The 288358-nt window shown below is 35.9% G+C and overlaps 6 protein-coding genes across 6 annotated transcripts in view; 2 read left to right on the plus strand and 4 right to left on the minus strand.

Annotated features, from left to right (window-relative positions):
* Nucleotides 1–1263, minus strand: part of LOC132559206 (fatty acid hydroxylase domain-containing protein 2-like) — a 2955-nt gene extending 1692 nt beyond the window's left edge. Inside the window, exons 1-2 of the mRNA XM_060223825.1 lie at nucleotides 1203–1263; nucleotides 1–49 (exon numbers count right to left, since the gene is read on the minus strand). The exon at nucleotides 1–49 is cut by the window's left edge and continues 73 nt beyond it. Coding sequence (XP_060079808.1) covers nucleotides 1–49; nucleotides 1203–1263 — 110 coding nt within the window. The remainder of the gene's footprint in view (nucleotides 50–1202) is intronic.
* An 8040-nt stretch (nucleotides 1264–9303) lies between these two features.
* LOC132559212 (FMRFamide receptor-like) lies at nucleotides 9304–10317 on the minus strand. Its single transcript, XM_060223833.1, has one exon. It carries the CDS (start codon nucleotides 10315–10317, stop codon nucleotides 9304–9306), a length of 1014 nt encoding a protein of 337 aa, XP_060079816.1.
* Nucleotides 10318–52963: 42646 nt separating this feature from the next.
* On the plus strand, nucleotides 52964–80187 carry LOC132559218 (glycosyltransferase family 92 protein F13G3.3-like). The gene is made up of 2 exons (XM_060223839.1): nucleotides 52964–53535; nucleotides 79159–80187. Exons 1-2 carry the CDS (start codon nucleotides 52964–52966, stop codon nucleotides 80093–80095), a joined length of 1509 nt encoding a protein of 502 aa, XP_060079822.1. The 3' UTR covers nucleotides 80096–80187.
* A 19747-nt stretch (nucleotides 80188–99934) lies between these two features.
* On the plus strand, nucleotides 99935–215828 carry LOC132559220 (uncharacterized). Its single transcript, XM_060223840.1, has 7 exons — nucleotides 99935–100031; nucleotides 128043–128293; nucleotides 148708–148796; nucleotides 169796–169866; nucleotides 179934–180080; nucleotides 210323–210580; nucleotides 215545–215828. Exons 1-7 carry the CDS (start codon nucleotides 99935–99937, stop codon nucleotides 215826–215828), a joined length of 1197 nt encoding a protein of 398 aa, XP_060079823.1.
* A 22712-nt stretch (nucleotides 215829–238540) lies between these two features.
* Nucleotides 238541–247664, minus strand: LOC132559213 (low-density lipoprotein receptor-related protein 2-like). The gene is made up of 7 exons (XM_060223834.1): nucleotides 247643–247664; nucleotides 241258–241692; nucleotides 240579–240686; nucleotides 240184–240363; nucleotides 239708–239890; nucleotides 238956–239048; nucleotides 238541–238680 (listed from the first exon to the last, which is right to left on the minus strand). Exons 1-7 carry the CDS (start codon nucleotides 247662–247664, stop codon nucleotides 238541–238543), a joined length of 1161 nt encoding a protein of 386 aa, XP_060079817.1.
* Nucleotides 247665–249859: 2195 nt separating this feature from the next.
* On the minus strand, nucleotides 249860–261434 carry LOC132559215 (uncharacterized). Its single transcript, XM_060223836.1, has 6 exons — nucleotides 261349–261434; nucleotides 257815–258008; nucleotides 257430–257591; nucleotides 256273–256483; nucleotides 253518–253713; nucleotides 249860–253306 (listed from the first exon to the last, which is right to left on the minus strand). Exons 2-6 carry the CDS (start codon nucleotides 257989–257991, stop codon nucleotides 253114–253116), a joined length of 939 nt encoding a protein of 312 aa, XP_060079819.1. The 5' UTR covers nucleotides 257992–258008; nucleotides 261349–261434; the 3' UTR covers nucleotides 249860–253113.
* Nucleotides 261435–288358: the final 26924 nt, after the last annotated feature.

Consider the following 288358-nt stretch of genomic DNA (forward strand, 5'->3'; position numbering starts at 1 on the left):
AATAGAAACCCGGCGCCAAAGTAAGCAACCGCTAATACTGTGCTGAGGACTAAATATAAAACTTTTTAGTGGAACAGCACTTATAAAATACTTAACACAACTTCTTACAATTCGCAAGAGACAGATACGTCTATAGATAAAGTGTTACAAGTACTAATACTTAATACAGCCACTTACACAATGATAAATACAGCCACTTACACAATGATAAATACAGCCACTTACACAATGATAAATACAGCCACTTACACAATGATAAATACAGCCACTTACACAATGATAAATACAGCCACTCACACAATGATAACTACAGCCACTCACACAGTGATAACTACAGCCACTTACACAATGATAAATACAGCCACTTACACAGTGATGACAACAGCCACTTACACAATGATAAATACAGTTACTTACACAATGATAAATACAGCCACTCACACAATGATAAATACAGCCACTTACAAATGATAAATACAGTCACTTACACAATGATAACTACAGCCACTTACACAGCCACTTGCACAATGATAAATACAGCCACTTACACAATGATAAATACAGCCACTTACAAATGATAAATACAGCCACTTACACAATGATAAATACAGCCACTTACGCAATGATAAATTCAGCCACTTACACAATGATTAATACAGCCACTTACACAATGATAACTCTAGCCACTTACACAATGATAAATACAGCCACTCACACAATGATAAATACAGTCACTTACACATTGACAAATACAGCCACTTACTCAATGATAAATACAGCCACTTACACAATGATAAATACAGCCACTTACACAGTGATAACTACAGCCACTTACACAATAAATACAGCCACTTACACAATGATAAATACAGCCACTTACACAATGATAAATACAGCCACTTACACAACAACTTCCGTACAGTAATGGAGGATTTTATATAGTAGTTGCCTCCCTTAGATCAGTAAATACAACACGACTAGGGTAAGTGGACGGGGTAGTAGGTATTTACACGTCACTCATAATACTAGACTAATTGGGTCAATGGTCAGCAATCAAGATATTATTAATTGTCGCTTGATTGTAACGAAGGTTTAATTGCGTATATCATGACCTATTTTGGCTTTCTAAACCTGTAAACAATCAACTCAACATCCGGGTGAGTTACCCTCACAAATAAAGTAGAGAACAATTCCTGTTTTACCTGCCGTATTCCGAAACCATTCCGACTGAAAGAAATCGCCCATTGTCACAGCGGCCGCCATATTATCACTGGTATCGTCATACGGCTATCTATCTGGTCCGCTGAACGGCCGTAATAATGGACGTAAACCCCGTTAGATAAATAACATAAATACACACGGATATCTTATCCTGTTATCGGTCTGTTCTCGGTCGTTAAACTAACCATTGTCAGCTTAACAAATGTTTAAACTATCGTTAATTTTCTGTATTCTCTTTAATATATCCTAAAATATGCAATTTCTGGGTAAGCATCCAAGTGTAATTAAGTAAAAAATATCATAAGGTTGGTAACAGTTGAAACATGTCGAACAACCAGTTAGAATACCATCATCATCAGCCAAGTGACCAACGTGAAATTCGCAATGACCTACATAGTATACAGGTGGTAATAGAATCTATACGTTGAAAGTCAATTCGGCTTCGCTATCAGCTGACGTAAACTCAGGTGGGAAGAAGTATGACAAGATGGCAATAAGATCATGATGATCTTCCTGAATATCTACATTGAAAGACAATTCAGCATGGCTTTGATATCTCCTTTGAGTCTCAGACCCCGCTATAAGGGAAAGGTATGGTGTCAGGCAGAGCAAATAAAAACACAACCAAAAACAGTCATTCATATTTCTCTGAACATTTTGTTGTTCATATTTAAACATGGAATGGATTTAATAGAAATATATCTGGATCAAGTGGTGATCTGGGGCATATAACTCCCGTAGTGAGATAAGGATTTCGGGTTAGCCATTAATGAACACAGAAAAAGCCATCATGTTAATTAAAAGGTATGTCATCGTCATCCTCCTCCTTCTTATCATCATCATCATCATCGTCGTCGTCGTCGTCATCATCATCATCATCATCATCATCATCATCATCCCATGGAGAAGAGATACATGTATAGGTTGATGATAGATAATGGAACTCTCGCTGGATTTACATTGTTTAAAGTGTTGTTATTATCAATATTTCACGTGATATGTACAGTGTAATTGTCTTAGTAAAACTGAATCGGTAACCCTGCATGGTTTTTGCCATTACTAACGGGCAAACAAATGCAGGACTTTTATTTTACAAGAAATATCTTTGTACCTGACTGATATAAGCCTGTCTCTTTTCATGTTATCAAATTAAAGCTCTAATATGCTGAATCTCATTATTATACTTAAGCAGATAATGTGAAGGAGTTTAGCAGCTTTGAACTCTGTGACTTTAAATATTGGGAAAAATAATTTCTCCTTTCAATTCGCAACATGTGTTAAGATTTGTCCACGAGGCATGCTTGCCGAATATCATGATCCTTAGTTCTTCAGAAGAAGTCGTGTCAGCGTTTTAACATATTTTGGCCTCTTTATCCTTTCATATTGTCACGGATATTTGTTGTTGAATTTGTTGGGCCTGAACCAAAAATCTTACCACCCAAATATCATGATTCTATGCCCTTTACTCAACCACAAGGCGTTGTGTTAGAGTTTTGACCTCTGTTACGTTGGGTATAGATCTAGAACACTTTGGCAGGCTTTGTTTTATTCCAAAACATTTTAACCAAATATCATGACTCTAAGTAATTGGTTAACCACATAAAGTTTTATGAATGTTTTATCATATTTGGCCTCATGATATGTAATATGGGTCATTACCTGTAGCATGCTCGTCTAACCTTCACCTACGAAGGCTAATAACTATATATATCATGATTCCATGCATTTCGGTTTATCACAAAATGTCGCTGAGTTTTGCTGCAAAGTTGACCGCTGAACGTGAGTATATATCAAGGTAGTTTCCTTTCGGAAATTTTGATGGATGCTGTCTTTGAAACCAAATGTATCGATTTTCAGTCTCCATTTCTTTGGAAGCGATCGTTTGAGTATTTAAATAAGGCTGGCCTGCTGGCCTTGGGTATACGTCTAAGCTATTTCTCTTATGTTTGGTTTGTTTGAATCTTTTTACAAAATTTGTACCTGATGATGTTAAATGGTAATTTCTTTTCGTTATTCGTTTTAGGCTTCATCCCAGGAATTTGCCAACCAAATACAATGCCCCTACACCAGAATGGACTAACGATGACAGAATTCCATTGTCCTTGGTTGTCCTTCGATGAAGCCTTGGACCTGGCTCCGACCATCTTTCAGTAAAGAATCTTAACTTTTCTTTATATTCAACCTGTATTTTGAACAAAAACAACAATACAAGGAATTGATGAAATATATTTATTCCAGTTTAACAAAGCATCACAATAGCAAACAAAACAAAATCTTCACACTTGTAAAACCGAGTATGTTTAAGATAGTTAGCTTTTACATCTTTATAACGGTAACACTTCATTGAATTACACTAGTAAAACTATGCACACGTTTGAGACTCGAAATAAGACGCGTTTTTTTATTTTATTTTTTTTTCTCTCTCTCTTTTTTTTCTAGTAAGCAAACTTGGGTTTATTTTTTATTCAAGATATTTTTTTCATTGAGTAAATGGTAAACGATCCTCTGTGGCTTAGTGTTGAAGTATCATGGAAGATTGGAAGATGTCACGTTTTAGGCATGTACGGTCTTTGTCGATAGGCCGTCAAAAATATATAGGGCGATATCGTGTTGTCGTAATGTTTTCAAGTTCATAACACTACAAACCAAACAAAATTTTTGTTACTTTAAAAAATTTTAATTTTTAAGAAATCGTATTTACGAGACCTGATTTTCAGAATAAGCTGATTTTTGAAGTCGTATTTTTTCGAGTTTTTAGGGTATATATGTTTTCATAAATTTAACTTTAAAAAAAGATATGTTAACACTGGTAAGACATACTTACCGTCTTTAATATGTTATAGATTCTCAATAAATCTATAAATCTACGTTTACACTAGTAAACTAATGAATTTTTGACGTTTACTGACTATAGTTTAACTAGTCAAAACTTCTTATATTTACACTATCAATACAACACATAGATCTGAAAATCTACCAAAAATAAGTAAATATGTATCTAACCACGCAAAACTGTATATCATTACAACATACATTTCACGGAATATCTAATCGCCTAAAAGTTAACGAAGTAAATATACATGTTTATATAACAACAAGACCAACTAACGACAACAACTACTATACACTGTGTTTCTAAACATTAACTTTCTACACACAAATCTGAAGTGAAAGAAATGGTAAAAACTTGATTTGATTTAATGTATTTAATTTGAATGTATATTCCAATATTATCATATAAGGCAATGATTAACCAATCTCAATTTTGACAGATAAGTCATGAGTGATTCAAGCAGGACTTCTATAATCGACGATGGCGTAATTTCGTGACATATCCCTCCTCGACCATAATCGGACTACCCCCAAACCTATCTCAAAAATTCAAACGTTAACGTCGTATCGTCTGTATGGAAAAGATTGGATATATTTATGAAAGAGACCGTCTTAGTAACGTAATAACTGTAATGCTTACATGGGCGGCACAAATAGCCCTGACATTGTGTGGCCCCGTTAATTTCGGACGACCCTATTGGGGTCAGTAAGCAGCTTTTCCAGTCTCTCCAGACAACGGACAATGCGTTTTATGTGGTGGAAACATTCACACCAAACTGCATAGCACTTCTTGTTGCTTTTAAAGCTGATCAGCATTACAACCAAACAGAGGAAAGCGATGTGTTGTCAAAATTGTTAAATAATTATGTACGTCGCGCGGTAATTTCTAACTGTAGATTGAAGTGTATAAAGACCAAGGTTCTTGTCTGACCGGTTTTACTTCATTTTAGGCCATGCAGTTGAATAATATTACCTTGCGTTTCTTTGTAAATATATCTTTTACATAGTTATACAATATATCGCGATGTCACAATCTACTTCATTAATACATTAAACCAGTAAAGCAACACATAATTAAATCTCATACAACATCAATTTAATAATTAAATAATAAGACAGTTTATACAATAATGGAATTCAACTATTCATTTTGGTAATTTTTTGTTTATCTTAAATGATAATAAAAACTTCTTTATTAAGTATTTATGTCATAACCAATTTAATCAAATAATGAATATAGAACATGTTTCAGAATAAATTTGATGAAAAATAATTCCATCCCTCGAGGCGCCACAATATAATCAAATTGAAACGACGCACGAAGGAAACATGCTTCATGGTTGAACATGTTTTTAATAAACGAAGAGTGAGTGAATGGATAGATTCTCAGTAAAATGGAAATTCTTATTAAAAAAAACACAAAGTGCAGTACATAAAAGCATAACTACAAGATTAGTATGCTTGATGAGTTTTAAAGAGATCAACATGAAAACTTAGGGTTGAGATCTTACATAATACATAAAGGTTTTGTATTATTGGTAATGAAAACTTAGGGTGAAGATCTCACAAATAAAAAAGGTTTGTATTAGTGGTAATGAAAACTTAGGGTTGAGATCTCACATAATACATAAAGGTTCTATATCATTGGTATTGAAAACTTAGGGTGGATCTCACAAAATAAAAAAGGGTTTGTTTTAGTGGTAATGAAAACTTAGGGTTGAGGTCTCACATAATACATAAAGGTTTTATATTATTGGTATTGAAAACTTAGGGTTGAGATCTCACAAAATAAAAAAGGGTTTGTTTTAGTGGTAATGAAAACTTAGGGTTGAGGTCTCACATAATACATAAAGGTTTTATTTTATTGGTATTGAAAACTTAGGGTTGAGATCTCACATAATACATAAAGGTTTTATGTTATTGGTATTGAAAACTTAGGGTTGGGATCTCGCAAAATAAAAAAGGGTTTGTATTAGTGGTAATGAAAACTTAGGGTTGAGATCTCACATAATACAAAAAGGTTTTATATTATTGGTATTGAAAACTTAGGGTTGAGATCTCACAAAATAAAAAAGGGTTTGTATTAGTGGTAATGAAACCTTAGGACTGAGATCTCGCATAATACAAAAAGGTTTTATATTATTGGTATTGAACATACAGTAAGATGGAAAATAAATAACAACATAATATATACATTCAAATCTATATATATACGCAACAGTAATAAAATATAATTTGACAATTTAACCATAGAATTACTTGAGACTTTTTTTCATTCTGAGATACTAAACAAACCAAATTTTGCAAACTATATCACGTAAAATGTTTGTAAATGTAATTGTAACACGTAATATCGGGGCGTTTTCACTAGATAAAACATGAACAGTAACGGGGCGTTTTCACTAGATAAAACATGAACAGGAACGAGGCGTTTTCACTAGATAAAACATGGAAAGGAACGAGGCGTTTTCACTAGATATAACATGGAAAGGAACGAGGCGTTTTCACTAGATATAACATGGACAAGAACGAGGCGTTTTCACTAGATAAAACAGGGACAGGAACGAGGCGTTTTCACTAGATAAAACAGGGACAGAAACGAGACGTTTTCACTAGATAAAACATGGACAGGAACAGGGTGTTTTCACTAGATAAAACATGGACAGGAACAGGGCGATTTCACTAGATAAAACATGGACAGGAACGAGGCGTTTTCACTAGATAAAACATGGACAGGAACGAGGCGTTTTCACTAGATAAAACAGGGACAGGAACGAGGCGTTTCCACTAGATAAAACATGGACAGGAACAGGGCGTTTTCACTAGATAAAACATAGACAGGAACGAGGCGTTTCCACTATATAAAACATGGACAGGAACGAGGCGTTTTCACTAGATAAAACATGGACAGGAACGAGGCGTTTTCACTAGATAAAACATAGACAGGAACGAGGCGTTTCCACTATATAAAACATGGACAGGAACGAGGCGTTTTCACTAGATAAAACATGGACAGGGACGGGGCGTTTTCACTAGATAAAACATGAACAGGAACGAGGCGTTTTAACTAGATAAAACATGGACAGGAACAGGGCGTTTTCACTAGATAAAACATGGACAGGAACGAGGCGTTTTCACTAGATAAAACATGGACAGGAACGGGGCGTTTTCACTAGATATAACATGGACAGGAACGAGATGTTTTCACCAGATAAAACATGGACAGGAACGAGGCGTTTTCACTAGATATAACATGGACAGGAACTAGATCTTTTCACTGGATAAAACATGGACAGGAACGAGGCGTGTTCACTAGATAAAACGGGAACAGGAACGGGGATAAATTTACATTTAAGTCATGATATACACAATGTGCCTTTTAAACAGGATTAGTATTTTCTCTACCTAAATGATGAAGTGTATGAGGATTTAATAGATATGAGTATACCTTGAAATACTGACCAAATGAGTCCTTGTCGTTGAAAGGTATTTTTGAACAATCTGTACTTTGGCAGATTGTAGCTGCCTATATGTATGTAGACGGTTGTTTTTTAAGAGATGGAATGTTGTTTGTAGTATAAGTTGTCCTAATTAGGTCGCAAACTGTTTTCCAGAATTATCTAGGGTTAATGTCTGTAACATCATCTAGTAGATTAATGTTCACGTAGAATAACTCCTTGTTTCTTTTCTTTAAATCATTATCATGGTTTCGTTGTCGTCTAAATTTATTTTTGTCCGTACTGCTATTTTTAAATGTTTTTAATGAAACCAAGTTTGTCTGTCAGTCGAACAGTGATTTTTTTGTCCGATACATAGTTAAGCTGATTTTAGAAACTGGGTAGTAAATAGGAGGCAGATTTCGTCGGGAGAGGAAGCCGTCCACACGGTAGAGTCTACTAAATTGTTTAAAAGGTCGTAGTTAGCTTCGCCAGAACAAGTTATTTTTCTTTAAAATTTCTTGAGAATTTCAGTCTCAATGACCAAATTCACTCGTGATCCCAATGTCACGGTCTAAATCGATGACGTCAGCGAAAGAGCACAAGCACGTATCTGACAGTAAAATGGTGAGGAGTGTGTCGTCCAGTCCTTCACGGTATCTCTGTAGGTAAGGTGAAAGGAGTTTATTATGTCATGGAGTCAGTGGTTATTGTCTACTATAGGGAGATCAACATTTATTTTAATTATGACTATTACAAGATGAGTTTCATTAATACTTTAGGACCAGGATTAGGATAAATACACCATTCTCATAATACACGATTCTCGTGGTCTTTGGGAACAGGATTAGGATAAATACACAATTCTCATGGTCTTTGGGACCAGGATTAGGATAGATACACCATTCGCATGGTCTTTGGGACCAGGATTAGGATAGATACACCATTCGCATGGTCTTTGGGAACAGGATTAGGATAAATACACCATTCTCGTGGTCTTTGGGACCAGGATTAGGATAAATACACCATTCTCGTGGTCTTTGGGACCAGGATTAGGATAAATACACCATTCTCATGGTCTTTGGGACCGGGATTAGGATAAATACACGATTCTCATGGTCTTTGAGACCGGGATTAGGATAGATACACCATTCGCATGGTCTTTGGGACCAGGATTAGGATAGATACACCATTCGCATGGTCTTTGGGAACAGGATTAGGATAAATACACCATTCTCATGGTCTTTGGGACTGAGATTAGGATAAATACACGATTCTCATGGTCTTTGGGACCGGGATTAGGATAAATACACCATTCTCATGGTCTTTGGGACTGGGATTAGGATAAATACACGATTCTCATGGTCTTTGGGACCGGGATTAGGATAAATACACCATTCTCATGGTCTTTGGGACCAGGATTAGGATAGATACACCATTCTCATGGTCTTTGGGACTGGGATTAGGATAGATACACCATTCTCATGGTCTTTGGGAACAGGATTAGGATGGTCATCATAACAAGATAGAAGCAAGTTATTGATAATATCAGACAGTGTTAACCTTAACACATAAATATATTTCGATAGCGCGTATATAATACCCACACTACATTTACTCAGATATGACAGAAATCTCATGTAGAAGATTTTTCTACCGATATGCCGTAGATATCAATCATTTACTCAGTCCTGATATGTCATATGGATATGGTGTCGTTCTCATCCTTTACTGACTGAAGTTTTGGTATTGTCAGTGTTCATTTCCGAGTCTTCATCTTTAATTTGTTGACTTTCAGTTCTGAGCCTGTGCTTTAATCTCTAAAAACACGGCGCATGTTCAATGTTTCAATAAACTTCTTTCGGAAACGCTGTCCCGATAGACCATACAGTATGAAGTTCAAACAATGGTTCAAGAAGGAGCACAGATCTGCTAACGTGCCGGGAATGGAATCCCACCCATAGCCATAAACGACCTCGTGCAGAGACACGCCTACGAACGGGATGAACAGAAGGACGAAGCACGCGGTAACTGAAAACAACATGCTGACCGTTTTCGAGATGGAATCCTTCCTTTCAACTGTAGGGGGCGCGCTGCTCTCGCTGCCGGAAGTTAGAAAACGTCTTCGACCAGCTGCACTGTAAAGGCCCCGTATAATTAGAATATTGAGGATACAGATGATGAGGATTGGAATAATAGCGTAAGAAAGGATGTCTATATAACCTCTGAACTTAAAACAATAGTCATGTGTAAATTCTGGTAGAACACAGGTCAAGGTTTCGTGATCCCATTGTAGACAAATGTTTGGTAAGTTAAGAGCAGCGAGAACCAGGAAGGCCGTCCCGACGTAAATTAGCGTTCTCTTTCGTGTACAGTAGACACTGACAGCGAAGGGGTGGCATACAGCTATATAGCGATCGACAGTTACAGCCACTGTGATCCAAGATGACAACTGCGAGAATAACAGCGTGAAGGCAAACGACACGGAGCACAACATTTCCTCAAAACTTTTAGAAGGCGTATACATTCCTGTCATCTCCAACCAACGAAATACCCCCCCGACAATCAGGAAAGAGAAGTCGGAGATGGCGAGAAAGGCGAGATACAAATAGAATGAAGATGTGGAGGACAGTTGGTACAGGACTATAAATGCCAGGCTATTACCAATCATCCCCAATAACGTTAAGATTGGCCAGGTGATGTCATAAAGATAAAAGTAAAACCCGGTATTTCCCCCGTCTTCATGACTGGTATAATTGTTGACAAAACCACTTCCGTTGAGCATGTCTGACGTCTCATTGATTATACTTATGTTCTGGTCCAACATGATTTTCCTGAAAATGTGAAGAGCTCTTATATCATTCTTTTAACCAGATTTAATCATGCATTTGATATAAGAAAATACACATTAAGAACATGATATATTACATGAATAACAGCTTACTTTATTTCATGTTTAACAGAGCATTGTACAAGTGCACATTTCAGTGTTAATTAAAAAATGGATAGAGTAGAGTAAAATAATTAATTAAACGGCATATGTTGTTTCGTTCTTCTAAGAGTCGTCATTGATGTCACTAAGCCTGAATCTTTAAAAGCTTGTTGGTGGGTGAGGAAAATAAAAATTAGTTGAAATAAATGTCAAAAAACTAGTTGGAAAGGTGTACCCGCCACAAAATTAAAGAAGTTTAAGAAATTACATGTGTACATTCTGAGCCGTAACACTATTTCATTGTAGTGAAATGTGACGTGCAGGTCATTAATGAAGGTTAATTTTTAAATTAGCTTCGTTAGAGTTTTCTTAACAAATATTTAATTTTCTGACGCTGAGGATAGTTTTAGCAATGACAGATTTCAAACTACTGATTATTATGGCTCTATTTTGATTCTACCACAGCGTCAACACCTAAAGATAAGAAGTTTAATTAATTGTATGTACCACATAATACACACCGATGACGGAAACCCCACAGTCTCACATTCGCTCTAGATGTTTTGGTTACTATGACAATTTGAAATAAATCACTTGTAAAGATGATTAGTTTTATTTAAAGGCTCCTGGTGAAAATACAGATTTATATTGAGAAACAAATACCAGCTCCATCAAAATTACCTGTATAACGAATCTTATTACCTGTGACTCATTTTCGCCATTTTCCTTCTATGATTAGGAGATCAGTTTGATTATAACTGGTTTTTTTTCCGGCTTTTTAATGGAACCATTTGTAAGTTTCCTAGAATAAATTTAGAGAAAATTGCTGTTGGTGAAATAAACCCGGTACGGTATGAAACCTTGTCGTCTGTGGAGATCTCTGTATTGGGTGATATTTATTTAATGTGACATATCTGCCGAGGGGCTCTCTATCCATTTAAAATGCTTTCATTTCCTTAAACTCGTTTTCGCGTCAACGTGCATCGTACCTATATTATCGCATATATATGGAAACTATTTTAGTCAGGATGAACGTTGTCAATGGCTTTATTAGTGACCGGTTTGTTGACGGCGGTGTGATAACTTTGATATGGTATTTAAGAGGGAATCTCACCATGTACGTGTCAACTATCGAGCTGATGATGTTGTATTGATCATGCGCCATCGTATCAGTTTCAGTAATTATGTGTTGAAGAAGTCATAAGTTAAAATAAGAAGAAGCAACACATAAGATTACGGTGTTTAGTTCAAGGTTCACTGCGTAGCTGAAACGATTTTTAGTTATAATAATAAAACGTCATTTGTGTTGTTCTAAAGAAGCAACAGTTACCATACAGTTAGCATTACTATCACAGCAATCAACGTCAAGATATATGAACGGTTTTTAAAAACGAAATATTTGAAATTTTCAAATTCGCCAACACCAATACAATAATTACTGCCAATGGTAAGGATTCATGGAAAGAGATTACTTCAAACATCGCTGAAATCTGAGCCACTTTAAAAAAATTCAGATCCAAACAAAGTGGTGGTCACAGTCGGGACAACTTTTATTTGGTAAAGTCAAAAACAAAACGATATTGACTTTTTTTATAAACTAAATAAAAACATGTTTAAATTATTGTACAAAAGACACAAGTGAATAGAACCTTTTGATAATTTAGAGTTAGATACAGTACAGCCAAATAAGAAATTGAAGTGCATAAAGACATTAAAGTCATACATACATAATGATCTCCAATTTAGATGACGTCAAAATAGACAACCAAGCCATTATCAATGACGTCATATGGTTTTATCATGTAGTCAGTTATGTAGGCCTACCAAGGTAACAAAACTAGATGGTCAGCCTCTGTAGACTTAATATAAAAGCGACTATGCTTTACTTATCAGAAGGGTTTCAAGTTTTACTATTTATATACACATTGGAGAATGGTTTTATATATATATACACTGGAGAATGATTATATATATATACATTGGAGAAGGGTTATATATATATACATTGGAGAAGGGTTATATATATGTATACACTTGAGAATGTTTATATATATATATATATATACATTGGAGAAGGGTTATATATATATATATCTAATGACGATACGCAAAGTGATAATATAAAGAAAATTGTTTTAAAAAAACACAAACACACACAAGAAAAAGTTAAGTTAGCATTTTGCATAGCGTTTTCACAGCATAGCTGCTCCTCAGTGCAATGTAACTATGCAAAGAATCTATGACGTCATGTGTATTGTCCACTTACTCGTGACGTCATAGATGATAAAGGGACATAAAATTATCAATTAGGTTGTATACACATATTAAATGCAGTTCAAGTCCGGCTTTAATAGTTTGATAATTTCGTTCTCCTTTGCTTCTCTTTTGACACGATTGGTCTCTCGCAAATGCATATAGCGGGAATATTTTGAAGAATCTGTTATTACATTCTGCAATATGGCGACTTATGGGGAGATGCCGGTACCGTTCATGGGAGATCTGTTCCCTGTGCAATGTTACCCGTTTACGAAGGTTCTCGGTCTGTCCCACATAGAAGCTGTCACATTTTGGACAAATGATTATATAAATAACATTTTTTAGATTTGCAATCCATGCGGGATTTTACCGTCCTTACTTTCCCAGTTTTCAGCGTGATAGATTCTCCTGGTATAATGTGTTTACATGTACCGCATCTTGGTTCCTTAAATGCGCTAACTGCTGGGGTTTCTTCAGTTGATGAGAATGCTGCACGCGTCAGGTACTTTTTCAAATTTTTGGGTTGCCGGTAGCTTGTTATTTTCGCATTTTTGATTATTTTTTTTCATTTTGTCTGAATTGTCCAGGATGTTCATTTTTGTGTTATCTTGCCTTCTACTTGTGGATTGTTTGGGTTGTGCGTCATTTCGAACGGCAATATAGTCTTTTTCTCCTTTTCCTTTGGTTTACGGAGTTCTGATAGCGGGATCTCCATTGCCTTTCTGATACCGTGTGCAATGAGCGCTGTTGGGTAATCCTGGTCAGCTAAAAACCGCTTCAACTCCCCAAGTCTTTTTTTCCTCAAGTCCTCTTCTTCTATTATTGTGCATATCCGGCGTGCCAAACAAAATAGGATGTTCTGTCTAGTGTGCTAGAAGTCACGAGTAAGTGGACAATACACATGACGTCATAGATTCTTTGCATAGTTACATTGCACAAAAGAACAGCTAAGCTGTGAAAACGTTATGCAAAATGCTAACTTAACTTTTTCTTGTATGTTTTTTTTTACAATTTTCTTTATATACATATATATATAGTGAAAATATGGTAAATTCTCCGTGTCCGGAAAACATCTAAAAACTTCAAAAACTTGAAAACACGATGAGCTGTAAAACATAAGCGCTTTCATTTCTTCTTCAGATGTTTTACATTGTGTACATAGACACAATTGTGACGTCATGAACAATGCCGCTCAATAGTGACGTCATATTTATATGGGAGTTAATAAATGTACAATAAGATAAGTCTATGTTAAGCTATTTAGTTTGGGATTAAATGTTTTTATGAAATATTTTTCCTTCTCTTTTCTAACAATATGACTGTCTGACCAAACTTTATAAAATGGAAATATAAGAAAGTTCTTCTTTCCGCATATATCTAAATGTTCGCTTAATTTAATCTGGCGAAACTGGTACATTTATATGTTGTTTATGTACACAGACTCGAGCTTGTAATGTATTACTAGATGTAAAATTCCTTACAGCCTGGGCATGTTATCACATAAATAACATTTTTGTATAACATGTCATATCACAAGTTACGGTGAACTCTTTTGTTCCAAAACTATATGATTTTCCTTCCATCATTTAGTCACATGTACCAGAGCGTGGATTTTTACACTTTGTGACTTTGTATTCCTGTTGTTCTTCATACTTTGATTTGCACAAGGTCCACTTTAAATGTATTGGTTGTCTCTTACTATTCATGAATTTGGCATCGGCTAATATATTTTTGTCTGTTCATCCTGTTTCAGTTTTAAATTGTTTATTGTTCTACTCCAGTTTTTGTTACTTGGAATATTTGTAGATACGAACGGAATAATGAGTGAATTATCATTTTCCTTTTCTCTTGTAACAATTTTGTCCTGTTTAGTTCCTTGGCTTTTTTAATACCGTCTACTATTTTAAAATGGGGGTAATGTTGCAGCTTCTAATAGGTTATATATATATATATATACATTGGAGAAGGGTTTTATATATTTGGAGAAGGGATATATATATATACATTGGAGAAGGGTTTTGTATATTTGGAGAAGGGATATATATATATACATTGGAGAAGGGATATATATAAGTGGACAGCACTTGTTTCTGAATCCCGGTCTACTTCTTGTTCTTTGTGTGTTACATAGGTAATGTATTGTAGATAGGAATGATATAAAGTTTATATTAACGATTTCAATGTACGATCATTTGTTGGAAAAGAGAACACATTGAACATGTCTATTACACAAAAATTAGGAAAATACATAATTTCATCCTGTACGTAAAATGAATACGTTCTAAATACACTATATATCAGATATCAGATGATTATTTTCCGGCAAACACTTCAGTATACTTTTATACAAGAGGACGACAGATAGGATGTAATCATGAGAGAAGTTAGCAAAATATTTCAAATTAATCAACTGTAAACCTGAGGCTTTCTTGTAATAAAGTAAGATTTTTTTTAAGGTAGAAACAGATGCACGTTATAACTATATAATCCATGTAAAGTAAGATATCAGTTTTACAATGTGTTTCCGTTAACAACATCTACTTTTATGTAGTTTTAATGAACATGGCCTTCACTACAATTCCGTCGATGTCAGAGAAGCGACAGTCTTTCCAGGTACATTTTAATTGCTATAAGTAATTGCAATGCTTATCTTTTATATATATATTTATTTATTGAATTATAGTAATATTTTTCATTTTGTTAAAGCTCTCTCTTAAAGTGCAATATTCCAGGCAAAAAGTTGATTTTCAAAAATTATAATATGCAACTTGATTATACAGTAGCGAATAAGTATGTAACAAACTTGCAAATACAGCAATTTATACTTTTTTAATAATACCGGTCTAAAAAGTTGTAAATGTGGCAAGACATTTCAAAAATACATATTAAGAATAAAACATGTTTTAAGAAAATGTTAATTGATAATCAATTTCAACATTGAAAATTGAGATATCGGATTTCATGATTGAATATTATTGAATATTAATGTATTTATCTGTAATAATCATAGCTTGTTTATCTACGAACAGAAATATGACATCATTTCATATGTCAAGACAGTGTTTTTCCTTGTATACAGTGTAAATGGTTTACATCTAACAGTGATATATCTTCCTGTGAATTTATACCAAAGAAACATGGAGAACAAGGTAACATTGCTCAATTATCTCTATAAAAATGGTTTAATATCAATCTTATAAAAACATACAAAATAATCAAATAGATATAATGATATACTTACCTTGTCTGCGATAGCTGTGAAGAAGTGGAAATCTACGGACGTGGTAGTCAGTTTGTCTTATTGATTCCAAAAACTCAACATCGTGCATTAAATAGCGTTTGTGTTTGTAACCATCAGACCAATATTCTGTTTTTCTTCAGTGATTGGTCTGCTGACTAATCTGTATTCTCGGGTAGTTAGAGATTAGCCAGTCAGTGTGCGATCCTCATAACAAGGTATTTTATCAAATATCACTTACAGCTTCCAGAGCTTATTAGTGGATGGGATGCCGCGCTGAAGATGCAATAAGCTTGTCGTGTTGAGTTGATTAAGTGAAATAACGGTTTTTATCAACATGTGGGTTTAAAATATAATTGCGCCGAGACAAACATATCGCCATTTCTTTCTATTTACACCCCTCCTCCTCTTTAATTGATCAATGTGTCTACTATGTACGACAAACTAAAGCAAGTTTGGTTATGGCTAAAAAGTTATATAAAAAACCTCAATCAATGATCAATTAACAGATCTGTGTTTCTATCAATGTTCATATGTAACTCACAAGACGCACAAGTGAACAGCACATTTTAATACTTATTTAGTGTTAGTTACAGTAAACCCTAACATTTGATTAAACTGCATCATACAGCTGTGTCGTCCTTACAGGACTCATTAGTGATGCCTAAAATTTGAAGCTGAGAAGGTGAATGAAGAAAACCTAATGTGGTCGACAAAGAAAAGTCAAAATATAGATGTTGAAATGCGCTAGCCCCAATATTTCAATGAGTTATGTAATTTTCATATATCCGAACCAATGTCAAATATCAATAACATTGCAAATTAAAGAACTTGAAAAGGACATAAAATAGTTTTAGACATACTTAAGATAACGAAAAATATCATTGACGAGGCCGGCAATTTTGGCCTGTTCATCGGCAACAGTCAACACAAGGCGGACAAGGTTGTGATTAAAAACCCGACTGAAACATGTTGTTTAATTTCGCTTTCTACTCTTTGATGGGGTTTATTTGTGTGTTCGTGTGACCAAGACTGGTTATATCTGCTATCTGTTTACTTATGAAAACATCCAGTACTGTTCCTACCAACTCAAAACATTGTGTCGTATTTTCAAAACTGGTATGTCCACATGTTTATGTCCATTTGTAATTCGAATCAAGTGAAAAGATTTGCCTCGGAGATCCGTTTGTAAATAGCACAGCTACCGGTGTTGTCTGCCATACGATGACATGGATCCAGCAAATGTCTGGAGAACTTCCAGGAAAACCTCTTCTTCTGTACCATTAACATAGCTTAGCAACATAAAATTCGCCCTTAAACTTAAAGCTCATCAGGTTACAATCTGAAGCATGTATCACAGGAATCAAAATGCTAACTTAATGCAATTTTACCCAATAATGCGACTTTGAAAGTCATGTCCACTACCTTCTCCAGAAGTATTGAAATGACGTCTTGTTAGAGTAAATAAACTATATGCTTTCTTCCCTGGGATGAGACAAACGTGTAATTAGTCTCCAGACCATCTGTTTTAGGAACCAGCCCAGTTTGTGAACTGTTTAAACGGGCTTATCAAGGAAACGGCCCCCAATCCTTCCTCATTGAACCTCTTTCATACATCTCATACTCATGTTGGTCAGCAGAGTTTTAATTCTTTGCAAATGTACATGTAGTTAACCTCGGCCCCTGATACTGAACCCTGAAGTCCATTGAGAAACTTTGTTCCAATTCCCCGCCTTCCTTATCAAGCAACCCATTTCAAGAGGAATGGTCATTGATTGGGTAATTTTCCTATTGACCACAGTTTGTTGGGAGATCACTTAGGGTTTTTGGGGTTGCCTTTCGTTCATTTTGATTGTTCAGTTGAACCCTGTGCCACAGCTTGATAACATTTTAGATTTGAGTGCTTCAACCTTGCCCATAATACCTTTGGAGTTAGGTACATCCTTTGCGTGTATCCTGGCCTTTGTAATTGTAGATGATTTTTGAAAAAAAAACTGTGGTATTCACAATTTCTATCTACAGTTTAAGCCGGAAGAGTCAGGTGTTTTAAGAAGGGTGGGCGAAGAAATATTTCCTCCATGAGTTGGACTCCATGACTGTTGGTAGCTAGCTGTTGTTTGTATCATATTCTATCAGTTTACAATCGATAGCGTTTGTCTTAGATATAAAAGGTTCACAAAGATTTAAGATGCATGCTCTTTATTTTTTGTAACATTAGCAAAAAGCTATTTTTCAAAATTGTTGCTACACAATTTCGAAAGTTAGTCAATTTTTTAACGTGTATAAGTATTTATTGGAAAACAGAAAGATTGTTATTTTGGAGAGAGGCATTTTTGCTATTTTGGAAGGTAGAGAAAAATTAGATGTCGGTTAAATAAAAGATATATAGAAAATTGTGGTCGGCTCCACCTTTTTCGCGAAAACTGCAACCTTTTTGGCTCTCGACATTTGGTTAAGTCGTAACAAAATGAGCTTGCGATGAAACCACCTTGGTTGTACCTTGCGGAGTTCAAGGATCTTAAGACGAATGATACCAAATTCGGTGCAAAAAGGTATGTCTGATTTAGTGTCGGATTAAAGTCATTAGTTAGTGTCGAAACCAATAGGGTGAACGATTTGATACTAGTAGGGTGGACCCTTTGATACCAGTAGGGTGGATCCTTTGATACCAGTAGGGTGGACCCTTTGATACCATTAGTGTGGACCCTTTGATACCAGTAGGGTGGACGCTTTGATACCAGTAGGGTGGACCCTTTGATACCAGTAGGGTGGACCCTTTGATACCAGTAGGGTGGACGCTTTGATACCAGTAGTGTGGACGCTTTGATACCAGTAGTGTGACCGCTTTGAAACCAGTAGGGTGGACGCATTGATACCAGTAGTGTGGACCCTTTGATACCAGTAGTGTGGACCCTTTGATACCAGTAGGGTGGACGCATTGATACCAGTAGGGTGGACCCTTTGATACCAGTAGGGTGGACGCTTTGATACCAGTAGGGTGGACCCTTTGATACCAGTAGTGTGGACGCTTTGATACCAGTAGGGTGGACCCTTTGATACCAGTAGTGTGGACCCTTTGATACCAGTAGGGTGGACCCTTTGATAACAGTAGTGTGACCCTTTGACCCTTTGATACCAGTAGGGTGGACCCTTTGATACCAGTAGGGTGGACCCTTTGATACCAGTAGTGTGGACCCTTTGATACCAGTAGTGTGGACGCTTTGATACCAGTAGTGTGGACCCTTTGATACCAGTAGTGTGGACGCTTTGATACCAGTAGGGTGGACCCTTTGATACCAGTAGGGTGGACCCTTTGATACCAGTAGGGTGGACCCTTTGATACCAGTAGTGTGGACCCTTTGATACCAGTAGGGTGGACCCTTTGATACCAGTAGGGTGGACGCATTGATACCAGTAGGGGAATCCTTTGGGACCAGTAGGGTGGACGCTTTGATACCAGTAGGGTGGACCCTTTGATACCAGTAGGGTGGACCCTTTGATACCAGTAGGGTGGACCCTTTGATACCAGTAGGGTGGACCCTTTGATACCAGTAGGTGGACCCTTTGATACCAGTAGGGTGGACCCTTTGATACCAGTAGTGTGGACCCTTTGATACCAGTAGTGTGGACCCTTTGATACCAGTAGGGTGGACGCATTGATACCAGTAGGGTGGACGCATTGATACCAGTAGTGTGGACCCTTTGATACCAGTAGTGTGGACCCTTTGATACCAGTAGGGTGGACCCTTTGATACCAGTAGGGTGGACTTTGATACCAGTAGGGTGGACCCTTTGATACCAGTAGGGTGGACCCTTTGATACCAGTAGTGTGGACGCTTTGATACCAGTAGGGTGGACCCTTTGATACCAGTAGTGTGGACCCTTTGATACCAGTAGGGTGGACCCTTTGATACCAGTAGGGTGGACCCTTTGATGCCAGTAGGGTGGACCCTTTGATACCAGTAGGGTGGACGCATTGATACCAGTAGGGGGATCCTTTGATACCAGTAGGGTGGACCCTTTGATACCAGTAGGGTGGACGCATTGATACCAGTAGGGGGATCCTTTGGGACCAGTAGGGTGGACCCTTTGATACCAGTAAGGTGGACCCTTTGAAACCAGTAGGGTGGACGCATTGATACCAGTAGTGTGGACCCTTTGATACCAGTAGTGTGGACCCTTTGATACCAGTAGGGTGGACGCATTGATACCAGTAGGGTGGACCCTTTGTGTGGACCCTTTGATACCAGTAGGGTGGACCCTTTGATACCAGTAGTGTGGACCCTTTGATACCAGTAGGGTGGACCCTTTGATACCAGTAGGGTGGACCCTTTGATACCAGTAGGGTGGACGCTTTGATTAGGTGGACCCTTTGATACCAGTAGGGTGGACGCATTGATACCAGTAGGGGGATCCTTTGGGACCAGTAGGGTGGACCCTTTGATACCAGCAGTAGTGTGGACGCTTTGATACCAGTAGGGTGGACCCTTTGATACCAGTAAGGTGGACCCTTTGAAACCAGTAGGTTGGACGCTTTGATACCAGTAGTGTGGACCCTTTGATACCAGTAGGGTGGACGCATTGATACCAGTAGGGGGATCCTTTGATACCAGTAGGGTGGACCCTTTGATACCAGTAGTGTGGACCCTTTGATACCAGTAGGGTGGACCCTTTGATACCAGTAGGGTGGACCCTTTGATACCAGTAGTGTGGACCCTTTGATACCAGTAGTGTGGACCCTTTGATACCAGTAGTGTGGACGCTTTGATACCAGTAGTGTGGACCCTTTGATACCAGTAGGGTGGACGCATTGATACCAGTAGGGTGGACGCTTTGATACCAGTAGGGTGGACCCTTTGATACCAGTAGGGTGGACGCATTGATACCAGTAGTGTGGACGCTTTGATACCAGTAGGGTGGACGCATTGATACCAGTAGTGTGGACGCTTTGATGATACGCTTTGATACCAGTAGGGTGGACCCTTTGATACCAGTAGGGTGGACGCTTTGATACCAGTAGGGTGGACCCTTTGATACCAGTAGGGTGGACGCTTTGATACCAGTAGTATGGACGCTTTGATACCAGTAGGGTGGACCCTTTGATACCAGTAGTGTGGACCCTTTGATACCAGTAGGGTGGACCCTTTGATACCAGTAGGGTGGACCCTTTGATACCAGTAGGGTGGACCCTTTGATACCAGTAGTGTGGACGCTTTGATACCAGTAGTGTGGACGCTTTGATACCAGTAGGTTGGACGCATTGATACCAGTAGGGGAATCCTTTGGGACCAGTAGGGTGGACGCTTTGATACCAGTAGGGTGGACCCTTTGATACCAGTAAGGTGGACCCTTTGAAACCAGTGGACGCATTGATACCAGTAGGGTGGACCCTTTGATACCAGTAGGGTGGACCCTTTGATACCAGTAGGGTGGACGCATTGATACCAGTAGTGTGGACCCTTTGATACCAGTAGTGTGGACCCTTTGATACCAGTAGGGTGGACCCTTTGATACCAGTAGTGTGGACCCTTTGAAACCAGTAGGGTGGACCCTTTGATACCAGTAGGGTGGACGCTTTGATACCAGTAGGGTGGACCCTTTGATACCAGTAAGGTGGACCCTTTGAAACCAGTAGGGTGGACGCTTTGATACCAGTAGTGTGGACCCTTTGATACCAGTAGTGTGGACCCTTTGATACCAGTAGTGTGGACCCTTTGATACCAGTAGTGTGGACCCTTTGATACCAGTAGTGTGGACCCTTTGATACCAGTAGGGTGGACGCATTGATACCAATAGGGTGGACCCTTTGATACTAGTAGGGTGGACCAGTAGGGTTAAGCGAAGTTGACTTGATTGTTCGCCTGTCGAAAACCGTAATATACAGAGAAGTTAGCCGGATGCGGTGAGATTAACAGTATTGTTCGACGGAGAAGATAATTTGACGCCACGGACATCATCATTATATGAAATCAATGCATCCGGAATTTAATCAAAAACACCAAAGACGTATTAAACAAGTAAATCAACATAGACATCATGGTATCATAAAAGATGAATAGATAAGTCACAATGTTTATAATTATTATCAAATTTCCGAGAAATAAGTCCTCTATACAACAAATACAAGAAAAGAAAATAGGATAAATGAGAAACGAAAATCGAGACGTATTATGGTCTGGTATAACACGAAACGATTAACAGTCAATATAATGAGTAGCTATATAAAATAGATCCATGGTTCTGGTCACTGAATAAACTCAACATTTGTTATTCTAACGGTTAAAGAGAGTAGAATTAGATGTTGAAAATACTTAATCTTAAAAGAGTTTTCTTTTTATATGAAACGAGTCATAGAAGTTTTTTCCGCGTCATTTTGAGCAAAGTTAAAAAAAATCGAGAGGAGTTCCATCAAAAACCATATGACATGAAAACAAAAAGTTTAGGGGTGTTTAAAACTCCTGTTTGACAGGAAGTAGGGCCTAATTCATTACAAATAGATTCCAAGAACACAGACTTTTGCGTTTCGATATACTTTATTACAAAAAGTTGTACATTTTTGACAAAAATGGATCGCTTAATCTGACGTTCTGTATGGTGTTTACACGCGGATTACATTTTTGTTTACTCGTAATTGACGTCGTGATTTCAGTGTCAACAATTTCCACATAACTAGGATAATTCTCTGATGTATGACGTCGCACTCTTTAGGCAGAATTCAACAAAATTTTGCATGAATTATCACCACAAACAACAGATTTGAAATACGTGAATGCTGACTTGGTGGATCACCTTTGATTTTAATTTAATGGACCAAAAAGAAATATTTCTGTTCGTTTCATGATTTTAAAAAATCAAATTATGGTGAAAATTACATACAATAAACGACCCTTTCTACTCTATTATGGAAACTATTCCCAAACTTATTTACAACTAACCGTTAAGTTTTGAAAAAAGTTAAATATCAGAACATTGTCAAATAAAGGATTTAAGCAATTTATAAAAAGAAAAAAATTGATAGTTTAAGATATTTATGATTATTTATGATATGGTATAAGATCAAATTGAAAATTTCGAGATCATTTTTTATTTATCATCCCAGTATCACTTTATTGAATTCTAATAAGAAAAAGAAATTTGCTTGATACAAAGTCCGCCTTAAAAAATGGCCAAGAATTAATTGTTACTCTCAAAAATGTTTATGAAAAATAGAATGTTTTCTCCTGATATATTCTGACGCTTGTAGCATAAAAAGAAGTGCTCAGCACGAGTGAAAGATACAAAAAATATTACGCCCGTGAAAAATAGCCATATTACTGGCACGTTTGGAACAACGTGGAAACCGACTAGGCTTTTCGCGGACACTTCTCACTCATTGTAACATCGCAGTACGCGAAAAAAATATAGTCCGGTTTTTTTATTTATTTTTAATCACTTTCTGCCATCTCAACTTTACAAAATCATCACTAGAACACAAATTAAATTTTCAAAATTGTTGACATATGATTTTCAAATATTTTTTCTCGCATAACTCAGAAAAAATGTGAATCTTAAAGTAAAATGCGAAGGAAAACTCGAAGTTGCATTACCTTAGTGACATCAACGTTAAAAAATATTACATTGACGAACTCAGTGGATAGCAGGCGGAAATAGGATAAATCAATATGTCTATGTTCTTATATTGTATCTAACGAAGTATGATGCCGGCGTGATGACGTATCGTATCACATCAGTGAGTTAATTAATACAGAGATGATGTGTTAGACGAATAGGGCAAGGCGAAATTAGCTCAATTGTTCAATTGTCGAAAAGAGTAATATATAGCAAAAATATCTAGTTTCAGCCGGATGAGGTGAGATTAATTTTATTGTTGAATCACCGAAGATGATATGACATCAAAGACGTTTTTATTATAAATCCATTTCAATCGGAGTCTAATCATTAGCCATAGAATCGGTAAACAAGCAAATGAATGTACACGGATCGTAATACGGAGGCTGTATCACAATATCACTATATTACACACTATACTGACTCAATAACACACTAATCAATTCGAATGCTTTTGTAAAAGAAGAATAAATGTTTATATGAAAAACGGAAATCAAATTAGTATAGAAATATGACACCAGCTAATCAGGTATAAAATCACAGGACAGCCTTATAAGTAATCTGAACTGTAACATTTCACATTTAATGAGATTTCTAGATAACATTAACAGAGTCTCTAAATAACGTTAACAGGACCGCAAGGTAACATAAATACGATCTCTTAGTAACATTAGTGGAATATCTTAATAGCTAACATTAATGAGATTCTTGGGAACGTCCCGGGAATATTTTAACTAACATTAATGGGATTTCTTTGTTACTGGAATATCTTAATAGCTAACATTAATAAGATTTCTTGGGAACGTCACGGGAATATTTTAATTAACATTAATGGGATTTCTTTGTTATTAGAATATCTTAATAACTAACATTAATGGGATTTCTTTGTTACTAGAATATCTTAATAGCTAACATTAGTGGGATTTCTTTGTTACTAGAAATATCTTAATAGCTAACACTAATGGGATTTCTTGGTAATATTACTGGAATATCTTAATAGCTAACATTAGTGGGATTTCTTGGTAATATTACTGGAATATCTTAATAGCTAACATTAGTGGGATTTCTTGGTAATATTACTGGAATATCTTAATAGCTAACATTAGTGGGATTTCTTGGTAATATTACTGGAATATCTTAATAGCTAACATTAGTGGGATTACGAGAACAACATACATACAATGATCAATTGTGTATGTAGGCGAGTATAAAATTGTCAGAGTTGTTTCCCTTCTAACGTCTCTAATATGTTTCGTCTCTGGAAATGTTATTTATACCAAATAACATCTCCAATAGGAGCTGGAATGTACTACTATATTTAACAATACAATGATTTATTGTATATTAGAAACGCATTCTTGTAAAATATAGTACCAATCACGCCTACAGGACTACTTGTATTCTTATATAGCAACAGATCATGTTTTCATCACGGTGAAAAGCTGATGGAGAGTTTGGAGTTAGCAAATCATATTTCATACCAAATCGTAAAAACCCGTTGTGGATATTAGAATACACGTTTAGAAATTTAATGACATAAAATTCATTTATTATTTATCTATTTATCGATTTTTGCGTTTTCATACAAAAAAACTACAGTTATAAACAATACCTGTTACTTCAATTGTATAGGCTTAACAGATTGTTTATTTGTGTAGAAATACAAGGAAGGAAAATGCTATATCAGGATGAATATATGAATTAATTATCACAAGAGAAATAAAACATTCAGGACTTTGCTAAAATGTTCAGGTGATAATCAATATTATCATCCGTGGTGGAACAATGCCTTGTTCATCATCACTTGAATTTTTACCGAAGTGAACGACTGTATTTGTATACTATCAACCTGGTTAACGACTGTATTTGTGTTCTATTAACAAGGTTAACGACTGTATTTGTGTACTATTAACAAGGTTAACGACTGTATTTGTGTACTATTAACATGGTTAACGACTGTATTTGTATACTATTAACAAGGTTAACGACTGTATTTGTATACTATTAACAAGGTTAACGACTGTATTTGTACTATAAACAAGGTTAACGACTGTATTTGTATACTATTAACCTGGTTAACGACTGTATTTGTGTACTATTAACACTATTTACAAAGTAAACGACTGTATTTGTATACTATTAATATGTTAAACGAGTGTATTTGTGTTCTATTAACAAGGTTAACGACTGTATTTGTGTACTATTAACAAGGTTAACGACTGTATTTGTGTAATATTAACAAGGTTAACGACTGTATTTGTGTACTATTAACAAGGTTAACGACTGTATTTGTGTACTATTAACCTGGTTAACGACTGTATTTGTGTAATATTCACAAGGTTAATGACTGTATTTGTATACTATTAACAAGGTTAACGACTGTATTTGTGTACTATTAACAAGGTTAACGACTGTATTTGTATACTAATAACAAGGTTAACGACTGTATTTGTATACTATTAACAAGGTTAACGATTGTAGTTGTGTACTATAAACAAGGTTAACGACTGTATTTGTATACTATTAACCTGGTTAATGACTGTATTTGTGTACTATTTATAAGGTAAACGACAGTATTTGTAAACTATTTACAAAGTAAACGACTGTATTTGTATACTATTAATATGTTAAACGAGTGTATTTGTGTTCTATTAACAAGGTTACGACTGTATTTGTGATTAACAAGGTTACTGTATTTGTGTACTATTAACCTGGTTAACGACTGTATTTGTGTAATATTAACAAGGTTAACGATTGTAGTTGTGTACTATAAACAAGGTTAACGACTGTATTTGTATACTATTAACCTGGTTAACGACTGTATTTGTGTACTATTTATAAGGTAAACGACAGTATTTGTAAACTATTTACAAAGTAAACGACTGTATTTGTATACTATTAATATGTTAAACGAGTGTATTTGTAAACTATTTACAAAGTAAACGACTGTATTTGTAAACTATTAACAAGGTTAACGACTGTATTTGTATACTATTAACAAGGTTAACGACTGTATTTGTGTGCTATTAACAAGGTTAACGACTGTATTTGTTTACTATAAACAAGGTTAAATACTGTATTTGTAGACTGTTACCTGGTAAACGACTGTACTATTAACTGGTATCATATTGTTTTTTGGATCGTAAATGCAGCACCAGACACATCTGTATTATTTTGTATTACATCTTATCAAACCCAGTCACAAAAAAGACAAACTACCTGGGAAAACTTCTATCCTACATATCCAGGTACTGTTCTGGTGTAACGAGAGGTAATACAACAGGTTACCACATATCCTGTCATATTATAAATGTTTACAATGTTATTCTGAGTCATCAATTAAACATAAGGTAATCGAATAATCAGGCATGTAACCAACCTATGTCTTCAACGCACTGCCGACTTTTTGTTGAAATGGTAGATTTGGAGTCATTAAATTGGCAAGGATGTCCTCCACTGATGAATTATTCATGATAAAAATAAAACTAAAGGCTGTTCTATAGTTATCAGGAAAATGAGAGTATAAAACACTGTAGCGATAAGGAAGTAAATATCATTTCTATCCCAAACAGTATCTTGTATCCTTTATTCCGTGTTCAAAATCCACAGGTTTTCATGTAAAAATATCAATTAAAACTCCTTTTGTATCCAGTTTCTTACCTATAAATATACTGATTTAATGGGGTTAGATCACTTATGCATTCTAAGATAAAACCGACAGATGTGGATTTCTAATGTAACTTCAATTTATTGTTGTTTTCTGAGAAAAGAAATCCCATCTGTTGACATTCAACACTAATATAATGATTCTATAAAACGTACCAGGCCTACAACGCTGTATGTAACCAGAAAGCACAACTTTGTCTACTGAACTAGTCCTAGGTATATCCGTGGGAACGAACTTTAATGTAAGCACACTTTCTGATAACGTAATAATAACAATATCAATTGAAGGATGTCACGTGACTTTTACGTAAACTGGAGGAAAAACACAACCTACGTGTTTTCCCCTTTACAGTGTATGTGCTGGACTGACTTGTGTACACGGTATGTGTACCATTGTGTCGACAATCTGTAAGAACAGACCAAATGACACGTGTTTTACAGTTCCTTTCCTTCGGTATTTTTAGATTTTGTAACAGCTGACCTTCAGTAACCTTGAGGTAAATCTAACTTCAAATAATTTTGTTGTTATGACGATATTAATGCCTGTTTAGATAGGCGTCAGAAACCGACAGATTTACAATATCTATCATCAGAAAGGATACCAGGTTGTAATTTCTGTGTAATTATAGGATACTACACACAAATGTATTAACAAATGGCAATAAGGAAATACATATTAAACACAACGGAAGAGGTGCTTAGGAATCAAAACTGACAACTTTTCACATTTGAAAAATCGCGTTAAGTGTGATAAAGTCCTGAAGATAAACAGTTGACAAGTATCTCATTTTCTACATCGCGTTTCTACACTTGATGGGCGTCTTTCTCTCAGTCTGGTCAAGGAGTATTATTTTTCCCTTTGTTCAAAAAGGTGATGCCATTTATACATTGTCAAATTAATCACTTTGGTTAATTGTTTATCTAGATTATTTACTTCCGGTTTAAATAATAGACTACTAGAATGGTCTCAGAATTACAACATTGTTACCAATGCCCAGTTCGGGTTTAAGCCTGGTTTTGGAACTAATACTGTTTTGCTTTACATGATGTAATTAAGAAAACGCATTATAATAATCGTCAGCTTTACTGCTATTTTGTTGACTGTAGTAAGGCCTTCGATAGTGTTAATAGAAATAAATTGTATTTGAAACTTTTTCATAGTGGAGTCAGAGGAAAACTATTGAATATTATAAAATCTTTATATGAAGTCTTGAGGTAAGTATAAGTCAAAGCTGGCTTAATGCAAAGGGGTTATCTCCTTTTCTTTATTCCAATTATGTGAATGACTTTAAAAATGAACTTATAAATACTTTCTGTGACGCTTCATCTTTAAGAGATATTTCTTTGTTTCTCCTTATGTTTACGGATGAAACTGTCTTTTTTCTGCGAATCTGCCACTGGTTTTTAGAAAATGCTACACTCTTTAAAACAGTAGAGTGATTATTGGGATGTGAGAGTTGATACAGAGAAAAACAAAAATTGTTATATTTCGAAATGGTGGAAGATTAAGAGCTGATGAGAAATTCTTTTTCAATGGTTGTGAAATAGAAAGTTTTGACAGATTTAATAACCTTGATGCATTGCTTATATTTATTGGTAAGTTTACAAAAGTTCAATTCACAATTCCCGAACAGGGTCGAAAATGTGTGTATAATGTATCAAAAATTGTAATAATTTGTCATTCAACGTAGAATCAAAACTCAATGTTTTTGATATATATATATGCGTGTGTCACCTGTTCTTAATTATGGTTAAGAAACATGGGGTTTTAATGCCGCGGACACAGTAGAAAAAGAACATGTTGATTTCAAAAAAACAAAAAACAAAAAATCCAAAATGAAAAATACAGTACGCCATCATTTATGGTATACCCGGATTTAGGACGCCTGCCTATGGATTAGAGAAAGGTCGTTATCGTGATATTCGAGAGAGAAAAGGTTATGTCGGTTTTGTAATCAGAACAAGGTAGAAGACGAGTCCCATTTTGTTCTTATCTGTCCACGATATGTAGATTTTGGTAAAAAGTTCATTAATAAGTATTATTGGAACCATCCATCTTCATATTAGCTTGTCCAGATGCTATCTGTACGTAACAGAACGGAAATTTGTAACTAAGGAAAGTATCTACAGTTAAGCTTATTAGTACGGTCTAGATTCCAATTTTAACTTATTGTCTTTTCACTGTAATTAGCACTGCATAAGTATTCGTTTGTCTACAACAATATATATATATATATATATATATAGATGTCGTCCATCCCCAGACTACACCACTCTATACATATTGTTACCGTCCATCCTCTGACTACACCACTCTATACATATTGTTACCGTCCATCCCCTGACTACACCACTCTATACATATTGTTACCGTCCATCCCCTGACTACACCACTCTATACATGTTGTTACCGTCCATCCCCTGACTACACCACTCTATACATATGTATGCCCTGTTCGAGCCTTGATATGATGATGTTGATAGTAAATGTTGTCACTTTACGGTTCTATTCTAGCCTATGTATTCCTATGTAAAGTCAATGTACACTTATATAAAGTAACTATACTAGAACTGTCCATCTTCCTGTAATTTGTCTATCTTGTACACGATAACACCAGAGTATTTATACTAAGTAAATACTAAATACGACGTACAAGGTTATGCTCTATACATGATGATACAATGTGTTTGTATCTCATATTACTTATGTATCTATTATCTGTTGTTATGTATGTTGATGAGCCGTAAGGCTTCAAGTTAAATAAACAAAAAAATAACAATAAACTACTCCGACCAGTCATCAACCTTGCTGTTATCTTCTGCAATGTCATCTCTCAAGGTCAACGTAAACAGATAGATATTAGTAGGTATATCTCGTTTGTTTGTACCATAAATGTCTTTTCTGCACATATAAGGTTAGTGAAATGAACATATACATTCGTGTTATAAGAGAACACCTACATTGCGGCGTATATGTTATGAATGACAATCTGATAGTCAACAGGCTTAGAATTGAACTTCGTCTATTTGAAATCACCAGTCGGTATATAACAATAGGTCGACCCATGGATTTGAATAGTTCACCTGACTTTTGCATAATAAAAGACTCGTAGAAACAAACCAGAACACTGTTTACAATACCAAAGAAAAATTGTTTAATTTGTTGTAACAATGTCGAGATTTAACCCCCAATGAATTCACGAGTACAAAAACTAACAATGTTATAGATATGTCTCTGACCCAGCAAGATAACTAAAAACGTAAAAGTTATGTCACTGACCCAGGAAGATAATTTCCCATTGTCTTTATATATATTTATATATTGATATTAATGGTCCTACACCTTCATAACAACTCTCATCCTACCTTACATACTGATGGTCCTACACCTTTATAACAACTCTCATCCTACCTTACATACTGATGGTCCTACACCTTCATAACAACTCTCATCCTACCTTACATACTGATGGTCCTACACCTTCATCCTACACCTTCATACTGATGGTCCTACACAACTCTCATCCTACCTTACATACTGATGGTCCTACACCTTCATAACAACTCTCATCCTACCTTACATACTGATGGTCCTACACCTTCATAACAACTCTCATCCTACCTTACATACTGATGGTCCTACACCTTCAAATCAACTCTCATCCTACCTTACATACTGATGGTCCTACACCTTCATAACAACTCTCATCCTACCTTACATACTGATGGTCCATACACCTCATCCATACAACTCTCATCCTACCTTACATACTGATGGTCCTACACCTTCATAACAACTCTCATCCTACCTTACATACTGATGGTCCTACACCTATCAATAACAACTCTCACAACTCTCATCCCTTACATACTGATGGTCCTACACCTTCATAACAACTCTCATCCTACCTTACATACTGATGGTCCTACACCTTCATAACAACTCTCATCCTACCTTACATACTGATGGCCCAACACCTTTATAGCAACTCTCATCCTACCTTACATACTGATGGTCCTACACCTTCATAACAACTCTCATCCTACCTTACATACTGATGGTCCTACACCTTTATAACAACCTACACCTTCATAACAACTCTCATCCTACCTTACATACTGATGGTCCTACACCTTCATAACAACTCTCATCCTACCTTACATACTGATGGTCCTACACCTTCATAACAACTCTCATCCTACCTTACATACTGATGGTCCTACACCTTTATAACAACTCTCATCCTACCTTACATACTGATGGTCCTACACCTTCATAACAACTCTCATCCTACCTTACATACTGATGGTCCTACACCTTTATAACAACTCTCATCCTTCCTTACATACTGATGGTCCTACACCTTCAAATCAACTCTCATCCTACCTTACATACTGATGGTTCTACACCTTCATCACAACTCTCATCCTACCTTACATACTGATGTTCCTACACCTTCATATCAACTCTCATCCTACCTAACATACTGATGGTCCTACACCTTTATACTCTCAACATACTGATGGTCCTCATCCTACCATACATACTGATGGTCCTACACCTTCATATCAACTCTCATCCTACCTTACATACTGATGGTCCTACACCATCATCACAACTCTCATCCTACCTTACATACTGATGGTTCTACACCTTCATCACAACTCTCATCCTACCTTACATACTGATGGTTCTACACCATCATCACAACTCTCATCCTACCTTACATACTGATGGTCCTACACCTTCATCACAACTCTCATCCTACCTTACATACTGATGGTCCTACACCTTCATCACAACTCTCATCCTACCTTACATACTGATGGTCCTACACCTTCATAACAACTCTCATCCTACCTTACATACTGATGGTCCTACACCTTTATAACAACTCTCATCCTACCTTACATACTGATGGTCCTACACCTTCATCACAGCTCTCATCCTACCTTACATACTGATGGTCCTACACCTTCATATCAACTCTCATCCTACCTTATACTGATGGTCCTACACCTTCATAGCAACTCTCATCCTACCTTACATACTGATGGTCCTACACCTTCATAACAACTCTCATCCTACCTTACATACTGATGGTCCTACACCTTCATAACAACTCTCATCCTACCTTACATACTGATGGTCCTACACCTTCATCACAACTCTCATCCTACCTTACATACTGATGGTCCTACACCTTCATAACAACTCTCATCCTACCTTACATACTGATGGTCCTACACCTTCATAACAACTCTCATCCTACCTTACATACTGATGGTCCTACACCTTCATAACAACTCTCATCCTACCTTACATACTGATGGTCCTACACCTTCATAACAACTCTCATCCTACCTTACATACTGATGGTCCTTATAACAACTCTCATCCTACCTTCCTGATGGTCCTACACCTTCAAATCAACTCTCATCCTACTTTACATACTGATGGTTCTACACCTTCATATCAACTCTCATCCTACCTTACATACTGATGTTCCTACACCTTCATATCAACTCTCATCCTACCTAACATACTGATGGTCCTACACCTTTATAACAACTCTCATCCTACCTTACATACTGATGGTCCTACACCTTCATAACAACTCTCATCCTACCTTACATACTGATGGTCCTACACCTTCATAACAACTCTCATCCTACCTTACATACTGATGGTCCTACACCTTCATCACAACTCTCATCCTACCTTACATACTGATGGTCCTACACCTTCATAACAACTCTCATCCTACCTTACATACTGATGGTCCTACACCTTCATATCAACTCTCATCCTACCTTACATACTGATGGTCCTACACCTTTATAGCAACACTCTTCCTACCTTACATACTGATGGTTCTACACCTCCATCACAACTCTCATCCTACCTTACATACTGATGGTCCTACACCTTGATCACAACTCTCATCCTACCATACATACTGATGGTCCTACACTTTCATAACAACTCTCATCCTACCTTACATACTGATGGTCCTACACCTTTATAACAACTCTCATCCTACCTTACATACTGATGGTCCTACACCTTTATAACAACTCTCATCCTACCTTACATACTGATGGTCCTACACTTTTATAACAACTCTCATCCTACCTTAAATACTGATGATCCTACACCTTTATAACAACTCTCATCCTACCTTACATACTGATGGTCCTACACCTTTATAACAACTCTCATCCTACCTTACATACTGATGGTCCTATACCTTTATAACAAATCTCATCCTACCTTACATACTGATAGTCCTACACCTTGATCACAACTCTCGTCCTACCTTACATACTGATGGTCCTACACCTTCAAATCAACTCTCGTCCTACCTTACATACTGATTGTCCTACACCTTTATAACAACTCTCACCCTACCTAACATAACGTTTTTCCTACTGTAGAGACCAGTGTAAACCTTTGATCCCTATTGTACCATGGATTTTCCACGTGTACAAGCTGTATAATGATCGTTAATTTTCAGAGGAGTTTCAACCTGATACAAAAGCCGCACATTTCAGTGAACATCGAGTTCCAATAATCTGATTGATTCCTGTTTAAGATTTTAATTTTATTTTTTTATCTAAAATCAATGATAAACCCAACCAATTTTTTACCACGTCTGTCGCTACCAATTCATGCTTGTAAATTTTAGTTTTCGCAGTCACTATGGTTCATCACAAATATTGATGCAATGTGATTCTTATATCCACTATTAATGATAAATTCCAGGACAATATGTCTGTCGAGTTTTTCCTTATAGCGAGCGCAGCGAGCGCTTTATGGTATTGTGTTTGTGTGTGTGTGTGTGTGTGTGTGTGTGTGTGTGTGTGTGTGTGTGTGTGTGTGTGTGTGTGTGTGTGTGTGTGTGTGTGTGTGTGTGTGTGTGTGTGTGTGTGATAATTCAACTCCAACAACCTGCCCATACGATCAATTTTAAACGGAAGTGTGGCAGGAACTTCATTACCCACAATACACTTGCCGCAGCACGCAATGAGAACTGCCGACCCGTTGAATGGATTAAAAATTATTTTGACCAACAAAATATCGTTTTAAGCTCTCATGTAGAAATTAAATCATACTAAAAGTCTTAAATAATTCAGATAATTTTTAACAAAAATATACTTTAATGGTTTGAAACGTATATAACAAATATCTCGTTGAAAAAATTGCAATTTTAACCATTCAAGATTTGAGCTCGATTGTGCTCCGGTGTACCTGATTTCCGGCGTCACTTTCCGTGAACGAGACGATGTGTTTCTCGTTCACGGAAAGTGACGTAAGGTCCCGATTTGACGAAAAACTCACCCATCTCCTAACTATATTAATTCTGCATGATGAGGATGTTCTTTCGATAACTAATTATGATCATGTATTTGAATGTTTAGAAAATGTCCAGCAAACACGTATAAGGCACAATGATAAAATAACTATTAGTGATTTTTTTTTTTTTTTGTGAGGGGGGGGGGAGGGGGTTATCCAGAATGATGCAGTTTATATAATATATTGTGGCTTTCACAAGAATTTTATTTAAACATATATATTTATATTGATTTTCTTAATTACAAAGTTTATAACTTTACCCTCTTTTTGCTACCAGGACAAGTTAAAATTGCTTAAAAAAACCAAAGGTTCTGAAGCATTTTATGAATTGTTAATGAACAGAACGAAAACGCTCAATAGCAAAGAGAAAAGAAAACGGCGGGAGAGAATATTGTGATTTTAATAATGACAACTTGTTAAATTTATAACCACCACCTTTACAAATCGGACTAAAACTATAATATATTGTCTTTCACCATATTTTGACAAAATCCTTTCTTTTTTTAAGCAAAGATGATAGAAAGTCCTCTCTGCAATATCTGTAACTCTAAAAGGGAAGCTCTTGTGCATTTATTTTGAAGATCTTGTTTATCAATTGATATAGTCTAGATATGTTGTCAATGACTTTTTTAATACATTTATTGTTACCATTGAAACCGATGACCCCCATCAAAATTTCAGTTTTTCTGGGCCAATACTCTGACAAGGTAATTGCTCAAAACTGTTTACACTTAATAAGCTAGTAGTCTCTTTTGCTATGGGGAAGATTGCCATTTAAATACTTTTTCTGTTACCATGGAAACATAGGCCAAACCACAAAACTTTTTTTTCAAACCAGTTATCTTAAACCATTCAAGGTAATTATCCGATACTCAAAACATTGTACAGGCATCAAGCTAGTACTCTAGTAGAAGTTCTCCATTTCAATACTTTGTACAGGCATCAAGCTAGTACTCTAGTAGAAGTTCTCCATTTCAATACTTTGTACAGGCATCAAGCTAGTACTCTAGTAGAAGTTCTCCATTTCAATACTTTGTACAGGCATCAAGCTAGTACTCTAGTAGAAGTTCTCCATTTCAATACTTTGTACAGGAAGTAGAAGTTCTCCATTTCAATACTTTGTACAGGCATCAAGCTAGTACTCTAGTAGAAGTTCTCCATTTCAATACTTTGTACAGGCATCAAGCTGTAGAAGTTCTCCATTTCAATACTTTGTACAGGCATCAAGCTAGTACTCTAGCAGAAGTTCTCCATTTCAATACTTTGTACAGGCATCAAGCTAGTACTCTAGTAGAAGTTCTCCATTTCAATACTTTGTACAGGCATCAAGCTAGTACTCTAGTAGAAGTTCTCCATTTCAATACTTTGTACAGGCATCAAGCTAGTACTCTAGTAGAAGTTCTCCATTTCAATACTTTGTATGGAACAATTAGGAAAACAAATAGAAATTAACTTGTTGTAATATTAATATATATATATGATTGTGTGTTTTTCATTTAAACAGCTTCGCGTAGGGAAAGTGTCACATTTTGCGTTATCTTGTCGTCCTTGTTTTGTTCTTCTTTGTCTGCCTTCATGGTGTATGATTGTATGTGCATGACTTACTTACATATGGAAACTTTGTTATTTCAACTTATAAAAATCACACTTGTTGTAAGCAAGAGAGGGGTCTAACTTTGGGAGGAAACCTGTATCCTTTCTATCCCTTCGGGGAATCGAACCCCGAATGGCTAGGTGATAGACAAGTGTGTTACAACTGTGCCACCAAACCACCGCCTGATCATGGTGATACAATGTTTTTCAGAAGAAGAAGATGTGTTGCTGCTGCTGCTGATGATGATGATGATGATTGCTGCTGCTGCTGCTGCTGATGATGATGATGATGATGATGATGATGATGATGATGATGATGATGATGATGATGATGATATATTGGTACATTTGTATGTGTCGATGTTTTGTTCAAATCTTGCGAAATATACAACAAATAAAAAAAAAAAAAAACACGCTTCAGTGCAAACATGGATCAGGCTGTTCAAAATGTGCACTTTCTTGACCAACTTGCGCTCGTTTTTAGGCAGTGCCTTCTTCATATTATGTGTAATGATAATTTGACAACACTAACGCAAAGACAATATCGAGTGTTTAAACAACACAATGTAAAGGTGTAACTAAATATGACGTGCAGTGTGTGAAATCTACAGGGATATTGTTATACAGTGCTTACAACCTGTAATCGATGACGTAGCCTGGGAAACCCTCACTGTCTATTTATTTTGTAGAACAATAAAAAAGGGTTATCAGTACGAGTAAATAAATAATATCCGTTACAGGATCGGGCAGGATCGGGCGACGATTTACAGGATCGGGCAGGATCGGACGACGATTGACAGGATTAGGCAGGATCGGGCGACGATTTAGAGGATCGGGTCGGATCGGGCAGAATCGAGCGACGATTTACAGAATCGGGCAGGTTCGGACGACGATTTACAGGATCGGGCAGGATCGGGCGACGATTTAGAGGATCGGGTCGGATCGGGCAGAATCGAGCGACGATTTACAGAATCGGGCAGGATCGGACAACGATTGACAGGATTAGGCAGGATCGGGCGACGATTTAAAGGATCGGGTCGGATCGGGCAGAATCGAGCGACGATTTACAGAATCGGGCAGGATCGGACAACGATTGACAGGATCGGGCAGGATCGGGCGACGATTTAGAGGATCGGGTCGGATCGGGCAGAATCGAGCGACGATTTACAGAATCGGGCAGGATCGGACAACGATTGACAGGATCGGGCAGGATCGGGCGACGATTTAGAGGATCAGGTCGGATCGGGCAGAATCGGGCGACGATTTACAGGATCGGGCAGGATCTGGCAGAATCGGGGTATAAAAAGCGCCGTTATAATAATTCTAATGAATTCCTTTTGCACTAATACCATCATATTTTAAACATAATGAACAATTATGACTGGCAGAATAAGGCGCTTTATGTGCAGAGGTTGGGCATTGAAATGTTCTTTGTGTAATTATTTTGTATTTAAATGGCCAAAATTAAAATATATGTTTTTAAATGATGAATTAAGATATAATGGTTTTATATTAAATGATAACTGCAATAAAAACATCTTGTATTTTTTCACATGACGTAATGTGTCACGCAAGACCGAAAGACGATAGGACAGAATCGGGCGGGTTATGTACGGAATCGGCACTGGCATGTTTTGTTTTTCATCGTATCTTAGACTTGATATCAAAACACGTTCAAAACAATTTTATAGCTATCAACTACAATGATATATTGATGTCGTTGAAACAGCAATATATATCACCGCATTGCCCAGGTCCCGGGATCGTGGACCCTGCTTTCACGGAGACTCGTTGTTGTATTTTTTTCTGTTGTTTTTGTTTATTTTTGAAAATTAATTTTCATTATCTTTTCAAAAATTTTCTTTATCTTATTTTATGATGAGACATAAATAAATAAATACTTTCAATTACTCTGGCATGTAATGATACTCGTCACCATTTCATATGAATAAAAGATCTCGGATAGTGATGGAAAACATGGATATTTACACGTTCACATGATTTGTTACACGATATCCAATAAAACACCTTTCAATAACACATTAACATATCTGAGAGTCAAATATTGTCGACAACACTTCATTTTATATAATTAAAAATATGTTATGTGATATTTTTAACAGAAATGTCAAGCAACTATAACGCTATCTCCAAAAGGTCATCTTTTTCAATAAAATGTAACACTGTCTTTTACCGTGCTAGGTACACACCAGAACTGATCACGTCAAAGATTCGCTTTAAGTAATAAAGCGTATTTTAGGTACGCATGCATGACTCAATTACTTAATCACTTAATCAGTCATATTATAATAATTTTGTACATAGTAACCAAGGTTTCAAGGTTTTAAAGTTTTATTCAATCACTCTGACACACTTACGTGTGTAACAAGAGGTTAATACACTTACGTGTTTTAACAAAAGGTCAACACACTTACGTGTGTAACAAGAGGTCAATACTCTTACGTGTGTAACAAAAGGTTAATACACTAACGTGTGTAACAAGAGATCAACACACTTACGTGTGTAACAAGAGGTCAACACACTTACGTGTGTAACAAAAGGTTAACACACTTACGTGTGTAACAAAAGGTCAATACATATGATTGATATACATTGCGTGTGATGATATGCACAAAAATACAACAGTTTCTGTAAATAATGATAATTCATTTTTTGCATAGTAACATAGAGAAGGAGCACAGCCGGGTACGGAAATGAACTCAATGATTTATCAAGTTTTTCTATAAATCTACAATTTATTGTGAAGATGTGTACATTGAATATGTCAAACAAACATTGCATTTTAATTTCACTTGGATATGTGAAATAATAGTTCGATATAGATTTCTTTCTTTTACATTTTACTGCTTCATTTTGCCAATCAAATGGATAGTGAAATTCATCTTCATTGTCGGAATTATATAAGTACAAGTTCTCTCTTGACGAGGAATACCTAACCATCGTCCTGTTTCTACAGGTAAATCCATATTTGAAGAACGAAACTTGCATATAATTTTCCTATCTGTAATGTTAAGCTTCATTCAATATTTTTCTTTTTCAAATTTTGTCTTAAAAATGGAATATGTCTGACCTCTAGATGAGTTAAGAATATCATAGAACCATTTCTGTATACATTGGTCTTCTATTTTTTGTTTTGTTTTTGTTTTTTGTTTTCATCTTTAGGAAAGGAACATGTAGATACTACATATAAGTAATTATAAAAGATTATTAGGAGTTAAGAAATCTACAGCAAATGTTATTGTCTACCAAGAACTCGGTAGAGTCTCTGTGGGAATTAGCAGATAAATTCGTACTTCTAAATATGGGATGAGAATATAGCATTCTGACAACTGTATTTAACAAGCCTGTTACCATGATATCTTAGAAAAAATTTAGAACTAAAAAAATCACCCCTACATAACAACCACTCGATTCTGCCCGTTCTTGTAAATCTTCTTTCGGTCCTCTGCGTCACATCGCGTTATGTGAAAAAAAATACAATATCTTTTTTGGTCATTTTTTATCAATATGAAGCAATAATATTTTAACTGAAATCATTTAATACTACAATAAGTACGTACACTAAATACAATTTAACGTCCAAATTCTACATATAAACCGCCCGATCCTGTCCGATCTTGTAACTCGTCTTTCAATAGAATATGGGTGTTATGTCATGAAATTGTTTTATATTTGTACTTTCAATATTATTCTGTGTTAGATTATTAAATAATTTTTCATTGATAAATAAAATAATTTCATCTTTGCAATGGCTTTAGACATATCCCATAATTCTTATCAATAAATCAAATATACATCAATTGCTGATTTTTAAAACAAACCGAAATGTTTGAAATATTTTAATGGTAGAACCTGATACGAGGACTTTGTATTTATCTCAACTGCTTCTGACATGTGCTATGCTTTTGTAATGTACATGTCAATAATGAATGACTTTCACCTTGCAATGAATTATACGTACACGCTGTGGATAACATATTAATTCTTCCATCGAAAAGTATCAATTACAGTGTTTATCAACCGTGCGTTTTTATATACTCCTTGATATCCCATTTTAGATCGTAAAAATAAAGAGTTCCGTGTTTGTTTAAACGACCCATTAGTGGTACTGTTGTAGCATCCAAACACCGTCGTTAACCTCTGCATGCACCAGACACCCGATGATATTGATTGGTCAGTTGTTATAACTGATAGAATATTAATTGAACGGATATCTGAGTAAGAGTTGATCAGAAAGTGTTAGTCATATTTGTAATACGACCATAACAGGACTTCGTGTTAATTACGACAGAGGATCACGTGATGAAAATGACGACCATTAGAACAAGTCTGATGACCGATTGTATAAATATAAAATAGACATCAATTTCAAACATCGATTTCAGTGTATTCATCTGTATAGTTTCTCCTTTTTCAGCGATAACTTGTTACATAATCTGAAACAGGCAACGACTGAATACGGTATTTTTATATTGATCACAAATGACATTCTATTCTGTTCTATTCTATTCCTCCCGGGGGCTTGTTTTAGCAGGTGTGATCGATACGTTGGATTTTGTGGTTTTCTGTTGATTAACAGATCGTTGAACACACTTACATGAATCGTTCTAGGCATGCAGTTGTATAAATACTTATCAATAATTGACAAGTAATTGGTTCGACACGTACTGCTGTTAGTCTGCATATACATAATGTATATGTCAAATTCAATGGACTGAGCAAGTATTATCAAATGAGAAATATCATTATTCTCTTTATTTCCTCCACTAACGAAGGTTTTCACAAACAGAATAAAATAAGAATCATTTTCAAAGACAATATCAACATTTTTTAATAAAGAACACAAGATATTTAGGGATTTTCACGCAAAGATGAAAAGACCTATTGTTATTGTTATGTTTCTTATTCTTATTCTTCTTTTTCTTCTTCCGTATTTTGTGGAGTCTCTATCTTAAGTTGAGTGAAAGAAAAGTTGATGGTTTTGTTAGTATGTTTTTAATGAAGGTCTGAAGGTGTTACAGGAACATTTTCAAATAGGTCAAACATCCAATATGGCCGCCATGACGTCATAAACTATAAACATTAAAAATGCTGTAACTTAAAAACCATTCATTGTGGAGAATTTGTGCACTTATATTATTTGTAGAGAATTTCCTTATCTAAATTTTTGTCATGACATGTTATCAAAAAATATGTCAAATAAAAAAGCTCGCTGTGGGGTAAAATTTTCAAAATTTAACTATTTTTTTATTTTTTTTTTTCAATTTTGAATTTTCTTGAAATTTTCTTTTTCAGATCGATGCAGAACGTCCTTCCGATGAATTTTGTGATTTCAGTTCTTCTGAAACGTTTACCATTTCCGCTGTACGCCATATTGAAAATTTTCTTTGATATTTTAAAAATGCCGACAAATAGGAAAACCTCGTTCTAGATCAATATTGATGGGCTATATTTTATAAAATTCTTACTGAGAAGATTTCTCCAGATGTCTTTTACCATTTAGTGATATTTACAATTTCATCGGAAAAACAAAATGACCGCCATGACGTCATTTCCGATTTTACCTAAAAAGCCGTAACTCAAGAAGTGTTTAAGCTAGTGACCTCAGTTTTAATCATATTATGTAAATTAAAAAGAAAACACATTCCACAAGAAAAAATCTGGGATCAAAGGTCAACTTCCGGTTTTCGATTGGGGTCAAAGTTCAAAAGTGTTGTTTACAGTTACAAATTTTGACAAACTTCGTCTCAAGTTCTGCAAAGCATTGAGTCTTGATATTTTATGTGTAAGATGTTTGTTTAATTATCTATCAAGTTTGTTAATATAAATGACCTTGACCTACGTTCAAGGTCACAGGGATCAATTATGTAAAAATCGTTTAATGGTAATTTCTCCATTGTTAACCAGCCCAGAGTCATCAACGTTGGACATAAATATTCTGTGGACATTCCCTGTCGAGTGATATAAGTGAAACGTACCTCAAAATTCAACTTCCGGTTTGCGGTAGGGGGTCAATGTTGAAAAGTGCTATTAAGGGTACCAATCTTTGAAAAAACATCTTCTCAAGTTCTGAAAGGCCTAGAGGCTCTATATCTCACATATATGAAGCATTTATAACTGGCAACAAAGTTTGATAACATAAATGACCTTGACCCACTTTTAAGGTCACAGAAGTCAATTAACTAAGAAACGTTAAATGACAGTTTCTCACTTTCTAGAAGACACACAATGATGAAAATTGATTATAAACCTTCTGTGGACACTTCCTCTTGATTGTCATAAGAAAACCTTCCCTAAAAGTTCAACTCCCGGTTTTCGGTAGGGCACAGATTTGGAAAGAGTTATTTAGGGTACCAATCTTTGAAAAACTTCTCCTCAAATTCTGGAAGGCCTAGAGTCTTGATATTCACATAGAAGAAGCATATGTAACTGGCAACAGATTTTGATAATGTAAATGACCTTGACCTACTTTCAAGGTCACAGATGTCAATTAACTAAAAATCGTTAAATGACAGTTTCTCAATTTCTAGAAGGCACACAAGGATGAAAATTAATTATAAACCTTCTGTGGAGACTTCCTATTGATTGTCATAAGAAAAACTTCCCTCAAGATGTCAACTTCCGGTTTCCGAAAGGGGTCAAAGTTCAAATATACAAAATAGGGTACCAGTGTTCAGCAATCTTCTTGTCAAGTTCCTCGAGGGTTAAAGAATTAATAATTGGTATATATTGATCATCAGATGTTACATTATAAGGCTTGTAAATATGAATCACCTTGACCGACATTCAAGGTCACAGGGGTCAAATATGTCTGAACCTTTTAAAAGTGTATTTCTTCGTTATTATATAGTCATATCCCCTGAAGGTTTCAAGATACCAAGTTCATCTTTGGATATGTTATAGATATTAACAAACAAGGAATCTTTCTCATATATTGTTATCAGGATAAATGTCAACCTCCGGTTTCCGTAGGGGGTCAAAGTTGAAATCATTGTTGAAATGTACAATATAGGGTACCAGTGTTAAACAATCTTCTCAATTTCCACAAGGTGTAGGCACTAGTATTTAGTATATACTGATCTACAGGTGTTGTTTTATAAGGCTTGCAATTATGAATAACCTTGACTGACATTCAAGGTCACAGGTGTCAGATGTATATAGAATCTTCAAACATCTTTGATCAAACAAAAAACAAGGGGGGACTGATATTAGGCTTGTAGCATGCTGGGATGAAGGACTACCATTTTTGTCATGACTAAGAGTTGTTATTTTCTAAGTTGGTCCAAAATCCAAGATGGCTGCCATGACCGCCATTTAGAAAATGAATGTTTTTTGAATTGCTCTGGTCAGCTTGTGGAATTCTGTTAAGGTTTGCCGTGTATGAAGCTGAGATTAACTTAAACTAGTGCTGTTTTTTGGGGAGTCTGTCCGATATCCCAGATTGTCGCCAAAGAAGTGAAAAGCCCGCAAAATTGTTAGCAACAATTTCTAGTTCAATTCGAGTTTACATTGACATGTGCATGAAGTAATTAGCATCACAGTAACAAAGGTTCTAAATTAGTATATACATGAAATATCATGGGAATGATCACGGCAAACACTCTTACATGGATACTTTGAGAAAAGTACATGGAAAATGTATGTATGATGTGGGGTATTGACATTACACTGTAGTATGATGTGGGATGTTGACATCACAATGTAGTAAGATGTGAGGTGTTGACATCACACTGTAGTATGATGTGAGGTATTGACATTACACTATCTGTAGTATGATGTGAGGTATTGACATCACTCTATCGGTAGTATGGTGTGGGGTATTGACATCACACTGTCGGTAGTATGATATGAGGTGTTGACATCACACTATCTGTAGTATGATGTGGGGTAATGAAATCACACTATCTGTAGTATGATGTGGGGTATTGACATCACACTGTAGTATGATGTAGGATGTTGACATCACACTGTAGTAAGGTGTGGGAAATTGGCATCACACTGTAGTAAGATGTGAGGAATTGACATCACATTATCGATAGTATGATGTGGGATATTGACATCACATTATCGGTAGTATGATGTGAGGTATTGACATCACACTATCGGTAGTATGAAGTGGGATATTGGCATCACATTATCGGTAGTATGATGTGGGGTATTGACATCACACTATCGGTAGTATGATGTGGGGTATTGACATCACACTATCGGTAGTATGATGTGGGGTATTGACATCACACTGTCGGTAGTATGATGTGAGGTGTTGACATCACACTATCGGTAATAAGATGTGAGGTGTTGACATCACATTATCGGTAGTATGATGTGAGGTATTGACATCACACTATCGGTAGTATGATGTGAGGTATTGACATCACACTATCGGTAGTATGATGTGATGTGTTGACATCACACTATCGGTAGTATGATGTGGGGTATTGACATTACACTATTGGTAGTATGATGTGAGGTGTTGACATCACACTATCGGTAGTATGATGTGATGTGTTGACATCACACTATCGGTAGTATGATGTGGGGTATTGACATTACACTATTGGTAGTATGATGTGAGGTGTTGACATCACACTATCGGTAGTATGATGTGATGTATTGACATCACACTGTCGGTAGTATGATGTGAGGTATTGACATCACATTATCGGTAGTATGATGTGGGGTATTGACATCACACTATCGGTAGTATGATGTGAGATATTGACATCACACTATCGGTAGTATGATGTGAGGTATTGACATCACACTGTACTATAATATGGGGTATTGACATCACAATATCGGTAGTATGATGTGAGCTATTGACATCACACTATCGGTAGTATGATGTGGGATATTGACATCACACTATCGGTAGTATGATGTGGGGTATTGACATCACACTATCGGTAGTATGATGTGGGGTATTGACATCACACTGTCGGTAGTATGATATGAGGTGTTGACATCACACTATCGGTAGTATGATGTGGGGTATTGACATCACACTGTCGGTAGTATGATGTGGGGTATTGACATCACACTGTCGGTAGTATGATATGAGGTGTTGACATCACACTATCGGTAGTATGATGTGGGATATTGACATCACACTGTAGTATAATGTGAGATATTGACATCACACTATCGGTAGGGAAGGATATGTATGGGGGTACTGTACTGAGTAAGGATATCTATATGAGTGCTGTATGGTGTATGGGGGTTATGTATGGAGTAAGGATATGTATGGGGGTGCTGTATGGAGTTAGGATATGTATGTGGGTACTGTATGGAATTAGAATATGTATGGGAGTGCTGTATGGAGTTAGGATATGTATGGGAGTGCTGTATTGAGTTAGGATATGTATGGGGGTGTTGTATGGAGTTAGGATATGTATGGGAGTGCTGTATGGAGTTAGGATATGTATGGGAGTGCTGTATGGAGTTAGGATATGTATGGGGATGCTGTATGGAGTTAGGATATGTATGGGGGTACTGTATGGAGTTAGGATATGTATGGGGGTGCTCTATGAAGTTCTGATATGTTTGGGGGTTATGTATGGAGTTAGGATATTATTGGGATTGTGTATGGTGTTAGGATATGTATGGGGGGATACTGTATGGAGTTAGGATATGTATGGGGGTACTGTATGGAATTAGGATATGTATGGGGATGCTGTATGGAATTAGGATATGTATGGGGATGCTGTATGGAGTTAGGATATGTATGGGGGTGCTGTATGGAGTTAGGATATGTATGGGGGTACTGTATGGAATTAGGATATGTATGGGAGTGCTGTATGGAGTTAGGATATGTATGGGGGTGCTGTATGGAGTTAGGATATGTATGGGAGTGCTGTATGGAGTTAGGATATGTATGGGGGTGCTGTATGGAGTTAGGATATGTATAGGGGTGCTGTATGGAGTTAGGATATGTATGGGAGTGCTGTATGGAGTTAGGATATGTATGGGGGTGCTGTATGGAGTTAGGATATGTATGGGGGTGCTGTATGGAGTTAGGATATGTATGGGAGTGCTGTATGGAGTTAGGATATGTATGGGAGTGCTGTATGGAGTTAGGATATGTATGGGAGTGCTGTATGGAGTTAGGATATGTATGAGGGTACTGTATGGAGTTAGGATATGCATGGGAGTGGATATGCATGGGAGTGCTGTATGGAGTTAGGATATGTATGGGGGTGCTGTATGGAGTTAGGATATGTATGGGGGTGCTGTATGGAGTTAGGATATGTATGGGGGTGCTGTATGGAGTTAGGATATGTATGGGGGTGTTGTATGGAGTTAGGGTATGTATGGGAGTACTGTACTGAGTAAGGATATGCATGGGGGTGCTGTATGGAGTTAGGATATGTATGGGGTGCTGTATGGAGTTAGGATATGTATGGGAGTGCTGTATGGAATTAGGATATGTATGGGGATGCTGTATGGAATTAGGATATGTATGGGGGTACTGTATGGAGTTAGGATATGTATAGGGGTACTGTATGGAGTTAGGATATGTATGGGGGTGCTGTATGGAGTTAGGATATGTATGGGAGTGCTGTATGGAGTTAGGATATGTATGGTATGGAGTTAGGATATGTATGGGGGTGCTGTATGGAGTTAGGCTCTGTCTGGGGGTGTTGTATGGAGTTTGGCTATGTCTGGGGGTGTTGGTGGATGTATGTATGGAGTACTGTACTGAGTAAGGATATGCATGGGGGTGCTGTATGGAGTTAGGATATGTATGCTGTATGGAGTTAGGATATGTATGGGCTGTATGGGTTAGGTTAGGATATGTATGTACTGTATGGAGTTAGGATATGTATTGGGGTGCTGTATGGAGTTAGGATATGTATGGGAGTGCTGTATGGAGTTAGGATATGTATGGGGTGCTGTATGGGAGGATATGTATTAGGATATGTATGGGGGTGCTGTATGGAGTTAGGGTATGTATGGGGGTGCTGTATGGAGTTAGGATATGTATGGGAGTGCTGTATGGAGTTAGGATATGTATGGGGTGCTGTATGGAGTTAGGATATGTATGGGGGTGCTGTATGGAGTTAGGATATGTATGGGGGTGCTGTATGGAGTTAGGATATGTATGGGGGTGTTGTATGGAATTAGGATATGTATGGGGATGCTGTATGGAGTTAGGATATTTATGTGGGTGCTGTATTGAGTTAGGATATGTATGGGGTGCCGTATGAATTTATCGATGAATGGAGTTAGGATATGTATGGGGGTGTTTTATGGAGTTAGGGTATGTATGGGGGTGCTGTATGGAGTTAGGATATGTATGGGAGTGCTGTATGGAGTTAGGATATGTATGGGGGTGCTGTATGGAGTTAGGATATGTATGGGAGTGCTGTATGGAGTTAGGATATGTATAGGGGTGCTGTATGGAGTTAGGATATGTATGGGGTGCTGTATGGAGTTAGGATATGTATGGGGTGCTGTATGGGAGGATATGTATGGGGATATGTATGGAGTTAGGATATGTATGGGGGTGCTGTATGGAGTTAGGATATGTATGCTGTATGGAGTTAGGATATGTATGGGGGTGCTGTATGGAGTTAGGATATGTATGGGAGTGCTGTATGGAGTTAGGATATGTATGGGGGTGCTGTATGGAGTTAGGATATGTATGTGCTGTATGGAGTTAGGTGTATGGGGGTGCTGTATGGAGTTAGGATATGTATGGGGGTGCTGTATGGAGTTAGGATATGTATGGGGGTGCTGTATGGAGTTAGGATATGTATGGGGATGGTGGATGGAGTAAGGATATGTATGGGGGTTATGTATGGAGTTAGGATATGTATGGGGATGGTGGATGGAGTAAGGATATGTATGGGGGTGCTGTATGGAGTTAGGATATGTATGTGAGTACTGTATGGAATTAGAATATGTATGGAGTTAGGATATGTAGTGCTGTATGGAGGTAGGATATGTATGGGGTGCTGTATGGAATTAGGATATGTATGGGAGTGCTGTATGGAGTTAGGATATGTATGGGGGTGCTGTATGGAGTTAGGATATGTATGGGAGTGCTGTATGGAGTTAGGATATGTATGGGAGTGCTGTATGGAGTTAGGATATGTATGGGAGTGCTGTATGGAGTTAGGATATGTATGGGGGTGCTGTATGGAGTTAGGATATGTATGGGGGTGCTGTATGGAGTTAGGATATGTATGGGAGTGCTGTATGGAGTTAGGATATGTATGGGGGTACTGTATGGAGTTAGGATATGTATGGGAGTGCTGTATGGAGTTAGGATATGTATGGGGGTGCTGTATGGAGTTAGGATATGTATGGGGGTGCCGTATGGAGTTAGGATATGTATGGGGGTGCTGTATGGAGTTAGGATATGTATGGGGTGCTGTATGGAGTTAGGATATGTATGGGAGTGCTGTATGGAGTTAGGATATGTATAGGGGTGCTGTATGGAGTTAGGATATGTATGGGGGTGCCGTATGGAGTTAGGATATGTATGGGGGTGCTGTATGGAGTTAGGATATGTATGGGGGTGCTGTATTGAGTTAGGGTATGTATGGGGGTACTGTATGGAGTTAGGGTATGTATGTGGGTACTGTATGGAGTTATTGCGTATGGAGTTAGGATATGTATGGGGGTGTTGTATGGAGTTAGGATATGTATGGGGGTGCTGGATATTATGGGGTGGTATATGTATGGAGTATGGGGTGCTGTATGGAGTTAGGATATGTATGGAGTTAGGATATGTATGGGGGTGCTGTATGGAGTTAGGATATGTATGGGGGTGCTGTATGGAGTTAGGATATGTATGGGAGTGCTGTATGGAGTTAGGATATGTATGAGGGTACTGTATGGAGTTAGGATATGTATGGGGGTGCCGTATGGAGTTAGGATATGTATGGGAGTGCTGTATGGAGTTAGGATATGTATGGGGGTGCCGTATGGAGTTAGGATATGTATGGGGGTGCTGTATGGAGTTAGGATATGTATGGGGGTGTTGTATGGAGTTAGGGTATGTATGGGGGTACTGTATGGAGTTAGGATATGTATGAGGTGCTATAGATTTCATTGGAAGCCGGACCTTTACAGTAAGTCGACATTTCTTCTCGACAAGAACCCTAGCATTATAAACTGACAAGAAACTGTGAGTAAGAGTGGTACTACAGAAAGCATGGAGAGTGTGGAGAGAGTGTCAGATGTGCTCCTTTGATGAATAACGAAGACAAGAAAACACAGAAGCCTGTTGAATCCATGGACATCATTGAAGCAGATATTGACAAACCGATCAGGCAGTTGGCTAATTTGAATGGAAACACAATAGTGTGATCACAGATATAAATCTTGAACGATGGGGAAAACCAAAAAAACAAACTGCATGTTAATCCTGCCCGAATGCTTTGTAACATCTCATAAATATAAACCCACACCCTTTTTCCTTTTTGACGTGATAATCGTAAAAGAGGAACATTTGCTTGTGTCTTTATTTTTGATTTTCGTATTACTGACAAATAAAAGGATTGGATAAGATCTGTGAGAAAAAGCAAAGATATCCGGGGTCTGGATCGGAGTGTGACGTCAGGAACCGTCACCACTCTGTCCGGCAAACACAATCGGCTCCATACACCAAAGGACACCATACATAGGTGACTCCATACATAGGTGACTACATATATCAACTGACTCCATACATCAAATGACTCCATATATCAACCGACTCCATACATCAACTGACTCCATACATAGGTAACCCCATACATAGGTGATTTCATACATCAACAGACTCCATACATCAACTGACTCCAAACATAGGTGACTCCATACATAGGTAACTCCATACATCAACAGACTCCATACATCAACTAACTCCATACATCAACTGACTCCATACATAGGTGACTCCATACTCTCCATACATACACAGGTAACTCCATACATCAACAGACTCCCATACATACAACACATAGGTTATTCCATACATAGGTAATTCCATACATCAACAGACTCCATACATCAACTAACTCCATACATCAACTAACTCCAAACAGGTGACTCCACTCCATACATCAACTGACTCCATACATAGGTTATTCCATACACAGGTAACTCCATACATCAACAGACACCATACATCAACTGACTCCATACATCAACTAACTCCATACATCAACTGACTCCATACATAGGTTATTCCATACATCAACAGACTCCATACATCAACTAACTCCATACATCAACTAACTCCATACATAGGTAACTCCATACATCAACTAACTCCAAACATAGGTGACTCCATACATAGGTAACTCCATACATCAACAGACTCCATACATCAACTAACTCCATACATCAACTAACTCCATACATCAACTGACTCCATACATAGGTGACTCCATACATAGGTAACTCCATACATCAACTGACTCCATACATCAACTAACTCCAAACATAGGTGACTCCATACATAGGTAACTCCATACATCAACAGACTCCATACATCAACTAACTCCATACATCAACTAACTCCATACATCAACTGACTCCATACATAGGTGACTCCATACATAGGTAACTCCATACATCAACTGACTCCATACATCAACTAACTCCATACATCAACTGACTCCATACATCAACTAACTCCATACATCAACTGACTCCATACATCAACTAACTCCATACATCAACTGACTCCATACATCAACTAACTCCATACATCAACTGACTCCATACATCAACTGACTCCATACATAGGTTATTCCATACATCGAAAATGGTTCAATACATCGGTACATGCTGTAGCCTTTGTATTTGTAACATTTCAATAATTTATTATTCCATTCCTCCGATAACAACTGATATTCGATTCAGCAGCATTCTGACCAAATGTTGCCTGATTTCCAATTTTCCAACCTAGTTACACTTCCATAGAATGGTGAGGCTGGATGGAGCTATATTTTATAACAGAATGAAAATGGATGTAGCCAGACACAGTTTCCTGTAAACGAACAGTTAGATAAAGAAGATATGATTTGTTTGAACCTGCAGGATGTGGATTGATGCGACAAAGTGACTGTCTTCGCAAGCAAGACACATTTAGAGACAGAGATCATTGTGTGAATACCAACACATGGTGTTATCATCTATCTGAAAACTGACTTAGTATGCTGTAGTCTATCAATCATGTATAAGGAAATAAGGCAACATCGATAAAGAAAATATCTCGAGCAAAAAATTATGATGGTTTCGCTCAATTTTCATTCTCCGCAGTCGCCTCCAAAGTTTCAACAATTTAGGTCCTTATCACTGACGAGTCCTAGAAGGACGAAATAGCATTACGGTGCGATTTATTTCATCATTTGGCCCTACTGTATCTAATTGTAAATGAGTGTTTTTGGTACAAATTCTTAAATCTTCAACCGAACATATGTTTACGCTGTCTCCAATCTTATTACACCTGGTCTGCAATATCAGCTGAGTGTTACCGATATAGTTTGGGAGCAATAGCTTGGGCGAAACACGAATTAATCTTCAAAATATAAAGTTTAAGATATATCTAGTAACATTCTGTATAAAACAAGTTATAATATGGCCAAATACAGTAATCAGACATCATCAAATCTTGCCCGTGGCACATGATGCTGTTTTCAGTATGTCCTAGAGTTTTCTATAAATTCGGAAAGTATAAAAGATAAAGATATTTGTTGATATCAAGATACCTGTTAATACAATTAGGTTTACACGTGTCTCTGGCTGGAGGCCTACTCTGCGCAGTCGCCAGGTAGTGACCGTAGGTCGTTTATTTTCATTCGGGAATTTCAGCTTTCATGCACCATCCCCAACATGCATGTGGTTTTGAATAGGACGTAAAACAATAATACACTTAACTAAAGACTTTATACTTGTCAATGCATACCTTTCCTGATAACACAGGTACTCGGTACATCATAACACTAAGTCATCAACATACATATATTTCAATTATTTCTTTTCAGTGTTACTCCAGGTGGCTACTTTCACAATTTTAATCAGAGGTAATAAGAAAAACATTATTAATGTTGATTTTTTTTTCTCAACTGCCAAATTATTGTACTGGTAATTCAAATGTCTTTCCAATAATATCAATTCCCCGGATGAAATTCAGTAGGTTATTTATCAACAATTGTTAACATGTATCCTACCAGTGTACATCAATCGTTTATACCTATCCTAGTCCTCCTTATTAATGACTTCATCTTATCAATTCTATCTTTTTTCGGCGCTCCATAACATCGCAAAATAATCCGATAATCGATACATGACTGTCATATGCCTGGAGTCGTTTAGAACTGGACAGTACAAGGTTAACTGGTCAGCTAATCATATTTCCATGTTCAGGTTGAATGACTAAGGTTATTTTCTAAAATCCAGGTAAGGAATGAAGCGGATTAATGCATGACGTCAACAGATTCATTTAACCAAGTGGTCAGTGTATATACCTGTTGCCATAAGCTATTTTAAGTGGACCCTGTTATCACTAGACCACGAAGAAGTAGTATTGATATTTACAAGGTACCACCGGACTGTAGCCATTTCGCTTAGTCGTGAATAGCGAAATAGGTGACCGTAGATTTGTGGTTTAGTTTTATTTATGTACATTTTAAGTGACACACTGTCTTTATCAGGTCGTGAGTTCTCGCGTGAACGTAAACCTCCACACGTGATATATTGAACCGTTCTGAAACCAGCAGACGACAACAATACTAAAGCTGTTAGCAGACGACAATTGCGAAGCTCAGACCTGGTACAGAAGTCTCATACATAACACTATCGGGATGAAATTGAGAATTCGGCGTCTGCTTGCAGGAACTGTTTTGATTCATACAGGGATATTTTGTTTAATACTACAACACGTGCTACATTACGATGAAATTCGGGATTCCGTATCGTTCTCGAGACAGAATATGATCAACAGAAACCGGAAATTAGACCATGTTAATTCCACCAGAAAGACTACACCAGTTGTGAGAAATATTCTTCAGGCTATGGAAATAGGTATTTTGACAAATACAAGTACTTCCTCTAATAAAAGTGGGATTAAATCTGTGATTGAGGAAATTCCAACACAAGGAACGTGTGGGAAAAGACCTCCTCAAAGTGTGATCAAACGTAATATCCTTTCAGGTGATTTTCAAAGTATAAGTCACTCGAATAAAGGGTATGTAATATCAGCAACTGCTGACTATAACGACAACATTACTAGCATTCTCCATGTGATTTCTGTAAAGCAAACCAATATGGGGAGAAAGACTTGGTGTGTTTTCTGGAGTGCGGATTCCAATGAGTTTCAGCCTATCTCTACATCAGAAGCGAGCGTTTTGAGAATCAATGAGCATCATGGTAAAAGGTAAAGATATTTAATTTTCATCTCCCTTCAAATCCACTAATATTCACACAAATATTCATATTCCTAAAAATTCATCTTCATGGTATGAATTATCAATGAAATGGATGAACTTTAATACAGCTGATCAGGGTCTTTCTGTATTTTTAGGATTGGTAATGGTTAGTTACTCTAATTCGGAGTTTAACAGAACAATGCTAGTCAGCAATCGACTTTACAGCCGACTATAAAACAATGGAATAAAATTATATAACAAACATGGTTGTCAGTTAGTAACAGATAACACTCAAGAGAACCATATCTGGCCTCTGAGCTAGACTCTAGGTTATTGACGGGCCATGCACATACAGCTTGTTTTCAATTTAGCACGTGAGGTTTGCCGTACCCTGCAGTTATTTAATACTGGGGCTTGTGAATCTCTCCGATTAGATTTTGACTTCCTTTCGATCACGTTGGATTTTCCTCAGTCTTCTCCTAGACTTCAAAAACCTAGACCCTTAACATCACTTACGAGTCCTAGAAGTACGAAACAGTTGTATGATGTAGCATCACTTACGAGTCCTAGAAGGACGAAACAGCTGTATGATGTAGCGTCACTTACGAGTCCTAGAAGGACGAAACAGCTGTATGATGTAGCGTCACTTACGAGTCCTAGAAGGACGAAACAGCTGTATGATGTAGCGTCACTTACGAGTCCTAGAAGGACGAAACAGCTGTATGATGTAGCGTCACTTACGAGTCCTAGAAGGACGAAACAGCTGTATGATGTAGCGTCACTTACGAGTCCTAGAAGGACGAAACAGCTGTATGATGTAGCGTCACTTACGAGTCCTAGAAGGACGAAACAGCTGTATGATGTAGCGTCACTTACGAGTCCTAGAAGGACGAAACAGCTGTATGATGTACGTCACTTACGAGTCCTAGAAGGACGAAACAGCTGTATGATGTAGCGTCACTTACGAGTCCTAGAAGGACGAAACAGCTGTATATGATGCAGTTTGATTCATTGTTTAGCTCTACTGTATCTAACTGCATTAAGATGTGTTATTTACCTGTGTGTCTTTTGTTCAATCTTAAATACTTCACCTTAAACTTAGTTTACGTTCATGTATCTACGACAATTTACAAATATATTTGATCGGTAAAAAGTACAATTTCACTTCAGCGTTGAGTTCGGTGTGAATACTGAAAATATGTAAAGAAAGAAGCAAGAACCAAGCCAGAAATCAAACAGAACGTGAAATTAAACGAACTTGGCAAGTTCTGAGTGATCTTGTTTTGATAAGCTCTTCCATAAATTCAGCCTGGTGTGAAAACAAAAACAAGTCCGCCAACAGAGGGGCGCAGTTAGGTATGCTACGAAAACTGTTACGTTTCGTCAATGGCGAGAATCCTTCATAGCAGTAACAATGATTCGAGTTCACATTCAGTGAGAATATTATGTAATATTTATACCTAGCAGGGGTACTAAATACTGGTTACCAAGCACTCAAGTTGCTGATTGATTTAAACAAAACACTTTCGTCACTTTGAGGCCATATTGTACAAGATTAGTTTGGTTGTCTTACCTGTCTAGAATGTCCTAAAAAGAAACATTATTACCTGCTACATCTAGTTCACTGTTTATAAGTATGCAGTGGTTGTTCTGTCGATTTCTGTTTCGATGGTAAATAGGAATTTGAACTTTAACCCTAATATAGGAATCTGCAAAAATTAACAACAAAATTAAAGTAAGTAGTCGAGAGAAACAGTGTTTGTCAGATGTCTGGTGACCAGGAATGACCTACCTATTGTTGAGGCATGTGTGTTTAGGTATTACAGATTCCAACAGGTTTCTTGTGACCAGGAATGACCTACCTATTGTTGAGACACGTGTGTTTAGGTATTACAGATTCCAACAGGTTTCTTGTGACCAGGAATGACCTACCTATTGTTGAGACACGTGTGTTTAGGTATTACAGATTCCAACAGGTTTCTTGTGACCAGGAATGACCTACCTATTGTTGAGGCATGTGTGTTTAGGTATTACAGATTCCAACAGGTTTCTTGTGACCAGGAATGACCTACCTATTGTTGAGACACGTGTGTTTAGGTATTACAGATTCCAACAGGTTTCTTGTGACCAGGAATGACCTACCTATTGTTGAGGCATGTGTGTTTAGGTATTACAGATTCCAACAGGTTTCTTGTGACCAGGAATGACCTACCTATTGTTGAGGCATGTGTGTTTAGGTATTACAGATTCCAACAGGTTTCTTGTGACCAGGAATGACCTACCTATTGTTGAGACACGTGTGTTTAGGTATTACAGATTCCAACAGGTTTCTTGTGACCAGGAATGACCTACCTATTGTTGAGACACGTGTGTTTAGGTATTACAGATTCCAACAGGTTTCTTGTGACCATGAATGACCTACCTATTGTTGAGGCATGTGTATTTAGGTATTACAGATTCCAACAGGTTTCTTGTGACCAGGAATGACCTACCTATTGTTGAGGCATGTGTGTTTAGGTATTACAGATTCCAACAGGTTTCTTGTGACCAGGAATGACCTACCTATTGTTGAGGCATGTGTGTTTAGGTATTACAGATTCCAACAGGTTTCTTGTGACCAGGAATGACCTACCTATTGTTGAGACACGTGTGTTTAGGTATTACAGAGTCCTACAGGTAAACGTTATTGACATCAACTCACTTAACTGTATATTTTACGACGAGTGTTGATTAAAGCGTAGGTCACTTCCTTATCTGATGAATCCTTGTCAGATCACTGGATCTATCGAAACCTAATACCATATCTATATATAGCAATGAGTTGATTGGTATATCGGAATCTATATTCGAGCAATCATTAATTTGTAGAATTATCAACATGGAAATGAATGCTGGTAACGATAAGTGAATACAGATCTTTCCGATCATTTGTATAACGAGTACCATACAAGGAAATAGCTTTCTTAAACTAACTACATGTCTTGTATACTAGCGGTTAAACTCCGTCAAAAACGTTCAGGATTCATATTGTTTTATAAATACACACGAGTTGAACTGTCCGTCTCCATCAGAGCTTACCCTACATTTTAACTTGGCATGGCATACTAGTACATATGATGTGGAATCACGCCACTGATGGAGAGGGTTTCTGACTACAGATTAATTCTATTAACACGAGAGAAGAATAAGGACATATTTCATCTAATGTCTGATGCATTTTATAACGAAAATGAGTACAAATGATTGTTCACTACACCTAGATTGGTAGTGTTATTTTAACTCTGATGATTTTCGGTCATCATTATCTTTTTTCAAATAGATCATTGTGCACCACCACATGATGCAAATCGCTCTTCAACCAAGGGACTTACGATATTATCCAGCAAAGCCAATGTTCTAATGAATATTTTCCATTTACAGTCAAACAAAAATAACATTAACTGAATCAATCATGACATGACTGTTACGTGTTTGTGATTTGTTCACGTCCTCAGTCTAATTTATTTCATTATAACCTGCCACTACTTTCAATAGGAGAAAATGTTAATACACTGTATGAATGCAGCTTCAAATTGAAGAAAGAGCTGGAATTGCATCAAAATTTTAAAATATAGAATTTTAAAAGCAATTTAATTACATATGTAGTAATTCAGGTCCATTATCAACTGTGAGATTGTACATAAAGTTTTGAATACAAGACTATTCATGGTCGCTAGGACTCTACTATGAATTGTTGTGAAAATCTTCGACACAAGAAGCACTACAGACATTGTAATACATAACAAGTATTCAAAACACACAAAAGACCAAGACACGTTTGCGGTTCAAAGCGTGCTTTTTTTCAATCAGGAAATGGGCATTTTTACTGTTAACCTTGCCTGTCTATTGTCAAGGGTCCTTTCAACACATCCAGTGTCGCATATAAATAATTTATATATAAACAAAATCGATAACACGAGACCAAGCGTTCCTATTAGGTACTTTCACTTACAGTTGTTTCCTTCTGAGCGGGTATACTGTCAAATCTTACAAACCTGTGTCCACTCTGTGGAAGTATTTACCGGCTAATTTGCTATATTTAAACTGGGGATAATCTCTTTTTAGGCAAGTCATATGTTATCACAAACGGATTATAACAAATCCTTTCAACACATTCTGTTTGAAAAGACACCATAATTACCTAGCTAATATTATCATTCCATTGGCCTGATCATGTATAGACTTACAGTCTTCCAGAATGATGCCAATATTTGGGAGATATCTGTTACAATGAATTATATCTGGCTAATCTAGACAGAATCCTGCGTCTGGAAACTCGAATGCAATTATCACGTCAATAAAAAAAGTAGTAAGATTATTGCATGTGATGAAGTAGGGGACGGGTTTGTCGAAACAGAGATTGAGGTAGGCAAATACGATGAAACAAAACGAAAAAGAATTTGAAAATGGAGATATGTAAAATCACACAGGTAGCTAAGCTATACCGTCTGTACTGCCTTTTGAGGACAAAAACAGAAAAGAACAATCTTTTGTAATATTGATTTTTCGGGTCTGACGTACGTAATCATACATCTATGGTTATAGGAGTATTTGAATTTTTTAGATTAGTATGCTTGTTTATTTTACTCTGCTTGTGCTACAAGTTCAAATGAATGGTCAGGAGTCGAGAATTCCTGTAGTGGATAATGCTTCAGACAACATGCAAGCAGTCAACCCTTTTAGCATTCATGGAATTAGACGTGTTAACATGAAAATACCTCCGAACCGATTCCACATATTGTTGATAAAAGAAAGAACATATCATTTAATGTCATGTCCTTGATAAAGAATCTCTCCGAACTATATAAATAATTTATTATAAGTCGAGTCAGGTACGATAGAGTTAAATCCAATCAAGTACAATAGAGTTTTCAATACCTTGCATAATGACAGCTGTTATCGCTTCAATGACGTTTCCGGCGCGCGCTTTCAATTATTGATATGATATTGTTAATTTGCCGTCATGCATTTCAATGCTTGATTTACCCTATAGGTGATTTTAGTGTTGTTCATATGAAATTGTTAGCATGATCTGATTTTTTTTACAAACCAAGTCTTTGCTTTTGTGAATTTCCTTGGATCGATGTTTTCTCCAGTGGAAACGTCACTCAACAACCTCAACAAAACTATTCAGATGGAAGGGCTTTCTATAATCAATATGAGTACTTTAATTTCGATTGTTTTAGTAGTTATTATAATTTTTTGACTTTTCAAAAATAGTGTGTCTTGTAACTAAAAGTCAGTTTGTGTATTTCAGGGAGGTAGGATAGTATTTCTGTTTGTCCTGCCCTAATTGTGTATTTGGACATGGAACGTTACTATAGACACCATACAATGGCTCTCCCGCATGATGTTCAGTGCGGTAGCTTTCATATACAATACAAGGAAACCGTGCATTAAAATGACCTTGGCTGTTCATTGTGCGAGACAGAAAAAGAAAACCTAAAAACGTTTACAGATCAGTTAAATGTCACTTCAACCGTTCGTGACGATTTACCAAAGTAATTCTGATATATACCCTCTCCAAATGCATTAATACATGGACCAATCACATGTATTTTGTATGGTGTTTAGACTCATCCTAGTGTTGAGATGGTAATAAACGTTTGGAATTTGATTAACATCTTGTAAAAACGTCCCCATTGTGAACACTATACATTCATACATATCCTCTTTACAAGTTATATATCTAATGTTGTCTTTAATTTACATTCAGTAATTCGCTCTAATGTCCCTGTTGTAATCTTACTATGTATAAGATAGATAATTGTGTATTCTGTATCAAAGAGATTCTGTTTAAAACTGTCCTGGTTCGCTAATGACTTCAAACTATAGGCTATGCTATATGCTGTCGATCGAATGCAGTGCCACCCGGAGTGTATCTTTATCAAACACCTTTTGTACTTGATCGATCGCTGATTTGATTTGATTGTCATGAATGAAAAGAGGAAGATGCTGTTCACGTAAACAGTGATCTGTGTGTCAGTCATATGTCATCTAGCGTAATGCTTGCACGTGACCAATAACCATCACCATGCGACATTCCAGAACAAATAGGTCATATCTAGATCTATATTACAAATCCATTGCTTTCTAAATGACATGTTTCACAACCATACCCCATCAACAATGGTATTTGCTATGCAAATATTTATTGAAAGCCTCGCATTCGTATAGTATTCCGACCAGAATCCGGCCTACTTGTTCGATCTCTGGACCGGATATACCAGTGGCGGACAGAAACAGTACCATTTGCACTGTCTTCGGTTTTCTTTGTCAATAGTGTAATTGTACTGCATGTGTTGATAAAGTGACAGATCGTCTGTCGTTTTTACGTCTTTAGATGAAGAGAACTGATCGCGTTCGGGAAGAACATATACTATGTAGGGAGAACACTGTATAAAACCAGGTTAACGTACAGACCTTCGGGTGGGGGTAAAGGGAGACTCTAACAACCCTTTAGGCTGACGTATGCAACCTATTTGCACCTGCTTATCTCATTCTCTGTACAGGTGTAATCGATAAAACTGAAGGAGCCACACTGGCTTATAGTGTCTTTCTTTATACCCTCGTTTATAGTAGTATTTAGCTAGAATTTCAATATTTAGTGTCCTCTCTGATAAGACTTTGTTTGCATGGTGACTTTATTAAGTCGGAAGGAGGGATAATTTCTGTTGACATATGCAATAAATATCAACCATAAATGCCGATTATAAAATAGTCAGGGTTATACAAATGTCAGTGTAACAGTTATAAACAAATTTGTTACAATGTATTAGACGTCGGCTGATGTTTACACAGTAGGGCTGGCCTACTATCGTGGCATATAATGAATCTCCGGGTAAAGCTTATTGATTCCGACGAGAACAAAAAAAAAAAAAAAAATGGATTGACAAAATATAACCATAAAACATGTTATTCTCTCAATTACTCAAATAACCAACTGTTTACCAGTGTTTTACCATCAAATCCTGCTAAATTCTGAATTAATATCAATACATCTGTTTAATACTCCAACACTACAACCAACTAACCATCCGATATCCGAGCCAGACCCACTCCGTTATAGATATTTTTCATATTTTATTGACTGGAAATGTTGTTGTATACTAATAGATAATATATAAATAAAGGCTTGTATAAAGTTTCGAACTTGAAATTGAAATGGTACCGGAGATATCAGTGCCAGAATTAGTCTCATTAATCAACACCAGGATATGAATATTGATGAGGAAAAGTCACGTGATACGTTCAGAGGCGATCAGAATCAAAACAAAAATGGGGGAAGAGGTGAGTAGTACGTCCATGTGACATCGCTTGTAAAGATATTTTACCGATAAATGCAATCAATACTCTATATATCCTGTGTGGAAATCTTTTTTCTTGCCACTTAGATGTGTAGAACGCGAAGGAAATGACAAGGAAGTATATGTATATAGACCTATCAAATGTAACTTTCACATTAGATGTTACGCACTTTGGAAACACCCGAGGGTGCCCGAACGGTTGTTGATAGTAACGTCAATATATCAATATAAACTTATCAAACTTATATAAGCTTCAATTTATTTGACAATGATTCCGAAACAGGTTATAGCAAATTACATTAATCACTCTCGATGGCCCGAGTGTTAGCTCACGAGGGGTCTTATTATGGGAGGAAAACGGAGTACCCGGGGGAAAAACCCACGTGGTCGGACAGGTGACCCTTTATCTTTTTATGTCCGTTCCAGGAGTCGAACCCCGGACGGATAGGTGAAAGGCAAGTGCGTTACCACTGCGCCCTCTGACCACCGAAGTCAATATACCGTCGTCCATGCTTGGAAATCTAATGATCTTTACCGAGTCAGGACAAGTTTTAATTCCTCCATGCTATCTGTCCCGTATAAAATGACGCCAAATTGTCTTTTAACCCCCTTTCACCTCATCTACTTAAATCAATAGTTTTCATAAAAAGACGCGCTTAATGGATGATCCTTCGTTCTTTTTCTTTCCATCAAAACGCCTGGGAAAAGAAGCAATTAGTTTGAATGAATAATGAATGACCTCAGCTGATTTAGAATGTTATCGGAACAATGATTCCGATCGCGTTACCACAGACATTGGTGTCATGGAATGAAATGAGAAATCTAATTCTATTTCGATTGAGTTCGTTTGAACATATTGATGTACACATCCAGTTAATATTTCATTATATAGAACGGAAATATGCTTATAATTACGTTATAAATATTTGAGTCTAATATAAGCACACCGGTGAGTCGATTCCATTAAAACGTTCACCAACAAGCAGTACATTTATTTGTTGTTGTTTGTTGGTATTTGACATACAGTGTTAAAAAATGGTTCACAAGGTCAATTTTCTACACGTACTTTTGTTTTATATTCATGAATGTGTTATCCTGAATTATCAATAGGGTGTATTGTATGTGTTAACTTTAATGATGAAACACAGAGGGAAAGAAGATGGCAAAGGTGTTCTGTCCAGGTTATAGACAGACATGACAGCAGGTCCATGCTGGCTTTTCAGGTTATAGACAGACATGACAGCAGGTCCATGCTGGCTTTTCAGGTTATAGAGAGACATGACGGCTGGTCCATGCTGGTCTGTCCTGGTTACAGAGAGACATGACGGCTGGTCCATGCTGGTCTGTCCTGGTTACAGAGAGACATGACGGCAGGTCCATGCTGGTCTGTCCAGGTTACAGAGAGACATAACGGCAGGTCCATGCTGGTCTGTCAAGGTTACAGAGAGACATGACGGCAGGTCCATGCTGGTCTGTCCAGGTTATAGAGAGACATGACGGCAGGTCCATGCTGGTCTGTTCAGGTTACAGAGAGACATGACGGCTGGTCCATGCTGGTCTGTCCAGGTTACAGAGAGACATGACGGCTGGTCCATGCTGGTCTGTCCAGGTTACAGAGAGACATGACGGCTGGTCCATGCTGGTCTGTCCAGGTTATAGAGAGACATGACGGCTGGTGCATGCTGGTCTGTCCAGGTTACAGAGAGAAATGATGGCAGGTCCATATGCTGGTCTGTCCAGGTTACATAGATATATGACGGCTGGTCCATGCTGGTCTGTCCAGGTTATAGAGAGACATGACGGCTGGTCCATGCTGGTCTGTCCAGGTTATAGAGAGACATGGCGGCTGGTCCATGCTGGTCTGTCCAGGTTACAGAGAGACATGACGGCAGGTCCATGCTGGTCTGTCCTGGTTATAGAGAGACATGGCGGCTGGTCCATGCTGGTCTGTCCAGGTTACAGAGAGACATGACGGCAGGTCCATGCTGGTCCGTCCAGGTTATAGAGAGACATGACGGCAGGTCCATATGCTGGTCTGTCCAGGTTACAGAGAGACATGACGGCTGGTCCATGCTGGTCTATCCAGGTTACAGAGAGACATGACGGCAGTTCCATGCAGGTCTGTCCAGGTTACAAAGAATCATGACGGCAGGTCCAGATTTTTCAGGTTACAGGGAAACATGGTGAAAACCTTTCGCATGACTTGATTAAGTTACAAATACAGTGAGGAATGATGTTTGTTAACACAAAAATTGATCACGGTTTTAGTCGTACCAAATATTGGTCATGATTCTAGTGGTACCAAATATGGTCATGATTCTAATGGTTCAAAATATTGGTCATGATTCTTGTGGTACCAACTATTGGTGATGATACTAGTGGTACCAAATATTGGTGATGATTCTAGTTGTACCAAACATTGGTCATGATTCTAGTGGTACCAAATATTAATCCTTATTCTAGTGGTACCAAATATTGGTCATGATTCTAGTGGTACCAAATATTGGTGGTGATTCTAGTGGTACCAAACATTGGTCATGATTCTAGTGGTACCAAATATTGGTGATGATTCTAGTGGTACCAAATATTGGTCATGATTCTAGTGGTACCAAACATTGGTCATGATTCTAGTGGTACCAAACATTGGTCATGATTCTAGTGGTACCAAATATTGGTGGTGATTCTAGTGGTACCAAACATTGGTCATGATTCTAGTGGTACCAAATATTAATCCTTATTCTAGTGGTACCAAATATTGGTGGTGATTCTAGTGGTACCGAATATTGGTGATGATTCTAGTGGTACCAAATATTGGTCATGATTCTAGTGGTACCAAATATTGGTCATGATTAGAGTGGTACCAAATAGTGGTCATGATTCTATTGGTACCAAACATGGGTCATGATTCTAATAATACCAAATATGGTCATGATTCTAATGATACCAAATATGGTCATGATTATAGTGATACCAAACATTGGTTATGATTATAGTGGTACCAAATGATAATGAAATAGTGACTACAGTTTGAAGATTATACTACCGTTCTTCCTCCTAGGCCTTTAGGAATCACCAGCTTCCTATTGTCTCTTGGTGTTGATTTCTCCGCCTAATACTAATCAAGGGAGTTGTTAAAATGTACCGGGTCATTAATCAGTTATCTATTGTATTGCCTCCACGTGCCGGAATTCTAATAGCTGACGGGAATGCAGTCGACCCTTATGTATAGAAGGCTGCTTTATTGTCGCGATATTTTGAAAATGTCATATCTAGCTGTATGATTTTATAAGTTAATCCATATTGTTTTGACATCAAAACGTTAATTAATTTAAAACTGATAATTTAAAAAAAAAAAAGTTATACCTAATGCACATCCTCTCGTATCATAGTATTAATTACTGTGCGTTGTGATCGACCACGTCCCGATAGAACGAGTGAAAGAGGTATTACAGCAGCGTTAGTGTCCTTCAACCGGCGCTCTTCTTGTATTACTGTATATCAATATTTCCAAGCATGATTACTTAGCCAGTATACAATAGCAAATAGGAAATTTAATTTGGAATGCAATTATGATAACATATATTCATCTATATTTAGTGACTAAGAAGTCTGAGGCATGTTGGTAACTGTACAAAAAATGTAGATATACTGAAATATACATATTACTATAGTAGAATATTAGACTACATGTCGGCAAACAATAGCTTTCATCATATTGCTTATGAGAAAGTAACCTGGGTTGGTTTCCCAGCACCATTGCTATTATCATGATATAAAGCTGGGTTCAGTAATGTCGGAAGGACTGTATTACTCGCCACCAATGTGGCATTCATTTACGTCATGTACACAACCTTCTTGGTAATGCCAGTTATGTTTTATAATCCACCGAAACAATAGTTTGACTCGAGAGAATGGTTTGCGCATGGCAGCGTGGGATAGTGACAATAGTTAAAATAAATCGAAAACCCTACCCTCCATCCAAGCCTCAATGTGTTTTGTATGCATAAATACCCATCACATATATATATATATCAACATTGAATTCCACTCGACATTAAAAAGCAAGAACCCAATTGATTTGGTGTGGTGACATTGAGCCGGATATCGGAATATTGCTCTCTCAACTTAAGGTGTCAATGTTATAATCTATGCTTTCGGATTGTCTCGGGTCCCGTCATCCGGTTAATGATCCGACGCGTCAGGGAAATCACGAAACACAGATCATGAGTATTTCCAGTCGAGTATTTTATGACACATTTCTGATAGAAAACGCATCGATCAATCCAGACTGATACTGCCGGAGTGCTAAGCCTATTTATTGCCTTGGACATGTATATGTCGTATGGAAGCCAAAAAGAAAACACCGATTGAGGTGTCGTGTCAGAGATCAATTTGAAATTATGGATGCTCATGACGACAATATCAACCACGACAACACATGAATTTGATATGTTTTATGTTATGTGATAGCACATAGTTCCAGTCAGACATACTCCATGCTTGTTAGTTGCGCATCGTATCTTGACTCCAGTTTCACGGGACCCATGGCCTGTACAGCACAGGTAACAAGGATGGATGGATGGAAGGATGGATGGTTGGTTGGATGGATGGATGGGATGGATGGATGGATGGATGGATGGATGGTTGGATGGATGGATGGGATGGATGGATGGATGGATGGATGGATGGATGGATGGGTGGGTGGATGAGTGGGTGGCTGGCTGGCTGGCTGGCTGGCTGGATGGATTGAGATATTGGTGGGTGGGTGGATGGATGGATGGATGGGTGGGTGGGTATGGATGGATGAGTGGGTGGATGGATGGATGGATGGATGGATGGATGAGTGGGTGGGTGGGTGGATTGATGGATGGATGGATGGATGAGCGGGTGGATGGGTGGATTGATAGAGTGATGGATGGATGGATGGATGGATGTCAATTTCATACGGTGCGCTTTTTGACTGATATGGTTTGTCGACTTTTTTATATTATTATTTTGTTAAATATTCTTTCTGAAATGAGTAATATTACATTGCACGATATATAATATAATTAGTGTTTTACGTGAAGCGTTGTATGCGATCCTGTCGATTTTTACTTCGTTTTGTTTTTTTTGTGATGCTAAAAGCATCTGGTCAATCGCTGGAATTACGTTGATAATTGCTAGTTTGGTTTTACAACTGAAAACGCAAACTAATTTGACAATACCATAAATAATGTACCCTTAGTCTGAACAGCCGGATTTTTGCCACATCCGTTTCCCTTTGGCACATTAGAATCTAATAGCCACTTCCTTCTGAATCACCCGGCGACAAAGTACGCGTAACTGTCATGGCTGAGGGTAAGTTTCAGTAATTTTGTAGTTCTACAGTTTCATGAGAGAAAACTGAAACCAAAATATGTTTGGACAAATAAGATTATCATCTCATTATTGCAAATATGTGACGATGAATTATTTAGAGATTTTTGGTAAGCCTAGTCCGATGGAATCTCATAAACGTTAGGTATATCTGTACGCAATTTTTTATTTGTCTCCATGGAGGAGACAAAAATGTTATCACGGATAAGTCAGAAGCCTGCGGACTAAGGAGGTGCTGACTCGGACGTATCACACATCAGCAGCACAATAAGATGTCGTGTATTATCATATTGCTTTCTAGGTTTTTTTTAATTCCTCTGACCTGATGGTCAAATTTTAATGCACGCTATATTAGTGTATATTATGTCAATTTTTATAATTTTCTATATTTACATGTATGTATATTGCACTTTGATTGTGTTTTAATTGTTCCTTTTGTGACACTTGTGTGATACACAAGTGCCCATTGAAAATCATATAACTCCTAGATAACTCCTTGTGTCTGTGATATTACTTCATTATACATAAGTAGTGCACATCATTGTTATGTATACAATGCAATGTATTATACGTATGTTTGTCACAATAATAGCACAACAGTGTTCATGTTTTATTGTTTACCGTATGTGATTTTAAAAAAAAGTTTTTTGACTCTTGACTCTTGCACTGAAATAACTATAGATATTAGCAGAAAAGTTACCCAAGTTTCGTGTGTTGCTGGGGATAACGCCCCCACTCATTTTTCTCATCTTTATTTTAATACTCTACAATAACGTAAGGTAGCAGTAGAATCATGATATGATAGATAATTTCTTTTTTCAGTGACAATAATACCGGTTTCCTTGACCTCATTTTTTTACATTGGTCACGATTCCTGAATGTAAACGTTTGAGTTCAGCATGCGAATTCTGTTATTCACTTAAGACATTTGATCGTGTTATCTTCTATACAATTTTGCATTTCGGTTGGCATGTATCTAAAGAATGAAGAAAAAGAAGACAACATTATACCACACGTGTAAAAAAAAGCCTGGAAACTAATGCATATGCTTATCTGTGTTGGGCTATTTAAAACAAGGTGGGTCATATGTATTAAAAGGAATTGCGATATAAGTCATTAACTAGTCAAGAATCAATATTCGGTGGTCTAGGGGTATTAGGAGATAGGAGGAAAGGCATTGTTGGTGTATTTGAGCTATAAGTACGTACAGTATCATAAGAATTCATGGTCGATTAAAACCGTTCATGGTTAAAGATTTGATCAGAACAAACCCGCCAATCATTAGAAGCCTGTATTCTATTGTTTGTAACGGACAGAGCTGGTGATCTAATCATCCCAAGTTTTAATATCTCGGTTTGAATATAGCGTCAAAGGGCAGGGTAACATACATGTACAGTGTGTTACACATTTTATCAGTGCTTGTTCTATACGTGTATGCAGTTGAGGACAACGCGGACGCATTTCTGCCATGTAACAGATCTGGTATCCGGACTTAAAAAGTGTAGGCTTATGTTGATACTTAGCGGTGATATATTGTTTCATTTGTGGAAATTTATTTCTATAAAGTCAATCACTTGTACCAGGTAATTGCTAACGCTGGACATTTAATCGGCCGAAAGTGACAACGGACTCGGGTTACTTCATTTTTACAGATTTTGGGATGTAGTTTGTCAACTTTATCAGCATTTGATAATGGAAATTTAAAGAAAGTGTTGAAAAATGTATGTCATTCAAATGGTTTCATTTCATTTCTGAACTTTTTTTCGACGAGAACAGATGACGTCACGATGGTATTCAAAACACGAAGACCAGGAAGTTTGGTTCTATGGCTGACGTTTTTTGTGTATGGTTTTTGTCAGCTGTTTTTGATGACCATACAATTTAGTTACGAAAGCGTTATTTCCAAGGACATAGAAGATGCAGAGAGCAGTCATTCCGTGGTTAGCTTTAACAAGAGTCTTACAAAGACACCAAACGAGACGTTATCCCAAGACACAAGGAGTCCATTACTTACTAAATACCATGACTTCATGCGAGTTGACAATGTAACAGTGCAGGCTCAGACATTTGCATTCTCGGCTTATTTCTATAACGAAGGAAAGGGGAATGTGGTGAGAGTTATAGTCCTTGCCATGCGCAAAAATAGCCTTGATCCGACTCTTTGTCAATTATACGGCTCTTCAAATAAGAAAATACCTCTGTCTCTGAGTATTTTACAAGGCAATGTCTTTTATGAAGAAGTTAGACGTCAGGATATTAGAGAACATCATAACAAGAAGTAAGTACACAGACACTGATAAAAAAACTTCACTTGACACCGTAATGTTGAATTCTAAATCATAACCCTCCCCCAGAAACACTGTTATTTTTCCCAGTGTATACTATACAACACAAGCCCCTCCCTCAGAAACATTGTGCCATACCCCTGTGTATCTGTGTATATACGCTTTACAACTCAAGCCCCCCCCCCCCACCCCACCCACCCATAGAAACATTGTGCCATACCCCTGTTTATCTGTGTATATACGGTTTACAACTCAAGCCCCCCCAACCCCCACCCATAGAAACATTGTGCCATACCCCAGTGTATCTGTGTATTAGGCTTTACAACTCAAGCCCCCCCCCACCCACCCATAGAAACATTGTGCCATACCCCTGTGTATCTGTGTCTTAGGCTTTTACAACTCAAGCCCCCCCCCACACCCACCCATAGAAACATTGTGCCATACCCCTGTGTATCTGTGTATATACGCTTTACAACTCAAGCCCCCCCCCCACCCATAGAAACATTGTGCCATACCCCTGTTTATCTGTGTATATACGGTTTACAACTCAAGCCCCCCCCCAACCCCCACCCATAGAAACATTGTGCCATACCCCAGTGTATCTGTGTATTAGGCTTTACAACTCAAGCCCCCCCCCCCCACCCACCCATAGAAACATTGTGCCATACGCCTGTTTATCTGTGTATATACGGTTTACAACTCAAGCCCCGACCCCCCACCCACCCATAGAAACATTGTGCCATACCCCTGTGTATCTGTGTATATACGGTTTTACAACTCAAGCCCCCCACCCCCCACCCCCCACCCACCCATAGAAACATTGTGCCATACCCATTTGCTTTTTCTCACACTTCTATGTGCATTCAACGCTTTACCAGTAGCGGTAAACGTGACGTCACAGTATAATTTGCGAATGTATGACGTCATTTCATTAAATAGTTCTGACGTCTCTTTAGATATATATTACCGGTGAAAGTGAAAATATCACATGGGCATAGATTCTCTTAATTAAACGCTAGTCATGTGCTAAAGTGAAACGAAACGTGTGTAGACTATCCCCCTACATCAATTACCTACACTATAAACAGGTTCAAAGTACTAACATGTAAAATTAGCCTTAGACTTAAGACTCTGTAATCTAATTAGGGTAAAACATAGTAAGGCATTATCTTGCCTTTGTTTTGTTATGGTTTGATATCATTATGACAAGGTCAAGGTCCCGTTATGTGTAACTGACACTAGCCAGTTTGGAGATATATCCAATCAGGACCTGATCAAATATCACCGACTTCAGTTTATCGTCATTACACATTTGTTTTTAACACGATTTTAGTGTTAGTACATATTCCGATGCGCTTTGTAAAATGTTTATCACCCAGTGAACAGCCAAAGACCAACCTCTTTGAAAATCGTGCGGGAGGTCCGCTGCATATTATCCAAAACATTGAGTGTAAAGTGTTTAACTGAAGGACACAACCAAAATAACACAAAATGGTCCTCGATCTCACCTTCTGATAAAAACGAACTGCATCTGGCAGACAATTTTATGTCTGCATGCACCGACATGCATGAGCTATCGCGGTCCCTACTAACACTAAGTTCACCGACATGCATGAGCTATCGCGGTCCCTACTAACACTAAGTTCACCGACATGCATGAGTTATCGCGGTCCCTACTAACACTGAGTGCACCGACATCCATGAGCTATCGCGGTCCCTACTAACACTAAGTTCACCGACATGCATGAGCTACCGCGGTCCCTACCAACACTAAGTTCACCGACATGCATGAGTTAACGCGGTTCCTACTAACGCTTAGTGCACCGACATGCATGAGCTATAGCGGCCCCTACTAACACTAAGTTCACCGACATCCAGGAGTTATCGCGGTCCCTACTAACACTGAGTTCACCGACATGCATGAGCTACCGCGGTTCCTACTAACGCTAAGAGCACCAACATGCAGGAGCAATCGCGGTCCCTACTAACACGAAGTTCACCGACATGCATGAGCTATCGCGGCCCCTACTAACACTGTGTGCTCTTGGTCTCTTTTCCCACAGTAGCACAAGTCACCATACACGGAATATATATTGTACGATTAGAATATTTTCCTTAATGAAAAGTTATTAATTGTAAAGTGATGGCCTCATTATACTGGCTGTCTGCTACATCCAATTTGTTACCTTTGTTACTGTACCCATACAGTAAATTTTATCTTGTATATTTTAAGAAAAAATTGAGATTTTTCTATAATTTAATAACATGCATAAAAACTACATTTCGATTCAAATACAGTGATTTTTCCAACATTGTGTGTTGATAAAACTTTTTTTTTTAAAAAAAATTTTGCTCGAAATAATGCGGTTTATATTAACATATCTGATTTTTTTGAAAACCTATTCTATATCAGAGACAGAAATACCCTGTAAGCAAACAATGGTGTTAAGCTTCGTGTCAATAGACGTGAGACCATTTACTAACATTATCGTTTTAATTCATCGATTACGATATTGAATGAAAGCGGTTGTCGGGCGGGCAATACAATGTCAAAAAAAATGCCTCACATATTATTCACTGAGAAGTCAAGGACGTCCGGACCGATCCTAGTTCTGTTTCGGACGTCTCACGCTGTTCTATATTTGTATGAAGTGTGTTCGATCGGAATTGATTGTATACAATTTCTATATTCCCAATAGCATTTATCGATTTTGTATCAACGATAGCAGGCACTTGAGTAGTTCTATTGGTGACGCCACCATCAGTTCAGCATCAATACTAGTACCCTATTATAGTATCGGTAAATATACATTTCATACTTTACAATCAATGTTCCTTGTTTCGGCGTCATTGACCATTTTGTAATATAAAAAATGTTCCTATATAAGTTACACAGAGTGTATCTCTGAGTGCCACCATTTTTTAACCCCCTACCGGGAAGTGTGTTTGATAGTGATTATAGTCTTTTTCCACCTTAACGTAGTACCAGTTCTAACAGGTAAATTTACCTGTAAAACCTCATTTGTTGGCACTCAGAAAATGATATCACTAGTATTTTTTTCAATGTTTATGTTCATGATACTTCTTTTTACATATGAATATTCAAAGGATATATTTAAACAACAGTCACCTTTTGAATAATTTTGTTCTATATAACATTATTAAGTATGACTAACCCTACTTCATATTCAATGTAATATTGATTATTTTTTAAAGTTTAGATAACAAATATTTAAATTATCTAACATTTTAGATCATTGCCTATATTCACATATACATTGTACATTGCGTTTGTGTACACATAATGTATTGGTGGGTCCTTAGACCATAAGTTAATGAAATTAAATGGAACTGAAATAACTATTAAACATTTCTCATCGATAACAGTGTAGATTTGATACCAATTAACAGAACTGTGACATTTTATTAACCAATAATGACATACTTTTTCTCTTTATTTCAAAACCCTAGTTCTATTTCGGGTATATATATTTTTTTAAATTTCAAATACTCTATTTTGTATTTTAGACACTTTATTTTTAAGTTCTATTACAAGAACGTTTCTCTTCGTGTGATAATGATTTCAGAAATATATTAGGGTGTAGTGCTAAATCATCCTACATAATACTTTTATTTATATACATATTTATGTTTTAACGCTGAATGAAGTCAAGCTTAATGATTCAGTGTATTTTAATCAAATATGATTTGTATATTTAGTTTAATATCTCAACCATGTGAAGAAAGGTAGTGAGAAACACAGGTAAATCTCAGGTAACAATCCAGGTAAGAAAATGCCAGTTTATATGAAACGGTATATAATTGCCTTGCCATTGTTTTCAAAAACAAAATGTTGGCACTCGAATACCCCGTTACATACAAGTATGGTTGTTCGATATAACAATACATTGATTCATGGTCTGCTGGTACGTATAGGGGTAGGAGACTTTAATCAACATGGCTATGTGTACAGGTGTGTTATATACTATATAATATAACGGTTCCACACGGAATACGGTGTCCAAACACACCCTAACACATCACACACACTCTGTCGACCAGATTAAATGTCACTGCGGAATAGTCAGTATCTAATTTGAAATAAAAGCCCGAGGAATTCCGGATGACACTCAGACATGTCAAATATTAACTTATGTGCCTAACTTATACACAATGTGTTGGTGATTGTGGACTATTTAAATGATCAGATGATCGAATGGCGGTCATTGAATTACAGAATCATGAACAGAACGCGTTTGTTGAAGTTGGTTGTGACAGTGCTGTGTGTGTATTTCATTGGATATTTAATCAGCAGCTTCGTGCATTACATACAGTTAGTAACATATAATTTGTATGAATGTGAAAACATGGACGGATTAGTCATGACGTCATTGCAACAGCAAACATTTCTTCGGATAAACACAGAAAGGCCGAGTGGCATTTGGTACTTTTCTGCCTTTTACACTGGTCCGGATATCGATTTCCCAAAGAGTAAGACCAGGATTTGGATGTTAGGCCTCAAAAAGAGCCGAATGGCAAGCGGGAGGCTATATTGTCAGTTTTGGTTCAGTCATAGAGATTCAACGGTACTAACAACTCTCACGAAAACAGTTCTGATCAACGAGCATCGTAACCTAAGGTAAAAGACATCAGCATTTAGATTTGATGTTCACATAAAATATGCATTTTCAATCAGCCGAGACTACCAAATCAGTACGTTTAACGGCGAGCACGTAAATAGTCGACGGTACCATCGTGGAATTGTAGCAATCGTTTCCAGTTTTTTGTGTGTTAAGTATTTTTTTCGTTTAAGTTATCAGGGCTGGTAATAGGGATGAGATAGCCTTACGTTGACGAAACATATGTACAGTCATGAATTTTAGGTTACATAGCAACTCAAGGATGATAGTTCCTGCTAAGTCACGCACCTCAACCAAATCTCGTGGGATTTAGTTATTAAAGGATCTGTGTGGGTTTATTTAGCATGATCATGAATTCAATTAAACATTTTTTTATGTCCACGTTGACCCGATAAGAGATGTGTGGGTGAAGGTCAAAGAGTATTACAATGTTTATAAACTCTGAAAACTTCGGGGACGTATAGCAGGCATATGACACGTAAACAAGGTGAGACAGAACGGGAAGGATCGTAAAACGTCGACATAGGAACATTTCAGCTGAATAAAAAGTCAAACTGTTATCGTAACGTGTTCGGTTATCATCCGACACTATTGCACACGGGGCCGTGGAGTGGGCTAGCGTCTTGGTGAACAGTTTATTTATTTTCGGAGTATTCCCTGCGGTCGTTTGACATCCTTTCTGTACTCTGTGAAAGGGCCTGCTGTGTTATAGACTTTGTATTACGGTTCACCAATAACATGAAATCTACTTATGTCAACAAACTTTAACCGTAATAAGGCTACCTGTTTAGATAAAAGATTAGATAAACTCTGTTGACATTTATCCCATCATGATTGTAATTAATGCAGAACATAACAGTGAAATCTCGGATCACCGTGAAAAGGATAAAATATAATGTCGATCTTGGACTGGCTTAGAAAGGAAAGGTCGGTGGGTTATTTATGCTTATTTACAGTGTTGTTGGGGAGTCGTATACTAACACTGTTTAAAAGGACGTTATAAAAGACTGGCGTTCTAAAGACGGCACAAAGCCTAGAAGTTCTTTCCGTGTTTTCAATGTTACCTGTGTCATAAATGCGAACTTTACATCTTTCTTTCATTCACGGTTATCTGTAAAATCACGAAGCTTGGAGTTTCTGTTGTCTACTCTGACTAATGTAATACGTTCTACAGTACGCTTAGACACGTCTTGAACAGGGTACAGTAAATCTACATGTCTACAGTTACAACAGGTATCTATTGATTCACGGTATTTTAACTCAATGAATACATAAAATCATTTATATTTCACAGGAAATATAACTTATTAATTCAGCTAACGAAGATTCATTTTATCAAACACGAGTTACAATGGTTGGAGAAGTACTGGTCCGATACCAGTATATACCGATTGTTAAGTACACAGAAATGACAGATTTGGTCCTAAAATCCCAATGCACAGGTAATTACTTCACTCAGGTAGATATATTAATATTGATCGATACGGTGACGTGATCAATCGATAACTATGTGACATGCACCTGTAATGAGACGAATTACATTTCCTTGTCCGAATCTGCCGGGTATAATACCTAGTTTATATATATACTTTTCATATCTTGATATACCACATTGCATTACTTTCCAAATTGACTAACACATGAACAACCGGTGTAAATTCCTGACTACATAAAAAATAATAAACTTGTCGGTTATCATATATAGATACCATTGTATAATCACATGTATAGGCCAACAGTTCTGTTATTACTACATTAGAGATGAGTTTTCTGTTGGCGTAAAGTATATCTATATACACTGATTACTTGCATCTGATCCGCTTAAAGGCGTAACGCACGCGGACGTATATTACACTATATATAGTTCTAGGTGTACCACGTGGAAATTCAGGTGTAAACAGCATAACAATCTTTTATCTTGTATATTGTAAATTAGAGCTGGATACAGTCGTTCGGGAAAGGGACTTTTTATCATTGTGTAGATTGCTAGTGCAGTGTTTGTCAAATAACCCGATACCAAAGGCATACAATGTTTTCTATAACGTTGATGCTTTATACACGATCTGATATTTTTTGTCTGAAGTTTACGGTAAGTTATTAGTGTAAACCTAATAAGTTTCTACCATTGGTTGTAGGATATGAGTTTTCGTTTTTCCTCAGGCGCCTCCTATGGCTGACGATTCCAAGACAGGCTAAATAGCTGTATGATACAGTTTAATTACCAACCCCCCCCCCCCCCCCCCCCCCCACACACACCCCGAAATGTTCCGGGCTATAACTTCATAACCGTTCAACCCAACTTCTCAAAATTTGCTGGGTATATTATTACGTTAGTTTCTTTGCTATTGACGACATTTCATTTCTTATATTTTTTTCTGTTTCCATGGAAACGTAGTGAAAAATCACAAAATACAAAATAAGTGTTTACTTTCCATTCAGGGCTACAACTTCAAAACCATTTCGCTCAACTCGTCAGAATTTTCTGTATATACTATGTTATTGTCCTAGTTTTTTTCTGTTATCATGGAAACATATAGCCCTAATCACAAATTTCAGTTTTTTCTTCAGACCAAATCTCTTAAACCGTTCACAGTAATTACCCGGTACTCAAAACTTTATACCGGCATCAAGCTATAAAGTACTCTAGTACAAGTTCTCAATTTCAATATTTTGTTTGGAACTGTTCAAACTTACAAGCAGAAATCAAACTTGCTGTAATAATAACATATACAGTGTGTATATATATATATGATTGTGTGTCTTTCTGTTAAACCATCCGAGCCAACAAGAGTGATTAATGTCGGATGGAAAAGCTTACTTCACAATTGTTGTAAATAAAATTTGAATTTAGAAATTGTAAGATACACCTAGGGTAGATATGACAACTGCACAAATTAGACCCGGTCATTATAGTGGCACAACAACGTCTTTCACCTTTAATTGACAATTATACACAAAAATAAGTTTGATAGTAAGAATGTTTGATATGAATCCTTTAGAGACTATCGGAAGTACTTCTTATTTATTGTTTATTATTAATTTGAAATCCTGAATTTATAATGTATTGAAAGTGTAAACTTACATAGAATTGTAAATCATAAAACAGTAGAGGAGAAATAGAGTGTGTTTTGTTTTTCCTTGTGTGTGTACAATGCAGGAATCCTTTTTTGACGTAGACAGACAAGGAGGAGTGCCCTCCAATTCTATATATACCTTGTCTACTGACCTTGTGTTTGTGTAGAGTATGCGAATAGCTTCCCTGTAAAATGTAGTAACCCAAATATTGGTGATAACACTTTATTCCACACCTCACAAATGCATTCCCGTGTTTGGTAGGTGAAGATAAATCTGTTTTTCACGAGGGAACAGACTGAAAAGACGGCTTACACAATCAGCCGTGTGGTTACTTTCTCATGACGTACAAACAGTAACCAAAAGGGCAAGGTCATCAATTTCAACAAACATTTCACGGACAATTTATGGTGACTTGATGTATACAGATAATAAATAACTTGTGATATATAGTGATTAGATGGTGTGGGGGTATAACTTCAGAGTTAGCACTCGATCTTGATTACAATTCAGATTGTTCAAAAGTTAGTTGGAATAGACCAATGGTCAACGAAATACTCATATTGTTAACACAGAAAACTGAAAAATTCTGAACGTGAAAACAAGAGAAGCACTCGTTATCAATTTTTTCAATAGAAAATAGAAGATTTGATCATTGATTAGCCATAATATCAATTCAACATTCCAGCTACAGCTGCTGATCAGCATTCGTTTAGGGCATTTGTTATAGTAACCTAGTCAAAACACATGGAATAAAACACTATACAGAAATATTCAGCTGAGCCAGCTCTTTTAACCAATAGACATCGATGTGCAGTCAGATCTTATATCCATTGCTTGGTATATGTGGAGACAATAGAAACACTAGGTTTGAATTATAAGTATAACAGTTTACTGTGGTATTATCAACATTTGAAGGGTGTGTGTGGTACAGTGAGATTGCACGAATGAAACCCTTTTGAAGTGTTCACGTGTTTTATTTTTCATGTACTGGATAGTATTTGAACATCAATATTTTTGAGCTTACATGACAGACACTGAGCACATCAGTCACAGCTTTTATCGTGATAACATACAATACAAATCCGTCAGATACTACTAAGTACCGAAAACTCTTCTGTTAGTGTTTAAGAACCACTTTTTCGGGTCCGATATTGTAGACGATTTTAAATCTAACCTTAATTCCTTCTATATCAAGGTAGCAAGCATGACGTCATTGATGTATGTATATGAACGTATTAATGTAAGGTTTGGTATATCACCAGGCATTCTTCGTAGATGTGTGGGTTTTAATCGATACAGACCGTATTTCCACACAAATAACAGATTTCTTGACGTTTATCGTGTCATTTATATATGGACACCGATATTTTAATGCCTGCTTGGTATTTATCTCCCATTTTATTTCGTGGTTTAACATGTGGAAATGGAAATTTGTATTCTGAAAGAAATTCGCATTTTCCTGCATGCAATCTACAGTTATTGTGTCCAGGGGGAATATCTTCAGCGCTAACCACTACGTCTCAAAACGACAATAAAACTGTTGGCTAATTGTATTTCATTTGAATATATAAATATATACATACATATACATAGATATTTATCCAGCAACTGGCACTGCCGTTGTCAGAATACACCTGCCACATATATTTTTGCAATGACGGAAAACTGCTATATTATAGCACGTGCCTTAATTCGATAGAATTACTATATTAATTTACATAAATATTAAATTTAGAAATACAAATAGTTGTTGAGATAAGCGATTTTACATGTTGCAATGAACAAGTTGATGTATGAAAAATCGTAAAAATCGCTGTAATATTCCACGAAGTTTGGAATTATGTGTTCGCGTGGAACAATTATTTTGGCGTCCGTCATCAGACCAAATTCAGCGTAACGTCAATGTGAGGTAAACACAGATTGAATAACAAAACTGTTTAAGTTTCAATAGTCTGATTCTCAGTCATGTTGTAGGATAAATAGAATGCATGTATTCTCTTTATATATTTAATTGAATGTGTGTGTGCTGAGTGTGTGTGTGTAACAGAGGTCATTACTTAATTCAGTGCCTCCGCTAGGATTCGAACTCCGAACTTCTGGTTTAATTGACTGACGCTCAACCGATCGAGCTGAAGAGAAGTTCTTTCTAGCCGAGCAGTATATTGGGGCTAGTGTTTACCAGGGTGACATACACACACAAGCGCGCGCACACACACATACACACAAGCACGCACGAACGCGCGCGCACACACACATATATATCATTGTCCTCACGTTTGTAATGCTTCCTTATCTAATAGCAACATGTTCAATGTGGTATTAATACGTGGTACTAGTAAACTAGACTAACTCTGTATATTATATGTGATTTCCTAACATTTCTTTTGTGAAGCCCAGACTCGTAATGCATTTTGGGCTGGGGAAATATTGAAATGTGTGACGCTAGTTGTATTCATATGTTTGTTGTTAAATAACCTCTTCTATCATTACTTGTTTCCTTGTGAAACATGTCCTTGATCTTATCGTACTCCTACCACACTGTTCGTTCACCACCAAGAGCAGTGTAAACTTTATGTATAATTATGTAGTGTATCACATACAGCCAACAGTAGTGTATATATATATATACACTACATAATTATATATATATATATTATACACTACATAATTATATATATATATATATATATATATATATATATATATTATACACTACATAATTTTATATATATAATTATGTAGTGTATCACACACAGCCAACAGCAGTGTATAATATTTATATATAATTATGTAGTGTATCACACACAGCCAACAGTAGTGTATGATATATATATATATATATATATATATATATATATAAGTATGTAGTGTATCATTCACATAATCCTGCCGATTTTATGATTAATCAATGTTGTTTTGTTTTGTAGATACGCTGCGGCCTATTTCACGTGTAATGTGCCTTTCAATCTGAAACCAGCAGGAGTTTCTCTAACAACCAAACGCTGCGAGAACCCGTCCAACTTCTTACCAATTCAGTACCCGGAAGATCAAAAATGGCTGTTCACCGTTTGTGTCACGCCCCTCAACTTCCGGTATAGTAAGGCCTACGAATTAGTAGAAATGATCGAGATGAACCGGATATTGGGAGCCGACCATTTTGTGTTTTATAATTACAGTACGCATGTCAATGTAGACAGAGTGTTACAATATTACATCGATAAAGGATTAGTGGAGGTCGTGCAATGGCACCTCCCGATGAAGGTTGACGTGTGGCCTAAGGTCAAAGGTCATACGACAGAAATCCATTATTTCGGACAACTTGGTGCTTTAAATGATTGTTTATATAGAAATCGATATAGAAGTAAGTTTTTAGTTTATCAGGATCTAGATGAGTTTATTTTTCCTTACAAACATAGCAATTGGAATGATATGATTGAGTCATTAGCGCCTCGTAATGTGTACATGTTTAGAAATACATTCTTTCGCAAAGATTGGAACGACACAGAAGAACAATTTCCTGGTAAAGATCTTGCTAAAAAGTTCAAATCGACTATACTTTTGAAAACTATGAGAGAAGCAAAGATATTTGGTCTACGGCAGCGCTCAAAATACATTCTTAACCCAAGAAAAGTTGATACAGTTGGAATACATAATGTTTGGAAGGAGAGATCGGGGTCTAGTTTACTAAACGTTCCTCCGGATGTAGCGCTCATTCATCATTATAGAGACTGGGAAAATCCCCGTGATAAAATCAGACGTGAAGATGACTTAATAGCACTTCAATACAAGGATGAACTACTAGGACGAATGAAAAACGTGTGGACGGTTCTGAAGGACGTAGATTTAGGCCCGCTGGGGTACTGAACCATTTTGTTTTGAAGTGTCGTTTAAGGAAATTGTCTATTTTTGTACGTTGTTACTTTATTGTTATCGTCACACAAATCGAATGTTATTGATCCGTGTATCAATCATATTGGTCGAGTTTTGAAATTTTCATTCCGATATTAATTTGACTATAAGTGTTGACAATCCCGTTTTCCCTAGAATTCTCTTCCTCCAATTTCTCGCACGTCGAACAATTTTCCCCTTGATCTGTTCGTTTTCCTTGCTGTCCTTACTATCTCTAGATCTCTGTATGTTATTAGGGCCTATTTTTACTCCAAAAATTTAAATAAGAATAACTGAACTGAATTTTAATGGGTCACTGAGAGTTTCTTTTTTATCTACCAGAAAAGAAAAGGATATTTTCTTCATTTCCTCTAGCTTGTTTGACTCCAACTTGAACAGGATTTTTATAAAAACGTATCATATTACCTTAACTAATGCCAAGGAGTTTAACACAAGTTATACAAATTTTGCAACGACTGAACTGTCTTTTTGTCCAACGCGTTTATATAAAAACTGTGTTTATGCATAATAATTAATTAATTTTTTTATAGTATATATAGTATTCCTGACGTCATATTTTCTTTCTTTTTTTATTTCTGAAGAATTGTAATTCACATTTCGTTAGTGACATTACCTGTGTTCACGATCCCTACGACCTATCTGTATATTTGCTACACACAATCAACCTGCAATAATTAATTTGTGTTTTTTTTTATAAAGTAAGATTTAGGAGCTGTTTGTTTTATTGATTGGTGTGTTATGTAGTATTATGTAACACTGAATCATGAGATACAAAAACACAGATGTTCTACAGTTTTTTTAATGCTCGTAAAGGTGTTTTTAATATTGCAACGTTCTCGGTCTTGATGTGGCTATTTCAACGTTCAACCCAATTTCATTATATCTTGTTAGTCTACTAATACAGATATGTCGATCTCTTAGCTACAGAACATCAGTATATAGTATATACACGCATATACAGTTCGTGTAGGGCGCCATGACGATCTGTCTTACTACTGTAGACCATTCTACAGTATCATATATACAGTTTGTGTAGGGCGCCATGACGATCTGTCTTACTACTGTAGACCATTCTACAGTATCATATATACAGTTTGTGTAGGGCGCCATGACGATCTGTCTGTCTACTGTAGACCATTCTACAGTATCATATATACAGTTTGTGTAGGGCGCCATGACGATCTGTCTGTCTACTGTAGACCATTCTACAGTATCATATATACAGTTTGTGTAGGGCGCCATGACGATCTGTCTTACTACTGTAGACCATTCTACAGTATCATATATACAGTTTGTGTAGGGCGCCATGACGATCTGTCTGTCTACTGTAGACCATTCTACAGTGTCATATATACAGTTTGTGTAGGGCGCCATGACGATCTGTCTGTCTACTGTAGACCATTCTACAGTATCATATATACAGTTTGTGTAGGGCGCCATGACGATCTGTCTAGCTACTGTAGACCATTCTACAGTGTCATATATACAGTTTGTGTAGGGCGCCATGACGATCTGTCTGTCTACTGTAGACCATTCTACAGTATCATATATACAGTTTGTGTAGGGCGCCATGACGATCTGTCTGTCTACTGTAGACCATTCTACAGTGTCATATATACAGTTTGTGTAGGGCGCCATGACGATCTGTCTGACTACTGTAGACCATTCTACAGTGTCATATATACAGTTTGTGTAGGGCGCCATGACGATCTGTCTGTCTACTGTAGACCATTCTACAGTGTCATATATACAGTTTGTGTAGGTCGCCATGACGATCTGTCTGTCTACTGTAGACCATTCTACAGTATCATATATACAGTTTGTGTAGGGCGCCATGACGATCTGTCTAGCAACTTTGAACAAATAATTTAAACAACGCAAAACTTACATGGTAATTTCCTTTGTGAATAAGTAATTGAGATTTATTGAATAACCTTGAGTTCAAATGGTGCATGATTCTATTCTGTGTATACAATTTGTAAAATTCCTTATTTGTTGCCATTAATGTTGTCGAAAGTGGTATGACAACCATTGTTCACATATGTATTATGCAAGACTTTCAATGTAATCGATTAATTTTAGTGTCCACTTCCTTTGCATAGGTCTTGTTATCAATTTGTGAAAACTTTAGATTAAAATGGATCCATTACAATAGCAGAAGGTACCACAGATAATACGTAGAGGCGTCGTTATCGGGAAAATTCGGCGTTTTTATGCCTTTATAATAGAAATATTTTCATTTTTCTTAATTGGCCTCGGTGTTGTCGGGCACATATTAATGCGGTGGTATAACAAATTGTTTGTTGTAAAGTAAACCTTAGTGTGACAACTACTCTTTAATGGTTTCACTGATGCTCTAGTCAAACCCACACATAGTTCAGAATGATAATTCTCTTGTAATTTATTATACATGATCAGCATTATAGATTTGATATTATGAACCGAGACGACTGAAGAGTATGCGTGATCTATTTGTATCGCCAATACTATAACAGGGCATTCTTGTTGTTTGATACTATAACGGATTTCCTAGGAATGTTTTTTTTTCTGAAAATTTGGTAACATTCTTCAATGTTGGTTATTACGTTCAGTGCTAAAAAATTGTGACCATGTTTGGGCCCAATAGAACAGCAGACTGCCATCACAGTGCACGAAACAACAGTCCAAGGGAGACTACCGTCACAGTGCATGAAACAGCAATCCAAGGGAGACTACCGTCACAGTGCACAAAACAGCAATCCAAGGGAACTGCCACAGCCTAGAAAGACGGATAGTTATGATAACAAGAAAGGTTTAATATACATGAAATACTCTGTAACAGTACTTAAATTAGACCATACAGCTCTAATCATTTTCTGATTCCAAAGTTTTCTTGAAATGTTTATCACTGTCAATCGCATTAAGCGTCATTATATTGTCGCACTTCAATTTTTTATACTATTCGGTCGTAAATTTTCTTAATGTTTTAAAGCATTACATTTATGAATCGGCTTATTCCAATTAACAGCATCTGAACACTGCTTTGGTTAGTATGTTTGTTGTGTGTGTGTGGGATACATGGACATAATTAATGTCAAATGTCACTCAATAAGTGTTAGCTTACTTGGCATTCAAATGATTATTTGGGTTTTTTTTATGTCTTTACTGTCAAACAGAAGACTTTTCAAAGAACATTTTTTCAATAAAAACTTATACATTTATTTACAATGGTTTTCCGTTTTATGCATGTTCACTGTATATACAGATTTATAGTTCTATGTTCAAAGAGGTTTCAAAGCGACAAAATAATCATGGTTGTTCACAGAAGTTTCAAAACGACAAAATAATCATGGTTGTTCACAGAAGTTTCAAAGCGACAAAATAATCATGGTTGTTCACAGAAGTTTCAAAACGACAAAATAATCATGGTTGTTCACAGAAGTTTCAAAGCGACAAAATAATCATGGTTGTTCACAGAAGTTTCAAAACGACAAAATAATCATGGTTGTTCACAGAAGTTTCAAAGCGACAAAATAATCATGGTTGTTCACAGAAGTTTCAAAGCGACAAAATAATCATGGTTGTTCACAGAAGTTTCAAAGCGACAAAATAATCATGGTTGTTCACAGAAGTTTCAAAGCGACAAAATAATCATGGTTGTTCACAGAAGTTTCAAAACGACAAAATAATCATGGTTGTTCACAGAAGTTTCAAAACGACAAAATAATCATGGTTGTTCACAGAAGTTTCAAAACGACAAAATAATCATGGTTGTTCACAGAAGTTTCAAAACGACAAAATAATCATGGAACTATTTCCAGACTCGACAACTGAGAAAGGGTAATAGTAACTATGTTTTCACTCGCTATGACATAAAGAATGAATAGCGTATTGTTAATACAGCGATGATGAGCCATCCATCAGAAAACAAAATCTTTACGTCAAAAAAATATATCGTAGCTTAATCCGCTCCTCCAAGACGAATTTCATAGTTTAAACCTAGACAGACGATGCCTAATTCGGTGACATACAAGATTACGTACAAAATTGTCGTCCATACAGTAATACACAGGCTCTTACCAAAATCGTCAAGTAATAAATACGATCTTAACTATGTTTTAATAAATAGTGTATTACTTTACAGTCTGTATTGAAATGCCTGTGGCATTGATCAGATGTACAATAGGGATTGAGAACTGGAACATAAGGAAAAATGACAGAGAAGGTGTTCGTGAGACGCTGTTGTTTCTGGACACCGGGATTTGGCCTTATAATACATGTATATGCATGGACGGAGGTGTGAGAACTCGTGCCGAATCCCTGTGTATCTGAGAACGTATATATATATATATATATAACATGTATCATCCAAAAATTCGTCCGCTAAAAGGCCGAAAGGTCATAATAGTGGACGTAAAACCCGTTAGATAAATAAGTAAATAAATACAAACACACGGTATACATGGAGTAGTGAACAGTCCTACATTTATATATAGGGAAAATTCATAATCAAGCCAAATTATACTTGTAAGTAAGTCAAACGTTCGGTAAATATTGAACGCCAATATAGATAATAGATGTGGTAGTGTTACGACACACAGACTCAGGTAACCACGTAATGCAAGTGTCCAAACACCTGCATACATGGTACCACGTGGTAAGGTTACAATACCTAGAAACGGCTTACCACGTGGTAAGGTTACAATACCTAGACACGGCTTACCACGTGGTAAGGTTACAATACATACATACGTTACTACGTAGTAGTGTCACAGCACCAGACACGGGTTACCATGTGGTATTGTCTCAGCGAAACTTCATATATTGAGGACTTGAGAAGACTTTTAAAAGACAGCTGCCATATTGGATTTTGAAACAAGCCAGACAATCGTCATGTGAATCTTATTGATAGAACTATAACATTTTTGTTAAAGGATAGCAAAAATCGCGCTATCGAATTACCGCTTAGGAAATGATACGATATGAATCCAATAGTCTGATTCATTGATCATAGCACGCACTGTAACAACTGCGTGAACGTGATCAAAGGTATATAACGTTTAACTCGTAAGCTAAATATACATTGGACCCGATTCCGAAATTTTGCTAAAACTTAAATTAAAACGTTTCATAAAATTGCTTCAAAAGCAAAACGATAGCTCGCTTACATCAGACACACCCACTACCTATTTTCAGGTATTCAAGATATGACAAATTGTGATACTGCGACGTCACAAGTGGCCTCGGCGGATGGATTTGTATGCTGTTTTTCGTACACATTTCATATATATATTTCCAATACAGACATATCTAAGATTGAACGACGTGAGCACGTGAGGCGGTCAGAGCCAGGGAATCACTCGATGTTGAGCTGTATTTGAGCAATTTGTCAATTGAATTCTGTGGCATCAGTTGTCAGAAAGCAATATAGATCTCCGCCTGTTAAATAATTATTAACAGACTGTAAGTGTTTGGGCCATCATTATTGGTGTCCAGATCGGACCACTTTGTGACCTGATTTCTTGTGGTATACAATCTTTCAAGTTTAATTATATAAAAATGAAACAAAAGTCCGTCGTGCTAGTATTTAAAAGTGTTTCAATTCGTATTTATCGAAAACATTTTTGCGTTAAGAAAGTTTGACACTTTTCTGATTTGGTTTTAATTCACACTTAGCGGACAGTATTTTTTCAGCTGATTTTTAGCGGATATATAAAACGAGCGAAAAGAAAGGAGCCTACAAATATTGATTATGTAATTATTTACACTCGTGTGGATCATCATGAGTATCACAATCTGTCAGAACATCTATGTTGTTCTTTTTAAAAATTATAGTCTTTGCTGTACTCTCACGTGCCAAGTTTCTGTCGGAAGTTTATTAAACGACGTAGGAGGTGTTGAGTCTATAAATATCCGGACAAGCTGATTCATACATAACATCCAGCCACGATTTGCCATCATTCCAAATTGCTTTTTTTCGTTTGTTTTTTGTTTTTGTTTTTTTTTTTTTTTGTTGGGTGGGGTGGGGTGGGGGTCTTTAAAGAATATAATGCAAAACAAATATATATAGATATATGTTGTCAGTACCTGTCAAAGCAATGCGGAGTAATCGATATGACATTCTTATGTTGAACATTGATTTTGTTTGTGAAAGTTCATGATGTGTGTTCAGTTTGTAAATTTCAATGCCAACTCCTATGTAAATATATGCCAGATGTTGTTTAGGTCCTCTTGAGTACATCGAAATCAACGTCTCCTCCTTGGTATCATCAGCACACAAGCATGCTCCCGACTGTATTGTATCAGGAAAATCATGTATATATAATCTTCGTTAGGCATTAGCGCCTTCTGTATTCATCGTCTAATTAAAGCGCTAATGCTTAACGAAGACTTTTGTCCACTTTTAAAAAATATTTTAACTGGACAATGTGAAAACTAATATATATAACGAATAATGGCGACCCCCGGGGTCCCTGAGGTACTCCAAATGGAATTTTCACCTTTCAAGACACTCGTTGCACTCTTTCGGAAATAGATTTGAATGTCCAGTTATAAATTCTTTACTGATCTCGTATGTTGACATCTTACTATAGAACCTGTTCTATGAAATCGTACCAAAACCCTTTCGGTAATCAATGTATAACACAACAGATCCGACTCCATCATAAGTTCTCTTGGTCTTGTCGTCTACAACTTTTCATCGACATGAATGTCCCAGAAATTAAACTATATTGGGTTTTTTTTTGCCAATAAAAGTTGACTTTGATGAATTTAGTAATATGTCTTTTTAACAATTAGAAAGAAGATGGCGGTGTGGTAAAGTTACGAGGGCTTCAGCACGCATCGGAAGTTGTCAGCGGAGGTTCTTCAAGGAGCACCTCGCGACTGGTCGTGGGAGCCGGCAGTCTTCAAGCAGATCCCGTACATGTCTCACTCCCCGGAGCTAGACCCCTGCTACGGACTAGAAAACTCGCGGACTACAATTCCCTCAGACAACGCACATATATTAGTTGGCTCACAATATTACATTGGTATCAGAAGCGGTCGAAAACAAACGTTTTTGTGAGTCAGCGGTACGGGAATTTCCCCTTGATTAATTCTTCCGCCATATGTCGTTCGAAATTGAATTCTGCGACGGGCAGGGAATATAGTTTTTGTTCGAGGTTAAATGAATAATAGACTGCAGTAAACTCTTTTCAAGATATGTTACAAGGATAATTATATTGCAATTAGGGAATTTAAATTTGTGTTCTTGGGAAGTACGAGTATTTACTAGTAGTTTGTTGTGTTCATGGCGGACACTCTAACGTGAACACTTCTCATTTACATCCCTGAATTTGCTACTTAACCTTGTTTATATGTGTTCTGCTGCTTTTCCTGCTTTTTGTGCTTATTGTGACTGGTGTTATGTCTTAATTTATAATTGTTTACTGTAAATGTTCCACATCTGTAAGATTTTGTGGATTATTGATTGTATACACATGTAACCTGTTTATTAGGTTATTGTATTCATTGTGATAAAGGGCAAACTGTACACCTCTGTGTTTGTAGTATAGCATTTTGTTCTTTTGTTGTAATGTACATAATTGTTGGATTGTAAATAATTTATAAACCAGGCCAGGCCAGATTGTGTATAATTTCCTTAATGTTTATCCTCCCGAGATATATGCTGGCGGATACTCTGACAGTGTAGATTTCTCTCGAGTATATTAAAATTATTAATTGTTATTATATAAAATAAGTAATTCAGTATGACAGATGCTATTAATCTTAATACTGCTTCCTTGGAGCAACTGTGTGATATTCCTAACATACAACAGAAACGGGCAAACTTAATTATTCAGAAAAGAGAGAAACTAGGTTACTTGACTCTGGAGGATGTGAAACAAATCACTGGGATACCCAGTACTATGTGGGACCCTTTAGTAAAGGAAGTGGCTATCACATTCGATAGACCGGAATCCGTGGTACAATCACCACATTCAGACTTATCACCACATTCAACTTCTTTGACAAAGGATGAACATATTGCTTTCCTTGAGGGGAGACTAGCGCAATTGAATGGGAAGTTAGTATCAGTGGAGAAGGAGGCTATGGCTGAGTCATTTGACAGACAAATGGGGAAGTTCCAGAAGGAAATGGAGTTGAAATTTCACCAGCATGAGGTTCGGGTAGAACAGAGGGAACAAGAGTCCTTGAGAGAGCTTAGAGATGAGGCCAGGAAGAGGAAGGCGGAATTAACCATCAAGCTGAAGCTACAGGATGAGCATATTAGACATCAGGAGATGGAACTTAGCTCCAAATACTTGACAGAAGGCATGGTTGATACCCTAGCCCCTAAAGGAATTTATGGAGGCAAGAATTCTGTCGGTGAAAGAGGAAAGCGAGGAAATTACTGCTGCACAAAAGAAGGGGCAGGTAGCGGAGCATGCAACACCCCCCCTTGTAGAAGGCACCACCCCGCAGGGAGGAAAGAAGCAAATATGAGGGCCCTTCCCCAAAAATGGCAACCTTTGACGGTAGGAGTGACTGGCGGCCTTATCACTTGCAATTCTCTCACATCGCTAGGAGATATCAGTGGACGGAGCAAATGAAATTAGACAAATTGATTGAATGCTTGAAGGACAAGGCACTTGAGTATTTCAGCTCAAGACCTCGGACAGTGCAGCAGAGTTTTTCGGAATTGTGCAAGAAGATGGACGAGAGGTTTGGAAGGAAAAAACTACCGCATATAATCAGGCGACAGGTCCAATCTATCAAACAGAATATAGATGAGTCCATTGAGTAATATGGAGAGAGGGTACAAGAGCTGGCAACAGATGGATACCCAAATACAGCTGAGGACATGATCAAGATGGTGGCAACGGACGCCTTCCTTAAGGGATGCCAAGATAAAAGGGCTGCACTCTCAGCGATGAACAGGGAGACAAGCACATTGGACGAGGCCATGCATTTAGTGCGCAGTGCCATGACAAACCAGAAAATAATTTTGGGAACCCTGGCTGGCAAGCCAGAAGTTAGGAGGATGACGTTCGAGGACGAGGAGTTAGAGGAGATGGGGTCTACCACTCTGGCAGTCAGGACTATAACCAGGACTGGTGAATCTGTGGGTCCTGGGACTCTGAAATTGGAAGAACGGCTTAGGAAAACGGAGGAAGGTTTGAAGGAGACTCGAGTGGCCGTGAACCAAATATTACAGCTGCTTATAAGGGACAGAACATCATGCAGATCTGCGACTCTCTCGGAGGATGACATGGAGAGGATTACGCAATTCTGTTCGATAAATGGCTTCGTTGAACCGAAAGGTAATAAAGCCTATCCAGTGAGCAGTCCCGTCTTTTTCTGTTCCATTGGAGGATACTGTCAACCTGGTTGGCACAGTTTCAGTGTTCTGAGGAGTTGCTCAAATTCGAGGATGCGTTGCCCTTTCTGGTTCCAGTTCGGAAGTTGCCGGAAGTGACAGAGTACGCGAACAGCCATTTCCATCTGGACATGATGGTTCGGAGAGTTGGCTTTTCGAACTGGAATGGTGATGGTTGGGAGGAGGAGAGTCTGGCCCTTGCGGTTGCCAATTACTGTTGGCTTCCCAGGCAGCACCCTGTTCATAGACACTGTTTTGATGGGGGTGTAGAGGGACTGAAGTTGCGGATGGTGCATTTTCCAAACTGCAAGTTTGGTACCTCTCCACTCATACTCTGCGAGCGGAACACTGCAAGGTATCGGAGGCTACTTGCAGAACTACCCCTGGATAAGTTTGTGGTTGAGTCCGATGCACCGTACTAACCCAGCAAGTCTTCCAGAGTCGGGTTCCCTTCGTTAATCCGGGACGCCTAGGGCAGAATTTCTAGGATAACTAATTTCCCCGTCAAGGATGTGACACACGTCTCCATGCGGAACGCAATGACTCTTTATAGTTTACAGCCAGAGTGGCTGGTTCTGTAGATACCGCTGTATATAACTGTGTAAAGCTTGTACATAGTGCCGTGTCCGTTGGGACCCTTGGACTGTTGATACTGTCAGTGTTACCTATATATAAGTTGTTGTTCTGTTTCCTATATATACGTTAAGTACTTATCATCGTGTCGTACTTGTCCTGCCTGCTTCTGCATTATGACTGTATATTTGACCGGTTGGTTGCTTGATGGTTATCAGTTTAAATGCGGGGCCTTTACAGTAAACGAGAAGGAATGTGGTAAAGTTACGAGGGCTTCAGCACGCACCGGAAGTTGTCAACGGAGGTTCTTCACCGAGCACCTCGCAACTGGTCGTGGGAGCCGGCAGTCTTCAAGCAGATCCCGTACATGGTGGATGCCTCACTCCCCGGAGCTAGACCTCTGTGTTCCCTGCTACGAACTCGAGGACTCGCGGACTACAGCTCCCTCAGGCAACGCACCTATATTAGTTGGCTCACAATATTACAGCGGCTCACCTGGCTTGACGTGTGCTCTATCGACAGCTAACGAACATGTTTATTACAGCATATACAGATATGTATACACATTGAAAATGGTTGTGTTGTAAGCTATACTATACTCCATCGATGGACTCTAGGAAAAATGATAAACTGATTGTACAACATGGAACTAGGGCTATTTCAGTGAATTTCTGCATTGTTATACAATATATTCTATATATATAGCATACACACCTGTATACAGGTAAGTAGCCTCTAGGTAAACTTTGAACACTGCACGTGACACCTATTGTCCACTTCCCTGTTGAGTATGCCGCCCAACCCTGTTAAACGTACACAACCGGCTACTAGCCCTGTGTATTCCGTACTAAAGATAAGAGGTTCTCTACCAGACTTGTATGTCCTGACTTATTTCCATCGTCTCAATAAAGTGCTTCTAGTACCGGACTATGTCTCCAACTATCTAAAGGAAAGACAGTTAATCTTGATCAGGTAATAAGTACAAAATTAACTGATTCCATGTTTATGCAATCCCTTTGTAAGGTAGTCACGGAGGCTATTATGCCTAGCATCAGTGCTGCCATTCAAAATGCTGTTAAAGAGGTTGTCAATCCTCTAGTAGAAAGTTTAACATCACAATCGGAAAAGAATTGACTTACTCAAGGAAAAAAAACACAAACTTAATGGTTGAGAATGCGACCCTAGTTGAACAGGTTTCCGAAGTTCAACCCCGTTTGGAAGAGTTGGAAAAGTATGGGCGGAGGAATTCTTCACGCTTCCACAATGTTTCGCTCCAATCTAGGGATTTACAGAAAACGATTCCATCATAGTACAGATAGTGCGCGACAAACTCGGTGTGGAAATAACTGAAGATGACATCGATCGGTCTCATATAATTGGAAAGATCCAACAAGGTACAGGTGAAGCGCAACTTATTGGCCGTTTTCGGAACTGGAAAATTAAAAACAGAATACACATGTCCAAGTCCATACTAGCGCGCAACGCCAATAAAACTTTTATTACCGAAGATCTTACCAAATACCGCCAAGGGCTTGTTGCGCATCTACTACAGCTTAAGAAAGATCATTCCGAAGATGCTTTTTGGACATCGGATGGACGCATATTTGTCAAAGAAACCCCAGCAGTCGGAAACAGATCATTTACACTCATAATGGCATCGATATTCTTGATCCCAGAGTTTAAACTTGAACATTCTGCAATAAAAACAGTTTAACCAATTGTACTACCGAAAATTGATATAACCATATGTAATTTTCCACGTGCATGACTCCTGTTTGTCTGCATAATAGTTCTAGTGACGAGTATCTCCGTGTATGTAAGTAACGACACACAAGAGGGAAAAATTATAATATTTAGAACTATCCTGGTTACACTACTCATTCTTATAATTAATGAATACATATTCCTGTATGTAAACTAGTGGTGAGTTGCCGTTTCATGTGCGTATTCAAACATACATTTTTGACATTTTGAATGTGTTTGTCTGTCAGCCTGAATAGATATGTCTATTTCTTACGTCTTTACGAATCCCCATTTTTATACGTCCGTCCGTCCGTTAACTTCTCCTGACCAGTGCATATTCTTACGTTGAGGCAGTGCGGTTTATATCCATCCTTACACTGAAGATAGTTCATTTGTATATTGTTCCTTAAGAATTCCTTTTTATGCGTGCGTGCGTGCGTCCGTCCGTCCGTCCGTCCGTCCGTTAACTTTTCCTGGCCAGTGCATATATCTACGTTGAGGCAGTGCGGTATCCGGTCAATTGTATAGATTTTTCAGTGTAAGTGGCTAGCGTTGTTTTGACCAACACGGAAGCTGAGCTCTCGATACAATTGATTGGTCGACCGGGAACTGACCGATACATCATATGTAAATACATGGTATACTTAGTACTACCCAGTGTTAAGTATGAAGTACGACCATATGTAAATATCTATATGTATGAATATGTAATGTTTTTGCTCTGGTGAATTTAATATAAATTATTGTTGATGTCTGCATTACATTGCTACATTACGTGTTATGCAAAGAATCCATCCGACACCCGCACCCCCCTTCCCGTCGCCACGTATCGTACCCTGCCATTCCTTGTATAAGTATGGCATGTTGATCTCTTGTAGCGATTCTGGTAGAGTTCGTTCGTCATTTAGCTAGATACTAGTTTTGTAGCTTTAACATATTATTGACACCTTTACATCTCTTTATTACATTTTTTTCATGTATTTACGTGAACAACCTAGTTGTTCTGCTGCCCTCCCTTTACATCGTGGAGATTTATTATGTTCATGTACATAGACACGTTTTTTGTTTTTTTATTCATAAATTTTCATTCATGTATATATTTTCAATTTTTTGCTGCATTTAGTATTCACATTGTGCCCTATATCAGCTTCAAAAGGTTATATTTGAGTCCCTTTGTCACTCCCTGTACAATCGCCGCTATCATGCTTAAATTCATAATCGTAAAATGACTTTTGAACTTACTGTGTACAGAGTGGAAATAGGGACATTCTACTTTAAAATGTATGGTCGTTTAATGTCATGTGTAAACAAATGCGTACTACCATATATAGCAATTCTTATCTTACTATTGCTTGGTATTAGAAAATTACTTGCTCTAAACTATGCGATTTGTTTTCTCTAAACAGAAATGTCTTCTAGAAAATCCCTACAATATCATTTTATTGATACTATTCTTAAGCAACGACATAGAATCCAATCGTGGACCTGGTATAGAAAATACAGAATTTTCTTTTTTCATCTGAACGAAATAAGTATTCGTAATAAAATTTCTCATATCGAATCAATTACTCAAGAGTATACAGTTCTATTATTTACTGAAACACATCCTGATGACAATGTACCAAATTCTGATCTTTTGATTGAAGGCTTCTCAGAGTCACTTCGACTAGATAGGAATTGTTTTTGTGGTGGTGTAATGGTCTACGTAGCCGATTATATTCATTTTAAACGTCGACAAGATTTAGAATTTAATGGCGGTGAAATCATATGGATGGAGTTGAGTTACACTGCTTGTTCCTATCTTATTTGTACTGTGTATCATCCTGGAAGATCCAATATACCTTTTTAGGATAATTTCTAAAATTCCATAGAATCAGCTTTCACTTATAGTAATAATATCATCATACTTGGCGATATTAATATTGATTTGTTGAAAGTTCGAAATCATAGAATTAATGATATTGTAAAGCTTTTTAATTTGACCAATGTAATAAACGAACCTACCCGTATTACAGCGAATACACAAACTTTGATTGATCCTATATTTGTGGGAGATACTGTTAATGTTCTAGAAGCTTCTGTAATACCTGTTTGTAATGATATTTGTGATCATTCTGCCACACATGTTGTTATTAAAGTACCAGGTAAAACTACAAATACATACACGCGTGATATATGGATTTGCAATTCTGCAGATTATGTTCGGTTTAATTCTTTGATTAGAATTTTTCATGGGATGAACGTTTTGAAAATTGCAATGTAGATGAAGCTTGTGACATTTTTATCTCATCTTTTCTAGAATTTGCTAACCTTTGTATATATAAGAAAACTATAACGGTCAGGAAGAACGATAAACCCCGGTTAAACTCAGATTTACGAAGGAAAATCAGGGAAAGAGATAGGCTTCACAAATATGCACCCATGCGACAGTCTTAAATTCAAGCAACAGAGAAACAAAGTTAATGATATGAAGAAGTATGCTAAACGATTATTTTTTGGAAATATTAACGGAATTCTTGACAATTTTGACTGAACAATTCTAAACAATACTGGGAACTTATCCATCGTCTTCTTGGTAAATCATCTTCATCAGAATCGATTCCCTCATTCTATGACAGTGATAAAGGTGGGTTAGTCTATTCTGATGAAGAAAAACCAGATGTACTAAATAGGTTTTTCTGTTCTATTTCTAATAATATTGGTGAGTCTACTTTTATTCCAGAATTTCCTTCAAGGTACCCTAATTCTATTGAAAATATTTTATTTTTGTGAAACCGAAATAAAGGATATTCTTTTCACATTGAAGCTAAACATGGCTACCGGAAAAGATCAAATCAGTCATGAAATGCTAAGAAATACCGCTGAAAGTGCTTGTACACCACTTAAATTGTTTTTTAATTTATCTCTAACTCAGTGTAAATTTCCGAGTCAGTGGAAAACAGCTATAGTAGTACATTTATTTTTAAAATGTGAGCGTTTTTATCTTCTGATTATAGACCTGTATCTCTTCTTAATACTGTCATTAAAGTGTTTGAACGAGTAATGCACAAACATTTATATAATTTTGTCATTGATAACAATCTTTTGTATAAGCATCAGTCAGGGTTTGTTCCTGGTCATTCTACTGTTACACAAGTACGAGAAACTTGCCATAATATCTGTCTATCGTTAGAAAACAAGCTCCAAACATGTATGGTATTTTACGATATATCAAAAGCATTTGAAAGAGTTTGACATGATCGTCTAATGAAAAGGGTGAAAGCATATGGTTTTAAAGGCAATATTTATAAATGGTTGAGAGATTACTTAAGTGATAGAAATCAAATTGTATACTTGGGTGAAGCTTTATCGCACACAGGTTACATGAATGCTGGTGTACCTCAAGGCTCTGTTTTAGGTCCATTTCTCTTTTTGTTGTATATAAATGGTATTTGTAAAATTTTATTTTCAATGTCAAGAATGTTTGCTGACGACACCTCGCTCGCATATTCTTCAAAACATAGTGCAGAAATAGAATATTATATGAATCATGATTTAGCAGTGATTGTCCAATGATCAAAGAAGTGGAATGTGAGTTTCAATCCTATTAAAATGGACGTTGTTATTTTTACTGGTTCTTTAGAAAGACTTGATGTTCAGATGACTTTTAATAACACAATTTTGACTAAAAGTGCTACACATAAACATCTAGGAGAAGCTTAAAATGAAAATTCCAAGTGGGAAGCACATATCTCCAATATTATCAAATCATCTTCTAAACACGTGTCAGTTTTACGGAAATTGAACTTTACAGTAAATAAAGAAATCTTATCTGAATTATACATTGTATTCATCAGACCTATCTATGAATATACGAGCGAGGTTTGGGATGGCTGTAACATTGCTGACATTGATAAGCTAGAAAAATTTCAACTTGAAACAGCCAGAATAATCACAGGCTTGCCTTTATTTGCAAGTGTACAGTCTTTATATAATGAGACCGGTTGGGAAAAACTTGAAGACAGACGTAAACAAATAAAAACTATTATTACTGTACAAAATGAACCATGACTTAGTTCCATATTATCTAAAGGAACTATTGCCTAATAGAGTAAATAATACTAGTAGATATAATTTAAGAACTGGTCAAGATTATGTATTACCAAAATGAAGACAAGTTATGTATGAAAGGTCTTTTATCCCGAGTACCCTAAGAATGTGGAACTCTTTAGATATATCAACTAGAACTAGTGTTCAAATTTAAACGTCATACTTCAAGACAAATCAAACCTGTGACTAATCTGACTGTATGTAACAGAAAATTAGATGTGATACATGCTGGAATTCGTCACGGTTGTAGTGCTTTGAATGCAGATCTTTTCAGATGTAATTTAGTATTATCTCCAGCATGCAACTGTACCTACCCTTTAGAAAATCATGTTCATTATTTCTTTCAATGTAACATGTACAACCTCTCCCATGATATACTTGTTAGAAACTTATCTATATATGACATAATCGTTGATCTAGATGTCCTGTTGAACGGTTCTGTTCATCTGAACCAAGCCGAAAATGACCATATTCGACTGATTGTTCAGGAATTTATCAAAAATACAAATAGATTCGCATAAAGTTATACAAAGTGTGTATATGGTGTTAATAATATGTATCGTACTAGTAATATTATAAAACTGCTGATATTGGGAATTTTTCCATCAGTATACAGTAATGTTTGTTTTATGTATAAATCAATGATTCAATGTTTGATGAAATGCTGCCATATATGTATGTAAACTTGTATAATTGTTTATGGAAGAGGACGTTCCTAAGTTGTTTAACTTGTGTCCAATTCCATTTGATTTTTGGTCAAATAAAATATGTTTAAACTCAAAACAATTATTACCTTTAATCTTACATATGTTGAATGTGAGAATGACTGAATTTCCAGATTTGTCTCCCTTCTTACATATAGCGCTTTTCTGAGCCTTTTGCCTATCCTTCAATGTACTTCAACTGGGCTGACGGATCAATGGACAAGTAATCTTAAAGGAAGGCGCATCGTCCGTCGTTCGTCAACTTTTAATTTTTGATTTTCGTTACTAATCATAAACAACTGCGCGGACCCTAAACAAATTTAGTTGGAAGTATCAAGATACAATTTTTTAGATTCTTGGGATAAATTCCGACAAATATTGCTGATAGAAATTAATCTGACCTGTTCTCCAGGTCATAGAGGTCAAATGATTTAATACTCAAATAACGTCTTCTGATATACTAATAGGGGTAAAATCGTGATGATTGACTTACTATTTAACTAAATACATGTACCTTGATGTTTATCTGTTGTGCAGGTAGGGCGTAAATTGGACCTGCTGTTTCTATTGCATGATTGTATAAATTAAACTTGGGATCTTTATATTTTCTATCCTTTCTAAAGATCTTTCTTCTCCCTATTGTCTCCCTTGACACTGGCTCACGTTTATCTTTTACTAGAGTATTCGCCCCTGTCACGAAGGAATTGGAGTCTTATAAAATCGTTCAGCATTTTGGTAGAGTAACAATTAGTTTGCTTAGTGTGATGTGACTTAAAGCCTTCAGCAGTTTGTTTTATTGTGGGAACACTATAAATCTGGCGTTAGTTCCACAATATCAGAAGTACAGCTTACACGTCAGTCTCCCAAAACACAAACATTCAACACATGTACTCACCTCGTTTACATCGGAAGGTCGTCCTTAAACGACCTTTTTGACAGGATGTTTACTTAGGTTTCTGGGATAAAGAACTACCATTTTTTAAACGAACCAATGTAGGCTGATATTCAATGTCAAAAGAGTAAATTTGTTAGAACTCTCAAAACAATTTATTTCTATTAATCGAAAGGTCTGATATCATAATATTTAGCTGTTAGATTCTTGGAATGAATCTCCACTAAGTGTGAGGATCAAAATTATCTTTACCTATTCTCAATGTCATACAGATCAATTCTGTTTAAATATTCAAAGAACTTCAGATAATCAGAAAAAGACGTGACAATCGGCGCAGTAGTTCTGCGAAACGAAATAACCTTGCTCCATATTCAATGTGAAAAGTGTCAAACTTATTTATACTGTCTGAAATAACACATTTGAGGAACCGAGACGCCTAATAAGATGATGTTTGGAATGAAGCCCTTCAGAATTGTGTAAAGAAAAGACCTTAAATTATATCCAATGTCACAGTGATAAAACTTGGTAAGACCATTCAAACGACTTTCCAAAAGAAAAAAAAATGAAAATCTCACAAAGTTTTGAAATGGAATTGCTTTGACCGATAATCGAAGTTACAGGAGTAAACTTGTGAAAATGTATAAACTTTTTGTCTGATATACCGAAATAGCAATCATGATACTTAGCTGGCACTCTCCTGGGATGGAGTTACATAAATTGTTAACATCACCTTGACCTCAATAAAAGTCACTTCGGTAAAGTGATTAGTGTTTAGTGTGAGTAGTGTTAAATTGTATCAGCTTACTACATTTTGTAGATTGGCTTTGAATTCGTTGGATTTAGATAGTCTTTTTGTCTTTGAAAAGCATCGAATACCAGATGAGCAACGCAGATCGTTTTTAAATATGGGGTCTATGAAAGGAAAATAATTTAACTTAAGCTTTACGCTTGTTACCAAATCCTCTTGAAAATTCACGAATTTCATTACTATTTCAATGTTGAAATATTGTTTTAACTATAGCAATAGTTAAACAATATATATATATAACCTCCAGTCGTTGATTTTACTTTAAAGAAAAATATTACAACGTTCATTCTCATTGTCTATAATACATTCTGTTAATTATCTCATATGCTGATACACACGTGAAATATTAATTGATATTGAAACATAAATAAAAAAAATGACTGCGTAAATGAATGGATAGACAATCTAGGAAGTTTCTACCAGCACGTGTACCTGTATATGGCAAGGCCGTTTAGCCAATACGAGTTGTACCCCATACGCCGTACTTTCAGATAGCGACTCGTCACGGCTTGAAACTCCATTATTTCCTTCTATCATGACTAGTCGTATACTATCATAAAGACCAAAGAAGGCTTATGAATAGTACCTTCATCTTCAAATCGATATTGATAACGATACACTAGGCTACCTTCGGCATTTCACGTGGATTTAATCATGTGACATACAAATGAACAGATAGATCACGGACTTCGACATCATTTAATCTGAGATGACGATGGTGCTAAGATTAAAGTCCAAATATCATGTTATACTTCACGATGATATTTAAAAACAGGAGTTTAGAAGGAGGCTTGGTTTTAGCAGCCTTGCGTCTGTTTTAAATTCTAGTCAAACAGAAATATTTCTTTAAGACTTGATGTTAATTTTACTATGTATAATTCAATGATTAACCATTTTATTAATAAACAATACATTTTTCGGTTGGGAAGATATTCATTTCATTCAAGCTAACACAATCGTATACTTTCAGTGATAAATACATCCACGGGGTATTATCACCTCATAACTCACTCGCAAAATATTACTAGCATGCTTCAGCTTTGTATGTAGTATTGGTCGGTCAGAGACATATAAAACACATTTCTGGTCGGATACATCACTTCATATGACTTTTATCGATCAATCGACAAAATGTTCTTTTTGTAAATGGTAAAGGACCAAGAGATAGAGAAAACCGAAAAAGTACCTCTGTCTGCGTTAATGAATCTGTATGTAGATTCCAAGTATTTCAGAAGGTTTCTGACTCCCGACACATCCACACCAGACGTTGTATACAAAGTTGTAGTGAGGGAGATAGCGGGTGCCGCCATGGGTCGGTCTTTTTAATCTTATAATACATAATTAGATTGGATGTTATCTTTCATATATATCTACACATTTGCCGTTTATTATTGGTAAAATATTTACAAGAAAATGTTGTTTTCCTTTAATCTGATATAAAAGATAATGAAAATGGTATTTGAGTAAACAGAACATGATATAAAATGACTATGATTTGTTATTTGTATTTTTGAATTAAATATGTAAATAATAAATTACCCCACATTGGGCCCCTGAAGTGACATCTCGCACCTGCCTTGCACGTTCTTTTGTTTACAGATGGCGCTCTCGTCCGGAAGTGATTTTGTGTTAGTGGTAACTCAACATGGCGCATGGCCCGGACTGGGTCTCTCAGTCTTGGTGTTTCTTATGGATATTTACGCTTCTTTTGAGTGAATCTCAAACAAAAAAGACCCAGACATGTAAGTATTTATACATTTCAGTTGAAACATTTAAAGAAACACAGTTAGAAATAGGTCACTGATGTATTTTTAACGATTCGTGTTGAACTCAAGAGATAGGTGACAAGTTCGCACTGCGATTTCATATCGATCGCCGCATTAGCAAGCCTGGTGAGATGTTAGCCCTCGTGTGTGTGGGATCGCAATGTCTCTAGAATTCAGGAATGCCAAAAACGGTCTGTGTGGCATTTTCTTGTCGTATGACATTGTTTATATTTGACACTGTTCAATATTGTTGCGTCGTGCGTTTCATGGACTTCAATGTCTTGTGTCGAATTTGAAAAGAGATAGTAAATATAACTTATACACATATCTCCAATATGCTCAAGATTATGGTTAGTTTTGTGTTAAAATTCGTTTCACATCATACTGCAGATTAGGTGAAATAACAACGATTTTAAGCTGTAAAAAATGATTTTAAAGTGGTCACATCTACGTTAATTTTAAAAGAAATAAGAGATTAACTTTTTTATATGTAAAGTTAGAAAGATAAAGATCAGAACGTTTTGCATACATTTATATATGCTTATAGTGTAAGCTCACTAAGCTACATGCCAGTTACCGTAGGTCTACAGGATATGTACAGCAGTACAAAGATAATTTGATATGCAAACAGCAAGAACAGATGTACACATTTAGTTAAAACCTCATCAAAATAGGTAACTGGTTTCCTGTATCTAATTTACTAAATGATTTTGTAAGTAGATATCATGTCTCAAATGGAATTCAGGGATTTCTAATCGAGGTCAGAGATATTGGTTATGAATGAGTGAATGAGTTCTGTTAATTTCTCATTTAAAAATCCAGAAATTCCTAGTTGTGAAGTGTTGTTGACATTGATTGATAAATAGCTACAGCTTGGTTGTGAATGTTACCAACACTGGAAACTGAGATGCAGTGGTTAGCATGTACATGTAAAATAATGGTACAGTACATTATAAAGAAAGCAGAACTGAAGATTGCATTATAATTAGTGTGACGACAATTGTATTGGACAAATAGATGTTTTAAGTTATGAAGATACCTTTGCTGCTAATCCAGTTGTGATTGGCATTTGAAATGATTAGAGAAAAAATATGATTTTCTTGTAAATTTATGCTTCACACTTACATATACCGTTTTTTTCTTTTTTTAATCTGATTCATTCAAATGAAAAGAAAAGAAATGATATATATACTTTGGCAATAGTATGAATATTACATCTCTTTTGAGAATGCATTCTTTGGATACAAATTTTATGTCCGAGTGAAATGTTCACATTTTGATGAGGTGGCTAGGTTGAATGTTAATCCTTCATTAAAGACATCTATGTAAGTGAGATCAGTACATTTTATCACTACCAGACAATAATTCTAAATTGTTTAAAAAGTAAGAATGATTTTATTCCCTATTTGGATATCTTCATAATTTTGTTGAATCCATGATTTTCATCATATAACCAAAGATTGATTTTTTTTTTATTGTTGGACCGGTTAACCCCAGTGTGTGGGAATATTTCACTTTAAAGCTGTGACTTTAAACCTTGTAATTACCAGTTGTCAAATAGAGTGAATGAAATTGTAAACCAAAATTTAAAAACCTAGCTGTGGTGTCAAAATCTGACATACTTTGTAAAACCGGTTGTCCATTCTTTCAAAGCAGCCCATAGACTTGTATCATCCTTCAATCTTGACATTTAATCCAAAGATGTATTGATTGTCAAATTTGTCAATAAAATGGTTAAGTAGTCCATATATCAAGATTATGTTAAAGTTATATTTTAGAAATATTAATACACATTACATACAGAATATGAATTAGGATTCAGCTATATTCGGCTCGTAATCTAACCCTGGGGATGTGTGTAGAGGGGGGATAGCAATACATTTCAAAATAGAAAAAGAACTTAAAATCATATATAATTGATTGTGCATACTTTTAGCAACTGCTACTCGATAATAAGTATTTAAACTTAAGGGAGAAAAGGTTTGGTAGTGATAATGCTTTTTATACAATTTGTATGCTTATGAAGAATAAGTGTAATCTAGCTGTAACCTTATTCTCAGGTTGATTTATATACACTGGCCTGTAGGATGTCACTTGTTCCACTAACCCCATTACCAATAATACATGTAATTCTCTAAATATATTCTTATTTGGCCTGCATTTAAACCTTGAACTTTCTGTTCTTTCACGTGTGTCTCTATGGAACCTTCAGTGCTACTGTTCTTTCATGTGTATCTCTATGGTACCTTCAGTGCTACTGTTCGTTTCATGTGAAGTATATTAGTCCCTGGAAAACTCCTGACATTTCTTAAATTGTAGTTTAACCTAATATAGCTGAACATAATGCTTCTGTTTTTATCTTAGGCTTTGTTTTCTTATCTTCCACCTCAGAGGTAGATTTGCAAGCTGGAGCCTTATGATATAAATATACATTGTTTTCTTTGCCTAATACACAAGTTATAGACTTGGTTATTGTAATCTTCTGGCAAAAAAAGTAAAAAATTTGATATTTCACACAATAAATGTGTCTTATCTGTTTCAGTTTTCGTAGTGTATAGTTTATGTATAGGTACATTATATATATATAATTAGATACATGTTATCTGGATCAAGTTGTGTTTAGGGTGCCAATAGGCAATGTGTATATCATACTGTTGAGGTTCAGTGTTACCACATGACACCATCTGCATCAGGTCAGCCATCTTTAATTTCCTAGATAAAGGTTTAGATGTCTACAGAGTGAGGGAGTGACTTATGAACTCCAAATTTCTGTAGGAAAAAAAAGAAGATTGTTGATACAAGCAACTATTCAGTGTTTACAAATATCCTGAAGACAGGAAGTTACATTACGTAGCTTCCCAATAATAAGCCCAGTTAAATCCCAAGGAGATGTATAGATGCTGTGTATGTGTAGATATCTTCCTATTCTCTTTCATTTGACCCTAGTATTACATCCAGGAAGTAATTACTAGATGGATCGAAGGATCAAGACAGCATGCACATACTATGAATCTTCAGGAAATTTTCAAATCAACTCAATTGAATGTGGCTTCTTTTAGCCACGATGTGCTACATGTCCCATGATTTGGTGCATGAATGAAAGGCACTCTGGAAACATTTAGAAGTATAATTTAGACCTTTCCATGTAGTACCCTGTAATTTGTGTATAACTCATTGGAAGTTACTAGAAACACAAAACTGTGTTACAGATTAAGAAACAACAAGAATTTCTTTTAAAAAAAAGACTTAGTATGTGTCCTATCTAATGCAAACCTTCAATTTCAAAAGCATGAAATCATGTTGAAGGGTGAAAGGGGGCGGGCTTCAAGCCTTCCATGGTTAGGTTTGGTTTCTTGGTTCAGATCCTATCATGGTTAAAGTTGGTTTTCCTGGTTGAGATCTTATCAGGGATAAGGTTTAGTTTATGGGTCCTGATTTTATCAAGGATAAGGTTATACATTATGTAATAGGTTTCTTAATCCTTTTTCTGTTAGGGTTAATGTTTGATTTTGAGGTTCAGATCCTATCAGGGATCAAGTTTGGTTTCAGGGTCCAGATCCTATCAGGGATCAAGTTTGGTTACAGGGTCCAGATCCTATCAGGGATCAAGTTTGGTTTCAGGGTCCAGATCCTATCAGGGATCAAGTTTGGTTACAGGGTCCAGATCCTATCAGGGATCAAGTTTGGTTACAGGGTCCAGATCCTATCAGGGATCAAGTTTGGTTACAGGGTCCAGATCTTATCAGGGATCAAGTTTGGTTACAGGGTCCAGATCTTATCAGGGATCAAGTTTGGTTACAGGGTCCAGATCCTATCAGGGATCAAGTTTGGTTACAGGGTCCAGATCCTATCAGGGATCAAGTTTGGTTACAGGGTCCAGATCTTATCAGGGATCAAGTTTGGTTACAGGGTCCAGATCCTATCAGGGATCAAGTTTGGTTTCAAGGTCCAGATCCTATCAGGGATCAAGTTTGGTTACAGGGTCCAGATCCTATCAGGGATCAAGTTTGGTTACAGGGTCCAGATCCTATCAGGGATCAAGTTTGGTTTCAGGGTCCAGATCCTATCAGGGATCAAGTTTGGTTACAGGGTCCAGATCCTATCAGGGATCAAGTTTGGTTTCAGGGTCCAGAAGTTATCTGGTTTTGAGGTCCAGATCCTTTCAGGGATCAAGTTTGGTTACAGGGTCCAGATCCTATCAGGGATCAAGTTTGGTTACAGGGTCCAGAAGTTATCTGGTTTTGAGGTCCAGATCCTATCAGGGATTAAGTTTGGTTACAGGGTCCAGATCCTATCAGGGATCAAGTTTGGTTACAGGGTCCAGATCCTATCAGGGATCAAGTTTGGTTACAGGGTCCAGATCCTATCAGGGATCAAGTTTGGTTACAGGGTCCAGATCCTATCAGGGGTCAAGTTTGGTTTCAGGGTCCAGAAGTTATCTGGTTTTGAGGTCCAGATCCTATCAGGGATCAAGTTTGGTTTCAGGGTCCAGAAGTTATCTGGTTTTGAGGTCCAGATCCTATCAGGAATCAAGTTTGGTTACAGGATCCGGAAGTTATCTGGTTTTGAGGTCCAGATCCTATCAGGGATCAAGTTTGGTTACAGGGTCCAGAAGTTATCTGGTTTTGAGGTCCAGATCCTATCAGGGATCAAGTTTGGTTACAGGGTCCAGAAGTTATCTGGTTTTGAGGTCCAGATCCTATCAGGGATCAAGTTTGGTTACAGGGTCCAGAAGTTATCTGGTTTTGAGGTCCAGATCCTATCAGGAATCAAGTTTGGTTACAGGATCCGGAATATATCTTGGTTTTGAGGTCCAGATCCTATCAGGGATCAAGTTTGGTTACAGGGTCCAGATCCTGATGGGTAAAGGTTTGTTCTTAGGTCCAGAAATCACCAGGTTAGATTAAATTTGACGGTAAAATGTACTAAATTGTTGATCAATTCTTCAAGCTCTTTCATTTTCATTCAGAATCAGAGTTCTGTATAACTGCCCACAATCAATTCTCATAACCTGGTTCTGGATCAAAGGTCATGTCTACTGAGGAAGCAATATGAAAAAGGAAGCCTAAATTTACATCTCACTCAAAGACATACATATACAACAAAGTTACCCAATTGAATTGATCATATTGTTGAAAATGTCATAATATCCCTGGTTTTTGTATCAAATGGTGAATACATTATGTGTAAGTGGGATTTTGTAATCAAAAGTTAAGTTTACAAGTCTTGAAGCAACCAGCACTAATTACCAACAAGTGAAATGGAGTTTGAAAGAGCAACTAGAGGTTTTCAAATACAATATATATACTGTAAAGGAGTTGAAATGTCATTATTCTGAATGTAAAAGGCATTTCCTCATGATGTTTCTAGCTCTTAACACCTATGGTATATGTAATGAAACTTTAGTTCTTGACAATAATGTCGGATGTAAATTTTCTTTTTTTGTTTTTTTTTCTTTTTTAGTTTTTAACAGTTAAGGTCATATGTACTCATGGAATGAAAGACAGAAAATTTAAGATACTACAGAAACTGACAGCTTAATTCTGGAGATCCCTGAGGGGGTCATAAATCTGCCATCTCCCAATTCATATGCACCCATCTATAGTTCACTGCACCTGGAGACCCAACACAGTGACAATTAGATATATATGTATCCCTTATGGGGACCCCTTTCCATCCTGGAAGGGTTCGGGGTCATATTTGATACATATGTGTTTGCAGTCAGGAGTTTTCTGTGATGAGCACAGACAAGCTAATGTTTACATACATATTACTATGGAGCAGTGCTGGTCCCAAAGGAGTTATTGTACTATATTATACACATTGTGTAGGATAATTATATTTAGAATATCCCTACTTGATTCACTTGAAAGACCAATAAGATCAGCAGGCCAACATGAGTAAATGTTTGACTGGCTGGATTACAATTCTCAGTCAATTTAGTGTAATAGCAATTTTACATGTGTCATGTTGTATGTAGTTAAAGTTTTCCATCAGAAATTATTATTCTATTAATTTTCATTCATTCATAATATTCTACATCCAGATATTCAGAAGTCACAAATTCATTGGAGATAAATGTATGCAAGATCTATTCAAAATAGCTGCTAATTTAAACTGACCATTATTGTAAATTTTGGTCTGTCACCCTTTTATGGTCTCAGCAATTTTATTTGTATCAAAAAATTGCCTCAACTAATTACAAATTCTTCTGACAAAAAAGGAAAACCAAAAACTGGTCAAGTACTACAATATTTTAATTGAATGAATTTACACGTTTCTATTGTATGTTGTTAACATCAGGGACATTTACTGGTAGGGCGTCTGATTGACCAAGGCACTTTTGATATGGGTAAAATTGCTGCCCATGTCAATAGCCGAGAACATTTCAATGGAGTTAAATGATAAAACATTCATAATTTGACAAATTATCATATAACATGTAGACAATTGAATGTGCAGCATATTTACGAGCATTCCCATATCACAATTATCCAGTTTACTTAAACCTGTCACTATCAACAAAGAAGATTTGGACTGTAACAGATGAGTGACCAAAGTTTTGGAGTGTGAGATTATTGCCAGTTTTGGCAGACTATATATACAACTAATTGGGCAGAGAAAGGAATAATGAGTGAAAAGGTTACTAAATGTATGGCTGTGATTTACAACATTTTAAATATTTTCAAATTCAAATTTTGTTTTCTCTGCACGAAATTTCCATGTCTCAACACATTCACAGGAGACTTTTCCTTACAAACTTAGTTTTGTATTTTGTTAGAGGGCGTGTTTGTACAGTGTTCTTATTAAGATAAATAAGGTATATGTAAAGTAAAACCAATTATAATGAGCTTGGTGATTTTTTTTCTTCCTTTTTCTTCAGTTTGTGATGATACTACACTTAAAATCATTCTGTTGTGACTTACTTGATTGTAAAACAGATTCTAAACTCTGGTCTAAAATTAGGTGAATGGTTTCAGAAGGGGATATGGTGATGATCATTAATTATTACAGATAAAGAATTTTTCAAGGTGTTTCAGGGGCTATGGAACAATTTGGATCTCATGCATATTGTCATGGTTAAAATGGTGAAAAACATTTCTACTAATTTATATTGAAATTCTTGTACGTACACCTGAATATGCTGTAATGTACAATATGATATTAGTCAGTCTTCATGATAAAAATCAAAATAAGCTCAATAACGCTGCATTAAAATCAGTAATCATTAAATTAAATCAGAAAATACCTCGGCTTAGTAAATAATGTAGATGAGATCATTTTAGAGATCAGAAAATAAAATACAACTTACACTGTAAAACGATTTCCTTTATGTTGTTTTTGAGATTACATTTCTGATATTCATATTAATGCTACTATCAGATGTTTTTCGGGCCCTTTTAATACTATCAGGAGAAAACAAGCGTGCAGATTTTGTATGTATACACGCAAGAAGACAGCCACGCTCCTATTAATATTCAGTGTAGCATCAATGATGAGTTTGCCAGTCATGCTTTTTTGCCCGAAACGACGGTTGTCGAAACGACGGTTGTCGATCACCCAAGAAAGCATCCAAGTTCCTTTACAATGAACTTCCCAGGCGCATGTGTGGTCGGACATTCGTCACAATACTCAAACTGCCTGCACATGTAAGTGCATTGCACGCATAACATACAAAATGTGTTTGCCTGATTAAGGGGTAAATTCAGAGGATGTTTAGCAGGGGGCGTAAGGGTTAGCTAGGCAGTTTGCATACAGATGGAAGTCTTCACTTGAAAAGGGGGACTCGGTTGAATGCCATTGTGATGGAAAGGGAAGAGAAATCCTCCTGAATTCAAATCTTAAAGAAATCTTGTTAGGAGCTGCAGAGCCACACGATGAACTGACAAAATCATGTAGAGTTCAGCCATTTGTAATACAAGGCTGTTTTATGTGAATTCAGTCATGCAGAAAGACGAAGCTCAATTAAACCCATAGAAAAGGGAAAAGCAGGAACGATTATACTTTGTCCTGCATACAATGACAAACTATTATATTTTACGGTTTGTTTACAATAGCGGGGGAAAATTATTTAGGAGGGATGTTTTATACATATGGTTGGTTTCTGTATAATGCATATATGTTAGGAGATTTAACGGTGGAGACAGGAAGATCTGAAAAAAACATATATCTAAAATTTAGAATAGTTTCCTGTTATTGTTAAAAGTCAACCAAGTGTATTTTATTATCTGTGAAAGCACCTGTTAAATGTTTTTTTAAGCTATTTGTGTTCGTGTCATAAATTCTGAGTTAATGCTATACAGTAACAATTTATGGAGGAGTGGGGTATTTACATAGGAGCAAGGTGAGACTATAATCTGAGGGCTCTTCACTCGCTCACTAGTTGCTAGGCTATGAGATAGAGGATTTGAGATCTAATTCGGAAGCTACACTACATGTCACAACACTGGCCAGGATGTGTGTGTTTAAATAACTTATTGCAACAAAAAATGTTGTTTTCTCAATCAATATCAGCTCTGCCATGTAGCATTTAGTCTGTGATTTGTTTTATCAGTCAGTACTATGTAACATGTGTTTCAGTATCAAAATGATGGTCCACATACTCATTAATAATGTAAGCAACAGAAAAAAAATGTTTTGATAGTAATCTTAATTAGAATGATGTTTACAATCAAACTTTCAAAAGAACAAAACATTGATTTGTGATCGTATTTTATGAATATTCTCATAAGAATGTGTAAATGACTACTTCATAGTTTGATAGTTTGAGTCTTTTAAGTTCAATATGTGTTTAAAAATTGATTTTACTATTAATATATGATGCTATTTGTATTCTATGAAATTTTCCTGTGTACATTTCTACTACCTAGATAGTAACACTGTTTCTATAAAATGCCTCCATTGACAAGAAGAAAGACATGTTACCCTTGTCATTAAGCAACCCTATGTTGTTAACCTGGTGCATGTGGTCTACCGTGAATATCCATCAGCAAACAGGATTGAATTACGGTTGTATATGCTTGTAACCGTATGCATATGGTTATGTTAAGCATAATACAGACTTTGGTCAGCCAGCTTTAACCATGGTCAGTTACAAATAGTTGTTTTATAATATCAGTTGGAAGTTGGAAGTTGAAGGACACACTAACTTATTTGGCCATTGATTTGTGACAAGTTTTCTGCTGTACTTGTTAATGTCTGCCTATACTGGATTCGTCAATGTATTTTCTGTATCAATAGATAAGCTTTTCTTTCTCACTTTTAAATGTTAAAAAAAGAGATTGTGAAGAAAAATCATACAAGATAGCAGTTTTGATGTTTTCAGATTTTTTTTGTTAACCATTAGTCATTGATAAACAGTATCAGTGAGTGTGTCATTTCTGTTCTAACATGATGGATACTGATAAAATAGCTGGTTTGTTTCTACTGAGTAGCTGTTATAATGATACAGTAACAGGATAGCTGTTAATTTATTATTTTAAGTTCAGAAAAATTCCCAATTTTTTAAAAATATGGATACTTTGTATTAAAAATTGCATTTGCATTGCAGACTACGGTGTGGACAGACTACAGTGTGATCTGTTGATGGACAGACCACAGTGTGGACAGACTACAGTGTGGACAGACTACAGTGTGATCTGTTGATGGACAGACTACAGTGTGATCTGTTGGTGGACAGACTACAGTGTGGACAGACTACAGTGTGATCTGTTGGTGGACAGACTACAGTGTGATCTGTTGATGGACAGACTACAGTGTGATCTGTTGATGGACAGACTACAGTGTGGACACACTACAGTGTGATCTGTTGATGGACAGACTACAGTGTGATCTGTTGGTGGACAGACTACAGTGTGGACAGACTACGGTGTGGACAGACTACAGTGTGATCTGTTGATGGACAGACCACAGTGTGGACAGACTACAGTGTGGACAGACTACGGTGTGGACAGACTACAGTGTGATCTGTTGATGGACAGACTACAGTGTGATCTGTTGGTGGACAGACTACAGTGTGGACAGACTACAGTGTGATCTGTTGGTGGACAGACTACAGTGTGATCTGTTGATGGACAGACTACAGTGTGGACAGACTACAGTGTGATCTGTTGATGGACAGACTACAGTGAGATCTGTTGATGGACAGACTACAGTATGATCTGTTGATGGACAGACTTCAGTGTGATCTGTTGATGGACAGACTGCAGTGTGATCTGTTGGTGGACAGACTACAGTGTGGACAGACTATGGTGTGGACAGACTACAGTGTGATCTGTTGATGGACAGACTACAGTGTGATCTGTTGATGGACAGACTACAGTGTGGACAGACTACAGTGTGATCTGTTGATGGACAGACTACAGTGTGGACAGACCACAGTGCGGCCAGACTACAGTATGATCTGTTGATGGACAGACTACAGTATGATCTGTTGATGGACAGACTACAGTATGGACAGACTACAGTGTGATCTGTTGATGGACAGACTACAGTGAGATCTGTTGATGGACAGACTACAGTATGATCTGTTGATGGACAGACTACAGTATGGACAGACTACAGTGTGATCTGTTGATGGACAGACTACAGTATGGACAGACTACAGTGTGATCTGTTGATGGACAGATTACAGTGAGATCTGTTGATGGACAGACTACAATATGATCTGTTGATGGACAGACTACAGTATGGACAGACTACAGTGTGATCTGTTGATGGACAGACTACAGTGAGATCTGTTGATGGACAGACTACAGTATGATCTGTTGATGGACAGACTTCAGTGTGATCTGTTGATGGACAGACTGCAGTGTGATCTGTTGGTGGACAGACTACAGTGTGGACAGACTACGGTGTGGACAGACTACAGTGTGATCTGTTAAGGGACAGACTACAGTATGGACAGACTACAGTGTGATCTGGTGATGGACAGACTACAGTGTGGACAGACTACAGTGTGATCTGTTGATGGACAGACTACAGTGTGATCTGTTGATGGACAGACTACAGTGTGGACAGACTACAGTGTGATCTGTTGATGGACAGACTACAGTGTGATCTGTTGATGGACAGACTACAGTGTGATCTGGTGATGGACAGACTACAGTGTGGACAGACTATGGTGTGGACAGACTACAGTGTGATCTGTTGATGGACAGACTACAGTGTGATCTGGTGATGGACAGACTACAGTGTGGACAGACTACAGTGTGATCTGGTGATGGACAGACTACAGTGTGATCTGTTGATGGACAGACTACAGTGTGATCTGGTGATGGACAGACTATGGTGTGGACAGACTACAGTGTGATCTGTTGATGGACAGACTACAGTGTGATCTGGTGATGGACAGACTACAGTGTGGACAGACTATGGTGTGGACAGACTACAGTGTGATCTGTTGATGGACAGACTACAGTGTGATCTGGTGATGGACAGACTACAGTGTGGACAGACTATGGTGTGGACAGACTACAGTGTGATCTGTTGATGAACAGACTACAGTGTGGACAGACTATGGTGTGGACAGACTACAGTGTGATCTGTTGATGGACAGACTATGGTGTGGACAGACTACAGTGTGATCTGTTAAGGGACAGACTACAGTATGGACAGACTACAGTGTGATCTGTTGATGGACAGACTACAGTGTGGACAGACTACAGTATGGACAGACTACAGTGTGATCTGTTGATGGACAGACTACAGTGTGGACAGACTACGGTGTGGACAGACTACAGTGTGATTTGTTGATGGACAGACCACAGTGTGGACAGACTACAATGTGATTTGTTGATGGACAGACTACGGTGTGGACAGGCTACAATGAATATTTGACATATATTACATGAACATGTTCATCAATGTTCTTTGGTATATCTTAAAAGAACAGATGTACTCCATCTTCAAGTTTTATGTCCAAGTTGATGATAATTGTTCTTTAAGTTGGTTGTACTTAATTGTTTTACCAGGTAGATGAAATGAATAGTCAGCTCATAAACATGTTTAAAAAGTTGCAATTAAAACAATAAAAATTCTCCATTACATATCTAATGATTTTTCTTTTACTAAGGTATCAGTAAGACGTCAACATCTAGATTGCATAACCAGATTTCTATCAACTGTAGCCAACTTTGTTGAAGAGTCGCGCTTTCACGAGAGCAGAACATTTTCATACTTGTTACATTTCCAGGTTTCTTCATATCTTTGAAGTTGTGTCAAGAACATGTGGAGAAATATATGATCTAATTACAGGTCTAAGGAGATTATGCTGTAGATTTGGAATACAGCAGGGTGCATCTGTTTGCCTTTCTTTATTGTGGTAATTCAATTATTTTAGGTGTATTTGGTACAGGTAATGTGGTTATGATTTGTAATGGCTATTTTGCTGATTGTATTAAGGAATGGGAGGACCAAGCAATTGTATCCGAGCCAGATGTAGAAACTAGTTATTGTATTACATACAAAATGCAAGTTAATTTTATGATCTACAGTGTGTGTGTTGTGAAGGTGAGGTTACTGCTTGCAGTGTGTATATGTGCTACCATAGATACTCAAAGATATCCCTGTTTGTCGAATATCTCCTACATCCTTTTTCTGTCGTAATTATTCACTAATATACAGTATCAATGCAGACTTACAATTCAGGTATGTTTTGAAAGTTTGATGGTTTTTAAGTTTTGATATATTTCTATATAAGGATTACCATTGTTTTTACACTGACCCCAGTATAAGTAACTTTTGTGGACCTCTACTGCAGCTGTGTGCTGCTTTGTTACAGTGGTACTAAATTGTATGTACAGACAATTGCATTTGTTATCCTTATAGATATCTCATTGCCATAAGAAATGAAATTCTCATCACATTTTGTTTTAATTGATTACAGAAACTAACTAGGAATTATACCAATGCCTAGTTAGAGCCTTTAGCCTTATTTACATAGAGAAGTCATATTAAACATAGAATAAAAAAAAGCTGTTTCATGGTCCTGTTATAAGCTGAGTGCTCAGGTTCTTGTAAAGATTTGCTAAATTCTTACATTAGCTTATCTTCCACTAGTTTGAAACTAGTTCCAATTCAACAAACCAAAATTATAAAGTTCAATTTTATTTTTGATTTTATTGTTCTAGAGATAGCTGGGTTCTGTCGACTCTGATGATTAACCCACTCAATGACATCATACAATACTTTTATTTATCATATGATTGCCTTGTTGTTCAGTGAATATATCAACCCATGTCATATTTTTGCAATTACATATGTAAGATAGCTTCTGGTGATGTGACTTTGAAGAATGAAATAACGTCACACATTCACAGATAGCATTGTGATGGTACAGTGGGGACCGCATATATAGAGTGGATATGACTTCAAGTTTGTCGGAGAAATGTCCATTTTCTACCATATTTGCTTGAAAACTTGATCATGTGATAAAAATAATCTTCAGTGTTTCCATTTGATACATGATTTATCAAAATCAACATGATTTTTTTTAGTATAGCTTGTCTTATATCAAATAGAAACTTGTGTAAGATCCTGTATATATAGTTACACCTAAATTGTTTATATACATAGTTTTAATTTGGTAAACATAAGGTTTAGTGAGATGGCTACCTTGGGTAAGATTATGGAGTGTTTTATAGGAACTTGTAGGAGTTCACCATAAGTACTCTAATTACTGGTGATTTTGGCACGGAAAACCCTCAACTGACACGTGTCGAAGAGGTAAATCAGCTAATCTCTAGCTTGACACTGAGTTGGGACACACACTTGAATGACAAAATACAATGATAATGCTTTAAGACTTCCGCAAAACTTAGTGGCATTTATATGTTTATAATGGTTCATTTAATACACAAACATTAAGTGTTTGTCACAATATTTAATTGAGGTGTTTTATAAGTATTGTTAGGTGTTTGGTTTCAGGACTTGTAAAATGTATGAAAGATTTCATTCATATTAGAGAGTTTAACATGACATTAACCATATGAACATATCTTCTATATTTATCTAAATACTTCACTCACTTTTTAATGGACTAGTTCTACTGCTATGTGTAAGCTCTGGTGACTTTTATTTTTAAATTTGGTAAGAATATTTGGTAGGAATTAAAAATGTTTGTAGAATGAAATCATAAGTAATCATTTTTTTTAATCATAGGTATATAGTGTATATATATAGTCCTGATCCATCAGGTGTCCCCTACAGGTAGTGTTTATATATATATCCTAATCAGGTGTCCCCTACAGGTAGTATATATATATATATATATATTATATATAGTCCTGATCCATCAGGTGTTTCCTACGGGTAGTGTACATGTATATATATCTAGTCCTGATCCATCAGGTGTTCCCTACAGGTAGTGTATATATATAGTCCTGATCCATCAGGTGTCCCCTACAGGTAGTGTATATATATATATATAGTCCAGGTAGTGTATATATATAGGTGATCCCAGGTAGTGTATATATATACAGGTAGTGTATATATATATATAGTCCTGATCCATCAGGTGTCCCCAGGTAGTGTATATATAGGTAGTGTATATATATATAGTCCTGATCCAACAGGTGTCCCCTACAGGTAGTGTATATATATAGTCCTGATCCATCAGGTGTCCCCTACAGGTAGTGTATATATATAGTCCTGATCCATGGTCCTGATCCATCCATCAGGTGTCCCCTACAGGTAGTGTATATATATATAGTCCTGATCCATCAGGTGTCCCCTACAGGTAGTGTATATATATAGTTCTGATTCATCAGGTGTCCCATACAGGTAGTGTATATATATAGTCCTGATCCATCAGGTGTCCCCTACAGGTAGTGTATATATATATATATATAGTCCTGATCCATCAGGTGTCCCCTACAGGTAGTGTATATATATGGTCCTGATCCATCAGGTGTCCCCTATAGGTAGTGTATATATATGGTCCTGATCCATCAGGTGTCCCCTACAGGTAGTGTATATATATATAGTCCTGATCCATCAGGTGTCCCCTACAGGTAGTGTATATATAGATATAGTACTGATCCATCAGGTGTCCCCTACAGGTAGTGTATATATATATAGTCCTGATCCATCAGGTGTCCCCTACAGGTAGTGTATATATATAGTACTGATCCATCAGGTGTCCCCTACAGGTAGTGTATATATATAGTCCTGATCCATCAGGTGTCCCCTACAGGTAGTGTATATATATAGTCCTGATCCATCAGGTGTCCCCTACAGGTAGTGTATATATATGGTCCTGATCCATCAGGTGTCCCCTACAGGTAGTATAGATATATATATATATAGTCCTGATCCATCAGGTGTCACCTACAGGTAGTGATATATATATATATATATATAGTCCTGATCCATCAGGTGTCCCCTACAGGTAGTGTATATATATAGTCCTGATCCATCAGGTGTCCCCTACAGGTAGTGTATATATATATATATATAGTCCTGATCCATCAGGTGTCCCCTACAGGTAGTGTATATATATATATATATAGTCCTGATCCATCAGGTGTCCCCTACAGGTAGTGTATATATATAGTCCTGATCCATCAGGTGTCCCCTACAGGTAGTGTATATATATAGTTCTGATCCATCAGGTGTCCCCTACAGGTAGTATATATATATATATATATATATATAGTCCTGATCCATCAGGTGTCCCCTACAGGTAGTATAGATATATATATATATATATAGTCCTGATCCATCAGGTGTCCCCTACAGGTAGTGTATATATATAGTCCTGATCCATCAGGTGTCCCCTACAGGTAGTGTATATATATAGTCCTGATCCATCAGGTGTCCCCTACAGGTAGTGTATATATATAGTCCTGATCCATCAGGTGTCCCCTACAGGTAGTGTATATATATATATAGTCCTGATATATATATATACAGGTAGTGTATATATATAGTCCTGATCCATCAGGTGTCCCCTACAGGTAGTGTTTAAATATAGCACTGATCTATCTGGTGTCCCCTACAGGTAGTGTATTTATATATAGTCCTGATCCATCAGGTGTTTCCTACAGGTAGTGTACATGTATAGTCCTGATCCATCAGGTGTCCCCTACAGGTAGTGTATATATATAGTCCTGATCCATTAGGTGTCCCCTACAGGTAGTGTATATATATATATATATAGGTGTCCCCTACAGGTAGTGTATATATATATATATAGTCCCCTACAGGTAGTGTATATATGATCCATCAGGTGTCCCCTACAGGTAGTATATATATATATATATATATATATATATATATATATATGATCCATCAGGTGTCCCCTACAGGTAGTATATATATATATATATATCAGGTGGCCCCTACAGGTAGTGTATATATATATAGTCCTGATCCAACAGGTGTCCCCTACAGTCAGTGTATATATATAGTTCTGATCCATCAGGTGTCCCCTACAGGTAGTATAGATATATATATATATAGTCCTGATCCATCAGGTGTCCCCTACAGGTAGTGTATATATATATAGTCCTGATCCATCAGGTGGCCCCTACAGGTAGTGTATATATATATAGTCCTGATCCAACAGGTGTCCCCTACAGTCAGTGTATATATATAGTTCTGATCCATCAGGTGTCCCCTACAGGTAGTGATATATATATATATATATATATATATATAGTCCTGATCCATCAGGTGTCCCCTACAGGTAGTGTATATATATAGTCCTGATCCATCAGGTGTCCCCTACAGGTAGTGTATATATATATAACACTGATCCATCTTGTGTCCCCTACAGGTAGTGTATATATATAGTACTGATCCATCAGGTGTCCCCTACAGTCAGTGTATTTATATATAGTCCTGAATCATCAGGTGTTCCCTACAGGTAGTGTATATATATAGTCCTGATCCATCAGGTGTCCCCTACAGGTAGTATATATATATATATATATATAGTCCTGATCCATCAGGTGTCCCCTACAGGTAGTGTATATATATAGTCCTATATATATACAGGTAGTATATATATATATATATATATATATATATATAGGTAGTGTATATATATAGTCCTGATTCATCAGGTGTCCCCTACAGGTAGTATATATATATATATATATATATATATATATAGTCCTGATCCATCAGGTGTCCCCTACAGGTAGTGTATATATATATATATATATAGTCCTGATCCATCAGGTGTCCCCTACAGGTAGTGTTTATATATGTAGCACTGATCTATCTGGTGTCCCCTACAGGTAGTGTATTTATATATACTACAGGTAGTGTATATATATCCATATATATATAGGTATATATATATATATATATATATAGTCTACTGATCCATCAGGTGTCCCCTACAGGTAGTGATATATATATATATATATATATATATATATATATATATATATATATATATATAGTTCTGATCCATCAGGTGTCCCCTACAGGTAGTATATATATATATAGTCCTGATCCATCAGGTATCCCCTACAGGTAGTGTATGTTTATAGTCCTGATTCATCAGGTGTCCCCTACAGGTAGTGTATATATATATATATATATAGTCCTGATCCATCAGGTGTCCCCTACTGATCTATCTGGTGTCCCCTACAGGTAGTGTATATATATAGTCCTGATCCATCAGGTGTCCCCTACAGGTAGTGTATATATATAGTCCTGATCCATCAGGTGTCCCCTACAGGTAGTGTATATATATATAGTCCTGATCCATCAGGTGTCCCCTACAGGAAGTGTGTATATATATATTCCTGATCCATCAGGTGTCCCCTACAGGTAGTGTATATATATATAGTCCTGATCCATCAGGTGTCCCCTACAGGAAGTGTATATATATATAGTCCTGATCCATCAGGTGTCCCCTACAGGTAGTGTATATATATATATTCCTGATCCATCAGGTGTCCCCTACAGGTAGTGTATATATATAGTCCTGATCCATTAGGTGTCCCCTACAGGTAGTGTATATATATATAGTCCTGATCCATCAGGTGGCCCCTACAGGTAGTGTATATATATATAGTCCTGATCCATCAGGTGTCCCCTACAGGTAGAGTACATGAATATCCAGAAGATGTGTGTCCAATTGAGCTTGTTTATAGAAGGAATGTTACAACCGCGGGTTCTCTAGGAAGTGTACCTACTTACACATGCTATAGTGATAGTTTCCAGTTTACTTCCTATGATGGAACAGACATAACATATTGTATATTACATTAGTAAAATTAATATTCCATATAAATTTGTTTTATTGGTGTATAGTCTGTAATAAATTTGTATTATACTGTTGTATTAATAATTAAACAAGAGCACTCCAGATACACCAATAGGACTATTAGGATTAAGCAAGACTTGATATCATTGTCTTAGGCTTTTAGGAGACAGCTTGAAAATATCCTGCCATTTGTTACCTGTTTGCTAAGTTTACCTGTTTGAAATTTAAATCATTCAAATTGTTCCCATGCGAGGTTTCTGTTAACATTTAAAGGTTTGCCTGACACAGTGCGATACTAAGTGACACGTCCTGATCACATCGATGATATCAATCACTTAAAGTTAAGGAAAAAAAATTGTCCATTTTTTTCTTAATCTATAAAGTCTGAGGGTTATCGAGGTAATTTTGAATTGGTGTGGCTTTGACAGCATGTCAGTCGAAACGTTGTTAACTGTTACAAAGGTAGGAATTATGAATTTTCCAGATGAAATGTCTGCTATTGAATTTCTCAACTGGTGTATGTTATGCTACCTAAATTCAGTTGACTTAAATGTCAATATTGTGACATTATTGACGCTGTGAACATGATTTACGGTGTTTTACTAGAACATACTTTTCATTACCTAGCTACCTGTTACATTGGAATCTAAATAGATTTATTGTTTATTTCTTTTATTTCAGAGATTTTCTTTTATTTGCAAATGCCATATTTTTTTTCCAGTTGATAGGCAGACAAAACTCTGCTGATAACGTCAATCACTGAATTTTTAAAATCAAGTCAGGATTAGTTTTGGTGTGCAACAGAAAAGCAATTTATTTTGATACATCGTTTTGTGACTATCAAAATTATTTTTCCACAATATAAAGCATTCTGGATATTTAAAGATGTTTCCATTTTGATATAAAAGATTACCAGAAAAGTTGTAATAGGCTCTTTTCCCTGTTCTGTAGTGATCAATTGTGAGAACTATATTTCGTATCATGATTTTGGTGAGAAAAAAAATGGAAATGCATTTGGTTAAAATTTTTGCAACATTTAAAGTATATTTCCAAGTGACAAATAGAATCATCTGATGACAAATCTCTGATATTGCAGTTTGATATAATTAACAACTTTTGCAACGGCATAACATTTAAATAGTCTATCAGTAATGAGTTAAACAGTTCTAATGTATTTTTTGCAGCTTAACGATTGCCTGCAGTACAAATCGCCTGACCTGTTTCAGTCACCAAACCAGCAATAGTGCTTTGACTTTTGTAAAACATGGCAGTTCTTTTCAAAGTGGTTGTGATTTAAGAGGTCTCCCGTCAGAGATCATATGGGATTTAATTGTCGACAATTGATTTCATGACAAGGCTAGATTTCAGAAGTTAGAAGGTACTTAGCATGTGATGTCATGGATTTTTTTTAATGACTATTTTGAAACAAGTCCAAGCTTTATCATGATGATGCCAGATATTAAAAAGATTTTTTAGTTCATAGAATACTTTAGACACTGTGAGTGTTCTTAAAGTTTGTCAGTCTCTTTGATGTCATGTATATTTTGCATAATGCTGTACAGTAGCCATAATACACATGTTGGGTGAATGGTTTTAAAATTTCTGATACAGTAGAATCTCCGTTGGTATTAAAGCTGCCTATATAATTGATACAGAATGGCCAGTCATACCTTATATCTTTATGAGTTTTAGTATCTTATATAAGTTTTAGAAGTATTAATTGAGTTAAGAGGATCTCGGTGTTTAAAGGCCATATATATATGTCAGCTTAAGTCTCGATGAAGAAGAAGTACACTTTCCAAAACTCTCAGGTCATGATTGTTCTTCCCTTATCTTTTTTTGGTAGAGATAACTCTATAATATAACTATAGAGGTTTAAGATTTTTTTTCTTTAATACCACACAAAATTAGATTTTATAAATGGATAAAATAATAAATTGTTAATGATATGACTGAAATAATTATTTCTTAATATCATGATATTATCATTTTATACAATTTTGATTTAAGACTATGCACATCAGACACGATGAGGGGGTGTTACGGTCCCCATTACAATTAGTATTTGTTAATATTGTTTTTATGTTTCTCCTTCCTTCATAGCATTTTATGAAAAATTACACAAATAAACTTCATCAGCAAAAAAGAACATTTTTAAAAAAGTAATATTTATTATTAACATCATAACAATATTATGATATCTATTTAATTGTATTGTAGTATTGTAACATTATATCTTATAGATTAGCTTACCCAGGCCCCCTGGGCTTATTGGCGGAGAAATACGGTAAACAAGATGACTGTCCATGAGGATCACCTACAAGGGTCACTCAATCATGATCACATACACGGGTCACTCAATCATGATCGCATACACGGGTCACTCAATCATGATCGCCTACACGGGTCACTCAATCATGATCACCTACAAGGGTCACTCAATCATGATCACATACATGGGTCACTCAATCATGATCGCCTACAAGGGTCACTCAATCATGATCACTCATACAAGGGTCACTCAATCATGATCACCTACAAGGGTCACTCAATCATGATCACATACATGGGTCACTCAATCATGATCGCCTACAAGGGTCACTCAATCATGATTACATACATGGGTCACTCAATCATGATCACATACAGGGGTCACTCAATCATGATCACATACAGGGGTCACTCAATCATGATCACCTACAAGGGTCACTCAATCATGATCACATACATGGGTCACTCAATCATGATCGCCTACAAGGGTCACTCAATCATGATCACCTACAAGGGTCACTCAATCATGATCACATACATGGGTCACTCAATCATGATCGCCTACAAGGGTCACTCAATCATGATCACATACAGGGGTCACTCAATCATGATCACATACAGGGGTCACTCAATCATGATCACATACAGGGGTCACTCAATCATGATCGCATACAGGGGTCACTCAATCATGATCGCCTACATGGGTCACTCAATCATGATCACCTACATTGGTCACTCAATCATGATCACCTACATTGGTCACTCAGTCATGGTCACATACATGGGTCACTCATTCATGATCACATACATTGGTCACTCATTCATGGTCACATGCACTGGTCACTCAATCATGATCACCTACAAGGGTCACTCAATCATGTTGTTTCTTTAATTGCCAGTGTATTTCTCGATTTTTTTTTTTTTTTTCTTGTCAAATTTTTTTCGAATTTAAAAGACATACAGGTATTTCTGAGTTAGACATCAAATTGAGGAATTTGAAAGTTGAGAAACTACAACACTTAGCCAGGTGTTTTAGAACACGTCATTTCAGGTTACCAATTGTTCTGATTTTCATTCTACACTCCATTCAATTGTAGATATATTCCCTTTCAGAGTGCCAATGTATCTAATTTGCTCTCTTAATAGTTCTGACGACCAGACAATGTTGCACCTTGTACAAATATATGTGATGATTATGTTGAAGTGTAGATATCGTGCCACCTTCAATATTGACAAATTCTCAAATCACTGTGTAATTTGACGATTTGATGCTTTCATGAAACCTGCTATTGACATATCCAAATGAAACCAAACAAACTCATATGGCAGTTGTACACGATTTCAGTTTTGTATCCTGGCAGCTCTGCATGTTGTTACAAGTGCGAAATTACCAGTTGTCAGTATCATGCAGTGTTTATTTCATGACAAGGAGAGTTAAAACTAGGCGTACTTTTATATGTTTGCACTTGATCAAATACACTGGAATTAAAGTGCAAATATGTTAGCATTGCTTATCTTGATGATCTTTAATATTAACTTTTGAGAAATCTATTGATTTGTAGGAGAGGGCCCTTCTATCTCATATTCAGTAATTTTGATGTCGGATTACGGGGATAAAACGGTTTTCAAAACATTGTGATTTATGCAGTATGTGACGACATTCAAATTTGGCATTATGTGTGTACATGCAAATAAAATGGTGCATTTATATTGAGGATTAGTTTCTCCTGGTAGAATTGGGCGGTAGTTTGTCAGGTCAGGGTTACAGCAGTTTCAGATCATGTTTTTACAATAATAAAGAAAAAAACAAAATGGGATTTTATAATAAATTTTTCAAAGTTTGTGTTTTGGTTTATTTGAATATTGAATTACTTTATATTTCCAAACTTTGTTGTGCCATGCAAATGTTGTAAAAATGAAATTATATTAAACACTTTGTTACATCATGCACACCATTCAGTAGTAGTTTACACTGATATAAAACCTGTTGTATCTTTATCGTGTAGTCTGGATCATGTGGGGATTTAGTAATATCTACAGCTTTGTAACATCTGTTATTCTTTCCACCATGTGTACTTGTGAAAATTTTTATTCTACATAATTTTTTTTATATAGTTATCAAGCATTAACATTTTAAAGCCATTTTAAATTGAAATATGCAGATCAGGCAGCCTGTAAATCAATATAAATGTGACATCTTTGGGTTTTTTTTCTTTTCCATTTTACTTAAGTTTGTAACAAAATTTTGTAAATGTCCATAAATGTTTGTCTTATCCGCAACATCTGTCCTGAATAATTCAATTACATTGAAGATAAAGAATTCTTGCTATGTGTCAAAATAAAGCTATATATATACTATATGTCTGTACACGTGTCATGACAACTATATTTTTTAGGAGTTGTGACACTGAGCTATCAAGCTTAAACTGGAGATTCAGTGCTTACATAGTGGTATTAGAAACACGTCTCTCAAACTTACACCCTATCATAATTAGTAACTGATAGAGAGGAACCTAGAAACAAATACACTGGGAGTAGTCAGTGCTAAATATGTGCCATATTTCCTTTTCAACTGGTACCCCTGACTTTCCTAGAATATCATAAATGATATCAGGATTGTTTACAGAAAGCATGTCTGGTAAACATGATATTAAGCAATGATGTCAGGATTGTTTACAGAAAGCATGTCTGGTAAACATGTTATTAAGCAATGATGTCAGGATCGTTTACAGAAAGCATGTCTGTAAACATGATATTAAGCAATGATGTCAGGATCGTTTACAGAAAGCATGTCTGGTAAACATGATATTAAGCAATGATGTCAGGATTGTTACAGAAAGCATGTCTGGTAAACATGTTATTAAGCAATGATGTCAGGATCGTTTACAGAAAGCATGTCTGGTAAACATGTTATTAAGCAATGATGTCAGGATCGTTTACAGAAAGCATGTCTGGTAAACATGATATTAAGCAATGATGTCAGATTTGTTACAGAAAGCATGTCTGGTAAACATGATATTAAGCAATGATGTCAGGATCATTAGAGAAAGCATGTCTGGTAAACATGATATTAAGCAATGATGTCAGGATTGTTTACAGAAAGTATGTCTGGTAAACATGAAATTAAGCAATGATGCTCCAGATTCAGGTAATCAGTACTGACAACAAGGCCAGTGTTATGGAACCACACCCTTGTCAGAAACTGTTGCACCTATTTCTTCTACAAGGAATAGTTAGGTGTATCATTTTTGCTGTGTTTGAAGCTGAAATTTACATGTTTGATGTTTTACTTTTCCTTACAAATGTCAGCCTACTTGATTGTTCCAGTCTTCCTAACTTTGCTTTATTCCAGACACCATTGGGCTCGTAGATTTTGATTAACCTCTGTATATGATTACAAGCCTGTTATTTTTGAAATGGTGCAAATCTTGAATGTTGAATATATGTAAGTACGATTCTTCCATTTCTGTTAAAGCTGTAGTCTTGATAGTCTATCTTTGGGTGATTATCTGACATATTGAACAAGCATCATACATGCACAAGCTCTGTCTGGGGACAAATTATCCTGTTGGTATACAATATATAAAGACCTTGTCAAGACCAGTTACTGTCTGTTGGAAAAATATGTGTAAAAAAATTCTGTTCAGGAAAACTGTGTGTGTTAGAATCAATAGCTACGAGGTGAGCATGTTTGGAACCCCCATACATGGACATATGACCAGATGACCAGCACTGTACAAGTGTGGTGGTGAGACACAAATTATTTTCCCAGGCCCAGATAATTACCAACCTGCTGGGTTAACAAGCTTTGCTAGTAAAGTGTTGTGTGTTAAGGGCACACACAGACTGTAGAATAGAAGGGCTTCTATTATCTCTGGTCCACTGCTTCATGTCAGCTGGCATTTCTATCTGTACCATTGTAGTCTGTGGTCATTTGTGGAGACTTGGCTCTGACCTGACAGACTAACTGGTTCATATTAGTCTAATGAAGATAGGTTATTGTTAGACTAATTTTGACATGTCTTTTGGTATCATATTTTATGACAATGTCTTCAATATGGAGTTAATTTTCACTTGTGTGATCATATCTATTAAAAGTGATTTTTACCTATTTTATCTGGAACCGTTTGAGTTAGTTTCTCCCTTCTCACTGTATTGTTTCTGGTAAAGCCAACATTTTTTGTTTTGTAATTATGCCAAGAGGCCCCTACAAAAAATAGACTGAAAATGTATTTCTTATCATCACATTTTACAATCAATTCAACTTTGTCAAAATCAAACATTGCCATTGTTTGCATGACCAATGGAGAGTTTCAAGGTCACACACTTCAGTGATTTCCCTTTCTGTCACCTCCCTGCACTAATTTATCATTATCTGTGTTGATGATCAGAAAAGAAAGATTTGTATGCCCCACCAGATTATGGGGAGCTGGAAGGGGATATACTTACATCTAACCCAGTGTCCCCATGAGGCCTCTTGACTTTTAAACCTGTCGGTATGAAGTGTACTACCCCAAACAATGTATTCATATAGGAGTAGGAGAGTGCTGGAAAACTGGGGGTACAGGTCTTGAATTTCACCAATTTGGGGGATGGGGATGGGGATGGGGGTGTGTTGGTGGGGGTGGGGGGTGGGGGGGGGGGTCTTGGGGTGGGTATCATCAATAGGAAATACTGCTAATTTGTTGCATTTCATGCCAAAGTTTTACTCTGGTGACTTGGTTTCTTTGGAGATTCTATTCGGTTTGTTCAAGGTCAAATGTGAGAATACCTCAAAGAATTTTGTGTGGAAATGTTTCAAGGTCAAACTTAATTAATCATTAAGAGCTATTTATTCCTTGAGGACTGCATAATCATTCCATACAAGCATTTTCATGTTGATAATACATCAAATGAAATTGTGAATGATTTACAAAGCACCTGTATAGTGTCTATATGTACTCCCCAATACTGCTTGTTCAAGCTGTCATAATGATTTACAAAGAAGACTTGAGGTTTAAAAAGGAGACCAAAAAAATGTATTCAGACATAGCAGATAGAATGGTACCGTAAAGAGAGAGAAAAAATATCCTGACTAACTTCCATATATACACCTGCCAACAAGGCATGGATCATTTACCGGGTCAAATTGACTATTGAGTCAAATGTTACAAGGAAATTGAAAAAGCCACAAATAGTCTCCACAACAATGGATTATAAAAAAAAACCCACTGCATTCGGTAAAAATGGCATGTGCCAGATTGACTTAAAAAGTCAGTGAATAGGTGTACAACAACTGACACATCCCATACATCAGCTTTATACCTCCTTATACCTCGTTTATCTTCTAATGCCAGCAGGACCTGACTAGCATGCATGTGACTTGGGTATTTAAGACACGTTGAACTTCTTGTTGTTGAACTCCTTGTTGGGCCCTCAAGGAAGTATGACATATTTGAATTTTACCCACATGTTTATAATACTACATCTCCTACAGTAGATCTATATCAATTTGTGTCAACGAGTACAAAAACTGGGTCAGATTTAGGTTAGGTTGACATCATAAATTGGTCACAGGCTCTGCTATACAGCTTTCAGGAAAAGAAAATAAATGCCAAGATACAATGTTGATTTAAGGAGAGAAACAATCTGGATATGTCATCAGATGACAGGTGGCGCTGTTCTCAACACTGAAACCTTCATTTCTCTAATTATTAAAAATAAAGACAGATACATACTTCAGATCATTGTCAAATTTAAACTCTATTTTTCCTGTATTTTTGTGAAGTCATTGTACAGCACATTTGATCACATAACTTTTTACTACAGCTACAGTAAATATTATGTAAATAAGACCGTAATTGATATCACAAGTTGCATTAGATACAAATTTCAATTGAATATGATCACATGATCACATTTAATATGTCCAATGATTCCAACAAACAGTGATGTGAGCTTAAATAGCGTTTGTATGGTTACCTCATCAGCTGTGAAAATAAGATTATCAAGGTGTTAAATTGATGAGACTTGATACACATGATTGAAAAAAACTTGATACTGCCCTTAGTGAAGTAGAGAAGGGCATTTATTGACGAGATGTAGCAGCTTCAGGTGGCTTATGTTTATTTGTCTGATCATTTGGAAAATCATGTTCCGGCTGTTACTTCCAGTCCTGCATAAACTTTGTGTGTACATGTAACAGAGCTACAGGCCCTTCTGACGTACTAGCTGTAGGCATGGGTGGTCTCATATTGTGGTTATAAAGATGTAGGTACTTTAAGTCTACAGGACTGGAGAAAAAACACAGTTCTTAGGTCACTGTGACCCAAACGTTTCCACTTAATTTGTTTTTGCTTGTCAGAGAAAATCATATATTTATCCTGTAATTCTTTAAAGTACATCTGGGTTAGAATTATTGATAAGAAGTCACAGTTTGTATGTAAGGTATACATAAACCACGATTATCACTAGACAACTGTACAAACAAGAATATAGGACTGCAATAAAATTTTGTAAACCTTTTACTGTTTTAACACACAATATAAACTTGTTAATGTTTGAAAATAATTAGTCAGTTTTTTTTTTACTTCAATCCACAAATTCAATATTTTCTAATATTCATGGATCATTCATGGCTTCATGAATTTCATTTCACAGGGATAGCTTCCATTATTTTATACTGTTTCCAAAATTACATGGTAGACGTAGAAATTAAAGAGCAGGTTCTGATAGTGTCACACACAAAGTACTAATGCTTGTATGCTGCAGTATCTTGTCACTTCATTCACATTACATTCTTTATAATGATTGAAATCTAGACAGAAACATAAGCCAATGGTAAAATGATTTTCATATTGAGCAGAGTTAACTTACGTAAACATTTTTTCTTGTTTAATATTTAGCTTCCTTTATGACTTTGAAATTAATTGAAGTTAAACTATGCTTATTCTTTAATTCTTAATGTGTATGATCTATTCATCAAAGCTGTGATATCTCGGGCAGTTAGAGCATCGGCCTTGAACCTGAAGCATAGATCTGAGGTGTGTGTTCTATACACCCTACTTGTTGCAATTTATGTTTCTCAGGAAGATAATGGACAGGTCTGTGCTGATATGGTTACATCTTGTCCTTGGGTGAGACACTTCACCATAATTGCTCTAGATGGCTTGCAGTGGGCCTCCTGTATGTTGTTCAGTGAGATAGCTACCAGCTACAACAAGAAGACCCTCCGACCCTAAAATATGACCCTATCTGTTCACAGAGCAATAAGCCCAGCAATCAAACATCAATTCATGAGTGACTGATGATGAAAACACTATATCTACTCCATGTATTTAAAACTACTTCACTGATCTATCAGCCGTCAAAACGTACTCCATGAAAATCGAAATGCAATGTACATATAAATGTACATCTTCTTTGTGATTTTTGAAAATTTATGAAACTATGGCAAATGCATTCATTGTTTAAACGTGATTAATATCCATGTTTCTTTCTTTATGTGTTTGCAGTTTATATGGACGGAGTGGAGTGTGGCGATACAAAACATATAGGGGGCGCTACTGTGTATTCACATAATGTGGAAAAGGACATGTATTATGGTGAAGCCATTTCGTGCAGTATAACATTTCGACCTGAGAACAATGGTTGGAAACTTATGTTACGCATTATAGAATTGGATATACCTGACCGACTGCCAAGTGGAGTGTGTAATGATGCTTTATATATTTATGATACAGATTCTATATATGCTGCAGCCATGGTAAGTATGATATATGGCAATTAACTGTTCACATTTTATATCATTTTAGGTATATGTTGATAATTGGAATTCTAGCCAATCTACCCAATTGTCACCCTCTAAAATATATAGAGAGTAAAACTCATTTATGATGAACACGCTTAAATCACATATATCAAATGAGGCGAATGGAGGCGAATGTTTTGTTCATTCCCACTTTTTCTCGTCTTTATCTTAGTAAATTAAACTATCCCATCTATATTCTACCAAAATTCCTTTTTTGTGTCGAACATTCAGACCTCACCTTGTCTCAGGTAAAAATTTACTGACTTCAGCCCGAAGGACTGAGTGTGAATCGGTCAGCTGTATCTACCTCTATTGTAATTTTTTATTGAACACTTACACAGATGCCCATGCTATGAGACATGTATCTGGTAAACAACGGATGAAAATAGGGTCAATCCTGGATGCACAATGTCTCTTTATAGAAACATGGCTAAGTCAAACCATCAGATAAGTCAAATAATTCATTTGGTGCCTTTGACTTAACCATGTTTTACTGTATGTATATTTTCACTGAAAAGTATTGCTGGTGATGCTATATCTTATAGGGGATTGGGGGGTTGGAGGTGAGGATAGGTTTTGTTTGTCTAGTACAGCAGAGATGATTGAGCGACCATTCTGACAACCACTGTCATGGTTAGAATGTTTACCCTGAGCAAGACACTTTACTCCAATTGCTTTGAATGACATCTTATCTTGGCCTCCCTTATGTTGTTCTTTGAGATAGACACCACCTTACTACAAGTAGACCCTGCCCCTAACGACCTTGTCTGTTAATGGGGTGATAAACCCTGCAATCATATAACATTTCCTGGTTATGTTTTGTACTGACTGCGTTTAGAATATTTGTCATCTGTATTAACATTTACCATCAACATATTTGCTAGATCTCATTAGAAATATTTTCACTCCAAAAAAAAAAAAAACAATCACCATTAGAATGATTGGCAAAATTCCTTACAAATATTTGCAATCTATAAAATGTTTGCTAGAAATCCATAGAAATATTTACACCCTGAAAAATGCAACATTGCATGAGCCGTTAAATTTTCTGTGCTACAGCAATTACATTGAATTAATTAAAATGTTAATTAGAATTCCCTTAAACTGGGTTTTCTCTAACAAAATAAGGCATAAAAAGTCATGAAAGTTTACATTATACATTAAAATATTATGTTTATAAAGTGTTCTTGTCTCTTCCCAATCAGTTAGGAATGTTTGATGACGTTTTATATAGTAAACATAATCTTTGTCAGTGTTGTGAAAATATCTGTAGAATATTCAGTTTAGAGAGAGTTTTCAATAAGATCTGCGTATTTCACTTTTGTATCACTTTCAGATTCTAATTCGGTGCATAGACCTGACCTGAAAATACATGTATAAAAAGTAGTTGTAGAATGTTTACAAATATAACGTACATATACATACTACACTAGTTGGTATACAGAGGTAGAATCTGCACTTGATTTCATGTCATAATGAGGTTTCAAGTTTAGTTATTTGTGCTTGCCAAGGTCTCAAACATAACCCTCAACTAAGGAACAAAAACACTTGACTCGAGAGAGTTTGCACCTCAGGAAATCATGAAAAAATTACATAATGTACCTCATAAATAGCTTCCATGTGGCAAACTGGCAAAACATTGTCATAAGTATGTAAACAATTCAGCCGTGAAAATTAATTAGACCTTCCCTCACCTTCTGTACAACTACATGCCCTTTTCATAGGATCACTTTTGCAACCAAAATGGCCAATCGCTAACTTTGACAGTTAGCAACCACTGTGTGTCTCTTACAGTGCCCCACCATTTATCATTAACAGTGCCTGCTCTGTCAGGTTTTAAGTCATGACAATTTCAACAACTCCGAAATGGCCCCAAGTGTTTTTGTGGAGTCAATTCCCCCACTGCCATCTGCCAGTGTAGAGAAGCGATTGCATTGATTTAGGAGCCAATGTGACTGATTATTTACAATACAGGAAATATGACAGTGAGCAGGCAACTGTGTATGTCTTCATTGCTGGCTGTTGTTTCTTAGGTCAAAACATAAAGAAAGTTTATTGCGACACTGAACATACATCATTCGGTCTCTTGGTGTAGCAGCTATTTCCCAATAGGAAGTCTACCATTTTCTAATTGAAAATTGATACTTAATCTCTCACTGCAACATGTTTCGCTACAACCTTTTTAAGACATTCTTTTAAAGATAAATTTCTTGGAAATATTCAATAAAATTTTATTTATTATGCTGTTGTTTCCTAATCTAGATGATTATAGACATTCCAATATTTCATGATATTATTTTTGCATTTTAATACACTGACAAAAAAGGATTGCATTTGAAAAATATGAACCTTCTGTATCTTTTTGTAATGTAGGAATACAATGGATTTAAGCCAGAAATGTTAAGATTGAACTTTCTCTAAATTCAACATAGGAAACTAAAAGACAGATAATCTGGTTTTGATCTTTGCTATTTAATATCTGATCATGATGAGTCTGTTTTACACAGTATGCCCATATTTGGTGCAGTAGAATTGATTAAGTTTTGGGATTGTCTTCCTTGTGCTACAATGAGAGATATTACCACAATTATCAAGGAATGAATAATGAGGTGACCTTTTGTAATGTTCCCCACAATCAAGATACTGACAAAGTTTTGAATACGAAAAAAGTGTTTTTGATTCATGCACTTGTTCAAATACATTCTTTGTTTAAAGTTCAAAACAGAAACTGTGACAAACTTCTTTGATAAAATTTTAATAAGTCAGTGTCATATAACATATGATTAGTAATAATGAATATTAAGTACATTAATTTGTTATTTTTGGAAAATTCTAATATGTACACCACCTGGATCAGTTCCGTTCAACCCAATATCTGAATATGTATGCATGCGATATTCACAAAGTCATACTATACAATATCAGCAGATATATACATTAATGGACAGTAGGTAATTAATTAACATCTGTGAAGTATCAATAGTTAGACTTAACAAGGGAAGATTTTTAACATGGTTTATAGAAAAAAAATCCTGGAAATGTCTTTAGGATCTAATAATTTCTAGAAGATCAATGTGAATCCTGAATATGTATTGTACTGTAGATGATATATCTGAAATAATAGACACTGGTCATTTACTAGGGGATAAAGTCTGCGTCAGTGTTATCACTTACAGGGGATAATGTTTGTTATCATGTTGCTAGACAACACGTTTGTTGGATACAGTATCATTCATTATCTTATCTTGTGCATTGTCAATGCGATCATCAGATTTTTCATGCAGTGAGCATCAGCTGGATGGAAATGATGCTAATATCATGGCTGGAGACAACGATAGCAGAGACACAATTGTAGATATTGTCCACATACTTTGTAATGCAGCATTATAGGAACCCCAGGAGGTCATGTGGATGTTGGAATCCTGTGTTGTATAGCGCACTGCAAAGGACTTGTCCTTCCTTCTGTCTCTGTTGATGGACTGGGGAGATGTTCATTGCCATGTGGTGGTGTGATGTTTCAATAGTAATTAGCTGTGCTAATCAGATCTATACCTTGTAATATATAAAATTTACATATCTACAACATCTGCCTCGGGAGTGTCACACAAACATGTAAAATCACTCTGAATTCATCTATATCATCCCTGATGTGAACATAACTAATGTCCCCCTGTCAGTATTTTTACAGGAATCAGAACGGAAGAGCTCGCACATTTCATTCAGAGTGATACGTTTTGTTTATAAAATACTTATAGAGTAGTAGATTGTATTTAAACATCTTGTTCCTCAAAGTAGTTTAAAATTTTCATATCCACATGAATATATAAATACCTTTAGATGACACAATAAGATGATATTTTAATAGAATCATACCTGAATTGATATAATATACCCCAATATTATCAGTATAGAATCAGATATACTATAATAATACAGACAGAATCAGATATACTATAATACAGACAGAATCAGATATACTATAATACAGACAGAATCAGATATACTATAATAATACAGACAGAATCAGATATACTATAATAATACAGACAGAATCAGATATACTATAATAATACAGACAGAATCAGATATACTATAATAATACAGACAGAATCAGATATACTATAATAATACAGACAGAATCAGATATACTATAATACAGACAGAATCAGATATACTATAATAATACAGACAGAATCAGATATACTATAATACAGACAGAATCAGATATACTATAATAATACAGACAGAATCAGATATACTATAATACAGACAGAATCAGATATACTATAATACAGACAGAATCAGATATACTATAATAATACAGACAGAATCAGATATACTATAATACAGACAGAATCAGATATACTATAATAATACAGACAGAATCAGATATACTATAATACAGACAGAATCAGATATACTATAATAATACAGACAGAATCAGATATACTATAATACAGACAGAATCAGATATACTATAATAATACAGACAGAATCAGATATACTATAATAATACAGACAGAATCAGATATACTATAATAATACATACAGAATCAGATATACTATAATAATACAGACAGAATCAGATATACTATAATAATACAGACAGAATCAGATATACTATAATAATACAGACAGAATCAGATATACTATAATACAGACAGAATCAGATATACTATAATAATACAGACAGAATCAGATATACTATAATAATACAGACAGAATCAGATATACTATAATAATACAGACAGAATCAGATATACTATAATAATACAGACAGAATCAGATATACTATAATACAGACAGAATCAGATATACTATAATAATACAGACAGAATCAGATATACTATAATAATACAGACAGAATCAGATATACTATAATAATACAGACAGAATCAGATATACTATAATAATACAGACAGAATCAGATATACTATAATAATACAGACAGAATCAGATATACTATAATACAGACAGAATCAGATATACTATAATAATACAGACAGAATCAGATATACTATAATAATACAGACAGAATCAGATATACTATAATAATACAGACAGAATCAGATATACTATAATAATACAGACAGAATCAGATATACTATAATAATACAGACAGAATCAGATATACTATAATACAGACAGAATCAGATATACTATAATAATACAGACAGAATCAGATATACTATAATAATACAGACAGAATCAGATATACTATAATAATACAGACAGAATCAGATATACTATAATAATACAGACAGAATCAGATATACTATAATAATACAGACAGAATCAGATATACTATAATACAGACAGAATCAGATATACTATAATAATACAGACAGAATCAGATATACTATAATAATACAGACAGAATCAGATATACTATAATACAGACAGAATCAGATATACTATAATAATACAGACAGAATCAGATATACTATAATACAGACAGAATCAGATATACTATAATAATACAGACAGAATCAGATATACTATAATACAGACAGAATCAGATATAGTATAATAATACAGACAGAATCAGATATACTATAATACAGACAGAATCAGATATACTATAATAATACAGACAGAATCAGATATACTATAATAATACAGACAGAATCAGATATAGTATAATAATACAGACAGAATCAGATATACTATAATACAGACAGAATCAGATATACTATAATAATACAGACAGAATCAGATATACTATAATACAGACAGAATCAGATATACTATAATAATACAGACAGAATCAGATATACTATAATAATACAGACAGAATCAGATATACTATAATACAGACAGAATCAGATATACTATAATAATACAGACAGAATCAGATATACTATAATACAGACAGAATCAGATATAGTATAATAATACAGACAGAATCAGATATACTATAATACAGACAGAATCAGATATACTATAATAATACAGACAGAATCAGATATACTATAATACAGACAGAATCAGATATACTATAATAATACAGACAGAATCAGATATACTATAATAATACAGACAGAATCAGATATACTATAATACAGACAGAATCAGATATACTATAATACAGACAGAATCAGATATACTATAATAATACAGACAGAATCAGATATACTATAATAATACAGACAGAATCAGATATACTATAATACAGACAGAATCAGATATACTATAATAATACAGACAGAATCAGATATACTATAATAATACAGACAGAATCAGATATACTATAATAATACAGACAGAATCAGATATACTATAATAATACAGACAGAATAAGAAATACTAAAATAATACAGACAGAATCAGATATACTATAATAATACAGACAGAATCAGATATACTATAATAATACAGACAGAATCAGATATACTATAATAATACAGACAGAATCAGATATACTATAATACAGACAGAATCAGATATACTATAATAATACAGACAGAATCAGATATACTATAATAATACAGACAGAATCAGATATACTATAATAATACAGACAGAATCAGATATACTATAATAATACAGACAGAATCAGATATACTATAATACAGACAGAATCAGATATACTATAATAATACAGACAGAATCAGATATACTATAATACAGACAGAATCAGATATACTATAATAATACAGACAGAATCAGATATACTATAATAATACAGACAGAATCAGATATACTATAATAATACAGACAGAATCAGATATACTATGATAATACAGACAGAATCAGATATACTATAATAATACAGACAGAATCAGATATACTATAATACAGACAGAATCAGATATACTATAATAATACAGACAGAATCAGATATACTATAATACAGACAGAATCAGATATACTATAATAATACAGACAGAATCAGATATACTATAATAATACAGACACCTACACCATTTAAGGAGAAGGCCATGGAAATGCTTTCCAGACTATTGTAGACTGTATACAAGGTATTTTCACCCCAGGTTATAATGTCCCATGTGACATGTACATTACACATGGTGTGGTCAGGCTCAGTTTACCCTCTCATTATTACATATAAAGGATTATGTATAAAGGATTACGTATAAAGGATTATGTATAAAGGATTACGTATAAAGGATTATGTATAAAGGATTACGTATAAAGGATTATGTATAAAGGATTACGTATAAAGGATTATGTATAAAGGATTACGTATAAAGGATTATGTATAAAGGATTACGTATAAAGGATTATGTATAAAGGATTACGTATAAAGGATTACGTATAAAGGATTACGTATAAAGGATTACGTATAAAGGATTATGTATATGTGTTTTTGCCTAATCTTAAATTTTCCCTCACTGTTCATAGAAAAGGGCAAAGTTAAAGGGGATTGGGCCAAAATTCCATAGTATACAGTACAGAGATAATGTTGAGATAAATCATGACACCATGTATTAGTAATTTTAATTCTCACAGTATCAAGCTCCCCGTTAGAGAGAAAACCCTAACTTAATTAAGGTAGCAACACAACACTTTTACTACTGACCGTTTGTATAATGACCCTGAATAACCTGGCTGTATGATATTGTATATATGTGAATACATCAACTGATTGCTCCACGTAAAATGCACAGGAGATTCCATAAGGACACCCAATTCAATGGGATGAAAATCAACATGTAAACTTTACTGTCACTGTATTGGATGAGTTTCTGGTGATTGCTTTGGATCAATCGATTGTCATTTGTAGCAATTTGTATACATGTACTAGTATGATTGTGCGAGCAAACATATGGTTGACTGCCTTGCAGTCGTGCTGGACACTGTTTGAGGGTCTCGCACATACATGAAATGCTCCACTAGTGAGACAATGGGATGTTGTGTGTGGAATTGCATAAAGTCGTGAGCATGCATTTTCATGTTGTTTTTTTACTGTGTGTCTGCAGCTATGTATAGGCCATCAAAAGCAGTCATGCATGATTGAGCATACATGCTATGTCTTGTTCCATCATTATTCCTGCGGATGGTGTGGTTATCAATTTGATCTATAGAACCACTGTGATGGAGATTCACTGGACCATGACATGTAGGTGTTATACGGAAAGGCACTGAAGCTGTACTGGGAGAGTTACAACCTGTTGTTAAAGCATCAACACTGCAATTTGTAACTCAGTGATAGTAGCTGTCTGTATACAGAGGCGAGAGTGCTTGGAGAAACTCCAGAAGGAATAGCAAGGAGGATTACATAAACACTGATTTTAAATTGTATATGAACAATAAAGACAATATAACAAATGGTCATGTTTGGATAAATGTAAGATTCCATTATTCAGTGTTCAGTCTTCCTATTTACTGAAGCATAGAACAAGAACACATTTTCATGGTTGAAATTTAGGCAGCCACATGCACAAGTTCAGACAGGTCCTTTTGACCAATTTTTAACCCATCCATATCCTTCTTAAACTAAGTTTTGTTGTTTTTACAAAGATATAGTTCACATGGATATGGAACTTCTCGCAAAAGGATTTGATCTCTGCCAACGAAAATTAGTTTATGGTGTTCTTCTTTTGCTATTGTCTTAAATTTCAAACTTTTATAACTCTGTATGGAAAAGCTTGATTAGAATCCTAATCTGTAGATCCTGAACTGATGGCATTTCTCTCCTAGGCATGCCTATAGATCCTGAACTGATGGCATTTCTCTCCTAGGCATGCCTGTAGATCCTGAACTGATGGCATTTCTCTCCTAGGCATGCCTGTAGATCCTGAACTGATGGCATTTCTCTCCTAGGCATGCCTGTAGATCCTGAACTGATGGCATTTCTCTCCTAGGCATGCCTGTAGATCCTGAACTGATGGCATTTCTCTCCTAGGCATGCCTGTAGATCCTGAACTGATGGCATTTCTCTCCTAGGCATGCCTGTAGATCCTGAACTGATGGCATTTCTCTCCTAGGCATGCCTGTAGATCCTGAACTGATGGCATTTCTCTCCTAGGCATGCCTGTAGATCCTGAACTGATGGCATTTCTCTCCTAGGCATGCCTGTAGATCCTGAACTGATGGCATTTCTCTCCTAGGCATGCCTGTAGATCCTGAACTGATGGCATTTCTCTCCTAGGCATGCCTATAGATCCTGAACTGATGGCATTTCTCTCCTAGGCATGCCTGTAGATCCTGAACTGATGGCATTTCTCTCCTAGGCATGCCTGTAGATCCTGAACTGATGGCATTTCTCTCCTAGGCATGCCTGTAGATCCTGAACTGATGGCATTTCTCTCCTAGGCATGCCTGTAGATCCTGAACTGATGGCATTTCTCTCCTAGGCATGCCTGTAGATCCTGAACTGATGGCATTTCTCTCCTAGGCATGCCTGTAGATCCTGAACTGATGGCATTTCTCTCCTAGGCATGCCTGTAGATCCTGAACTGATGGCATTTCTCTCCTAGGCATGCCTGTAGATCCTGAACTGATGGCATTTCTCTCCTAGGCATGCCTGTAGATCCTGAACTGATGGCATTTCTCTCCTAGGCATGCCTGTAGATCCTGAACTGATGGCATTTCTCTCCTAGGCATGCCTGTAGATCCTGAACTGATGGCATTTCTCTCCTAGGCATGCCTGTAGATCCTGAACTGATGGCATTTCTCTCCTAGGCATGCCTGTAGATCCTGAACTGATGGCATTTCTCTCCTAGGCATGCCTGTAGATCCTGAACTGATGGCATTTCTCTCCTAGGCATGCCTGTAGATCCTGAACTGATGGCATTTCTCTCCTAGGCATGCCTGTAGATCCTGAACTGATGGCATTTCTCTCCTAGGCATGCCTGTAGATCCTGAACTGATGGCATTTCTCTCCTAGGCATGCCAAACTCTTCTCAACTGCAGCATTCATAGATTTTATCCAATTGTTAACCTTTTTCTGAGAATTGTCTGATTTCATTGTCAACATTTCCTAGTGTGTTACTGTTCAGCTTTGGACAAACAGCTTAGTTAGTACCAACATCTCATACTAATCTCTGTACATGTCTCATCTTAATCTGCAGACACCCAGCATCTCAAACTGATGCCTGTGCATCTCCTTAGCTTACTCAAACAATGAGTGGCAGATCTAGCATCTCCTCAGCTTACTCAAACAGTGATGAGTGGGAGATCTTGCATCTCCTCAGCTTACTCAAACAATGATGAATGGCAGATCTGGCATCTCCTCAGCTTACTCAAACAGTGATGAGTGGGAGATCTTGCATCTCCTCAGCTTACTCAAACAATGATAAGTGGCAGATCTTGCATCTCCTCAGCTTACTCAAACAATGATGAATGGCAGATCTTGCATCTCCTCAGCTTACTCAAACAATGATGAATGGCAGATCTTGCATCTCCTCAGCTTACTCAAACAATGATGAATGGCAGATCCAGCATCTCCTCAGCTTACTCAAACAGTGATGAATGGCAGATCTTGCATCTCCTCAGCTTACTCAATCAATGATGAATGGCAGATCCAGCATCTCCTTAGCTTACTTAAACAATGATGAGTGGGAGATAGCATCTCCTCAGCTTACTCAAACAATGATGAATGGCAGATCTTGCATCTCCTTAGCTTACTCAAACAGTGATGAATGGCAGATCTTGCATCTCCTCAGCTTACTCAAACATTGATGAATGGCAGATCTTGCATCTCCTCAGCTTACTCAATCAATGATGAATGGCAGATCTTGCATCTCCTCAGCTTACTCAAACAGTGATGAATGGCAGATCTTGCATCTCCTCAGCTTACTCAAACAGTGATGAATGGCAGATCTGGCATCTCCTCAGCTTACTCAAACAGTGATGAATGGCAGATCTTGCATCTCCTCAGCTTACTCAAACAATGATGAATGGCAGATCCAGCACCTCAAACTGATGCCTATGACTTATTTTCATGGCTGTCCAGCCAATCATCCAAATTGCAAATATTCTCATAATTAATGGCAGATGATTTATGTATTGAATCTGCATATGAGCCATGTAGACCAGCAGAAATCGTCTGATGAGGTGTACATTGCTGATTCCTGAAGTGTTGAGGTTGTCTGACATGGGTATATAGTCTTTGTTGACTTTAATAGGACTTAAGTCTTTATATTCCTGGTTCATCATAATCAGCTGCCTGGGAGAAAAATTTGTTCTACGTCAGGATCTGTTAGTAAGAGAGACTGATACATTAAATAGCAAACTTCTCTGGAATAAAAGACAAGCCATTAACCACCTGTTGTTGAGTTACTATTCTTTCCCTGAAACTAGAAAGCATTTGCAAATCAACAAAATAGCTTCTGCGGTTCTGATATCAGATTGTACACCACATTTTCTTATTGAATATTTCTGGTTTAGAAGACTGGACTTGGCAACTCTTCATTCCTTGTAAGTTGAAGAGTAGAACACATGTGATTCTTTGAGGCAGAGATATTCAAGACATATTGCTTATTACAATAGTCAGTATCTGGGCAGTTGTAGGATTTTAAGTCCGACCCACAGTTCTTCATTCAGATGGGATTTGATTTATTTCCTCTATAGGATAAAATCCTGGGAAATACTTTGATCTCTTGGAGTATAGAGTACAGAAGTAATGAAGACTACAATGTTCTGTCATGGCTTGTAAAGTTCAAGAGAGCCAGTTAATTTAAAGCTCTCCTCTCAACAGTTGCTGGTTTAAGTTAATTACATTGGATCCTAAGGTTTCTTAGTTGCATCAACTCTGTCAACGATCATGGTATGTTTTTGGACAACTTCCAATTAGACACTCCATATGTCCTTTATTCAGTCAGATACTAATTTCAGGGACAGATAAAGTTAAGCAACACTTGAATTATTGACTGAAAAATTTGCCGTCAATGAACTTTTCAACACTTACATATTGCACTTTAGTTATGCAGTTGAGAGGTCTGACATTGTTGGTGAAAAAAAGTATTTTTATCTCACATGTAACACCTTTATGGGGGATATTAATTTGGGCACTGCATGCATGCATGCATCTGTCCATCCATCCGTCCATCCCAGGGCTTTCCCAGGCTATAACTTCAAAGCCATTCAACTCCACTTCACAAAACGCAGTGTGTATATCAAAATTGTACCCTAGTTGTGCCATTTGCTGTTGACAACATTTTATTTTTTTATATTTTTTTTCTGTTACCATTGAAACATAGTCAAAGAAAAACGAATTTAGTGTTAACTTTCCTTTCCAGGCTACAACTTCAAAACCCTTTTCACTCAACTCCACAAAACTTTCTGTGTATATAAAGTTAGTGCCCTAGTTGTGCCTTTTCTTATTGAGGACTTTTTATCTTTTCTTTTTTTTTTTGTTTCCATCAATTTTTTCGATTTCTTGTGACTTCTTGTATTACTGTTACACAAACAGCAGAAGTGATGGAGGATAATGTCATGCTGTGTGACTCCTTGTTGGTATCTCTCTTGATGCCAATGAGATCCCTTCCATCACTGCTTCATAGCAAGGGTAGGAAGCTGGATGCCATTGAGATCCCATCCATCATTGCTTCATAGCAAGGGTAGGAAGCTGGATGCCATTTGGATCCCTTCCATCACTGTTTCATAGCAAGGGTAGGAAGCTGGATGCCATTGAGATCCCTTCCATCACTACTTCATAGCAAGGGTAGGAAGCTGGATGCCATTGAGATCCCTTCCATCACTGTTTCATAGCAAGGGTAGGAAGCTGGATGCCATTGAGATCCCTTCCATCACTACTTCATAGCAAGGGAAGGAAGCTGGATGAACCTGTCTAGGAGTTAAATCAAGATCCACAGGTTCAGATTCCTGTAATTTGTTATGATATTAGACTGGAACTTCTGAATGAGCTGCTGTAGTCACGGTACTGCTTGAACTATCTAGCTAACAACAGTGTAATTTGTCTTGAGAAGTAGCTTGGAGGCATCCTATTAATTTCCTTTTGTTCTTGCCTGTCATGCCTTTTTGTATTGGAAAAGGTGGATTAAAATAAATGCATTAAGCACTAGCATTCTTTTCAATCTGGCAAGGAACAAAAAAGAATTCTTTGATGAAGCATCCTGCATTTTCAGAACCTTACCCTATTCCTGTCCATATGTGTTATATGTACTAATTAAAGATGAACAAGTTGTAAGATTGTTAACCTTGATTATTTGTTAAACATCAGGAGTCATTATAAGGCAGGGTTAGAACAACATAAGGGAGGGCCCATTATAATTGCCATTCATATTTAGAGAAATTGTGGTGAGGCCTTTTATCAAAGAACACAACCATTCCAGCACATGGCAGCCTGTTTGACAGTTTCCTGATAGATACAAACTTCACCAATTAAGTACAAAACTCCGAATCATTTACCTCCGAATCATTTACCTCTGAATCATTTACCTCCCAATCATTTACCTCCAAACCATGCACCTCCAAACCATGCACCTCCAAACCATGCACCTCCAAACCATGCACCTCCAAACCACACACGTCTGAACCACACACCTCTGAGCCACACACTTCTGAGCCACATACCTCTGAACCACACACCTCCAAACCACACACGTCTGAACCACACACCTCTGAGCCACACACTTCTGAGCCACATACCTCTGAACCACACACCTCCAAACCACACACGTCTGAACCACACACCTCTGAACCACACACCTCCAAACCACACACGTCTGAACCACACACCTCTGAGCCACACACTTCTGAGCCACACACCTCTGAACCACACACCTCCAAACCACACACGTCTGAACCACACACCTCTGAGCCACACACTTCTGAGCCACACACCTCTGAACCACACACCTCCAAACCACACACGTCTGAACTACACACCTCTGAGCCACACACCTCTCAACCACACACCTCTCAACCACACACATCTGAACCACACACCTCTGAACCACACACATCTCAATCACACACGTCTGAACCACACACCTCTCAATCACACACCTCTCAACCACACACGTCTGAACCACACACCTCTCAACCACACACATCTCAATCACACATGTCTAAACCACACACATCTGTGAACCACACACCTCTGAACAACACACGTCTGAACCACACACCTTGGATCTTTACCTGGGTTTGTATAAGCCCAACACTCTACTTTTATTTAATCTGATTGGTCATTGTGGTAAATAAAAGTACTGACAAAGACATTTAATGATTGTTTTGGAAAGGACATGTCAGGCCGAACAAGGCTGATTTAATTGCCCTTATATTCCTAAGCTGATTGTAATACACTTTCATTCTATTTCTTCTCATCCTGCATGATCTGAAATAGGAGAGTTATACCCCAAGGGAGATAATAAGAATTAGGTAATTTCCTTTGGGAGTAAAAGTGCTGTGTGTTTTAGACATAAATTGTATGTATATTTAGATTAATGATGATAATGTTGTGGGTTACTACATCATGAACATTGGTTTCATCATTTAAAAACACAAATTTGGGAAAAAATAATTCTCCATTCTATAAGCCCTCATACAACACAATGTTATCATTTCACCTAAACCATCACATTCATCCTTCTCTCTTAGACACTCATTCAACATTAATCTCTATTTGCCCTCATACCACACCCCTATTCCCCTATATCTGCTTAGGAGGATGAACACACAATATTGTGTATAGTATTTGATAATGTGCCAACTCATTCATAGATAGCATTGTAAGCCTACGTGGTACACCTGATCCATATATATATAGGCTGTAGGATAAACTTATTTGCTTGTATCCAGGCACTAATATGAGAGAAAAAAGGAATATGATATCATAAGTATAACAACACCCATCTATATACTGAGAATGGTTTACATTTAACTATTTGTAGTATTACCTGAGCTTTCACAGCTGGACACATTTGACTGTAGTGTATATGTTACATTTATAGATTATAATCATTAAAAAAAATCATAATTTTATTGCAATCAGATCTGCACATTTAATATACCAAGTTTTGTAACCATTTATTATGATGAAAACTTTTTACATTAAGTACTACTGTACTTCTGTCAGCACAGATTTGTGTGAACAATAAGGTTACATTTGGTTAGGAATACGAGAGATAATACCAGCACGTTTACAGAATTAATATAAACACAAATTGATGAAACTAAGACAAAATATAAACAAGATGAAGGTCACAAAGACTCCTGGAAACCTTTAAGGAGAATAAGATCAGATGTTCCAGAAGAGTAAGCATCTTCTGCTTTGTCAACGATACCCACCATGTAAATCTGGATCAATCCAAGTAAGAAGTGTTACATTCTCTAATGAGGACAATGACTGTAAAACTGTTTAATAATCTTCAACCACCTGTGGTGTGATCCTGAGTTTGTCTGTCAGTCCTTGACACATTGTATGAAAATCTTGATATTGAGGATGTAAGCCCTAGAATATTGAATCAACTACTACATGTCAACACCATAGTTTAGGGATGCTGGAATGTTGCTATTCAGAAATAGTAAATCACAGTAGGAAAAATTAAATCATGACATTTTGAAATTTTTGAATTTATCATAAATTGTATTACAAATGTAACATAACTCTTTACTTATGAAGAAACTCAACCTGCACAAACAACCATGGGATCAATATAAGAAAACGAAATTGGTATTAAGATTATCAAACTTATCGCCTGAATCTTTAGAAATTACTGGATACTGTGTTCAAACACAATACATATATATTTTTTCACAATGTATTAAAACTGTCATTTTGTTTTGGTTCTAAAACCACATGTACACCTGTACTGTAGAAGTGTGCAGTAATGAATGTGACGATAAAGTTATGAATGTTCAAATCAGTAATAGTGTTAGGATTTGTTTAAAACTGACAAAACATTTGTGGAAAATGCAATGGCACCATATTCTAGGAGAATTATAAGGGAATACAGGTGTTTCTCCAGTTTGTGACTGAATTGTTAGGAAGCACATGTGATCTCATGCAATGACCAGGATTTGGTTCTGAATCCTGTATATCTACAAAGAGCTGATCAAGTGATAATTTCTGGTCTGAGGCTACCAAGGTATCTGAAGTGATAAACCTCTCATGGGCATGTTTGTCAAGTCAAAATGTAAATTTGATGTCGTGCATACATAAACATGAGAAATCTTCATTTGTTATCAATAATCTTGCCTTTGTTTCACCATATCAACTTCCTGATCGCAATTAAAAGATTAAAGGGACATCACAGAAAAATTCTTTTTATTGATTGGTACCGTTTTATACACTTTTAGTTATGTTTCTGTCCTATCTTGATATTCACAGTTGCTTTCCGATGTCCAGCTTGACCACTCAATTTGGAAAACACCTCTTAAATTTAGATAACATCACATGTCAGTTAGGTAAACAAAGCAGTTCATTTGTATACACGACCATATGGGAAGGTGATGGTGGAGAAAAATAACACAAAACGTAAATACCTGTTTTTCAGCACAAATTTGTGAAATATCAGTAGAAGTTGTTTGATAACACAATTTTATTTAGAATTACAATAGTTATCATTTCTGTACAAGTCTTACTCCAGTCGTACATTCACCTAGTTCCACTCGGGTCAGTTCATCAGTCATTCCAACAGAATACATCGCAATCCTGACTGCCTTCTCCTCTGATAAGTTCCCATTTGCCATACTGTTCTTTGTGGCTGAAATTGTAACATCTTAAAAATTGCAACCTATTCATGTAGGACAACCATTCTTGTTTGCTGATACGGTATTGTGCACGTTTGTTATCGTATATGGCACAAACATTGACCTATACAGATTGTTGACCAATGGTGAGAGATTTTCCTTTCATGATTTTATATTTGTGTAACTTTATGATAATTCACATCTCTGTGAGCATATTTCAGAGGAAACTTTCTATCATTGTTCATAAGGTGAAAAAATAAAACTTTTGATAAATATTTGCAATAATTATAAAAATTAAAGAAAAAAATATCACTGTGATGTCACTTTAATGTCTTTTTGTAGCAACACTCTGAATTAGAAAACTTTTTAATTTTGCTGTTACTAGTGGTACATCAACAAAAATTTCGAAAATTTTTGAAAATCCTAACAATGTAGAATATTATGCTGGAATCTTCAGTCTCCAACATTGAAATCAATGTGTTGATTCAGCATGAGTTTGCAGAAAACACCTAACATGCTGGAGATTTTTATTTGAAATACTCCAAAGAGAAAACATAAAAAACACGATGGGTTCAGCGACCGTGACTACAACTCTGAAAACTTCTATCTCATTGGAATTGTTTATGGCAGATTTGAAGATGAGATTACAAACTTCAATGAGCAGAAAAATCAATTACCTTGGCCTTTTTTCACCACTACTGCTATTAACTTTTGTGTGAGGGAGAGTGATAAGTGTTTTACTACAAGACATATCTGGATTTTATATCTCTCGGACTGCTGCCGTGATAACATCCTCCATATATCTGGCAAACTCTATGACGAGCTAGTTAAATAGCCTATCAAATGTTACCTCTCATTCTGTTTGAAGTCGAGTCATGACCTCATAGTAGCTTTAATCCAGAATCACTTAGAGGACAGTGTGTGCCTTATCTAACTTAACACTGCTGACATTTTTATTCCTTTTCGACTATTACCATTTTATGATATTTGATAATTCATAATCAGCTTTAAAGCAGGATATTTCTGTTGGCAATGAAATTGCTTTCTGGAAATGTCTCTGAGATCAGGCTTTACAGATCACGATGTTTGGAGTATTGGGAAAACTGCTGTTGCTTTCACAGATGTGCTTGGATAATATCACTGTGTAGAAACCTTGACAGGGTGATTGACATGCAGCAGTTTTCTTGTGTATTTTTTCACTGTAGATATTAATCCTGCTAGAAACTTGCACTCTTAGACTTAAAAAAATATAGTGTTTCTCAGGGAATAAAAAACTTCAGCTGAAGTATTTGTGAATTGTCACTTAATGATGAAATTCTCCTTTGATGATTGGAGTATATTTAAGTACATTCTTGGAATGATTTATCTCCCTTGGTGTCAGTTTTTTATGTGCTATTTTCATACTTAGGGATAGATAAAGGAATAAATATTCCTTATAGAATGTACAGAATGTGTTTTTACCTGGAACTATTTCTTACATCAACTGAAGTTTATAATTGTCTGGATGATAGGTTTATAATTATGTGTACTAACGTTTTAATGATCAGTCGTCATTAAGGTTGTAATAGACATGTCTATGGTAAATGCTATAGGTACCCCAACAGTTTGATAAAACTGAACCGTCTTCTTTCTCCAATATCACAATGACCTAATCCATCAAGTGTGTCTCCCTTCTAATCCTGTCTCCACAGCCACTGTCCTTTTTCTCACTCTCTTCTACAGTGTTTTATGGCACCTTTTTGACTGTAAGGAACAACAATTCTGACGACAATTCTGACGACAATTCTGACATTTTTCCCCTGTCTCTTTATCTATGTGTATGTCTCTCTTCCTTTCCCTCGAGCTTTAACTCCTCCCACCCTTCCCCCACTCCCACTCTCTGTATTGTGTCTGACCTTCCCCCATTCCCAGCCATCTCCCTACTATCCCCCTGTTCCCTTCCCTCACTCCCACCCTCTGTATTGTGTCTGACCTTCCCCCATTCCCAGCCATCTCCCTACTATCCCCCTGTTCCCTTCCCCCACTCCCACCCTCTGTATTGTGTCTGACCTTCCCCCATTCCCAGCCATCTCCCTACTATCCCCCTGTTCCCATCCACCACCCCATCTTCTACTTTATGTGTTTCCATCACCTCACCACTATCTGTTTCTCCATCTTTCCTCTAGAAAGTCACTTCCTCCATTGCTCCTTCATATGTGCTCCTCCCCATCTCCATCCACCACCAGGACTGCCTTCCACCCCACAACGTTCTCCAAATCATCCCCCTCCTGAGTATATGGCATTCTGTCTATGAGTTGATGTACACTTTAATGTTGTCTAGACAAAGAATAATCTTGGAATGGAATTACCTTTGAGTCACACTGAGGTAATAACTAGCCCTTTATAGGTGTTGTAGAATTACGTAGTGAAGAAGAAATGTCCATGTTTATAGTCTGGCAGTTCCTACTGTCACGTTGTCTAACAGTGAAATTATTAATGTACTCTTCTGGGTATTACACTTGTAGAGCTATTGGGAGAAAAAATTAAATATAGCTTGTTGAAAAAAAACTTTGTCTGAGTCACCTGGAGATTATAGAACAAACCTACAAAATCTTGGTTGATATTTGGTTTTAATGTTATGTAATGCTTGTTTTGTAGATTTTGTTTATCTGTAGGTTACTTTGGCATGGATTCAAATCCAGATGTTTCCACTTATGATATTTACTATATCTGAATTTAAGTGTTTGGATTTGCATTTATTGGAAAATGAACATTTAGTTACATTTAATGTTTTTTTATCAAACCTGTCAAAATTGTGAATAATAATTTTGTGTCAAATGATAAGCTAGTTACACATGACACAAGGTGTTCACAGCTAAGGTAAATCATAGTAAGTATTTTGTGTCAAATGATAAGCTAGTTACACATGACACAAGGTGTTCACAGCTAAGGTAAATCATAGTAAGTATTTTGTGTCAAATGATAAGCTAGTTACACATGACACAAGGTGTTCACAGCTAAGGTAAATCATAGTAAGTATTTTGTGTCAATGTCAGGTCTATCATAAAAAAGAAAAAAAGAAAAGTTAATAAATCAATTATGCCCAATTTATAATTTAACATCTCATAGTCTCCCCTCGATTCCCCAGCTAAACTAATTATACACACACAAACAATTAACACTTCACTTCCTGCCCATGTACATGTCTAAGTATTGAAATGGACTTGGAAATCAGTTTATCAGATCACGGCTATCTGTGGAGATTTTTTTTACTTTTTTACACCAGTAGTTTGTACTCTTATAGATCAATGATTAACACTTTTTATTTATAAACACATACAATCTGATCCTGAAATATGTCCACTGATAAATTGGTCATCACTCAGTGATAAGTAAGGAGATATGAATGGTGAGGCACCTTTAAAATACCTCATGTGAATGACATTTCAAATCAGCTGATGGATGTTTCCATATGGTCAAGAAATCTAAATCTTACCATGTCGTAAGATCAAAATCAGTGTTGAGTGCAAATTTTGCAGTTCATTATTAAATCTTGTCTCCGCCCATTTTATGTTTATAATTATTGATAAATTCATTTGGTTTTATTTATTTTAGAAAAGTGTTTCAGTTCTGAAGCCATGAATATACTGGCCTTCAAACAAATTTTATCAAATTCATTGGAAATAAGTTTAGTGTGTGTAATGCTATTTTTAGCTTATATGGACATGTTTGATTAACAGATATAATTTTTGTTAACTTTTCAGGAAGAGGCTGGAGGTAACATGGGATTGTGTGGAAATGTAATACCACCCACACTATATTCTTCAGGCTCTGTTATGACTGTTCATTTTAGGTAAGTAATTCTGTATAATTACACTTAAGCTGTCCGTTATAAGACCAGTGACAAGCACCTGTATTATTCCTGGATATGTATAAGAATAATGCTTTGTAATTATCATTCAATAAATATAAGTATTGTGTATAGAGTACAATAGTCAAGCTTCTAATGCAGTTACAATAGACCATTTTCAAAAGTGGAAAACCAGAGGTTCAGACACTATAGAACTCACAGTCCAGTGTCTGCTGGTCAAACAGGGGTTCAGACACTCTCTATAGAACTCACAGTCCACTGACTGCTGGTCATACAGGGGTTCAGACACTATAGAGCACACAGTCCACTGACTGCTGGTCAAACAGGGGTTCAGACACTCTATAGAACTCACAGTCCACTGACTGCTGGTCATACAGGGGTTCAGACACTATAGAACACACAGTCCACTGACTGCTGGTCATACAGGGGTTCAGACACTATAGAACACACAATCCACTGACTGCTGGTCATACAGGGGTTCAGACACTCTATAGAACTCACAGTCCACTGACTGCTGGTCATACAGGGGTTCAGACACTATAGAACACACAGTCCACTGACTGCTGGTCATACAGGGGTTCAGACACTCTATAGAACTCACAGTCCACTGACTGCTGGTCATACAGGGGTTCAGACACTCTATAGAACTCACAGTCCACTGACTGCTGGTCAAACAGGGGTTCAGACACTCTATAGAACACACAGTCCACTGACTGCTGGTCATACAGGGGTTCAGACACTATAGAGCACACAGTCCACTGACTGCTGGTCAAACAGGGGTTCAGACACTTTCTAAAGAACTCACAGTCCACTGACTGCTGGTCATACAGGGGTTCAGACACTATAGAACACACAGTCCACTGACTGCTGGTCATACAGGGGTTCAGACACTCTATAGAACTCACAGTCCACTGACTGCTGGTCATACAGGGGTTCAGACACTCTATAGAACTCACAGTCCACTGACTGCTGGTCAAACAGGGGTTCAGACACTCTATAGAACACACAGTCCACTGACTGCTGGTCATACAGGGGTTCAGACACTCTCTATAGAAATCACAGTCCAGTGTCTGCTGGTCAAACAGGGGTTCAGACACTCTATAGAACTCACAGTCCACTGACTGCTGGTCATACAGGGGTTCAGACACTATAGAGCACACAGTCCACTGACTGCTGGTCAAACAGGGGTTCAGACACTCTATAGACCTCACAGTCCACTGACTGCTGGTCAAACAGGGGTTCAGACACTCTATAGAACACACAGTCCACTGACTGCTGGTCATACAGGGGTTCAGACACTATAGAGCACACAGTCCACTGACTGCTGGTCAAACAGGGGTTCAGACACTTTCTAAAGAACTCACAGTCCACTGACTGCTGGTCATACAGGGGTTCAGACACTATAGAACACACAGTCCACTGACTGCTGGTCATACAGGGGTTCAGACACTCTATAGAACTCACAGTCCACTGACTGCTGGTCATACAGGGGTTCAGACACTCTATAGAACTCACAGTCCACTGACTGCTGGTCAAACAGGGGTTCAGACACTCTATAGAACACACAGTCCACTGACTGCTGGTCATACAGGGGTTCAGACACTATAGAGCACACAGTCCACTGACTGCTGGTCAAACAGGGGTTCAGACACTTTCTAAAGAACTCACAGTCCACTGACTGCTGGTCAAACAGGGGTTCAGACACTCTATAGAACTCACAGTCCACTGACTGCTGGTCATACAGGGGTTCAGACACTCTCTATAGAAATCACAGTCCAGTGTCTGCTGGTCAAACAGGGGTTCAGACACTCTATAGAACTCACAGTCCACTGACTGCTGGTCATACAGGGGTTCAGACACTATAGAGCACACAGTCCACTGACTGCTGGTCAAACAGGGGTTCAGACACTCTATAGAACTCACAGTCCACTGACTGCTGGTCATACAGGGGTTCAGACACTATAGAGCACACAGTCCACTGACTGCTGGTCATACAGGGGTTCAGACACTATAGAACACACAATCCACTGACTGCTGGTCATACAGGGGTTCAGACACTTTCTATAGAACTCACAGTCCACTGACTACTGGTCAAACAGGGGTTAAGACACTCTCTTAAGAACACACACCACACTGACGGCTTGCCACTTATATACAAGGAATTAGGCACTGTTAAATCTTGAAAAATGAAAAACAAAATTATTAACACACAAGAAAATTATGAAAAAATAACTTTTATACAGGAAAAAGAAATGTATTTTCTCTATAAAAAATAGACAAAGAACCATTTCAAAAAATATTTATGTATGCAAGATCAATGATATCAAGGGGGATTTGACCCAGTGTTTCTTTATGAACAGAAGTTGTGAGTATGCCAGAAAAAATGTGATTTGATAAAAAATTACCTGATAAACAAGGATTAGATAATACATAAAAATGTTATATTAGATGATAAATTTAATTTAGGCTTGTCTATATCTATTATTATATACATTGTAAATCACTTAGATATAATGTAATGACATTTGGCTGATAAAAGATGAACTGATGTGGCCAGGAGACAAGATAAAGTGAGTGGGTGCTATTGATACAAAGAGATAACTGTAGGAGGAAAATGATTAATAAAATGTAGGGTTAATTATCATAGGTGTCGTAAGGCAGATGCTACCAGTACAGACGCTTTCTTAAATACCTAGTTATCCCTGTGATGATCAGCATAGTCAGCTTGATGTCAAAATGAAATTTAAAAAAAAAATTCAAACAATATATTGACCTGAAATTATTTTTCTACAAAATTTAATCAGAATAGGATTTACTCTTTCAAAATTCTTTTTTTTTCTTTATGTAGGAATATATTCAAATCTTCAGGGAGAAAAAAAAATACTCTGAAAATTTAACAAAGCTAACATATCTGTGAAGGAGTGAAGTTGGGTGATGTTTTTTTTTTTACCTCCCCATTGCGATCCATGATTAACTCCATTTTATATACTTCAGACTAATGTGTCCGAAGGCTCTTTGATGTTAATTTGTTGCCAGTGCAATATGCCAACAACAAATTCTTGATGGAAGGTGTAACATTAAGGGATACAAATCGACAAACTCACACAGAGACATGGCCAAACAGCATAAATTGAGTACAGTCAATTCAACTAAGACTAGTACTTTTTTCTATCTAGAATAGTTTACTTGTTAATGTACAAGTGTAGAATAGTTGGGGATGTGTGTAATCCAGATACTAAAATCATCAAAAGGCAGCTGGATATTTTGTCTGGTTTTTAGCTCACTATATATTCCATGGGACGGGTGAACTATTTGCCACGGCCTGGCAACTCTGTCGTCCAGCTAGCCATCCAGAGTCATTTTTTCCCCTTTAAACAATTTCTGTTCAATAACTAAGAGGCACAGTATCATGATATTGGACTAGGAGTACTCTGGGATGATGAGGTACCAAGTTTGTTCAGTTGAATGAACTAGACCCACTTTCATGGTCAGAAGGGATAAAATATTGTAAAAGGTAACTTGTATTAAATAAAAGACCGAGGGTAACATAGAACTTACAAGGAAGAAGATTATCAAGTTTTGAGGAAACTGTTGTGTTATAACCCAGTAAGTAACACATCCAACACAGTCCTATTACCATGAGCTACATCTGGAGTAGCTTTATATACAGCCTGATGTGACTTCTCGTTTTGTTTTCAGAATTGAAATAAAACAATCCTGGGTAACAAAATAAATACTTCAGAATTCTTCAATTAGCATTACTTTGAATATTTATTTCAAAAGCTTCCACAAAGGACAGAAAAAAATCAGACAGATTCTGTATAGCAATGTTTCTTTTCAATAAGGAAATAAAATGTCTCCCTTTCCTCATTCTTTAAATGCTTCAGAAGTAATTAATGTGCCAGCTGAATTTCGAGTCTTGCTCTGTTTTGTTTTGTAGTAACACCATTAGACTTGTTTATAGAAGGAAAATAGGAGAATTTTCCCTGCTTGTCTTTGAAAATTTTCTAGATAAATCTCTATAGATACTTTAGTTGATTTCTCTAGCTATTTTCAGACATTAATTTGTCATGTTTCAAAACAGCTGAATCTATTTCTAGAACACAGCTGAACTGTTCTGGTATATATATTGACTCAGCATGTCTCATGCCTGCCATACTGCTAAGTTTACTCAAGCAGAAATGTCAGAAAATAAAATGGCGCTGATCAGAGGGTTATCTCAAAGGTCAAGCTTCTGAAACGTACCAGCAGTCTATTTTCTGAAATACAAATTGTTTACACTGTTAGGTTGACTGAAAGTAAAGTACACCTACTTGTGTACTACTTGCGAAACTTGGGGACACGGCAGTTGGTTCCCTTATATCAAAAATTTAAATTATTGCAGAGAGAAGTATTTTTGTACAATCTGTAATGATGAAGTATAATTTCCGGTTTTGAAAACCCTTGTTTTTTCCATCAGATATTCCGCTTCCCCTTTTGAAACTACCCCTAATGTTTTGAGACAGAAGTGCTATGGGAATATCTGCAGCTCAGTTTCATTAAGATTCTCAAGTGGACACGTCCCTGTTTCCTATCATTTTAATAGGGGGAAACTCCAGTTAATGACTGTAGAAATCAATGTTGGGAGGGGGAGGCTCCGATTGTCAGACCCAACTGTAACACAGTAAATTGGAGATAATTGGTTAATCTTGGTCTTCAGTGTAGAAAGAACGAGGTAATTTAGTGAAGTTGACTGTATGTGTTGGAGGGAGAAGAGCACTCTGTACATGGCACCAACCCAAAATTATTTGATTCAGTTTTGTCAATAGGATAATGTCCACCTTTCTAAATGTTTGGAAGGAATAGTGTGATACCAACTAAAGGTTGTGTTGAAAAAATGATTATACAAGAAAATTTAATTAAAGAAGTTGCGTGTTATCACAATTATATAATTTTCTGTTGATTAAAGCATTTACCATCTTTATAGGCTAGATTAGGTATATTTTTCATCATTCAGGTAGAAAATAGAGGATGGATTAATCAGCTTGTGTAAGAGATGGTCTCATTAGATAGGTTCTGAGTGCTGTAGTCAGGGATATAAATTGTGACAGATGGTCTCACAAGACAGGTTCTGAGTGCTGTAGTCAGGGATATAAATTGTGACAAATGGTCTCACAAGACAGGTTCTGAATACTGTAGTCAGGGATATAAATTGTGACAGATGGTCTCACAAGAAAGGTTCTGAGTACTGTAGTCAGGGATATAAATTGTGACAGATGGTCTCACAAGACAGGTTCTGAGTGCTGTAGTCAGGGATATAAATTGTGACAGATGGTCTCACAAGACAGGTTCTGAGTACTGTAGTCAGGGATATAAATTGTGACAGATGGTCTCACAAGACAGGTTCTGAGTACTGTAGTCAGGGATATAAATTGTGACAGATGGTCTCACAAGACAGGTTTTGAGTGCTGTAGTCAGGGATATAATGTGAGAGATTGTCTCACAAGACAGGTTCTGAGTGCTGTAGTCAGGGATATAAATTGTGACAGATGGTCTCACAAGACAGGTTCTGAGTACTGTAGTCAGGGATATAATGTGAGAGATGGTCTCACAAGACAGGTTCTGAGTACTGTAGTCAGGGATATAATGTGAGAGATGGTCTCACAAGACAGGTTCTGAGTGCTGTAGTCAGGGATATAAATTGTGACAGATGGTCTCACAAGACAGGTTCTGAGTGCTGTAGTCAGGGATATAATGTGAGAGATGGTCTCACAAGACAGGTTCTGAGTGCTGTAGTCAGGGATATAATGTGAGAGATGGTCTCACAAGACAGGTTCTGAGTGCTGTAGTCAGGGATATAATGTGAGAGATGGTCTCACAAGACAGGTTCTGAGTACTGTAGTCAGGGATATAATGTGAGAGATGGTCTCACAAGACAGGTTCTGAGTGCTGTAGTCAGGGATATAAATTGTGACAGATGGTCTCACAAGACAGGTTCTGAGTACTGTAGTCAGGGATATAATGTGAGAGATGGTCTCACAAGACAGGTTCTGAGTACTGTAGTCAGGGATATAATGTGAGAGATGGTCTCACAAGACAGGTTCTGAGTGCTGTAGTCAGGGATATAATGTGAGAGATGGTCTCACAAGACAGGTTCTGAGTGCTGTAGTCAGGGATATAATGTGAGAGATGGTCTCACTAAACAGGTTCTGAGTGCTGTAGTCAGGGATATGATGTGAGAGATGGTCTCACTAGACAGGTTCTGAGTGCTGTAGTCAGGGATATCATGTGATAGATGGTCTTCAATGACAGCTGATGCTACTGTCATTTTCCTGTAGATTCCCTGAGAACTGTAGTATAGAGAGTCATGGCTTGAATCATGTAACTAATTTACACATTAATATGATACAGTAAAAGATTTCAAGGGCTATCTCCATGATATAGAATTAAATGGAAACGCTGGAGCTGTCTGTGTGGTAGCGGTGTAACATGTATTTCTTTATAACCTTTAGCCATTGTATTCCTCAATGTTTAACTCCAAATCTACACGGAGAAAAATTAATGCAGGTTTTGAAAACCATATATTGGATCAATCCTCCTTATTTAAGGCCAGATTGCTATATGCAGCTTCAGTGTTTGTGAACATCAACCATTGATTGGTTAAGTCTTTTGACCACTTAGTATATTTCCTAGAAATGCATCCAATGGGAGTTGTTTACAGTTGTGTAAGGAAGTGCACTGAGAATATGTACACAGATAGACAGAACACAGATAGACAGAACACAGATAGACAGAACACAGATAGACAGAACACAGATAGACAGAACACAGATAGACAGAACACAGATAGACAGAACACAGATAGACAGAACACAGATAGACAGAACACGGATAGACAGAACACGGATAGACAGAACACGGATAGACAGAACACAGATAGACAGAACACAGATATACAGAACACGGATATACAGAACACGGATAGACAGAGCACAGATAGACAGAACACAGATATACAGAACACAGATATACAGAACACAGATAGACAGAACACAGATAGACAGAACACAGATAGACAGAACACGGATATACAGAACACAGATATACAGAACACAGATATACAGAACACAGATAGACAGAACACAGATATACAGAACACAGATAGACAGAACACAGATAGACAGAACACAGATAGACTGATCACAGATATACAGAACACGGATAGACAGAACACAGATATACAGAACACGGATATACAGAACACGGATAGACAGAGCACAGATAGACAGAACACAGATAGACAGAACACAGATAGACAGAACACAGATATACAGAACACAGATATAGATAGAACACAGATATACAGAACACAGATAGACAGAACACAGATATACAGAACACAGATAGACAGAACACAGATAGACAGAACACAGATAGACAGAACACAGACACAGATAGAAGAACACAGATATACAGATATATAGAACACAGATAGACAGAACACAGATAGACAGAACACAGATATACAGAACACAGATAGACAGAACACAGATATACAGAACACACAAAGACAGAACACAGATAGACAGAACACAGATAGACAGAACACAGATAGACAGAACACAGATATACAGAACACAGATAGACAGAACACAGATAGACAGAACACAGATAGACAGAACACAGATAGACAGAACACAGATAGACAGAACACAGATGTACAGAACACAGATAGATAGAAAGAACACAGATAGACAGAACACAGATAGATAGAACACAGATAGACAGAACACAGATAGACAGAACACAGATAGACAGAACACAGATGTACAGAACACAGATAGACAGAACACAGATATACAGAACACAGATATACAGAACACAGATAGACAGAACACAGGTAGACAGAACACAGATGTACAGAACACAGATAGACAGAACACAGATGTACAGAACACAGATAGATAGAAAGAACACAGATAGACAGAACACAGATAGACAGAACACAGATAGACAGAACACAGATAGACAGAACACAGATAGAACACAGATACAGAACACAGATAGACAGAACACAGATAGACAGAACACAGATAGACAGAACACAGATAGACAGAACACAGATAGACAGAACACAGATAGACAGAACACAGATAGACAGATAGACAGAACACAGATAGACAGAACACAGATAGACAGAACACAGACAGAACACATACAGAACACAGATACAGAACACAGATAGACAGAACACAGATACAGAACACAGATAGACAGAACACAGATAGACAGAACACAGATAGACAGAACACAGATATACAGAACACAGATAGACAGAACACAGATAGACAGAACACAGATATACAGAACACAGATAGACAGAACACAGATGTACAGAACACAGATAGACAGAACACAGATATACAGAACACAGATAGACAGAACACAGATGTACAGAACACAGATAGACAGAACACAGATATACAGAACACACAGATAGAACACAGATAACAGAACACAGATAGACAGAACACAGATAGACAGAACACAGATAGACAGAACACAGATAGACAGAACACAGATGTACAGAACACAGATATACAGAACACAGATAGACAGAACACAGATAGACAGAACACAGATATACAGAACACAGATATAGATAGAACACATATAGACAGAACACATATAGACAGAACACAGATAAACACACAGATAGACAGAACACAGATAGATAGAACACAGATAGACAGAACACAGATAGACAGAACACAGATAGACAGAACACAGATGTACAGAACACAGATATACAGAACACAGATAGATAGAAAGAACACAGATAGACAGAACACAGATAGACAGAACACAGATAGACAGAACACAGATAGACAGAACACAGATGTACAGAACACAGATAGACAGAACACAGATATACAGAACACAGATAGATAGAAAGAACACAGATAGACAGAACACAGATAGAAAGAACACAGATAGACAGAACACAGATAGACAGAACACAGATAGACAGAACACAGATAGACAGAACACAGATATACAGAACACAGATATACAGAACACAGATAGACAGAACACAGATAGACAGAACACAGATTTATACAGAACACAGAACACAGATAGACAGAACACAGATAGATAGAACACAGATAGACAGAACACAGATAGACAGAACACAGATAGACAGAACACAGATAGACAGAACACAGATAGACAGAACACAGATGTACAGAACACAGATAGACAGAACACAGATAGACAGAACACAGATAGACAGAACACAGATAGACAGAACACAGATAGACAGAACACAGATATACAGAACACAGATAGACAGAACACAGATAGAATACAGAACACAGATAGACAGAACACAGATAGACAGAACACAGATAGACAGAACACAGATAGACAGAACACAGATAGACAGAACACAGATAGACAGAACACAGATGTACAGAACACAGATAGACAGAACACAGATAGATAGAACACAGATAGAACACAGATATACAGAACACAGATAGACAGAACACAGATAGACAGAACACAGATAGACAGAACACAGATAGACAGAACACAGATAGACAGAACACAGATAGACAGAACACAGATAGACAGAACACAGATATACAGAACACAGATAGACAGAACACAGATAGACAGAACACAGATAGACAGAACACAGATAGACAGAACACAGATAGACAGAACACAGATAGACAGAACACAGATGTACAGAACACAGATAGACAGAAAGATACAGAACACAGATAGATAGAAAGAACACAGATAGACAGAACACACAGATAGACAGAACACAGATATACAGAACACGGATAGACAGAACACAGATAGATAGAACACAGATGTACAGAACACAGATAGAACACAGATATACAGAACACAGATAGACAGAACACAGATAGATAGAACACAGATAGACAGAACACAGATAGACAGAACACAGATAGACAGAACACAGATATACAGAACACAGATAGACAGAACACAGATAGACAGAACACAGATAGACAGAACACAGATATACAGAACACAGATAGACAGAACACAGATAGACAGAACACAGATATACAGAACACAGATAGACAGAACACAGATATACAGAACACGGATAGACAGAACACAGATAGACAGAACACAGATAGACAGAACACAGATAGACAGAACACAGATAGACAGAACACAGATATACAGAACACAGATAGACAGAACACAGATAGACAGAACACAGATGTACAGAACACAGATAGACAGAACACAGATAGATAGAACACAGATAGACTGATCACAGATAGACAGAACACAGATAGACAGAACACAGATAGACAGAACACAGATAGACAGAATACAGATAGACAGAACACAGATATACAGAACTCAGATAGACAGAACATAGATATACAGAACACAGATAGACAGAACACAGGTAGACAGAACACAGATAGACAGAACATGGATATACAGAATACGGATAGACAGAACACATATAGACAGAACACGGATAGATAGAACACAGATAGAACACAGATGTACAGAACACAGATAGAACACAGATATACAGAACACAGATAGACAGAACACAGATAGAACACAGATATACAGAACACAGATAGACAGAACACAGATAGACAGAACACTGATATACAGAACATGGATAGATAGAACACAGATAGAACACAGATGTACAGAACACAGATAGAACACAGATATACAGAACACAGATAGACAGAACACAGATAGATAGAACACAGATATACAGAACACAGATAGACAGAACACAGATTTACAGAACACAGATAGATAGAACACAGATATACAGAACACAGATAGACAGAACACAGATAGACAGAACACAGATATACAGAACACAGATAGACAGAACACAGACACAGATATACAGAACAGATACAGAACACAGATAGAACACAGATACAGAACACAGAACACAGACAGAACACAGATAGAACACAGATATACAGAACACAGATAGACAGAACACAGATAGATAGAACACAGATGTACAGAACACAGATAGACAGAACACAGATAGACAGAACACAGATATACAGAACACGGATAGACAGAACACGGATAGACAGAACACAGATATACAGAACACAGATAGACAGAACACAGATATACAGAACACAGATATACAGAACACAGATATACAGAACACAGATAGACAGAACACAGATATACAGAACACAGATAGACAGAACACGGATATACAGAACACAGATAGACAGAACACAGATAGACAGAACACAGATAGACAGAACACAGATATACAGAACACAGATAGACAGAACACAGATAGACAGAACACAGATATACAGAACACAGATAGACAGAACACAGATAGACAGAACACAGATAGATAGAACACAGATATACAGAACACAGATAGACAGAACACAGATAGACAGAACACAGATATACAGAACACAGATAGAACACAGATATACAGAACACAGATATACAGAACACAGATATACAGAACACAGATAGACAGAACACAGATATACAGAACACAGATAGACAGAACACAGATAGACAGAACACCGATAGACAGAACACGGATAGACAGAACACAGATAGACAGAACACAGATGTACAGAACACAGATGTACAGAACACAGATAGACAGAACACAGATAGACAGAACACAGATAGACAGAACACAGATAGACAGAACACAGATAGACAGAACACAGATGTACAGAACACAGATAGACAGAACACAAATAGACAGAACACAGATATACAGAACACAGATATACTTCACAGACAGATTCAGTTTTATATTAAGTCATCACCATGTCAGGTACACGCCATTGTTACCATCTTGAAAAACCGAGTCTGAAGCCCTGCTTTTACCAAGTTCACCGTTATGTAGCATACTGTATAACAGGTTATTTTTGTAGAGGAAATATTTTCACTATTTTGCGGTACGTAAGTGTGATCAGGAAATTCATGAAATAATGAGACAATTTATCAAAACATAATTTATTTGTTTTAAGAGAGAATTACCAGCTGTAGGGTATAATTGTTTGATCATGTACTGTATAAATAACACTGTATGATAAATGGCCATTGCTTGGAACAGACATAAATCACTATTCAGATTCACTCAGTGGGATGTAAGCTTTGATATCATTTGCATTTTGTTGATTTTCTGTACCTGATCTCTTTTAATTAATTGTTTTCCATCACAATCTTCAATGAAGCAATTTTTATCTAGATTCTAAACAAAAGAGTTTTGGAATCATTCCTGTAGATAATCTGATAGCTGTCTTATTAGCTATCTCGTACCCAATATAGTTTTGTTTACTGGTCATACATAATTAATGTCAGGCCCTATCAGGTTCACAGACCTTCGATCAAAGGTAATAAAGAGTATCAGTGACTAGGATCAGGTGTTTCTCGATTATATATTGATGGGAGGATCACGAGTCTGGACTATCCCTGTGAAACCAGTACAGCTGATTCATGTCTTCTACCAGTTTTATCTAGGTCACATAAAACCTGCTCAACTAGTACACCAATTAAAGATTTAACAAAAAGTAACTTTCAATCAACGACTTCAGAATAAGATACAGAAGAGCTAACTTACACTGTATCATACGGCTGCCTCATACTTCCAGGAATTCTCATGGATGCCTAAAATCAAATGTCGGCCATAAATTTTGAAACCCAGGTGGGGACTCAGAAGAAAATCCAATTTTTTGAAATATTACATCAAAAGAGGTGACCTTACCTTGATTCTATAGAGGTGTTTTTACTAAACAGTTTGTATGACAAAAATAGATTGTTTTGCATCTCAGAAGAATACATGAAATGGTACATCGATCAGAATTAAAAAGATATGTGATAAAACTATTGTAAATCATACAATTTAATTCCATCTTTCTTTCATGATCAGTCTTTTTATCTGTTCAGTTGTTCTGGAAAAATGTTTATAAACTATGACCAATTACATGTGTAGAAAGTTAATGATGCATGACTAAAATAAATAAAATTGTTTTGTGCTTAAATGTTTCTGTATCTTTATTGAAAATCATTCTGTCAAGTTAATGTAACACTGTGTGCACCAATATGAAAATTTGTCTTGATCATAAAAATCAAATGTGTGAATTCATTTTTTAACATTTTGGCTTTTATATAACTGGCCTTCCCAGAAGAGAATTGTTATACAACACAATGTGAAATAGTCATTTTCATTCTGTCATTAAATGTTCCCTCGGAATCTTGAGTGCCATAATCTATTATGTTGTCCACAGAAATCAGCGTTGTGTAAAATTTTGTGTTATAAAGGAGATATCCATTTGAGAACCAAATCTTCACATTCTTGTAAATACTGATGATTTTATTGGTTATCCTGTCTGCTGGCTGTCGTGAACGATTTGTCATGTGCAAACACCAAATGTCATCGGCACGGCTTCTAGGTCATATAATTGCAATAGAGGCAGTTACGTTTTTCGCAAATTGCGTCAAAATTTTGTGAGTTCCATTTTCCCGATGTCGTTATTTGAACAAAGCTAGAACTTAACTACCCGAATGGAATAGCATCTGTAGGATTCTGTCTAGCATCACTGTTTTGTTGAAAGAAAACTTTCCTAGTTGCTAACGTAGATTTTATTTTCACTAGACATGCTATCTGCTACTGCCACAAAAGCTTTAGTATATATTTGGTTTCTATAGACAATACTAAATCTGTTGGTACAAAGCGATGTACTTATCATCTGATCAACGTAGTAGGAGTTAGGAGTCTAACTCAGAAAACACTTATGGCATAGATTTATTTTGTTCATATGTATCTGATAGAGGTTTTTGTACATTTCCAAACAGTGCTTGTATTTTTCTCCTTTACATTCTGCTGTAAGGCACATCCTAAAGCTTTTTTTGGGGTGAGTTTGCAGATAAAAATCTATCATTGCGTATTTGTCATTTTTCGCATTAGCAACACAAGCAGGCTAAATGCAATTTGGTTTCAAAATTGAAATATACATCTCCTTTGTCTAGACATGGAGCAAAGAAATGAACGTCTTGGGATGTTGATAGCTATTAAGTATCAGTCTCTAGGCATTTTGCGCAAAACCTAATTCGCTAATCAGAGCCACTTTCATTCTTAAGCGTAGGTACCAATTTAGAAATAGTTTTTGACATTCTGCAAATTGCCCTGCTCTAAGCAATCTAAGCAATAAATATATATTTATGTGTTTAGCTGTGATTGTATTAGATGGAGATTTGATGCATGCAATAATATTGCCAGGGGGTTACATACTAGCCTCACTCAGAGTTATAAACATTGTTTCAGCACTAATTCATGTTATAAAACAACAAATTATGGAAGGTTTCTTTTTTCCTATCTGATCTGCTGCCAATGATACAAAAATGAAACACATTAGAATATGACAAGCTTGGATCTTGGAGGCACCAACTTTACATGAAACAGAAACTATGAGTTGTGATAAGGGTGAAACAACATATAGATGTTTTTCATAAAAAAGTGAAGTTTTAATGATTAAGATATATAGTGCAGCAACATTTGGTAAGATTTTGTACAACTCCAGAATCTAAATTTCAGCAGCAAACAGCTTGAAACAGCAAACATACAATTTGTTTCAAGCTGATCACCTGTAAATGGTTTTGCATGCTATCCGCCAGAAATCAACTAGATGTTTTGAAATCAGTGACATGTCGAGAAACCATTTATTACAGTAGCTCTAAGTTTAGAGTACATTTCACACAGAAGACAAACTCAAATAGATTGCACTTTCATCAATTAACATGCCTCTCCAAAGTGGGACCATGTTCATCACAGAATACCCATAATCTGTTTCACTGCTTCAGCGAATCAAGGCAGACTTTATAGATATGTGATTAAAAAGTTTGAAAGGTTGAGTTTTTGTATCAATCATTTAATGAAATGAGGAGTAAGCATGGAGATTTAGTCTAATGAGACATACCAGCTGCAGACTAGAACACTGGTAATTGTTTCAATTAGTGATACAAGAATGTATTTAAACCTTTATATAAGGATTATAGATATACATGTCTGTTTTGAGAATTCATTCAAACTCAGTTTTGTGTTTAATTCAGTATAATAAGTCTTGGTAAAATTTTAAAGAAATCTTGTGGAAGTGTATAGAATTTCAATCATTACCAACAGAAGTGTCAGTAGATAGACTATCTGTACAGATAGTTACAATGATTTGTCAGCATATTGACACAGATATCAGTATTATAATAACAATTAGATATCTCAGATCCTGTCAATAGTTGGAAACAATGCTGTATGAAGGAGATGTTTTACTGAAACATGGAGATACCTTACATATCGTTGTCAAGTGGCCGTCTTTTTGTGCTTGATTGTTTCTGTTGAATGAACAAAGAAAGATATCATCCTGCTAGTTGATTAGCCAAGAGTGCTCAATTATTTAATTCCTAAAGCACTTCTTTAATACTAAAACTGGCACTATAAAACTGAGATGTAGAGTGCTTGACATGGGTTTTGAATTCTTCGGAGTTTTGCAGACCATTTTATGGCCATTATTGATTTGTAAGAGTGATATATCTTTATTTGTGCTGGAATTTACATTTGAAACAATCAGTTTTATTTGACTTCACAAAAACGGTCTCATTCTGCTTTTAAAAGTACACATGCAATCAATATAAAAAAAATATGTAAATGCATTGGTTACGATTAGGTAAGATGAACTTTAAATTTACAAGCATTTGTTTCATTAAACAGCTTGTTACTCAGGGATAATGCGATAGTGCCAGTATCTTTTCAGCCTAGTCATAATAAAAGACAAATTTCAGTGTTTGAATTGCCTCATAAGGTTCATGGTATTTTAACTGATTGTTACCATATTACATATTTGCAGTTTTTTACAGTAGTACAGCTGGATTTTGTTTTAAGTCCAGGAATTGGTCAATTCAATCCTGAATTGGTCATTGTTTCAATTGTTACAATATTTGGATTTTCAGTTTTGTAATAGATAGCAACTTTATGGTTAATATATTTATCGGATGGTAAGACCTTGTCTGGTAATAACCCATCATTGGTATAGAGTTATAAACAATCACAATTTCTTTATCTTTAAATAAATCACCCCTATCTTTGTGTCAGAATTTGTGTGTTGTCCTCCATTGTTCAGGATAAATACTGTGATTTAGCCAGTAATATTTTGCTGAAGTTTATATAGGTATAGGTATAACTGTTATTTATCAGTTATAAAGTTATATAATACCAGTTGTTATTTATCAGTTATAAAGTTATATAATACCAGTTGTTATTTATCAGTTATAAAGTTATATAATACCAGTTGTTATTTATCAGTTATAAAGTTATGTAATACCATTTGTTATTTATCAGTTATAAAGTTATATAATACCAGTTGTTATTTATCAGTTATAAAGTTATGTAATACCAGTTGTTATTTATCAGTTATAAAGTTATATAATACCATTTGTTATTTATCAGTTATAAAGTTATATAATACCAGTTGTTATTTATCAGTTATAAAGTTATGTAATACCAGTTGTTATTTATCAGTTATAAAGTTATGTAATACCAGTTGTTATTTATCAGTTATAAAGTTATATAATACCAGTTGTTATTTATCAGTTATAAAGTTATGTAATACCAGTTGTTATTTATCAGTTATAAAGTTATATAATACCATTTGTTATTTATCAGTTATAAAGTTATATAATACCAGTTGTTATTTATCAGTTATAAAGTTATGTAATACCAGTTGTTATTTATCAGTTATAAAGTTATGTAATACCAGTTGTTATTTATCAGTTATAAAGTTATATAATACCAGTTATTATTTATCAATTCTATTATAAAGTTCTGAAGGTAAACTCAGAATTTTCATGCACATATCTATCTTATAAACTGCATGCAATAAAAAAATGATACATTACAACTAGTTGGAAGTACAGCCGTCTGAAACCTCGAGGTTCTGGGAGATATTCTCAGATCAGAACAAAATAGACAAGAATGACCGGGCCTACTAACGAGCAACAAACATGTCCACCTTCATATCAGTCAAGAAATAAAATATTCCTCAAGAGTGAGAAGAAACATTCTAGCATTATCCTTCTAATATTATCTTTTATGTCCAGGGATACATATTATTTTACTCCATTTTCAATTTCCATTAAAGTGCAGATTTCAGGAGTGAACCCAGAGACACCAATTTCTTGAAACATTTGCTCAGAAAGAACTGTAAGAACTCAACAATATTTAGGGAAAAAAGTCAAACAAATTGAGTTCAAGGCAGCTTTTGGTCAGAAAACTAATTAAAATTGAAAACTCGACGACGGGAAAGAATGCATTTTAAATTTGTACCCAGTTGATGGAAGAACAAGTTAATTTTCTTGTCTTGAAAAAAATTTACTCTGGCACCAGTATAGGAACTAACAGTTGAAGTTGATGGAGTGAGGGTTGAGTTTTGAAATGTTCCACCAGAAAATTGTAAAGTTAGAATGCATACCGCCAGGAAATGAAGACTCTTGACAATCAAATACAAGTATTTAGCAGTGTCAGAAGAATGCTTGAAAACATTTTCTTACTGTGCTATTCTTAGGCTAGTAAAGAAACATTCAGGTTGTGTATTACAGGTCTGGGACAGATAATCACACAGAGCTGTCTAGTCAGGCATTACTTTAACACCTTCTACAAATAAATATTTAGGCTTCCTTATGTCTTCAAGGTATCATAACATTATGCACAGGAGAAGACAGTATAGGGAATGTTTCATTCTACATGGTGTTTACTTTTTGAAATCCATTTGTCTATTTCTGTCTGTTTAACTGCAGTAATGATATAGGACCAATGGACTCAAGAAAGTTTAAAGTTGATCAATTTAAACCACATCAAAATCTGCAAAACAAATGACTTTGACCCATTTTGTCAAATTGCTTCTGATGACTAACCAAAACCGAGTTGAAAAATGATTTTTGCAAAGTTGTCAAGAAGACCTTGATCATTAAAACACTTAAAGGACTTGGTTAACTGAAAGGTTAGAATTTAATTAGGTTCTAGAGATGAAGGCCAACAGAATTTGGGTAAGAAAGCACTTGGAACCATAACACAGTCACAGGTGTCTACAGCTAGTTTGTTCAAGATCAAAATACTTGTATAATGTGTATTTAACCAGTAGTGTACATAGCTTTCACAGCTACAAAGTCAAGGTCATATTTGTCAAATTTATTGTAAATAATTTGATATATTCCTCTATTAAAGAAATGTTCAAAATTTAGAAGTGATGACACAGGAAAAATATTTATAGAAGTCTTCCAGAAGAGAAAGAAATTATCCCATCATGGTACATAACAATATCAGTTTAGTTTAGAATGTTAGCTTGCTAATTGTTGGCAAAGCTGGTTCAAGCTAATTCAAGTTAGATTCACTTTGAAGATCACTGATATGTAATTTCATACTCAGAATGCATGTTTGGCTGATGGGCTTCTTGCTTATATTCTTGTGCTAGAAGTTCAGATACATAAACATCAATTAAATGCAAGTTGTTTTCAAACTCCATCATGGTGTGTTGTACAACACAGAAAAGACGTTTTTGACTATATGGAAAGGAACCCCAATTATGTTCTATTTCAGGAATGCCATCAATATTCTGTAGTCATGCAGGTTGTAATTGGTTCAATCTAGAAGAAAAAATGTTTTTAAATATGTCTTAACCAGTCTTAAACCAGTTAAAGAAATGTGTATCGTTAGTCATCTGTTCCTGTAGTATTCAGCATGTATAATAATCCTGTTTCAATATCAAATTAAATCATACAAAATCACATTGAGAATAGTTTCCCTGTTGTCGTGTTGACAGATTGAGCTGTCTATAAGCAGATGCCTGTGGAGAACATAACAATTTAGATACAATTGTGTACATCTGTACATTCATGTTTTACATATCATTTCACCGGAATTAAAGTCCAATGCTGCAGCTGAATCACATTCTATCTTCTGCATCAAAACAGGAAGCAAAAATTATCAAATTTTAAAAGGTTTTTGTCAGAAAGCCTTAAATTATGAGGTACAGTGTTTCCAGCAGAGAATAGAAATTAAACGGCTTTTTGTAGAAAGGAAAAAGTTAAATATAGTTATTTTGTTCTGTATTAAATGAAATTCCAAGCGAAATGTTAGGATGTGAATTCATTTTTATTTTGAAATGTGAATTTTCCATTTGGACCAAAAGATAATTTGGAAAATTTTTGGAGGTTGAAGTTAGAAGTTGAACGAAGGCATCAAGAATTTGATAACATGATTTACATGATGACGGGAAAAATTGTGTTCTTTGGCTACAGACATTTTATCTTACCTCTAACATGGAATACCAGTCACCCCGTTAGAAATCCACATTTTAATTATTAAAGAAACAGTATATTTTGTATGATTAAAAGACAATGATGCTGTTGTTAGAAAGTCTTCATTTATTATTGTCAGACAATGAATGATAAATGTATTTATCCTGTACATAACCCGGGGGTGTTGGTGGGAGGGAGACATTGCACTGTTTATCTATATAAGGTAATGAAATAACAGTAGGTTACAATTTTATAGAACAGCAGTAATGTGCTTCTATAGACTTACTTATTGCTAGGTAAATACCTATACAATACATATGTTTCTTGGCTCACTGTCATCAGATGTTGGGTTAATCAAATTGTCCTTCTTCTGTTAGTCATCCGTCCATCTCTTCTCTCCATCCTTACTGTTATTCTCACTCTTTCTGGAGAAGCTGTCTTGGTTTTCGACAGTCATAGTTTGTAACTGATATTTCTTAGGAAGCGATCTTAGATCATGAAATGTCATTTGCAGATTTGTCTTATAGTCCCTAGTTATGTATAATTCATTTTGGGACTGATTGAGAAAGCAAGATTTCCCTACTGGTATGAATCATAGGTAGTCATCTTGAATTTGACAGTAAGTGTTTGTTATCACTACTTCTTGGATAATATTTTATGTAAGTTCCCCTTGGTCCCTATTTGTGCTGTTCAAATTTTGGGACTGATAAGATAAAGTAGCCAACAGGCAACCTTCTTAGATTTGTATACAAAACAAAAAAACAAGAAAAAAACAGGAGAGAGGAGAAATCAGTGAGCTATCAAGAAATATATAAATATCAAATGATAGTGGGCACCAAGATTTCTCAGGGATGTCATGTTAAAGTATTAAATGTATGGTATATCATTAATTATTATTTATTTCATTATCCCCTATGAAACGCATTTGCGGGCGATATTAATTTGGGCCATTCAACCGTCCGACCGTCCGTCCAAGCTTTTCAGGGCTATAACTTCAAAATCTTTTAACTCAACTTCACAAACCTTGCTGTATATATTAACCAACTACATGTCTGGCTTTAAATTGAGGGCTCTCTGCAGTTTAAATGAATGAGGATAGACTAGCTTGCTATCATATTCTATCATTTAAAGATTATGATATGTCAGAGTGACAGCACTTTAAAATGTTGGCTAAATATTGAATAGCCAAATTGTTGAACATCATATCTATATGAACACATCAGCTTTAGCAAGGAAATAAAACAACCTATTACCAGACCATGTGTTCTACAGCGAACATATGATTATAATCATGTAAATAATACTGTTATAAACTTTCCATTTCTCTGAAAATTTCTGTGCATAAATGGCTGTATCTGACTCAAATGTCACTCTCTGTTTCATCCTTCTGAAAATTGATTACTTCTCAATGTGTTTAATTTACTTAACTGATGTTGTTGTTTAATTTGTAAGCAGTAGATCCGCTTGGTACAAATTTTGAATACATACAGTTTCTCTGTTCATATGGAATATTGATGTTACATGATTAAGAAATTTGTTCATTGCTTCCTGTGTAAAATCTATATATGTGACTTTGGATATATCACTGTTATTGATATAAAATTTCTGTGCTATGTTTACAGATCAGATGTCGATATTCACAAAATCGTAAAAGGAAGAGGATTTAAGTTTATAATTACAGCATATAGCGATGGTAAGTATGCATGCATAGTGTGACATTAGCCTAAATAGTCAAATGGTTTTTTTCATACAGTTTCATTGATTGAAGCTTAATATAGCCCAAAAACCAGAATATATAAATATTTTTCACACAGTTTAATTAAATTAGGGCCCAAAGATAGATGGGATACTGCCAACTTATTACTTCTTATTTTGTTAATCAAATCAGTTTCTTCAACATTTTCTATAAATGGATGTTAGGAATGTTTTTTGGCCTTGTACTTTAGTCATGTTTAGGCTGACTGGTTCTTAATCTTCGGCAGGTTAACCATCTTGTTGATGATTTGTGTCAGACATTCAATTAAGGTGACAGCTTAGTCATCAAATGTCACACAGGAATTTTCTTTGGACATCCATTCAGTATGATATTACAACCCAGATAATATGTGACAAGTTACAAAGTTGTCATAGATTCAGTAGAAAGTTTCGTTGAGAACGGCTCCTTCAAGTCTCTTTCCTGTTACCGAAGGATCTTTGTGTTAATTTCTTTGGAATGCTTTATTATGTAGAATGACAGATAGTATTCTACATGTTACTGAGATTAGGGTTCGGGTTGTTAAATGTAGTAGTAGAAATCATCTTAAATAATCTTAGGAAACACTTGTTGAACAACACATTGTCTCCTTTCCTTTATCGAGGAGGTGGAGGGGTCCTCTCTTAATTAATGTGTGGAGGAGATGTCACTATTTTGGAAGATTCTCCAGAAATAGTTTTTTTTCTTAAACACAATGTCAGTTTTGAATTCACAACACACACACATCATTAATTGCAGAGCATACCTTTTGTGATTGTTAATTGAAGTCGACTGCACTGCAGCAGATGAAAGTCATTAGAAGATAAGAATACCTACAAGTCATGTCACACAACCAAGTTAACCGATCAGCTGCACTGAAAAATGCCCCACAACCTTAGGAATTCTCTTAAGGAAATGCTTCTGTCAAATTAATTTTCAACAGTTTGGTAAAGAAGAAAATCCCTGATTGAAACCATTCCCCAGCTGCAAGATGTGAAACTTCCCAATTAATTTGCAGTTTGCACTTTCGAGGTTTGAACTGTGAATTAGTGATTTTGTATTGCTTTCATGAAAATTAACCAGGAATTTTATGTCAAAAAAATGAAAATGAAATGCTGACAGAAAAAAACATACGGACAAATGTAATTGAAAAATGTCCAGAACTAATTTTTGGGGTTTTCTCTCAAAAGTAAATTAACAGCAAAGAGTTTGTTGTTTATCTGTTGTTGAATAAATATAAAAGATGTTGTCATATTCTACATTTCCTGCAATGATGATCCATATCACCAGGGGACCAATGTGAAGAAACCGTCCAATTATTATTAAAGCTTATACATAGGAAATAAGCAGACAAGGTGACTAATACAAGACCTAGTCTAGAAAGTAAGGATTTATCAATGCTTTATGATGAGGCAGCTATTATAACAGCTGTTTGATGTGGAGGGCTTATGCTCGGACACTAATTGAGTCCTAATTGAATTTCTTTATCAATTATTAACAGAGTGGTCAGCTATGGTCAGTCAGTGGTCATTGTGTCCATCTTAACTGATGTATCTGGCATTTCCTGAGGTTTGAATTAGTGTATTGACCACTGGTCAAAGTAATATTGTCTCTGTCTTATTAATGAGCTGTCTGATTATACCCAGTTGGACACCACCTAAGGCTAAGAGAAGGTCAGATTCTCTTGTGATTGTGTTGTATTTCAATCAGGGAAAATATGTTGATCTGAAGTTTACCTTTGATTGACTTTAGTATAAAACCTATCCTCTGTCATATTACTGATTAATTTGAAGCCTAATCTGGAGAATCCTGAGTGGCTGTCCAAAAGTCCGGGGTTAATTGACAGATAGACAAACATTGATGGTAGGCAACTGTTTTGTGATTGCTTGTAAATAAAGACAGGTTAAACCTAGTAATTCAGACATGATATTTGACTTAAATATAAATCACATTTTACTTTGTAGAACATATCCATAAATGGTGACAATTGTAACAGAAATTACTTTCAAAATTTAAAACACTTGAATTATACTTCCATACATGTAGTGTGTGTATTCCTCTCTATTGGTCTGACTGTCACAGACTTTTCAACGGGTCCCTTATATACAACTGCCAACTTTTACATATAACCTGTTGAAAACATAAACTTAAGCATATGAAAATTGGATTTTATACACAACCATATTTGGAGTTATGGCCCTTTGTTCGCACAATTTTGCATATTTTGTAAAGTTAAATGTCAGGTAAAATGATCTTATTGAATTAACAGATCTAGAATGATGTGTTTTAGTATCGGTTTCTTATATAAAATTACATTCAACTTTGATAATTGGCAGAGTTATGTCCCTTTGTTTATTTGTCATTGTTTTCATCTCCTATGAATATTACATGCAATTTGTTTACATGAAAGTCTTGAAACTTGTTCTTGCAATATTCCTCACTTTGTTTTGTCTCTGTGGTTATACTTAAAACACATTGATTCTTGATACTTAATTCTCTAAAGAAAAATTGCAAGAAACTGAAGAAAAACTGCATGGTTTTTGTTTGAGATTGATTAAGTGAATTTTCATTCCCTGGAAGTAAAAACCATGTCAAAGAAATCTCAGTTGTTTGTCTGTTAATATCAACAGCTCATCAAAAGCAAAAATATGTTATTGAACTTCAAACTCAAAATTGATTAAAATTAGGGAAGATTAATGAACAAAGGAAGATTCACAAGGAAACTTTTGAATACATATAAGAATAGTAAGACGAGGATGTTTTGGACAGGTTATTTTGGGCCAAACAGTGAAATTTTCAGCAATGGTGCTGAAATGAATCAACTAACAATTGTACATGTAGACCCTAACCATTGATGAATAGACAGATTGATCTTTGGAGACAAATTGAGATTAGGGCAGACATTTAATCTGTTAGAAGAAATGTTTTCATTGACATCACATGATTAGCAGCAATGATGATAAGCTTTTACATATTTGTATGTAGTGTACCTGGACATCTGACATTTCAACAAACCCAATAGGCAGTACAGAAACAATGATGGTAATCATTCGATCAAATGCTTCTAATGGAACAGGCAGCCATAAAAATTGATTTCTAGATGTTATATATGGATTCAGGCAAGTTCATCACGCTCAGCAGGGTTTGGCTAATTTCAAGGTACAAAATATATAATATTCTGTTTGAAGACATCTCGGCTTAAGTGATGTTGATTCATGGTTGTATGCAGATGATTGTACAGTAGTTTTGTTATTTTTCTCATCTTTTGTTTTTCTTTTGGATCCGAACACTTCATTAGGTAATTGCATTACCAGTACTTGTGATGTTAAGGACACACATTTAATGTGACACGCCCCCTTCTTTATCATGGAATCGTGTCACTGTCTCTTCACAGGTGATCAATTAAACCATATTATATTAAGTTGATGACAAAATGGAGACTCTATTCAATAATTAACGCAATGAATATTTCAATTAATGCATTTAAAAAATCTTATTAAATTTCAAGGGAAATAACTTTAAACAACACGACTAGTACAGCGTATTAAGTATACACAGTAAGAGCCAAAATGAAAATGATCTTGAAATATGATTTACAAATATACTTTAAGAAATACAAATTTCTGTCATCTTATTACATGAAGGTCATGGGATGCTGATAAATATATATATATAATTATCACTTATTGTACTGCATTCATATGTCTCAAGTTCCTTTCTAGTTTTAGAAAAGAAAAAAAAGACTAAACTATAATTTTTGTCCTTTGCTCTCTCTCTGCTATTGTTTTCGTGTTGGTTATAGTGATGCCAGTATAAGGTTTAACGTTTTCTCCAAAACTCAGAACTCACTGTGAAATATAAGAGATAAAAAAATCAGTTAAACTTGTATCTATACACATCACTGTCTCTTGTTTATTTGTGCATTAGATTTGATTTTACTGGCAGCTGTGTTCTTTATGCTCTACTTGTCAAAAATAATCTAGAAGGGAAAATTTTTCCATCGTGATCAATGTCATTTTGGTACAGATTTCAGTATGAGACATGGATATCAATTATTAATGAATATCTGCATACTAATTATTTTTTTCAGTCTAAATTATATGATTAGAGATTCTAACTTCCATCTGAGTCAGAAAGAGATGATTCAAGTTCTGAAGAAAAAAATGTATTTATTCAATTATTCCATCTGACCACAGGTAATTTACCCAATAACCCAAAGGTCATGACTCATGTTTATTATGAAAATCCTAAACAGGTGTTATTATAGTTATAGACAGTGCCTTCCATGTGGTGTTTTTCGCGTGGGATGATAATTAGCTTAAGTCACGATGTGGTATCAGTAGTCTATTTTATATGGCTATATATAGCAGAAATGTCCTTCCTGTTGTCAAAGGAAGACAGGTATAAACAAAAAAAAACTCTTACCTATGCTTAAAAATATTCTCTTTAATGCTTATATCATACTCTAGTTCATCATTTAAAATCATAAAATACCACAAACAAAATGGGGTCTGTATGACCTTTACTTGACCTTTGAATCTTGTTAACCTCAGATATTGAAGTTCATGTATAGCATACTAAATCATGATGAAAGTTATACTGAAATTTGAAAAAAAAAAAGAAAATTTCCAGAGGCCATCTCATTAGATGTTTCATTGTGAGAATGTCTGACCTCAAGGTATTGTCAGTAATTTCTGACCTTTAACCTTGACCTTAAGTACTGATCTATATCAAAATAGATTTCAGTGCATAATTTGAAAATGTAAAGTTTTGTGACTTGGATGAAAGTTGCAGCAAAAGTAAAGATTAGGTTGAAAATAAATAACTCAGATTTATTCAGTAATGAGTTTGAAACTACATGGAGAGTCAATTTGTTTTAATAGATTCGATAATCTTCATGACATGTACAAAATGTTGGGGTTGGTTTTGCCATAATTATTGTCATATATGCTACAAATATCTGGGGACAAGCTGTTTAATTACAAGTTGAAACTTGTGAACCAGTGTCTTCCATTATGATACAAAGAAATCCGAGAATAATCCCAGGCTGATCTCCTGCTTCAGAGGCTGCAAGCAAGCATTAATCCCCTTGAATGGCTTTAACAAATTTAGGATGGCTTCATCAGCAGCCAGAATCTCCTCCATATATAGGTATAGGGTTGATCCAAGGAGTAGAGACATTTTATTTGAAAGAGTTACATTGGGGATGAGGCCTGGAACATGGTCATTATAGGGTGGGATTGGGGATCATTAAGTCTGTGTCATTCCATACTGCCCTGTCATTGGATTGTCAGACTGACTGTGTAATGAAGAAGCTGTATCAGGTATATCCTGGTGTTTATAATGCTTTTAATAATGAATACATACCCTGTAGAAGACTTCCTGTTTAGATTCGATAAATGTATATCAAAAGGCTTCCTGTATCACTCAAAACATCAATCGTAAAATATGAAAAATCTTACAAAGAAAGAGGGATACTAATGTTACATCAATATTTCAAAATTATAGATCAGTTAATTTTACTGAAATTGCAGGTGACAATTGAAGGAGTCCCTGTATTGATGAAGACTTAATCAGCACACTAGGGATATTGTCCATCTACATAAACTTACCAGCATCATTAAATATTCATAGCAAGGTCAGTGTAAGACAGTACATGGACAAGTTCAGGGATAGTTCATTGAATTCCATTATCAGAAGGAGTAGTGTTATGGCTTTAACATCAAACCTCTGACCAGTTAATAGATACATCAGGGATGCTTTGAATATTTTATATAGGTAGCTTAATTAGGAAAAAACTGATGGTCATTGATTAGGTAGTTCAAGTATCTAGATGATTCAAGTGATGGATTTTCTAATTGGTTTGGTGGGTATATTCTGATTACAAAATAAAATAGGCTTGATACTTACGTCTTAGTGTTTTTTAAAAGTTACAATAAATTGTCCTGGCTGTTACTGTGTTAGGAAGGTTACAATGAATTGTCCTGGCTGTTACTGTGTTAGGAAGGTTACAATGAATTGTCCTGGCTGTTACTGTGTTAGGAAGGTTACAATGAATTGTCCTGGCTGTTACTGTGTTAGGAAGGTTACAATGAATTGTCCTGGCTGTTACTGTGTTAGGAAGGTTACAATGAATTGTCCTGGCTGTTACTGTGTTAGGAAGGTTACAATGAATTGTCCTGGCTGTTACTGTGTTAGGAAGGTTACATTGAGTTGGCTTAGATGCTACTGTAAACAGGTCTGATCAACCCAAGGGTTATAAACAAGGTCAGCCCTCCATATTTGATGTGTAATCTTCTACACGATCATTTTTACAGGCCAGACAGACGAGTCTATACATCTTATAGAACAAGCAGATTATGTAACACCTAAGTGCCTTATAAACATAAAAAATGTCTCAATTTAATGGGGGGTAAAATTTGTAACTTGATAACAAGAGCAGTAGGTCTTATGGGAATAAGTGTTACAGAGTAGTAGTTTGTGATAGATGAAATGTATGTAAACTTAATCAAGGTCTGGATCTTTCAATTTTTGTTCCTGAATTCCCAACAAGTATCTCTTTCACTCTCAACACTTTTCTCTGTAGAGAAGCACACAGGAAATGTGCTTCTAATCCTCAGCGTTGTAAAATGAGACTATTGATTTTAAGCGCAGACATAACTTTTAAGCTTGAATTAATTCTCACTTTCACACAAAATCATGGCCATGGGTTTGAGAGGGTAAAACTTATCGAGGTATCGCTTCTCTGTTTTTAACACCAAAAAAAAAGCTTAGTGATGATAAGTCCTAAAGCGTGCCGATGTTTCCCAAACAAAATTGCTTTTCGTGAAATACACGTCAGGCTGGAAGGAAATGAAGTTTAAATTTGTGAAATAGATAGGTAGTAATGGAACGTGCCAGGCGAAAGCAGCAACAAAAAAGTCATGATATGATTACCTCCATGGTGTTATATTATTACCTCATAATTTTCAGAAAGGAATTCAAAATTAGAAAATTTGATCAAGAAAGCAAAACTGTGGAATGTAATTGCATAAAAGTTGTAAAGCTCTTCTATCAAGTATGCTTCCGACAGAAGATGCGACTTATAGGATGAAATAGGATGTTTAATAACAAGAGAATACATTCTGGAGTAGAACTGGAACATTAATACACTAGAGTCATTGACGACTCTACATAACACTGAGAACTAAATTGATATCCTGGAGTAAAATTGTTCTATTCAATATGTCTTGTCTGTAATTTTGTCCAACATATTGAACAGGAAAGAAGAACACTTGTTCTCATTCACTCCAGAGTCAGCCATTTTTTCAGGCATGTAGATGAAATTTGATTTCAGTTCAAGGAGAATAATACAAAAGATTAGTTTGTATTCAAGGGTTCCAAGGTCAAGGGTCATTGCTGATATTGCTGTCATTATAAACGTTCAAGGTATCGGTTACTACATTTTATAGTGTGCAGGTCAGGGTAAATGTCTGTGACTTCAAGGTGTCAAGGTCACTGTTACTATGATTTCAGGGTGTCAAGGTCACTGTTACTGTGATTTCAGGGTGTCAAGGTCACTGTTACTATAATTTCAGGGTGTCAAGGACACTGTTACTGTGATTTCAGGTTGTCAAGGTCACTGTTACTGTGATTTCAGGGTGTCAAGGCCACTGTTACGGTGATTTCAGGGTGTCAAGGTCACTGTTACTGTGATTTCAGGTTGTCAAGGTCACTGTTACGGTGATTTCAGGGTGTCAAGGTCACTGTTACTGTGATTTCAGGGTGTTAAGGTCACTGTTACGGTGATTTTAAGTCTTCTAATCATACACCATAAATACCTGTTTCCCTCCACCAAACCTATTATGGTTGGAAAAATTTGGTCCAACTCTTTAACCTTGTTACCGTTATCCAATAAATTCACCCCAGTAATGTTTTGTGTATATATCAGTAAGTGTGATATACCCTGTAGCCACACCAGCCACACCAGCCAAAACATGATTATGATGTCATGATGTTGTGTTATGTCTAATTTTGTCAAAACATCTTCAATTCAAAGCATGGAAAACATTGACAAAGATGTAAGTCATGTACTTGCCTTTCTGATCACTTCTTATACTGAACAATACAGCCTTATTTCAGTAGGTGCTGTACAATATGGTTCAATAGTAACATGTTCTGTTCACCCACATAAAAACTGTAGAATTCACAGCTTTTTACATAAGAGCCAGACCTTTACATACTTTATAAGATTGAAGTTTCTTAATTAGGATTATTTTTGTACTTTTGTTCTTGGATGCTTCGATCAAAACATTTGTGACCACGTAATCCTCAATGAAAACAATTTAGTGGAAAATCTCATGTAGACATCAGGGCCTGTATTCATGAAACCGTTCTCATGCTCAAGCATGAATTTTGTGCTCAAGCCTTATATCTTGTTTAAGTTAAAAATTAATAAATAAGGCTGCCAAAGATTTTTTAAAAAATTTGAAAGGACTTCAAGCCAAAGCTATATTCAATGTTTATATTTGACATTTGTATTATTTTATATGATTTTGGAGAATTATAAAAAAATGTTTGCATGAGCACAAAATCTATGCTTGAGCATGAGAATGGTTTCATGAATACGGGACCTGGTGATTAAAGGTAAAATGTCCATTGGTCAAATAATGGAATGATTAATCTTCACACAAGACAGCGACAGCCAGCATCTGAATATAATATTACATAATATTGGTTGATCAAATACTTGACAAAGTTATTGTCCTTCATGGCCAATCTTCCTTGAGGACCTGTTTTATGTACCTTTGTCTCCTATATTTCCAAGCATTTTCGGAAGTTTTAATCATTATAACTCTCATTGTATCTGATATTTAATAATACTGAGAAAAAAACATCAATTTTTTTAAACAGAGTTATTACCCTTTGTTCATTTTTACAGTTTGACATTAGAGACAGGCAACTATAGACTGTTTATTATACTTTGCATTTGTTTTTAGAAATGTATCAAGGTATGACATATACATTACAACATTATAGTGCCATTATATATTCTATTTTAGATAATATTTGCAGTAAATATAGAGGATCAGACAAGATGAAGGTTCTAAGGACAGCATACCTAGTATGCTGAAACATGTCAACTATTAGATAGATTTATTTGGTAAAACACAATATTAAAATACATACAAACATGTAAAGTAACAATTTTGTTGAACCAGGATAACACAGTAAAGTCCGAAGACTTAATTCCGCTGTGGTCCCTTTACATAAAAAACGTTACAATACAACATAAAATACAGTGACCTTACACAATACAAAATGCACAAATATTATTGATATAAAATATATATTTAGTAAAGAACCTAAAACTATTTAAACTAAAAGTTTGGCAGGAATATCATTGTATCACAGAAAATGTATCCAATTATGAGGTATTTTGTATAAAATATCGAACAGCTTTTTTAAAAACTTTGTTTCCCGCTAGACAAACGTATTTCCACGGGAAGAGAGTTCCAGGCCTTTACTCCGTTAAAATAAAACGTTTTTGAAATTTGACCTTTACAAGAAGGCACAACAAAATTCAGACTAGAATTCCTTGTACTATAATAGTGTTGGTCACAAACTTTTGTGAATCTGGACAAAAAGTAACTAGGACATGTTCCATGGAATACATTGTACATATGATTGAGACATAATTGTTTTGCTCTATTTTCCACGTTTAAGATATTTAACTGTGATAACACATTTTTATTTATACTATCTCTAGGACTAAGGTTACAAATAAAACGCACACACCTATTTTGTGCAACTTGTAGCTATTAAACAGTTTTAATTTTTCCTACGAATGTTGTCTGGTCCTCTGTATTTGCTGTTTACACATCTTTGAGCCAGACTCCTGTATTCCACCAGGAGGACTGTCGATATTACTGAATCTACCAGACCGGACATTGGATCTTGTTTCCTTTGTTTTAGATAATATTTGTCAATCAGAAGATTAATTTTTCACATTTTCTTTTAAGTTCTCTTTTTCTGTTTTGTCTTTGCAGATTTCAAAGAGCATGGTACATGCGGATCAAGGTTTAAGTGTACAAACGAATGGTGTGTTGACGAGGACCTTACATGTGACAATGTCGACCATTGTGGTGACTACTCAGACGAATCCACAGAGGGCACGTTGAAATGTGGGGTTAAAGGTCAGTTTTGAGATCTATAAGGAATGCCTCTTAAGGTGAATATCAGTATTTGGAATTCATATCTCTATAAAAACACATTGTTAGAGATGAGACCAGCCCACATTCATATGAAATCTACCAGCACTTGCCATCAATCTAAAGGAATTGTAACAGAAACGTGTTTTGGAGGTCCACACAATGATTGTGCTGTGTGAAAGTATTGTTCTTGTAGACATCAATATGATCCTTATTTAATCCTTTCAATATACCCTCCAGATAAAGTTTGATACAAATAAATCATTTTTCCTTTAGAGGTTGTAAGCTATATTAGACAAGCAGCTGAACATTAGGACTTTCTCTAGCACTGCAGTAATTCATTATATACAATTTGTATATTATATTTTGTTTTGCTTGCTCTTTTAAAAAAAAATCACCTGGCCTTTTTTTCCTCATATTTTTTTCAGGAATCTTCATGTAAATCTTTCTTTTTAATGTTCATTTTTTGTGCTAGTTTTATCAAATTTGAGTTTGAATTCAGATTCTGTTGACAGGTTAGTAAATTCTTGGTTGTTATTGAAACCCCTTTGTTAGGACAGGAAAAATACAGTTGTAATGATTATGACTTTCTAGGAGAAATAACACTATCCATGCCCTCTTGTACTTACAATATATGACAGCTTTCAAAACAAACTAATTTTTGTTTAGTGTTAACGAATTCATTATGTTGTAGAAATGTAAAGGACTTGTGCTTATCCAAGTTGCATACTTTCAAGTGAATGAGACAAAGAAGGAAATCAAAAAGTCATTTGTAAATGTGTGAATGTTTCGGCCTCCCATGTCGACTAGCTAATCATAAACAGTTATTCCATAGTGTTCTGTACTGTTATAGTCAGGTGTAGTAAAATTCCCCAACCTGCTGTCAATTAGTCTTAAAAAAACAACATAGAAACAAGTCTATTGGCGCTGAAATGATTGAAAGGGTGTGAACTTCTCAAGTCTTTATAATAATTAGAATAAAGTTTTTACATATGGGAACAAGGAATCTGACAGCTCTAGGTTCAGTGTTTAACCAATAAAATGTGTACCCTTGATGTGATGCACACAGTGGATAGAATACTGGTCTCAGAGGATGTAAATTTCCACCACATGTGACCCATCAGTAGACTAGATTTCAATTCTATGACATGCAATTGACAAGCTTCAGTGAGATTTTGTCTGAAGATCTGAAGGGCTGTGGCTTTTATCATTTCCTAGTGTCAATTATGTACAATCAACATACCAAAGTACAGAGTTATTATTTCAAAGTTGTTGATAACAATTTTTATTTCAGAGTTTATTTTGTAAAGCTGTTGATGAAAATAATTTTCATATCAGATTTTATTTTGAGGAACTTATTGAATATATGGACATCTCAATTTAAATGCATCCATCATTTATATTCAGCATGCCAGCATTTATGTTTTACTATCTGCAGGAGCTTTAATTTCAAGAGGTCATATATTTCCTGAAATTTCATTTTTGAAATTTGAAGGGAGGTTCAAACTTTATGCAAGACTTGCAGTATGTGCAAAAGACTCAATATCAAAATTGATTGAAATTATTTAAAAAGCGACAACAAATGTTCAATTCTATTCCTAGCAGCATGCTGGAATAGTCATTTTCCTACTTACAGAACTAAAACCAGTTTTGACAGGAATATTTGGTAGAACTGTAAGGATGGCTTGCATGTTATAAAATAATTATAATGGACATGTTTATGATATATAAATCATGTAGATTTCAGTATTGATAGAAAGCTGGCAGTTAGAATTAGAAAGGTAGTGGAGTTGATTGTAGGTCTGTTTCAACAGGTAACTTTCAATGTAATTCATTATGGGTATCAATTTGTACTTTAGACTTGAATTCCATGTTAACTTGTGTCAGTAAGTATGAAGTTCTACATATGAGGACATAGATTTCATATGATACATTACACTGTTTAGAAATGATATAAGTTTCATGTGATAAAATTCTCACCATCTGTATTATTAGGATATAAATTGTATGATATACATGAGAGGATCAGCTATATATTTAAAAGATGTGGATTTCCTCTAGTAGGCATTCTCTCCAATGTATAATCACACCCAGGCAAATCTTGATTGACATGCGGGAGTCAATTTCCAGTGAGATGGTTTTGATTACCCGTATGCTAGTCTAATGGTAGACAAAAGCACAGCAGTCAGGGAGATAGTTTCCACCAAATGTGTGGTTTATTTCTACCTAATTCTTGGTTAGTGTTGGGGGTTTCAGAAGATAATGAAATAATTCAACCCCTCCTTGTTTCTATCTCTGTGTATACCGGTAATGGATGGTCATGAATTAAATGATACCGAACTTGTTTTATTTTTAGCATTAACTTGCAGATAGTTTTGGAGGTTGCTGTAACCCAGTGTTACTCATATGAACTGCACAAACAAACTCTATCTTCATTCATAGTGCCAATATTTCTTTAACTGCATTTCTGACAACACACACTGCTTCCATGATGTTGATGTGTTTTAAACCAAAGAAATAAAAAAGATCAGCACATTAAAGCCTGAAAAACTAAAATGCAATAAAATTTCCTAATCGTGCCAGTTTCAGAATATTTAGACTCTGGCAGTTTGAAGACAGCAAAACAAATTTAATGTGTGAAAAACATAGAAAGCAAAACGTCGAGAAAAACTTATACAAATGCCAGTGTTGTCTCAAGTGTTTCGTAGGAGACAGGAATTCTGGTATATTCCTGTGAGAGTAAACACATCTTTGAAAAGTGTCATGCAAATTTCATCATGTTAATGTGCAAATTGTCAGTATCACATGTGAAAGATAAGTCATAGAAGGTTTTGAAATTTTCAAAATTCTATAGAAGCATGGGATGTGTGCTGGTTTGGGGTTAAGTGCTGTGTAATCAGGTGTACATGTTCCAGCTATTAAACGCTAGATTACTGTCTATATATATGAGTAATATTTTGCTGGAGTTCAATGTCATGCTGTAAGATATTTTAACATATCATCTTATCTGCTGGCTGTACTGATCATAGTTTGCTGGCAGGCACTGCTCGGTCGAGATACTAGTTTTAAAGGGCCAGTCTGTTATAAGATAGGTCTTGGTGCCAGAGTCAATGATTGGATAGCAAGACAATCTTATAGGTACACAATAGAAGTGTTAACTGATAGAGTGACATTGTGTCATAGAATTCTCTTTGGCTAAATTTGTTTTAGTTCTATTTTTATTTGTGGGATTGGTGAAGATTCACACACTGTGTGCCACTTTAATTGTGTATGGAAATTGTTCAGGCAAAAAACATGCAAAAAGGGATAAAAAGCATTCACAATTCATATAAAATTTGAAAATTTGACTTTATATGCATACAGAATAGATCTCTGTGAAAGAACTTTTAATTGTATACTGAATGACAGGTTAGGACATTCCAGTGTGATTACACTACAAAAATGATGAACAGCGACCTCATCTTCCATTATGACTTGTATGACAGGAAAACATTTGATACATGCAATGAAGACTATAGAGAATTTAGACCTATTACGAACATCAGGGTTGATTAATGGGAAATTTTCATTGTCTAGTTCTCTTCTTTAGCAAATTTATTAATTCAGTAGTTTGAAATGGACATATTTGTGGTAGGGAAAAAAGGGTATTTTAACTATGAAAGCAGATTTCCATAGATAATCCTTTCGTTGCTTTATAATTCTAAACATATTCTCTTGAATTGATCTGATGTAAATAAGTCTTAATTGAACAGATGGAAAAGAAAATTTCTAGGTTACACTTATTAAAATTGACAAATTTCATATTCAATTTTGTTCACCCCAAAGCAATCTTTCCTAAAATGTTTGATTCTAGAATCAAGTATCTCCATCTTAGCTGAAGATGAAAAAGCAGCCTCAAGCCAGTTAGGCCTCTTTCATTACCTCAACATCTCCGCTCTCAACATCACCGTGACAACATGGTATTCACATTTAGCAACATACTTGAACCATATTGCTGGAGGGTTTTTGATAGAGAACTGACGTTTTGTCATCAATTGACTACCTCGTTAATAGATACTAATTAATATGATTTACTGTTGAACTACTTGTTTGTAATGAATATATTTCAGGTATTCTTTGTAAACATATAATGAAGCCATTTTACCCTGGAAATTTGTAATTGGAAAATGGTGGACATTATTAACAAAATAGAGAAGATATTCGATGAATTATTTAGAGGTTTTTCACTTCAGTGGAAATAACAATGATCAACACGATCTTAAATCATGCTATAGTCTTTATCAGATAAGTCTTGTCATTAGTTATAGCTGTTTCTATTGATTTAAACACAATTTATCAATAGTTTTAATGGCAACAAAGGGTGTTGTTTGCTTGCAGTATCTGACAATATTGAAACTTGATATTAAGAAATTTAGAAATTGTAGTTATATGTACAATATGTAGCAGTCGTTCCAATTCTTTTAGTTATGTAGTTGTATACATAGTCTGGATGTATGTAGCAGTCGTTCCAATTCTTTTAGTTATGTAGTTGTATACATAGTCTGGATGTATGTAGCAGTCATTCTTTTAGTTATGTAGTTGTATACATAGTCTGGATGTATGTAGCAGTCGTTCCAATTCTTTTAGTTATGTAGTTGTATACATAGTCTGGATGTATGTAGCAGTCGTTCCAATTCTTTTAGTTATGTAGTTGTATACATAGTCTGGATGTATGTAGCAGTCGTTCTTTTAGTTATGTAGTTGTATACATAGTCTGGATGTATGTAGCAGTCGTTCTTTTAGTTATGTAGTTGTATACATAGTCTGGATGTATGTAGCAGTCGTTCTTTTAGATTATGTAGTCGTTCTTTTAGTTATGTTGTATACATAGTCTGGATGTATGTAGCAGTCGTTCAATTCTTTTAGTTATGTAGTTGTATACATAGTCTGGATGTATGTAGCAGTCGTTCGTTATTCTTTTAGTTATGTAGTTGTATACATAGTCTGGATGTATGTAGCAGTCGTTCAATTCTTTTAGTTATGTAGTTGTATACATAGTCTGGATGTATGTAGCAGTCAATTCTTTTAGTTATGTAGTTGTATACATAGTCTGGATGTATGTAGCAGTCGTTCTTTTAGTTATGTAGTTGTATACATAGTCTGGATGTATGTAGCAGTCGTTCCAATTCTTTTAGTTATGTAGTTGTATACATAGTCTGGATGTATGTAGCAGTCGTTCCAATTCTTTTAGTTATGTAGTTGTATACATAGTCTGGATGTATGTAGCAGTCGTTCCAATTCTTTGTAGCAGTCGTTCCAATTCTTTTAGTTATGTAGTTGTATACATAGTCTGGATGTATGTAGCAGTCGTTCTTTTAGTTATGTAGTTGTATACATAGTCTGGATGTATGTAGCAGTCGTTCTTTTAGTTATGTAGTTGTATACATAGTCTGGATGTATGTAGCAGTCGTTCTTTTTGTTATGTAGTTGTATACATAGTCTGGATGTATGTAGCAGTCGTTCTTTTAGTTATGTAGTTGTATACATAGTCTGGATGTATGTAGCAGTCGTTCTTCCAATTCTTTTAGTTATGTAGTTGTATACATAGTCTGGATGTATGTAGCAGTCGTTCCAATTCTTTTAGTTATGTAGTTGTATACATAGTCTGGATGTATGTAGCAGTCGTTCCAATTCTTTTAGTTATGTAGTTGTATACATAGTCTGGATGTATGTAGCAGTCGTTCTTCCAATTCTTTTAGTTATGTAGTTGTATACATAGTCTGGATGTATGTAGCAGTCGTTCTTTTAGTTATGTAGTTGTATACATAGTCTGGATGTATGTAGCAGTCGTTCTTTTAGTTATGTAGTTGTATACATAGTCTGGATGTATGTAGCAGTCGTTCTTTTAGTTATGTAGTTGTATACATAGTCTGGATGTATGTAGCAGTCGTTCCAATTCTTTTAGTTATGTAGTTGTATACATAGTCTGGATGTATGTAGCAGTTCCAATTCTTTTAGTTATGTAGTTGTATACATAGTCTGGATGTATGTAGCAGTCGTTCCAATTCTTTTAGTTATGTAGTTGTATACATAGTCTGGATGTATGTGTTCTTCCAATTCTTTTAGTTATGTAGTTGTATACATAGTCTGGATGTATGTAGCAGTCGTTCCAATTCTTTTAGTTATGTAGTTGTATACATAGTCTGGATGTATGTAGCAGTCGTTCCAATTCTTTTAGTTATGTAGTTGTATACATAGTCTGGATGTATGTAGCAGACGTTCTTTTAGTTATGTAGTTGTATACATAGTCTGGATGTATGTAGCAGTCTTTCCAATTCTTTTAGTTATGTAGTTGTATACATAGTCTGGATGTATGTAGCAGTCGTTCCAATTCTTTTAGTTATGTAGTTGTATACATAGTCTGGATGTATGTAGCAGTCGTTCCAATTCTTTTAGTTATGTAGTTGTATACATAGTCTGGATGTATGTAGCAGTCGTTCTTTTAGTTATGTAGTTGTATACATAGTCTGGATGTATGTAGCAGTCGTTCTTTTAGTTATGTAGTTGTATACATAGTCTGGATGTATGTAGCAGTCGTTCTTTTAGTTATGTAGTTGTATACTTTTAGTTATGTAGTTGTATACATAGTCTGGATGTATGTAGCAGTCGTTCCAATTCTTTTAGTTATGTAGTTTTATACATAGTCTGGATGTATGTCAGACGTTCTTTTAGTTATGTAGTTGTATACATAGACTGGATGTATGAAGTTCCAATTCTTTTAGTTATGTAGTTGTATACATAGTCTGGATGTATGTAGCAGTCGTTCCAATTCTTTTAGTTATGTAGTTGTATACATAGTCTGGATGTATGTAGCAGTCGTTCCAATTCTTTTAGTTATGTAGTTGTATACATAGTCTGGATGTATGTAGCAGTCGTTAGTTTAGTTATGTAGTTGTATACATAGTCTGGATGTATGTAGCAGTCGTTCTTTTAGTTATGTAGTTGTATACATAGTCTGGATGTATGTAGCAGTCTTTCCAATTCTTTTAGTTATGTAGTTGTATACATAGTCTGGATGTATGTAGCAGTTCCAATTCTTTTAGTTATGTAGTTGTATACATTCTGGATGTATGTAGTCTCATTCTTTTAGTTATGTAGTTGTATACATAGTCTGGATGTATGTAGCAGTCGTTCCAATTCTTTTAGTTATGTAGTTGTACATACATAGCAGTCGTTCTTCCAATTCTTTTAGTTATGTAGTTGTATACATAGTCTGGATGTATGTAGCAGTCGTTCCAATTCTTTTAGTTATGTAGTTGTATACATAGTCTGGATGTATGTAGCAGTCGTTCCAATTCTTTTAGTTATGTAGTTGTATACATAGTCTGGATGTATGTAGCAGTCGTTCCAATTCTTTTAGTTATGTAGTTGTATACATAGTCTGGATGTATGTAGCAGTCGTTCATTTCTTTTAGTTATGTAGTTGTATACATAGTCTGGATGTATGTAGCAGTCGTTCCAATTCTTTTAGTTATGTAGTTGTATACATAGTCTGGATGTATGTAGCAGTCGTTCCAATTCTTTTAGTTATGTAGTTGTATACATAGTCTGGATGTATGTAGCAGTCGTTCCAATTCTTTTAGTTATGTAGTTGTATACATAGTCTTGATGTATGTAGCAGTCGTTCCAATTCTTTTAGTTATGTAGTTGTATACATAGTCTGGATGTATGTAGCAGTCGTTCCAATTCTTTTAGTTATGTAGTTGTATACATAGTCTGGATGTATGTAGCAGTCGTTCCAATTCTTTTAGTTATGTAGTTGTATACATATTGTAGTTGTATACATAGTATGTAGCAGTTGTATTCCAATTCTTTTAGTTATGTAGTTGTATACATAGTCTGGATGTATGTAGCAGTCGTTCCAATTCTTTTAGTTATGTAGTTGTATACATAGTCTGGATGTATGTAGCAGTCGTTCCAATTCTTTTAGTTATGTAGTTGTATACATAGTCTGGATGTATGTAGCAGTCGTTCCAATTCTTTTAGTTATGTAGTTGTATACATAGTCTGGATGTATGTAGCAATCGTTCTTTTAGTTATGTAGTTGTATACATAGTCTGGATGTATGCAGCAGTCGTTCCAATTCTTTTAGTTATGTAGTTGTATACATAGTCTGGATGTATGTAGCAGTCGTTCCAATTCTTTTAGTTATGTAGTTGTATACATAGTCTGGATGTATGTAGCAGTCGTTCCAATTCTTTTAGTTATGTAGTTGTATACATAGTCTGGATGTATGTAGCAGTCGTTCTTTTAGTTATGTAGTTGTATACATAGTCTGGATGTATGTAGCAGTCGTTCCAATTCTTTTAGTTATGTAGTTGTATACATAGTCTGGATGTATGTAGCAGTCGTTCCAATTCTTTTAGTTATGTAGTTGTATACATAGTCTGGATGAGATTTTAACAGGTTGTGGCCATTTTTATCTAATTATTTAACTCACCTGGTATTAGTGCCTGTGAACTTAAGTGATGCTTAGATCATCACCATCCATCGTTGTCTGATGTCAACCACTCATCACTTTTCAACAAAGAAGTCATTACACATTGAGACAAGAGTTTCACTGTACTGTAAGATCCTGAATCATTTCTACTTTAAAATTGGGTAATTGTGAAGGACATGAGAAAATAGGCCCTCTGGGTTAAAAGTAAAGTACCTAGTTTATAGCTGAATGCCATATGGTCTGAAGTCATTTAGCTCAATTTAAAATTGTCTTGATAATGTTAAATATTTACTAGATTTTATGTAATTGCTATGGTTATAGTCTGTTTCAAAGTTCCCTTTTGCTTGCGTCTTGCTTTGTTTCTGATGCCACAGCTATAGAAACTAAAGATTTTCAGTTGGTATATGATCGTGAAATAGTTCTGTTCTCTTTAACAAACAAGCCGGGCTGGAATGTTTAATTTACATCCAGAAATCACCTCTTAATACCATCAAGAAAATACTCTAAATTTGAAGACAGGTTGCTGCCTTAAAAATTGCCTCATTATTAAATTATTTCTCAAACTGCAATTGAGTTTGTCACAAATCATTTGGCTATGCTAATGACTTTTAAAAAATGGAATTTAATTGAAAGTGAATGTAGAATTATGAGTAGAAATGTTTACCTACATTGAATTTGAAGAGAAGTGTCAGAAATATGTGATTGAAGGTAATATGATGGGATTTGATTGACAACTATTATCTCCTCAGCCTGAGGGAGGTTTTAGTCTCCAACTTCAATCTAACCATTACGTCATCATGAGGGAAAAAAATTGGTCAACGCTGGAGAGTAAATTACTCTTCATTTCACAGAATAATTAACATTGTGTTAGCAACAGGATGCCTTAATTCTCGGAAGCAATTCCAGTGCCGTTATATTGGTTGTAACGATAATTAGGAAGAGATATTTCTATCAGGAAAGATTTTCTCACCGCAATTAAATGCCTATAGCCCATGGTCCTGTAGCTGTACTGCATAATGAATTTGAATCTTGCCACAATGCTAACATGTGAAGAGTTTTTGGTAGAAGTTTTCTATCTTGACTAACATGACATTAAAGAAATGTCACAATGATTCTCTCTTAATTCTTGCTTCAGAATTTGAAATGGTTTTGAATTTTTCCCTTCAGATGACATCTAACAAGTAGTTGTAAGTGTTCTGCCAGTTAGCTTTTGAATCTGATTACAATAGGTATAACCATTAATCTACATGTACTTTGTACTTCCAAATATTGAAGAGATTAACCAAGTTCTTCAGTTCAAACATACCCAGTAACATGTACAGGAAAAAATTATCTTTTAGGATATGGAATGACCTTAACTAAATACATCATGTACAACTACACGTTTTAAGCAATATGAAATGTTTTTAGTACTAGTGATGCAAATTTGGTAAATTTTCTTCACAAATGTTGAGAGTGACATTGACATAGCAGTGAAGTATTTCGAGAGCTGTTTATGATAAGCCCAGTCTGCCAGCTTGATGCTGCTGTTCAATCTCTCTCAGTACTTTTTGTAAGTATTGGGATTTCAAGAACCTCCCTCATGTCTTTGGTATTAAGGAACTAAACAGTACACATTAGTGGCTTTACCAAGTGAGAAATATTGTAGGAGTTTCTGTAAACCCACACACATTTTTTATGATTCCAGGTCATTATTGTGTCTCTTCTTTACACTTAAACTTTGCCATTTTAAATGATATTTTTTTTCATTTTCTTTGTTTTTTTACTCTGATATCATCAATATCTCCTTTGTCTGTGTTCTGCACACTTTTTATAATGATTGAAGCAGTATAAAACTCTCAAATTCATGTTCATTTCAGCCCCAGTAAACAGCCATTGATATCACATTCCAAAGAAGTGGGATTCCATAGTAAATTCTTCTATTATGAAGTGGTCATATGATACTGTCTGACTGACATGTAGGTATATGGCTTCCAGCTTCCTGACAGCATGGATCAGCTAACCAATCAAAGTTGTCGTAACAAGATATATCACCAATCAAAATTATGATTGGTTCATGATCAATAGTCATTCAGTAATACATTTTCCTCCCCAGTTTTAACATCCATTTCTGTCAATATGTCTGACTGTGTGTTAATCCTTGCAACATCCTTTTGAAAATCTTATGCTCCCCAAAAATTTTCAGAGGAACTTATAGTTGCTGCTTTGTTCATCTGTAAGTCCACCCTTACAGTTAGGCAAGAGTCATGAAACTTGGTGTATATATTGGCCATGCATACTAAGGCAATATGCAGTGTACCAAATTCAGAGCCCGCAACCCCTCAATTATAGAGTTATTGCCCTTTGTTAAACTTCTGTATTCATGGCACAACTTTAAATTGCTTATGTTCAAATGATGATAATTAAACTCTGTGTATATTGATAATTCTAAGATGATACACAGGTCACCATATTCAGGGCCCTTTTCAGTTCAATTACAGAGTTATTGCCCTTTGTTAAAATTTTGTGTCCAGAGCATAACAATATGTTTCCAGAGCATAACAATATGTTGTTAATTTAACTGAAATTCTCTTTTTGATTTGACTTTAAACAAAAACATTGCATTTTTAGACCGAAATATAATACAAAATGTCACCCAAATCACTATGATCCTGACATTCAAAATTATATGAGAAATTCAAAAGTTAGGGACGGTATTTCACAAAGTACTAGTAGAAATACACTGAACAAGTTAGCATTGTATTTTCTTGTATTTGATTTTGATTTTTGAAATTTTCATTCAGTCATGGTTGTAATATAAATTCTTAACAGGGGCATTATACATATTACATAATACATGATGGCTCCATTGCAGTTCGTAATACAACATTTAGCAATTTCCAACCTAATTTGGCCTCTGATAGTCTCCTTATTAATTTATCAGATGAATGTTTCTATAGACCTGAAATTAAGAAGAGCATGCATGAAAGAAATTGGGAATTGCTTTATTTCATTAAAGTAGTAGGAAATAGGTCAGCATGCTGTTTTTTGAAACCACCAATCACAAAGATGAAAAGTGTCCCGGAGATTGGTGCTTGAGAGAAATTTCAATGTTGGTATCATGTAGACTGGGTGTCTCTCTGTTTATATAAACTGATCATCTCTGCAGACCTTGAGTAGTACAGCTCGGGGTATATGGCATGTCACCCAGCATTTTATGTGTACAATCTTATACCACTCCTCTCTCAGAACATCATTTTTTTCCCCGAGGCCCGACTCAGTAAACTGACATTGTTCTTTGTAAAGATAAGACCAGGAGTTAAATGATATTTAATTCAACAGTTGATACATATACAAGATCTTAAAAGTGAAATTATTTTTATTTTAAAGTTGAATAAAAATTGGTTTAATATTTTTTAGATATGTTTCAGAAGATATCCTTGGAAATTTTCTGACATGAAATATTTTCCATAAAGGAGACATTAAAAAACAGTTGTGCAGTCTGTGGAGCTGAGTGTTTCATGGACTGATCTCCTGGTGATTGGTAAAATATACAGAACACCTTGCTACTTTTGTAGAAAGATTATTGAGGTATTAGAACCTATAGATAATTAAGTCAAAGGTTCTAAATACAATGGTTTAGACAGATTGTTTTAATGTACAGGTTTATTAAGACAGGTTGTCTAAAAAAAAGGTTCAAACCACGGTGTTAATTTGCAGATTTGGACAGGTGATAATATCTTATAAAACTAATTAAGAATTTTGGTATTTCACCTTCTATATACTGATTGTTAAGGTTTCATTGTTTTCTTTACATTATGTATAATACTTAACATGATCAGAATTTTAATATGACGGGAAACAAAAATTAAATTGTACACTTACATATGAAAGAATCATCTTAGGAAGTGATTACAGTATCATTAACTTCTCACACCATGCATTGCATTCATTCCTTAATATTTTTCCTAACCATGAAAATTCTAAGTTATTAAAAGTCACCTAAAGACAGTTTTACCTTCTGTTCATTTAAATCAGGAAAACTTACCATTATGGTCCTAATACTGCACTATACAGTTATTGTAAAGTACATTACAGAATTAAATGTAAAAAAAATGCATTTTACAGTAATTTTCCAGCATTCAGTACATCATTAAATTATCATCTGTTATGTATTCCTAGTTTTTTTCATTCCCTAGGTCATTACCCAAGAATTCTTACAAATTTTGCCAGATGAGGCGAGAAAGTAATAAAGTCTCATGTATGCTGACATTTTGTTGACTAGCTGATAGGTTAAATGAAAGTTTGTAATGATATTGGCCAGTAAATAACAAGGTAATCATTTACAACATTTTTTTGGGAGATGTTGTAGCCAACACATCCATCAGACTAAATTAATTTGGCACAAGATACACATTCATAATGTACATTATTACCAACATACAACATGAGATAATATCTGTGTTTTCCTATAGCTACAGAATACAAGATGATATGATTCTAATCAAATTGCTTCCTTCTTCTTTCCCATTTAACTTTTGTGTCTGAGGACTCAGATGAACTGTAACATTGTGTATTGTTACAGATCTTCAAACCGCACTTTACCATTGAGTCCTATTTAGATTTTATTTGGTAAAGATAGACATTTTAAATTAGGTGATCTATGAGAAGACAATAATGTTAACTACCTTGTATACTTATAAAATGTTCAAATTATAGAGAATATCAAAATAAATTACATCTTCACTCAGTTTGAAGTTCACAGCAGTGAAATAGATACTGTAAATGTATTGTTTGTATTCAATGATTTTCACAGAAATGCTCTAAAATTTGATTGCAATATTTGTAGTTTACAATGAATGTGGATGAACAATTTAATCAGTCTTTGAGTTACACCAAATTACGTTTATTTATAGTAGTAGGTTCATTGGGTCTCTGTTTAATGTTGATTTTATATATACTGGTATGTTCTTATACAGATAAAACAGTGTTACATGGCTCTTTTTTCATTTAGGATAAAAAACTATAATATTGTTACTTTCGAGGAAGACACAGAAAATAGTGATATTAATATTGCTTAAATCAAATCAACAGAAATATTAAGGAAAAGGTTTGTTGGTAATGTTGCTGATCAGAAAGACTGTAGATAGAAGAAATAATACTAGATTATTTGTTCTCAATGGTTCCGTATTATTTATTTTATTTGCTAAGTGGCCAAGGGAGACAATCAAGTCACGATCAATCAAACAAATTTTCACAAGTTAACTGATCTAAGTTGACTATATGTTGGTCAATGTAATGAATGATCTTTAACCATGCTAGATGCTTCATGTCTGACCTTGGCAGTATGGGCGATGTCTCTATACACAATTGTGTGAAATACATTGGTTTTGTACATAACCAGACTGTGATGAAAATGTCTTCAGTCATGACAAAGAATTTCTTTTCAGATCGTGTAGATCTATGGCTTCATGCAGAGAATACAATCAAAGTCCAATACTTGTCCTAAAATATTTCACTAAACAAAACATGACAGATTTCTTAAGTCATGCAAAAGCTTTTTCTGTAAACAGACACTGTGGACAAAAACGAGGATATGTTGAATGGAGCTTTCCCTAAATACCAATATGTAACAAATGTACTTCTACGGGGCAATTACTTTGGTCATGCAAATAACATTTGTCCTTATAAATGAAAGTAAATATCTCATGATTCGGGCTAACCTATTTGGATATCTGCCGGGGTGTTTAATGTTTAGTACACAGACTTCTCAGCTGATCTATAAAAATGTTTCTGTAGTGCTTTGATTTAGGACAGAAACACCATGCTTATGTAGGAAGTTTTGTCACTTGTTAGCATTTAATCCGCACCAAATGCAGTGTTTTAAGCACTTGTCTGATATTTGTGGCTGATCTTTAGAAATCCTGCTGTTATTACTTTAATACACTTCTGACAATGTACTGTAGACATCTTTCTTCATTTTATAATTTTCTTCCCTCAGCACTTCACTAGTTGCCAAGGTTTTGAAATAATTGTCAAATATAAAAATGGACCAAGAGTTGTTTTGTTTTACTGAGATTTTAACTTCAAGAGTTTTCAATCTGTTTCTCATTTAAACACAGGATAGATCAGGGCCTTTTAAATGCACCCACATCTTTTTTTCAATGCCATCACAAACTTTATGGTTTATTTACTGTTTTTGTGGCTTTCTATACAATATATACTTATATAATATGAAAGAAACTGAAACAATAGAGAATAAAATCCAATCTGTGTGGAATGTACATGAAAGTCTTCTCACTGCAACAAAATAGGCTGTGGTACTATCATTAATGAGAATCCCTGGTTAGTTAAGGTTTATTCACCTTGTACATCAACCCAGTCTGTACCTGATTACATTTTGGTGGTCATCTGTCAAGGTTAAAGATTCAAGGTCACGGTAAATCACCTGTGAAATAAAAAGCTGATAAACAAGGTATCTATTGTACCTCTCTGTAGACTCTCGTGAGACTTAGATCAGAAAAAAAGATGAGGGGTGTTGTATCTTAATGTGAGCACCTGTTTTTATAACAGGTTTTATCTATTGTTGATATGTAATTCACTGTAGACTCCTGTTTTGGTGTTGGAGTCACCTATGTAAGGATTAGTCTGATCACAGACTTATTGTAGACCCCTGTTTTGGTGTTGGAGTCACCTATGTAAGGATTAGTCTGATCACAGACTTATTGTAGACTCCTGTTTTGGTGTTGGAGTCACCTATGTCAGGATTACCTAGTCTGATCACAGACTTATTGTAGACTCCTGTTTTGGTGTTGGAGTCACCTATGTTAGGATTACCTAGTCTGATCACAGAACTTATTGTAGACTCCTGTTTTGGTGTTGGAGTCACCTATGTTAGGATTACCTAGTCTGATCACAGAACTTATTGTAGACTCCTGTTTTGGTGTTGGAGTCACCTATGTCAGGATTACCTAGTCTGATCACAGACTTATTGTAGACTCCTGTTTTGGTGTTGGAGTCACTTATGTATCTTGGTTCAGAACTTTGGTAGAGGTACTAATATAGCTTATCAGTTGCTGTATAAGACTTTTCAATACATTTCAGGTTGCTGTCATTATATACTGTTAAAGTTTATAAAATATGGATAAGCCATATTACAGTCCACCCCTAATTCTCAATGGTCTGTAATGATATTGTTGTATTTAAGTAGAAATATGTACTATGTTTAGTACAGTCTGGGTCTCCTTTTTATGTGATGATATTCAGACACAGGCAGGTTTAGATGGACCTGTATTTGTAGTGTTATTCCCCTACCAATTCCTCCATATTGTTTGTTGATCAGTTAATGGTGAATTTGTGACAGAGGTTTAACAGGACATTTCTCTCCCAGACCTATTACCTATAGGCTTCAGTGGTCTGTCCAACTGAACTGGCATTCATTTGCAGTACCATAGTAATGGGCTGTTACTCTTAGCTACAGCATTAGGCATTCTGTGTCCCCCAATTGTCAATTTTATGGGTCAGCTGTTCAAACTGATGAGCACTGAGGATATTTTTTTCTACCAGATTATATAGATTGCTTTGTAATTCGAAGGTCTATATGTTTATTTAAAGAAATCTAATTATATTTATGATCACAAATAAAAAAAAGTTTTATTTTCTTCATCATATAGTAACAGTGAGTAAGAGAGAATGATGACTGGGGTCATTAGGGATTCTTTCCCTGTCAAACCACGTGGTCACTGCTGGTCACTGCTGGTCAGTATAGTCCAGTGATCTGCAACATACTTCCTTCCTCTAGTGAAGACCCTGTATTCACCATGTTCCTGGGGTTAATTTAACATGTATAACTTAAATTAGTAACATGAAATTAACATACAACTTATGATGACTGTTAAGTATTGATAAAACTAACAACAGCTGGGTTTTGTTCCATGATTGATTTTCTGAAACACAAATTGGACAATATTTCATTCTTAAAAGAAAAGAATGGAGTGCTAAAAATCCTAATGGATATTGGAAAACTAACACATTCGCTCACAGTGACGCCATGTCAAGTTGATTCTAGCTTCAGGTTTCTTGGTGATTAGAAGCAGATATTTCAAACAAATTACAAGTCCTAAGTGATGGTTGCGGACAAATATGTCTGTAAAAAGAGACAGAATATTGCCTTTTCTGGGACTAATACAGCCCTGTAGCTAATTTTGTCTTTGAGCAAGCACTGTAATTGATGAGGAAAAACACAAACATGAAGATGACCTTGACAAAAAGCCATGAAAACAAATGGAAATACATATACGTGTTAGCCTTAGGCTTAGCTACTCGTAACTAATGCAAAGTCATTGCAAGTACGTCTGTCAGTGACCTTGAGTGCTGAATTTTAAACAGGATGGAGATGGAAGGTAAAATTACATCTGTCAGTAAGCAAATTTACTCATTTTTTTGTGTGAAACAAATGAAGCCAGACCGTCAATGCAGAATCACTGTTCACACATCTTGTTAGACAGAAACAACACATCTTGTTAGGTAGAAACAACACATCTTGTTAGGCAGACACAACACATCTTGTTAGGTAGAAACAACACATCTTGTTAGGCAGACACAACACATCTTGTTAGGTAGAAACAACACATCTTGTTAGGCAGACACAACACATCTTGTTAGACAGAAACAGCACATCTTGTTAGGCAGAATCAGCACATCTTGTTAGGCAGACACAACACATCTTGTTAGGTAGAAACAACACATCTTGTTAGGCAGACACAACACATCTTGTTAGGCAGAAACAACACATCTTGTTAGGCAGAAACAACACATCTTGTTAGGCAGACACAACACATCTTGTTAGGCAGACACAACACATCTTGTTAGGCAGACACAACACATCTTGTTAGGTAGAAACAACACATCTTGTTAGGCAGAAACAACATATCTTGTTAGGTAGAAACAACACATCTTGTTAGGCAGACACAACACATCTTGTTAGGCAGAAACAACACATCTTGTTAGGTAGAAACAACACATCTTGTTAGGCAGAAATAACACATCTTGTTAGGCAGACACAACACATCTTGTTAGGCAGAAACAACACATCTTGTTAGGCAGAAATAACACATCTTGTTAGGCAGACACAACACATCTTATTAGGCAGAAACAACACATCTTGTTAGGTAGACACAACACATCTTGTTAGGTAGAAACAACACATCTTGTTAGGCAGAAACAACATATCTTGTTAGGTAGAAACAACACATCTTGTTAGGCAGACACAACACATCTTGTTAGGCAGAAACAACACATCTTGTTAGGTAGAAACAACACATCTTGTTAGGCAGAAATAACACATCTTGTTAGGCAGACACAACACATCTTGTTAGGCAGAAACAACACATCTTGTTAGGCAGAAATAACACATCTTGTTAGGCAGACACAACACATCTTATTAGGCAGAAACAACACATCTTGTTAGGCAGACACAACACATCTTGTTAGGCAGACACAACACATCCTGTTAGACAGAAACAACACATCCTGTTAGGCAGACACAACACATCTTGTTAGGCAGAAACAACACATCTTATTAGGCAGAAACAACACATCTTGTTAGGCAGACACAACACATCTTGTTAGGCAGAAACAACACATCTTGTTAGGCAGAAACCACACATCTTGTCAGGCAGAATCCACACATCTTGTTAGGCAGAAACAACTGGGAAGTGTTTTTCAATAGTCAAAGATTTAAATAAGATCCAGAATTTTTGTCATTTGTATCTTGAAATTTACCAGGAAAGCATTTGATGATAGAGAGAAAATAATACAGCTAAGCAGTTTCCTCCTTCCTATATTTTGCAATTGACTTTCCAACTCTTGGAGAAAATGAAGGAGAAACTCGAATGTGTAAGATAAGATCGTTGTCTCAATTCAAAACATTTTCTGACCTTTCATCATCTCATTCACATACCGTTTATACGGGGAGACATATGACATTGAGAAGAATATCTCTTTTCCTGAACGTCATTGGAAGTCTACGTTAGTCTATAGAGCTGCTTAATCAATTCTACCTTGGGAGTCTGAGCTATCATTGTACCATTACTAAGCTGCTCCAAACCCAATGACAGCTTCATACTATCAGGACACAACAAGGGACAAGTCGAGAGATTCGGATAGATTTACATCAGAGATATACACCTACAGAGGAGCTTATACCATGGGAGAAAATGGACATTCTAACAGACAGGTTAACCCGTGTTGCCATAGATAAGAAGTCTTGTGTATTTCCCTTGGGATGTTAATTTCATCCGCAGATCTCAGAAATCTTGCTTGCAAAAATGTGACAAAGCAACATTTGAAGAAATGTTATCATTGAGGGAGCTTTAAGTGTAGTCTGCTGGCTGGTGTCATGAGGCAACGTTGACAGCTGTCATGGCAAAATATTGAGTCTTATGGTACCCTTGTGGCAATTCCAACACAGCAAGATGCTGTTAAAACATACAATGGACTGTGACATTTATCTGTCTGAGACTTGAGACAAAGCTGACACATGTAGCTATATGTACGTAGTATGTATCATTTTTGGTGTATATGTCGTATCCTCGTGTATAAATGTCACTCACACAAATGTGTATAATCTGTTGGCATTATCAGTATGCAATATTGGCATAATCTTAAGCACCCAACCCGAAAAATTTGGCAATTCATTGAAACTGTAATTATAGCGTTTTATTAATACTATTATTTTTATTAATATTATTATTATTATTTTTCCCTAAGAAAGACTGACTTTTTGACATTTCAGTAGTAGTTACTACTTTGTAATTACTAAAAGTTGTTGAGGTCCATTATCTCTGTCACATTGATACTCCAGATAACTGAGAATATTGATCTTAATGTGTGGAAGCTAAAAAGAAATTTGATAATTTGTTTAATCACTTGAACAGGAAAGGACTTGACTTTGTGCTGGTAATTTTGGAGAGTAAAGATAATAAAAAAGCTCTCCTTCTATATTTGGGTTTTTTTTTATTATTTAAAAATTGATATCCAGGCCCTGTCCCGAACATTTTTCTCAGAAAACTGCTAAAACTGCATGCCTACATATAACATCAGTACACAAGAGTATTCACCTTAATTTTCATACTGCCCTCCTCTGTATCTCTGTATTGCATTTTGAACAGAAAATATTTTGTTGACGTATATATTAATCAGACATGTCTCAGCCCAAAATCAGAGTGAAGGAACCTTGGTTATACATCCTCATAAGTGAGAGCAGAACTCAAGTTTGAATTTTGAAGCCAATCTGTTGTATAGATGCTTGTGTCTACGTACAGGAAATGTAAGGGGTAGATGGATGGAGAAAGGTACTCAAAACAGCATATTGATCTGTTGTCGTAGTAAAAAGAGGAAATTAAAACTCACAAATATTGGACACAAGTCTTGATCACTAAAATGTTTTAATTGATAGTGGATATCAAATTAAACCTTCTCTCTGATGAAGACGGGCTTCTCAATCACAAAAAGACTTTGGTTCAGTGAGGGTATTACTTTGATATGCCAAGAGCTTGTGCTAGTGCTAATATTGTGTGAAAAGAATTCCACTGTATACATATATATAGAATCTGTCTGAGCTGGTCTAAGCATCTTATCCATCTTGACTGGGTCGGTGCAGGACATTCACAGACAGCTGAGAGATTGTATTCACACTTCAGGTGTTATAGATACAAACGTTAATAGCCCTTACTTGCTCATACTCACAGTTAGAAAGCCAGAGATGGAATCGTTAGTATCTGTCTTGTCCTAAACTTGAATGGAATTATTAGAATTAGTCAATGTCAAAAGATGATTATCTTTTTGATATAAAAACCTTAAGGTAAACTGACAAAGCCTAAAATGAATGGCTCAGTAGAGTAGTTATAAAAATAGATCACGATATGAAAGAAAACTAAAATAAAATGGTACATAATAGTTAGTCCAGTCACGATACGAAACACAACTAAAATAAAATGATACATAATAGTTAGTCCAGTCACGATACGAAACACAACTAAAATAAAATGATACATAATAGTCCAGTCACGATACGAAACACAACTAAAATAAAATGTTACATAATAGTCCAGTCACGATACGAAACACAACTAAAATAAAATGGTACATAATAGTCCAGTCACGATACGAAACAAAACTAAAATAAAATGTTACATAATAGTCCAGTCACGATACGAAACACAACTAAAATAAAATGGTACATAATAGTCCAGTCACGATACGAAACCAAACTAAAATAAAATGATACATAATAGTCCAGTCACGATACGAAACACAACTAAAATAAAATGGTACATAATAGTCCAGTCACGATATGAAACAAAACTAAAATAAAATGTTACATAATAGTCCAGTCACGATACGAAACACAACTAAAATAAAATGGTACATAATAGTCCAGTCACGATACGAAACAAAACTAAAATAAGATGTTGCATAATAGTCCAGTCACGATACGAAACACAACTAAAATAAAATGGTACATAATAGTCCAGTCACGATACGAAACACAACTAAAATAAAATGATACATAATAGTCCAGTCACGATACGAAACACAACTAAAATAAAATGTTACATAATAGTCCAGTCACGATACGAAACACAACTAAAATAAAATGGTACATAATAGTCCAGTCACGATACAAAACACAACTAAAATAAAATGGTACATAATAGTCCAGTCACGATACAAAACACAACTAAATAAAATGATACATAATAGTCCAGTCACGATACGAAACACAACTAAAATAAAATGTTACATAATTGTCCAGTCACGATACGAAACACAACTAAAATAAAATGGTACATAATAGTCCAGTCACGATACAAAACACAACTAAATAAAATGATACATAATAGTCCAGTCACGATACGAAACACAACTAAAATAAAATGGTACATAATAGTCCAGTCACGATACGAAACACAACTAAAATAAAATGATACATAATAGTCCAGTCACGATACGAAACAAAACTAAAATAAAATGTTACATAATAGTCAAGTCACGATACAAAACACAACTAAAATAAAATGATACATAATAGTCCAGTCACGATACGAAACACAACTAAAATAAAATGTTACATAACAGTCCAGTCACGATACGAAACACAACTAAAATAAAATGGTACATAATAGTCCAGTCACGATACGAAACAAAACTAAAATAAAATGTTACATAATAGTCCAGTCACGATACGAAACACAACTAAAATAAAATGGTACATAATAGTCCAGTCACGATACGAAACCAAACTAAAATAAAATGTTACATAATAGTCCAGTCACGATACGAAACAAAACTAAAATAAAATGTTACATAATAGTCCAGTCACGATACGAAACACAACTAAAATAAAATGGTACATAATAGTCCAGTCACGATACGAAACCAAACTAAAATAAAATGTTACATAATAGTCCAGTCACGATACGAAACAAAACTAAAATAAAATGTTACATAATAGTCCAGTCACGATACGAAACACAACTAAAATAAAATGGTACATAATAGTCCAGTCACGATACGAAACAAAACTAAAATAAAATGTTACATAATAGTCCAGTCACGATACGAAATACAACTAAAATAAAATGATACATAATAGTTAGTCCAGTCATTACGAAACAAAACTGAAATAAAATGATACATAATAGTCCAGTCACGAACAAAATATCTAGACAAAAATGAAGTTTGCCTCCTTCCAACTGATTTGCTTGATTTCTACTGAGTATGATTAAGATAAAAGAAGTAACAAAAAAGACATGTATCATTGTCACTGTAAAACTGACATGTTTAAATCTCCAAATGATATTAACCAAGGGATTGGTAAGGTTTTTAGCTCCAAGGGAGAAGAAAGCTTAGAGGATCGTCTGTCTATCTGTCAGCCATTTGTTGCCCACCTGGTGCCAGTTCATGTTTATGAGTGTATTTTGCTTTAAACAACTTCTCAATAATGAAGGGACCACAAGTATTTGTCTAGTTATTTTCTGTAATAAAGCTCAACAAAGTTTGGAATAGAAATTTTCTAGACTTATATTCAAGGTCATACTGGGATCAGATTTGTTGAAATATACATTTAAATAACTTCTTCTGCTTACCCATGACTTAAAGGATCCAGGGGTGAATCTTAACCTGATTTTTGAAAAGAAATGACCTTGACCTGTATTTAAGGCCACAGATATCAAATTTTTTTAAAACACTCAAATGGCTTCAACTGCTGATAAAGTACATTTTCTGCAGAAATCATTTACAAAAGGATGAATTAGTTGCAGACAAATGTTGACCGTGCAGTATAAGACTAGTATCAAAGGTTTTTTTTTCCAAATATGGACATATGTTGAATATCAATGACTCATACATTTGTGAGAATTAACATTGAAGATCAGGTAAGAAATGCATGTCCATTGGGCCTCTTGTTTATGCATGGAATTTTCAAGCTAACTATGAGTCATCATTGCTGCTATGACATTGTTTAATAATGGAGAAAAATTTAATATATATAGAAAACTAGAACCAGAGGATTTCAAAAATGATCCCAAAGTGAAAAACTAAATCAGCCAAGGTCAAAGTTGAACTTTTGTATCGAGGTGAAAGGTCATTTGTCATTTAGCTGATGAATATTGATTCTGTAATACTGTATAGTTTAAAATGTCATATTACTGAAGTAGTAGTTGATGTCAGTCATTATGAAATAACTCTTGTGGTAGGTCCTGCTTAGAAGTAGGAATATGTCAGGAAACTGTTAATGGTCATCAGGTGAATTCTTGATGTCAAATTAAGGAACAGCTTTGTTGATGGATTAAGTCTAGACAAAGCGGCTTGATATAGAAGCAATTGGGACTTAATTTCAGATTGAGGTGTGTGATATGATGACTTGTCATCTGAAACATCTTCACACTTCAGAAGCACATCATTGTAACACCCTGTTAATACTTAACACTCAGAACATAGTTTTATATATCTGAAGTAAATTTTTCTCCAGGCTTTTTTTTTATCTTTGATAGATACAACCTCTCTGATAGATTAGAATCTGTCTGCTGTATAGAGCTCAAAAATAAAATGGCACCGTCTAAGCGTAGAACACTTTACCTGAAAGATTTTCTTTATTTCCATATTATGTTTATTGATCAAGAATGATGGATCTAATATGACAAAAAGTCACTTGGTTCAAACCTGACGTCTTCAGTTGTTTACAATCTATTGTGTTTATTTTGGTGTGATAATCACAAATCTCCAGTGACATAATTGCTAAACCAGGAAATTGTATGTTTGATTCCTGCTAGTTTTATTGTGTTGATATGAAACAAGTAACAATCTATATTATAACATTTACAACACTGTCTCACTGTCCAGAATATCCATTAGACAGACTGAAATACACAAAATGATGTGTTGGTCCAGACTGAATTACACAAAATGATTTGTTGGTCCAGAACATCCATTGGACAGACTGAAATACACAAAATCTAGATACATTAAACAGAGTAAGGCAGATAAGTAAATGGAATGAAGTATTACTATCTTACAGTACATTCCATGAGCTCTACCACTTGGTGACCACTGTCCATGTTTTGAATAGTTGCCATAGAATTTGAGACCAAGTTTATTTCTAAAGAGAATTATAATGAACGGTAAAGCTTTGTGTTAACAGATAATGAATAGTTTCAGGAAACCCATGTGGATGATCCATCACCGTGGCAACCTGCACAAACTTTAGATGATGCTAATGTAGGAAGGTATGACTTCTGATCTATGGCCTATGGAAAACAGGACTTTAAGGTCACTTGGCAGCTGAGGTGGATATCCTAGGAAATATTATAGTTTTATTCAAATATTTTTGTCAACTCTTGAAAAATGAATGAATCAATTGTAGATAAACAAAATGTATAATGATTAGTACATGGAAAGGCTGGAAATATATATCCAGGATGTACAGACAGTTAACAAGGTGCTTAGACAAAGATGTAGGGGCAACAAGATTTGATAACAAAATGGCAAAACATGTAATAGCAGCAGCTGTTGAGAATCTCCATACGATCAAAGATAATGACAGCCTTGATCACTTCACACCGTTTAGTTTGTCAGTGAAAGCCTTCACTACTAACGCACTTTTTCCTTTATCTGATTCCGTCTCTTCACTCTAGTATATTGACAATATTTTGTTTTTCTTGTGGAAATTGGAAAAAGTCTGCAATCTGCCATCTGATTGGATACCATCAATTCTTGTTATATCAATGCAGAAAAACATCTGAGACACTGGTGTTTTTGTAAGTGGTTTGTTTCGTCAACATTACGCAGTCACTGATAGCAAGATAAAAAAAAAAACTATTGTTGTTTTAGAAAATAAATCAAGTCAGGATTTGTTTTCTCACATGTGAATGGGGAATATTTCGGCGGAAGACACCGAGGAAGTAAATGATCTTCCTCCGGTTGCGTCTTTAGATTGTTGTGTGTAATAATATATTCAGAAATTCATATAATTTTATAGAATAACAGGTCTAAGGTATTTACATCTAAACCAAATTAATTTTTGTTTATCTGGCACCTCAACATTCCAAAGTAAATGGGAGAGATATTGCTGTGTATAACAGTGTTATTATAGAAATTATTACTTACATTGGATGTATTAGGTATATACTATATAATCGTACATTAATCAGGTTTGTTAGTTCTGGGTACCCAGCATCAACCACTCTGGTTGGGCAGATGTCTCCTTAACTTTCTCCTTCTATAGGAGAATAGAACCCACTTCACCATGTTTAGAGATACCAACAATATATATATATATATATATCTACCACAATTCTCAACCAAGCAGCAATTGTCAGTGGTTGGTATGACTTACCACGCAACAATTGTCAGTGGTTGGTATGGCTTACCACGCAACAATTGTCAGTGGTTGGTATGACTTACCACACAACAATTGTCAGTGGTTGGTATGACTTACCGCACAACAATTGTCAGTGGTTGGTATGACTTACCGCACAACAATTGTCAGTGGTTGGTATGGCTTACCATGCAACAATTGTCAGTGGTTGGTATGACTTACCACACAACAATTGTCAGTGTTTGGTATGGCTTACCATGCAACAATTGTCAGTGGTTGGTATGACTTACCACACAACAATTGTCAGTGGTTGGTATGACTTACCGCACAACAATTGTCAGTGGTTGGTATGACTTACCGCACAACAATTGTCAGTGGTTGGTATGGCTTACCACACAACAATTGTCAGTGGTTGGTATGGCTTACCACACAACAATTGTCAGTGGTTAGTATGACTTACCACGCAACAATTGTCAGTGGTTGGTATGACTTACCACACAACAATTGTCAGTGGTTAGTATGACTTACCACGCAACAATTGTCAGTGGTTGGTATGACTTAAACAATTGTCAGTGGTTAGTATGACTTACCACGCAACAATTGTCAGTGGTTGGTATGACTTACCAAACAACAATTGCCAGTAGTTGGTACGATGTACCACACAACAATTGTCAGTGGTTGGTACGACTTACCACGCAACAATTGTCAGTGGTTGGTATGACGTACCACACAACAATTGTCAGTGGTTGGTATGACTTACCACGCAACAATTGTCAGTGGTTGGTACGGCTTACCACGCAACAATTGTCAGTGGTTGGTACGGCTTACCACACAACAATTGTCAGTGGTTGGTACGGCTTACCACACAACAATTGTCAGTGGTTGGTACGGCTTACCACACAACAATTGTCAGTGGTTGGTACGGCTTACCACACAACAATTGTCAGTGGTTGGTATGACTTACCACACAACAATTGTCAGTGGTTGGTACGGCTTACCACACAACAATTGTCAGTGGTTGGTACGGCTTACCACGCAACAATTGTCAGTGGTTGGTATGGCTTACCACATAACAATTATCAGTGGTTGGTATGACGTACCACACAACAATTGTCAGTGGTTGGTATGACTTACCACACAACAATTGTCAGTGGTTGGTATGACTTACCACACAACAATTGTCAGTGGTTGGTATGACTTACCACACAACAATTGTCAGTAGTTGGTACGACTTACCACACAACAATTGTCAGTGGTTGGTATGACTTACCACACAACAATTGTCAGTGGTTGGTACGGCTTACCACGCAACAATTGTCAGTGGTTGGTATGGCTTACCACACAACAATTGTCAGTGGTTGGTACGGCTTACCACGCAACAATTGTCAGTGGTTGGTATGGCTTACCACATAACAATTATCAGTGGTTGGTATGACGTACCACACAACAATTGTCAGTGGTTGGTATGACTTACCACACAACAATTGTCAGTGGTTGGTATGACTTACCACACAACAATTGTCAGTGGTTGGTACGACTTACCACACAACAATTGTCAGTGGTTGGTATGACGTACCACACAACAATTGTCAGTGGTTGGTATGGCACTTTTTTCACTTCATGTTAATTGATGTGAAAGAAGATTATAGAATCCTAGTAAATATATGCTGTGATGATAAATAATATTTTTAATAAATTAGTTGTAATTATAAAGAAACTATAGCGAGACTTCAACTTGTACCGTGTAAACGTAGAAGATACATTTATACAAAGTAGGGTATTTCTTCTTGTTTAGAGTTATTCCCTTGTTTTTCCAGTTTTTGGATAAAACCATTGTTGATGTACGAGTGACTTTACAACCAGAGGTTAATGATTTCAAGTTATAACACAATGTTTTTAGGACAGCTGAGACAAAGTCACATGCTGACCTCTATCACCTTCATCTGGCATCTTAGTCATGCATTCTTAAAGAATTCAACATCTTCAATGTCTTCTCAAAAACTCCCATACCAATTTCATTGAAAATTTGCAGAAAGCTTTCCTGGCCTAAGATGAAACAAGATAGTGAATTATATAGTCCCCAATCCATGGAGGCCCGATGGGCGAGGTCAAATTTATTTAAATCTTTTCAACATCCAGGTATGGTAGAATCAAATGTTCTTCATGGATGGAATCATCTTAAGGTGGTTTACAAAAATTCCATGGCCCCAGGGTCTCACATTTCTCTGTGGGGAGTGGGTAAAATTTACTATAGTTTATAAAGGAAAACTAGATTTTTTAGGGTAATTTGTTGAATTATCGTTAGAAATATTTCAAACTTGGTTAGAATTATAAGCTAAGGATGACAGCCTGATGATATACCGATATTGATCCTGGTTGACCTCAAGGGGCTGATGGATGGAGCCAAAAGGGGTCAAATTCACTCAGATTTCAAAACTCAGGTCTGGTTGATTCAAATGCTCTTCGAGGATGGAAGTGTCTTTAGATGCTTTAATTACCAAAAAGCCTTTTTTCACATAACTTTCTAAGATTTATTACTATAGCATGTATAGATGCTAGCTTGCTATCATCAATGTCACAATACTTTTTTTGTGACACTTGAAAGCTACTTACCCTTTAACCTTTATATTCAGTATTGCTTATCTCAGGTGACCGTCATGGGTTGACAAACCTTCAATGTGTAGACAGAAATTATCATGGTTTTTGGACTTTATACTCTCAAGTTTCAAATTGTAACCTGATGAATACATTTCTTTTTACTATTTTATATCAGAAAGTTGTGTTGCATCTGTTATGCACCAGTTCATTTGGGATCCAGTTCTAAGCGGCTGTCTTTGTTCCAAATTTCTATGAGAAGACTTATTTTTAAAAAGCCAGGAATTCAATTGATATTAATTAAGATTGACAATGAACAGCGGGTAATGTCATGATTCACTTTAAGATCCGAATGTGGTTGTTAAGATTTAAATTGTTCAGTCCTAAATGGATTTCTCTTCATTAATAGGGCTTTTATTTCAAGGTCATATGTTTTCAGGTGCTCAACATGAAAAATAAACAAATCCATATTTGATTTACAAACCGTTACTACATTGTGTATAAAGTTTAGGTTTAAGGTTTGACCATGTAATTATTTATTCTTCTTAGTGTCCATCTTCCCTAACGTGATTGATGTCACATTTGAACTTTGTAAACCAAGGACTTTGATGTGTTAAATCCCCTGTTCTGCCATTATTTTGCAAACTTTCAATGAATTAAGACTGTACCATCATTTTCTGTAAATCTTTTTCCATTCTGGTAACTTCCTTTGCAGATGGTTTCAGATGGTTTCATCATTCAGTTTACTTTTTTTCATCCTTTTCTCTAAAGACGACCATTAGTCAATGTATTATTTCAAAGTGTTCCCCCTGCTAGCTGGTCAGTTACACAGTTGTAACAGATCTATGAACATTTCATGTCGCTAGATAAGGGCGTATATTGATTGGTTAACAATTAAATACAAAATATCTCAGCTCTGTAATTCAATCACTTATACAATGTAGGTCAACCCACTGATTTTTAATTGTTTAAATCATTTTCATACAGATTTAATTTTTATGTATTTCTGTTTAAAAATGAAATGAATTCACTAAGAGAGAAAAACATTTTAAAGCATGAAAACTTTGTGAGTAAATCTAGGATTGCTTCAGACATGTTAACACGTGGTTTAATTATTTAGTTCTGATTTTTCATGGAGGAAAATGAGTGCAAATATTTTGTTGAAATTCAACGATGTGCAAAGCTAATAAAGATTAAAATGTAACACAATTTGCAATGTCAGATTCCAGGGGACTAATTTCCTTGATTAGAACAAACATGTCTTTTGTCCTGAAGTGACTTGATTCCATTCAGTAGCTGTGAAAGTCATAAAGTCTTATGTAATTTGGTTGAATGAAAGGGAAAATTGGAGATTTGTCAGCAAGCATTAAGTGTAATGTTTTAAAATCAGGCAATATTTGTATGTATGTGTTGTTAAAATACCTAACAGGAAAAATTAAAAATCAATTGAAAACAGTTGAAGCTTATTTACTTAAACGTTTACTGTATAATAAATCTTTTCTTTGAATAAATAATATCATTTTATTTGGGATTGTAAGAAAATACTTTTCTGTATTTACATATATTTAATTTTTTTTTTGAAAACCAAAGTAATGACAAGTTGCTGTTTATATACAGGCCTACAGGTGTGGGTGATACATTTGTACAACAATAACTCTAAAATCGTTGCAGTATAGAAAGGCCTTGGAATTTTAACAATCATTAAACACCCCTCTCCTCCCCCCACCCTCACTCACCCTCAGATACAGTCTTCATAAACCTTAAATCTGTTACCTGTTAAAATGTTCCTTTGGACCCTGCTGTTCAGGGTGTAAGAAATGTACTGTTTCCCCTCTGTCTAAACTACTTCGTTTTTTCTTAGGTCTCCCTTCATACTCCTTTACCTTTGGCCTTTAGGTGCAGCCCCTGTGAGGAAGGCTTTGGGTTCTGTCCCTTGGCTGAGATTGCCAGGCCCACTTCCTGTTAATGCCCAGCTTCATCATTGATAGCACTAGATTTTCAGCATCAGTTCTGCACTATAAGGAGACTTACACAAACATATCTTAACCTCCCAAAGATACATACATCAGCTCGAATAAACCAGGCCAGGCTGTCCTTAATGACCCACACATACTTACTAACTTCATCTTCTTATAACTTTTCATTGGGGAGATTTTACATACTCAAACATATACTCTCTATTAAAGAATAGTACTTGTAAATGGCATCGTTTGGGAAAGTTTAGCAAATTGACTTGTTGGAAACAACAAAATCAGCTAATAATGATAGGCATTTTCTACTTCTGATATGTTTCAGATGAGAGTTTTTTAAACCAGTTCATGGCACTTGGAGTGACCGCCTCAGTGACCATCACCGTGGGCAGTCTTCTGGTGGTCATTGTATGTATTGTGTCCATCGTCTGTTGCTGTCGACGCATTCTATGTAAGCCAGCACAAGACACATCGTCAACACCAAGTGCTGTGACGACAACACCAACATCAGTCCTGACAAATGGTGCCCCACCCGCACTTCATTACAACAACCTGAACAACCTACAAGGTAAAATTAACAATGGTAAGAGAAAAATATTTTATTTCCTTTTCATTGATTCTGACTCACATAACATATATATGCTGTATCATATTAATGTTATTGTAATGTGAGAAATATCTTATTTCTTTTGTTTGTTTTTAGTAATTTCTATTAAGAATTGATACATTTCATCTACGTGTATGTTAGATATCAGATATTTTAAAACATTTGTAAGCAATATTTCAGATATCAGTGTGCTTCACTTTTCTGACTTTATTACTAAAACACATCATTTTGAGAAGGTCTGATAAAGTTCAGATGGAGTGAGTCTAAACAGTGCTGCATTGTGCGAGACATGCAGTCTGTGAGACCAAACAGAGCTGCATTGTGAGAGACATGCAGTCTGTGAGTCCAGAACTGCACTGTGAGAGACATGCAGTCTGAGACCAAACAGAGCTGCATTGTTAGAGACATGCAGTCTGTGAGACCAAACAGAGCTGTATTGTGAGAGACATGCAGTCTGTGAGACCAAACAGAGCTGCATTGTGAGAGACATGCAGTCTGTGAGACCAAACAGAGCTGCATTGTAAGAGACATGCAGTCTGTGAGTCCAGAAATACATTGTGAGAGACATGCAGTCTGTGAGACCAAACAGAGCTGCATTGTGAGAGACATGCAGTCTGTGAGACCAAACAGAGCTGCATTGTGAGAGACATGCAGTCTGTGAGACCAAACAGAGATGCATTGTGAGAGACATGCAGTCTGTGAGACCAAACAGAGCTGCATTGTGAGAGACATGCAGTCTGTGAGACCAAACAGAGCTGCATTGTGAGAGACATGCAGTCTGTGAGACCAAACAGAGCTGCATTGTGAGAGACATGCAGTCTGTGAGACCAAACAGAGCTGCATTGTTAGAGACATGCAGTCTGTGAGACCAAACAGAGCTGCATTGTGAGAGACATACAGTCTGTGAGACCAAACAGAGCTGCATTGTGAGAGACATGCAGTCTGTGAGACCAAACAGAGATGCATTGTGAGAGACACACAGTCTGTGAGTCCAGAACCGCATTGTGAGAGACATGCAGTCTGTGAGTCCAGAAATACATTGTGAGAGACATGCAGTCTGAGACCAAACAGCACAGCAATGTGAGAGACATGCAGTCTGTAGAGATATGGCATATTTGCCATTCTGTTTCCACTTTGCCTCCTCAACCATAAGTTATATTGACATATTGAGTCACATTGTCAGAGCAGTCAACGAAAAACATAAATCCCTTCAGGGATGCTATTATTTCAAACTAACCAATGTCTCTTTGAAATCATTGTAACCCATCAGCAACACTAGTCCAAGTTCGTAACAAAAAATGTAGCACTCATTTTTTTTATTTTAACATGATGAATGCAGTGATAACTAATTCAGAATGGCGACTCCCATTGGTACTGTTTAGATGCTAATTTTTCATTGATATCTATGTGAGATCAGTGAAATGGGATATAGCTTTCTGTCTCTTTCTGTTTTTTCTAAGAGCATGGTTGTCATTTGAAATAAACATTTGTGAATGTTTTCCAATTCCTGACTGTAGTTTATCAACAAGCATATATCTTAATACTATTTGTCACATGCATAATAACATTGAATTATACATAATATTTCTGATTTATGTATATACATTTAGATAATAGCACTATTTTATTGATGGTATCCATCAAATCTTGAAATAAACCCATTGAAATCATGACAGGTGCATTTAGAAATTTGCCTAAAACAAGGAAATCATTTAAATGAATGTTGATGTGTTAACTCATATTTAATATATATCGGTATTAGTCATGTCCATAAAGTTAGTTTGAGACTAGGCTGTAAAACTGTACCCTCAAAACAAAGTTACATCAAGGTTACTGAGACTGGGCTGTAAAACTGTACCCTCAAAACAAAGTTACATCAAGGGTACTGAGACTGGGCTGTAAAACTGTACCCTCCAAACAAAGTTACATCAACGGTACTGAGACTGGGCTGTAAAACTGTACCCTCAAAACAAAGTTACATCAAGGGTACTGAGACTGGGCTGTAAAACTGTACCCTCAAAACAAAGTTACATCAAGGGTACTGAGACTGGGATGTAAAACTGTACCCTCAAAACAAAGTTACATCAAGGGTACTGAGACTGGGCTGTAAAACTGTACCCTCAAAACAAAGTTACATCAACGGTACTGAGACTGGGCTGTAAAACTGTACCCTCAAAACAAAGTTACATCAACGGTACTGAGACTGGGCTGTAAAACTGTACCCTCCAAACAAAGTTACATCAACGGTACTGAGACTGGGCTGTAAAACTGTACCCTCAAAACAAAGTTACATCAAGGGTACTGAGACTGGGCTGTAAAACTGTACCCTCAAAACAAAGTTACATCAAGGGTACTGAGACTGGGCTGTAAAACTGTACCCTCAAAACAAAGTTACATCAAGGGTACTGAGACTGGGCTGTAAAACTGTACCCTCCAAACAAAGTTACATCAACGGTACTGAGACTGGGCTGTAAAACTGTACCCTCAAAACAAAGTTACATCAAGGTTACTGAGACTGGGCTGTAAAACTGTACCCTCCAAACAAAGTTACATCAACGGTACTGAGACTGGGCTGTAAAACTGTACCCTCAAAACAAAGTTACATCAACGGTACTGAGACTGGGCTGTAAAACTGTACCCTCAAAACAAAGTTACATCAAGGGCACTTAGGCTGTCTTTGTGGCCATTGATCTGAGCTTCTCAGAAATATAAATATCCTTATATCCTTACCAAATAAACAATTGCTTTTAAAGATTAAGCAAAGAATTTCACCACTTTTTGTGAGTCGCATTGATTAAGATTTTGGTGAGGCAGCTCTTTAGTAAACAATCATATTCTGTACTGTAAGAACTAAATTATTGGTCCATTATCATGTTCTTTAATTCCTTTTTCAAATCCACTCAAATATGACTTCACAGAAAGGAGAAATTTTGCCAGTTTGAATGGCAAAAAGGCTTTTGATAAACAAGTGCAGTTGTTGCAGACTTTTCTATGTATTTACTCAATGTCATCAAAGAAAGGAAATCACTGACAAGTTAATAAGAACAGATTTCTTGAGTTATAAGCCTCTGACATGCCAAGAGTTCAAAAGTTTTCTTCGAATATTGAAGGTTTTGTTCAATCATGTCTGTTTGATTTCATGGCGTAACTACAAAACCTACCTTTAAAATGGAACAACATGCACTGTTTGAAGTTCTTAAGACAATCAATAACTCGGCGCCATTCAATATGTATCAATGAGTGATGGTCTGAGCCATGATTGATCAATTGTACCATCAGGAATTTCAATGGTGTTAAGTAAGTGGGAATTTCAATGGTGTTATGTAAGTGGGAATTTTGATGGTGTTAAGTAAGTGGGAATTTTGATGGTGTTAAGTAAGTGGGAATTTTGATGGTGTTAAGTAAGTGGGATTTTTGATGGTGTTAATTAAGTAAGTGGGAATTTTGATGGTGTTAAGTAAGTGGGAATTTTGATGGTGTTATGTAAGTGGGAATTTCAATGGTGTTAAGCAAGTGGGAATTTCAATGGTGTTATGTAAGTGGGAATTTTGATGGTGTTATGTAAGTGGGAATTTTGATAGTGTTCATTCAACTAAAAATGCCATGTCTATGCCATGAAATGACTAGAGCAAACGGTGTAACCCTTGGTAACCCCTCATACAAACAATTTCATGTCCCCTACCATCAAATGGCCAGGACATATAATGTAACCCTCGGTAACCACTCATACAAACAATTTCATGTCCCCCACCATCAGATGGCCAGGACATATAATGTAACCCTCGGTAACCACTCATACAAACAATTTCATGTCCCCCACCATCAGATGGCCAGGACATATAATGTAACCCTCGGTAACCACTCATACAAACAATTTCATGTCCCCCACCATCAGATGGCCAGGACATATAATGTAACCCTCGGTAACCACTCATACAAACAATTTCATGTCCCCCACCATCAGATGGCCAGGACATATAATGTAACCCTCGGTAACCACTCATACAAACAATTTCATGTCCCCTACCATCAGATGGCCAGGACATATAATGTAACCCTCGGTAACCACTCATACAAACAATTTCATGTCCCCCACCATCAGATGGCCAGGACATATAATGTAACCCTCGGTAACCACTCATACAAACAATTTCATGTCCCCCACCATCAGATGGCCAGGACATATAATGTAACCCTCGGTAACCACTCATACAAACAATTTCATGTCCCCCACCATCAGATGGCCAGGACATATAATGTAACCCTCGGTAACCACTCATACAAACAATTTCATGTCCCCCACCATCAGATGGCCAGGACATATAATGTAACCCTCGGTAACCACTCATACAAACAATTTCATGTCCCCCACCATCAGATGGCCAGGACATATAATGTAACCCTCGGTAACCACTCATACAAACAATTTCATGTCCCCCACCATCAGATGGCCAGGACATATAATGTAACCCTCGGTAACCACTCATACCAACAATTTCATGTCCCCCACCATCAGATGGCCAGGACCTATAATGTAATCCTCGGTAACCACTCATATGAATAATTTGATGACCCTATCATCATAATAGCTGTCCTGTCATTGTTTTGTCATCATTTCTAGGTATTTGTAGGATTTGGTTTTTGCTCTTTTACTCTTTCTTAGAAAATTGATCAAACATTTTGCTTTTTGCCAGATAAATATGGTCAATTAAGATTCCAGTACTTATCCTGAAATAAACAAAGGGCCAACATATCAACAGAAAAAAGTGTTCTGTTCTTGTAATAGAGGAACGACTGGATTTACTACAGAGCATGGGCTTATCATTGTAAACAGAACTTGTGGACAATTGGATGTCTTAATTTAGAATAATTTTTCTGCTACATATATTCATAAGGTAAAAATCTTAACTTTTCTCATAAAATTCTTATCACATTTTCAGGCCGCCAGGTTCCATTTGCTGGTCACATGCACCAAGGATACTACCCCATGCAGCCTGTGTTCCAGTCGCCAAACCACAGCGCCATCTATTCAGCGTATCGTGAAGGATTCACAAACTCTGCTAACAGCGCATACTCCTCACATTCACAATCACAGCCACCATCATATCATCGCTCATGTACGCCGACAAGCTCTCGGTCGGGAAAGTCCAATCGTTCTAATAACAGTACAAGTGTCACTTATAGTCAAGGCACCGACAAGGTTTCACTTCCTGTCAACTTATAGCACAAGTCCTTTCCAGACATTTCACTAGGTTGAAGGTTTTCATTCTCTATTGTGAAAGAGATTTCATTATTGGTTGATAGTTATATTTAATGGAAATTAGTTCTCTATGATTCAACATTTAGTGATTTATCCCTCGGAAAATGTTTTAGAAGGAGTTATTTCCCTTGATGAGTGATTCGGGGATGAGGCAACTTGTTTTTGCTTGGAAGTTTTCTTCAAGGTATGAGAGCTGGAATATTCTAGAGGATGGATACTGGATTTGTCAGTGATTGTTTTTATTCAAACAAACACATGTACATATAGAACGCCATCAAGAGTGACTCCCCTTTGGATTGATTATGGAATATTTCAAATGCTGTGTACATAATGAGTGCATTGGATCTTTTATCTGAAGTAAATTTCCCCATGGAAGAAACAGCCATGAGAATAAGATATAATATCAGATGTTTTTCTACTTAGAATCTGTCATGAAAATTATCTACAGGTAGAATGTAATCAACCTTAATTGTGTTTCCGTGAAGTAGTGATCTCCCTAGGACAAATGATACACTTACACCATGTGACATTGGTTTTTACAGCAAAGTTGTGGATATTTTGTTCTATTTATTTAAACGTATACCAATCATTACCCTCTCTTGAGAAAAAAGATTTCTTGATGAAGGTTAAAATAACTAATATTTCAATGTACACTGCCAAATGTAAAAAGTCTTCAGATGATTAATTTTAATAAGACCACTGTGTATTACACTGTTACAACATGTTTACCAGCTACTCGCTGTAATTACGTAGGAAAAACTGGTACCCAGGAAATCTGTTGCCAAGGAATAGCTGGTACACAAGAAATCTGATACCAAGCAAAACCTGGTGCCAAGGAAAAGCTGGTACCCAAGAAATCTGGTACCAAGGAAAAGATGGTACCCAGGAAATCTGTTGCCAAGGAATAGCTTGTACACAAGAAATCTGATACCAAGCAAAACCTGGTGCCAAGGAAAAGCTGGTACCCAGGAAATCTGGTACCAAGGAAAAGATGGTACCCAGGAAATCTGTTGCCAAGGAATAGCTGGTACCCAGGAAATATGTTGCCAAAGAAAAGCTGGTACCCAGGAAATCTGGTACCAAGGAAAAGCTGGTACCCAGGAAATCTGGTGCCAAGGAAAAGCTGGTACCCAGGAAATCTGGTACCAAGGAATAGCTGGTACACAAGAAATCTGGTGCCAAGGAATAGCTGGTACACAAGAAATCTGGTGCCAAGGAATAGCTGGTACACAAGAAATCTGGTGCCAAGGAATAGCTGGTACACAAGAAATCTGGTGCCAAGGAAAAGCTGGTACCCATTAGATACAGAACTACAGTAGAGACTGTGGCAACCACATAATCAATGGATATCAAAGTTCTGAGCTTTGTATTGCTTTTCTCATGATTCATAATTTGATAGCTTGATGTTTATGTAACGACTTTACACAAATTTCAAACATACGTATTTTGTAAACTGTAGAATTTGTGTCAAAACTATCATTAATGCTGTAGACACCTAGAACAAAACCTTCACAATGTTGGAATATATAGATAGTTATGTAAGGATTTTTTTTTAACTTACCTCATTTAATTTCAAAGTTTTTGAAAAGACAAGATTGATATAGTGGAACCAATAATCTTAATCTTCTTCATTAACATCAATAAATGAGATTACAAATTTCTGTCAAAAATGGATTTTAAGGAAAATTAATAGAACAAGTCAATTTTCCCTGATTTTAAAATAGGTTTTATATTTATTTGTCAAAGCTGGAGTACTGGAGATGATTTGATACTGTCAGAAATTAAGTTACATAAATTTGTAATTGAAACTCCAAGTCAGTTTGGGGTGTAAGGAGTAGTATGTACAAAACATAAAATAGTGCTACCTTTAAGCTTTTGATGGCGTCTTTCCCAAACTTTGAGCCTTGTTGAACATTAAACCACTAAATTTCTGACTGCTTAAGCCTTAAGATATTTGAGTGATGACACATTTCAAAATTATATTGCAGATCATTTTATGGATTTTAGATATCACAACAACACCATTTATCATATTTTGTGTAGTACAAAATGATTTACTCATTTTGATAAAACAACACCATTGGTCGATGTTCAGATTGATTGAATAAGGCCCTCATACAGATAATGCTGAAAAATTAGGTATGAACCATGTTTGAGTTAGTATTAGGTGTGAGACAAGGCTCCTTTTTGAGACCTTGTATTTCTACTCTAAATTATGAGTTAATGAAGTGGTGTGAGACAAGGCTCCATTTTATAGACACAAGCTTTCAACACCAGATTTTATGTTAGTGTATTAGGTATCCAGTACCAACATAGCATCAGTCTGGTGTTTCATCCATCTGGTCTTAATTATCCTAACACTTGGTAGGTGTAATGAAAGTCTATATATGTGGTGTGAAAGATGTATCAGTTTCATAGCAAAGAATTTCACATCAGTTTATCAAATAATCTTTGAGAAAAAATGTAAAAGTCATAACCAGCAAATAGCTTGTTATCACAAATGAAGAAACCATTGAAATTCCTTAGGTAACATCTACAGATATAAACAGATCAAACAAAACCATGTCTTAAAACAAAATTATAAAAGCTGTGATGTCCAGAATTTGGTCACCTGTACAGATGTTTTAGTATTCAATCATTATAACATATGAGTGTTATTTTGTTTTACTAGAGCAGCAGATTTTGAGTAAAAACTTATCGATGTTTATAATTTTCTCCAAACTAATACAGATATTCACACTGTCTTATCCAAGTTGCAATCCAATTCCAAAGAGTGTGTTATGACTTGAGAAAGAAATTTAACATGCATATTTTTTCAAGATATTTTAAAAACTGATGAACATTAAATTTTTAATTAGCTGTACCATATTTGATTATATTTGTAAAGGTATGCTGTTAGAGCATTCTGTATATACTCCATCCTCAACATTCCAGGGGTAATGATCACTTTCCTTCTCTGTACACCTGAAACAATTGATGGCAAAATAGCCGATACAGGTGAAGTGATACGATTGGTCATTGGTGGAGAGCAGGTGTCCGGAGAAAAAAAACCGACCAACCACAAACTGATACTCTTTTTTAAAGATTACAAAGAGAAACACCCAACTTTGATTCTAGTAAAACATACTGTTAAACGAACTGAACATTTGTCTGATATACATCAAAAGATTAAACTTGTTTTTTTCGTCTGGTCCACAAGGTTTTCATAAGAAACCGTCGATTTTGTTAAGAAATGTTCCATGTTCCAAGAGTGCATAGAGTGATAGCGAGTGTAACCCTGGAGTATCAAGGAGGATTTATATGCTAGAAGAAATTGTCTCAAAGTTTCCATAAGGAAGCCAATTTATAGAAATGTGTAGCTAATGTTAATTCTATTTATAAACATGTTTGAATTATATAGGAATATCAACAAAACATCACTACATTTGTAACGACAGATTAAGGCACAACATCTCTCCATTTTATTTAAATATCCAAACATAGAAGTAAGGTTACACATCACAATGAAATGTACCTTGCTAGGAACCTGTCTTTGATATTTGAGTTTTCTGTTCCAGGAAGTTAAGGGAAAGTTGTTTTCCAGAATATTGACGGCCCTTGTGCTTTTCTCATTACTTAAGCTTGGGAATTGGTATAATTTTATTTCAATTTCAAGAATTTGTTATTTCAACTTTGCGTGCTGATTGCCCAAATAGTGATAGCCATGAATTACAAACTTGCCCTTTGAATATTGTACTGAATGGACTTTTGTTAAATGGATTTTAATTCTGAATTGTAAAATTACCAGGTTTTGTTTTGAGTGGACAGATTTTTTTTGTTTGATGAAAGGTTGTACATGTCAATGTTACCATTGTCTCCCTTGTTGTATTTTCAATTACAAATTTTCATTGAATCAATTTGATTTGTGAGAAATATTTGAGATAAAATTGTCACCTGTATTGTTTTCATCTCTATATTTATGCATCCACTTTCTTATATAGTTGTTGTCTGTTTCAGCATTCGTATCATTTTCATTCCCCCTCCCTCTCCTTACCTTTTTTCTTTCTTTAATTTTTTAGATATTTTAATCCATATGTCATCTCTTTACTCATAATCTGCCAAACTTTTCTATCCATATCAGGAATCCAAACTGTTTTCATGACTCCTTTTATATAACATCTCACTCAACCGTGATTTTAATCATTTGATCCTAATCCACATTTTGTATATCATCATACTTTTGTTATCCAGATTGTTGAATTCCAAATGCATCTTAGTACAAGTTTTTATTTTCAATATTTAATCAGAGTATTGTGCCGATCAACTTTGTAATTATATATAAATGGCAAATGTCTTCTTTTTTTTGTAATGTAATATTGTGTTCCTCCTGACTAGTTTGATGGTTTATTGAAACTATGTATGACAGTAATCACAGATACAAATACCTAGTAACAGTTCCCCATGTGTGACAGTAATCACAGATACAAATACCTAGTAACAGTTCCCCATGTGTGACAGTAATCACAGATACAAATATCCAGTAACAGTTCCCCATGTGTGACAGTAATCACAGATACAAATACCTAGTAACAGTTCCCCATGTGTGACAGTAATCACAGATACAAATACCTAGTAACAGTTCCCCATGTGTGACATTAATCACAGATACAAATACCTAGTAACAGTTCCCCATGTGTGACAGTAATCACAGATACAAATACCTAGTAACAGTTCCCTTTGTGTGACAGTAATCACAGATACAAATACCTAGTAACAGTTCCCCATGTGTGACAGTAATCACAGATACAAATATCCAATAACAGTTCCCCATGTGTGACAATAATCACAGATACAAATACCTAGTAACAGTTCCCCATGTGTGACAGTAATCACAGATACAAATATCCAGTAACAGTTCCCCATGTGTGACAGTAATCACAGATACAAATACCTAGTAACAGTTCCCTTTGTGTGACAGTAATCACAGATACAAATACATAGTAACAGTTCCCCTTGTGTGACATTAATCACAGATACAAATATCCAGTAACAGTTCCCCTTGTGTGACAGTATTCACAGATACAAATACTTAGTAACAGTTCCCCTTGTGTGACTAGGTTAATATTGTATCCGGTAAGTAAACCACCCAATAACAAAGAGTATCACACTGTGGCTGATAATTATGAAATAATAGAGTTAACTATAACATATACATGATGTACATACATAGATAATAAAGGAAACAACAATGAGCCATTAATAACACCCCAATATGGAACACCATTAATACATGTAAAAGTTGAACTTTCGCTTATGAATTCTCATTTCTATTGTCAGTTTTTTTACAGTTTAGTCATATACACAGCTTACATAAAGCCTTTGTGTGTGCCCTTATATTCAGTCAGTGACAGGATACAGGCAGAATATGCCAGATGTCAATGAATTGTGTTTTTTTTTTTTTTTTAAAGACAATGACATGAATTAATAGCGTGATACATATACCTCAGTATTTCTTACCTGTTTCAATCAATTAGATTTGTAGGTTTGAATGCCGTGAGCATTATACCTGTAGGTTAAAGTTGAGTTTACATGTAGTATTATTGTGTTCAATCTACTTACCTTGAAAGATAATGTTTCTGCCATAGTGTCTTTATTCATTGTAAATTAAAATTCCATTAAGATTTAGAGTTTTTTACATCAGAACTGTTATTTTTTATTAACTATGTGACATATAACAACATTTTTTAGAAATACTTCTTTATTGACTCAAAATAATTCAGATGCTAATATCGTTCAATAAACCATTGCCTTCACGTTTACTCCAAAGTTGTTCGATGTATTCCAAATCCAGTTGTTTGTTTGGGGGGCTTGAAAAGAATACCATAACAAGTTTTTTTTATATATATATGTATATGTATATCCCAAGCAAGACATTTTAATCGGAATGAGGAAAATGTATAATGTTGATTTTTTGTGATTTGCCATTCTGCTGAGTGTTGTGTCTCATTAATGCATCATCAAGGATGTCAGGTTGGACTCTGACAATCTTGTTTGCTCTGCTATTGATAAATAAATCCTGCATACATGATGTGGAAGCATGAAATGGAGGGTATCTTCATTGTCATACATTTATGTGAGCTGTCTCCATTTCATTGTTGTAGGAAATCAACTTTGTGTGTTTTAATTTTCCATTACTTACTATCAATGTGTATTTTTGCAAAGACTACAAGCTTAAAAGATTCTAGTGGATGAAATATAGACAAAGATATCTTACTGAAATGTTACTTTTTAAATATGTTTATTTTCAATTGAATAGACCCTCTTATATATTATACACTATGTCAGAGTTGTGACTTATTGTGTGCTGATAATGGTACAACACGGCCTTGATATGGAAATGTGAAGGTCACATTAATTGATGGCCAAACTTTCATTTTAACTGGTTTTTCAACAATTCAATGTTTTTTTGATTTAGTTCCTCATCAGCAAGTCAGATGACTTTTTATTAAATTTGGTCTATCCCATTTTATTTTTTATCTTTTATTTATATTTTTCCAAGATCATTGTCACCCGTGAATCTGATTTACAGTTTAGAGATGTTATCTATTTGTTATAGTTTTACGCTGAACAAATCTGAACAAAGTTTGTGTAAAGAATTCGACTGATTATAGTAATGAATTATTTGGCTAAACTTTTGAAATATTCTGTAGACATATAGAAAGTACAGTACCTAAAAAGACATCAGAACCAAGACCTTGGTTTCTAGATAAAAACCAACAGTTATCCCTTCAGCTTTGTCACATTCTCTGCAGTATTGTAGTATTTTTTATTCTCTAAGAATTCCATAACTAGGATCTCTCTGCACTTAATATAACACAAAATGTGAAACCAGATGATAATATGATGACGATCAGCATATATTGTCAGAACTGTTCAGATTTGTCCTTGAACTAACTGGTATAGCGAGGAAAAGCATGGACCATTCAAAATTAGTTTTCATGTATTAATTTGAATGCAGGTGCTATAAATTCATTTTCAATTATGCTTTGGCTGAGTATCTTCCCTCATCCACTTCTCCATTAAGGATTTAAACGACTAGAAGGGTAATTAATATGTTGTAGTCTGTAACTATTGGGAGATATTGAAACCGTTCCTCCGTGTCCTGTTTATCACATGGAACATGTTGCTGTCCACAACTATTACTGAAGGGATCAAGCACATATCTTTATATAAATCCCTAGTTTCTCTTCTGAGCAGTCATCAGTGCAGTATGTTGATAAATGAGTTCAATCGTCCACACTGGGGAAAGGTGTATATGGGCCATTTTTTTATCATATCTCCCACATATTCAATGGTATTTGTGTCATTTATGAAAAAGTGAAATTCTTTCACTGAATTTTTTTGACAACAGGAAAACATGTTTGTTGGTACAGTTTGGATTTGAGTCATTGCTATAAATTACGGGGGTAAAAATTGCATTTCGTACAAAATCAACACATGTGCACACATTTTTTAATTTGTTTAAGGACATTACAATGTTAGCAATACAGACAGGTCAGAATACACATCAAAGTATGAAGAAAAAGAAAATAATAATTTGCTTTGTCTAAATGACTGGAAAAATCTTTCACAATTTATAAATCCTCACAAACCAGTAACAGATCTTGCCATATTTAAAGCCAAAGCTTTTGACAAAATGTCTTTTTGATAATCTCCTTCCCTGGTCATATATTTTTCATGAAGTTGTTCCTTCAGTGTAAATTGGTTTCACAATGATTAATCACAGAAATAATGTATTTTGACACAAATGTGAGAAAGATCTCCCTTTACTTAATGTAGATCTCAACTTTTGGTCATTTCGTTTTAAAATTCTAATTAGCCAGCTAAATGAGTACGAATTACAATATATTTACATCTACCATTTGGTTAGGAATTTTATACAATTTTATCAAACAATTTTCAGAAATTCCAGCAAAGTAGAATCAATTTCCATCATATAACTGTTGATTTGCTATCATTTATATTTCATGTACATGGAAACACCACACCCTGCCTTTTAAGCTTAATGATAGCAGATTTCAGAGACAAGCATTACGTTACAAAAACGTGATGTCTCCGTTAAATGATTTATGCATTGGTACAGATTAAGAATCATTACCAGTTGTTAGCAAAGGATATTAGGCATGTTGTATCCATCGGCCTTAAATTAGTGTAGAATGATCCAAAGAAATGTTTCCTAATTAAATTTGATGGCAGCAACTGGCAATATATCAACCTTACATAAACTCGAGGATATTGTTAAGGACCTCCTCCACTTTCATACTGCTGCTGAAAGCTAATGAAATGAAGCATCCAATATTTGTTTCTTCCACAAAAAATTATCACATTTATCATAGTTTTTTTTACCTAGAGTACTAACTTCAGTCATGCTTTGTTATCTTATTCTATGTCAGAACATGTTTTTAACCTTTGGAGTTCAACAGAGCGTTATATTTAAATAACTTGAGAGACCCACTGAAGCTTAATCTCCCTCTCCACAGAATGTAAATATCGTTACTGACTTATCAGTAATTGAAATAGAAACTATATGTTTGGGATCAAAATCGTCCATTAGTTTGAACTTATCTCATGGTATTTAATGGAGATACAGGGAAACTAATCGCTACCAAAGTAGATTGATTATGCTGACTGAAGTGATAATGACACAAATCTGTTATCTAGATTTGTAAAAAAAAAACAAAAAAAATCAATGCTGACAAAATCTAGGTGGTAAGTTCTCGTACAAAAATCTTGTCTTTGATGTTTCCATTCAGTAGAAAGTCATTAGAAACATGAAATCTCGACATGTTTTGTTTTTATCCCTTACAATAAGAAATCGGGTAAAAGTGCTGTTTATGTTTGGGTCATTCGACCATTTGTAGCTACATATTCAGGTATAGCAATTCTGACGAACGAAGTACATTTTACTGTACAAACACTTGAACGAGGATGTCAAAGAATATACTAGTAATATTCCTAATGACAGAAAAAAAGTTAATGATGAGCTTTGATGTTGTGTTTCTGTGTGTAAGTATCAGTCATATAAGATAACTACAGCAACACTCTAGGTATTACCTACTCTGTAGACATACTTAAATGTATTCTGAAAGCAGACAACAAATTTCTCTGTAGCCATAGGGGTATTTCAGTTAATTATGTTTTATACAAGTTCCTCATAATTAATTTTTTCTGCTATTTTCTCCTGCAAGTGACTGCCAGAAATAGGAATTTCAAAGTAAAAATTCACCTGTAAAACCTCTTTTAAACAAAACCAATGACTTGATTTCAAATCATATTAAGCTGTTAATCTAGCTTGATATGAAGTCAGCAATAAGTTATCTTTATGTTAATGGAGACAAACCTGTCAATTGCATTACATATTTAGTTAATCAGGTTGTATGGTGTAGTATATGGGGAATGACTAGGGGTGTATCACTCCTCATCACTCCTCTATCCTGTACGTGTAGTGTTATCATTGCCAGTTATTCTATACATTGCACTTGCTGCATAGTTGAAAATAAGCTGTGTTCTGTCACGATGGAATAAAGAACATATTGACCCTGAAGTGCTCCAAGCTGCCATCACCTGTGAGACGATAATTTTGTAATGTGTAATTTTTTTTAAATTTTTTCCCCGCAATGTCATAAAATATCAATTCTGCCAGATCCTGAGATGCTGGGTAAGTGATAATTTGTGTGAGCAATCTTATATTATCTTATCAGTTTTTGGCCAAATTTTCTTGTGGCATACTACGTATACAGGCTAATTTATCTCAATTTTTTTCTGAGTCCTACAAGATAAATATTCACCAGAATAAAAATGTGCTGTAAATATACAGTTTACCAGTGAACGCATCATCATTCTGAACTTAGTCTTATGAGCAAGAATTTTCTCATGGTTTTTATCTGTATAGTTGAAGTATTTCTACATTAAAGTAAGGCAATTTGAACAAAGTTACCTAATTCCTGAACAGCGGATATGCAAGATGTTTGATTTTCTTTATCATTAAGTTTATATAAACAGCTTTTTAAGAGATTGGCACCTGCATCATTCGACCTTTATCTTAATTCTGTGCTATGTATATAACACAAACACCAACTTGATTAAAACTTTATTTTATCTGTAGATTGTCTAGGCTTGGACCATATCCTTCATATTTCTTTATACAACATACAAGCAGATAGGGAGGTTTCAAAATTGGAATTAAAGGGAGACAACTGAAGGGAAACAAATATTCATAGTTAATAATATTCTCCTTTCATGAATAATCAAGTGAGATTTAGGGATAACTGTATTTGAAATAAGGTCTTCAAAACCCTTTTCTTTTTGTCATATTTTTTTTTCTTTTTAATTTTCAAAACTTCATCTTTTTCCAAATTTATACATTGTACAAGCTATATTTGAAATAATGTTTTCACATTAGTGTTTATCAAACAGTATTACCACATCTGACATAGTATATCTATGATGTATACGATGACATCAAGGTTTCAATTTTTTTATTATTCACTTGTAACAGTCAGTGTATACACTTGTGTACATTTTTATATAAAAAAATCATGAAATATATTTTACGTTTTTAAAAGATTCTTCACAAAGATAGCATGTAGCCTTAACTTAATTCAATCCCAGTTGTAAACCGTCTTTAGCTTGCTTTGAATAGAGTTTGTGGTTCAAGTAGAAGTCAGGACTTTAAAATCTGTTTTCACTGTCCATATTGAAGTAATTAAGGTAAATGAAAGAATGAGCTTTCTGATACCCGACTGATGAATATTTGTTTTGTTGATTAATGTTCAGGGTCAAGGTCATATATGGAAAATGTATGTTTTTGTCCTTTTATGAGTGTTTTTATCATCACATTTTTTTGTGTTTTACATACATTTTTGTTTTAGTTGATGTCATGACTTTGTAATATTTGTGCATGAGAGTTTCACCAAACTCAAGTGCAACTCACTGTTTTTGTTGATAATGTCAATTAAATTTTGTAATGAGGTAAACTTTGCATTTGTTTTAATTCCAACTTTTATAAGTTAATGAAATATTGATCCACTGTAAACTGTGTCTAAACAGTATTCCACTATACACACCAATCAAAGGCTTAAAATCCTAGGGTTCTGACACAAAATGTCCACATCTGCTTTTTATCTTGGATAGACTTGTCAATGATTATGATGTCAGACATACAATTAATGACATCATGAATGGTATTGTGACCCAAACAGGTTAGTGTAATTCTGTTTGAATGTCCCAGATTTTATCACAAGTGGCCACATTCTTTTTATAAATGATGAAATGATAATAAGTATTCAGTAATTGACAGGGATACTTTTATATCCTATTTAAATTGTCAAAAATATCTCTTTTAATAATTTGCTCCTTGTTGCCAGTGTCATTGATACACAACAGGGCTTTCCGTTGATCTGTATAGGTTTCCCGACACACAAGGATCCAGTGTCCACATAAACCATAAAGTCAAGATGAAGTTCCATTTTACACACTTTGTCATTCAGACAGAAAGAGAAAATTCTAAAGATTTACCTTTATATTCCTTATTTGGCTCAGACCCATGGTGTACACAAATTCCTCAGGGATGCTCTAGACCAAATTTGGTTTAAAACAAAGAAAAATACTGACAGAGACTGATTTCAAATTCAAATTGCATGACAGTGCAGAATATGAACAAAAAAAAGATTGACATTGAGACTCCTGAAAAATTACTAGGAGATAAAGACCAGGTGTCCCGAAGTGTTCGCCTTTCTACTTCATTATTTCAATTCATAATTTCCTAAACAAAATGAAAGTGAACTACAAAAAGTACTTTCATCTACACAAAGATTTTGCAGTATTGTCTCTACTTCACTACCCTAAGAATATTGGAGTTATGGTTTATTCCAAAGTGATTAATGTTCACCAAAGACCAAATTTAATTCACTTTCATCCCAACAAAATCTGCACAGTTGTTCCTGCCTAGTAGCAGTTATTTTTGACAGGTGGACCACTGCACATGACATCGGCTCACTAGTCCTTTTGACCAGATGAGTCACAAGGTCTCTCCCCTAGACTATCAATAAGGTGCCACACAAACCGAATCATCTACACTGTATAAATGATATCATTATGACAATCTGTGTAGGTCTATAATAAAATGATACACTTTATTATAAATTGTCCAGATTTTTCCCACTCAGACAAGCTAAACTGTTGGATCCAGATCACCCAAAGACAATGAAATTGATGTTACCATTAGGCAGACTATCTTAATCCAGGTCACCCATAGACAGATCATCTTAATCCATGTCATCCAAAGACAGGCCATCTTAATTCATGTCACCCATAGACCATCTTAATCCAGGTCACTCATAGACAGGTTATCTTAAACAGGTCATCCATAGACAGATTATCTTAATCCAGGTCACTCATAGACAGATAATCTTAATCCAGGTCACTCATAGACAGATTATCTTAAACAGGTCATCCATAGACAGATTATCTTAATCCAGGTCACTCATAGACAGATAATCTTAATACAGGTCACCCATAGAGTGATCATCTTAATCCAGGTCACTCATAGACAGATTATCTTAATCCAGGTCACTCATAGACAGATTATCTTAATCCAGGTCACTCATAGACAGATAATCTTAATCCAGGTCACTCATAGACAGATTATCCTAATCCAGGTCACTCATAGACAGACCATCTTAATCCATGTCACCCATAGACAGATTATCTTAATCCATGTCACCCATAGACAGATTATCTTAATCCAGGTCACCCATAGAGTGATCATCTTAATCCAGGTCACCCGTAGACAAACCACTTAATTCAGGTCACCTATTGATAGAATAAGCTTAACCGGCAATAACTTAAGCAGTCTAATTTTAATGTTACCCTTAGAAAGCGGAATTAACTAGAAATGATATCATATATTGTGTATCATTTGTGTTTCTTACTGAAATCAAACAAATTAAACGGCTTTGAAAAAATTCAATAGTAAATAAATCAACCACGTTTTGTTTTAATTTATATTTTTTCAACAACATTTACCATGAAATATTATGAAAATAGAAACAGTATGGTAGATATTTGCGGAAATTTCACCAAATTGTGATACATTTTTATCTTATTGTATTCGTTATGTTTTCACTTTTGAGATAAGAATATAATCGCCTCTAAAATAACACTTACTGGTAAGTAAATGGTTGGAGAGTTGAGGAAAACACTATCATCTCTCCGCGCCATTTCTATACGATACTATGGGGTGTAATTACACTGACAATTAATGTATCATTTGGCAAATTCTCATCTCTTCAAGTTCTTGTGGATGACTTCAGTAAGGAATTATTGTAGTTTAATTCAATAACCCTTTGACAGATGATATTACATAATTGTATAATATTAGATTATGAACGTTACAAAATTGAAGGGGATGTCATTTGTACCGTTATCCTTATCAAATGTTTCTCAGACGTTTTGCCCTCAGGGGATACTGTTTTACAGAGTACGTCTGCTTGATGAAATTATGGCCTGTCTTGCTAACTTAGAAATGTTCCTCTTACTTAAAGCATATGCTGCTTACATGGCCGATTTCTATGTGAATGAAAATATAGATTTCATAGTGTTGGACTGTGTCAGATGTAGGAATGTAAGGAGGACATCTGATCACTTAAAGTACACATTACATAGTTGTTTGTAAAACTATAACAGATACATAAACTTGTTAAAACCACTGTTGTTTATTTCTTAGGTGTGTTTGTTTACTTGATTTTGGATTTCATATTTATAAAAACAAATCTTGTTCGTTGTCTTTGAATTTATTCTCAATAGAATATGTAGCTCTATCTGTATTCATTTTTTTTTTTTCATTTTTACGTTAATTTTGAAACAAGTTTATCAACTTATACTTATCTTTAACTTTTTTACATCAGGAAATCGGCCACTGTCTCCTTTAAGATCCCGCCCCCGACCACCCAAGTAGAACAGTACTTTCCCGAGTCTGGTTTCTTTGTCATTGTATATTTACGTGTATATCTATACAATGGCACGTTATCATCTCCGTGAATGATTCCCAATACACAATTCAATGTACATATATATCTTACAATCAATATTACAAGATTGTTTGTCATAACTACAAGAACACGATACAATTCAATGCTATATGACTTTAATATTATCATTTTAACTGATAGATATCTGTTGTGCGTTTTGTTATCTGTGTGTGTGTTTTTGTTTGGGTTTTTTTTCAGAAAGATGTAAACTGGTTTTTGATAATAGACCACCCTCCTCATTCAATATCGCCCAGAACCAGCCCAGCATGCGTGGTACCTTTCTGGTGGCCATGTAACCTCCAGTGGATATGGGACCACTTGGAGGGCGAATTATGATCCGCAATAAGATAGTGTAAAACCATGGCGGAAATGGTTCAGCCTCATAACCAATTTCACGGATAATTTCCAGAATTTGTCCCGACCTTAGATCGCCATGGCTACCGGTATGTAAAATAAATTCAGCTTTTTCATCAGGTCAATAATGTCCTTTAAGTCGGCATTCAGGAATGTTGTCTGATTTATCACTGTAATACCTGATCTTAAATAGGGTTTCATGATAAACGAAATTTGTAAAACATCAGTATGTTTAAGAAATTCCATGCTTTTATTTCAATCACAGTGCTCTGAAAGGCTATACAAAATACACATGACACGGTAAAGAATTTAGAATCACTTTCATAGTGAGAGCTTTTTGATATTGTGTTTTGCGGAAATTCAAAGTAGTTAAAACCCCAACAAACTGTATGATTGATTGCCTTGAACAATCTTGACATGGAACTTGTATCGCAGAATGGAACGAGAAGTCCCAACGTATTGATTGGATGAAAAAAATAATAACCGACAAAATATATTTCTAACATTTAATATTTTTAACCAATGAATATCAGAGCACATCTGATTTCCGGCTTACGGCTTGGGGAATCTTCGTCACATTTCGAAACGAAAATTACAACGGGACAGGCACGCTAAAATGATGTACACCTTCTAGAAAGAACCATGGCGCTCACTTGCTAGCAGTGACAATTTCGTATAAATTCTCGTAACAGAAACACGTCAACATTTCGATGTCACATGTACGTCAACATATCTCACACAATTTCATGACGTCACACCCATTATTTTATAATACATCGGTATGTGTGCTTAAATTGCACATCACAATGGCCATGTTATAGATGTGAGTTAAGGGTGTATGTTACGTTTCCTATAATATCTCTCTTTTCATTAAACTTTATTCATTTTATAACAATTGTGAAAAGCTATCGACGACAAACTAACGTTAGACAACTGACAACAGTTAGAAATATTTTCAAATGTTATATTTCAAGGACAAACAGAGATTTCTCTGGTTAAGATATAGAATTTGACTTCGTTTAACTGATGTTGTAGATACCAAAAACTACTTCATATGAATACTTGGACAGCTCGATCGTTGACCTTTACGACGCTTGACCGGATACCAGCTGGGCTTCTGTCTTCATTCTTTACTTGGCACTCAAATGAACTTTAGCACGAGTCTTATTTATAACGAAACACTTACCTTATGCTACGTTTGTAATGACAGACCATTCGGTAGGCCCAGGCTTATTTTGTTATATCTGCCCTGGGGAAATATCGCCTAGACCGAAATCTGAAACGGAATCCCTAATTTCTGTGCTTCTAGGTGGAAACGCCATACTTAGTATGTGTCTTAGAACATCTAACAATCATAGCTTCAGTCATAAGTATGTGTTTTCAACGGCAGGACGGAGGGGTGGGCTCGAAGAATGATTTGAAATATTGATGTAAAATCGAGAAATAGACTGGCCCCTGTCTCAAGAATATTGAATCATTAACAAATTTGGGTCTCTTGGCATTGACTGCTTTTAAAACTTTCAAACTAGAGGAGATAAGCCTACGGGTTGGTAGCCAGTCTTATTGAGAAAGGAAAGCTGAAGGACGACCTGGATTTTCCCAGCTGACATATAGTAAATTGTAATCTATCAAGCTTCAAAATAGAGACGAGGAGGCGAATAAAACAATCTCATACAAACTTTGTAACTTTTGTTTAATGGAAATAACTTAATTCTCGTGTTATGATTTTCACAGCCTCACAAACTCTAAATATCACTAGAAATAATGGCGATGATTTCAGCGACGACCTAGTTTGTGTAACCAAGTACGGGTCGCATGAAGTCAGAGATTGATGAAGATGAATAATGATAAATAGTAATCCAAATGAGATAATGATGGGGGAATTGAGATATTCTGGGTAAAAATACACCCCGTTGATATCTTATCCAGAAATCGGTGGCATCCGGCTGAACCAAAGAGTGATTATGACACGTGTTAGTAGGTGATGAAATGGAAGCCACGGCTGAATGGCAGGATACAATATCTAGGATTGTAGGTTATCTACCTCATCCAAACATTTTTCTTCACGGAAATGTATTTCCTCATTTGTACCGTAATTTATACCGTTAGAAAAGCAGATATAGTTATCTAGAGATTCTACTGAAATTTAGCATCTTGAAAAAATGGCAAATCTAACGCTGACGTATTTTTTTTTCTTTTTCAACTTGTGGAGATTTGTGTGATAAATGACGTTTACGTGTCGTGTCAATGAAATTCTGCTTGTATGATATAAAACAGGCACGTTCAGTTTATCAATAAGGGCAAATTAAAGACTTGGAAAATTCAAGAAAAAAAACAAAAGCAAAAAACTCGTGAATACATGTTTGTATTGGGATTCGGCGATTTGATTGTTACCACGATTTTGCACCTTATATATGCCTATAGGTACACAATACAACGCGTCCATGTCTGATTGGCCGCACTATTGACACATATTAACACAGTTTAACAGAAGGACATTGAAATTTAATTTGATTAAATACCCCCTCCCCGTCCCCCAGCCCTTTCTGGTCGGCTTAACATTTAGTTATTTTGGAATTTGTAAACTTTTCTTTTTTCTTGTTTTAACCCCAACTATAACTGTCAATCAGAAATATGTTTTAATGATCCAATAATTCTTCTGTAGTATGTACTGCTTGTCCATATTGTCTACTGAAAGTTTATGGTTACTTCAGTGGGGAAAGTTTAGCTTTCAAACCTTCCTGGAATAATATGGAGTCGACACAAGCTTTGTAAGTGTGTGAGATCATCGTAAAACAGCCAATTGGACCGAGTTAATGCTTTTCAGCAATCAATTAATTTTCTTAACTTCACAAGATAAAGAGTTCCGTTGCGATAAGATAACCCTGAATCAGTGTATTGCAGGTTTAGTTCAAAGATTGTCCATGCAGACAATTATATCCAAAAATATTTGAGTCACGGTGAACTCGTCCCAGAGATGAAAGAGATCGGTTTTGATGACGACATACACACGAAATGTACATCGCATGAGAGTGACGATTTCCGGTAGGAAGCTGACATTTATCACTTTAACAAACTCTATGCTCACTCAGAAACATGGGTGTATCAGTGTTATTATCCTTCCTCATTTATATAACAATGTTCACGAAACGTTTATACAGAGTAAGTTACAATTTATCATCTCAGAATATGATTTTCGAATGGAGCCAACTGGAACTTCCAAATTAGACAAGAGCTCTCTCTACGCATACACCTCGTATTTCCTGACTATGAACGTTGAATTATGGGTCATCACTTTGGTGTGATAAATGTGACGTCTTAGTTTAGAATGGGAAACGACTGACCAATTTATAATACTTTAGGGTATGTCTGGGGAGCTGATGAGTTTTCTTCCCCTTAGCAAATCTTACTGTCAACACGACACCCTTTCACATGCTTTAATGACGCTTATCGCTAAACAAACGGAGTGAAACGAAGGGCAGTAACTCAGAGATCAGAATGTCATTGGTCTCTCGTCTTTTATCGCTATTTCTTGTGGATACCAGATCATCGTCAGTTATGCTTGTTTTGAGACTAAGCAGAAGAACACAACTGGTCGGCCATCTTGGATTTGGAGGTTTCTGTTATTGTATGCTGTTACCATTTGGATAATTCAACAGTCAAAACAACAGATATTTACAAAATAAGAGCAAATAAAACGAAAGACAGAGAATAAGAAAATGTTCGTGTAAAAGCAGCTATAAAAGGTCATTCAATAGCGGTTTCAGCCTCTCTCTAGGTTCTGTTGTGGCTTTTACAGGAAAAGCGAATTGCGGATCTTTACCGGAAAAGCGCACTGCGAATTTTTACAGGAAAAGTGCAATGAGGATCTTAACCGGAAAAGCACACTGTGGATCTTTACCAGAAAAACGCACTGCGAATTTTTACAGGAAAAGCGCACTGCGAATCTTTACCGGAAAAGCGCACTGCGGATTTTTACAGGAAAAGTCAATTGCGGATCTTTACCGGAAAAGTGCATTGCGGACCTTTACTAAAATTTTATATTCAGGTTCCTGTTTTCCCACCATTTAACCAGGATGCATTTTGAGACTAATACAGAATGGCTTACAGGTAGCCATCTTGGATTTGGACCTTTGATATTTGATATTGGTTTTGCTCAGGAAGTCCTGAATAGGTTTCCTCTACAATCGCACGTGGGTTCCCTTGGTAAACAGTTATGATTGATCAATGTCAGCGACATAGATTTTAAATAGAAGTATGATTTCTTATCACTACTCCTTAAAACGGTTTTGATTAAACTTTTTTCTGACTTGAATATTTTCCCTGATTTTCTAGTGGTACCTGTGACGAACCAGGCATTTCAAAGTTATAATGTTTAGTATCGTTATTTCTCAGACAATATTGGATGGACCTTTGTCAAGTTCCATTTAAAGGCTTCCCTGTTGAATGATATGGTCACGGTATATTCACTTGTCAATACACATATAATTACATTTAAGAGCCAAGCGGATATTTAAAGAGAAAAAAAAAGGGGGGGGCGGGGAGGGGGGTGTCAAACAAACAATAAACAGATCAAACATGCAATAGGATCTCTTGCTGAAACTATATTTTAGATAGATACATACTAAAATAACTTCTACCAAGTTCCAGTTTTGTCTTAATGGAGGGTTGTAACTGTTCGCACTTGGGTGACTCAAGGTCGAAAACGAGTTATTGTCAAGCTATCTATTAGGAAACGAAAGAATTTAGTGGAAATGTATATCAGATGTTGCAGTAGATAAAACGGTATTGTAACCCCCCCCCCCCCCCCCCCCCCCAACCAACCCCCCCCCCCCCCCTTATCTGAGGACATATAAAAGTACCCTCTGGACGTAGTAACGTCCTTTAGGTGAAGATTCGAGGTGTGGCCATCCGTGACGGTTTGTATTTCTCAGAAAGCTGATAAATGGACCAGTCTGTGCTGCTGTAGCGTGGCTAGACATTTTACACTTATTGCTCTGAATGGCTCTGAATGGCTCGCACCTACCGTTGTTGTTCATCGAGGTAGAAGACACAAGTTTGTCTCAATAAACAACACACCGATGATACGTCGACAATTAACCAGTACACAAAAACAAAGCACTGCAAAGCTTTAAGTTACAAAAACAACAACAAAAACCACACGTACAACGTCCAGAAAAAAAAACCTTTTGCAGGCCTGGCAGATTCGGACTAATGTGATTGAACTAATGAATGGGCGGTGTTACACTCATTTCTAAACCACTTAACTGCATTAGATCTAATTTCTGTATGATGCGGAAAGTACAGTTGTAAAAGCCATCTTTGATACAGGAAGGATAACACCATTTGTTGGACTTTTAGAATCACTGGTCACGCCCTTACCAGCCGGAAGTCGTATGGTCCCTATCTGGAGGAAAACCCACCCCCAACAGACACGAGTTTTATCATTTCATTTTCTCCACCTGTGGCGCTGGATTCAATCAATACGTCCTTGTTCCATTAAGGCTGAACATGTGACCAGTCTCCCATTTCAGAAGTACTCATCAAGTTAAATGAATTATAGTTATCAGTTTATCCTCCTATCGTAACTAAAGTTAATCCAGGAATTGTATGCCATCTGACATTTGTTTATATGAATTTCAACCTCTTCCAATCCAGTTTTATAATATCATCTGATGCTAGTGCGTCCAAAGATAAAATACATTTTACTTTTAAATGCACAAGAATACGGGTGGCCATTTAAGATGTGTTTTGGTAAAGCGAAGCTGCACTGAAATTAGTGTGATTGCCGTGTTTAGGTGATTTTACTTAATAGATCTTCAGACAACCAGCTGAAATACATGTATATCACTGCAAAGCATTCTGCGATGTGATTTCTTTCCTTTCAGTCAAACAAGAATCAGAAATGAGCACCGCTACCTGAACACAGTGTATATGTAATCATTTGACTTCGAACTAAGGACAAGTAGCTCAGTCTACCGTATAACTTTAACAGTACAGTAACCAAGTGGTGAGTGATTTGACAAAGTGTTTTGGGGACACCAGTTGTTTTCTAATGTTGGAAGGTTTATCACCCCAGTGGCGATTCCTCACTAACAAACATACGAAATGTCTTGCAGAAGAACTACCGAACAGCTATGACGTCACAGACAGGTCTACTTGACATAAACGGGTATATGGAGCGTGACACTTTTACCTGAGGTAGCGTAGAGTTACATACAACCAAATTCTCAAAGAAGATTCAGTACAAATACAGTATATATCCGATGGAGGGTTCCGGGATTAGAGGCACGCTCACTTAACGTTGTGGTGCACATTCTAATAACACAGGGGTGCACAAAAAGATAGAGGGTCATCGTGATGTACAATATCTTGTCGTGATCTATAAAGCTTCCCGAGAAACAAACATTAACAGCGATAGAGATCGAACCACACACCACGGTTCTCCTCCTCATCGCGATATTATTGGCAAACGCATTTCATTAGCACATAAAATAAAAACGTAAGTAAGAAAAGGAAGAAAAAAGCTGTTTTTAGACAAAACGCTATTAACATGTATGAATCATCCATCGTTATCAACAGTAGATGGTTTCCATCCGTATACACCCAGCGCACGTGCATGTGCACGTCCTTAGAAGTCAATAACACGAAACAATAAACAGATTTATCTGAATTCGCGGAACGACTGATTGATACAAAAACAATTGTTATTTCATTTTAAGTTTACAAAATTGTATCATTGTCCGCTCCGATAAATGGCTTTATGTACTATTTGAATTAGTTTTATCAGAATCAGACTGACCGTCCACTTGTCCTGTAGTAATCATGCTTGCGCCCGGTAGATAAGTTTGTCCCGTAGGCTGCAGACTTTCGTGACTATTGTATCTATCCAAACAGAAGTATTGGAGGATTTACACTGGTGAATGAGTGGGCACGGTAACTCAGTAAAAATGTAGAACTTGAAGCCTCAGATGACGATCCCAGTCCGAGGTGTGAGTTCCTATCCCTATGGTTCCATTGTTGTATTATTAGGTAAGACTCTTTGCAAGTTCTTTTGTAAAGCGCGCGACGGACTCTCGTATGTTGTTCAGGGATGTATACGTATATAAATAACTACCAGTCACTACACTAAGTGAAAAGCCCAAAACATGACGATTTATTGAATTAAACATCTGTGTAGCGATCTCATTATAGTAATCACTTCAGTAATATTACAACACAAAAAAATCTGTTATAGATTATTTCGTATTTCTAGAAGGTGCTTTGTAATACAAAGAAAAAAAGCCAAAATAAATTTAAAAGGTATATGTTATATATATTTTCTTTTAAATTTTCAGCTGTTCGTCGAAGACTGCAAGAGTTATTCCCCTTGTACAAAAGTGTCATAAACTACTTGTCGTTCAGTTTAGTAATTAGATACACAACAGGAGTTAGGTATCCATAATACTAAATCGTGATCCAAATATTCAAATTGTTCACGGTCGTAACCTCGCTAATCACTGAATGTAACTGTTTGAAGATCGCTTGGACATTATACAATGTACATCACTAAGTGTGAATCGTATTTTTTTTTTTTTTTTTTTGTTCAATTGACTTTTTTCTTTAAGTCTGAATAAAGTCAATTGTCACTTTTGATATTACGAAATATAGTTTTATACGGGTACTGTGCTAACACGTATACTATTCAAGAAAAAATAGGAATGTGTTCGTACGGTCACCGAGAGTAAGGCTAACAGAGTGACCTCCCCTGATACAACCTGTCGGTAAACATTTCTGAATCGAATGGATAAGGAAGTGAATAAGTATATATCTTTATTTTTGAAAAATAGACGTTAGCATGACGATATAGATACATCTTATACTATCACTGTCATACTATATTTCAGGAAATAATTAGAAGATAATTTCAATTGTTTGCCCAACTCGTCGACATCTTTGATTCATTATATCGTCTACAGCTTGTATTGTATCTCTTAAATCTGACACTCAATCTATGTCTTATAACTTGTTATTTCACTCAGTGGGAAATTTTACCTATTTTTTCACCATTAAATTATTTACTGCGAAATATGTCATAAGATCTGCAAAACCTAAATTGTATTTCAATTCTCCTAGAATTCTATTCGCCGTATTATGTCTTCCAAATGTCTTCTAAACAACAACTAACCGGATCAATTAATGTCTCCTGGACGCTTTTATTGGCTATTAAGTAAGTTTTGATTTTTTGCGTGTCCATTCTGATTGCCAGAACTGCTAAACCAAACTGTTTTTTTCTCGTGGTGTATTTACTTCCGGTTCCTCTGTCACCGTCTCCAAGCGGACCGTTTCCGATCTGTCCAATGCAGGTCCTTCCCTCAAGCTATCCAGGCGTATGGTAACGGACTGTTTCTTTCCTGACAACAGTTTAAACAGCCGCAGTTGATTATATAGTACAGGCGCGAAAAATGTATAAAATAAATTTTAATTACGTTACAGAGTTTCTCTGATTTTGAATCACTTTAAAAACTACACGAATTGTCTCCCCTGCCATATAGTGCTCATTAGTACAGGGTCATGGTTAGTTTCACCTTACTTTTGCTCGGATATCATTGCAGAATATTGCTCCCAAATATTATTAATATTTCACTCGTTTGGTCATTTTAAACATATGTTCCATTAGAATAATTACCTGTACGATATATAAATATGGCTGCTCCTGAAATGACGGACATAAGGAAACACACCACAAATGTTACCGACACTGGATCTATATCCATTTTACCTGTAACATATAAGTACAATTCAATCAAGTCAACAACAAATATGGATCCCCCCACCCCTCAATAAATCAATATAATATTTCAGGTGAAATGATCCGCCATGATGAAATGTACGTGATCCGGAGGAGGACGAGATGGCGCCGTACAGACAGCCGAGCAACTATGGCGTTTCCAAGAACATTTATACCGAATCGTTACACATTTAGAGGATCAGATTTGATCGACATTTCCACAATCCTCATCCATCTCTATTTTCCCTATTACTGAAATTAGAATAAAAGAAAGAAAAATGACTTAAATTCAACGAGCCAAATCGACGCCATATTTACAACAGTTGAAAGACCATTTCCTTGCACCTTACAAGGTTAACAATTTCAGTTACGATCAACACCGACTTCATATTATTACATAAAGTCCACAGCTCGTTTGCACACGTTCGCGTGTATTCTGTGATTGATGATCGTGTTCCACATTCCTGTCATGAGATTTCCTCTGTCGAAATCTAGACAATAACTCCGCCGCCATCTTGATATGACCCCTTCGGACTACGTATACGAGAGACTGGAAACGAATTACCATGGTAACGAATATGATTGCTTTTCATCCCTATATCTTTGGATACTTTAGTACAATTATATATTTTCTATGATATATATACTACCGCTGAGATTTTCTTCTGAACACTTTTCTTCATCCTCCCGATTACGACAGTTTACGACTCCATCGCAAACCCGATCCCGCCATATCCGAACGGATGTGTTTCCATGGTAACCACCGTCTAAGCGAGGTATACACTGGAACAACATAGATGACGTCCCTTTTCTTTTCATTCTATAACACATGTCTGAAACGGGGGGAAAAACAATGTGATATCGTTTAAGACTAACACAGGTGATACAGTCCACGATTACAGCGCAGCTTTCTTAGTTTTGTTTGAAGAGGAATTTATTCTAATCTCACACTTAAATTTTTTTCCAATGTGACATTACAGCTTATATAATGTTATTTGGACATTCGTTAACGTAGCGTTACTTCAATCAGTTAATTAAAATGAAATATTAATATCAAACTCGTTGCTATGGCGATTAATACATATCTAACAATAGTTACAATAAGACATCACAATAATTGACCAACCAAGCTGTTCGTCTGACCCGTCCTTGCAATGGTCAACCCCGTCACACATGAACCAGAGGTCATACCCTCGTTCATCGTTATACATGGGTAACGAAGGGCAGATAACTCTGTCATTCCAGCACAGAAAACACGGACCGTTGGTTTCAGGTATTTGTTTCTCTGTAACGTTCCGGATGTTTCCTGTAAAGAAAAATGGTAGAAAGGGGAAACTTCAGTCCAGGATAATGTTTTTCAGTCTAAGAGCTAACCGGATAGAATTAGTAAACAAATATATAACACACACATCGAATTCCGAAACTCTCCTCCAATGTCTGTAAATGATAGATCTATGATGATAAAACGGTGAAGGGATATTATCAGAACAAAAATATTAAAAAGTTAAATATATCGAGTACCACAGAATTCATCTCGTCCGTTCTGACAGTCAGTTCGTCCATCACATACTCTGGTCTGCTCGACACACTGGACTGGCGAACACTCAAACGAGTCGCTGCTGCATCTCACTGTAACAGAATGGTATGTTCATGTACAAACTTCACGTATATGTAAGTTATAGTAAATATTATTTGTAATATTTAAACTAAAAAAAAACGTTGAGCATTAACGTTTTCAAAAGCATGTACAGAATTTACAACATGAACTCATCTAGGGTAGTACTTCAGAGTAGCTCACAAGCGGTGCAGCGGTCATTGTTAATAGATTTGAACATTTAACTTTCAAAAGCACATAACAATTAAGCTTGTCCAATGTCATCGTCTCCGAACATAAACATGTCATGTTTGTTTCGTTTCATTTAATTGGCAAGTAAAGTTGCATTAAGTTTTTTTTTTAATTTCGTTAAAGAAACTAGAGAAATGCTATGTCACATCCAAGCAAAATTCAACCATATTGATGACAGTTCTTTCTACAATTACAGAATCCAAACTTCGCAATACACCTTCAAAATATTATTCCAAATAGTTCAAAACTTAATCCAAAATATCCTTCCTTACATACTGTTTGACATAAAACCAAAAAAGCACAATCCAATGCAGGTGAAATATTCAACCACCTAATCCATGGTTTTTCACTTACCAGCTGGACGAGCCTCGATGTGGATTTCTCCCGTAGTTTCTTGCTGACTTAAAGCATTATACACCATCCACATATAGTTCTCTCTCGATATTATCTCCAACCCGCGTACTACGTCACAAAATTTGTATGAAGTCAAAGACACCATGTCCAATCGAAATTTGTCGTTTCCAATGTGAAAATATCCCCGATTACAATCAGGATACTGTGGTATGTAATGGACGTTCACCTGTAGGCGATAACCCGGTAGTGTCCTTACCTCAACACGACATCTTCTGAACCGTAAACCACCTTCCTCATACTGCACGATTTTCACAGTGTGGTTTTCTGTCTCAGAAGTAGGAGGTAGTGTGACGTCATATATGTTACTGGTTTGGTATCTTATGATATATTTGGCTTGTTTCGAGATATTTAGTGTTTCTCCGCATTTAATTGTGTCTGCAAAAGAACAAACAAAACAATACGTGATTTAAGCAAAAGAAATCTTTTCATTCGGTCTATCTGCTTTTCTGTCGTTTTATCATCTCCAAAAAGACATAAAACATTTTTCTTCGATATGTGTTTTGGTTTAAAGATTATCTTACTGATAGAAAACAAAGAGCGTTAACAAAGGGGTTTTATTCAACATATCAACCTTTAAAAGCTGGCGTTCCACAAAGTCCAATCCTCTGTCCGTTTGTATTTATATCAATGATATAGCTGAATGTCACAAACAAGTTCAAACTTTTCGCAGATGATCTTTTTTTTATTATTGTAAATATGCCTCAAGTAATTCAAACACTTGGCCAACAAATGGGATATCAATAAAAAAAATAGGGAATAAAACAATCCATGTATTTTATTTGCTAATGACACCGTATGTTCTGCCATGATACATAAACATTTAGATTTCATTTAGTCATGATTGTAAGTGATCACACCATATCAATGACATCTATAAATAGAAATAATGTCAGTGACTTAAATCATCTGATGATATATTTATTGATCAATTAAATAAACACAAACAGATATACCATTAGATTATCGCCATTTTAACATGGAAACTTTTGGTTGTGTGATATGTAAAACAGATATTGATATAGCTATTCTCTATAGCATTACAGAGTATCTACATCATACCAATAGATTTAATGTGTAACTTTCCCCATATTTATTTTGATTCAGTGATTATCTGATGTCACTTGTTGTAAACAATCTTTATTATGAGTACATTTGTATAGAACATTTCTGACTAGACTCGACGGACATTCTGTATTATCTACTATTATAATAATTAGATGTCTACCTAATCAACATATGATATGTCTAATATAGATAAAAAATGAAATAACAATGTACATCTCCGTGCATTAATCATACTCTACCATACCATTAAATAAAATTTGTTGATAATTTTTATGCAGATACTCTGGGTGGAAAGCCGAGGTGTGTAAACACAGGGACTCTACGATCCTGGGTTTCTGTGTGATAAGTTATCAAGAAATTCGTATCAACTGCATAATTATATTAAAATATTGAAAGCATACTTCAAGCCTGTTAATTTTAGTACTTTATATTCCGTAACAAATTGGAGTTACCTCCCCTCGCCTGTTTTAATCTATTGGTTTACAGAGGTATAGCTTGTCCGATCCTATTAACATATGAAAAATTAATCAAATTAGTTTAAATTGAAAATGAAATGTATTTTTTTCTGAATTTTCCATCTTTATAATTTATCTTTCATCATAATTAAATAAAGAGACGTAATGTTTGGTGCCAATTTCTCGCTCCGATGGATAAAATCCACTTATATCATTCTGTTAGACCATGGTTATTTTTTCTGTTGTAATATTTAACTTTCTGTTTCGGTACCTAACATGCTCCAGTTCAAGGCAAGCATTGCATTTCTTCTTCTGAGCTTTCTATTCAAGTAAGTCGAACAGCGACACAAATAGACTGCCAAGTTATTTTAAGTATTTTAAGAAAAGCCTTCTGGGTGACAGCGCAGACTAGTTTCATACCTATGATATCCAGGTATCTTAAATATTGCTCTGATCGAACTTTCGAACAGAGAGTAAGAATATTTCCCAGAACCCTTCAACAGTCAGAAATATTGACCCCTTCCAATGAAAACAGTATCAAGGACACCACATAATTTTCGGCATCAACAGTTTACATCGAACTTTAGCTACAACGTAAACTTTAGGAACATCTCACTACCTTTTATATTCCCGTCTAATTATTTCAAGTTCACTATTCAGGTTTTCCTATAGATTAACACCAAACAGTGGTGTGAACATGTCAGCAATACTTCCTTACATTTGATCCCAGTATTACGGGCTGATGAAGGTTATAAGGAAGTTTTTGTTGTCACGGTCATGACCTTATCGAGATATTTCACAGTACTTTGTTCGATATAAAGCGAGATGTGACGCTCTGTGTAATGCCCAGGTACAGTATCATCACAGTCTACATTTTAAGCTCGTGGACTGACCAATAAAGACACATAGAAGCTGGGTTGGAGTCGTGGATGAAACAGAAGACGATCATCATATTTCTTCCGATACACAAATACATCCATGAATCAATTTTATTTAATTATATGTGCCTTCGATTTAATTATTTAAACTTATTATTTCATTTCAAAGTATAGATCAGGCTTGCTTGCATCATCATTAGATAAATCGACCAATACTTGAGAATTCTTGTTTTCTACAAGTTGTGTTCAACAACCTGTCGCAAAGTTGTTTACATCTTTAGATCTTTTCTTAAAGTAATATTGTATGTTTGGATGTTCAGCCGTCAGATTTTAGTAAGTTTAGAACGCGTTCTGACTTTACAGGTAAGGTTGAGAAATAAAAACTGACCTAAAGCTTGATGCGGTTGAATTGCCAACAATATATTTCCTGATTTGATCATGATATCCTAGTTACATAGTGCGCAGTAATGCTTTACCTACTAACCAAGGAAATGTGTAACCTGTATTTAACCGTGTAAGTCTTTGTTGCATTGAATAAATCATACGATTTAGTGATATGTAAAATAAATTATCAGACCATAACATATTAGGCATCAACGACGTGTCTTAGAAGGACAGACAGCTGTATGATGTAGCATCACTGACGAGTCCTAGAAGGACAAACAGCTGTATGAGGTAGCATCACTGACGAGTCCTAGAAGGACAAACAGCTGTATGATGTAGCATCACTGACGAGTCCTAGAAGGACGAAACAGCTGTATGATGTAGCATCATTGACGAGTCCTAGAAGGACAAACAGCTGTATGATGTAGCATCACTGACGAGTCCTAGAAGGACAAACAGCTGTATAATGTAGCATCACTGACGAGTCCTAGAAGGACGAAACAGCTGTATGATGTAGCATCAATGATGAGTCCTAGACGTTTAATTCATTGCTTTACTCTACTTTATATAAATCCTATGTATGAAAATGTGCTATTCACTTGTGTGTCTTTTGTACGGGAATGTAGATTGACAATTTTATGTTATTACCTTCAATGAGGACTCGCCAGTAACCTACAGAGTAACATATGAGGAGGAGAGGAACAGGGAGTTAGCAGAATGGTTCTCTGTTAGTTTGTAAAATGATTGATACAAATATGTTTGTATATTGAAAATAGGGAGGAATTCCTACGACAATATCGTTTATATTATTGTATTTGATTTATCTAAGTATTAAATATATGTTTTAATTACTTACTTTGGTCTGATTCGAACGCTGACATCAACCCAAAAGTAGATACCATTAACCACACTGAAACGATAATCAATATCTACAGGTTTTTGAGTGTAATGATACTTTGTTTTATGTACTATGCAGAGATCATATTCACAGCAAAGGAAAAGGTTTAATTGTATGCAAAAAATAGGAAAGAAATAAGAAAAAATGAAAGTGCAAATATTGCAAAGTTTGTGGTGTAGTATGTTTTGTGTTTGTGGTGTAGTGGTGTAGTATATTTTGTGTTTGTGGTGTAGTGGTGTAGTATATTTTGTGTTTGTGGTGTAGTGGTGTAGTATATTTTGTGTTTGTGGTGTAGTGGTGTAGTATATTTTGTGTTTGTGGTGTAGTGGTGTAGTATATTTTGTGTTTGTGGTGTAGTGGTGTAGTATATTTTGTGTTTGTGGTGTAGTGGTGTAGTATATTTTGTGTTTGTGGTGTAGTGGTGTAGTATATTTTGTGTTTGTGGTGTAGTGGTGTAGTATATTTTGTGTTTGTGGTGTAGTGGTGTAGTATATTATGTGTTTGTGGTGTAGTGGTGTAGTATATTTTGTGTTTGTGGTGTAGTGGTGTAGTATATTTTGTGTTTGTGGTGTAGTGGTGTAGTATATTTTGTGTTTGTGGTGTAGTGGTGTAGTATATTTTGTGTTTGTGGTGTAGTGGTGTAGTATATTTTGTGTTTGTGGTGTAGTGGTGTAGTATATTTTGTGTTTGTGGTGTAGTGGTGTAGTATATTTTGTGTTTGTGGTGTAGTGGTGTAGTATATTTTGTGTTTGTGGTGTAGTGGTGTAGTATATTATGTGTTTGTGGTGTAGTATATTTTGTGTTTGTGGTGTAGTGGTGTAGTATATTATGTGTTTGTGGTGTAGTATATTTTGTGTTTGTGGTGTAGTATATTTTGTGTTTGTGGTGTAGTGGTGTAGTATATTTTGTGTTTGTGGTGTAGTGGTGTAGTATATTTTGTGTTTGTGGTGTAGTGGTGTAGTATATTTTGTGTTTGTGGTGTAGTGGTGTAGTATATTTTGTGTTTGTGGTGTAGTGGTGTAGTATATTTTGTGTTTGTGGTGTAGTGGTGTAGTATATTTTGTGTTTGTGGTGTAGTGTTGTAGTATATTTTGTGCTTGTGGTGTAGTGGTGTAGTATATTTTGTGTTTGTGGTGTAGTATATTTTGTGTTTGTGGTGTAGTGGTGTAGTATATTTTGTGTTTGTGGTGTAGTGGTGTAGTATATTATGTGTTTGTGGTGTAGTATATTTTGTGTTTGTGGTGTAGTGGTGTAGTATATTATGTGTTTGTGGTGTAGTGGTGTAGTATATTTTGTGTTTGTGGTGTGTGGTGTAGTATATTTTGTGTTTGTGGTGTAGTGGTGTAGTATATTTGTGTGTTTGTGGTGTAGTATATTTGTGTGTTTGTGGTGTAGTATATTTTGTGTTTGTGGTGTAGTGGTGTAGTATATTTTGTGTTTGTGGTGTATAGTGGTGTAGTATATTTTGTGTGTGGTGTAGTGGTGTAGTATATTTTGTGTTTGTGTGTAGTATATTTTTGTTTGTGTAGTGGTGTAGTATATTTTGTGTTTGTGGTGTAGTGGTGTAGTATATTTTGTGTTTGTGGTTAGTGGTGTAGTATATTTTGTGTTTGTGGTGTAGTGGTGTAGTATGTTTATTTTGTGCTTGTGGTGTAGTGGTGTAGTATATTTTGTGTTTGTGGTGTAGTGGTGTAGTATATTTTGTGTATGTGGTGTAGTATATATTGTGTTTGTGGTGTAGTGGTGTAGTATAGTATATGTGTTTGTGGTGTTGTGGTGTAGTATATTTTGTGTTTGTGGTTAGTGTGTAGAATAGTGGTGTAGTATATTTTGTGTTTGTGGTGTAGTGGTGTAGTATATTTTGTGTTTGTGGTGTAGTGGTGTAGTATATTATGTGTTTGTGGTGTTGTGGTGTAGTATATTTTGTGTTTGTGGAATAGTGGTGTAGTATATTTTGTGTTTGTGGTGTAGTGGTGTAGTATATTTTGTGTTTGTGGTGTAGTGGTGTAGTATATTTTGTGTTTGTGGTGTAGTGGTGTAGTATATTTTGTGTTTGTGGTGTAGTGGTGTAGTATATTTTGTGTTTGTGGTGTAGTGGTGTAGTATATTTTGTGTTTGTGGTGTAGTGGTGTAGTATATTTTGTGTTTGTGGTGTAGTGGTGTAGTATATTTTGTGTTTGTGGTGTAGTGGTGTAGTATATTTTGTGTTTGTGGTGTAGTGGTGTAGTATATTTTGTGTTTGTGGAATAGTGGTGTAGTATATTTTGTGTTTGTGGTGTAGTGGTGTAGTATATTATGTGTTTGTGGTGTTGTGGTGTAGTATATTTTGTGTTTGTGGTGTAGTATATTTTGTGTTTGTGGTGTAGTGGTGTAGTATATTTTGTGTTTGTGGTGTAGTGGTGTAGTATATTTTGTGTTTGTGGTGTAGTATATTTTGTGTTTGTGGTGTTGTGGAATAGATTTATGTGATAATCTTGTTCTCGCCAATCTAAGTACGATGGTTTTTTTTTTTGCTGGTTAAATTCACCGCTAAAATTCACGTGTACATAAGGAAATAAAGAATTTATAATAAAAAATCACGATATCATATCTAGGCCTTACAATAAGTAAATTATATTCCTATTATATATATATAATTTACTTACCTGTTATGAGTATGTGTTCCATGTTTACGTGTTTCCCAGTATGTACATTATGTCAGTATATTTATTGTATAAATTGTATGTAGGTAAACTTAAAACATGTTATGACAGAAGATAAATGTAATATTTACTTACATTATCTGAAGTGTCCTATCTCACACTTTGTGTGTACCTACTATATTTAATCACTGCACATCAAACACAGGTACAGATAGTACACTAGCTATATATACAGTTTAGCTGGAGGCATCACAACTATGTTATATGTAGCGGTATGGGTAGCCGAACCCTGGCTGGAGGCGTCACCACTATGTTGTATGTAGCGGTATGGGTAGCCGAACCCTGGCTGGAGGCGTCACCACTATGTTGTATGTAGCGGTATGGGTAGCCGGACCCTGGCTGGAGGCGTCACCACTATGTTGTATGTAGCGGTATGGGTAGCCGGACCCTGGCTGGAGGCGTCACCACTATGTTGTATGTAGCGGTATGGGTAGCCGGACCCTGGCTGGAGGCGTCACCACTATGTTGTATGTAGCGGTATGGGTAGCCGGACCCTGGCTGGAGGCGTCACCACTATGTTGTATGTAGCGGTATGGGTAGCCGGACCCTGGCTGGAGGCGTCACCACTATGTTATATGTAGCGGTATGGGTAGCCGAACCCTCATTCAAAAGTATTTTATGTTTCGTTAAAAAAGAAAAGACATTTGATTAATGAAATATCATATTTAATAAATGACAAAAATAAACTTTTACCTCATTTGATACAACCTTGGATAGTCATTTACAACGATACATAGGTTGTTTTGGGTGAACAAAGCTTCATGACACGTTAGTGAAGAATGGAGAATCCTTTCAATCGGACAAAAAAGCTCATTTTACTGAAGAATTTGTTCGGTATTTTGAGCAGTCTATGAAAAGCTCGAATATATCCGATGTACAAAATTACCGTTAGAGTTCATTCCATTGTTTGCTATATTTTGTTTAATGAATTACCGAGATGCTATGAAGCTATATATACATAGGGAGAGGTTTCAAGTTCTATGTGCACAATCAACAATTTCATGAAGTGTCAAAGTTTGTCCCAAGTTGTCACCAGGCACAGCTTGAGCCGAATTTACTCGGAACACAAACGGAAGAAACTTATAAAAAGATATTCGAATATACTTGACACCTGATATTTTTTGTTGTCTAAATAAATTTGTGTCGTGATATCGATGTCCATGACTACGATAATGTCGCTTTCGAGATAAGAACAAAGACCTTCCGTCTGTATTACTGCGTCCTAGACAGAAGAAATTCCCTAAAGAATGTACCGTCATTGTAACAACTCAGATATCACATAATGTGTGGCGATCTCGTAAACAGTCATTTAACTAATATAAGTAATCATATATATTATATTTTGCCTTAAATTGTGATCTTGAACTATGCCAGATATCGTAATGCCGTCTGCGATAGATTATTTAGGATAATCTCGTTTATATATATATATCTATTATTTAGGAAAATATCGTATAGATATGTTTTTAGGACAATATTGTATAAACATGTTATTTAGAACATCGCGGTACAGACATATATCATTTAGGACAATGTCGTACAGATATGCGATATAGGACAATACCGTATTTATTTGATAAATACCTTAAAACTCAGTCGTGTTGCGATTGTTTCTTATATCAAAATGCATTAAAGCGTATAAAATGTTTTGAAGCTCGAGTAAGTGTGAACCAACATTTCCCTGTCTGGGAACCAAACTTTTTGTTTAATATCTGATCATCTGTCTATCTTCACTCTTTGATACAAAACTTCATCGTTTGCCGCTTTCACCATCCTCCGCTACTTCAACCAAGAATTGTCTCCCTTCGGTGCATTCTTCAATTTTATTGCGTGTCTTCAGGAATTTAAATGCAATCTATGTTAAACAGAGCCAGCTTGGAACATCATGTCAGCATTTTATATGTATCCTTCCTCTTGTCGTTATGCTTCGTTCAGTCCTGTCATGTCTGGCACTGAGTCACCATAGTAAGAACGGACATACCAGTACCTAAAAATATCGTGTTTTTGGCTGCCTAATCGAAGGACTTTCCAAGAGACAGTCAAGAGTCTTATCCGAGTGAAGGCACCAATATCCTTGGCTTCACTGTCACAAATGGAACCGATTAACATTGTAGCAGAGCTTGAAACAAACGACTTTCAAACTAGATTCTCTCTATAAAATTTATTAAAATATACTAAACGGCTGAATATAACATAAATAAGTTAAAATTATACAGTATACACTACAAATATATTTTATAAGACAGTTAGCTTCCATAGCACTTGGTACAAATTTGAAAAGATTGTATTACAATTTAAGGATACAATATATCTGTATGTTACTCGACCAGCCTTTTTAAACCATTACCCGCTGAAAATTATATAAAAGAAAAGCACCCGGTACATTTGATGGTTGTCAAAAGAGAGACTGTTCAGGTTTTCCTAACAAAGACAACATAAATTCCCTCTATCAGCAGATCAACCACCTGCTCATTCATCTTCAACATTTCACTGTTATAATGTTTTTTATCTTTCTTTACTTTTTCCACCTAGTACACTTCTCATCACCTGATCAAGTTTAATATTCATCTTTTAAATGAAATGTATATTTACAGTAAAAAAAACTTAATGCAAGTCCGAGTCCTGTACTCATAGAATTTCCGAAACTACTGAAATTTTACACTTTTACACTTATTTTTCAGCAATTAAGTTCAGGCCTCTTGAAAATTAATTGTAGATAGAGACATTTACACACACGAGCACAAGTACCTACAATATATTGTCTCCATGGTGATACTTCAATTACAGTAACTACTTAAGAGAAGAGATTCCATAAGTATTTTACTGTTAAATGCCACATCGTGTGAACTGTGATTTGATACAATTTGATCACTGGATAAGTATCTCCTTCAACTACAATCACTACCAGCTATCTGTCCATGTACAAGTTCCACACAGATTCCATACTCTAAATCTCAATTTTACGTGACTGTTAAACCTTCCTAAATCACCAATTAAATAGATTTCTACAGACAATCCATTCTGTTATATTGTGATATTTTTATAGAATTTGAAAAGACAAAGTAATGCCCATATACAAAGATATCAACTATTCAGCTCCTTACAACAGCCTGTATCTATATTTGTGTTCAATCAATAAGTGTTCTTGTTAAGGAAATGAGAAAGATCAATTTACTGGTAATGACTAATAAAGTTCTTTTCACTGACAGAGAAATACAGTGTTATAATGAATCTAAAATTCTTGCTGAAGAATGTGATATATAACATTAATAAAGATTTCAATCAGCAGGACACCTTACCATGGGTACAGAATGACATTATGGAATCATTTCTGGAAAATGGCTCGACAATGAAGACAATATCGGAGTAAAAACAAATTTTTTTAACACAAAACTGAATTATAGAGATTACACACTGTACATTTTCATACAAGGTAACTTTCTGCTCATTTGAGATTATTGTTGTTGCATTCAATGGTTAAGAATGCTCATTTGAGAATATTGTTGTTGCATTCAATGGTTAAGAATGCTCATTTGAGAACATTGTTGTTGCATTCAATGGTTAAGAATAAGAAAAAGTATTACTGTGTATCAGGATAATATTACACTGTTGAAGACAACAATGAATGTTTCATTGGTGACAAGCATAATTGTAATTATATATTAAAAATGAAAATTTCCTAATACACGATTAAACAACGTACTTAAAACTTAATTATCCTTTGAAAACTAAACTAGAAATCTCACAGTGAAATATCCACCGGGCAAACAACAGATTCAGAAACAGTAAATGTGAGGCCATTTACAAAAATGTTTGTTTCCTTGTCCTTACCAACACTAACTTTTCTATTTATCCTAAACGGTTAATATCTTAATTGTATTCCTATCTAACCCTTATGAAAAATATAATAGAAAGAGAATTATCAACTTGTATGCCCAAATGTTTACAAGAATTATCAACTTGTATCCCCAAATGTTTACACGAATTATCAACTTGTATCCCCAAATCTTTACACGAATTATCAACTTGTATCCCCAAATGTTTACACGAATTATCAACTTGTATCCCCAAATGTTTACACGAATTATCAACTTGTATCCCCAAATGTTTACACGAATTATCAACTTCCCAAATATTTACAAGAATGATCAACTTGTATGCCAAAGTATTAACAAGAATTATCAACTTATATATCAAAATGTTTACAAGCATCTCATGTTACAGGAAACATTTTTTTGGCCCGATCTGTAATGGAAATTCTCGATCAATATTCTGATTCTCATAATTCTAACCTGTGATGCAACATACTGTATTCTAACATATCAAAATACTTTATTAACATGCTCTTCCCTTTTGGCAGTGCTATCATGATATTTTGGTATAGAACTTCTGTGGGCATTTAAACAAGTTTGAAATTCAATATTTCTGTTCAAGTCACATTGATGATATGAGATCAGGTATAAAACTTTGACATTATATCAACCTATTTAAATCTAACATCACATTTATTTCCAATTTCGCACATTCAATTCATGAATCCATCAACTTGATTTCATATGTAAAATTTGTATCTGGAACCTGAAACCTGCCGTCTTTATTGTTATTTGTTAAACAGGAAGTCTTTATCAAGTATGACAATGAATGAAAACAAAATACATAACAAAAAAGTAATTAATAGCTCCATGTTAAACAAGAATACTTTTTACAGTTTAATACCTAAAAACGCTACCTGCTGACCCTATGGGTACAGTTTAATACCTGAAAATGCTATCTGCTGACCCTATAGGTACAGTTTAATATCTTCAAATGCTACATGCTGACCCTATGTTTCTACTGTATAATGGTGACCTCTACTGTATAATGGTGACCTCTAAACAATCTTTGATTTTGCCTTCACAATCTCTTCAGTAAAGCAAACAGAAATTAAGGAATTTTTTCATAATTATAAAAGCTATATCAGTATTTAATCATGAGAACTTGTTGTACATATGAATATTGAGGTAGATAGAACTTTTGTAGAACAATCTTAATGTACAAATAACATTTATTTTGTTCGGGAAATGAAAAACAATGTAAGTATAAATTACATTATGTTGATCATGTTGTTCAGGAAATGTAAATTTATCAAACAACATTACTGTAAATTACATTCTGTTGAGAATAATGTGTGAGATTTTTACAACAGATTTTTTTTGAGACATACTTTGACACATATCCATCATATACTGGACAATGCATTAATATCTACAAAAACACCAAAAAATGTACGTACAATCATAATTATACTCTCATATCAGAAAAGATTACCTATCATGTATATTTACAAAATTATTTGTTTGAATATGTACATCAAAGAATGTTATAAAAAATATCCTTTAACATGATGGCACATATGTATATAGACTAGAACATCATCACTCCTTGTTATCACTCTGTGGTATTTCTGTTTTGATCACAATTTGTTCAGCTTCATCATTGATATGATCATACAAAGGAAATTCACAGCAGCACAGACATTTTAAAGCCCTTGGGAGAGCTCCATAGCAACCGCTGGGAAGTGGGATTAATGGACTTGTTCTGTTCTTGAAGATTAAATAGGCATCATTCCTATAAAATAGGAAAAGAAATGTTTTACACACAAACAAGCAACAAAATGATATCCCTTCTGATAAGAGCTACTAAATAGTTATTTGTACAATGTATTAACATAATGATCACTTTAGATCTCTATATAAAAAAAAAACATGATATCATTAAACATTTACTTAAAAATTAACTTGGAATATATTAACCTAATGATGATTTGAACACATCTTACTTTCTAAAACGTTCATCTGCTTTTTTCTCCAAAAGAGGGATGCCACTGAGAAACAACAAAATGCTCATGGTGAAAATCGGACTAAGGACAGCTGCCCACTGTCCATACCATAGAATACTGGTGCTGATGATGAAGATCCCTAACCATAGAGTTATCTCTCCAAAATAGTTAGGGTGTCGGCTCACACTCCATAGACCTGACGATACAAAAACAGAGTTATCTCTCCAAAATAGTCAGGGTGTCGGCTCACACCCCATAGACCTGACGATACAAAAACAGAGTTATCTCTCCAAAATAGTTAGGGTGTCGGCTCACACTCCATAGACCTGGCAATACAAAAACAGAGTTATCCCTCCAAAATAGTCAGGGTGTCGGCTCACACTCCATAGACCTGATGATACAAAAACAGAGTTATCTCTCCAAAATAGTCAGGGTGTCGGCTCACACTCCATAGACCTGGCAATACAAAAACAGAGAGTTATCCCTCCAAAATAGTTAGGGTGTCGGCTCACACTCCATAGACCTGGCAATACAAAAACAGAGTTATCCCTCCAAAATAGTCAGGGTGTCGGCTCACACTCCATAGACCTGACTATACAAAAACAGAGTTATCCCTCCAAAATAGTCAGGGTGTCGGCTCACACTCCATAAACCTGGCAATACAAAAACAGAGTTATCTCTCCAAAATAGTCAGGGTGTCGGCTCACACTCCATAGACCTGGCAATACAAAAACAGAGTTATCTCTCCTCCATAGACCTGGCAATACAAAAAAAATAGTCTCCAAAATAGTTAGGGTGTCGGCTCACACTCCATAGACCTGGCAATACAAAAACAGAGTTATCCCTCCAAAATAGTCAGGGTGTCGGCTCACACTCCATAGACCTGGCAATACAAAAACAGAGTTATCCCTCCAAAATAGTTAGGGTGTCGGCTCACACTCCATAGACCTGGCAATACAAAAACAGAGAGTTATCCCTCCAAAATAGTTAGGGTGTCGGCTCACACTCCACAGACCTGACGATACAAAAACAGAGTTATCCCTCCAAAATAGTTAGGGTGTCGGCTCACACTCCATAGACCTGGCAATACAAAAACAGAGTTATCCCTCCAAAATAGTTAGGGTGTCGGCTCACACTCCATAGACCTGGCAATACAAAAACAGAGTTATCTCTCCAAAATAGTTAGGGTGTCGGCTCACACTCCATAGACCTGGCAATACAAAAACAGAGTTATCCCTCCAAAATATAGGGTGTCGGCTCACACTCCATAGACCTGGCAATACAAAAACAGAGATTATCCCTCCAAAATAGTTATCTCTCCAAAATAGTTAGGGTGTCGGCTCACACTCCATAGACCTGGCAATACAAAAACAGAGTTATCTCTCCAAAATAGTTAGGGTGTCGGCTCACACTCCATAGACCTGGCAATACAAAAACAGAGAGTTATCCCTCCAAAATAGTCTGGGTGTCGGCTCACACTCCATAGACCTGGCAATACAAAAACAGAGTTATCTCTCCAAAATAGTTAGGGTGTCGGCTCACACTCCATAGACCTGACTATACAAAAACAGAGTTATCCCTCCAAAATAGTTAGTTTGTCGGCTCACACTCCATAGACCTGACGATACAAAAACAGAGTTATCTCTCCAAAATAGTCAGGTTATCCTCCAAAATAGTAGGGTGGCTCACACTCCATAGACCTGGCATGATACAAAAACAGAGTTATCCCTCCAAAATAGTTAGGGTGTCAGCTCACACTCCATAGACCTGACGATACAAAAACAGAGTTATCTCTCCAAAATAGTTAGGGTGTCGGCTCACACTCCATAGACCTGATGATACAAAAACAGAGTTATCTCTCCAAAATAGTTAGGGTGTCGGCTCACACTCCATAGACCTGACAATACAAAAACAGAGTTATCTCTCCAAAATAGTTAGGGTGTCGGCTCACACTCCATAGACCTGACGATACAAAAACAGAGTTATCTCTCCAAAATAGTCAGGGTGTCGGCTCACACTTCATATACCTGATGATACAAAAACAGAGTTACCTCTCCAAAATAGTCAGGGTGTCGGCTCACACTCCATAGACCTTCCTCAATAAAATGTACAGTTCCTGCCCCTAAAAAATGATTGAGTCTGCGCACACTCATCAAAACTTGCCACTGAGGTTAGAGTCAATAAAATAATTTTTTACACAGATAGAATATAATTGTGTACAGTTGGTGAGTAACATTTATATTCTATTATATCCTTGTATCACAAATTCATCTCAACATTGTAGAGACTTCAGACACTTCTAACCTCTATAGATAGTTACATCTATTACAATTAACCATGGTAAATCAAACAAATTATCTACTTGATGATTTTGGTTGGTAATGACTACAGCATTTGACAACAGTCAATTTGGTCCTCCTGGGAAATCTAATTTGAGTTCTGATATTACTTAAGTCAGGTTTCCTCCCAAAAAAACACAATGGTAGGTGAGATAAACTCCTTAACACTGAGCAGACTGACAATATAAATGATTACTGATACACATGTACTTACCTACATACATGTACTTTACCTACATGTCCTTATCTACCTACATGTACTTACCTACACACTTGTCCTTATCTACATACATGTACCTACCTACATGTACTTAACCTACATACATGTCCTTATCTACATACATGTACCTACATACATGTCCTTATCTACATACATGTATCTACATACATGTCCTTATCTACCTACATGTACTTACCTACATCACACCATTTCCCTTTATTAGCAGGATCGTTTCTGAAGTTAAATTTCTCAATGTCAGCGATAGTCTCTGCTAGCAGACCAATGACGAAGAAAAGCCCCCCGACAATGTCCTGTGGTGTCCAGTCATTATCAGGGCTCAACTTGACAGCACTGGAGGGAGCATTTATAAAGATGACCGGTAAGCTGACAGTAAACACCCAGAAGGCCTGTAAAAAATGTTTCAGTATTGAGTCTAAGACTGACTTTCTCTTAGTCCACTTAAATAGTTAAAACATAACTCAGGTGCCATCTTCCTTTAAGATAAAATATTTACTACATTTTGGATGGAATATGTAATGATGTATGAATGTTATTGATATAAATATCAACTTCTGTGTAGAGAAGTTTACATTGTAATTTGTCATTCTACGTTCCTTTCATACTGAGTCATAGAAGATTGAAAATTTCATGAATTTACAAGGTTCTCATTTATTTATGTACAAACTAAAGTAGTTAAATATAATGAAGATTTAAGAATGAATACTCATAGACTGAAATCTACATTGAATAATGAAAATATACACGACAAGAGTGCCATGGGCCTTTATGGTCATCTGACTACAAAAACTTTCAGCAGGGAAAAGGGTTATTTTTTCTATTTTGATTGAAATCTTACTAAGAAACTGTCTTCCATAATGTAGGTGGTAGTAATGGTGAGGAATAGGTAACTGTAACAAGTGCTACCTATTTTTTGACAGTAAAGTTGGAGCTAAATTCAACTGGTGAAACCTGAGAAGAACTTTGAAAAAGGCAATGCACAGGAAAACCATGATTACACAATCATGTTTTAAAATGGCCCCCCTCGCTACCATATCGAAGTTTTGACTAGGTCGAAAACTAACAACACTTAGTTGGTTACCTTTTCTTAACATTCCCACCGAATTTGAGCTCAGTGGCACCAGTGGAACTGGAGAAAAAGTTTAAAATATATTTTTTCAAGATTTCATGCAAGTCTGAGTTCAATCCCATAGATGGAACTTGAGAAGAAGTTTGAAATGTCAAAAGTTTATGCATGGCGGATGGCGCACGGCAGACGACCAAGGGCGAAGCATGATGGCTATAAGCCATCATAACCCTTCAGGTCACATGACCTAAAAATATATATAAATATACCTGAAATGTCCAGAATCCAGCAAAAGCTGCACAATTTTCTCGTTTGTCATCAAATCTTTTGTCTTCTCCAATTTTTATGATTCTATAGAGAAGATATCCTGACAGTCTTATTCCCCAAATACATACAAAGACGGTCACACATATCTGTCTCCAATTGTAAGTCTAAAAATAAACAAAAAGATATAAAATATTACATACATTAACAGACTAACAGCATGTCTTTTGTTTCATGGCACCCTTCCATCATCTTATGATTATTTATACTAAACTGAAGCATCAATATTGCAGTCTTAACATTTTAGTAAATATACGAATCAGACATAATTTCAGAAGACATTTTGATGAGACGTTTTATATATTTATATATTTAAAATCAACAACTTACCTGTGCTAATAAGAATGTAAGTAACGCCAACACCACAAAGTTTGAACCTCCAGCAAAATCTGTTACTTTATCAAATTTACAGGTACATGCTACCAGAAAAAAACTGAACTGCATTGCAACAGTAACTATAGCACAGATTGCTAAGTTGTTTTCATCAGACTCAAACACAAGAACCATTTTGACCGGTGAATGTTCTGAAAACAGGAAGAAGATATTCTGCTTATCAATCAGTCAAAAACAGTTCTTGAATAAACCACTCCAATGTAAGAAACATAAGTATATAAGTCTACTGTTTTACTATCATGAGGCCCAAGGGACTGTCACCTTAGTCACAATGCTTCTTGTAATATTTCCAAGAAAATGCTTTGTCAAAAAATGTGTGATCACTTTGATAACATTGTACACATAATGCAAATGGAAACTGTGTATACATTAACTGCTGTCCCATGCTTAGACTTCAAACCAAGTTTGAATTATAAGAAATTACCCTCAAAATCTTAATTTTCCTATAAAAAAACCTTCCATTCAGAAAGAGTAGAATATCTTTGAAATTTCAGACCCAATTCTTGCCCCGCCCATCAGCCCCTGGGGGTCAGTCAAGGTCAATATGTACATCTCATCAAAGAATCAGTTGTTACAGATGAAAAAAAAATCCAAGCAAGTTTGAACTATTGAACCAATATATAATAAACAATTATGGGGAAAAAAACAAATAATGCTCAAAAATGTAATTTTCGTATATAAACAGTAAATTTTACCCCCCTCTCAAGGAGGGAATATGAGATCCCTGGGTAATAAAATTTACAATTTAGGTACAGAATCTGAAGGCTTTCCATCCATGATGAGTACTTGATTCTACCATACCTGGGATTTGTGAAGATATCTAAATTTCAATCAATTTGACCCTCTTCAGCCCCACCCCTGGGGATTGGGGACCATATAATTTACAATTTTGGTGTGCCTTTAGCGATGGAAGATTTTCGTAAAATTTCATTGAAATCGGTTCAGGAGTTTTCCAGTAGAAGTCGAAAATGTTAAAATTTTACGACACACAAGGCATGACACTAGACAAAACAGGATCACAATAGGTCATCCAAGACTTTGTCTCAAGTGACCTTAAAATGCAACCAGTAAACTGGAAATTCCATCCCAAGCATACGCTACAGAAATACCATGATAATGTTCATTCATTGAAAACCGTTTTGGAGTTCTTTTCCTATTACATTTAGAGGTAAACTAATAGACAAGATTTAACAGTTACAGAGACAATACAATTCACATTGTATTAAAAGTTGATCATGCCACATAAGTATTTATCAGCGACCATGTCAATGAAGCTATTCAAAAAGAACAAGTACAGACATAATGGTAGAGTGTACATGTTTATGTACATACATAGACACATAGATTTATTCTGACAAGGTACAGAAAATATGTACAGGATTAACAATCCTTTGATAGTCAGCTCTTTACATATATATACTGAACAAAATAAGTTAAGGATCATAAACTTGAAACAGTGCAGTTTTACATACAAATAATAATATGATTATATTTTAAATTTTAATGACAGAACATTCATTTTAGTCTTTAATTACACAAAACAAATTAATTTGTGGTAATTGCTACCAAGAGCAGATAACCCTGAGTAACAGCACCCTTGAAATCAAAGTGTAAGAGGAAGTAGAGCAAGTTAATCATGTAGACAAGGAAAACTCATCAAACTGCAATTGGCAGTTTAATAGGCAGTATGACCTCCGTTGACATCAATAACTGCCCTGCAACGTCTGCACATGCTCCTTATTAGTCGTCGGTGGCTGATCTGTGGGATGCGCTGCCATTCCTCTTGCAGAGCAATCATAAGCTGTTGGCGGTTCTGTGGCGGATTAGGTCGAGCTGAAACCCGGCGTTGCAAGGTGTCCCAAGCATGCTCGATAGGGTTCAGATCAGGAGAACGACTTGGCCAGTCCATGGGAACGATTGCTTCACGTTGAAGATAGTCGTTGACCACACGAGCACGGTGAGGACGAGCATTATCATCCATCAGAATAAAATCATGGCCAACAACTCCTGCAATGGGCCTTACTATAGGGTGTAGAATCTCGTCCCTGTATCGAACAGCTGTTAAAGATCCATTGTCTATGATGTAGAGGTCTGTATGGAAGTCAACACTGATCCCTGCCCAAACCATCACTGACCCACCACCAAAGCGATCATGCTGGACAACACAGCAGTCTGCATAGCGCTCTCCTTGGGTTCTCCATACCCTCCTCCTACCGTCATGGAAGTCAACACAAAACCTAGACTCATCTGTGAACATAACATTTCTCCAATGACGTAATTGCCAATTCAAATGATGAGTGGCCCATTGATGTCTGGATTGTTGATGACCTCTGGATAAAATTGGTCGGACTGCTGGTCTTCTAGCTCGTAAATTAGAGGCATGGAGTCTGTTTCTCATTGTCTGGGATGAAATCCTTAGATTTGTAGCACGCTGAAACTGAAGATTCAAGACAGGAGCACTCAAAAACCGCTGACGTCGTGCCGTGATGCAAATGAATCTGTCCTGTCGGGCTGTCGTACAGCGTGGTCGTCCAGATCTGGGGCGTTGACGGACGTTATTTGTCTGTTGATAGCGATTCCATAGCCTACTAATCACGCTCTGAGAAACATGAAGCTGTGCCGCCACATTTCGTTGAGTTTGACCAGCTTGAAGGAGCCCTATAGCTCGCGCGGCTTCCATATCATTTAAATGTCTTCGCATGATTAGTTTTTCAAGTTTTCGTTACAAATTGATTAAATGTTTCCAAATTCAACTTTTTTTAGCTTAGAAGTAACAGAATCAAAACCTGCAAGATTCCTCTGTAGTAATAGACCAGTCAGTTTTTCACACCACCATAGTTAACTAGAGCGGAACGGCAAGACCTTCAGATGCACGTGCTTTCACCTTTGACATGACTTTAGGTACATATTGGAGAAACTACGAGTGCAATTACCGGCAATACATGATTTGAATTTTTAAAGATATTATGGTCACAATTTATGATCCTTAACTTATTTTGTCCAGTATATATATAATTATGATGGTTGAAAGTCAGAAAAGTTCAGTACTCGGCAATTATCCTCACTAGGTGTATGGAATGAAGATGCACTTGAGTGTTACACATGAGTCTGAAAATATCTCACTATTATGGATATATATGAACCCTTATCACAATAATTGTACATTATTGACTCTACACGTACAAGCTAAAATAGATTTAGGCAAATTCAAATACCTTTTTTAGAACTCCGGACTACCCTAATGTTAAATGCTCCTGTGCGTCATGGGAGAATCAAAATCAATTTTAGATACTGCTTAGGAATTTTATCACTTGTAATCAGTACCAGACTCTATCTGTTATCTTAGATGTGTAAATTGTGAATGTCAACATCGCTATGTACGTTCAGTAAACACGCTCATAATACGATAGTTAGGCCTAAATATCATCAACATCGACCAAAAACCTGTCACAAACATAACTGCATACTTACATGGACCAATATGCTCCACAACTACAATTATTTTGTTCACCTCTATTTGAAGAAAACCTTTTGTAAGCCGACAATATGCAAAAGTTGCATAACGTTGATAGCACGTGCGGAACAGCGTGACTGTGACTTGTTTACAGCCGACCACTCTGATGTCGCTTAAGGTTTAACAAACAAATAAAAAAAAAATAACGGAACAAGATGATTAGTTACAAGTAAATATATACATATTTACAGGAATATGAGTTCACTATCATAATTTGATATATTTATGTGGAAGATAAGACTTTGTTTGTCAAAATCAGAAGCAATCGTCGGAATGATTATACCGGAAGTAGATTTAATAGAATGGGCGTGACGGAAAGGTTTCATAACACTAAAAACAGCCAAGTGCAGGCGCACTCTACACTGAGTTGGCCTATATACCCTAGGACTGAAAATCACATGAGCACCCTTTTACAACAAAGTGCGTATGAAGTACAAATGTACAAGGCGATACATGTATCAAACACTGCTAAATCAACTACATCAACGATATGTACCCTTTACCTATTTCCATACCCTGTACCTATGGCTATACCCTATACCCTGTACCCATGGCTATACCCCATTCCCGGTACCCTCTACTCCTTGTCCAAAATACAGTATATTGAACGTGTGTTAACAGGTTATGGAGACTATTGCGATCCCTTTTCTCCGTCGAGTGTCTAATTTTTCCGCGTTTTCAACTAGCAATGAAATTCTGAATTTACACATACCCCTACCACCTATCCTGTACCATTTACCCTCTAGCGCCTATCCCCTTTTTTCTCTTCTCCTAATTCAGTGCGCACCGATAGCAAATGAACGTCCTCACGATTTCCGCGGCCTCGGAACGCTTCTCCAGACACTAAGTTTACGATTCTTTCATATCACACGAGAGCGAGATTCACGAGCTTTCATGGCGTTGCCTGTCCACATTTGTATTAAATTTCCATCCTCTTCAAATTTGCCGTGTAAATTTGATTCAACATTCGACATTCTACACTTGTTGTGCTCTTTAGATTATGGACTAACAGAAATATAGCCTACTATCTTGGATTTGACCTTCAAATATATTTATTAATATTTCTTGGAAGAAATTTCAAATAACGTATGATGAATAGCAAAAACGAAGGAAAAGGACCCAACATTTAAAGACCAAGCAAACATCAAACAATGATGTACTCAAAGCTTTCTCTGTGACCTTTTGTTTGGATTTCTGTTCATATAAACTATGATTGATAAAAAACTAATAATTTTTCATCGCATATGGCAGTCATATCAACGTATCTTCTGAATATTTTGAAATATAATTAAAACCACACCAAACCTGGTCGGATATCCACTCCTTAATTGTCTTTGTCAATACAATTGGATAAAACAAATTTTCTTGATTGTTGAATAGAAGCAGCACGGATAAGATGTGTACAGTGATCAGACTTGAAAACTGATAAATTATCAACTTGTATTTTATTGAAATAAAAAAACACATTTTATCAGTAAACATTAAAACATTATAACACTATAAACATTATTATCTGTTTATGAATATATATATATATGTATGGAAGGCACATGAATAATGACTTGAAATCAAGACCAATCCAAGATTGTTCTGACATGTAATACTGTCAAATCTTTCAGCCAAGGTCATTGGTATGGCAAAATATGGAGGCAAGTCTCGACAGTGTCTTGGATCCGCTGCTTGACAAGAGCATGATATAAAATGACAGTAATCACCGAACAGAAAGAATAAGAAAGCACCTGACTTTTATTGTTAGATTATGTAGAATATTTTGGCGAGGAATTTATGGTTGTGTTTCATGATTGTTGTCCTAACACATTTATAAACATCGGTTAATTCGTTTTCATTCCAAGATAGTTAATAAAGTGGAAAATAAAAATATATGATTTAAGCGAATTCATTCCGACAGAAAAAGAGAAGTCTTCTCACAAGGCTTGATTTGTTAATTGATTTTTCTATTTGTTTGGATTCACAAATAAGCCCAGTCCTTTTACCAATATTTTGTCAAGAACTTGCGCATCTCGTGATCTTCTGCTGGTGAAAACCGTCGTGTCTATTTTTCATATTCAGAGTAAATTGGTATAACATCGTATAGATCATCACAACATTAACACACATTGACGAAGGTTTGTTATAAGGAATGCTACATCTGCAATAGTTTCATTAGCACTTGACAATAAACATATACATGTCTATTGTAAAGTGATGAACGGGGACCAAAGGAGTCAAATCAAACGAAATCCAACCACTGTAATCAGAGTAAATCCATTACCTGTAAGTTATTGCCAAACATTCTTTGATATGTTAAACAGGTAACGTCACATACAATATCATATGTCATTAATAACATGGTAGAATCATTACCAGACCTTACTGCTATTCGCCAGAAACCCTCCCAATGTGTGTGTGTGTGGTTTTATTATTATTTTTATTTTTGTCTTTTTTTTTGATAACTCGGTTAAAAAATCAACACTTGTATATAAAATGTTTCTTGATACAGCACGATAAAAAAACCTATAGCGTGTTTGTATAAAAATATTTTCTATTTAAAAACAAAATCATATCAAAATATTTCAATCAATATCCAGTGATTGAACATAGAGACTATTTGATAGTCGCGATCACCTAAAGGTAACACACGTAAATAAATTATAACAAAATATGCATACTTTGTACCTCGTTGGGACATTATTAATGAATATCACAGTCCTAGAATATGTAGAAACATTAAATTAGAGAATTATTACAAACTCTTACACACAAGCAGCAGTAATAGTAACTATATATATTTATATATATGCTTGAAACACGCACGTGTTCCTTGTCTAAGCAGAACACACTAATTATATTCATATCTTGATCATGTCATTCAATCAACTGACATTTCAATTGTTTTTGGTTCTTTTGCTTTTTTTTTTTTTTTTTTTAATATAATCAGTTTTTATTCAGATCACGAATTCATCTTACATATTCAGAGTAAACACTGCACGTTTTCGATACATTGCAACAGTAACATCTCTGAAGTATCGACAGACAGGTGAGGAGGCTTGTGTGGGAACGTTAGAATATTTGTAGGCAACCAGCACAAGGCATTATACAGGCAGTCAACATCTTGCATATTTTTAAACATACAGCTTGTGTCGGTACCCTTCGTTATGATATATAGAATACAGTTACCAACAAACGGATATTAGGTTAATGCTTATGTTAACATGTTGGTATTTTCTTGTTTTGTGCCATATATACTATCAACAAGTTCCTTTACTAAGTATTTCCGATTCTCAAGACGTGGATAAATAAAGTTTTTCGATGTTCTTATATGTTAACAAATCTTTGCAATGACAAATAAAAATATCTAAGCACGAATACATTTGTTTTCTACTCTATAACAGACCGTGTATGTCAGGATTGCTATACCATAAGCTTCTATATTCTGGATTAATGAAAACCAAAAGCTCTATACAAGATTGCATTCACAGAATAGTTTCTCTTCCGCCTAAATAAAATGCAGTTTTGTCTTATCAGCAATACTTCTAGGAATGGTTTAAGATATTTTCCATGTTTCCAGAGGTATTTCAGTTGTTAACACTTCCCGCTATTTTAACTGACTGGTCGTTGGAGCACTTTTTATTAAGTCTACAAACACGACTTTGTAACTTTATGGTGAGAAGACATATAGGACTATTTTCCGACTATGGGTAATAATGCTTCAAACTGGATATCTAACCACATATAATAGCTATATGTCACATTTTCATCGTTTAAAATTAATTTCTTAAGGATTATTAATAAATAAAAATTGTAGCCAAACTTGAAATGGCTTTGCACATTTTTTAAAACTTAGACGCTTGCAAAAATGAAGCGTTTACAAGACACATTAAGCGTTTGTAAAATAAAGACTTTAGACGACCCTGTATGAGCAATACATACCAAGATAATCTCGGGTCATTACGATACATCACGACAGATTCTTCAGAAATCGAACAATATTTCAATGACCTAAGATGGTATTTCATAATAGAAATCAACAATTGTTTTTTTTATTTCATCTGTCAGATATATTCCTCCTGTCAGATAAAGTCCTTCCTCCTATCATATATAGTCCTTCCTCCTATTAGATTTTCGTAAGGCTCAGCGTTAAACACGTCTGGGAAATCTTTAAGCAACTCCTCAGCGAGACAATGATGATCACACCGTCTCAGAACTTTTATCAGTATGTCTGGTGTTGCGCCATTGTCGCAAATATACTTCATACATTGGTAAACCTGCTCCTTTACGTTATGAGAGAGATTTGTCTTCATCTCCTTTATTTTTGCGTCAGCATTAACACTGTTGTTTGAAGCTAAAAAAATAAAGCCATTCATTTAATTGGCAAATAAAACAACAATACTCACAACATCAACGTTTTAAAGTAGTATAAAACAAGGAAGTCACTATAAACCAACTTTTCCTGTAATACTGGAATTTTCTCAAAGTGGCAAAACATACCTTCATACAGATCCCGAATAAAAAATTCCCATGATCCCGTTGTCATCAAGCCTTCGCAAACTTTCTGCAAAACAGTAAAGGGATATCTCCAGGTCTGAGGAAGACTTGGAGATGATGGCTGCAGAGATGTTTGCTGTGGAGATGATGGTCGTGGAAATATTTGCTGTGGAGATGATGGTCGTGGAAATGTTTGCTGTGGAGATGATGGTCGTGGAGATGTTTGCTGTGGAGTTGATTGCCACAGAGATGTTTGCTGTGGAGTTGATGGCCCCAGAGATGTGTGCTGTAGAGATGATGGTTGTGGAGATGTTTGCTGTGGAGGTGATGGCCCCTGAGACGTTTGCTGTGGGGGTGATGGCCCCTGAGACGTTTGCTGTGGAGGTGATGGCCCCAGAAATGTTTGCTGTTGAGATGATGGTCCCAGAGATGTTTGCTGTGGAGTTGATGGCCCCAGAGATGTTTGCTGTAGAGATGATGGTCGTGGAGATGTTTGCTGTGGAGATGATGGTCGTGGAGATGTTTGCTGTGGAGGTGATGGCCCCTGAGATGTTTGCTTTGGAGGTGATGGCCCCAGAGATGTTTGCTGTGGAGATGATGGCCCCAGATATGTTTGCGGTGGACCAGTGGCTTGAAGCTGGTGTTGTGATAGATATTGATTCATTCCCTGCGAACTGTAAAATACATTTATTTAAGTGTATGCCAGCTCACAACCCAGTAAAATATCGCTATCTCTAAGAAACACTAACGCACAAAGCAAAGGATATGAAAATACATTTCAATTCGAAATCAACAAGAAAATTTAATGTGTTCGATTAAAACATCGAACGCCCATGAAATAAGCCGCGATTACGCTCTAAATAAAGTTTACAATTACATATAGCTGCTGTAAGTGTAAATATATCATAAATATATTAGGAAAAAGCCAGGCAAATAGAACAAAGCCAGGTAAATAAGAAAAATCCATGTAAATAGGAAAAAGTCATGTAAATAGGAAAAAGCCTTGTAAATAGGAAAAATCCATGTAAATAGGAAAAAAGCCTTGTAAATAGGAAAAAGCCTTGTAAATAGGAATAAGGCATGTAAAAAGGAAAAAGTCATGTAAATGGGGAAAAGCTTTGTAAATAGGAAAAAGTCATGTAAATAGGAAAAAGTCATGTAAATAGGAAAAAAGCCTTGTAAATAGGAAAAATTCAGGTAAATAGGAAAATGTCTTGTAAATAGGAATAAGCCATGTAAATAGGAAAAAGCCAGGTAAATAGGAAAAAAGCCATGTAAATAGGAAAAAGCCATGTAAATAGGAAAAATCCTTGTAAATAGGAATAAGGCATGTAAAAAGGTAAAAGCCTTGTAAATGGAAAAAAGACAGGTAAGTAGGAAAAAGCCAGGTAAATAGGAAAAAAAGCCTTGTAAATGGGGTAAAGCTTTGTAAATAGGAAAAAGTCTTGTAAATAGAAAAAAAGTCATATAAATAAGGAAACGCTTTGTAAATACGAAAAAGCCTTGTTAATAGGAAAAAGCCTTATGAATAGGAAAAAACCAGGTAAATAAGAAAAAGCCATTTAAATAGGAATTGAAAGTTAATTATTTGATATTCATGGGTTTTTAACCTATAACATAACTACCCGAGGATTGATGCAGTACAAAGATAACAACCTTCCTCATTTCTCAAAATGACCTTTACTGTCGATTGGAGTTAAACCTAGCAAACCAATGGGGTACTGAATTGTTGAAAGGTGGAGGATTTGGGGACATCGTGAGCTTAACATTAGTATAGAGGTTCAACCTCATGTAGCCAACCATTTAAAAACGTACTGTTGTGTTATTTACATGTATCTATACATGACTATTTCTTTTACCTGTTTTGTTTACATGTATACATGTTCCCATACCGTGTACCACTTTTTTTAGCCACCTTGCCTGTGCAGCCAATCCGTGTACCTGTTCTATTCATAGCGTACCTAGTTAAGTGGCCACTGGTATGCAAGTTATCTTCGTAGTAGTGTTCCATTGTTTGGTCTGACAGAGCCTTGCTATTCGATCGTGCAGACGTGATTTTTACAGTCTGCTCTTCTACTCGATGCGTTGTAGAGTTTCTGCCTTGTTCATATCTGTACACTTAAATGTAAATCCCCTTTTCTGAATACAGATTTTAAAGTACACATATTGGTCTCCTCGTCATGTTCACCCATTTATTTGGGGTTTACTTGCCAAATTACAAGAGCTTACTGCGCGAGCCACAAACAGATAATTGTTGACGAAGCTATTTGTCACAACACAACAGCAGCAAGCCAACGTTTTGTTTTCTCATATTTCCACACGGGAGTTGGTATGATCACACCTGGATGGCTACATCAGAGGTATGACCAATGTCCAGTGTTCAAACTGAAGAATGTTCACATATTTCCACATAGTTTTCCAATTTAGTTGAAATTTTAGTGCAACAGCTAACATGGCTAACACACTGATGTTAATTGTATAGAAAATGGAAGAGGAGGGTCTTATTTACTCTAAAGTGTATTCAAGTCTTCGATACACACCAGAAAACATGAAAATGTATATATGAGATGTGTGGAGACAGACTGTTAGAAATAATATTCTAAAAGATATGATGTGTAAAAATCTGGTAACAATAATTCGGCAAAAAGACTTCAAAACTTTCCAACAATCAACAAAAAGTCAATCTTATCAGCTTATTTTTGCATTGTAAAAATGATTAAATCATTGTAGGCAACTAATGAGGTTAAATCATCCAGTTGGCCTGCTGTCGGAAACCTAGACCTAAATAGAGAAAATATCGCCGTATTGATTTGTGCTTCAGTCAACCCAAAGTAAAATTTCTAAATGAACACATATGTGTTATCGAGTATCCAGACAGCGCATCTGATCTGTTTCATTTAGTGTGAATGTATTCTTTTCTAATGTGTCACTTAGTAGTCTTTCTATGTTCCTGGTTAGATACTGAGTATATATGTGAAAGACACTTGAGTTTCAATTTAACATTATAAATTGATGGTTTTCTCATTAAAAATGCAATGATACCAAAGATATTTTTTTTATTTTAAATTGACATTGACATTAAAATGACATTATGTCATTGAGAAATGGGAGTTTGCAATAAAAAGGTGATGGATTTTGTTTTATTTTTTTTTGTCAAATATGATGTTAACATATGTGTAGATTTATGATCTACATGAGATGCACCTTTTCTCAACTTGCTGATGTTTATATAACGTTATAGTCTGTACACCTAGTCTCAGACCATATATCCGAACATTTCAGTACTTAAATTTGAAATGGTTGGCCAAGTGGGGTGACACCCTATAATCAAAGCAAACCTTATGATAGCGATAGAACGAATTAAAGGTGCAGTTACATTTACGCAGCGGAGATCAGTTAAACAGTAACCTGGATAATTACAATCGGTTGTACTGTGTATCTAATAAAAGACTAGCGTACCTGACATCATCGAATCCAGGTTGCTTCCCACCACCTGACTCATGGTCATGTTTAAAACACAATTTCTTGGTCTTCCACAGACCAACCACACCAGCTACAACTAAGACAGTTACAGATCCAATGACAGCGAACAGGATCTCATTGGCATTATCTGAAAGTAATAATACCACAATTATAGAGGAGACATTATAAAGAATATTTATACAATAGCAAGTTGGTCGAAAGAAACAAACCTCAACATTGTTTTCTTGTTTTATTTTCAGGACAGAAATTAGTAACTTACAAGGTTCTTTTTTAGAACATCACAAATTAATATCAAATAGATACATACAATATCAAAAAGTGAATAAGTACGGAAGTATTGAATAGTTGTCTACAGACCATATATGACTGAAGTTTCAATAATCGCTTTTTTCAATATCAACAGAATCTTAATTCAATCTGAATATTAAGGGATGTAAAATGTAAATAAAGGGAAAATTCACACAAAAATGGTACCGGGATACCTCCCAAAGGAAGATAATTAAAGTTGGACTCCCTTAATGGAAGAGTATCCTGGTTATGAGCAGGTTCTTCTTACAACATCATAGTTATACTGTCCTCAGTTTGCATTACAAAACATGGTCATGCAAATAAGATATATGACACGGCAGATACTTTGTAGAGATTTGGTTGGAGTAGAGTATGTGGTTAGCTATTCAATAAGTCATTGACTCGATAACAGGACGATGCCACTTTTTGAATATTTTCTTGTACTATTAATACTGTCCACACGGAAACTATGTGTTACTCTACTATCATGTATATTTTCCTAAGGTCCTGTTCTAAGCGTGGTTCATACCAAATTGGAAATCAATTCTGACATTGCTACATAAGAAGACGGAATTGAAACATGTTGCTCCATTTCCCCTATTGGGCCTCGCCCCTCTCGCCTCGAGGACCTGCGACCTGAAATTGATTTCCCTTCATTGAAATGCTTCAGACCAAATTGGGATAAGATATAGGCATTAATACAGAAGAACAATTTTAAAGAATTTGCTTTGTTTTCCCTATTGGGTCCGCCCTCCCACCTCACGGTCCCGAAACCCACTGTTTATACAAATTAAATTCTTTTCAAGCACGGATGCTACTGGCAAAATTGGTCCAAAATCCAATAATTCGTACAGAAGAAGGGGGATTTCTCATTTTGGGTCCCGCCCTCAGGCCCAAGAGGGATCAGATTCACTTTTTTTTACAAAGCCGAGTGTTCTTCTTATAAGGATGCCTCTGACCAAATTTGCTCAAAATCCGCTCAGTCGTACATGACTAGCAGTGTTTTGTTAGAAAAAGTTGACGGACGAATATCGAATCCCCGAGGACGGAAGCCAAGCTAAGGCATAAGCTCATTGGTCCGTGGGAAGTAACGAGCAAAAAATCTAAATATATAACAGAATGCAAATATAGCCAAAACAACCAAAATTTACCTCGTGTAGAAATATTATGTACATCAGGAGGCAACTTGGCACAAATCCTGTCCTGCGTTAAAGTGCACTCATTTAGGATGTCACGTATGCCACACTGGGTGCATGGCTGACATTCATCAGTTGCTGACGTACTCGAGGAAAATGTCCTTCTCGGTACACATCGGACACATTTAGGTTTTGCATCGGATGTTCCTGAGATGAAGAAGAATGAATCATTTATGATAAAGTTTTGTTATAGTCGTTTTCGGAGATTATTGGTAATCAAACGTGATAACTCCTCCGTATTATAGTTATCATCAATAGTTATCTAATTAAGGAAATCAATAATTACTTCACAACATTGATAATTATTAATCGTTAACCTGTATAATTTAGATGCAAATATATAACAATCTGAATTATCTTATATTGCTAAACTAAGCAAACTTTACCCCCAACAAGCTGTAACAGTTTGTACATATACATTGTTTATGTTAGGAAAATAGTTCAATATGATGAGCATAGTATATATATATTTAGTTACCGTTGTGAAGAACACCATATCCAGCGGGACACAAACCAAACTCCCGACAAACAGCGTGGTATTTGTCCAAATCAGGAAATAGATTAAACGTTCCAGTTGGGCATTCGCATACTAAATTTGAAGAATATGTGCAATTGCGGATAGGAACTAAAGCGCTGGTTTCGCATGCTGTCATGCAAAGTTCACAATATTCGGCAGTATTATAGTCTGAAGTGAAACTACCGTCTTCACACAAACCGCATTGCGCATTTGTATGGTTAGTCTTACAATGATGTAGAAGATGAGTACCAGGAGAACACTTGATACACCACACACCGTCGTGGGTCTTGTATTCTATATTCAATGGCGACTGAAACGAGAAAAAACAAGATTTTTTAACCATAGTAATGGATTGCGTAATAGATGTTATTTCCAAAGAAAAATCTTTCACTGATGCATTTGTATACTGAAATATCATAACCTGGTCACTGTACGTATGTAGCAGGACAACCCAGGCTCGCCACTTTTGTCTTTCTCTCCCGAGCCAAACAGCAGCTTATATTTTAAGACATTGATCATGTATTATTTTTATCCAGAAACAATGATTGAAAATCAGACAATCAAAATTTCAACATTTTGTTGTTTAACCTTTGTTAACCTGTCGTTGACGTTACGTTGAATTTTGCCTCATGGCGTACCTTGTACGCCAAAATAATTGCTCCGCTCAGACATCTAAAATCACTTATTTATTGATATTGTTAATCGTAAAGTTTGAGTAAATTCAGAAAGTAATTCCGTCGAATTAACGCACGTGATAAAACCGTGCCGAATACAGCAAATATTATGTGTATTCGGACAGTGGCAGTGCTAGTTGCAGGATGAAAAGTATATTTTCATATGGTTAAACGTCCTCACCAAAGTCAGGGTTACATAAGGATGGGTAACTAGAGTTAATGCAGGAGTGAAAAATAAAGCATAATAAGAAAAAACAGAAAGCAATGGAAGGGGTGTCCGAAGTGCTGCAATAGGATGAGCGGCTCTGTTCTGTTCTCTGCAATGTTACTTAAGTAGATGACAATGCATTTGGCTCACATTCACAGCTTCCTTAAATCACAAATATATATTTCCCTAAACTGTATCGTAAACGCTCTACGTTTTTCCATATATAGGACGGGTTACAAATAATGAAATTAAGGCTATCAGATAACGTTGGACACGTAATTAAGAAACTAATAATAAATATTTTCATAAGAACAATTCATCACATTTTTGTTAGTGAAATATAAGAGAAATATTTCATTGATAATAGTGTTATTTTTACTAATGAAAACTTTGCAGGTTTACATCAATGAAAAGAGAGAACACAAATCATCTGATCAATTTGACGTATCATAAATCCATGTACTTAAAATCACAAAACCAGACATCTGAAGCGTTGTTTACACGACATTCAAGTACATGGCAAGATAGAATTTCCATAACAGTCAGCAAACAATGCAACCCAGATCACCTAATCAGATATCGAACCTAGTTTCTTAGTGACATGAATAACTAACATTTTCTATCTGAATATAAAATTTAATTTACATTGAAATTTATTTTTGTGTGAACATAGTTATAATTATTTCTTAAAAAACGGCCCTTATTTTGTTGCGTACTGCGAAGTTATGATAAGTGAGTAGTGTCCGCGAAAAGCCTAGTCAGCTTCCTCCTTTTAAATACAGGTATGCCAGTAATTCGGATATTTTACTTGTAAAACTGTAATAAATACATGTAGACTATTTAATAATGTTTCCAGTAACAACAAAATTTCACTCGTTTGTTTAACATTTTTTGTATCTAAATATATTAGACACACTTGTGAAATATATTTGTTGTTACTGATGACACTAACAAATATCCTCTATATATTGAGGTTTGTACGATGTCTACATTCTCAGCCTATGGTATTTGCATGTCGCAGTAGATTCGATATTCACGGGCCTGTTCCCAGTATCAGGATTTTCTTGCGCAATATGTCGACATCTGAACAACACAGGGCTTCAAGAGATGTAGGCTGATAAACATTTCACACTTAAACACCTAAAACATAGTCGTGATATTGTTATATCCCCGTCTACATACTACGGAGAATGTTACCAGTCGTGCTCGACACAAAGAGAGTAGACATTAAAGAAAAACACACACCTTGATATATTTCGGTCAAGCGACATGCACATAACCTTCCCCTTTCAGGCAAAGTCAAAACAAGGTCAAGGAAAGTGTAAACAAATAATGAACAAGGGAGAGGAAATATGAAGATCGATTTATGCTGTGACTTTTTTTGGCATGGGAAATAATCCATTTATAATTTTGCTGTTCTCATTATGGTTGTCCTCAATAAGCCGTGGGTTTTACAAAGCACACAAATTAACATGACAAGGTATACAAATACTGTATATTCAAACAGTATGATACAGGTGACTTCCCAGGATTTGTCAATATCGGTAAAGATATAAAAGATTACAAGCTGGTTCCGAAAAAAGATACACCAAAGTGAAAAGATACATACTTTCTCCACATATATATGTATATTTTATGAATAAATTAAAAAAACATGCACTTAAAGTAAGTCGCACCTACCTGTACAGGAGTGACCGCTGAATACAAGGCAACGGTCATCAAAACTATTATTGACACCGTCATATCAGATCCTGAAATGGAAAATGGCCTCTACATCATACAGTTTATAGTGAAAATAAGTGTTCCAGCTTTTATTGAATAATATTTTAACATTTCAACATGTTGAACTTTCATTATGGAATTCATCTCCTGAAAAAACACCCTAGTAGTTCTTAAAAGTGGGCTCAAATAGTATAACGGTAACACATTTAAAGTAAACATGCATAACCAAATTATTGAAACGAAATTGAACATCGAAATGAACGGATAATGATATATAACTCAAACTTCGAGTCGGTAAGTGCGTGATAGATTCAAATCTTTGTCAAAAATTGAGAAATTTGATAGTTCGAATGTGTCTATATAAGAAGATGATTTTTTTTATATTGTGTGTAATACAAATACATATAATTGGTTCCTTACCTATTAATTCTAACGTGCGATACTTCTCCACTTATTTCTATAATTCGAAGAATTCTCACCTGATGACGTTAACTTCTATTTATAGGACTTGGTTTTCCGTTTTTGAATAATGACAATAACGACAATTTTACAACCATTAATATAATATATAATCGAAATTTAACATAAACGTAGGCAGGAAATACACTTTCGAACTGTTGAATTCATTCATAGTTTGATGTAATCTGGCTCAAGCATACCTGTACGGTGTAAACGTGGGGATTTCAATTCGCTATTTTTAGACGGTTTCTTCGAACATCGGTATTTCTAGAAGATTCGTTAATCTATCTAAAAAGTTGATATTTCTTAATTAATGACGACAAACTGACAAATGAAGAAAACTATTAAATATGCCATCTTATTAAGTATGATTTGCAGGAAGTTGATGATGATCGTGTCGTTCATACGAGTGGTCTGCTACTCATCACTTCACGTCATATCACCATTAAACATGATACACAGATTTAAATCACTTGTACCTAAACAAATAAACAAAAGTGCCTCACTTACCGTTAATGTTTTGATGTGATCCAGATATACAAGTCCTTAAGGATCGGACATGTGCTTAAAATTACAACGGGTATTGTGTGTGCACTCGACTCACCTGTGTAACTATAGTGGGTGCATACACTTCGTACTTATATATATATATATGCAGAACACGACTGTGATTGTTTAGGATATAGATAAGCGGTTACCGCTACGATCTTAAAACGATCAGTAATTTCATTGACAGTGTATGGTGGCATGTTACTGCTAAGTCATCGCGACAAATCGTCATATGAACGCGACTTGTCATGAGAATATCATGTTGAGACGTCTAATTAAGTCGACTAGTCCTGATTATTGTCGAGACAGTGAAGACGTGACATCAGTGTCTTGTGTTCGTATATAGAACCGTCTTGTTTACTACTTATAATCTTAAACACATCATTCAAGTTTGATATGATTTCTCGGTTGGATTAATAACTAAGTTACACAATTGATAAACATTTATACAACATTGTATGTGATGTCTCCTGTATAATTTCTAACCAGATCTGAATTTAATAGATTTGCAGAATTCTTGCTGTGAATTGTTCATTTTTGAAAGTCCTCAGCAGATGCTGGCCGTTCCAGAAGTTGGTAGTCACTAGACAGAATCAATTGTTGTCATGTACTGTACATTATATATTTTTGTTACATTTAGTAGGTCAAAGTGTATGAAATCTTCAAACGAGTTCTGATTTATCAAGACTTTGGATGTCAATTATATGAAATCTAGATATATCTGTGAAAAGTTTTAATACCAAATGCCTCTTGAGCCTCTTGTCCATTAAGTTTGTATTCAGGTATGTTTTTTTGTAAATATTAAAGAGATTTTCCGCACAAGTAAGACTTCATATGTTGCTTTTGAAGAAAACTGTACAAAATTACTTGTTTTTACTGCAATCGTACTCCCCAATTTACCATGTAGACAAACACGTGATATTTAATTCGATCTTGTGATATCGATTTACAAACGTTCACGCGGTCTGGATTGCATCCTAACAGGTTTGCTTTGTTATCTGTCAAACAGAAAGAAATCGTTGTGAAAACTGTAAAATTAATCCACTGACCTGCAGTGTTTTGATGCGCTACATTGAAACGGTTAAATTTCAATTGGCTTTGATTTTTTCCACCAATTTGGACTGTCCAAGCTGACCGCAGGAGTGATGCTAACAATAGTTATAAACAAATATTAGAATAAGTTCCAAAAAACTACAGATCAGCCATAAATTTTGTAATTTGGGTGGAATATCCCTTAAATATGAACAATTCATTTAGCATACTCCCTTAAAGATAAGCCAACATAGTTGTGAATACACGTGACTATTTTCCACATTTTCAAGAACTGTTTTTGCCACCTAACGATTTCTTGACCTTCTTAAATGTTTTTTTTCCCCCTATACAATCATATAAATTGATATTTGACAAGCGTATTGTATTTTCAATTAGTAGGTTAGTTAACTAATTTTTCTTTCCTAAGTGCTGTTTCATATGACATCCATTCTTTATCATCAGATGTTACTGTTGTTTAATGGGAATGCACTACAGGTCTTGTTAATTGATAACATTACAAGGCAGTTGCTGTAGTCATTACTATTGTGTGTCTCGTAGAAATCCAATTACACAATTTCTGTTCATTTTCTTGCATAGTGTATTTCCCGAAAAATGATATTTCTCATGTACGTTTTAGCTTTAACTACATACATAAGGTACTGAATAGATCTGACAGTGAACACAACAAAATAGGCGACAATACAACATTTTATTTAAAAGTAAATAGCAGTATAAAAGTATATATATATCGAGGATGGATGTATACCTGTAGTTTTACACAAAAAGCTTATATTATTTTGTCATTAATCTACCAAGCTATTCATGTGGTTGTAATTTGATCATGTTTACATCATTACCCAAAATTAAATATAGGTTTATGTTACAACTCTCTAACATCTGATGTATCCCAGTAAGCATTTCTGGTCTGTAAGTATAACCGAGACGAAAACGGATTCGATGTGAACATGCAACCATTTATGGTTCATCAACAGCATGAACATTATTTTTATGGAAAAATCAACATCTCAGCACCAGAATCAGACCTCCGGTTCAATCGACCATGCAAGTATTTATCTAATGAAATGTCAGTCTACAACTTCAGGGGGGAATGAGTTTCGAAAAGACATACACTATTGTACTCTTTTTGTTTGTTTGTGTGTCGTTTTCTGCTTTTCAAGTATTTTTTCTGTTGTTTTTATTTTTTAATGTTGTAAAGTTCAGGTACCCAATGATTTACATGTTGTTCTACAGCGTTGTCAATCAGGAATCATATACGAATAATCAATGGTAATTTTCGTGGGGTTTGACTATGTTGTAAAAAATGATTTTTATATAGCTATATTCTTGAGAATACCATTATGTCTTCAATACAAATGAATTGATAGATACTGATTTATCAAAGATAAATTGGTTGCATACACATGGCTACACTCAGTAAAACTGTTTTCAGTATGTTGGTATACATTTTAGTGTAATTTACTACACAAGGAAGATTGAGGACCTGGTAGGGCCAATGATAGTTTTCATTGATAAAATATGATATTGTTAATGAAACATTTATTTCATGCAAACTTAACACAGAAAGACATACAACAGTAAGGCACTGATATGTAACAATACAACACATTTGATTAAGCACACTTATCCCGAGATGAAGTGTTAGCAGGAAATTAAACGGCATTGATCAAAGCTATTACTAAAGTGTGATTCTATGCTATATATCAGAAATATATCGAACGTTTTAAGATATCTTTACTTCATCATCGGGAAGTCCCGCAGTAAACGTTGATGATATATGATATTTCAAACGACAGAAAATGATGAAAATTGTCACAACATTATAAATAATGGTTGATGTTACATGTATTTGCTTTATGGCACTGGGATATCCTTTAGCTGGAATCTCCCTGGACATCTATTCAGTTCCCATACATATTAAAAACATACAGGGTCTCATGTACTTTCATGTAAATTATTTGTAAATCGATATATTTTATCTTAGCAGCATTTCCCGTTTTTTTTTTTTTTTTTTTAATTTTCTGGTTTTGCGACAAAATGGATTTTGGAAAATATATCCCTATGAAACCACGGCTCACACACGTCTTTATCATGAGTGATTGTAGTGTAAGCAATGTTTATTTCTTTCAGAATTTAAATGCTTCATTGATGGCGTGATGCAATTGTTCTTCATTGCAGCTTGCCATAACAGTAGAAGGTTTGGGAGAAACATGATCAGATATGTCTATATAGGTTAGATATATATCGACACTCGACAAAGGATATATATCCTGCTGATCGAGTGATGTAATACATGATTAAAACGACCACTTTAACAATTTCTCAAATATAAACCTTCACATGATAATATAACCCATGAAGATTCTTTTATTTCCTTATGACGTCCACCTGAATCCCGATACACGCACTTACTCATATCTCACCTGCTTCAGTAAAACCTGATGACACTGTTAATTAAAACTGATTTCTTGCTCTATCGACTAAGCACCTAATTCGATTTCCCTGCTCTTCTTATACTTAAAACCATAAGCTCTCTTTTGTACAACTGTTTTGTTTGTTTGATAATGTTTTACAGCCTATCGACAGTCAAGTCATTTTGCGCCAAACAACACGAAAATAAATCTCTTTTATGAGTTCATTTTTAGACCACACAAATGGACAAAAATTGAGGTCAATACTACTATATATACAGGTCCGACTTTCCCGCTCTACCGACTTCATATCCGATGATCTTGAATTCACATTAGACACGACCTACTTTATGTCCTGACATTTCATCTCACAACCATCATACAACTAACCAATAGTCATGGTACGTTCACGGGAGGCTATAAGGTTATGCATTCGAACTTTGTAGACATAGCGGAAAAGGCTTGTGATATCTCCGAGCAAAATGACTCCGAACACACCACTTAATACACCAGCTCCAAGAACCATTCCTATACCCTGTGCACTAGCTCGCTCGTCTGGGGCACTAGTAAGTTTGCGAATATACAGTGATGTTTTCGTTTTGTCCACTGTCAGTTCTTTCTGAAGGGTTGCTATCTTTTCTTCCAGCGAAACATTTGCAATTATTGTACAACGGCATATGCATGATGCCGTAACAGACGCAGAAGGAGACACAGATGTGGTTGATTGTGACGTAGTCGCCGATTGTGTAGTATTTGTGGTTGTCGGTGGTTGCGTTGTCGGTGGCTGTGTAGTAGTTGTGGTTGTCGGTTGTTGAATTGAAGTCGTAGTTGTCGGTGGTTGCGTAGTAGTTGTGGTTGTCGGCGGCTGTGTAGTAGTTGTCGTTGTCGGTGGCTGAGTAGTAGTTGTGGTTGTCGGCGGCTGTGTAGTAGTTGTGGTTGTCGGCGGCTGTGTAGTAGTTGTCGTTGTCGGCGGCTGTGTAATAGTTGTGGTTGTCGGCGGCTGTGTAGTAGTTGTCGTTGTCGGTGGCTGAGTAGTAGTTGTGGTTGTCGGCGGCTGTGTAGTAGTTGTCGTTGTCGGTGGCTGAGTAGTAGTTGTGGTTGTCGGCGGCTGTGTAGTAGTTGTCGTTGTCGGCGGCTGTGTAATAGTTGTGGTTGTCGGTGGCTGTGTAGTAGTTGTAGCATGAACCAGATTACAGTGGCGGACGGGGTCGTTTGACCCTGAAGATGAGGTGCTTGGAATAGAGGTGGTGTCCTTATTGGGATCTGGAAAAATCATATAAAAACAGGAAATATAGAAACTATGTGAAACAGCTGAAATATTTGCTTCTTAGCTTATTATTTTCAAATTGAATCATAAGGTAACTAAACCAGCTCTGGGTTTCATAACCGTTATGGAGTTGTTGTTTTTTCAAAGATATCTACACAGTTTTAGAAATGAAAAATGGATGATCACAAACAGTCATGCATAATTTGTAAATGTATCAATATTAACTAATTAAGTTCGTGCGGAAATCTGTACCTTTGGCATGACATCCCTAAAAACGAAATATATCTTAAATGTATTCAGTCAGATCTATAATGTATTAACAAGAAGGTGATTAAACATCTTTACTTTATAAAAAAATCATGTATACTTGTATTGTTTGCACATATTAACGCTCAGATTTGTAGCATGGTGTATACCCTCCATCCAACATACATCTCTTTGTTTCATACATTTATACAGTAGAATCAAAATACGAGAAATCATCGCGTGACATTACATCTTTACAGTAACATCATTATCAATCATACATTTAAATTATAACTCCTTCCAGTAATGATAAAGAAAGTTGACAAAAACCAAAAATAATATAGCATGTAAATAAAAGTCACAATTTTAGGCAACAAAAAGACATGAAACGAAGCATTACTTTGGAAACATCTTTTCCAACTGACAAAACTACCCGATCCTAGTCCGGTAATGGAAGCTTCGCTGCAGGGTGCACTGTATCTTGAAGTTCCAACATCAAAGTAGTAAGGCTTTCTATTAATCGACGGAACACAAAGTTTTGATGTGCTAATGTAGGTAACTGCCCAACACTCGCCATCCGCTTGATCATCAGCATTTATAGAGGAACAGTATCTCTCACAGTCGTCCTTGTCGGCAACTGATTTCATCAGCGAGGTGACTGTAAGCGTGGTACACGCGCCTTCTTGTGTGTCTCTGTCGTATGTACATGGCCCTGACGAAATATCAGAACATGGAAATGCGTATTCGAAATCATTTTGTATTGTCAATTTTACATGATTAATAAAAATACATTGATTTAAGTTGTGTTAACGATAAAAACCACATATCAACATAAACCAATACTTAGTATATCCATTTAGTTGAAATTAAAACTAAACAGCTCATATTCATTTCCGCGAAAGGATAAATAATAGTTCGACAGGACACAAGAAGGCTATAGTTTTGCACTTCCTATTATCAGAGACCTTTACGGATTCTAGATTTGGGACTTCAGCATAAACTTACCTAGATTTGTCTGACAAATCGCAACGTAATTGATGCTGCATTTCTCGAATCGCCATTCTAAGGTGTCTTTCTTGGCTACCGCACATTTTTTTTCATCGTCCAGATCACTACTTGACGGAGGGGAACCCTCAAAGTGATTGTAAAGGTTGGTATTCGCGACCGCACAACTTCCGTCCCATCCGTATCGTACAGAAGAGATGTCCTCTATATATAGTCCAAGCCAGTAATCGACTCCCCTAAAACAATACGAACCATTCTTGTATTTAGCAGAGATAGAATTCAAACACTCTATAATTTAGTTCCGGATAGTCTGACAACACAATATTCTAATGTACGCTATTCTAAAATTATCAGATATATGAAGATTACAGAAGTGTTGACTCATGATGCTAGTGAACCTTTTTATCCTCTAATTTCCTACAAATACAAAAGACACATAAATATCACATCTAAATACAAATTTAGAGAAACATACAGTAGAGTCAAACAATGAAACAGCACCATACAGCTGTTTCGTCCTTCTAGGACTCGTCAGTGATGTTACATCATACAGATGTTTCGTCCTTCTAGGACTCGTCAGTGATGCTACATCATACAGCTGTTTGTCCATCCAGGACTCTTCAGTGATGCTACATCATACAGCTGTTTGTCCATCCAGGACTCTTCAGTGATGCTACATCATACAGCTGTTTCGTCCTTCTAGGACTTGTCAGTGATGCAACATCAAACAGCTGTTTGTCCTTCTAGTACTCGTCAGTGATGCTACACTATACAGCTGTTTCGTCCTTCCAGGACTCGTCAGTGATGCTACATCATACAGCTGTTTCGTCCTTCCAGGACTCGTCAGTGATGCTACATCATACAGCTGTTTCGTCCTTCCAGGACTTGTCTTTGATGCTGCATCATACAGCTGTTTCGTCCTTCCAGGACTTGTCAGTGATGCTACACCATACAGCTGTTTCGTCCTTCCAGGACTCGTCAGTGATGCTACACCATACAGCTGTTTCGGTCTTCCAGGATTTGTCAGTGATGCTACACCATACAGCTGTTTCGTCCTTCTAGGACTCGTCAGTGATGCTACACCATACAGCTGTTTCGTCCTTCCAGGACTTGTCAGTGATGTTACACTATACAGCTGTTTCGTCCTTCCAGGACTCGTCAGTGATGCTACACCATACAGCTGTTTCGTCCTTCCAGGACTTGTCAGTGATGCTACACCATACAGCTGTTTCGTCCTTCTAGGACTCGTCAGTGATGCTACACCATACAGCTGTTTCGTTCTTCCAGGACTTGTCAGTGATGCTACACCATACAGCTGTTTCGTCCTTCCAGGACTAGTCAGTGATGCTACACCATACAGCTGTTTCGTCCTTCTAGGACCCGTCTTTGATGCTATCCAATCCAAAGTCATTGAACGTATAGTCAAAATCCACGTGACAAAGGACACCATTCCCGTAATACAGTTAATGTCGTCATTTTCATATATCTGATAATTCAAGAATGCCAAGCAGGTGCGGTACGTGCGTATATTCTGAACCATGGTAATATTAGGAAAACATTTTAAGTGGGCAGGAAGGTTAATATAAAATTGTATTTCATTTCTCCTTACATAGTATCAGTAGTAACATCAAACACGTGATTGAAATTGGATATGGAAACAAGTTTTACAAGTTATATAAATCCGTCTCTAGTTAGAGAAAACGTTATCAAAATAAAGAACATTAACTATAATGATATGTGAGAAGAGGATATAACAATAATACTGATAGTATATTGTCTATAGGTGTAGAAGAAAGGGCACTGGACCACTCAGATATACCATCAAACTATTTCAAAATATTTGCCAAGTTAATGAATGACCTGGACATGCGTGTATTGAAAGAAAATAAAGAACACTTATTTAATTTTTTTTTATCTAAGGATGGAATTTTGCATACATGAAAAAAGTGAATGCATTTTCATCATATGATAACTCATCATTACCGAATAAGAGCAAATGAAGTTGGGTGATCCATTGCACATACACGGTGTTCATGGAAAACACTGCAATGTAACAAATAGAGTCCATCAGTCTCTTCGTTTTCTATACACAAACATAACTGGCTATCAACGAGATTTCTACAGTATGAGTAGAATCTTACAGAGCTTCACTCCACACTCAATCTAGAGTGGTGGATTTGACCCATCCTGCTACCGATATCATATAAAGGTGGTACTTTGTGGGAATGATCAAAGAGGTGATTTTTCAGTCTAAGAATCCAATTTTTAATTAAGTCTGGCAAGGAATTCCAAAGTTCAATAACAGGAGGCAGAAAAGATTTACTATCTCAGGTCGTACAACAGGGAATGATAAGGAGTACACGGGTATGGTGATCGTTGATACAGTTGTTACGTTGAGAAAGAATACCTTGTAGGTATTGCGAAGCAAGACTTTGAACCGTTTTAAGAAAACAGATAATTTTATGATATTTGTTCCAATGGCAACCAGCCTGTTACCATATATAATTTTTTTTATTGTTATCCTTGTGTCACCAGTAACTATTCGCGTTGCTTTTAATCTACCAATAAGTCTGACTGGGATTTAGCTAGGTTATCCCAAACAATAATGCCATGCACGAATGTAGGTCGCATGAGTAAGAAATACATAATGTGAAGACATCTAAGGTAAATTAAATTTCCTCAAAATGTTAATTTTGGGTGAGATCTTAGATTGAATATAGTTAATACGTTCGTTACAACATCAGTTCTCTGACAACAGGCCAAGACTTTTGCAAAAGTATTTTTCATTATGAGAGTGGTGGGGACGGTGGAGAAGGGGTACTACATTTCCTGCTTATTAAAACAGTTTCAGTTTTAGCAGAGATAAGATTTACCAACCACTTCTTGGACCAATCATGGATTTTATTCAGGTCGAATTCAAACTGTCGGCACTGATTTTTGGGGGATAATGGATAATGGCGTACAAGGAGGTGTCGTATGCGGATGATCTTGTACCAATATCATTGATAAAAACCAAGAAAAAAGAGGCCGAAGAATGGAGCTCTGGGGAACACCAGCTTTCAATTTGAAATTTAATAACTACTTTCTGTTTACGATTATAAAGATGATTTTCAAACCACTGAAGTAGTGAGCTCCGAATTCCAAGCTTGAAAGATTTAGAAGAAGACCCTTGTGCAAAACCTGATCGAAGGCTTTGCTTATATCACAAAAGACCATTTGTATTTCTTTACCGTTATCTAGAGAAGAGAACATATCGCGAGTGATACCAAATAGTTATCTAATAGAGAGGAGAATCGCTGTGTCTATATCCAGACTGGTGAGCGGAAAGAAGGGAACTGACTTGCAGGAAATTATATACATGTTTACAGACGCACGTTTCCATCAATTTACCAACTATAGATAATAAATAAATAACTAGGCCTTTAATCAGTTAAAATGGACTTGTTGTCTTTTTTATGTACAGGGGTGACATTTGCATTTGTCCATTCTGATATACATCAGAGTTTAGAAATCCATTAAAAATGATACAAAGAGGGTTCATAAGATATCTGCAGTTTCTTTAAGTAACAATTGATTAACTAGATCTGGGACAAAAGCTTTAGAACAATCACGGTAAAGTTTAGCATCTTTTACATCGGCAACAGATATTTTGATACAAGATAAACTATTGTTACACTCATCAATAATATTAGGGAGGACAGTATCAGATTCATCAATAGACGAATCGGCGCAGAAGTCATTAAATCGTAAGTTTGCATAAAGATCTGAAAGGGTTGAAACTTTTTTTGCATAAATTATTAACATATTTGACTTTACTTTGTTTTATAGTATTAACACATTTATTACGGATACGGCAAAACTTTGCCCAGTGAGTATCGCTAAGACTACGTTTGGCTTTCTTATGTAACGTTTAACCTAAGCCTTAGACAAGTCTCGGTGAATGATAAGATTTTACAAGTGTTTAGTTCAGTAAATGTCGAGCTTTTGTTTGAGACTGTGAACATTCAGATGAACAAATGAATAGTTTGTATTGGTACCAATATAGTCAGTGGTAGTTGAGGAGAAGGACGAGTCAGATGTACGTGTAGATAAGGGACCTAGGTTTACCTCGACGTCACCAGATTATGTCAAATGTCGCTGAATTAGTGCACAATATAAGTGAAACATGATATAAACGGATATAGTCCAAAACACAGCATGTCAAGGACGGTCACATAAATAACATAACATGAGGCCTGAACACAATTATCAAAAGCTCTAGTTCAGGCACGAGTTAGTGACGAATTGATAGGCATTCAATTTACCCTAAAGCGAATTTGTTTTAAAAAAGAGCAGTGTACACGAAGGGGTGTTTTAATAAGATGAGTAAGTTGGATATACCGCGCAACAGAGGGAGAAAAAGGTCGGACATTGATATAACTAACAACAATATCACTGCGCAACAGAGGGAGAAAAAGGTCGGACATTAATACAACTATCACACATACACACACCATCACAACTAGCTACATCGTGGTATAAGCTTATAGTGCTATATCTATGATTAGATGTATCCGTAGGGTCGACATCTGTTATTATATATATGTCCGAGCTTTGTACGTTGTTTACTCTACATTTACGGCTGAAGTTAAACAGAAACAATGACTATTAATGTCACTTTTTCCCTAACTCTAAATTATATTTGAGTTATCGAACAACGTCTACCCGTCCATAACAAATCAGGGTGTCAAAAAAAGTGTTTACTTAATATGTCATTACATTTGTCTCTCCGCCATCACGTGTAGACATTCGGAATGTTCGTTTAGGAATCGACTGTGAATATCGAGATATCGTTACTAGAAAATTAATAAAACACGCCCAATTGATTAAAAGAATGATGGATCTTTAATGAATTAAACAGCACCATGCCATAAGAAACAGAAATGATATATTTCCTTGAATTTCTATTATTTATACAGAGATATATTAACCCTGATAACACTAAATATATCATCTTCCAGTCTTATAATCGTATCAATAATAGATACTGGTAACAGTGATATAAGTGGCACTCTTGAATGTAAATATCTAGGGAATATTTTAAATGCTGAGCACAAAATCCTACCATCTGTTAAAGATTTATCAAACAAAAGGTTTTAAGCACTTTTATAAAATCAATAATTGAACCATTCTAAATTAAAGCACGATGTCAAAAGTTAAACTTTTGACTATCTTTTATTGATAAATCGTCATCGCCATTTTAACACGTGCGTGTAAAGTGTTGTAAACACACCTTAGGTATTGATAGAAGGGCGCTTAACTTAGGTCAGCGTTTAGGTCAGCACCCAATAGATTGATACACGAATACAAATCTACAAATAAGAAAACAGGTATCGATCCTCTTAATGTAGAGACACTAGCCTTAATCAAGATATTGATACCCTTGTTGTAGAGACACTAGCCTTAACCAAGATATTGATACCCTTGTTGTAGAGACACTAGCCTTAACCAAGATATTGATACCCTTGTTGTAGAGACACTAGCCTTAACCAAGACATTGATACCCTTGTTGTAGAGACAATAGCCTTAACCAAGGATATCGATTCTCTTGTTGTAGAGACACTAGCTTTAACCAAGTATATAGATCCTCTTGTTGTAGAGACACTAGCTTTAACCAAGTATATAGATCCTCTTGTTGTAGAGACACTAGCTTTAACCAAGGATATCGATCCTCTTGTTGTAGAGACACTAGCTTTAACCAAGGATATCGATCCTCTTGTTGTAGAGACACTAGCTTTAACCAAGGATATCGATCCTCTTGTTGTAGAGACACTAGCTTTAACCAAGGATATCGATCCTCTTGTTGTAGAGACACTAGCTTTAACCAAGGATATCGATCCTCTTGTTGTAGCGACACTAGCTTTAACCAAGTATATAGATCCTCTTGTTGTAGAGACACTAGCTTTAACCAAGTATATAGATCCTCTTGTTGTAGAGACACTAGCTTTAACCAAGTATATAGATCCTCTTGTTGTAGAGACACTAGCTTTAACCAAATATATAGATCCTCTTGTTGTAGAGACACTAGCTTTAACCAAGTATATAGATCCTCTTGTTGTAGAGACACTAGCTTTAACCAAGGATATCGATCCTCTTGTTGTAGAGACACTAGCTTTAACCAAGGATATCGATCCTCTTGTTGTAGAGACACTAGCTTTAACCAAGGATATCGATCCTCTTGTTGTAGAGACACTAGCTTTAACCAAGTATATAGATCCTCTTGTTGTAGAGACACTAGCTTTAACCAAGTATATAGATCCTCTTGTTGTAGAGACACTAGCTTTAACCAAGTATATAGATCCTCTTGTTGTAGAGACACTAGCTTTAACCAAGGATATCGATCCTCTTGTTGTAGAGACACTAGCTTTAACCAAGGATATCGATCCTCTTGTTGTAGAGACACTAGCTTTAACCAAGGATATCGATCCTCTTGTTGTAGAGACACTAGCTTTAACCAAGGATATCGATCCTCTTGTTGTAGAGACACTAGCTTTAACCAAGTATATAGATCCTCTTGTTGTAGAGACACTAGCTTTAACCAAGTATATAGATCCTCTTGTTGTAGAGACACTAGCTTTAACCAAGTATATAGATCCTCTTGTTGTAGCGACAATAGCTTTAACCAAGGATATCGATCCTCTTGTTGTAGAGACACTAGCTTTAACCAAGGATATCGATCCTCTTGTTGTAGAGACACTAGCTTTAATCAAGTATATAGATCCTCTTGTTGTAGAGACAATAGCTTTAACCAAGGATATCGATCCTCTTGTTGTAGAGACACTAGCTTTAACCAAGGATATCGATCCTCTTGTTGTAGAGACACTAGCTTTAACCAAGGATATCGATCCTCTTGTTGTAGAGACACTAGCTTTAACCAAGTATATAGATCCTCTTGTTGTAGAGACACTAGCTTTAACCAAGGATATCGATCCTCTTGTTGTAGAGACACTAGCTTTAATCAAGTATATAGATCCTCTCTTTTTAATTCTTTATTTCTGCTCATGTTAGCCATCAAAATTCACATTTAGATGTAATTGTGCAAATAAAGTTTAGTTGAATATGACTGAAATCCATAATATATTAATGTACATGTGTACCATATGGCTTGAGATCAAATCATACCAAATTAGGCGAATTCGATAATTCATGGTGGCAGACGTTGCATTAGAGCTGCTTGCCCTCCTTCGTAATGTAAGAATGTGGTTTAGCGGCTTATCTTGGAGAGTTCAAACACATTCGATCAGCTATGACAACATTCACTTCTAAACCCACACCAAATTCAGATGATAAATCCAGCATGCGAGTTATTCACATACTGTAAACATGCTGTCATATTTTTGTGCCTTACATGTATCGTCCGGCCATTTA

Source organism: Ylistrum balloti, unplaced genomic scaffold (genome assembly GCF_031769215.1).
Source record: "Ylistrum balloti isolate Yb309-2 unplaced genomic scaffold, AGI_CSIRO_Ybal_v1 Utg370876, whole genome shotgun sequence".
Taxonomy (NCBI): domain Eukaryota; kingdom Metazoa; phylum Mollusca; class Bivalvia; order Pectinida; family Pectinidae; genus Ylistrum; species Ylistrum balloti.

Coding starts and splice junctions, on each gene's coding strand:
- LOC132559218 (XM_060223839.1), top strand. CDS start 52,964: ATGAAATTGAGAATTCGGCGTCTGCTTGCAGGAACTGTTTTGATTCAT. Junction 53,536..79,158: donor AATGAGCATCATGGTAAAAG/GTAAAGATATTT, acceptor TTTGTTTTGTAG/ATACGCTGCGGCCTATTTCA.
- LOC132559215 (XM_060223836.1), bottom strand. CDS start 257,991: ATGGTTCTTGTGTTTGAGTCTGATGAAAACAACTTAGCAATCTGTGCT. Junction 256,484..257,429: donor CTGGATTCTGGACATTTCAG/GTATATTTATAT, acceptor CATTTTTTACAG/GCCTTCTGGGTGTTTACTGT. Junction 253,714..256,272: donor AGGGAAATGGTGTGATGTAG/GTAAGTACATGT, acceptor TTGTATCGTCAG/GTCTATGGAGTGTGAGCCGA.
- LOC132559220 (XM_060223840.1), top strand. CDS start 99,935: ATGGCGCATGGCCCGGACTGGGTCTCTCAGTCTTGGTGTTTCTTATGG. Junction 100,032..128,042: donor AACAAAAAAGACCCAGACAT/GTAAGTATTTAT, acceptor ATGTGTTTGCAG/TTTATATGGACGGAGTGGAG. Junction 210,581..215,544: donor ACAAGGTAAAATTAACAATG/GTAAGAGAAAAA, acceptor TCACATTTTCAG/GCCGCCAGGTTCCATTTGCT.
- LOC132559212 (XM_060223833.1), bottom strand. CDS start 10,317: ATGTTGGACCAGAACATAAGTATAATCAATGAGACGTCAGACATGCTC.
- LOC132559213 (XM_060223834.1), bottom strand. CDS start 247,664: ATGGAACACATACTCATAACAG. Junction 240,687..241,257: donor CATCGAGGCTCGTCCAGCTG/GTAAGTGAAAAA, acceptor ATTCTGTTACAG/TGAGATGCAGCAGCGACTCG. Junction 239,049..239,707: donor TTCAGAAGAAAATCTCAGCG/GTAGTATATATA, acceptor TATATGTTACAG/GTAAAATGGATATAGATCCA.